General features: G+C 47.6%; 8 protein-coding genes, 1 long non-coding RNA gene and 1 pseudogene across 18 annotated transcripts in view; 4 read left to right on the top strand and 6 right to left on the bottom strand.

Moving 5' to 3' along the window:
* Positions 1-1,283, bottom strand: part of PRDM9 (PR/SET domain 9) — a 23,527-nt gene extending 22,244 nt beyond the window's left edge. Inside the window, exon 1 of the mRNA XM_079985322.1 lies at positions 502-1,283. Within this exon, the coding sequence (XP_079841448.1) occupies positions 502-996 (495 nt within the window). The 5' untranslated portion in view covers positions 997-1,283. The remainder of the gene's footprint in view (positions 1-501) is intronic.
* Positions 1,284-5,443: 4,160 nt separating this feature from the next.
* PRR19 (proline rich 19) lies at positions 5,444-21,546 on the top strand. 2 transcript variants are annotated; one of them, XM_079985398.1, is made up of 4 exons: positions 5,444-5,787; positions 9,388-10,368; positions 13,248-13,417; positions 19,807-21,546. In XM_079985398.1, exons 2-4 carry the CDS (start codon positions 9,402-9,404, stop codon positions 20,983-20,985), a joined length of 2,316 nt encoding a protein of 771 aa, XP_079841524.1. In that variant the 5' UTR covers positions 5,444-5,787; positions 9,388-9,401; the 3' UTR covers positions 20,986-21,546. The 2 variants fall into 2 exon arrangements, with proteins under 2 accessions (XP_079841524.1, XP_079841523.1); XM_079985397.1 differs by lacking the exon at positions 5,444-5,787 and adding an exon at positions 7,711-8,391.
* Positions 21,547-31,541: 9,995 nt separating this feature from the next.
* On the bottom strand, positions 31,542-42,944 carry LOC307221093 (uncharacterized protein). Of its 3 annotated transcripts, none has more exons than XM_079985325.1 (3): positions 42,778-42,822; positions 36,068-36,137; positions 31,542-35,021 (listed from the first exon to the last, which is right to left on the bottom strand). In XM_079985325.1, the coding sequence occupies exon 3, from the start codon at positions 34,979-34,981 to the stop codon at positions 32,084-32,086; it is 2,898 nt and encodes a 965-aa protein (XP_079841451.1). In that variant the 5' UTR covers positions 34,982-35,021; positions 36,068-36,137; positions 42,778-42,822; the 3' UTR covers positions 31,542-32,083. The 3 variants fall into 3 exon arrangements, with proteins under 3 accessions (XP_079841451.1, XP_079841452.1, XP_079841450.1); XM_079985326.1 differs by lacking the exon at positions 36,068-36,137 and adding an exon at positions 35,105-35,147 and having other exon boundaries at positions 42,778-42,800; XM_079985324.1 differs by lacking the exon at positions 36,068-36,137 and having other exon boundaries at positions 42,778-42,944.
* A 10,272-nt stretch (positions 42,945-53,216) lies between these two features.
* TMEM145 (transmembrane protein 145) lies at positions 53,217-86,876 on the top strand. Its single transcript, XM_079985546.1, has 15 exons — positions 53,217-53,628; positions 66,231-66,305; positions 66,776-66,853; positions 70,354-70,440; positions 73,577-73,678; positions 73,766-73,850; positions 75,283-75,354; positions 76,163-76,231; positions 77,083-77,163; positions 77,470-77,548; positions 80,333-80,426; positions 82,119-82,291; positions 82,987-83,107; positions 84,250-84,450; positions 85,780-86,876. Exons 1-15 carry the CDS (start codon positions 53,494-53,496, stop codon positions 85,999-86,001), a joined length of 1,674 nt encoding a protein of 557 aa, XP_079841672.1. The 5' UTR covers positions 53,217-53,493; the 3' UTR covers positions 86,002-86,876.
* Positions 86,877-91,067: 4,191 nt separating this feature from the next.
* MEGF8 (multiple EGF like domains 8) lies at positions 91,068-156,619 on the top strand. 2 transcript variants are annotated; one of them, XM_079985254.1, is made up of 43 exons: positions 91,068-91,165; positions 92,896-93,159; positions 94,476-94,639; positions 94,954-95,160; positions 96,825-97,005; positions 97,714-97,802; positions 99,049-99,271; positions 100,185-100,365; positions 101,611-101,756; positions 103,583-103,702; positions 104,590-104,756; positions 106,091-106,198; positions 106,795-106,942; positions 107,718-107,881; positions 109,223-109,414; positions 114,446-114,646; positions 116,251-116,490; positions 118,366-118,484; positions 120,250-120,381; positions 121,634-121,747; positions 123,619-123,867; positions 124,675-124,871; positions 126,137-126,347; positions 127,891-128,110; positions 128,836-128,968; positions 130,116-130,330; positions 130,971-131,081; positions 131,865-131,983; positions 132,072-132,276; positions 132,742-132,913; positions 133,201-133,364; positions 135,328-135,472; positions 136,835-137,066; positions 138,110-138,239; positions 139,664-139,874; positions 141,426-141,640; positions 141,798-142,005; positions 142,759-142,921; positions 144,441-144,633; positions 146,025-146,195; positions 147,638-147,768; positions 148,805-148,937; positions 151,048-156,619. In XM_079985254.1, exons 2-43 carry the CDS (start codon positions 92,973-92,975, stop codon positions 152,242-152,244), a joined length of 8,208 nt encoding a protein of 2,735 aa, XP_079841380.1. In that variant the 5' UTR covers positions 91,068-91,165; positions 92,896-92,972; the 3' UTR covers positions 152,245-156,619. The 2 variants fall into 2 exon arrangements, with proteins under 2 accessions (XP_079841380.1, XP_079841379.1); XM_079985253.1 differs by having other exon boundaries at positions 136,832-137,066.
* On the bottom strand, positions 153,449-155,177 carry LOC307221347 (cornifelin-like). Of its 2 annotated transcripts, XM_079985808.1 has the most exons (3): positions 155,047-155,177; positions 154,587-154,723; positions 153,449-153,895 (listed from the first exon to the last, which is right to left on the bottom strand). In XM_079985808.1, the coding sequence occupies exons 1-3, from the start codon at positions 155,162-155,164 to the stop codon at positions 153,803-153,805; spliced, it is 348 nt and encodes a 115-aa protein (XP_079841934.1). In that variant the 5' UTR covers positions 155,165-155,177; the 3' UTR covers positions 153,449-153,802. The 2 variants fall into 2 exon arrangements, with proteins under 2 accessions (XP_079841934.1, XP_079841933.1); XM_079985807.1 differs by having other exon boundaries at positions 153,449-154,723.
* Positions 156,620-175,659: 19,040 nt separating the features above from the next.
* Positions 175,660-180,581, top strand: LOC307222737. Its single transcript, XR_013841865.1, has 2 exons — positions 175,660-176,915; positions 177,177-180,581. It is a non-coding gene; the product is annotated as an uncharacterized lncRNA (long non-coding RNA).
* LOC307222736 (zinc finger and BTB domain-containing protein 26 pseudogene) lies at positions 179,780-184,665 on the bottom strand (annotated as a pseudogene). Its single transcript, XR_013844037.1, has 2 exons — positions 184,055-184,665; positions 179,780-181,770 (listed from the first exon to the last, which is right to left on the bottom strand). The product of XR_013844037.1 is annotated as a zinc finger and BTB domain-containing protein 26 pseudogene (transcript).
* Positions 184,666-190,943: 6,278 nt separating this feature from the next.
* LIPE (lipase E, hormone sensitive type) lies at positions 190,944-218,685 on the bottom strand. 4 transcript variants are annotated; one of them, XM_079985349.1, is made up of 11 exons: positions 210,408-210,608; positions 209,037-209,119; positions 208,349-208,881; positions 205,958-206,048; positions 204,655-204,800; positions 203,735-203,920; positions 201,883-202,177; positions 199,883-200,110; positions 198,224-198,394; positions 193,510-193,895; positions 190,944-192,294 (listed from the first exon to the last, which is right to left on the bottom strand). In XM_079985349.1, exons 2-11 carry the CDS (start codon positions 209,092-209,094, stop codon positions 191,764-191,766), a joined length of 2,625 nt encoding a protein of 874 aa, XP_079841475.1. In that variant the 5' UTR covers positions 209,095-209,119; positions 210,408-210,608; the 3' UTR covers positions 190,944-191,763. The 4 variants fall into 4 exon arrangements, with proteins under 4 accessions (XP_079841475.1, XP_079841474.1, XP_079841473.1 ...); XM_079985348.1 differs by lacking the exons at positions 209,037-209,119; positions 210,408-210,608 and adding an exon at positions 218,572-218,685; XM_079985347.1 differs by lacking the exons at positions 209,037-209,119; positions 210,408-210,608 and adding an exon at positions 218,072-218,391.
* Positions 218,686-222,335: 3,650 nt separating this feature from the next.
* On the bottom strand, positions 222,336-231,392 carry LOC307221370 (uncharacterized protein). Its single transcript, XM_079985840.1, has 4 exons — positions 231,088-231,392; positions 227,201-227,272; positions 224,884-224,964; positions 222,336-222,511 (listed from the first exon to the last, which is right to left on the bottom strand). Exons 1-4 carry the CDS (start codon positions 231,158-231,160, stop codon positions 222,396-222,398), a joined length of 342 nt encoding a protein of 113 aa, XP_079841966.1. The 5' UTR covers positions 231,161-231,392; the 3' UTR covers positions 222,336-222,395.
* Between the last annotated feature and the right edge of the window lie 13,793 nt (positions 231,393-245,185).

Below are 245,185 nucleotides of genomic sequence, written 5' to 3'. Positions count from 1 at the left end.
TTTACAAGTAAAGTGAAATCAATCAGTGAAATTACACACTTTGATCACACGTTCAAATTTGCACACCAATTAATTGATGGGTCTAACAACAAGCTAAGTTGCTGAGACTGCTCTTGAAAGTCCAGTTGTTGTACAAGCTGAGCAGCTGCCATACTTTACCATGTCCCTGAACCAGATCTATGCCAACTTTAAATGATTGCTGCATGATATCAGACATGGGCAACTACAGATAAAGTGTCATGTGACTGTAGCATGATTGTCAAGGTTCCCATCTTTATGGACCTCTCCAGGAAGAACTGAGTTACACGTGAAATCTTATTATTTACACCCCTTAAATTGTATATTATTTCCCCATTATTTTTATTTAATTAAAACATTTGTGTGTGACTTCCCCAAGCCTGCAAAATTGCTAAAAGCAGCAAGTCTCCACCTGCAGAAGCTTGCCACATTTTAGGATGGAAGGTCTCTTTACGGGATATTTGCTTACTCCAAATTCCTCACCTTGGGCTTCTGCCCCCTTTTCTTATGGCTCGGCTTTTTGACCCTCTCTGCAGAACCCCTGTCTAAGCAACTATTTTTGGAGCTACCTGACCCCGTCTTCCCCACCTCAACACTTTTTGTAAGAAGAGAATCAGAAAGAGGTGGTGCCCCACTGGCTCCCTTCTCCAAGGGCTCTCCTCTCAGATCCCAGGGATCTTTCTCCATGAGATCTCCCCCACTGGGAACAGGCCATTCAGCCTCAGTTGCCCTCTCCCCTGGGGTTTCATTCTTGTCAGACACCTCTCTCCTCATCCCTCCAGCTTCTCCCCTACTGAAACTGCCCCTGCCCTCCTGCCCTTGGGATTCATCATCCCTGACAATCTCTTGCCCCAACCCCTGAGCTTCTGCCCCAGGAGGTATTTCTTCCCACATTCCCTGGGCTCCTGCCCCAGCTGGCATTTTCTGCCCTTTTTCCTGGGCTTCTGTCCCAGTGGGCATCTCACCTCCAGATGCCATTCCCCTCCCTCAGTTCCCAAATTTCAGCCCAGTTTAATCATCTCTCCCTCCTCAGTCTCCATCCATCCCAGCCAACTTTCTTTCTCCCCTTTTCTCCCTCAGCCTTTAATCTTTGGGGAGGGGGTTCAGCCCTAAACTTTGGGCTTCCCTGCTCTACACGCAGCGAGGGAACTGTTTAAACTTCGCCCCTCTCTGAAATCCTCCCCGCCACAGCCCAGCCTTTTCGCTCAGCCCCACAGAGCCATCTCCTTCCCTCAGCGGGAGGGAAAAGGCGCCAAAAATCGCGCGAGCCAATGAGCGACAGGAGCTGGTGAGCTGCAGCCAATCATCGGGCAGCGCGGGAAATTTCTCTCTCTTTTTGTACAGGTGTCTCACCGCCAGGGCGCTGAGTTCGTTGGTGGTGGGTTTTTTTGTTTTACCTCAGGCAAGAGGGTGGGGGGAGGGGCAAGTGTAGAAAAGTGGAGAATCTTCTATCTTGAGGAAAATGTTTCCTTGCAAGGAAGGGAATCCACGATTTCATGGGGAATGAATACCAGTCGCAGTACTGGAGGAGGAGGGTGGTCTTCAGAAAGAGCTGGTGGAGGAAAACCAGAGTTTGAAGGGAACTTGTCACAAAGGATGGCATGCCTCTGAGCACGTGCAAAGTACCTTTCCCCCTTGCCATTAAGTAGCCACCACAGGCAGCGCCCCACACATCTGGGACTGAGGAAAAGCTGGAATAATAATAATAATAATAATAATAATAATAATAATAATAATAATAATGGCTTGAAGCCATCCATCGGACTGGGTTGCCCCAGCCCCTTTGGGCAGCTTCCAACAAAATATAAAAACACATAGAAACATCAGACATTTAAAAACTTCCCCATACAGGGCTTCTTTTTCCAGATGTCTGCAGGAAGTCCCATGGTTGTTTATCTCTTTCACATCTAATGGGAAGGTGTTCCATAGGAATACTATATTCCCCTGACTATGACGGGAACAGGGAAAGTGGGCAGGAAAAAGGACTTCAATGATGTGATTGATTTTAAGCTTTTGGAGCTGTTTCCGCTCTTTCCCCCCCTCTTTTTAAAAAATTCGTCTTTATTGATTTAAAATATCATCTTACGTATATATTATAAATAGTTACATCAAAATTAAACAAAAAATATAATAGAAAGAAGATAAAGGAAATAAAAATAAAAAGCAAAAAAGAGTTAACAATAAGAAATGAATATTGGTTATAACATCCTGTCTTTTCTAATAAAGTCTTCTGAAAGAAACTTCCAGTCGTTCTCGTTGTACTTTTTCTATTGTCTTAATTTTATCGCACAGTTTGTTTTACAACTTCCTGTATATTCATCTAGTATATTTATTCCATTTGTTTATTATATACAAGTATCATTCAGTTCTGCTAGGATAACATCATTATTACAATATAATCTTATATATTCTTTGAATAGTCTCTATTCTCTGAATTTTTTTTTTGTTTGGGGCTCCTCTGACTTTTCCGGTCAGCTTTGCTAATTGAAAGTACTCTAGCATGAGTGATTGCCAATCTATTATTGTAGTTGTTGTTTCACATTTCCAACTTCTGGCTATCAGTATTCTTGCAGCTGTAATTGAATACATAAGCAGTGGTCTTGTATTTTGCATTATTTCTATTGGCAGTATTCCTAGAAGGAAAATCTCTGGCCTTTTTTTAAAAAATAAGTTTAAATAATTTCTTAGATTCATCATATATTTTATTGCAAAACTCGCTTATAACCATACAAGTCCACAACATATAATAGTACGATCCTATTTCCTTTTTACAACGCCAACATATTGGTGAACTTCCCTTATACATTTTGGCGAGTTTTGCCAGGGTGTGGTGCCATCGATAAAGCATCTTCATAGTATTTTCCCTCAAATTACAACATGAGGTAAAATTAATGTCTTGCTGCCATAGCATTCCCCACTGTTCCATATTAATATTGTAGCCAAAGTCCTGCACCCATTTTATCACAGATGTTTTAACCTGCTCCTCTTTCACTTCCCACTCTAAAAGATGTTCATACATTCTTGATATATATTTTCCCTTGTTATATATTAACTCTTTTTCAAAGGCGGAAGTTTCTTTGGCAAGACCTTCTCTTTTATCTGTGCTCAGTTTTTGGTTTAGTTGGAATTACTGTAGCCAACCAGACAGGTGATGTTTAATATCCTCATATTTTTTTAGGATTGGCATTTCTTTGTTTGGTTCTAATAACATCCTGTAAGTGGGCCAGTCTCCCTTCATGTTTTTCCTTTTGATTGCTAGCGCTTCTACTGGTGACGTCCACAAAGGTATATTGGGTTCCAAAATTCCTCTGTATTTACTCCAGATTTTATAGAGTGATCTCTATAAATGGCCCAAGAAACCTTTGTGCACTTTCACCTTTTAATATATCAGATAGGCATGCCACCCAAACCGGTTGTCGTGCCCCTCAAGATCTAATACATTTGTATCTTTTAGTGTAATCCATTTCTTTAACCAAACTAGCCAGCTGCGGCATGGTATAATTCTAAATCCGGTAATCCAAATCCACCTCTTTCTCTTTTATCTATTAATACCTGGTGTTTGATTCTCGGCTTATTGCCATTCCAGACAAATCTGGCTAGCTCCTTTTTCCGTTCCTAAAAACATTTCATTCCTCCCAAAATTGGAAGTGTTTGAAACAAAAAAAAGTTTGCGCTGCTTTTTCCATTGCGTTGCCATACATCTGGCGCCATTTTTACACCTGGAAACCAGGACATGTCAGGAATTTTCCTGACGTATGACAAGCCTACACTGAAGCTATGACCCATGTGCTTTGCTTCCCCCTTTTTTTTCAGAACAGGAGCAAGGAGTTGTAAAGACTGAAGCACTCTTCGATAGGAGGCCAATAAAAACACATGGCTCTTCTGTCTTTAATAGTTAGGTAGAAGGAAAAGCTTCAGCAGGTGCAAGGCTGCTCAAGCTTGCGGCATCATGAAGTGACCATCTGGACCATCTGAAATTCCTCTCCATCACACAACTCTTAAAGGCACATATTTCCAGAAGCGTGAGATGGAAACCTTTAGCATTATCTCAAAAGGCCACTGGGTGCCATTGCAGCTCCACCAACCAAACAGAGGAAACAGTTGGGGAAGGTTTTTCCTTCATCTGTGGCCCATCCAAAGATGGGTAGGAAAAAGTCCCCTTCCAAGGTGCTTTTTAAAGTCACCACTTTGTAGTGAAAACCAACTAATGACTTCAGTTCCGGCACTGATATCATATAGCATTCATCCAGCAATTTGCAATGACCAGTACGTCCCACTTAAGGGAACTGGTTTGCCCCCTCTACCAATTACAGTACTAACAACAACAAGAAGTTTTAATTTGTGACATGACTACCTCTGGTTAAAATAACTAGATCCCCCTTTTAAGAATAGGAATATTTATGGGTAGTTGCATTTTTAAATCGGTAGCAGTTGATATTGCTCAAAAACAGTAGTGATCTGAAGCCAAGCCACCTGCCTCGCAATATGTCCTGTTTTTCAGGGTGCAGTTTTCACCCTTATACATAAGGAATAAAAATCTTAAAACCTCCCTTTAGAAACTGTGACAGTGAGCATGGCAAGGGGGCAATAAAGACAGTGTTATGCAAGGGGGTTAACTGCAAATGATCACAGATAAACTATTCCACTCAGTGCAGTGAGCATAATGGGGAGTGATTTCAACACTTCACCTGTTGGGGTGAAGGAAGATACTACTATTAGCTAGGAAAAGAAGGAGGTGCTCATAAAAAACATGATTTCCTTATGACTTTGTATGCTCCAGGGTGGGATAGCAAAGCTGAAGGCTACATCTGGCCCACAAAGCTGCTTCTAACGATCAACAAAGCTTTGCAAAATCTGAACTTTTTCTAAGGCTAGACCCCAAATGAATTCATTGAAATAATCACAGTACTTTTGGAAATAAGCCATCAAATGTTTAAAGGACATTGCTAACGTAGTATTGCATGGTCGTCTGTAAGAAGGAACTGATGAGGGCACTGTGATTTCAGAAATTGGTTTGGAGCATTATCAGGCAAAGACTGAGCTATGGCCATAAAAAGAGAAAGAACAGAAGCTAAACAGGCCCACTGAAATATTAATGGGTCTGAAAATTAATCTCAGCATTATAACCCTTTGTGGTCTCTTGAATAAAATATTTATTAAATACCCTGGATGGAGGCTCTGAGTTTTTATTACTATAGTGATAATAAATTATATTCATCATTATATGTAAACAAGGCTTCCATTGTTCAAATATTGATATCTAAAGATTAAACCCACTAGACAGCGATGTTCAATTTTATTAGTATAGTTGGACAACTCATCTTAGCAACAGCCAAGCATGAAACATTTTTTTTTAAGTTTAAATAAATTACTAAGGAGTATACATATCTGGTATGAGGAATTATCAAAACCCTAAATACTAAAAACTTTTTCAATACTATGATATACACAGGGCTAGATTTTTTTAAAAAAATTAAACAGTGATTGTTGCAAAATCAGATAATGGATTGGCTCAAACCTTGCTTCCAGTGTCCTGCATTCCAATATGAGATGCATCATAAACCAAGGAGGAGGTGTTTTTTTTAATAGTTTATTATAAATATTTCCATCTTGCCAATCCAAACATAATTGTGCTGTAACAGTAAGAGTAACAGCAACACAAGAGTCCATATTTTCACAGTCTGATAACCTAAGTAATTTTCCTTCTCTGCCTCTCTTTCAGTTCACTACGAGCAAGAATAATATGTGCTCTGGAATGACTTTTTCCAGGTGATTGCATTTGAATTAGGGTGCTTTCACAAACTGCTCCAAAAGCACCTTTTAGCCTCTCTCACCTGCTATCTATGTGCATGTGTACAAGATTGTAATGCACACTGCAAGTAAAAAAGCAACACGGACAAAAAATATGGTTCACAGGACACAGGGAAAGTGTTTTAAGAAATCTCATCCTTTGCCACACCTTAGATCAAATTCCCAACCTTTTCCTAGTGGGGAAGCATTTTCAGCCAGAAGGCCACCTTCCTTTCTGGGGCAAATTCCAAGGGCTACATGCCACTGGTAAAGGTAAAGGTACCCCTGACCATTAGGTCCAGTCGTGACCGACTCTGGGGTTGTGCGCTCATCTCACTCTATAGGCTGAGGGAGCCGGCATTTGTCCGCAGACAGCTTCCGGGTCATGTGGCCAGCATGACTAAGCTGCTTCTGGCAAACCAGAGCAGCACACGGAAATGCTGTTTACCTTCCCGCCAGTGCTTTTGAACTGCTAGGTTGGCAGGAGGAGGGACCGAGCAACGGGAGCTCACCCTGTCGCGGGGATTCGAACCACTGACTTTCTGATCGGCAAGTCCTAGGCTCTGTGGTTTAACCCACAGCGCCACCCGCGTCCTCACATGCCACTGGTGGGTCAGGCCAAAAGCCAAAGTGGAAAAGCAATGACTGTATGTAAATTTTACATTTTTACAGCAAGCTTATTTCTACACACACTCGGACACCCCTCTCTCTGTCCTCCATCCAGACAAGCAAGGAGCATCACCAGAGTGCAAAAACAAATTCTATCCAGGCAAAAATACTCAGGGATGTAAAGCAGAGCTGGTGAGGGTTGTGACCTGGGCAGAGAGGATATCGCAAGGCAGGGTGTGTGTGGCCTGGGGACAGTCCCAATGGCCAGATAGATGCTTGGGAGTGAGAGGCTGCATTTTACCCCAGGTTCTCCACCTGAGTTAGAATTTAAGCATAGATAGGAGAGTCTAGTATATGCAAAGTTATTTAACTGTATTAATAAAATATTTGCAGCATGGGTGTAGCTGGGGGGGGCAGGCGGGCAGCTGCCCCCCCCCCCAGATCAAGTAAAACAATAGAAATAGCTAACTGATGAATCACATTGGTTCTGCCCCCTAACAAAAATCCTGCCGCCCCAACGAAAATCCTGGCTACGCTCATGTTTTGCAGTGCTTGCCAGTTATTCAGTACCTTGCCATTCAGTGGGCAGAAAACTAAATGGTGCAAACAGGTTTACTGCTTAGTGAACAGTTGAGCAGACTACTGCCTGCACACTTTTCTCCACATGTAATCTCTAACCATGAGTTGAAGGTTTCAGCATGGGTCTCCCAACCCGTTTTTTTATTATTTTAAAAAAGAAAAGCTTGGGGAAAGGGGGCAGACTGCTACAAGCCCCCCGCTATAATTACAATGCAAAGAGGGTATGTCAGAAGATGCACAACTAGGAGGTGGGGGGAGAGCTGTACCTGTTGAAATTCCCATTGTTTATGGAGCAGAGAGGCCACGTCCTGTTTTGCTAGACAATATTAAATTCACAAGGCAGAGTGATAAATAATGAGGCTTGGTGCATTGTGAATCAAGTTCGAGAAATGGTTTGTTTTGTCATTTGGCAGAAAAGAAGTGCGCTTAAAAAATAAAATAAGGGAAGGGGCTCTCGTAGGTGTAGCCAAGGGGGGCAGCTGCTCCCCCCCCCATAAAGCAAAACAATAGAAATATTTAACTGACTGACCAAATCACGTCGGTTCTGCCCCCCCCCCAACGAAAGTCCTGCCACCCCTAACAAAAAATCCTGGCTACACCCATGGGGGCTCTGATTTTAGTCGGCATTTATTATTATTATATTTATTTGTATCCTGCCTTTTTCCCCTGGTGGGGAAAATGGTGTAAAAATGAGAACTGCTAAATGCATGGGCGGGGGAGAGGGGCATCGTTAAGAATAAAAGTGTAAAGCTAAACATATACCATACAAATAATTACAATAAATAACAGTATCTGGAGAATCTGATTCATTTGCTTTTAAGGCGGAGGTGGGTAGCAGTGGGATGAGCTATCTGGATGACTGAAAATGCGCGCCTAATAATCGCAGAACAGCCCTTTGCGCTCCCAGCCCCTCAAAAGCGCATCTTCACCTGTCCCACCCAGGTGGTACAGGAGCGTAGCGACCGATAGCTTCCTGTTAGCCAATCAGCACATAACTGTGTCGCGTTGCGACCAATCCACGCCAAGCGGGGCGGGGCGCGGCTAAGCCCAAGGGCGGGAGTGGAACGTGGACTTCCGTAGTAGCTCGGGAAGCGCGGGAAAAGAGGCTGAGAGTCGCCTGGGCGCTTCTCGCGCTTCGGGCAGCCGCATCGGGACAACCGCCTCTGCACGAGGGGAGGCAGGGTGCTTGCTCCGCCCATCCAGCTCCCGCGAGGGAGGCGTGAGTGAGTCTGTTAGGCGGTTGGAGGAAAGAGGTTGTTGGGGGCAAGATGGAGGGTTGGAAAAATCAGGGTTTAAAGTGTGGGGAGGGGGAGATGCCATAAGAGGAGAGGTCTCTCTTTGCTATTATCCGTTTCCCTTGTTGAGATGCAGCAGGGCCCCTGATCAGCCCCACTGGTGAGTAAAAAGGGCATTGTACGTTCTCAGAGGCACAATTGTTATTCGGCATTTTTTTTTAAAAGAATGGGCCTTGGGTGGTTGCAGCCAGCTAAGTTCTACCCAACATTGTGTTCATTGAGATGAGCAGCGCCAACTTTTGCCCATTAATTGCAGTGGGTCTGCTCTGAAGTAGGTCTAACACTGGACCCGGCCCACATACTCTACGGCTGCATTCCAGCAAGCCCATGTTCATTTCTGGTAGGTGTTAGGTTTTTTAATATTAAAATCTGCTGGCTATTGCTGCAATTGTGTACATATTTAAAATTGCATATTGCCTGGTGCTGAAGTTGAGATGGACAAAAATATATTAATAGTTTGCCAAGAAAAAAAAGGAAAGAAAACACCACTCACCCAAGGGCACAGCAGAATGACCAGCACACCATGATTTGTTGGAAGTCCTCTCTGACTCGAATTATCTTACTCTGAATTTATTTTTGACACAGGGTGGGCTGGTTAGTATGTGGTGTTAAAACTGCAAAGGATTTTGTAGCATCTTAAAGGCTAGCAGCTTTATTGTGTTATAAGTTTGCACTGATTAGAGTCTACTTCATCAAATATGTGATTTATGCATACCATCACTTCTGTGGGTATTTAGGAACATAAGAATCTACCTGGTAATGAGTTAGACGCATTGGTCCATTTAGCTCTCTAAACACTGACTGGCCATGGCTCTCCAGCATTTCAGATGAGAACATTCCCTGCCCTGTCTGGAGATGTCTGGAACTTTCTGCATGCAAAGCAGTTGCTCTACCCCTGAACTATGGCCCTACCCTGTGCATGTGTGTATAATAACATACAAACCTATGCCAGCCCACAGACAAAAACCAAGGGATGTAGGACTGCTGGGACAGCAGCTTTAGCCTCGGTTTCATGTCTGTTACTTTCCCAGGTGAGAATAAGAATCTAAACCTAGCATCTTGGGTGCTGTTTCCCATTGTATCTGCTTATTCTCAGGAGCTCCTTTCAGTATGAATCCTTGTGGCAAGGGAGAAGAAAGAAAGGAGACTTTAGCCAGCTCTGGCTTACCCTGTTCTTCCCATCACCTGAGAGCATCCCCAACAGAGCAGCATAGCATTGAGGAGAAATCTGTCAGGGTCAAACGCCGCCGAACAAGACGAGAGCGCAACTATGTCAAGTTCGGCAGAAATGCTACCGATAGGATCCCAGAACAAAGGCCCAACCGCAGGACGCTACAGAAGACGCTGCCCCCTTTCTGGAGCTCCCAGTTTAACACCTGTGCTAAGTCGACTCCCATCAGACCCATCAAAGGCAGCTGTGTTGCCAAACCTCTGATTATAACGCAGAACAGACTCTCTCAGCCCTTTGGCATGTTTAACAGGGAGGTGAAATCACTTAACATAGAGAGATTGTTGAGCCCCAGAGCTGAGCAAGAGGTCCTGGAGATCACTCCTATACAAAGAGACAGTGGCATGGAGATGTTGCTGGAAGAAGAGATCCAGTCCTGTGACGCTGATCAGAAATCTATTCCCAGTGATCAGTTGAGATCCAGTGGAAAGGACCCATGTGGAGTGAATAAGGACTCTACATCGATTACACAACATCCTGTGGCCACTCCAGGTGCATCCCAGCCTTTAGCTGCACCTGCGGTTGTGGAGTTCAGTCAAGAGGATTTGGAAACCGAGCCTTTTCAGGGCAATGCCTCGATGGATTTGAATGAAAAGGAAAACGTCCCTCCCGTCCCCACAGCAGAAACGGAGTCAGGCAAAGGCAAATCTCCAGTAAGGGAATTAGCCCAGGACCTGCAAAAACTCTTGGACCTCAAGGCAATATTCCCTGGGCGTAACTTAATCAGGGAAACACGTCAGGCTGTTATCAATATCCTGCTGGAACAGAAGAAAACACTCCCAGATTTATCTGCCTTGGCACTGCTCAAGAAGTCTGCAGGTGGTTGTAACACTGAGACGGCCCATGCAGGTAAGGGGCTTGCTGAGGCTACAGTATAAGTATGAACTGTGTCAAGCAGCTTGGCTCAAGCTAAGCAGCTGTTTGGCATGCAGCATTTGCCATAAATATTGAAAACGAGCAGTTTTGTGAAATATTGCAATAGTGAAAACAAGAAGTGTAGAAGCCCTGCTTTTGCTTTTGGCCACCATTCTTTAAAGACCATGTAAGCAAGTGAGGAATGGACTTTAAAAAAAATCCTGCACTTTCTCAAATGTTTTCCTTCACAGGCTTCTCATCATCTTTCATATTCGGGGCTGGGCTGGGGAGCTTTTTCGTATTAAGGGCTTATTTCACATGGAAAAGGTTAGATGGTGGGTGGAGTCAGATCCTATGATGGTAGAAATCTGAACCCAAATTGAGCACATTGTAGGACTGCATAGCACTTTTTCCTTTTCTTTGCCCAATCTCTCCCATTTTGGGGGGCTTTTTCTTGTTCACCCCTCCACCTCCATTAGCACAGGGTTGAACTGACACTAACAGAGGCCTCAACTGATAGTTGCAGAAGACTGCACTAAATTAGGCCACAGCCAGCTTTAAAACTTTTCATGGTGGCCTGACCTCCTTCACTGCTGAAGGCAACCTGAACCCTCCTTTACTGTTCAGGGAGCTAAATGCAGCATTATTCCAGATTCAGGTAGGTAGCCGTGTTGGTCTGATGCAGTCTAAATATAAAAATAAAAATAAAAAATTGTCCAGTAGCACCTTAGAGACCAACTAAGTTTGTTCTTGGTACAGTGGTACCTTGGGTTAAGAACTTAATTCATTCCGGAGGTCCATTCTTAACCTGAAACTGTTCTTAACCTGAAGCACCACTTTAGCTAATGGGGCCTCCCGTTGCTGTCGCTACACGATTTCTGTTCTCACCCTGAAGTAAAGTTCTTAACCAGAAGTACTGTTTCTGGGTTAGCTGAGTCTGTAACCTGAAGCGTCTGTAACCCAAGGTACCGCTGTATTAGCTTTCATGTGCATGCACACTTCTTCAGATACACTGAAACAGAAGTCACCAAACCCCTATATATAGTGGGAGGGTGGGGTGGGGTTTTTTCCGGCGGGTAGTAGGAGATGGGTGATTGACAGTGGGTATGGTAAACCTGTTGATGACTGTTAATGGCTGCAATTAGTCCTACAGGAAAAAGCTAGGGATAGTATGCAGATGATTAGCATGTGTAATAAGGCAGGAATCCAATATCTCTATTAAGACCAGGTCTCTCCATAGTTTTCAGTTTAGTGATAAGTTGTAATTCAGCAACTTCTCTTTCAACTCTGTTTCTGAAATTCTTTTGTAATAAGACAGCTGCTTTGAGATCCTGTATTGAATGTCCTGGAAGATTGTTCTCCTACGGGCTTCTCTGTCTTGGGATTCCTGATATCAGATTTATGTCCATTTATCCTTTGGCGTTAAGGGACGCGGGTGGACTTGCCGATCAGAAGGTCAGCGGTTCGAATCCCTGCGACGGGGTGAGCTCCCGTTGCTCGCTCTCTGCTCCTGCCAACCTAGCAGTTCAAAAGCACATCAAAGTGCAAGTAGATAAATAGGTACCACTCCTGCGGGAAGGTAAATGGCGTTTCCGTGTGCTGCTCTGGTTCGCCAGAAGCTGCTTAGTCATGCTGGCCACATGACCCGGAAGCTGTACGCCTGCTCTCTCAGCCAATAAAGCGAGATAAGCTCTGCAACCGCTTATCTCCAAATGGTATGGGGTCCCTTTACCTTTATCCTTTGGCGTTACAGGATCTCACCCCCACCCTCCCACTATGTATAAGGGTTTGGTGACTTCTGTTTCAGTGTATCCGAAGAAGTGTGCATGCACATGAAAGCTTATACCAAGAACAAACTTAGTTGGTTTCTAATGTGCTACTGGACAATTTTAATATATTTTGCAGCATTATTGGCAGTGCCACACAGGGCAATAGTGTTGCTCTGGAAATCTGGGTCTCGTTTTACAGTGGTACCTCAGGTTACAGATGCTTCAGATTACAGACGCTTCTGGTTACAGACTCCGCTAACCTCTGGTTAAGAACTTTGCTTCAGGATGAGAACAGAAATCGCGCAGCGGTGGCGTGGCGGCAGCGGGAGGTCCCATTAGCTAAAGTGGTATCTCAGGTTAAGAACAGTTTCAGGTGAAGAACGGACCTCCAGAACGAATTACGTTCTTAACCAGAAGTACCACTGTACTTGAAAAGGTTCATTGGATCTTTGTGCATTATCAAAACGCATTACGCAACGTACTAGAGTAGTAGGGGCATAATGACAAAAAGATCATTTTGAGAAAGTGAGGTTTCCCTTTCTTAGCTATGTCAACAGAAACTTACAACTTGTCAGCTCCCCCCCCCCCCGCCCCACCACCCCATGTTACACTGTGGAGGGAGTTGGTTCACTTGAACCTCATTTCTGGTATTTTGTGGGGGATTAGGCTACAGTCACTGAAAATCCTTGGAACGTACTTGATTTACTTACTACGTTGTATTTTGTCAATAAATCAATTTTTAAAACTGTGGGGTGAATCCTAGCAATTGCCCCATCCTTTATCCCTTTTTGCTTTTACTTCCTGATATATCCTTGCCTGTGACCATCGTTTCACCACTACCCTCAGCCACTCCAAAGTTCATTTGTCCCCTGGATTTCTACCTCTTCTCCCTCACTGTCAAAATATAGACAGTGAGCTTCTCGCTGCAGGGACTTGTCTTGTTTTACTTTCCACCTCTCCCTACCCTGCTGCATTGCTTTGCACAGCTTAATGGACTTGTATGTCATCCTCCCGAAGGACAAATTAACTTTGCCCTTACTCACATTTGTAAGCTTTTGATTCCACATGGGATTTTGTGTGTTCATTTGTTCTGTCCTCCTTCAGATTTCAAGAGCCCACCTGACAGGGACCAGAAAGAGTTGCTATTGGAACAGATGTCTAGCAATGGCAGCAGAAACTCTGACCAGGAGATTTCTCTGAAAAAGCGGAGAGGACAAGCACAGTTCTTCCCAAGTAGCTTTTCTCCCTGTCCTGTACATACAGTTATAAGAATGGTGAGCATCAGAATGTGTTAGTTTGAAAGGTCAGGTTGGTTTGAAAAGAATGTGTTTAAACAATGGGAAGGTATCATCATCATCATCATCATCATCATTATTACTATTAAATTTATTGTCACTTTTTCTCTGCCATGGCAATTCAAGGTGACTTCCAGAAAGACACAAAACAAAACCTACATAAATACATTAAAAGCAAGTGGGGGAAATACATTAAAACACCCCACATTATAGATGTATTTGAGCTGTAAAAATATTTTTATTTATTTTCTTACATATGCAGGGTGAGTCTTTTAAAAGAGGCCCCGTGGAACATGTGTACTCTGTATCCACGGGGCCTCTTTTAAAGGACTCACCCTGTATATCCTGCCTTCCTTCTGTGGAAGGAAGGAAACAAAGGTAGTATACATGTAGTAATCATAGAATTGTAGAGTTGGAAGGTACCTCAAGGGTCATCTAGTCCTGCAATGTAGGAATCTAGAGTAGATCATTCATGACAAATGGCCATCCAACCTCCGTTTACTAACCTTCAAGGGAGGAGAGTCCACTGCCCTTGGTGGACCTGTCAAACAGCTCTTACTGTCAGAAAGTTCTTCCTGATGTTTAATCAGAATCTCCTTTCTTGGAATTTGAGGCCATTGGTTCGAGTCCTACCCTCCAAAGCGGGAGAGAACAAGCTCGCTCCATTCTCCATGTGACAGCCCTTTAGATATTTGAGGATAGGTATCATATCTCATTATTTACCAGGCTAAACATACCCAATTCCCTCCACTGTTCCTCATAAGGCTTGGTTTCCCTTGATCATCTTGGTCACCCTCCTCTGCACACATTCAGCCCACATTTTACCAGCTTCTTTGCAAGAATATCATGGGGTACTTTATCAAAAGCCTTACTGAAATTAAGATACTCTATGTCCACACCATTCCCTTGATCCCCAAAGCTTGTAAGTCTATCAGAATAAAAGAAATTAAATTCATCTGGCATGATTTGTTTTTGAAAAACCCATACTGTTGTTGTTTAGTCGTTTAGTCGTGTCCGACTCTTCGTGACCCCATGGACCAGAGAACGCCAGGCACTCCTGTCCTCCACTGCCCCCCGCAGCTTGGTCAGACTCATGCTGGTAACCTCGAAAACACTATCCAACCATCTCGTCCTCTGTCGCCCCCTTCTCCTTGTGCCCTCCATCTTTCCCAACATCAGGGTCTTCTCCAGGGAGTCTTCTCTTCTCATGAGGTGGCCAAAGTACTGGAGCCTCAGCTTCACAATCTGTCCTTCCAGTGAGCACTCAGGGCTGATTTCCTTCAGAATGGAGAGGTTTGATCTTCTTGCAGTCCATGGGACTCTCAAGAGTCTCCTCCAGCACCATAATTCAAAAGCATCAATTCTTCGGCGATCAGCCTTCTTTATGGTCCAGCTCTCACTTCCATACATCACTACTGGGAAAACCATAGCTTTAACTATACGGACCTTTGTTGGCAAGGTGATGTCTCTACTTCTCAAGATGCTGTCTAGGCCTGTCACTGCCCTTCTCCCAAGAAGCAGGCGTCTTTTAATTTCGTGGCTGCTGTCACCATCTGCAGTGATCATGGAGCCCAAGAAAGTAAAATCTCTCACTGCCTCCATTTCTTCCCCTTCTATTTGCCAGGAGGTGATGGGACCAGTAGCCATGATCTTCGTTTTTTTGATGTTGAGCTTCAGACCATATTTTGCACTCTCCTCTTTCACCCTCAATAAAAGGTTCTTTAATTCCTCCTCACTTTCTGCCATCAAGGTTGTGTCATCTGCATATCTGAGGTTGTTGATATTTCTTCCGGCAATCTTAATTCCGGCTAGGGATTCATCCAGCCCAGCCTTTCGCATGATGAATTCTGCATATAAGTTAAATAAGCAGGGAGACAAAATGCAGCCTTGTCGTACTCCTTTCCCAATTTTGAACCAGTCAGTTGTTCCATATCCAGTTCTAACTGTAGCTTCTTGTCCCACATAGAGATTTCTCAGGAGACAGATGAGGTGATCAGGCACTCCCATTTCTTTAAGAACTTGCCATAGTTTGCCATGGTCGACACAGTCAAAGGCTTTTGCATAGTCAATGAAGCAGAAGTAAATGTCTTTCTGGAACTCTCTAGCTTTCTCCATAATCCAGCGCATGTTTGCAATTTGGTCTCTGGTTCCTCTGCCTCTTCTAAATCCAGCTTGCACTTCTGGGAGTTCTCGGTCCACATACTGCTTGAGCCTTCCTTGTAGAATTTTAAGCATAACCTTGCTAGCGTGAGAAATTAGTGCAATTGTGCGATAGTTGGAGCATTCTTTGGCACTGCCCTTCTTTGGGATTGGGATGTAGACTGATCTTCTCCAATCTTCTGGCCACTGCTGAGTTTTCCAAACTTGCTGGCATATTGAGTGTAGCACCTTAACAGCATCATCTTTTAAAATTTTAAATAGTTCAGCTGGAATACCATCACTTCCACTGGCCTTGTTATTTGCAGTGCTTTCTAAGGCCCATTTGACTTCACTCTCCAGGATGTCTGGCTCAAGGTCAGCAACCACACTACCTGGGGTATATGAGACATCCGTTTCTTTCTGGTATAATTCCTCTGTGTATTCTTGCCACCTCTTCTTGATGTCTTCTGCTTCTGTTAGGTCCTTTCCACTTTTGTCCTTTATTATGGAAATCTTTGTACGAAATGTTCCTTTCATATCTCCAATTTTCTTGGAACAGATCTCTGGTTCTTCCCATTCTATTGCTTTCCTCTATTTCTTTGCATTGCTTGTTTAAGAAGGTCTTCTTGTCTCTCCTTGCTATTCTTTGGAAATCTGCATTCAATTTCCTGTATCTTTCACTATCTCCCTCGCATTTTGCTTGCCTTCTCTCCCCCGCTATTTGTAAGGCCTCATTGGACAGCCACTTTGCTTTCTTGCATTTCCTTTTCATTGGGATGGTTTTCGTTGCTGCCTCCTGTATAATGTTACGAGCCTCCATCCATAGTTCTTCAGGCACTCTGTCCACCAAATCTAAATCCTTAAACCTGTTCCTCACTTCCACTGTGTATTCATAAGGGATTTGACTTAGATTGTATCTTACCGGCCCAGTGGTTTTTCCTACTTTCTTCAGTTTAAGCTTGAATTTTGCTATAAGAAGCTGATGATCTGAGCCACAGTCAGCTCCAGGTCTTGTTTTTGCTGACTGTATAGAGCTTCTCCATCTTTGGCTGCAGAGAATATAATCAATCTGATTTCGATGCTGCCCATCTGGTGATGTCCATGTGTAGAGTCGTCTCTTGTGTTGTTGGAAAAGCGTGTTTGTGATGACCAGCTTTTTCTCTTGACAGAACTCTATTAGCCTTTGCCCTGCTTCGTTTTGATCTCCAAGGCCAAACTTGCCAGTTGTTCCTTTTATCTCTTGACTCCCTACTTTAGCATTCCAATCCCCTATAATGAGAAGAACATCCTTCTTTGGTGTCACTTCTATAAGGTGTTGTAAGTCTTCATAGAATTGGTCAATTTCAGTTTCTTCAGCACCAGTAGTTGGTGCATAAACTTGGATTACTGTGATGTTAAAAGGTCTGCCTTGGATTCGTATCGAGATCATTCTATCATTTTTGAGATTGTATCCCAGTACAGCTTTTGCCACTCTTTTGTTGACTATGAGGGCCACTCCATTTCTTTTACGGGTTTCTTGCCCACAGTAGTAGATATGATGGTCATCCGAACTGAATTCACCCATTCCCGTCCATTTTAGTTCACTGATGCCCAGGATGTCAATATTTATTCTTGCCATCTCATTTTTGACCACCTCCAACTTACCCATGTTCATGGTTCTTACATTCCAGGTTCCTATGCAATATTTTTCTTTACAGCATTGGACTTTCCTTTCGCTTCCAGGCATATCCGCAACTGAGCGTCCTTTCGGCTTTGGCCCAGCCGCTTCATTACTAGGTCTTAGTAATCACAGCATCCTTTTCTAAGTGCTCACAGACTGACTTTAATTTTTCTGTTCTTGGACCATTCCTGGTATCGATATCAAGTCACTCAAACCTGCTTGTCCCTGTCAGAATTCAGGCTCGGTCAGAGGTATGTGCCTATCTCTCCAGGCACCGGCTGAATTCTTTTGACCTCCCTCCGGCGACTCCCGGCAGGAAAAACACTCGAGGTCCGTTCCGGCGATTTTCCTCAGGCTGTGAGGAAAACACACCAACTGCTCTCCTCCTCCCTGCTCTCCAGCATATCCCCAGGGAGGGGAATCAGACACAGACAGAAATGAATCTACATTGCTTTTATTCCTGTCTTTAGCAGTACAGAGAAAACATGTCTGCTCTCTTCAACAAACAGAGAGAAACTCCAAACTACACCCATGTACATCCTGTACAGGTCATATGACACACACTGAGCTCACATCCTGTGCTCAATAAGGAGAATGGACTGCCCCTTTGTTTCCATGGCAACAGTCACATACATCCTGTCTGGCTTTCCAGCCACAAGCAGCTGACTTGGCTGCTAGAGCCTTTGCTTGCTGCAGCATTGCTGCTTTAGAATAACATACTCCCCCTAAAGTATCAATGCATGCTGCGAGCAAAGCATCATCCAGAGAAGAAAACAAACAGTTGTTATACTTATAACACTCCCCTGTTGTTTCAGTTCCATCCTTGGAACTACCCGCCACTGGTTTTACCAATGTACCTCTCTGGTTGTGTGACTTCCAAGGAATGAGTGCTTCTGCATTACCTTGGTTAGCAACTCTCTGTTGTGCCTTTGTCTCTGACTCAGACACAGCTTCAATTTGACCTTGGTCGTTTACAACAGCAACACATGCAATAGCTAGGTTTGCAAACTCCTTTGAATACCTCTTGGGTGGTACACCCTTCGTTGCTCTCTCAGACCTACGTAAGAGGTGCTGCTCTCCCTTGCTTTCTGGTTCAGCCTCTGAACTCTCTGGAGAACCAGTACTAAGCTTGATCAGTGGTTCATCCTCCTCTTCTGAGGGTTTAGTCATTGTGTGAGATTTCTTCTCAATGACTGTGACAACTGAGCTGTCTGAGCTATCGCTGTCATCATCAGTACTACTGAACTCAATAAGATCAAACTCATCATCATCATCATCAGAATCATCATCATCTCCTGTGGGAAATGTGTGAACAATCACTCGCTCCTGTTCAGGAGCACTCTCTAGAAATTTTGTGAGAATCACCTTACCAGATTCAGACAAAATTACTCTGTAGAGACCCTTTTCATAACCCACAAAAATGCCTCTGGCATTCTTTACTCCACCCGGAGCTTCTGTTCTCACATGAGACCCAAAAACCTTGAAATGGGCAACAGAAGGTTTTCTGTGGAACAGTTTCTCGAAAGGAGAACATCCCAAGTCTTTTGAAACCTTTCTCAACCATGTGTAACAAAATGACATTAGCGACTCAGCCCAGTACTCATGTGGCAGATGTGAACTAAGCAATTGCGCTTCCATTCCCTTTGGCAACAGTCACATACATCCTGTCTGGCTTTCCAGCCACAAGCAGCTGACTTGGCTGCTAGAGCCTTTGCTTGCTGCAGCATTGCTGCTTTAGAATAACAGTCCCCAGGAGGATGGTGGCCTCTTGTACCTTCAGACCACACTCTGAGTTCCAGGTTTAAGTGTCCATTTAAGAATGGCTTCAAGACCACATCCCGGCTTTTATGCCCATGTGAACATGCAGTGTGTGAAGCAGCCCTCAGGTTGCCGCAAGCGGACAGCTGGAAACATCACATCCCCTTAAGCACTTTGGGCTGATTGTCCTAGGAGTGCGATTACAAATAAATCCACTGACAGTAGACAAACCCAAGGAGGATGCTCAGTTGCCCTCTCACCAAATCCTTTGCCAAAGAACATTGCATGTCAGACTACCAGGCTGTTATGAGCACTATTTGTTCTAGGATGGGAGGTTAATGGTACCGAGATTAACTTCAAAACTTGCCAAATACCTAAGCCGATTTCATCCAGTTGTTCCCAGGCATTTACAAAAGGTCACATCACATCAGTAGTTTTTATTTGGGGGCCCCACAGCAGGTCATTTTCATCTTCTGATCCAGAGATCCTACTCTGTTTGGCTCCTTTTATGCAGCAATATTCTTGCTAGCTACCAAAAGTACAAGAGCCACAAAGCTCTACTGGGTTCCAACCCACCATCAGGAAGATGTCGATCTAGCCTTGATCTGTTGTTGTTTTTTTACTTACCCCAGAAGCATTTAGAATTGGCTTAGTGTGGGATGAATCAAAATTAGCCTTAGAAGTTGAAATGGAACATTTGTAAGAGCATGTCAGAAGTATATACATTCCACTGAGAAGCAGAGATAATCTGTCCCTATCTAATCATGCTCTTTCCTTTATCTTGCCTACTTCTGGTTGTTTCCCTATGCAGGCAGAAGAGAAGACCACCCAAAGAGAAGACTTCAGATCCTTTGTTGAGCCACAGGCATTTAGCCAGCACAGCTTTCACTTGACAGCAGTTCAGCCACACTCCCATCTTTCATCTGCACCTTCCCAGCATGTGAATTTAGCCAGGAGCTCCTTTGCTGCAGAGGAACAACATCCTTTGCATGATGCTTTATTCAGAACTGCTCAGTGTTGGGAGCAAGGATTAGGGGAAGCCTTCTGTGAGTCCAGAAGCAGGCAAGAGAGGTCTGAAGTAGGCAATAGACTACACACAAAGAAGAGTGCTTCCAAAAGGCATTGCCTGCCTTTTGCTACCTATGATTCCTTGGGTTCAATCAATCTGAGCGTGGATGGCAAAGGCACCAGCCATTACTTCTTGACTGATCCCCAGCAACATTCCTGTGTCTATGAATTAAGCCCAGATCAATGGAATTTACTAGAGATGGAGCCCGCTCCATTCCACAGCCCGCATCCTTCTCAGGAGCCGTGCAGTTGCCAGCCTCTGGATTTGGGGCTCAGGCCCACGGAGAGAGCTGCCTCTGAGTCTCAGACGTCCTTTGATGTCTTAAGAAGCATCTGGAGCCCTAAAGCGCCCAGTAAGGGGGCCAAACTCTCCATGTCCCAAGCTCTGGGCTACCCTTGTCTGGCTCACCAGCCAGCCGCTTCCAGAGAGCTGAATTCGGAACAAGGGCAGCCAAATGAGTTTCTTCAGCTGTACAGCATCGTCCCACAGCAGCACTGCTCTTCCTACAGGCAAAACCCTCAGCAAGACAGATATAGGCTCAGTAAACACCCACCACACGGGACTGGGTTGTTCTCTGCACTGGCAAAACCCAGAGCCTTCTGCCAGAAAGTCTCTGTAGAGCAAGGGAGAACCTCACAGAGTTACCACTTCTGCGGACTGGCAGAGGCCTCCGAAAGAATGCAAAGAAACAGAGACAAAGGGTGCTCCAGATCCGGGAGCCAGACTCGTGACCTGAAGCGGCTGCTTCAAAAGGAAGAAGCCCAGCAGCAGCTGCAGTTTTTCCAGCAGCTGCCTATGTCGTATTTCCCCCCCTCCGAGGCTCTAGAGAACAGGAACTCCCCTGACTGTGCCTTGCAAGGCCATCTGTTGGGACAGTCCACCCCGGAGCCCTGGGCTTTCCCCCGAATGAAGTTGTACTGAAAGGGTGTGAGGAGCCAAATTTCTGAATGAGAGAGGCTTGGAAAATGAGTGGATGCTTGATTGGTATGAAAAGGAAAACCAAGGTGATCGCTTGGAAGGGCCATTTGCTACTTCTTACCTAAAATCACAACACACCTCCCCAAGAATCCAGAGAACTGTAATTCACCCCTCACAGAGCTTCCATTTCTGACACTTTTAACAAGCTACAGTTCTCAGCATTCTGTGTGGCGTGTGTGCAACCACACACTCACATAGTTCTGTGATTTCTTTTTATTTAAAGCACATTTGTTTTGGGCCACTTAGAAGGCACAAAACTTTTCTCTTTCTGTTCCGGGTGTGACAGCCCATCCTTTACAAACATGAAGCGTGGGTTTGTTGTCTCAGTGTACCCAACAAGACACACGGGATGAAGTCACCTGTTTCCATTAGATTGCCATATTTCAAGAGAGTAAAACTGTTCCTTCGTTTTTTCTTTTTTTAAGAGAGAGAAGGGAATTAACTGAGGTCTCGAATGTTTTGCTAGTGTAGGAATAAAAATAGATCTGAATCATAAAAGTTGAATGTGAAGTTCTTTACTACCCCTCTGTGCTAACTTTACATTTTTGCTTTGGATTATGCCTGTGATGCTATTCACATAGTTCCTTCTCTACATGAGCTGCATCCTCCTGAGATCACGAACTGCTCTTTGGCATACGTTGTTTGGCTTTTGTTTGGTTACACTGATAACATTGCTGAAAACATTATTGGGAGGGAGAAGGGCCTACCAGAAAGTTCATACTATAAAGAAACGAAAGACATTGCAGTAGTTGGTACCTGCTTAGTTACTAACCTCCATACGAAGAATCCTGGAGGCGAATGGCCATTTGCGAATTACCGTCTTATTTTACTGACCCTTTAGAGTTCTCTGAGAATGCCAGCAAACGTTAGAGGTGATCTGGTCAACACCGTGTATGTAGACTTCTAAAAGGCTTTTGACAAAGTTACCTCACCAAACACTCATCCTGAGTAAGCTTAGCAATCGAATAATGGGATAAAAGGAGAGGTTTCTTACAGATCCTGGTTAAGAAAAAAGAAGCAGAAAGTAGGAATGGACAATTCTTCCAATGGAGGGATGTAGAAAGTGGAATCTCGTCCCCACCAAGGATTCTTACTGCGACCTGCGCTTTTTAACTTGTTCATGAATGGTCTAGAGCTAGAGGGCAACAGTGAGATAGACAAGCTTGCTGATGATCCCAAATTGTTCAGGGTGGTTAAAACAAAAAGAGACCGTGAAGAGCTCCCAACGGATCTCTCCAAACTGAGTGAATGAGCAGTAAAATGGTAAATGAAAATTCAGCGCAAGCAAGTGTAAAGCGATGCACATTCGGGCAAAAAAATCCTAATTTCATATGTACACTAATGAGGTCTGAACGGGCAGTGACTGCGCGGGAATGAGACCTTGGGGTTTTAGTGGATAGCTCAGTGAAGATGTCAACCCCAGCGTGCAGCAGCTGGGAGAAAGGCAAATTCCATGTTAGGGATCACTAGGAAAAGGGATCAAAATGAAAACTGTCAATATAGCACCGTTCTGAAAACCAATGTTGTGAAGCTGAATTTTGGAAAAATTGGAACTGGCAAAAGAAAGTACTTCACAGAGCTCATAGTGAAAACTATTAAATTTGTCCCCCTCAGGTTGGTGGATATACCTCTGCTCTGCCTCCATGGTTGAAAACAATATGTCACTGCATAACCATTGCTGGAAATCTCGGATGGGAAGTGTATTGTTGCACTCGGGTCCCGTTTGAATGCATCGGGTTGATCCTGATGAGAACAAGTTTCTGGAATAAATGGGCCTTTGGTTTGACCCAGCAGAACTCTTCTCATGTTTTAACTGATAAAGGGGTGCATATTCCCAATATTTCCAAAAACCAATGACCCGAAACGAATTGGTGCAGATACACCTAGATAATAGAGATTATTGTCAAGCCCCTGTCAATATTAGCAAAAGGAATGTGACATTTTTGTCCCTGATTGCTTTGCTTTCACGGATGATTAGATGTTGTTCTTCCAAATGCACACTCGGAGTCTCTGTGCTATCATATTAGCAGATTCTGCCTGTAGGTGGTTGCTGTTCCTTTAGCTTGGCTTTCTTTGCATAGTAAGCAAACATTTTCTAATTCATCTTTGGTATGCCCACCCCCATTCCTCTACACCAGTGTGCAACTTGGAACAGATTATTTCCTAAATTATGCTGAAAGCACAGACCTTCACAGCAATAACCTTGGAGGGGAAATTGCTAAGAGGACAATTGATGCAAAATACTAGCCCAAACAAAGGAAATTGCAGGAGTTAGTCCTTACTCATTTCCATGCCAAGAAAATTGCGTACCTAGTCTCATTGCTTTTGGAACTTTAGTCGTCTTAGTACAGCGTGTTTTTCAGCTGCAAAAGATCACACACCACTGCTTTAATCCAGTGAAACTAATGCTACTCAATTCTTAGGTTCCAGGTTCAAATCTCACTTCAGTCACAAATTCACTAGCTGGCATAAGTTACAGTTCACCTCATTCTCAGCATCCCCATGCCCATCTGTGAGATGGATCTAAGATTAATAGCCTTCCTTCCAGGATGTCATAAGGATTACCAAAACATTCATCAGTGATGGCTTGGAAGGGGGAGAGATACAGAACATTATATCATCGGTGATTGGATAAGTTGTCAGAGATGTCTCAGAGGAGGGAATTAAATGTTAGTTTCACAATTACCATGGTGTATTGTATTCACAGGGACACAGGTGGCGCTGTGGGTGAAACCACAGAGCCTAGGACTTCCCGATCAGAAGGTTGGCGGTTCGAATCCCCATGACGGGGTGAGCTCCTGTTGCTTGGTCCCTGCTCCTGCCAACCTAGCAGTTCGAAAGCACGTCAAAGTGCAAGTAGATAAATAGGTACCGCTCCGGCGGGAAGGTAAACGGCGTTTCCGTGCGCTGCTCTGGTTTGCCAGAAGCGGCTTAGTCATGTTGGCCACATGACCCGGAAGCTGTACGCCGGCTCCCTCGGCCAATAAAGCGAGATGAGTGCCGCAACCCCAGAGTCAGTCACGACAACCTAATGATCAGGGGTCCCTTTACCTTACTATGGTATTCACTCATAGAGTTAGTGACTATTATCCCTTTTTGCTAGGTTGTTACGAAGTTAAAATGGAATACATGTGTATAGTAGCCCTGAGCTCTTTGAAGTAAAGGCTGAGATGCTAATTTGTTCAAGTCAATTAAACACTGCTTAGTGAGTGTCCATGCTTCTTTACAGAAGCCTTCCCTACAAACATAGACGTCATTGGTTTGGATTAGTTTGTCTTTTCTCGGACACTGCTAGATTTTGCTGTATTATCGTTACATATATAGATTTCTCAGTTGTCTGAGCTCAGTCTTATGCATGAGTTCAGCAACACACAAAAGAGTCATCATCTGCCTGAGGTATACAGTGTCCAGAGCTGGTGACTACATTTTATCCTCATGGTTTTGCTGATCCTTCTCTATGCCCAGGAAATTTCAGACAGAGGTAAGTAAGCTAGAATCACTCTGCTTTTCCTCTCTGGAAAAATAAGCCTGGAAAGGCATGTGTTAATAAAATTCAGTTGGGAATGCCCAGTTCACTCCTTGAAAATCCCAATTCAACCCTTTCTCCAGCCCCGCCATCTATTTTCACTTTAACAAACCAGATCAGATTCGTTGTATAATATCAGCCGTTCCCTGCAGAGGTTACATTTCCAGCTAGGCTATCCAAACCCAGAAATAGCCAGCATTAGCTTGCCTAGAATAATCTAGTTTCCTTAGGCTTGATCATGTGTGAGGCTTCCTGTACCAGTGAGACAACAATGTCTCCGATTGCAGCATTTCACTGTTAACAACAGCTCGGAAAAATACAATTGCACGCAGCTCAGTAATAATAAGAGTGCCCCAGAGCATGTGTAGAATATATTTATATATATGGACTTCCTAACCTATCCTTCCCTAACATTGTATTTCACATTCTTTGTTTTGTTACATTTCCTTTCCCATCCTTTCTCATCATTTGTCTTGTCTTTTGCTGATCATAGGCTCATCCTATTACCAGTTTACCTTGATGCCATCTTTCTTTAAATATTCTTCAAGGCATTCCCACTCGCTTCTTTTCCTCTCCCCCGCCCCCATATTTCATCTTTTGGCCGTCAGACTCACTTACGACAAAATGATGAATGTACGTAAAATATAATCCGAAAAATGCATAATACAGTGGTACCTCGGGTTTCAGACGCTTCAGGTTACAGACTCCGCTAACCCAGAAATAGTACCTCGGGTTAAGAACTTTGCTTCAGGATGAGAACAGAAATCACACGGCAGCAACAACAGGAGGCCCCTTTAGCTAAAGTGGTACTTCAGGTTAAGAACAATTTCAGGTTAAGAACGGACATCCAGAATGAATTGAGTTCTTAACCCGAGGTTCCACTGTATTATTATTATTATTATTATTATTATTATTATTATTAAAAAAGAATATATTTATATGTAAAGCTTCCTTGTGTCAAGGTTGGACTCAGTGATGGTCAGTGCTCAAGGGTACTTGTGGGGCAGAAGGCAGGAAGCCCAACAATGGACAGAGCCTTAGACAAAAACAGGTAGAGCCAAACAATTTTAGTTTCATCATTCTCCTGCCTGTTGAGTTCTGCAAGGGCAACATAGACTATTATTATTATTATTATTATTATTATTATTATTATTACCTTGCCCATCTGGCTGGGTTTCCCCAGGCACCCTGGGCAGCCCTAACCCTAACCCAAAAGAAGACTAAAGACAGAATAAAACTTCAAACATTAAAAACTTCCCTAAACTGACGAGGAAGAAGCTGGCAGGCAGTTCTATTCCCATGATTGGCTGTAAGAAAGAAGGGTGAGGGCTAGCTGAAGGCAGAATGAGGTTGTTAGTGCAGTACCCCATTAGCCTTACTGAACTAGCTTCTCTACTCTCAACTGGTAGATACTCTCCAAGATGTCAGGCACATCAAGGTCTCTCCAACCATCGCTCGCCACCTGATCCCTTTTCGCAGGTGATGCTGGGGACCTTCTGCATGCAAGCCATGATACTCTCGCTATTGTTGTTGTTGGCATTCGTCTCAAGAGAGACAGCAGCACCAAAATGACCTCCCCGGGGCGCACGTGGGTAGTGTGTATTGAGGTCCAGGACCGCCTAGACGACAAGACCCTGCTTCTTGCCCTCACTGATGTGGTCCAAAGGAAGGCAGAGCATTTGGCACCAGTTTGGCTGCAGGAGGTGTCAGAAGGAGGCACACAAGAGTTTGGATTTGACATCCCGCTTTATCACTACCCGAAGGAGTCTCAAAGCGGCTAACCATCTTAGGGACTCCACTCCAATTTTGTGTAGGGTTTACTCCTTAACCTTTTCTTCTTCTGAAGATATTCCGCAAGGCAGTGGAGGTTTAGCGTCACAAGTTTTCCTTTTCTTAGATGGGCTATCTTCCCAGGTTGAAGAGTCCCACCGGCCCCTCACTTCCCTCTACAGCATGTGTAGAAACCGCCTTCCTGTCCATTGGACCCAATATTGGTCTCATCTACTCAATCCACCAGAGCCTGCCTTTGCATGCAGGTGAAGTACCTAACCAAGGTTTGAGACCCATCAGCTACTCTCTTCTGGCTTAGCTGGCCAGTCAAAGCCACTCGGAGGGTGTGGCTGCTATCGCATGTAGACAGCTTCAATGAGCAACAGATGATTCTTTCACCATAAGATCACATCTACACCATGCATTTAAAATGCAGGTCTACACCCCCCCCCAACAAACCTAGACAGTATCTTAAAAAGCAGAGACATCACCTTGCCAACAAAGGTCCATATAGTTAAAGATATGGTTTTGCCAGTAGTGATGTATGGAAATGAGAGCTGGAACATAAAGAAGGCTGATCACCGAAGAATTGATGCTTTTGAATTATGGTGCTGGGGGAGACTCTTGAGAGACCCATGGACTGCAAGAAGATCAAACCTATCCATTCTGAAGGAAATCAGCCCTGAGTGCTCACTGGAAGGACAGATCCTGAAGCTGAGGCTCCAATACTTTGGCTACCTCATGAGAAGAGAAGACTCCCCAGAAAATACCCTGATGTTGGGAAAGATGGAGGGCACAAGGAGAAGGGGACGACAGAGGACAAGATGGTTGGATAGTGTTCTTGAAGCTACCAGCATGAGTTTGGCCAAACTGCGGGAGGCAGTGGAAGACAGGAGTGCCTGGCGTGCTCTGGTCCATGAGTTCAAGAAGAGTCGGACACGACAAAATGACTAAACAACAACACACCCCCCCAAAAAAAATCCTGAGGATTGTAGTTTGTTAAGGATGCTAAGATTTGTAACTTTATGAGGGGTGAACTAGGATTCGTTGGGAAAAAGAGCTGTGCTTTAGATGTCTGGTGTATGTGAGAGCTAAGCTACAGCCTCTCTCTTTCCCTACACCACTGAATAAACACAGAAGGCTTTAAAACATCTGGAACTAAGGTCATGGCTTCATGCATGCTTGAGATCTGCCGACCGAAGGGCTGCCTACTGCTAAAGAGGCCCCAAAGGCAATACTATTAACAGTGGTTTGATCTACACAGCACTTCTTTTGTTACCATCCTGTTTAAAGCTTCATCTGATCTCTGCAGATCAAGCTATTGTTAAAAGCACAAAGAACACAACCCATTTCTCCCTGATCAGCTGGCAACCCTAAACAAGAGATTAGGAGGTAGCTTAGGGTTCCAGTCAGAATTGCTGCATGCATCCGGTTTCCCCGTTTGCTCACCAAATGTCCCCTAGAGCAGGGATCATTGCCAAGTCTTGGGGGATGGTGGGCACACTTGGAATTCTGAGAAAGTGCCATGGGAACCAGTAATACAAAATGGCTGCTTTGGGGGGTGTAACATAACAAAATGGCTGCCACAGCCAGAAGAGCAGAAAAATAGACAGTGCCCCATCTATGAGGGAAAAGGCACCTACACCAGCCACCATCGTGCTCAGTCACAGACAGAAGCTCTTTGCATAACTCTTGTTCTCAACAAAAGCTGGGTGTCCAATCCTGGTATCCAATTAAATGTAGGCATTAAATGAGAGGCCATGTTCAATGCAGGAGGGGCTGACCCACTGTCAAAAGAGGAAATGAAGAGAAAGAGCAAGCATTCTCTTACGCACCATGGATTTTTGAGGGGATATTTACAGAGACCTTTCACCAGTAGCATAGCACGCACGGGCACCATGTTGGCAATCCATGCCTTATGGTGACTGTTGTATGGAAGAGACAGACATATATGATGACATGTAGTGCTTGTGACAGTAGAAGGGCAAATGAGGATATTATTATAGGTCTTTTTGGGGTGGGAGTCAGTTTGAATGATACCCGTGGATCCCTTCCAAACCTGTGATCCTGTATCTGTGAGGTTAGAATCTCTAAAAGGAAACCAGGCAAGCTGTTCCTTTTGTGAAGGTGATGGCCTTAGCTAGCCAGTTAAGTTCCCTCATTTACATGTCCAAATAAAATGCTCTGGTGCCTTTGCAAAAAATGGACTGACTTTTTCTCACCTGACTTGGCTGGATGCCAAATCATCTTAGGATAGAGAACAAGAGGCCAATCCCTAAATAAAGATGATACAGTCTCCACTGGCCTTCATTCCAAGGAAACCACACTCTGGGTAAGCGCAGGAGCCCCTAGAGTTTCTCGCCGCTGGGAGATTAGAGTTGTGTGCAACAATATATTTGAGAGGGTTCTGGAAAGTAGGGTGTTTGAGGGAGCAGGGAATCAGTATTTTGGGCAGCCCTGTTGGCAGATGAACAAAAGAAAAAGGCAATCAGGAGTTCTGCCCCTCTAGAGACTGGCCTTGCGACCTTGTGCAAAGATCCTTATAGGATCATTACCCTCTCTTTCCCACAGAGCACTGAAGGTTAATTAGTTAATGGCTTTGGGTCTTCTTAGAAATCCTGAGTGCCATTCTCACAACCGCCGTCGGCAGACCCTGTAACTAATACTCCTGCAAGGGTTAAGTATTCATCGGGGCGAATTCTGTTCCCTGCTCTCGCATTCTGAAATCCTCCGAGCAGCATTGTCTATCTGGCTGATGGCATCTCTAAAGCTGGCCTGAGCTTGCAGAGAACGCCAGAGTTCCCCTTCAGAGCAGAGAATGACCTTCTGCTTGGCAGAATGAGGAGTGTCGGTAAAAAATGATGTGTGCTTTGCTAGGCAGCTTCAGTGAGCTATGCATAAATGTATCCGTTCATAAATATTTATTCATTAATATAAAATATTCACAGCAAAAGCTTCAGTGTTTGAATTATTTCATGCATTGGCCACATTATGCTGTGTTTATGCTTTGAGGGGTTTTTTTTCATGGACTTGAAATCAATAGAGATACAGTTATACCTCGGGTTGAAGTAGCTTCGGGATAATGTTTTTCGGGTTGCATGCTGCGGCAACCCGGAAGTAACAGAGCACGTTACTTCTGGGTTTCGACGCTCGCACATGTGCAGATGGTCAAAATGATGTCACAGGCATGTGCAGAAGTGGCGAATCGCAACCTGCGCACATGCGGGTTGCGTTCGCGGGTTGCATGTGCTTCTGGATGAGAACGGGGCTCTGGAACGGATCCCGTTCGCATCCAGAGGTACCACTGGATGTAAAAGTGGGGCCTTCAAGCAAATGTTGTAAGGTTGCGAACGCCTGTTCACTATGCCAGCTGTACCATTTTTTCATGGTATAGCTGGGAAGTCTTTGATGTATGGGATTGCTTTTAACTCTTTTAACATGGGGCTGTTTTTAGTGTTGATGTTTTCATTGTGAAAGCACTCCAGTGTGTTTTGTAGGAAGTAATTAATAAATGGAATAATTATAATAAATAATGCGGAGGAGCATTCTGAACCAGAGTATACCCCCCCCCGCAACAACTTCAAGTGGTGCAGTCCCTTCTGCCACTACCACATTCTGCTGCTCAAACCTCTCACACAAACCTCACTCAAACCTCTCACCTTGCTTTTTCCTGTAAGACCTATTGCAGTCGTTAAGAGTCGTCAACAGGCTCATCACAGCTATCTGCCAATCACCCATTCCCACCACCCTTCTGAGTAATACCCCTCCCCACCTTCTCACTATATAGAAGGGTCTGGTGACTTCTGTTTCGGTGTATCTGAAGAAGTGTGCATGCACACGAAAGCTCATACCTAGAACTAACTTAGTTGGTATTTAAGGTGCTACTGGAAGGAATTTTTTTTCTTTTATTTTGTCTTGACCTCTCACACATGCAGAGAAGGACGCTATTTCAGTAATGGCAAAATGTGCCTTCTACCAGCTTTCATGGATAGAGAACTTTCTGGGTGTTGGTGTGCGGTGCATACATGCCCTGAACATATAGCACCCTCCAACATTTATCTGATAAAAATAGGGATGTCCTATATAATACTAATACAAATAATTTTATTATTTATACCCCACCTGTCAGGGAACTGACATCGGAGCGAGAGGTGGAGGCAAGGCTCCCGAGCGATGCAGGAGAGGGGACCAGCAGAGGGGAAGGAATTCAGCGCAACACCAGCAGAGAAGGGAGGGAGATGGAGGATTCGGAGAGGGGTCTCCAAGACTCTTCGCCCGAAACTAGTGGAGAGAGCACGGGCATGCCTCTGCCCACTCCTTCTTTGCGCAGAAGAGTCCCGCGCAGGGAGAGTAGGCGGAGACTTGGCGTCAAACAGCTTCTATGCTGGAAGAGGTTCAAGAAACGCCCACTGACGGATTCTGCAAGCGACTGAACAGCCACGGAGTGAAGGGCTGTCAGCCGAGGCATGGTTAGCCAGGCAATCTAGCCAAAAGTAACGGCAACTTACGCACAAGTAACCCCTTATAACCATTACACCACCCATCTGACTGGGTTGCCGCAGCCGTTGTGGGAGGCTTCCACCACACATAAAAACATAATAAAACATTAAAAAATGAAAAAACTTCCCTAGACAGGGCTGCTTTTAGATGTCTTCTAAAGGTTGTATAGTGACCTAGCCCCTTGGCTCGGGGTGTGTTTGCATAACTCCATACCCTCCAAAATTTCTCTGATGAAAACAAATAGGGACTTCCTAAAGGAAAAACAGGATGTTCCAGGATCAAATCAGAAACCAGGGCGGCTTCTGTAAATCCGGGACTGTCCCTGGAAAACAGGGGCACTTGGAGGCTCTGCCCATTTTGTATTTTCTTCTTACAGATATATGCATTTTTAAACGCACACTTTAACGCACCTTGTCAGTGCATCTTTGTACCCATTCCTTGTCAGGGGAACTGCACTGTGAAATTTGGAGAATTGCAAATGGAGTGTTTTGCTAGTAAAGAGGGGAAAAGAGGAAGTGATGATAATTAAAAACAGAAGCTGTTTCTCTCCTTCAAGCAAACCTCAAAGGAGTTCCTGGTAAAACAAAGGCACATTTTTCATATGTTGTGGACTCGTAAAGTAGTAAAAGAATTTTGGGAAATGATTTATAATGAGTTGAAAAAAAATGTTTAAAGTAACTTTTTCCCTAAAAAACCTGAAGCTTTTCTTTTAGGAATTCTAGGTGCTGAAATCCTAAGGGAGCAGAAAAGACTATTTATGTATGCGACCAAGGCTGCATGGATGTTATTGGCCCACAGATGGAAAGAAGATAAAGTCCCTACCAGAGAAGAACGGCAGATTAACTTGATGGATTATGCCAAATTGGCAAAGATGACCAGAAGGAATCAGGAAGACCAAAATTTTAATAAGCAATGGGAGAAATTTATAATTTATCTTAAAAACCATTGTAAACAGTTAAAACTGTTAGTAAGACTGGAATAACACTTGTAGTTTAATGGTGAATTTGGGATATAATGGAGATGTAAAAGATTTGGATTATCGTAAAAGATGCAGGAGGAAATGATTAACAACAGGACCCACAAAGGGGAGGAGGGAAGTCCGAGAGATCCTTTGGAATCTTATCTTTATGTTGTATATGGATATGTGATTGTAAAACTTTGATCTGAAAACCAAAAAACATTTTCTAAACAACAACAACAACAACAGAGTTCCAGGTAAACTAGTGTTTCAGACTAGTCACCTTTCTACGCCACCTTGAAGGCTGATTCCACCACGGGTTTGCCTTCGTTATCAAACCAATAAATGCTTTCCTCCTTTTCCTCTGAGTGCCCTCCCTTTAAAGCCACTCGCATTTTAGCCCAGAACAGCTTCTGAGCCTCGGGTTCTGCGGGCCAAGAAATATAGGTCTTCTTTAGCATCACTTTCCGCATGCGGTGATAGGCAGAGAGCTCCCGCTCTGGGATGTCCTCCAGGAAAACAGGGATAAGGACATCCTTGAGTTCATCAAAGAGCCGGTAGCTGGCCAGCTGTATCTCCATGGAGCACCACTCGCTTCGCAGGTACCTCCGGCTAATCACGCAGATGGTATGCCGACTGTTGTGGATGCTGTCGACTATATTGTCTATAATATATTTCCCGGGCTGGAAGTCCCGGTGGTGGAGGCAGAGACGGAAGACGGGACCCCCTCCTTTTTCGAGACTGGGCACCAAGTGCTCCAGCACCCAGCTCTCGTCGGTGGAGTTGTAGGAGACAAAGGCATCAAATTTGTAGTGGTCGTCCTTGCCGTGCCTCCAGCGATCACTGACCCATGCCCGAAGGACGTAGAAGTGGTATTTCAGACGCCAGTAGGTGCGGTGGTAGAGGAACGGCAGCACCATGTGCAGCAAGAGAGCCGGGAAGGTGAAAAAGAAGAGGTACACGCCCACATCTTGGAAGCAGACATGGGTATCAAAGCTATAGACATAGCTATTAGGCTGCCCAGAATTGCAGGAGTAGTTGTACAGGTAAACCACCTGTACCTGGCTGTTGTTCAGCCACAACTGGAACCAAATGTTATCGCAGGTGCAAGACAAGGGGCACTTGCGTAGGTCCAGGTTTCTCAGGGAGGTCAGCTTTTCCATCACGCTGCTATTGATCGTCTGAAGCTCGTTCTTCCCCATTTGCAGGTCGCGCAGCCTGCTGAGGTTGCCGAAGACCTCCAGGGTCAACGTGCGGAGGCCAGCGTTCTCCAGGTTCAGACTAGTCAAGTTTTTAAGGTTCTTGAATATGCCAGGTGGAAGGTTCCCCATGCCGTTACTGCTATCAGCCAGGCTTAGATACCTCAGCTGCCCTAGGTCATCAAAGACATCAGGTGCAATGGAGAGAATTTTGTTTTCTGACAGGTAGAGATAGAGCAAGGACCTCAGGCCCTGGAAGAACTTGGCAGGGATGATTTTCAAGCCATAAGGTTGCTGTCCTTGGAGCTTGAGGTCATAGAGTTTGTGCAGGTTCAAGAAGGGAGGCTGGCTGTGTTGCTTCATGCTGATGTAGTTTATCTTGTTGGCTTTCAGGTCCAGAACCTGGAGAGTGCTCTGCACGGGTTTAAAAAACCAGTGACTAATGTATTCAATATGATTGCCGTCCAGATAGAGATTGGAGAGATTCCTCAGTCCCTCAAATGATGTGTTGGTCAATCTACGGATGTTGTTCCCCCCGAGGTCTAAAATATAAAGGCTCCCAAGGTTCTTGAAGACACCGGGGAAGAGGACAGAAACATGGTTGTTTCGGAGATTGAGGGTCTTGAGGCTCTTCAAGTCGTCAAAACTAGTTACGTAGAGATCTGTTAGAAGGTTGTTATCCAAGCGCAGCTCCCTGAGGTGTTGCAATCCTTTCAAGGCATTTCTGTCCAGGATGGCAATGCTGTTGATATTGAGGTGGAGCGTCTCCAGATTAGGGGCATAGCAGAATGCCTGAGCAGATACCGAAAGGATACGATTGAAGCGGAAAGAGATGGTTGTCAGCTCATTTAAGGGAGCGGTCTTAGAGCAGGACTTTAATTTGTCCAGCAAGTTGTGTTCCACAATCAAAGTCTTCAGCTGGTTTTGTACCACCCAACCCATCTTCTCCCTTACACATCCCAGTGACCTGAGACGGTTCCTTGAAAGGTCCAGCAGCAGGATGGGAGGGCATGCCCCAAAGGTGCCGCTATTCACATTCCTGATGTTGTTGCTCTGAAGATGGAGAGACAAGGAATGATTGGATGCATTGAGATGCTCACACAACTTGAGCAGCTGATAGGACTGGCTTAAATTCAACCCAGAGTAATTTAGGGTCCAAGGCCGTAAGTCAGAAACTTTTAAGACCCGGAAAATGTCTAGGCCATTCCCCATCAGCTCCAGGCTGCTGAGGTTTCGGAGGTGGACCGTGGCAAAAGAAGATGCACTGGAGATCCTGTTGTAAGAAACGTCCAGTTTTTTTACATTTCTCAGGAACTCTGGTTCCTTAACGTCCACCCTATGCAGGGAATTGTTACATAGCAGGAGAGTAGACAAGGAAGTGGGCAGTCTTGCTTCAGACTCCAGGGAGGTCAGGTTATTGTTACACAGATTCAGCACCTTCAGGCTTGTCAGTCTCACCAAGCTCAGAACTACTTCTTCAAAGTTCTCCAACTTGTTGAAATGGAGCTGCAGTGCCAGGAGGTTCTGAAATGGACTAAATGTATCCTCTTGGATTTTGCTCAATTGGTTATGGTGCAAGATGAGGGAGGTGAGGTTTGGCAAACCCAGGAAGACATCTTTGGATAGATTCACAAGGCTGTTGCAGGAAAGGTTGAGGGTCTTCAAGTCTGTGAGGTTCTCGAAGGCCCCGCCTTCTATCACTTCCATTTTGTTGAAGCTCAGTTGCAGGTCCTTCAGCTTTGGGAGGTGTTGGAAACTCCCGTAAGGCAAGAACCGAATGAAATTATGGGATGCATTGACCACTGTGGCATTGTTGGGAAGGTCCTTCACGGCGCTGGAGATATCTTTCAGGAAGCGCTGCATGCACTTGAAATAACCTGGATCCCACTCGGAATGGTAGCAGTTCCTGAAACCGTAAGCAGCTGCCCATTGGGTGTGAAGTAGAATGAAAGCCAGGAAAGGAAGCAGAAGACCCATTCGGCCCATCTCTGATTTGGGATGCTCAGCCTTGGGTCACCAGAAAAACCTGGAACCAAAGAACATGAACTGTGAGACTTCTTTGAACTTCTGTGAAAGACAATGTGAGAGTTTGAAAGTTAGGAGTATTACCGTATTTTTCGCTCCATAAGACGCACCAGACCATAAGAAGCACCTAGTTTTTGGAGGAGGAAAACAAGAAAAAAAATATTTTGAATCCCAGAAGCCAGAACAGCAAGAGGGATCGCTGTGCAGTGAAAGCAGCAATGCCTCTTGCTGTTCTGGCTTCTGAAATAGCTGCATAGCCTGCATTCGCTCCATAAGACGCACACACATTTCCCCTTACTTTTTAGGAAGGAAAAAGTGTGTCTTATAGAGCAAAAAATACGGTATTTGACATCTTTCCGCAGGGCCTGCAAGACAGAGCTGTTCCACCTGGCCTTTGGTTTGGACTCATTCTGACCCTTATGTTTCCCTCCCCTTATGGTCTTGATTCATCGGCTACTTTTAAAATGAGGTTGCATTTTAAATTGCATTTTAACCTGTATTTTAAATTGGTCTTTTTCTTTTTCCCCTATTATGTTTTTACCATGATTTTATTGGTGTTAGCTGCCCTGAGCCTGGCTCTGGCCAGGGAGGGAGGGAGGGCGGGGTATAAATAAAATTTATTATTATTATTATTATTATTATTATTATTCCATTTATGGATGTTTTTTGACAAGGCATCCTAAGGTGATTATAATTTAATAGGCAGTGACATATATAAAAATAGAATAAGTGTTTATGACAATATTTTATATACACACACAAACAATTCAAAAGAAGAACAACCCATACATAAAACCAATACAAATCCAAGGCAGGTCCCAACTGGGATAAACATCTCAATTTAGGATGTTTGCTGAAAGAGGGAAGCTTTTAGCAAGTCCTGACAATGGAGCTCTGCATAAAATGCACCAATCAAGCCCCAGCACCTTTTACTGCATAGCGCTGTCATCTGATTAAAGGAATCTTAGGTGATTCATTGTTGTATGAGTTGTAGTTGATTCATTCCTTAATCTATCAATTAAATCTCCATTTGAGTAAAAACAGTACCATGGTTCAGAAGCAAGACATGCTTTCTTTCTTTTTAGATGATGTATGCATGTGTCCTGTCAATATTTATCTAAGATGAAGAGAAGGAAAAAATGTCATGCCTCATTTCAAATACCGTAGTCCTTTTTCATTCAATTTACGTTTCTAGCATTACTGAGGATATGGGATGGGCTGAATGAAGATGGTTTAGATCACGGGTGTCAAACACAAGGCCCGCGGGCCGAATCCGGCCTGCCAGACCTCGTCATGTGGCCCGTGTAGCTGCCGCCGGCCGCCAGCCTTCACCTTTTATTCTTGTTTTTGTTTTTTTTTTACACAAGAAAGCCGCCTCTTCAGCGCATGCGCAGCAGCCTACAAGCCAGAGAACGTCTGCCCTCTAGCGGCGTCAGCCGTTCTACACAGGAAACCTCCACTTGTTTTTATATTGAGCGCATATTGAGTCCTATAGATACAACCGGCCCTTTGAGGGTGACCAAACTGCTGATGCGGCCCCCGATGAATTTGAGTTTGACACCCCTGGTTTAGATGAAGAATTGATTTGGTATATTTATTCTATATTTATTGTTAGGTGCCAGGATGCTTATCGCAGGAAAATGAAAATATTTAGAGGAATGAAAGAAAGATTTATGGTATAGTCAAGTTGGTAGATAGTTACTGCTGAAAAAGTAACTAAGAAATTAAGGTATTACTAAACGACAATCAAAAAATTGTCAACAATGTGGCAAAATTTTATTTAGAGTTTGGAGTTTAGAGTTTGGATTTGATATCGCGCTTTATCACTACCCTAAGGAGTCTCAAAGCGGCTAACAATCGCCTTTCCCTTCCTCCCCCACAACAAACACTCTGATTTTATATATTAATGATGACAATTGTGTTAAATTGCCTCTTGTGAAATATGCTACTATTTGGAATTCTTATTAACTTTTCAGCTTTGAGTGAGGATATAAAACCTTGACGACAGTACCCTGATATATCTAAATTTTTTGTTTTTATTTTAAAAGGTTACTAACCCACCCAACAACATTGCTTCCCCAGAAAATGAGAATGAAACAACCCAAATTTCTACGTTGTGTGTGTTTAATTCTAGTTTTCATTCAAATGCCTTCGCCTCGCCTAAGGCACGGACCACCCCTGGAGCCACTGGAACACCCCCCCCCAAAAAAAATTTTTTTGGTGACTTTTGCTATATAAAGGTAAAGGGACCCCTGACCATTAGGTCCAGTCATGACCGACTCTGGGGTTGCGGTGCTCATCTCGCTTTACTGGCCGAGGGAGCCAGTGTACAGCTTCCAGGTCATGTGGCCAGCATGACTAAGCTGCTTCTGGCAAACCACAGCAGCACACGGAAACGCCGTTTACCTTCCTGCCGGAGTGGTACCTATTTATCTACTTGCACCTTGATGTGCTTTCGAACTGCTAGGTTGGCAGGAGCAGGGACCGAGCAATGGGAGCTCACCCCGTGGCGGGGATTCGAACCATCGACCTTCTGATCAGCAAGCCCTAGGCTCTGTGGTTTAACCCATATACATTGGCATTTATTTGCATGGGGGGGGGGGACGACAGGTTAGTGCTCCTCGCCCCTGACTTTTTAATGGACTTCTATTCTTTTGCTTCTGCCACCAACCACAGCTCATTCTCCAGCCCCAAGAAGGAAAGAAGGAAGGAAGAGGCGGCGTGATCAGAGAATGTCACCAGTGCAAAATTAGAGCTTTGGGGTGCTCTGCAGCTGCTAAGCTGGGAAAAGCAGAACCTTTTAAGTGAAAACAGGCCCCTCCATTCCTCTCCCCCACGCCATCCGGACCTATTAGAACTGTGTTTTTTGCCTGAGGAGGAAGTGAGAAGCAGCGAGGTCTGGTGCAACAACAACAGTGGTGCTATTTTTCATGAAAAAGAGGTGCCAGAACTCACTATGAATGCCTCCCTTGTTCTCTTGTAATGGCAATGGCGCCCACCTGAGAGGTGTCAGAATTGAGTTCCAGTGAGTTCCGGCTGGGGGAAAAAGCCCTGCATATTTCTCTTCTCAGCTTTATTTTAGAACAGGAAGATCCCTGATCTTTGTGCACCTTTTCAGACACCACCACTACTCTGTTGGGAAGGTAGCACCATACAGTTGGAGGAAGCACAGGTGATGCATTTTTATATTTTATTTCAACTGTGTATTAAGTTCCCCCCCAAAAAAAACTTTATAAGCAAGCATTGCAACAATGCTTTATAAAAATGATAGGGTAAGTCAACATGTGTTATATTGGGGGAGGGTCAGTCTGAACGGAACCCCATGCACCTTCCAGACCTGTGATCCGGGGCAAGGGGACCACGTAGAATGTATGAAAGCAAGCTAGCCAAACCAACTCATTTGTCTGGATAGTGTATTTGTCTGGCAAGTTAAGCACCACAGTTAGCATAACCAAGTAAGTTGCTCTGTGCCGTAAAACAAATGCCATTAGGCATGGGTAGGCAAACTAAGGCCCGGGGGCCGGATTCGGCCCAATCGCCTTCTAAATCCGGCCCACGGATTTAGAGGAATCAGCATGTTTTTACACGAGTAGAATGTGTCCTTTTATTTAAAGTGCATCTCTGGGTTATTTGTGGGGAATGCCTGGTGTTTTTACTTGAGTAGAATGTGTCCTTTTATTTAAAATGCATCTCTGCGTTATTTGTGGGGCATAGGAATTCGTTCGTTTTTCCTTCAAAATATAGTCTGGCCCCCCCACAAGGTCTGAGGGACAGTGGACCGGCCCCCCACTGCAAAAGTTTGCTGATCCCTGCCATAAGGGGTTGCGCTTAGGACTCGATCCCTCCCAGTTCCAGTGCTTTTTTTCTAAAAAAAAATATGTTTAGGGGGTACTCTCATTTCCCTACTCATATTGAAATGCTGCCCCTCAAGGAGGCCAAATTTAGATTCACAAAATGTTTAGGGGTATGCGTACCCCTGCATCCCCCCAGGAAAAAAGCACTGCCCAGTTCCATTATATGAAATTGCCTTAAAACTGAATTAGGTTATTTATTGGTCCATCTAGCACGGAATCTACCCTGACCAGCAGCAACTGTACAGTGGGGAGCAGCGAATGCCCCCCCTCACATTTTCTGGGAGCTGTTGTTTGGTAAGGGTGCTGGGAGCTATTATGACAGGGTGGTCCAATGTGTGACCCAACCCTGAGGCCTTTTTCGGCGGCCCTCAGCAACGTTTGACACACCCACCCACCTATCGCAGGCCTCATGCTGCCTTCCCAAAGCTGGGTAAGCAAGCCACTAGGCTTTGGAAAGAAGGTATGAGGCCTCTGACAAAGGGACGCGGGTGGTGCTGTGGGTTAAACCACAGAGCCTAGGACTTGCCGATCAGATGGTCGGCGGTTCGAATCCCCGCAACGGGGTGAGCTCCCATTACTTGGTCCCTGCTCCTGCCAACCTAGCAGTTCAAAAGCACATCAAAGTGCAAGTAGATAAATAGGTACCGCTCCAGCGGGAATGTAAATGGCGTTTCCGTGCGCTGCTCTGGTTTGCCAGAAGAGGCTTAGTCATGCTGGCCACATGACCCAGAAACTGTACGTCTGCTCCCTCGGCCAATAAAGCGAGATGAGCGCTGCAGCCCCAGAGTCGGTCACGACTGGACCTAATGGTCAGGGGTCCCTTTACCTTTACTTTACTATGAGGCCTCTGACAGGATTCTAGAACCTTTCCACCTCCTTTCCACGCCTCCTTCCCAAAACACGGTGTCAGGTGTTCAGGAGCAGAGGCACAGTGAAGAGAGGAGATGGAGAGCGAAGGGGAAGAATCCGAGGGGAGCGTAGGAGAAGAGGACAGTGGACCGAGGGATTCCATGAGCCTCTCCAGTGAATCGGAAGATTCACAGAAGGGGGCGCCAGTGGCCAGGGGTAGGGGGTTCCCAAGGGGAACGCCCCAGGAGCAAGGGGGCAGCAGGGACTCCCAGAGCAGTAGTTGGAAATCAGGACCAGCTTCCCCACCAGAGCAGAGTGGGGGGGAAGAGTCCCAAGGATCGGGGCCAGTGCATTCCCCACCAGGGAGAGAAGATAAGGCAGGGCTGACCACACCTCCATCGGAGAGTCAGACAACGGAGGGGAGGTCAGATCCGGCCAGTATCCCGGAAGAGGGAAGCAGTGACAGAAGTAGTGTAACGGTCAGGAGGAAGGTCACTGGGTTGGCGCGAGAGGCAAGTTCAAATGTACAGGAGCGCGGGACAGCAGAGAATGAGGATTGGGAACCGGGTCCTAAAGCCCGCCGGAGGGAGGGGGAGGAGCTAAGCGACTCAGCGTCGGAAGAGTCCAGAAAGGGCAATGCCCCAGCGGGCAGGAGGACCCAGAGGAGGAGAGAGCAGCGTAAAAGGTGGAGCAGGGCTAGGATCTTAAACTGGTGTCATAGGGGAGGAGACTCAGGCGGTACTTCGCCGGTCTAGGGTTAAGACGTAGAGCTGCGCGCTGCGGCTTTGAAATGGAAACTGAACCTCAATAAAGACTTTTGTACATAACGACAGCCTCGCGTTGGTCCTCTGTGAGCTGGGACCTAGGGGCAGCTCTGACACACGGCAACTCGCTTAGCCAGCTTTGGGAAGGCCCTGAAATCCTGCCACTATTTTGTGGCATTTTGGTTTGGTCCTAATGAAGGCATTGTCTTATTGTGTATTTTGGGGTTTTAAAAAAAACATTCTTAAGACCTCCTGCATGCAAATCTTGTATCCTACCACCAGGGATAGGCAAATCTGTCAATTATAGTTCCTGTCGGTTTCAGTTCTCCAAATTTTTTTCTTTTTTTATGTGCTCACAAACATTCATCAGCGAATTTCTCCTGGCACACACGTTTATATGAAATGTTGCCTAATATACACATTCTTTGCTAAGCGACGCCCCCTGATATCATGGGTTTTGACGTTATTTTCACTAATATATGCACAATTTTTAATGCACCATTGAAAATGCACAATTTACCTTCATGTATGCATTTTGATACGCGTTAGTTGGACAGAGAACTTTATTGCAAAATTCGGAGAAGTGCAAATTTAGAAGTGCGGTTGTGCTTTGGTTCACATATTTTTTTCCAGAAAGTGCACATTAGCTAGGTTTGCCTTTAAATATAAACTGAATTGAATTTCTGTTCTATCCCTACCTGGGAGTAAGTCCCATTTAACTTTGCTGGGCTTTAAATGCATGGTGTACATTTTGAGTAGTAGTCCTCTTCATCTATTTTAAGACAATTTGTTGTGGTTACATTTTAGTATCGCAAAATAAATGTGGCAATGCAGTCACCTCCACCTTTTAAAGAGAATAGACTGCATGCACACCTAGTATACAGAGTTGGAATCAACGGGATGCAACTCATCTGCCCCTGCAGATTGACATACAGTGGTACCTTGGTTCTCAAACTTAATCCATTCCAGGGGTCAGTTCAACTCCCGAAACAGTTTGAAAACCACCAAGGCACAGCTTCCGATTGGCTGCAGGAGCCACAGAAGCCACGTCAGATGTTCGGCTTCCGAAAAACGTTTGCAAACCGGAACACTCACTTCCAGGTTTGCGGCATAGGGAGCCAAGCTGTTTTAGTACCAAGGTACGGCACTGTGGGTTAAACCACAGAGCCTAGGACTTGCCGATCAGAAGGTCGGTGGTTCAAATCCCCGTGATGGGGTGAGCTCCCGTTGCTCGGTCCCAGCTCCTGCCAATCTAGCAGTTCAAAAGCACGTCAAAGTGCAAGTAGATAAATAGGTACCACTCAGGTGGGAAGGTAAATGGTGTTTCCGTGCGCTGCTGTGGTTCACCAGAAGTCATGCTGGCCATGTATGCCGGCTCCCTCGGCCAATAAAGCGAGATGAGAGCCGCAACCCCAGAGTCGGCCATGACTGGACCTAATGGTCAGGGGTCCCTTTACCTTTACCTTTACCACAGTACCTGCATGGAAAGGGCAGATAGAGAGGAACCTCCAGTCTTCCTAGATTGTCCTTTTTGTGCTGACCCTTTGATCTTCCTTCCACATTTGACCAATGCTCTTAGGGTTGCTAACCTCATTTCCCCTCCAAATGAAAACCAAATTGAATTTATCTCCCCTGACCTACTTACTCCAGAGCTATGTGGCCCCCTCCTATATGAAAGCCTATAAAGCTGATCCTGGCTGGGGTTAGATTGCAGTGCTATAGCTTAGGGCCCCACTCTCTTGGGGGCCCCCCAAAAAAGTAAAGGAAAAAAACTTGGATGTACATTTCCAAAATATAAGATAAAAAACAAATAAAATAAAACCTACATACAGCAACAGTGTTTTGTGTTGTGTAGGCTCTTATTTGTTATGTGCAAATGACTTTAGATACCTATTAGGTCCATAAATTACCATATAACATATATTCAACACGAAAAGCAGCGACAATCTGTTGTTGACAAAGGACAGCTGGACATATAAAGGACCCCATTACCTTCAGTAGCTTAGGGCCTCATCAAACCTAAATCTGGCCCGGTATATAAAGTTGCATATATATATATATATATATATATATATATATATATATATCATATAAAGTTGATGCTGCCTGGGGTTAGATTGCAACAGTGGCTCATTTCTCTCACTCCAACCACAGTGAGAAAAATGTGACGTAAAAATCCCATTACATACTGCCTACAATTTTTAAATTGCACGGTGGGAAATTATTCCCAGGAATATTTATAGGATCCTATAAATACACACAACACAAGCAAGACTTGGGAAGTTCCTACCTGATTCCGCCAGCGATTTAGATCTTCATGTTCTCCTTGGCACCGGTGCAGCTAGTTCTGCTTTCAGACAGTCACTGATCTAGTATGAGTTTCTCTCTTTCTTTCTAACTTGTTTGAGAGAGTTGGGTGTTGCATGATTTAAATTTAAGGGGGAAGTGAGCTGGACTGTCGTCTTTCAGTTTTGTTTCTGACAGATGGAAACATTGTCTTCTCCTTTTACGGAGACGGGTGACTGGAGGAAGGTGACAAAAGAGGGCACCTGGGCCTGGGTGGCAAGGGAGCAGGGCACAGCAGTGGATCGGGACATTCCATTGCCATGCCAGCTGGGGTTCTTGGCAGTTGTCATCTGACTTCTCCTGCAAGCAGAGCAATAAAAAAGTGTTCCCAAGCTGATCGGTTAAAGAGTGCTTTCACCAACCCTATATCCCCACATACTTAGGGATTAGAAGCTTGAAAAAACGAGGAATACAATCAGAAATCAAGTCTATCTCCCTTCCTTCCTGAACTTAAGATTGGAAAAATGAAAAACTGAAACAAACAGATCCACTCGTTCCTAGTGGTAAGGTAAAAAGGTAAAGGGACCCCTGACCATTAGGTCCAGTCGTGGCCGACTCTGGGGTTGCGGCGCTCATCTCGCTTTACTGGCCGAGGGAGCCGGGGTACAGCTTCTGGGTCATGTGGCCAGCATGACTAAGGTGCTTCTGGCGAACCAGAGCAGCGTACGGAAACGCTGTTTACCTTCCCGCCGGAGCAGTACCTACTTATCTACTTGCACTTCAATGTGCTTTCGAACTGCTAGGTTGGCAGGAGCAGGGACTGAACCGCCGACCTTCTGATTGGCTAGTCCTAGGCTCTGTGGTTTAACCCACAGCGCCACCCACGTCCCTCAGTGGTAAGGTAGCAAAACTGAAATCTGGTTTTCGTGAACTATTAACACAACTCTTCTTAAAATCCATTGCTTCTACAAGTGGGATGGGTTTAAGATCTCCCAAGACCAGGTTTTCCTGCAAATTTCTGCTGCTCTCCCATTCTCTTAACTCTTGCCTCTTCCAGCCCTGAAATGGCACCTTTCTCGTTCCACTCTTCTCAGAACAATACAATTACACGTCATAATTTGTAATTTTATTTTGTAATTTTATTTACGGCCATAGGCCCATACAGGTAAAAACGACACATAAATAACAACTTGTGCACGTCATAATTTGTGAGAGAAAGAATATATGCTTTTTCATTTAAAAAATGATAATAAATTGAATATTTTGGCCACATTCAACACTCTTTCTTGTTATAGTGGTTATGTTTTTACTCAAGAGGAAACAATTCCATGCCCCTGAGTATTGCAGCTGGCCAGTGAGAGTGATCATATGACTCATTTTAAAACATGCTTTACATTTTGATTATTCAGCATAGCATAACCATTATAGTTTACAGCACAGATTCAATATTCACAAGTGCACAAGTGCTTTGGGTTCATTTATTTCACTGCAATCCCGCAGCTCCTCCAGATGTCCTGCGCTGATCATTCATCCTGATTTGCTTACGCAGAGGTTAGATTAAATCCAGTCTCTACTTGGCCTTTGTCCCGATTTCTTCGCGGGGTGTTTATGCAACAAGGGTGCATAAATCCTGATTTGCTTGTCTTCCCACAAATCATTGGCTTATTCTGCACTTCCCAACGCATTTCCCCATCTCCTTTCTAACTGCAAAAGTGACACTCCTTTTTTAAAAATGGATTTGTTGTGTTGGGGCAGGAGAGGGGAATCTTTTACTGCCTTCCTTTCTAGTTGTGGGTAAGTGGGGTCAGAGGCTAAAGTCAAAGGTGTGGAGCAATGCGCCTATATCAGTGGCGGAATTGGGGCTCTCAAATTTCAGCAGTGCCCTGTGTGGTACCAATATTGACCCTCCCCCTCCGCCCGCCTCTCACCTTCTAAACTACATCATTGTTGCGGTGGCCCCTGCAGTGCCTTCTTGGCTCAGCACCCAGGGCAGGCAAACCTGCCATGCTCCCCTAAACGTGGCACTTCATCAGGGCTGGGTTTAGGTTTGATGAGGCCCTCAGCTACTGAAGGTAATGGGGCCCTTTATATGTCCAGCTGTCCTTTGTCAACAACAAATTGTTGCTGTTTTTGGTGTTGAATAGATGCTATATAGTAATTTAAGGACCTAATAGGTATCTAAAGCCATGCAACCAGTCCATGCAGAATGTAAAGGTAATGGTAAAGGGACCCCTGACCATTACGTCCATTCGCGGACAACTCTGGGGTTGTGGCGCTCATCTCGCTTTATTGGCCGAGTGAGCTGGTGTACAGCTTCCAGGTCATGCGGCCAGCATGACTAAGCTGCTTCTGGCGAACCAGAGCAGCGCATGGAACGCCGTTTACCTCCCCGTCGCAGCGGTACCTATTTATCTACTTGCACTTTGACGTGCTTTTGAACTGCTAGGTTGGCAGGAGCAGGGACAGAGCAACGGGAGCTCACCCCGTCTCGGGGATTCAAACTGCCGACTTTCTGATCGGCAAGTCCTAGGCTCTGTGGTTTAACCCACAGTGCCACCCGCGTCCCATTTGCACATGTTGCCATGCAACTAGTCCATGCAGAATGTAGGCACCCTATATATAGAAATGAGCAAACCAGTGATATTTTAGGGAGCAGGCTAGCAGGCGGGGCCCATTACTTACACCATAGGAGCCTACACAACACAAAACACTGGTACTGTATATAGGTTCTATTTTATTTGTTTTTTTATCTTAGATTTTGGAATTGTACATTCAGTCCCCCCCGTACATTGGGGGGTCAAGAAAGTGGGGTCCTAAGCTATAGCATGTTTAGCTTATACTAGGTAAATCTGGCACTGTACTGCATACATTCCATGTTTATATTTCTATACTCTCCATCCAGGCGAACAAGAAGCATTATCCGAGTTCAAGGAGATTATCAGAGTTCCAAGGAGCTCAAGGGAACTTTCTTCTGAGTAGATGTGAACATTGAACAGGGTTCTGAGGCATCGCAGATACGCCTGCAAAGCTTGTTTGTCTCGGCATGGTAGCAAGCATTAACAAATTAAGCATGCCCGCTGAGAGCATCAATGGCACAGTCTGCCACCTTCATCTCTCTCCGACAAGGTTTTTATTTTAGTGTGCTGTTGGACACAAAATGCAGAACAGCTGGAAAGGTGCTAATGTGCAGTTTGGGAAACAGGAGGGGGAGGCAATCAGACGTGTGTGTGTGTGTGTGTGTGTGTGTGTGTGTGTGTGTGTTTATTACAGGCAATGCCAGGGACAGCAGGGACGCAGGTTATATAAGGCTAGGGTGAGCTCATTTTCCATACTTAAAACAAACTGCCCAAACCATATTAAAACATCTTTTTGGCTTGTACTTCCTCTTCTTCACCTTCATCTGTGGGCAGGTGATGTTTTGTTGCATCCTTGTGAATAGCTTTAAGGCGCTCCTGTTTTTGTACCTGTTACACATTTATTTTTATTTATTTCACAAAATTTTTACATGTTTTTTAGTCGTGTCCAACTCTTCGTGACCCCATGGACCAGAGCACGCCAGGCACTCCTGTCTTCCACTGCTTCCCGCAGTTTGGTCAAACTCATGCTGGTAGCTTCGAGAACACTATCCAACCATCTCGTCCTCTGTCGTCCCTTTCTCCTTGTAAAACAAACAAACAAACAAACAAACCTCAAGCAGTTTTCAGAAAGATAAAGACAATACAGTGGTACCTCGGGTTACATACGCTTCAGGTTACATACACTTCAGGTTACAGACTCCGCTAACCCAGAAATCGTGCTTCAGGTTAAGAACTTTGCTTCAGGATGAGAACAGAAATCGTGCTCTGGCGGCGCGACAGCAGCAGGAGGCCCCATTAGCTAAAGTGGTGCTTCAGGTTAAGAACAGTTTCAGGTTAAGTATGGACCTCCGGAACGAATTAAGTACTTAACCCAAGATACCACTGTAAATAGAATCAAGAAAAGAAAAATCACAACCCTACTTTAAAACACACAAAAGTTCAAATACTAAAACAGGTTAAGATTTCTTATGTATGCAGTGACTGATTTCATAATTCAATATATTGGTTGATTGTGACAAAATGACCCTCCAAGTGGTGGCAAAAAGATTAAAATGATTAAGTTATCAGTTAAAACATTTAAAAATTGCTAAAATTGACAATAAGCTAAAGAGCAGATTGAAACACACGGCAACATTTTATATATCTGGTTGCGCTAGCCTAAACAAAAATGGCTTTAGAAGGAATACAGCGAAGGTGTCTGTTTGACGTCAATAGGCAAGCATTGTGCACTCATTTCCCTGCTGGTCCCTCTTCCATGATCAATGAACAGCAGCACAAATGCTCTTAATGCTACTGAAAAGCTCTGGCTTCATCTTGAGAAACGCCCCTGCGAGGAGCGAGCCTTGCAATAACCCCTTGCCCTTACGCCAACCCTGCAACCTCCTGCCACTGCCATTTATTAATCACTTTCGGTCCTGCAAATGCACAGTAATAGAAAAGAAAAATCGTTTGCTTAGGATGCACATTGATTTCCCAATAACTTTGCCGTTTTTTTAAAAAAAGATGGCGGTACAACGCACAGTGTGCTCTGCATATCAAGCTGTCGACACCTGCCTCTGAATCCTCCGTAAAAACAATTCATGGAACCCTTTCTCGTAGGTCACGGTGTGCTGCTTTCTCCCATGCGTCAACAGCTAAGTGGGTGCAAGAGGTTCAGCTAGCTATGGCTGAGGTTTCCTCTACAATCAAGCGGCCTATAAATTTTATGAAATAAGAAAAATAAATTACATCATCAGATTGGGGGCGGGGAATCCACTCTTCTTAGTGAGCTGCGGAAGTGGGTATCTCTGGGTTTCCTGAGACTCCATCAGCTGATATGAGAATGTGACGATTCGAGGATGTGGCGAGTTTTGGAAAGTGATGTGGTATGTGCGCATGGGTGAGTGGGCTTTCATGTGGGCTAAGGTTGCCAGCAGACCAGAGAAAGTACTGTCCAGCTGCTATTTTTGCTTCCTGAACAGTTGTCAGAAGGCAGATTCTTCCAGGACTAGTTTTCATAATGCCCATGTGAATAGCAACAACCATTTTAATGCAATAATAATAATAATAATAATAATAGGTATTATATATTATATATTATATATTATATATTATATATTATATATTATATATTATTATTATCATACCAATAACTAACTTTGTTGGTCTCTAAGGTGCTACTGGAAGGAATTTTTTTATTTTATTTATTTTATTTTGTTTTGTTTCGACTACGGCAGACCAACACGGCTACCTACCTGTAAGTAATAATAATAATAATAATAATAATAATAATAATAATAATGGTAGAATGGTTACATTGTTGTATGCATTGCAATCTCTGAGTGGCAAGAGATTATAGGAGTGCCTGCACTTATCCAGGTTTTGTTTTTCTTGGAATGAAGAACTGTGTTGTTGTTGTTGTTAATTGCCCACCTAAGCTGGGCTGCAACATCAAAACACAATATTCTTCTTCTTCTTCTTTAGCGATCCCTCGTAACTGAGTAAAATTGTCTTCCATAAACACGGTTTTAACAATGAGTCTGTCAGTGACTGTGGGGGCCAGTTCTGGATCCACACGTCCTTCCACAGTGGGGACATTGGTTTCTGGGAGGGAGATGATCACGGTGTGGATTTGCCAAGTGGCTTGAGCAAAGTGTCTGGGCCGTTCTAGCTTCTCCTGATTGCTTCGGCCACAGAACCTTTCAAACACTTCTCTGCACATCCGCAAGCAGAGGCAATGCTGCTTCTGAATGCCAGTTGGTGAGAGCCACAGGAGAGGAAAGTGCTGTTGCGATCAGGTCCTGTTCGTGGGCTTCCTGCCTGTACATTTCCGAGCACAATTCAAAGTGTTGGTGTTGATCTTTCAAACCCTAAATGGCCTGGGCCCAGTATACCTGAAGGAGCGTCTCCGCCCCCATCGTTCTGCCCAGACGCTGAGGTCCAGCGCCAAGGGCCTTCTGGCTGTTCCCTCACTGCGAGAAGCAATGTAGCACCCTGCTTGTGGTTAACGCTTAGCTGGAATGAAATATTCAACGCAGCAATAGAGAAATTAAAATAATAATTTATTTGTCAGACAAATAAATATGAGGCACAGTGGTATATGGTTACCAAGCTCTGGCCTGGCCTCCTGCCATTCTGGCCAGCACTTATATTTCCTTAATCCAGCCCCCTTGCTCCTCCTGTGGCTGCCTCTGTCCAATCAGCCTGGTTGAAATTCCTATTGGCTGTTTGCTAGAACCAATCACAAAAGATACACCCATTTCCTCATGCCCTTTTATGGGAAACAAAAAGATATATATTCTTCTATCTATAAATGACAAATAAGTAGTAATATATCTTACATGTGTCTCAACAAGGAACCTTAATTACCAGCTCACCTCGCCCTATTGCCCTCCAAAACAAATGGTTTAATCTTAAATTTTTATCTTAAACAGATGTCAAGGATCTTGAGTTCACATCATCATTGAAAGATCTCCTTCTCTTGAAGGTCTTTTAAACAAAGGCCTGACAACCATATGTGTGCTCTAATGATGTTTCCTGCTTGGCAGGGGGGCTGGGCTGGTGGCTGATGGCCCCTGTGATCTCTTCCAACTATATGAAATAAGAATCTAGCATAAGGATTTAACATTTCTTAGCTTCTAATTCCTTTGCATAATTACATTTAAGCCAATATATTTAATACATAACATAGATAGCTTTTTAGAAGAATAAACCTTTTCAAAGTAAAAAAAGGAAGGAACAGTTTCCAGCCTCAAAATAAGATAGAAAGAAAACCTCTTCTCCAGCCAAGCCAGTTGCCTTTTTCACTGCTCTTGACCTTTCAACCTTAGGAAAATATGGCTCAAGTTTAATGGGAGGCACATGGTTTTATTTTACTATTTACCCACTCTTAATTATGTTTATCTCTTTTTTTATCTTCTGTAATATGTAGGGTCAGTGTAACCTTGGCTGTCAGCCTGTAATTCCCTTTGACTTTGAGAATTGTTTTCTGCTATAAATCAGGGGGCCCCCTTGTCCAGGAGAATAAACATCTTGCCAAGGTTCTTAGGCAGCTGGTCTTCTGCCTGGCATGAACATTTGAAAATCTTTAAGCTCATTTTAAAATACAGGCCCTGATCAAGCCTTAATAAAAATGCAGGCTTATGATTAGATGCCTCAGCAAAGCTACAGGGAACCAGGCAGAGGGCCTTCTCGGTAGTGGCACCCACCCTGTGGAACACCCTCCCATCAGATGTCACAGAGATAAACAACTACCTGACATTTAGAAGACATCTGAAAGCAGCTCTGTTCAGGGAAGTTTTTAATGTGTGACATTTTAATGTATTTTTAATCTTTGTTGGAAGCTGCCCAGAGTGGCTGGGGAAACCCAGCCAGATGGGCGGGGTAAAGGTAAAGGTAAAGGTACCCCTGCCCGTACGGGCCAGTCTTGACAGACTCTGGGGTTGTGCGCCCATCTCACTTAAGAGGCCAGGGGCCAGCGCTGTCCGGAGACACTTCCGGGTCACGTGGCCAGCGTGACATCGCTGCTCTGGCGAGCCAGAGCCGCACACGGAAACGCCGTTTACCTTCCCGCTGGTAAGCGGTCCCTATTTATCTACTTGCACCCGGAGGTGCTTTCGAACTGCTAGGTTGGCAGGCGCTGGGACCGAGCAGCGGGAGCGCACCCCGCCGCAGGGATTCGAACCGCCAACCTTTCGATCGGCAAGCCCTAGGCGCTGAGGCTTTAACCCACAGCGCCACCTGCGTCCATGGGCGGGGTACAAATAAATTATTATTATTATTATTATTATTATTATTATTATTATTATTATTATTATTATTCCTGCAGGCATCTGGGTGGCCACTGGGAGAACAAGATGCTGGATCTGATGAATCACTAGCCTGATCCAGCATCTCTCCTTATGTTCTTACTTCTATATTTGTGCATTAGTTAAATCATTCAGGTGGGACCATCAGGTTGTTTCAAACCATTTGCTTGGCCCCAGAACTGTTTTATATTAAGAATTGTCGAGCCCAGCATATCCAGGGATATGCACTGACGCTAGTTACTAGAGTCAAAGAGAACAGCTGGGAACTGCTGTATTCTTGACAATAGAAAAAAAAAGGATTGACAGATAAACTTGTTTTCGTTTTTTTAAAAATCTGCATACCAAAATGCTCACGCAGGTGAGATCTGAGGACCGTCAACCGAAGAAGGAATTAACCACTGGCATTTTAACCAACGTGTGAGCTAATTACATTTCAAAGCATTTAGTCAACGTAGATATAGATACCCTTTTGAGGTATTGAAGAAAATGTACCTACAGTTTAATAAATGCTTACTCTTAAAAAGCAAATTCCTCTTTCATATTTCCTCTGTTACGTTTAGCACATGGGTAGGCAAACTAAGGCCCGGGGGCCAGATCCAGCCCAATTACCTTCTAAATCCGGCCTGAGGACGGTCTGGGAATCAGTGTGTTTTTACATGAGTAGAATGTGTCCTTTTATTTAAAATACACCTCTGGGTTATTTGTGGGGCCTGCCTGGTGTTTTTACATGAGTAGAATGTGTCCTTTTATTTAAAATGCTTCTCTGGGTTATTTGTGTGGCATAGGAATTAGTTCATTCCCCCCCCCCAAAAAAAAATATAGTCCAGCCCCCCCCCAAGGTCTGAGGGACAGTGGACCGGCCCCCTGCTGAAAAAGTTTGCTGACCCCTGGGTTAGCATATTAGAACCATCGGGTGGGGGGGGGGAGTGAACCCACACTCTTCGTTTCACCCACTAAAGAGGAAATTTATGGTATGGAAGAACTTATGATTCATCCTGAGGGTTTTTTTGGTCCCGCTGGAATGTGTCGAACTTTGATCATGCCTTTTGCTTGTTTGGATAAAGGGTAGAAAGAGAGGTGTTTGCATGTGTGTGGAAATGAGCCTACTGCACATAGGAAGAAAGTTACTGTATTTGTGTTGCTCTGCCCAGTTCTGCCTCTGGCTCGGCCCACCAGCAGCTTATGGCCCTTGGAAGGTTCATAGAATCATAGAATCGTAGAGTTGGAAGAGACCCTGAGGGTCATCTAGTCCAACCCCCTACGATGCAAGAATCTCAGCTAGAGCATAATAATAATAATAATAATAATAATAATAATAATAATAATTTATTATTTATACCCCGCCCATCTAGCTGGGTTTCCCCAGCCACTCTGGGCAACTTCCAAAAAAACACTAAAATGCAATAACCTATTAAACATTAAAAGCTTCCCTAAACAGGGCTGCCTTCAGATGTCTTCTAAAAGTTTGGTAGTTGTTGTTCTCTTTGACATCTGGTGGGAGGGCGTTCCACAGGGCGGGTGCCACTACCGAGAAGGCCCTCTGCCTGGTTCCCTGTAACTTGGCTTCTCGCAGCGAGGGAACCGCCAGAAGGCCCTCGGCGCTGGACCTCAGTGTCTGGGCAGAATAATGAGGGTGGAGACGCTGCTTCAGGTATACTGGACCGAGGCCGTTTAGGGCTTTAAAGGTCAACATTTTGAATTGTGCTCGGAAACGTGGATGGCAGTGGATGTTCCCCAGAAGGAAATGCAGCCCACAGCCTGGGGAAAAATTCTGCACCCTTTCTCTAATCTAGGGTGTGACAGAATAGTAAGAGCTGCAGGTAAAGTGGAAGGAGAGAGAGAGACCTATGTTATCAGTGAAACTTATTTGCTGGTTCCTGTGTTTATTTCTACCTTGGCCTGTGGCCATCAATGATGGAAATCATTCTGCTACAATGCCTCCTGTGAAATCAAAGGCTACTCCATTTACAACACTCAAGGGCCTTTTGCAGGAATGTGTGTGTGTGTGTGTGTGGGTCATTTAAAAATATTTTCTGAGCCCCTCTAGCATATCTCTCTCTCTCTCTCTCTCTCTCTCTCTCTTTTCAATGAAAGGGTGCAGGTAGCAAACTTGACACATATAAACAAACAAAAAAACATCTCCTAGGGGCCCAACTCCTAGGGGCCCGAGGTCCCTTTGACACCCTCCTAAAATACATAAGGGGCCGGTCTCCATGCGAATTGAGGGGACATTGCCATTCAAATGGTGTGTGCGTGACACAGATTGTGATTGATTATGCGGGGCAGGGCTTACCTGGGTCCCCCGTCCCCCCAATATTTTATATTGGCATCTCCGGTGCTTGGAACGTTACAAAACAAGGCAGTCTGGGAACTGACAGGTCCCTGCCCCGAGTAGCATACACACGCAGTCTTAAAAACTGAGAACCTACTGGGGAAACGTGAGGACGCGAAGGACGCCTCCAAGCCGGTTTCTGCGAGCTTTTCACCCCGACAGATCCGTGACGGCACCGCCCAGTCTGCTTGAGCCCTGTGATATTTCTCTCCGTGCAGACGAAATTGGTCGCAGGAAGTCGTGCGTCTTCATAACACCAACACACACAATCCGCGCCCAAAAATAAATAGCGGTGTGGTTTTTGCGATATTTTTTTTAAAATCCATTCTCTGCACAGCGCCTCCATCTCTTGCAAGGAGGAGACACAGCCCCGATGCACAGGATTTGGGAGTGGAGGAGGAAGAAGAAGGTGGCTGCTGTGTTGTGGGGTGTGCATTTTTTGGAGAGGTTAGGGGGAGGCGTTGAGCTCGTGTCTCTTTAAGCGGGAGCGCGCAGGGAGCCGAGCCCGGCTGCTGGAGCCGGCCATGGGGTTGAGGATGGAGCTGCCCGGGGCTGCGAGGCTCCTCGCCGTCTCCTTCCACCTCCTCCTGCTGCTCCTGCTCCAGGCGCCCCAGACCTGCTGGGGCAAGTACGTGAAAGGGAACATCAGCACCAAGGAGGTGAGTGCGCATCTGGGGAGATTTGGGGTGGGGGTGGGGGCGGGAAGAAGGAGGTGCTCTGCCTTCTATCGGCGCTTGCAGAACCGAGCCGGGCCGCCCCACTCGGGGGCCCACGCGGCGCAGGCCTCCCGGGGCTCCCTTGCGCCCATCCCCGCTTCCTTCCTCCCTAAAGCCCCTGCGCGCTAGCTTCTGATGCGCTTGCTGCGGTAGCGCTGGCGGGGCATCGCTGCGCGCTCTCAAATGTGACCTCTCTCCCCCACCCCCCTTCTGCCAGCACTGGAGCCTTCTACCTTCAAAAAAAGGGCCTTCCCCCATTCATTTAGGAAATTTGCAATGGCCTTTTCCCCCCTGGGGGAGCCCAAGAGGGATCAGATAATGCCCCCCTCCAACCCCCCACCCCCAGAAGATTTATTTGGATTCTCCCCCATGATGGGCTTTGGACGGGGCGAGATGGTTGCTAAGGCAGCTCCCTCTTCTGCCTTGACGCCTTGGAGAAGCCGCTGGATAGGGAGGTTATTCCAGGATGTAGCTGGAATTTGGGATGGTGGGTTATTTTGGGGGGGGGGACTTTCCAGATGCCTTCCTTCACACACGCACACACACCCCATGACAAACCGGGGCTTTGTTCTCTACCAAGAAAGGCCAGCCTGCTTGCTTTTTTCCCCCCAGTGTTTGGATCCATTTCACGGTGCTGTAACTTTTGCACCCTGGAGCTTCCTCCGCCAGGCCTGCCTCATAGGGTCCAGGCCCAAGGCCATGCAATAGGTCACTTGTCGTTTAGCACACGGTCAGCAGCCTTGGCTGTTTGGAGTGGAGCAGATAGAAGCGAGGTGGCTGGCTGTTTCTATCGCCCGTTCAATGCATACATAGATGTGGAATAAAAAAACCAGGAGCAGGCCTGGTGTGTCAATAACTAGGGGAGCTAGTTATTCTGGAAGAACTAATCTGATATCAGTGGGGAGGGTCTTGCCTCAGTGGCAGATCAATTGCTTTGCATGTAGGAGGTTCAGTCCTCGACATTTCCATCTAGGGATGGGAACAGCCACTGTCTGAAGCCCTACAGAGCTGCTGCCGGATCAGTAGCCTTCAACCTTTTCAGACCCAAAACCCACTTTTAACCGAAATGTGCTTTTGGGGTCCCACTGCTTACTCTTTTACCAGACATTTGGTGGGGGTGGGGTTAGGGGAGGGGTAGTACCCCTGGTAGGGACACGGGTGGCGCTGTGGGTTAAACCACAGAGCCTAGGACTTGCTGATCAGAAGGTCAGCAGTTCGAATCCCCGCCGCCGGGGTGAGCTCCCGTTGCTCGGTCCCTGCTCCTGCCAACCTAGCAGTTCGAAAGCACGTCAAAGTGCAAGTAGATAAATAGGTACCGCTCCAATGGGAAGGTAAACGGCGTTTCCGTGCGCTGCTCTGGTTCACCAGAAACGGCTTCGTCATGCTGGCCACATGACCCAGAAGCTGTACGCTGGCTCCCTCGGCCAGTAAAGCGAGATGAGTGCCGGAACCCCAGAGTTGGCCACGACTGGACCTAATGGTCAGGGGTCCCTTTACCTTTACTTTTAGTACCCCTGGTAGGGGACACGTCATGCTCCTTCTGGGGTACTTTGTCCACCTTTGGTCCTCACCCTGCAATGGACTCTCACCTGTGGCTCCTGGAAGCTGTCAGCATGTGACAGCGGCTACACCCCAGGAACGGCTTCGACTGGCTGGCTAAACCAGGTGAGGGTAGCTGATGGGTCTCAAACCCTCAGTGAGTTAGGGACTTGCCCTGCAGAAGAAGACAGGTTCTGTTGGATTGAGTGGAGGAAGCCAAAACAGGTCCAGCGGTCAAGAAAGCAGTTTCTTCATATGCTATAGAGGGAAGTGAGGGGCAAATGGAGAAGGAAAACTCAGATCTTAAACCTCTGTCGGCTTGTGGGATATCTTCGGGAGAAGAAAAAGCTAAGGAGTAAACCCTACTCATACATTTGTATGGTGGTAGTGCTCCTGTTGCAATTCACCTTGGATCAGGCCATGACCCATGAATGTGTCCCAAACCACCAGTTGAAGACCAGTGAGCTAGATGGACCAGTGCCCTGGCTCACTATAGAGTGGCTTCCTAAGCTTTTGCTGTTTTGCCCCTTTGCTGTGTGGGAGAGCATGACTATGGGTCCTTCCAGGCTGTCACTGTTTTGGGGTGGGATTCACATCTCATACCAACAAATTCACACCGCAAAATTGTAGTTGATAGGGAGGTCTTGTGCAACAAAAACCTCATTTCCCAACAGATCTGTTGTTGTGGTTTTTTCGGTTTTGCAGTAAGGAAAGTGAAAGGAGAATGCCCTGGAAAGTGTGGGATAACACTTGCTTTGATGCAACGTCGTCTAACCTCCCAGCAAACACATCACAATGAATACTCATGGAATAGCCAAAATCCTCTAATCTCCTTGCAAACAAATCAGGCTAAATGTGAAATAAGCAGGTTGTCTGTAAGTGCCTTATGCCGCTGAAACAACTTTTAGAGGGGTAGCTGTGGAGTCATCTAGACTTCCCTTTGCATTGCTCTTTCTAGGCGCAGGCCTGGACTTTAAAGCTCTCTGCCTGAGTGTCCCTCTATTTGATTTTTTGTCGCTGAAGTATGCTACAGGATCCTGCCCTTGCTGGAAACCCTCAGAGATGAGGCAGATTGCTCGCCTCTTCTGCCCTTTGGCGGGTGACTGTGCCCTTGGGGTGGCGACGAGATCGCACTGGCCTATCTATTTTAAATGTATTCTGAATGTTCTTATGCGATGCCAATAAAGGTTACTTGACTTTCTGCAGGAAACCCCATGGTTTACCACTGAATCGGAGCAAACGGAAACCCACAGAAAACCCAGTTGCCATTTGCTCTGATTTGGCGGTAAAACACCCTGAGGAAAGCGCTGCGACAAAAAATTAAAATAGACTTTCAGACATGGAGCTTTAAAGCTCGGACCTGTGACGCCAAAGGAAGTCTGGAGGATGAGCCCTTGGTCTCTCGCACACACAAAAAACCCAACAAAGAGTCTCATGTCACCTTAAAAGACTAGCATACTAACATGATCCAGAGTCTGCAATATCGGACGCAGAAAGCGTTATCTTAAGTTGGCGGGTTTGTGTGTATAATATACTTTCCATGTAGATGAATATACTTTCCATGTAGATGAACACACAACAGGAAGAAGGGAAATGGAACTGAATCATCTTTTGTGACAGTATTGTATAAAACCAAGATCTCACCCTAACACATCACTGTGGCTCAGTGGTAGAGCATGCAGAAGGTCTCTGTTTCATCCCTGGCATCTCCAGGTATGGCTGGTAGGGTCCCATTCCAAATCCTGGAGAGCAGCTGCCAGTCAGTGTAGACAGTACTAAGCCAGATGGACTATTTGGTCTGATTCAGTATAAGGCAGTTCCCTAGGGCTGCCGTCCGTCCTGGTTTCCCAGGACATGTCCTGCAATCCGCCTCTGAAAATGGTGTCCTGGATTACTTTTCGGGAATCGGGCAAATGTTCTGGAAAACCAGCAACGGGTTAAATCGTGCCGAAAATGCCTTAAAAAGCTCCAAAACGTAAAAAAAAAATTGTAGTTATTACTGCAACTTTTGGGTTTTTCTGTAAAAAGCTGAACAATTTGGGGAGTTTCCTTAAAAAACAACAACAACAACTTTCAGGGTGTCCTGGTTTTTACTTTTTGAAATATGGCAACCCTACAGTTCCCTATGTTATAAACCACAATAAATATTCTTTCTATGTATTTACAGTCAGCAACGCAGCATAACTGCTGTTGTAAACGATCGCTTTACTTGCTCTATAGCTATATACAACATTGCCACAGACTATATATACTTTTTGCGCTTCGTTGTCGTTTGGCCTCATTTTACTCCCTCTGCCCTTCCAATCTCTCTTTATACTGCATGCTAGCTCAATAAACCTTACTACGCAATAAATTTGCCTGCATTGGAGGTACCACCACATATTTTTTCTTAGGCCATAGAAAGGGTAGGTGGGTGTACTAGGGGCAGTCCTTTGTGACTGGAGAGTCTGGGAGCAAGGAATGAGCCAGTGATTTAGGGTGCAATTGCCAAATACCCTGGGTTATTTGATCCAAAGCACATATTTGAGTTTTTAATGTCAGCTAATTGACCCACTTTAGCCCATCTGCTAATAAATTGGGTAAAGGACAGTTAAATCCTGTAATTGGCTATTTTGCAGTAGAATGAAGATTCTAATCCACTTTACATGTGACGGTCACACTGTACATTTAAAGCATATTTAAACTACATGGTGCCGTCCCCACAAAGAATTCTGGGAACTGTAGTTTGCCCCTCACAGAGCCACACTTAGCAAACTGCAATTCTTTGGATGAAGGCCTTGTCCTTTAAATGTATGCAAAAGCGCAGAATGAGGGACAGTATTTATTCCAGGTTAATTAATCTGATGTTAAAGCACAGAAATGTAAGGGCATAAGAGTTGTGTTGCATCCGACTAAGGGCCTAACACTTCTTTCCACAGGTGTGACGTGAACACAATAACCCTGCCTGGTTGTTGTTTTCTGATACTGGAGATAGCATATGGCCACTGTGACTCGTAGTAGCCAATGATGGCAGGAATTTTCTATTTTTGCATGTTTGGCCACCAGAATAACCAGCACCTCTTTTTTTGATACAACCACTATTAACACATTGCAATAATCGCTTTTTCAGAGCCACCCCCAAAGAATCCTGGGTTCTGTAGTTTGAAAATGTCTGGGAGTTGTAGTTCTGTGAGGAGGGGGGGGGACAACTTGCGTTTTAAATGTGTGCTGAATATGCTTTAAATCAGGCATAGGCAAACTCAGTCCTCCTGATGTTTTGGGACTACAAGTCCCATCATCCCTAGCTAACAGGACCCGTGGTCAGGGATGATGGGAACTGTAGTCTCAAAACACCTGGAGGGCCGAGTTTGCCTATGCCTGATTTAAATCTATGGGGCGGATGTGCCTTCCGTAAATGAAATATGCTTTAAAAATGAGGATTAGCTCAGTCGGCAGAAAGTAAGGCTCTTAATCTCAGGGTCATGGGTTCGAGTTCCATGTTGGGCAAATTATTCCCGCACTGAAGGCCCTTATGGTCTCTACCAACTTTACAGTATGATTCTATCAATCTGTCCTCTTCCCCAGCCCACACCTAACAGACCACTCTGAAGCTGCATGAACAAGAGGTTGGTTAGGTAAAGGTAAAGGAACCCCTGACCATTAGGTCCAGTCATGGCTGACTCTGGGGTTGCGGCGCTCATCTTGCTTTATTGGCCGAGGGAGCCGGCGTACAGCTTCCGGGTCATGTGGCCAGCATGACTAAGCCGCTTCTGGCGAACCAGAGCAGCGCACGGAAACGCCGTTTACCTTCCCGCTGGAGCGGTACCTATTTATCTACTTGCACTTTGACGTGCTTTCAGACTGCTAGGTTGGCAGGAGCAGGGACTGAGCAACGGAAGCTCACCCCGTTGTGGAGATTCGAGCCACCGACCTTCTGATTGGCAAGCCCTAGGCTCTGTGGTTTAACCCACAGCGCCACCCGCGTCCCAAGAGGTTGGTTAACCTAGGTTAAAAAATACCAGTCCCAAGGGGCACTAGTCACCACTGATAACCACTACACCCCTGCAGGGTGGCTGCTGTCAGCCTCCAGAGTCTCCGTAACTGCCTGATGCGACTATTCAAGAGTCGGCCAGCCAATTCTCTGCTTGCCTCTGGCATCCCTCTGGGTGTTTGGGAAGAGTGGGTCCTGAGGCAGCAGGCAAGGCCACGGGGACATCAGTTAAGATGGAGATGCAGTCACTAATGCCCTCCAAATCCTGGAGCTGGCATTGCAGAAGGGTTCTGCTGGAGGCTGGGGCAGGAAGAAGGAAAACTGACCACTTGACCGCACACAGAGGACAAAGGGGCTCTAGGTTTGGGGCATGGAAATGGGAGCCCTGGAGAAGAGAGAGCTTCAGAAAAGGATTTGAAGCATAGGAATTGTCCTAGATGTGGTGTTGGGCCACATTTGCACCATACACTGGTACCTCGGGTTAAGTACTTAATTCGTTCTGGAGGTCCGTTCTTAACCTGAAACTGTTCTTAACCTGAAGCACCACTTTAGCTAATGGGGCCTCCTGCTGCCGCTGCGCCACCAGAGCACGATTTCTGTTCTCACCCTGAAGCAAAGTTTTTAACCCGAGGTAGTATTTCTGGGTTAGCCGAGTATGTAACCTGAAGCGTATGTAACCCGAGGTACCACTGTATATTTAAAGTGCTACAATGCCACTTCAAACAGTGATGGCTTCCCCCCAAAGAATTCTGGGAGCTGCAGTTGTTAGGAGACACGCCCCCCTCCAGGAGCTACAATTCCCACTGTGGTTTAACAATCAATTCTCCTTCATAGGTAACTCTGGGAATTGTAGCTCTCTGAGGGGAGTAGTGGTCTCCGGACGACTCTCAGCGCCTTTAACAAACTACAGCTCCCAGAATTCTTTGGGGGGAAAGCCATGGCTGTTTAAAGTGGTATCGTAGTGCTTTAAGCGTATGGTGTGAATGCAGACCATTGACCCATTTAGCTCGGTACCGCCTGCTGATAAACAGCAGCAGGTTTTCAGAAAGGGGGGGGGGCATTCCCAGCTCTACCTGGAGATGCTGGGATTCGAACCTGGAATCTTCTGCCTGGAAAGCAGGTGCTTTACCTGAGCTTTGCCCCTGCTCTAAACTTTAACACAGCTCCTGTTAATTGCTGCATGTTTGCATGATGCAGCCGCCGAGGCAGCAGGCCTCACCAAAAAACAGTATTTTTTGAGGCAATGCACCCCCAGGGGTTTATTTGGGGGGGGGGGGTTTCAGAGAGACCCGCGGCAGGCAGATAAAGCTCGGGAGGCTGCTTAAAATCCAGGGAGGGGTGTGTGCAGTCTGACCCCCCCTTTTGGATCCTCCCCCCTGCCTTTGCCCCAGTTCTCGGATTTTGCTTGTTTCCTCTGCCTTCTTCAGCCTCGGTACGGTTTCCGTGGAAACCTTGAGCATGGGTTGTTGCCATGGGAACGCGAAGGGGATTTTAAGGGGAAGGAGGTAGGCCCGAGAGTCGGACAGAGGAGAAAGAGGGAGGAGGAAAGAGGCTTGTTTCCTTAGATATCCATTTCCCCAGGGAGATTTTATATACCTCCACCTGATATTATATACATACATTTCTAGACCTGGCAGATATGGTTTAGCTTACAATATCCTTCCCTGCCGCCTGTTCTCCAAATCCTTCGATCTGCCTCTCTTGCCTTCTCCCCTGACCCGAATTATTTCAGCCCCTCCTCTTGAGACTTTTGTCTGTCTCAGCTGTGTCTATCAGTGGCTGTTGTCTAGTGGCAGCGGGGATGGCATTGACCCAGGAAACTGCGGTGGTACGGTGACTTGACACCGTCTGTGGTGTCAGGTGCCTGAGAAACAACAGTAACCGCACGGTATTTCGCTGCGCTGTTTCGGCCGTGCAGAGGGAAGGGGAAAGGAGGTGGATGCAATTCCTGGAAGAAAGGGGGTTCCCGATGGTCAGATCACAGACACAAACCCCTTCCGTATCGGCATTGAACTGGAATAAATGGGGTTATTCCTGCCGCACTCAACGTCATGCATTTAAAGCGCTATGATGACACTTTAAACAGCTCTGACTCCCCCCGCAAAGAATTACAGGACTCGTCATCTGTTAAAAGTGCCGAGCGTCCCCCTTGTTCCTCTCACAGAGCTACAATTTCCAGAGTGGTTTAACAATCAGATCCCTCTGGGAACTGTAGCTCTGTGAGGGGAATAGGGGCCACCAAACAACTCTCTGCACCTTTAGCAAACTACGGCTCCCAGAATTCTTTGGGGGAAGAAGCCACGACTGTTCAAAGCAGTTTCATAGGGTGGCGTGAATGTGGCTTCTGTGGCATTTGCAATCAGCAAGGCAGATTAGAGTTTGTGCCAGAAGGAAACCGAGAGAACGCTGTCAAGGAGGATAGGATCTGACCTTTTTTAGTACCCTTTGCTCCATTTGATTAGTGTGAACTGTCACGTAGCTGCATTTTGGAGGATGCTCTGGGCAATGGGAGCTTATGGTTTATTACCCAGGTATCTAATTTGCTGCGCCTCTTTGTTACTCCCTAAGGAAGGTCACTTCTGACCTTGAAGTTTTTGCCCTGAAGTCAATAAAGAGCTGGGCTCAAAGAGCAAAAAGTATCCGTGGAAGCTGACAAACAGGACATCAGATCACCAACATCAGTCGGCCCTCAGGCATCTCCTACCTGTCTACCTTCCTACTTGCAAGTAGTCAGGCGCCCCCTAATGTTGACCTCCCTGCCCTCCACCCTATGAACACCAATGGGCACCAGCCACCACTGTGTAATAATTAATAATAATAATAATAATAATAATAATAATAATAATAATAATTTATTTATACGCCGCCCTCTCCAGCGAGGGCCGGGCTCAGGGCGGCTAACAACCAATAATAAAAACAAATTGATTGGAATACAACTTAAAAAACAAGGTTAAATACAACATTAAAACATTAAAATGCAACCTCATCACAGGAGGAGAAAGGAAAACAGAAAGAGGGGGAGGGAATCAAATTGACTCCAAGCCAAAGGCCAGGTGGAACAACTCTGTCTTACAGGCCCTGCGGAAAGAAATCAGATGCTGCAGGGCCCTGGTCTCATGAGACAGAGCATTCCACCAGGCCGGAGCCAGTGTTGAAAAGGCCCTGGCTCTGGCTGAGGCTAATGTAACTTTCTTAGGGCCCGGGACCACTAGGGTGTTGCTATTTATGGACCTTAAGGTCCTCCATGGGGCATACCGGGAGAGGCGGTGCCAGAGGTACGAGGGTCCTAGGCCACAGGTCATGTGCGAATAGGAGGCATGGGAATGGGGGCGAAAATGAATAATAAAATAATAGAACTGTATAGCTGGAAGGGATCCTGAGGGACATCTCGCCCAACCCCCTGTAATGCAGGAATCCTGCCCACAGCCATCCCTGGGTGGGCTCGAACCGCCAACCTTCTGGTTAACAGCCAGACGCACTGACCCATTACACCACTAAGCAGAGGCACGGAAGGGTTTGCAGAATAGGAAGAGATGGTGGCTCCAAGGTTTTTGCGGAAGGTGAAAAAGTTGCTTTGTAGTTGCCATATTTGGGAGGGGTGAGGTGTAGGAGGTTATCATTGGGGGGGGGGGGTTGTGTGCAAGGGGAGGGGGGAATCACCACCACCACCACCATCATCATTTACATATTTATACCCCGCCCATCCGGCGGGGTCTCCCCAGCCACTCTTGACGACTGCCAGCAGATTAAAAACAGAATAAAACATCACACATTAAAAACTTCCCTAAACATGGTCTCGGCAGCCACTCCCAGTCTAGCTCCTGCATTCTGGATTAGGTAAAGGGTAAAGGTAATAGGTCCAGTCGTTACCGACTCTGGGGTTGCTGTGCTCATCTCACTTTATTGGCCGAGGGAGCCGGCGTACAGCTTCCGGGTCATGTGGCCAGCAGGACTAAACCGCTTCTGGCAAACCAGAGCAGCACCCGGAAACACCATTTACCTTCCCGGCAGAGCGGTACCTATTTATCTACTTGCACTTTGAGGTGCTTTCGAACTGCTAGGTGGGCAGGAGCAGGGACCGAGCAACGGGAGCTCACCTCGTGGCGGGGATTCGAACCGCCGACCTTCTGATCGGCAAATCCTAGGCTCTGTAGTTTAACCCACAGCGCCACCCGCGTCCCATACATTCTGGATTAGTTGTACAGAAAAGGAGGGGAAGGCATGGATGTGGTGGTGAAGGTGAGAACAAGGCTACAAAATAGGGCTGCAGAATAGAAAAGTGGTTTCAGGACTGGGATTGGGAAGGTGAAAAGAGCTTAGGAGTTGCACAGGGTGGAAGCTCTAGGTGCAATGGTGCAATGGTCAGGTTTGGGTGATTGGCGCAATTAGGGTTACAGCCCCGTTTGTGTTTGTGTGTGTATCCCCACTCTTTTCTCACTCTTCTCATTCTCTCTGGTGGTCAGGATTTTAAGCAGCGGTTGGACGGCCATCTGTCATGGATGCTTTAGCTGAGATTCCTGCATTGCAGCGGCTTGGACATAGATGGCCCTCGGGTTCCCTTCTAACTCTACCATTCTAGGAATCTATAAGCAGAGCCTGTGTTTCATAACGTGTAAGAAAGGGCTGCAGGGAGGTAGAGCATAGCTTCAGTATTTAAATCGGGGTGGGGAACCTGCAGTCCTGAGTCTGATTTTGTGTGATCCAAAACATCAACTGGCTCTCTGGACATTGTAGGGCCATTCTCCTCCTCCAGACCACCGCCTCTGAGAATCTCTTCCTCTTTGGCAGTGTGTTTGTGCGTGAGAGAGAGAGAAATAGACAGAATAGACCCAAACAACTATGCAGTCCTGCAAACTCCACCCTCTTTTGGCTCTGGTCCCACCTACCACCAGATCCAGCCCCCCATCTCTGCCCACTTGTGGTTACACCCCCAATAGACTTTTTCTGTGTGTCAATGGCCCTCCATCGGAAAATGTTCTCAAGTTTTGCGTAAAAACCTTTGAGTCAAGTGACTCACTTCCCGGGAAACCATGACAACGCTGTTAACAAATGTGGAGTGGCACATAATCTGCATTGAGAGTGCATCTTGAGACTCAAGTAGCCAACACTTTTGGATCCTGTTCCCAGATCTGGAAGAGGTCCAATGGTTGGAGAGGTCGGGCCTTTGAATATGCACTGTAAGGGAGCATATCTGCTTCGTAGATGAAAAGGAAAGTTGGTTCTAGGAGTCTGTACACATCTCTGCCAAGACCGTATCTATACTAAAAACCTACAAAAATTCTGTGCTAAGACTGGTAAACAGGAGATCAACACCTATAGGTTCCCCCAAAGAATCAAGGTATTATATTAGCTGAGGAAACCAAGCCTTATGAGGAATGGTTGAAGGAGTTGGGTAAAGAGGAGACTGAGAGGAGATATGATAGCCATGGAAGAGGGAGCAAGCTTGTTTTTCTCCTGCTCTGGAGGGTAGGACCCAAACCAATGGCTTCAAGTTAAAAGAAAGGAGATTCCGACTAAACATCAGGAAGAACTTTCTGACGGTAAGAGCTGTTTGACAGTGGAACAGTCCCCCACTGGAGGTGGTGGACTCTCCTCCCTTGGAGGTTTTTAAGCAAAGGTTGGATGGCCATCTGTCATGGATGCTTTAGCTGAGATTTCTGCACATTGCAGGGGGTTGAACTAGATGATTCTTGGGGTGCCTTCAAACTCTACAATTCTATGATATTGAGAATTCTTTACAAGAAATCCCATGTCAACCCCACTTCTGCCACCCAGAACCTGCGGTCTGGGGTCACAGGACCCATTAATGTTTGTGCAGCAAGATCCTGGTCTCCTAAAATGGAGCCCAAATGGTGAAATAGCCCCCTGCCCTTGATTAAAAAAAGATTCTGCTGCTTTCAGAACCAATTCCTGAAGCTGGCCACTTCACCAGGCCGCAGGACAGGGTCTCCCCTGCGGCCCCCTTCATTTAGGGGTCTACACACCTAGCAACAAGCCGTTGGTACAGAGCGGCCTGCCCTCTCTAGCTGGTGCACTGCGCTCTATTAAATTAATGACTATGACGTTAACCGCCTAATAGATTTCATTTTATGGGGATTGTTTGGGATGTTATTTATCCTTCCTACAGCCAAGCCGTAAAAAATTTTATGGTAACTGGTTGGAGCCGTGTTTGGGCTGCTGACACTTGAATAATTTTCAGGCTGGGTTGGGCTTACGCTAATCTCTCCTGAAATATAATGTTCTAATCGTGTTTGGATGCTTTCCACAGTGCGCTTCCATTGGGTTGTTTTTGCAAAGGGCTGGGAGAAGACCCTCATGCAAGGAGACCCTAAAGATTTCAAGAGGAACATGGAAGCTGCTATATATAATTTCAGACCATCATACTCACCAACTGTCCTATAAAACCCAGACATCCCATTTCACCCTGTGAGAGTACAGTGGCCATTTTGGGCGCCTTGCTCTTGCGTGATTTCTGGTCGAGATCTCACTCTGAAAAAAAGTGTGTGTCCCCCCCCCCCCCCGAATATGCAATCTTGTGCGGGTCATGTGACTTGTGCAGGATTTCAGACCCAGAAGGTGGTGTCCTGGGTTTGTATTTAGGAGTCTTCTAAAAACTGTTTTATTCTGGCAGGACTTTCAAATGTGAGATTCTTTGCCAAGCAGCTCTTACTGATGGGTTTAATAATAATAATAATAATAATAATAATAATCATTATTATTATTATTATTATTTATACCCCGCCCTCCCCAACCAAGACTGGACTCAGGGCAACTAACACCAGATAAAAAAAATTGATTAAAATACAACTTAAAAACAAGATTAAGTACAACATTAAAATGTAGCCTCATTTCAGTAGGAACTCAAATCAAAAACTTTTTTTTTATGTGTTCATGGTGATATTGTATGTTTAGTCTGTATACCACCTTGGGATATATTATATATGAAAGTGAGGTTCATAAATATATTAAACAAAAAAACAAAATGGAGGAGCTGGTATGTTAAGAAATAACACATACACATACTCCTTCTTCCCAGGACTGGGTCTTCTTGACTCGATTCTGCTTCCTTTCTGACTATGGGCGCCTGGACTTCAGGTTCCGCTACCCAGAGGTAATATTTTTATCTTTCAATCATATTCCTTTTTTTTTGTTTTTTAGCCACCTCTTTTACCATCTCAAAAAATTTGGTGCCTGCATAAAACTTTTTTAAGGCAAGCCTCCCCAACTTCATATATATTGACATGCTCTAATCTTCTTTTTTGTTTGCTACTTAATTTTCCAAATTATTTTTAATGGCATTGAACTGCTTTTATTGACATATTTTGTCAAATAAGCAAAATAAATAAAAAGCCTAACCTTTTTCATATATGGTGGGAAACAGCCCTCCAGGTGTGGATGGACTCCAACTCCCATCATCCCACAGCCAGCATGGCCTGTGCTCAGGGTGATGGGATGTGGAGTCTGGCCACATCTGGAGGACCACAGGTCCACCATCCCTGTCGTTGTACACAATCTATTTGTCGTGTTGGGCCTATGTTGCTGTTGCTATCCTTAAAGCTGTACTTCTGCTTCCCTTTAAAGGCCAAATGCTGCGAGAATATCCTTCTTTATTTTGATGATCCTTCCCAGTGGCCCGCCGTCTACAAGAAGGGAAACAAGGTCAGTTTGGATGGGTCATTCAGCTGCAGTTAGACTTCCCTTCAAGAGGTGAATATGCCCCAGTGGGTTAGCTTCTTCTCTGCAGGTTATGCACAGTCGCCACCGAGGCAGAAGGAGAGAAATTCGATTTAGGCCTCTTTGGAAGCCAAATCTTATCAAAGCCACGCTTTTCAAAGCTATATGTGAACCAAAAACACATCTGTCCTTGGAAATTCACACTTATCAAAATTTTGCTTAGCAATGTTTACAAAGAATGCATCTATGAGGAGAAAGTTTGCATAAGGATGGATATATTCGTGGAAAAAACAAAACAAGAAGGCATTTGTATATGTGGAAACAGCTTTCAGAAACGTGTCCATTAGCTAAAACTGCATTAAAAAAAAATGTGTTTATTAGGAGAAATCTGTAGTAAAATGCTGGTGAACCAATGTCCTTAGTGATGTGGAACTCCTGCTTCCATCACCTCAGCCAGCATGGTCAGTTTTTGGGGGTGATGGGAGTTGTAGTCCCGCAATAGACTAGCACTTGTTTTATACTTGTTACGCTGTCATAGCTTCTCCCCGAGGATCGGGGGAACTGTCCTTTGGTGACTGGACTGAGAATTGTCGGCTAGAGTTCCCCTGTTGCTTCCCCTCACAGATCAGCAGTTCCAGGTGTCACGAGTCTTGTGGAGATGTTGTGGGGAGGGTTTTTGGAGGATGAGGAGGAATGGAAGGAGCTTTTGAGAACTGGAAGGTCCTAGCGGGGTTAGGAGATGAGAACTTGAGACCCCGAGTACAGTCTGATCTGGGTGAGGGTCCCAGTGAATTCCACTCATTCTTCTCTGACTGATAATGAACTTAGGGGATGGCCATTAAACCCAGTTTAAGTTCATTGTGCATAAATCTTTGTGTTTGGATCTCAGCTCATGTGCGATATTGCTTCAATCCTATCCACATTAGTTGAGAGGAAGTCCTGTTTACCATATTTTTCGCTCTATAGGACGTACTTTTTCCCTTCCAAAAATTAAGGGGAAATGTGTGTGCGTCCTATGGAGCAAATGCAGGCTCCTTGGCTTCAGCGATAGCAACGCGAAGCCTCCGAAGCACAGAGGGAGCGCTCCCTCCGCACTCCGGAGGCTACGCGTTGCTTTTGCTGAAGCCTGGAGAGCTGAAGCCCTCTCGCTCTCCAGGCTTCAGGGATAGCCACCTGAAGCCTCCGGAGCACAGTGGGAAGTCCTGCTGCACTCCGGAGGCTTCGGGTTCCTTTTGCTGAAGCCAGGAGACCAAGACTCTCCTGGCTTCAGCAGAGAGGGAGAGCTGCGCAGTGCCCCTTCACCCAAGCGGGAGGAGAAATGGAAGGGGCTCCATTTCTCCTGCCGCTTCGCTGAAGGGGCGCTGAGCAGAGAGGGGGAGAATTTTTTCCCCTTGTTCTCCCCCTCTAAAACAAGGTGCGTCCTATGGTCAGGTGCGTCCTATAGAGCGAAAAATACGGTAAGTCAGTAAGACTTGCTTGCTTCTGAATAAGAATTGGGTTGTGTGTTGGCTTAGGGAAGCTGCTATCTTTCAACGTGGCACCTTCCCGCCCCCCCCTCCACCTCTGCAGTATTGTGGCCCAAAGTGCCCCTGACATTAGGAAAAAGTTGCAGAAGCATATAATGGCCATATATCAAGCCTTACCCCCGGTCCCAGAAGAAGAACATGATTATGCCAGATTAGTTCCTGAGACTCCCTCTGAGGAGATTCCCCTGAAATAGACCGTTGTCTATACTGGAGTTCAACATGAGGGTCAAGCTGAAGAAACAAATGTTTGAATTGTTTCTAAGCTTGAAAGGGGGGAATGTGGCAACCTGAGAAAGGCGTACGGGTACAACATTATGCCTTATGAGTTCTTTTCATAGTGCCTAATTACTAAGGCTAAAAGTGCCTAAATTCTAAAAATCAAACACTGTCTCTCTTCCTCTCTTCCTTGCTGCTATGTTTGCAGAAAACAGAAATATATTTAGCCGCGCTCGCAATCTGTAAGGAACATATTCCTCCTGCTCATAGTCACCCTGACCTGACGAAGGAGGATGTCTGAGGTTAGGTATTTTTCACATTGTGCAGATGGCCAATAGTATAGGGATAAGAATGATGACCTACTTTGCAGGGTTGTTGTACAGATTACCCAGGTAATTTATGTAAAGCGATTTGAGCTCTCAGAAAGCTCTGCATGAAAAAACTGCAGGTTGGTGGAATGACAGAATAATCCTCTATTTTCTATAGCCAGCAGTTTCTTCTGCTCAGCAGTCCCTTAGTAACAGAAGCTGCTCTTCAATTGGAACGGGTCAAGAATTTTGAGGTTTCTCTTCCAAGGCGGTTTAAGTCAGAACGGGCAGGGGTGAGCACTTGCAATTTCTTCAGCGCTGAGGGAAGCTGGAGAAGGGGAACCATTCTTAGGCGCTACGAAGCTGCAGCACATTTGCATATTTCCATGATGACCGTGGGTGTCAGGGAGCAGCTGGGTGCCTTTCTTGTGCGATGTAATTTGCGCGCTTTCTGGTGTGAGATTAGATGTGGCAGTTTCCGGAGATATGAGCATCGGCTATCAGCGGAGGCTCGTTAAGGCTTGGCGATGAGAAGTGTTTGCTCACAAAACCTTCCTGCTGCCAGAGGAGCCGTGCTAAGGCCTGGTTCTCCACGTGTGCAAGGAAAGACACTGGGAGGAGGTGGGGTTGGGCGGTTGCTAGGGGAGACAATGGATTGCTCCCCAATCCTCTTCTGTCATCCTCTTCTTCTTCTTCTTTGGCGATCCCTCGCAGCCGAGTATGATTGTCTTCCATAAACACGGTTTTAACAATGAGTCCGTAAGTGACTGTGGAGGCCAATTCTGGATCCACACGTCCTTCCACAGTGGGGATGTAAGTTTCCAGGCAGGAGTTGATCACGGTGTGGAATTGCCAAGTGTGCCTTTTAAGCGCAGAGCTTAAAAATTAATATGCAGAAGTTTAAAAGGCTCAAGAAGATAGGCTAATAATATATTAAGGATGGAATAACAAATAAAGTGAATAACGCAAGAATAACAAAAATAATAGTGGGGAAAGAAGATCACACACGGGTTGAGGGAAGTACTGGGCTGTGGGGGAGGGAGGTGAAGGGATTAATTGAAACTGTTAAAGATTGGTATAGGATTTAAGATATTAAAATTTTCATAAAGATTTTATAAGGAAAGTAGAAAGCAGCAAGAAATATCAAGTAAAGGTATTGGAGAGGAGATCAGTGTAAATGAAAACATGAGACTTATGGTTTTGTTACATATGATTTTATTTTGGAGTTGTCTGTTTATTTTGGAGTTGTTTGTTGTGAAGAATGTATGTGAATAAAATAATAAAGGATGAATAACAAAAAGAAAGGAAGGAAAGGAAATACTGCTTCTGAATGAACAGTTCCACGGTCCTCTTTTGCATGTGGTCATCCTGCTGAGGGTGATGTTAGGTTGGGGCTCCTGCTATTTCCCTTTTACCTCCTCTCTCCTCTTCCTAGGATTGTTTGATGAAGGAGTCCGTGATCCGTCCAGAGAACAATCAGGTGATCAACCTCACCACCCAGTATGCCTGGTCTGGATGCCAGGTAAGCGTCTCTGGGACTTGAAAGGGGCTGTGGGGTTCTGCTCACCATTTCCCCCATAGCCAAAGACTCGGGATGTTGGTCATAGTAAGATCAGACAAACAGACAGCCAAACAGATTTGGGAGGTGCTAAATTAGATAAAAGGGATGCAGGTGGCGCTGTGGGTTAAACCACAGAGCCTAGGACTTGCCGATCAGAAGGTCGGCGGTTCGAATCCCCGCGACGGGATGAGCTCCCGTTGCTCGGTCCCTGCTCCTGCCAACCTAGCAGTTCGAAAGCACGTCAAAGTGCAAGTAGATAAATAGGTACCGCTCCGGCGGGAAGGTAAACAGCGTTTCCATGTGCTTCTCGCCAGAAGCAGCTTAGTCATGCTGGCCACATGACCCGGAAGATGTACGCCGGCTCCCTCGGTCAATAAAGCAAGATGAGCGCCACAACCCCAGAGTCGGCCACGATTGGACCTAATGGTCAGGGGCCCCTTTACCTTTACTTTAAATTAGATACAGGATGTTCTGGAGCAAAAAGGCTTGCGAATGCTATTTGCACTTTCCAGAAACAACTGAAGACGTTTTTTGTTCTGACAAGCTCTCCAAGCTGGATGCATAGATCTCTGCCATGGGAGAAAACATGGGTGTTTTAAATGTTACCTGCTGTTACTTTCTGTGATGTGTGCAACTGCTTTTTAGCTGATTTTCTTGAATTTTGTATATTGCGTGAAAGGTGTAAATGAGCATCATAGAATTGTAGAGTTGGAAGGGACTACGAGAACAATGCAGGAATCTTTCACCCAACGTGGGGCTTGAACCCACAGCCCTGAGATTAAGAGTCTTATGCTGTACTGACTGAGCCTATCATGAAACAAGCAGGCCAGCTCTCTTTTTCAGCATTCCTTCTGACACAAAAGAAGACACTTGCAGTGAGAGGAACAGGTTCTGACTGGGCGTCCAGCAAAAATGGGGCCTTTGTCCTCTGTTTTATCTTGTCTCTCAGTGTGGAGAAAGACAGAAAGCATGATGGTGGTGTGTGGGTGTGTGCGCATGCGCATGCATCTAGGGCTGTGTGCAGACCATTTTAAAACAAAACAAACCGAGTGCCCAGGGAATCCTGATTTATTCACCAAGGAAAGTTTGATTCAGCAACCTAAACGACTTATGCAATTGGAGCAAATTTGCATGTATCATCTTACTCAGCACATATTTTTCTGCAGTGTGATTTGAATTTCTCTGTTTTGACTAGTTGTGGGACAGACAAAGGCACTGATACCTCTTCTCCAGTTATAGAATATCTTATTTAGACATCTCTCTGGCCTTTGAAATTTCTTTCTTTTTTAAATACATTTTTATTGCTTTTTTGCATATATTTTCCAAACAGAACGTATCATCTCATCTTGTACATCATTTGGGTATTTTAGCCAAGCACGTCTAATGATTTTCAAACCTTCTCTTTTAATCTTACATTTATTGCCCTATTACTTTTAATAGTCAACAACTTATAATCCCTTCTCATAAGTCTTTTCTGTAATATTTCATATAGTTCTCCTTACAAAACTTCTTGTAGTCCTACAAGCGTAGTAAGTTGGGCCTTTGAAATTTCAGCCAGTGTTGCCCATATGCAGTTAAACCTATCTGTGCAGCTGCAAGGACCTGCTCTTTTTACTCTAATAAGAGCTACGATTCTGGTTTCTTTCTCTGCTAAGATGCTTCCCCCCCCCCCACAAAATTCATAGCAAACTCACGTACATGGGCAGGGCTTGGGGACCCACAAACTATGGCCGATATTGTTCCACGTAGAATGTGGAGCTCACATTTGCTTCCTGAGCAGGTCTTCGGTTCAGCTACATCAGGGCTGGGGAATTTTCAGGGCTGCATGCTAGAGGCAGGCAGAGTTGGAGGCAAAATTAGGCTGAGCATCAAATGCAAATGTAACCTTTGTACAGTAGGATAGTTTTTACATGCATTCGAACACCCCTCTTTATCCTCCATCCCGACAAGCAACAGGCATGATCAGAATTCAAGGACATATTCCAGTCAGGCAAAGACTCTTGGGGAAAACAGGGACAGTGAGAGGTTTGTGTGTCTTGGGGAGAAACTCAAGGGCCTAAGCTATAGACTCCTGTGATATTCCTATAGCAAAAACATCTCCTAATGGTCCGGGGGTAATTGAAAAGGAGAAGCTCCTCCTTCAGTTTTACCTGATTGCCATATCACAAATCTTCTTGTCTGTCCTGTATACCCGAAGGAACATCTCCACCTCCGTCATTTAGCCTGGACATTGAGATCCAGCTCCGAGGGCCTTCTGGTGGTTCCCTCACTGTGAGAAGTGAGGTGACAGGGAACCAGGCAGAGGGCCTTCTTGGTAGTGGTGCCCTCCCTGTGGAACGCCCTCCCATCAGATGTCAAACAGATGTCACCTTCAAAGGGGCTACCTGTAAAGGTGACCCAAAAACTGCAATAATCCAGAATGCTTTAGCTAGACTGGTGACTGGGAGTGGCTGCCCGGACCACATAACACCAGTCCTGAGAGATCTGCAGTGGCTCCCAATACATTTCCGGGCACAATTCAAAGTGTTGGTGCTGACCTTTAAAGCCCTAAACGGCCTTGGTCCTGTATACCTGAAGGAGAGTTTCCACCCCCATTGTTCAGCCTGGACACTGAGATCCAGCGCCGAGGGCCTTCTGGTGGTTCCCTCATTGTGAGAAATGAGGTTACAGGGAACCAGGCAGAGGGCCTTCTCAGTAGTGGCACCTGCCCTGTGGAACGCCGTCCCTTCAGATGTCAAGGAAATAAGCAGCTATCCTATTTTTAAAAGACACCTGAAGGCAGCTCCGTTTAGGGAAGTTTTTAATATTTAATGCTGTATTGTTTTTAGCACTCAATTGGGAGCCGCCCAGAGTGGCTGGGGAAACTCAGCCAGATGGGCTGGGTATAAATAATAAAGTGTTATTATAAACAGATAAACAACTATTTGACTTTTAGGGGGGAAAACATCTGAAGGCAGCCCCGTATTGGGAAGTTTTTAATGTTTAATATTTTATTATGTTTTTATATATGCTGGAAGCTGTCTAGAGCGGCTGGGGCAACTCAGCCAGATAGGCAGGGTACAAATGATAAAATTATTCGTGTTATTATTCTTTCCAGTTGGTGACAGAAAATTCGGTGCGGTACTTGAGCTGCGCCAGCGGCAGGAGTTTCCGCTCGGTTCGTGAGCGCTGGTGGTATGTGGCCCTCAGCAAGTGTGGGGTGAGTCTCGTGACGCCTGCCCACTTGGGTCTGTGGCTCTGTCTTAGTTCTCTAAGATCAGAATGACTTTTGACTGCTCTCTCACAGGGCGATGGGTTGGAACTGGAGTATGAGATGATCCTCACCAACGGCAAATCGCTTTGGACGCGGCACTTCTCGGCTGATGAGTTCGGTGAGTTCCCTGCTAGTTCACGTCAGGTTTGCAAAGTTCAGATTCTAGGAATCTGAATTCCTACAGCACGTTTGCCGAGGCTTGACAGAGAGAGAGTGGTTAGACTACTGGGCTAGGAACTTAGAGACCAGAGTTTGGTTTTGCACGCAGGTATGAAAGCAGGTATGATCGCCGAAGAATTGATGTTTTTGAATTATGGTGCTGGAGGAGACTCTTGAGAGAAGATCAAACCTATCCATTCTGAAGGAAATCAGCCCTGAGTGCTCACTGGAAGGACAGATCCTGAAGCTGAGGCTCCAAGACTTTGGCCACCTCATGAGAAGAGAAGACTCCCTGGAAAAGACCCTGATGTTGGGAAAGATGGAGGGCACAAGGAGAAGGGGACGGCAGAGGACAAGATGGTTGGACAGTGTTCTCGAAGCTACCAGCATGAGTTTGACCAAACTGCGGGAGGCAGTGGAAGACAGGAGTGCCTGGCGTGCTCTAGTCCATGGGGTCACGAAGAGTCGGACACAACTAAAAGACTAAACAACAACAACAACAACAACAACATGAAACAGCATTAGCTTGCGCCTGTCGGGCATCTCTCAGCCTAAATTACCTGATGTTGAGCAGGTGACAACAGCCATCAGGCACCCAGACAGGCAATTCTAGTTCCACAGCAGCAGCAGCAGCCCTCACACAACAGCGATAACCTTGAAGCTCCAGACTGGAGTGGTACAAGTCAGTTTCTTTCATCTCACAAATTCCTTTGATCCACAAACTTGCCAGGGAACTGATAAGGTTCATTACTGAGTCATCTGCAGTTCACAGGCCACTCTTCTTCCCAGGCTGAGTGGGAAAAGAGTGAAAACAGGTTATTTATTGGGACCGAGTGATTTTCGCAGCTGTTGTTAAAGTTGCAAAACAACAAAGCCAGGGACGGAGTGGTGGAGAAATTTATGAAACTACAATAGGATATCAGCTCCGCCCAAGGCATGATGGAGAACAGCAACAACTGAGAAAAGATAGATATAACGTTTTACAAGGACAGAATAATTGCCACACACAGAAAGAACAAGAGTATAGTTTGAGTGCCTCACTTGTAGTTCTGTAAATCATTTAATACATCAGCACGAATGGAAGTTATTAATATTGCAGTTGTTGTATAAGGGATTATTGTTTTGACCGGAATGCAATTGAAATGAATAAGATTTTGGAATGCAGAAATAAAGAAAATCATCAAACAGTCAAATCTAGCGCATGGAGGGGCACCTAAATTATATAATTTGGTATTTGAATGATTGGTATTCGTAACTGTACAGTATTATGATTTGGTGTTGTTATAATGAAACTATTATTGAATTGCAATTGAAAAATAATAAAAATCATTATAAAAAAGTAAGGCAATTCCCACATCCACTGCTGAATCTGCTGTCTCCTTTCTTCTCAGGCATCCTAGAGACAGACATAACTTTCCTGCTTATCTTCATCCTAATCCTCATCATCTCCTGCTACTTTGGCTGTGAGTACCAAAGAGTCCCAGTCCGGATGCAGTTGGGTCAATGCTTCCTGTTTCTCATGCAGTGTGACTTATTTTGGGGGTCCCCAGTGCCCAGGCAGGGACGTGGGTGGCGCTGTTGGTTAAACCATAGAGCCTAGGATTGCTGATCAGAAGGTCGGCAGTTCGAATCCCCGCGACGGGGTGAGCTCCTGTTGCTCAGTCCCTGCTTCTGCCAACCTAGCAGTTCGAAAGCACGTCAAAGTGCAAGTAGATAAATAGGTACCGCTCCAGTGGGAAGGTAAACAGCGTTTCCGTGCGCTGCTCTGGTTCGCCAGAAGCGGCTTAGTCATGCTGGCCACATGACCTGGAATAAAGCGAGATGAGCGCCGCAACTCCAGAGTCGGTCACGACTGGACCTAATGGTCAGGGGTCCCTTTACCTTTACCTTTACAGTGCCCAGGCAAATGGGGCATTGCTCTGTAGAGAGGCAGAGAGGAGTAGTTCCTCCAATCGGTGTTGTGACGGAAAGGCTTGACAGCAAGGAGAGGGAGCTGTGGGGTCAGGTGTCTCCAGAGAATGGTGGGGGGGGGGCTTTTGCAGGAATATGGACCATGGCAAGTTCCCAATAGTACCTACCCCTGGCTCCGGAAGAAGAATTTCTAAGAGAAACCCAATTTCCAATGAGTCCCGGGCAATGAAGTGAGGGAGAGTGGCCTCATTGCTGTGTTCCGGTGGCCAGAGAAAAGCCAGCGATACTTTTGCCAACGGCCCCCTGCTCTCTGTGTCTCTCTGTCTCCGTGACCCTCTCTGTCTCTTTGTTCCCTCTCAGATCTTTTGAAGGGACGACAACTTCTCCACACCACTTACAAGATGTTTATGACGGCAGCTGGGGTGGAGGGTGAGTCGTGGGCAGCGAGGGCACATTCTGGGGAGGAAAGCAACCCTGCCAAGTTGCTGACACCAGTGGCTGGGCTTTGTTTCTGTTTTCACTTATTGATTTGGCATTTATTATAGCCCACCCTTTATCGTGTAGTTCCAAAGCTGGTTTTATATACATAGGGTGCGTTACAATTAAACTGTGTACTGTCTGCTGCTCCCAAAGGCTTAGGGTTGTGCATTCAGGTTCGGAGTTCACTGAAATGCTTTTGGCAGGGAAAAGGGGTGTCGTTAGGGATGGAAGGAGGGGCCAAAAGACGGGATTGGGATTAGATGGCTGATACAGTTGCAGGGGACGCGGGTGGCGAGGGGACGTGGGTGGTGCTGTGGGTTAAACCACAGAGCCTAGGGCTTGACGATCAGAAGGTCGGCGGTTCGAATCCCTGCGATGGGGTGAGCTCCCATTGCTCGCTCCCTGCTCCTGCCAACCTAGCAGTTCGAAAGCACGTCAAAGTGCAAGTAGATAAATAGGTACCGCTTCGGCGGGAAGGTAAACGGTGTTTCCGTGCGCTGCTCTGGTTTGCCAGAAGCGGCTTCATCATGGCGGCCACATGATCCGGAAGCTGTACGCTGGCTCCCTCGGCCAATAAAGCGAGATGAGTGCCGCAACCCCAGAGTCGTCCGCGACTGGACCTAATGGTCAGGGGTCCCTTTACCCTTTACCTTTACAGTCGGAGGACAAAGAACAGTTGCCAGGGATCAGGAAAGAGACCCCGCATGGGCAACTGACCCCTCCATCCTCTTTCTGCCTTTGCAATTGCACAACACCTGCTGCCTGCTGCATTCCCCTCCCTCCCTTTTTCTTCTTCTCAGTGCTCAGCCTGATGTTCTTCTGCATATATTGGGGCCAGTATGCGAGCGACGGCATTGGAAACGGCAGCCTCAAGATCTTGGGTAGGTACGAAGGGGGAATCCAGAGTGAACAGGGCCATTTAAAAGTTGCTGTCTCGGATGTTGCTTATTAATTACAGTCCTGCAGCCGTTCAGAAGGGAAACAATGAATGTTGTTGGCCATTCCGTATTGTTCTTTCTAGTGTGTATCCTTTGCCCCTTCCTCGCTGATCCATTATTTAAAGGCCACATAAAAATCCTGGGCGATTTGGACTGTTTTAAGTCTCATATTCCAGAAGAACCCTGTTAATGGCCTGGGCTTAACTCCATTTCTCCCTCCCTCCATTTCTCCTTCCTTTCTCCCTCTAGCCAAGCTCCTTTTCTCCGTCAGTTTCCTGATCTTCCTCCTGATGCTTATCCTGCTGGGGAAAGGATTCACTGTCACCAGGTACCAGCATGACTAAAGGGGGACAGACCTTCCAATGAGTCAGGGTGGGATGGGGCTGTATTGCCTGGTGGTGAATAATTGGTGGGAGGGTATGGGGGTCCATAAAGGCTGTGATTGACGGGTGAGTTGCTTCACTTGCAAACATGGATAACTGAGACTCGGTGACGTGTCTTCCAAAAAATGAAAAGCAGCTTTGCGAGAGGGTTGTTTGGTGTGGAGAAGCATTCTGCAGGCAAGATGCTTCTAGTCATAGAATTGTAGAATTAGAAGTAACCATGGAGGTCCAATGCAGGTATCTTTCGCCACACATGGGACTCGAACCCATGTCCCCGAGAGCAAGAGTCTCGTGCTCTGCCAACTGAGCTATCCCAGCTCCTATTTGCTTTCGGATCCCAAATTCGGACGCAGTTCAGTCACACATTGGCAAACTCCGGGTTTGAAACCTCCGGGTATAGGGTGGTTTATAAATTCATTCATTCAATCAATCAATCAATCAATCAATCAATCAATCAATCAACAAACAGACAGACAGACAGACAGATAGACAGACAGACAGGAAGACAAACTCTGGTTGCAAAGTTATAGTGGATTAACAAAGTTATAGTGGATTTGTTGAGACCCAGTGTGGTGTAGTGGTTAAGAGCAGTGGCCTTGTAATCTGGTGAACCGGGTTTGCGTCTCCGCTCCTCCACATGCAGCTGCTGGGTGACCTTGGGCCAGTCACACTTCTCTGAAGTCTCTCAGCCCCAATCACCTCACAGAGTGTTTGTTGTGGGGGAGGAAGGGAAAGGAGAATGTTAGCCACTTTGAGACTCCTTCGGGTAGTGATAAAGCAGGATATCAAATCCAAACTCCTCCTCCTGGATTAGGAGGTCTTGCGTTACAAACCAACTTCCCCAAACTATTGATGGCAGCTGATGGAAAAGTGCACTGGGATAACACTTCTCTGACACAACATTGCCTAACCCCCCAGCAAGCAAACCAGAGGCCCCATTCATTTCATACATTTAAGGTGTCATAATACCACTTTAAGCAAAGAATTCTGGGAGCTGTAGTTTGTTAAGGGTGCTGGGTGTTGTTAGGAGACTCCTGTTCTTTTCCCAGAGCTACAGTTCCCAGAGAAGAAGGATTGATGGTTAAATCTCTCTGAGAATTGTAGCCTTGCAAGGGGGACGGAGGGTCTCCCAGAAATCCTCAGCACCCTTAACAAACTACAGCTCCCATAATTCTTTGGAGGGAGCATGGCTGTTAAAAGTGGTATCAGGGTGCTTTAAATGCACGTTAAATAGCTGGTGTCATCTAATCTCTCTGCAAACAAATCAGGATGAAAGCTCAGTTAAACAGCTTGTCTGCAAGTGCCCCAAAACATTAAAAACAAAATTTAAATAGACTGCACCACAGAGACAGCCGCTAGATTTCTGCAGGCTACACATGCCCCCTACTGGTAAAGCCCTTGAAATGACAAGCTACATTCTGTGTACACACCTCCTGTACGCTCTGCGTTCAAAGTGCTCCTGCTGCAGGTCAGGGAAGTGATGTACACACCATGTTAGCAGCAGTGCACAAAGCACATGTATCTTGTCTCATACTTTATTGAGTCTCTCTAGTCCAAGGGTGCCTTGTCCCCGATAAGGTCAGAAATGGGGAATGCTTCTGTTTGTGCCCACGTCGTGATGTGATGTTCAAAGGGAAGGCAATAGAGGTTGCAATGGGACACAGAGGAAGAGAAGCAAACTATTTCGATGTGCCTTGCCCATTTAGAGCCCAATGGGTATTTTGAGGCGCAGAGAGGTCAGGACAGGCAGGCCTAAAACAGTCCAGGCCTGTGACACAAATTAACATCTGGACAAATTGTGATGCTGGTCGGAGAATCATTGGCATTGCACTTGGCTTATAAGTGACATGGGTTTGTTGACTGGGAGAAGAAAGAGGAATGTTGGAAAACTGAGCAGTCAAAAGATTTGCAGTTGAAACTTTAGGAATGAGAAGAGTACATTTAGTGCAGATAACATTTACAGAGGAGATTAACAACAACAACAACAACAACAACAACAACAACAACAACAACAACAACTTATTATTTATACCCCATCCATCTGACTGGGTTTCCCCAGCCACTCTGGGCGGCTTCTAACAAAAGTTTAAAAGTACATTAGAACATCAGTCATTAAACACTTCCCTAAACAGGGCTGCCTTCAGGTGTCTTCTAAACGTCAGATAGTTGTTTATTTTTTTAACATCTGATGGGAGGGCGTTCCACAGGGCAGGCGCCACTACCAAGAAGGCCCTCTGCCTGGTTCCCTGTAACTTCGCTTCTCACAGTGAGGGAACCGCCAGAAGGCCCTAGGCGCTGGACCTCAGTGTCCGGGCTGAATGATGGGGGTGGAAACACTCCTTCAGGTATACTGGGCCGAGGCTGTTTAGGGCTTTAAAGGTCAGCACCAACACTTTGAATTGTGCTCGGAAACATACTGGGAGCCAATGTAGGTCTTTCAAGATTGGTGTTATGTGATCTCGGTGGTTGCTCCCAGTCACCAGTCTAGCTGCCGCATTCTGGATTAGTTGTAGTTTCTGCATCACCTTCAAAGGTAGCCCCACATAGAGCGCGTTGCAGTAGTCCAAGTGGGAGATAACTAGAGCATGCACCACTCTGGTGAGACTGTCCGTGGGCAGGTAGGGTCTCAGCCTGCGTACCAGATGGATAAAGGGTATTGGGAGATTTGGGGTGTGGGGCAGTCATTCCTTCTTCCCCCAAATCCTGGCTCATGGCTCCCTGTTTTGCAGGGGTCGGATCAGCCACACCGGCTCTATCAAGCTTTCTGTGTACATGACGCTCTACACTATCACTCATGTCGTGCTCTTCATCTACGAGGCTGAGGTGAGTGAGCGTCTTTTTACTCTTGTAGCAGCTTAGATGGAGCCAGTGTGGTGTAGTGGTTAAGAGTGGTGGACTCGTAATCTGGTGAACCGGGTTCGTTTCTCCGCTCCTCCACCTGCAGCTGCTGGGTGACCTTGGGCTAGTCACACTTCTCTGAAGTCTCAAGTGCAATATTAATTACTTCCATTCGTGTTGACGCATTAAATGATTTACAGAACTACAAGTGAGACACTCAGACTATACCCTTGTTCTTCCTGTGTGTGGCAATTATTCTGTCCTTGTAAAACGTTATAGGAGAGCCAGTGTGGTGTAGTGGTTAAGAGCGGTAGACTCGTAATCTGGTGAACCGGGTTCGATTCCCCGCTCCTCCACATGCAGCTGCTGGGTGACCTTGGGCCAGTCACACTTCTCTGAAGTCTCTCAGCCCCACTCACCTCACAGAGTGTTTGCTGTGGGGGAGGAAGGGAAAGGAGAATGTTAGCCGCTTTGAGACTCCTTCGGGTAGTGATAAAGCGGGGTATCAAATCCAAACTCTTCTTCTTATCTATTTGAGAACCTCGCTAATCTAGGCCACATCTACACCATGTATTTAAAGCGCTATGATGCCACTTTAAACAGCCATGGTTTCTTCTCCCAAAGGATCCTGGGTGCTGTAGTTTGTTAAATGTGCTGCCCCAATTCCCCTCATGGAGCTATAGTTCCCAGAGTGGTTTAACAGTCAATCCCTCTCCACAGGGACCTCTGGGAATTAGTTGAATACATCCCTCCTGTTACGATATCGTCAGAGGTGTCCACATCCAAACACCTTCCCAAAATAGGTCGCAGGTGTGATGAGAATGACGAGAAGAGTAGGGCTCAGCGATATCTGGTTTTCAACATCAAAATCTATCCTCCGCTAAACATCATGATATACCGATATATGACAATGTCTGAAATAAGGGTGGAGCTACGTTAGAGGCATTGGCTGGCTTCATGGTTTTTCCTGCATCATGATTTTTGCATTGTGGACACACACACACACACAGAGAGAGAGAGAGAGAGAGAGATTAGCAATACAGTGGAACCTCTGGTTGAGAACCGGATCCATTCCAGAGGCCCATTCGCAACATGAAAAGCCCGCAACCTGAAGCGCCGTATCTGCGCAGGTGCGTGGTGTGATTTGGCACTTGTGCGCATCCGCAAAGCGCGATTTAGCGCTATTGCACATGCAGCGAAACCCGGAAGTAACCCTTTCCGGTACTTCTGGGTCGCCGCGGGACGCAACCTGAAAAAACGTAACATGAAGCAAACGTAACATGAGGTATGACTATATCACTATATTGGCAGGTCAAAAATTACGAAAACGATATCACAATACGGACTTCAAACCGGTTTTGGATGATGTATTGATATCTTGCCCAGGCCTAGAGAAGAGTGCGTTGCAAGCCTCCGTGTGCTTAGAGGCAGTGGCGTAGCGTGGGGGGTGCAGGGGGGTCCGGCCGCACCGGGCGCAACATCTGGGGGTTAGGGTTAGGGGGCGCAAATCCACGGGTTAGGGGGCGCAAATTACTTGCCTTGCCCCGGGTGCTGACAACCCACGCTACACCACTGCTTAGAGGCGTGTGGTTCATGTCCCCAGCTGTGAATTTTGTTGCGGCTTGTGCAACTCTAGCAATCGCATCTCTCAACCGCTTCCTTCCTTTTCGGCCCCAGTTCTTTGATCAAGCACAGGTGCTGTACACTTACGAGTCGCCGGCTGGATACGGCCTGATCGCCTTGCAGTTTGTGGCTTACATCTGGTTCTGCTACGCCATTCTGATCACTCTCAAGCAGTTCCCGGAAAAACAGCCCTTCTATGTGCCATTTTTCGCCGCTTACACCCTCTGGTGAGTGGATGTAGAGGATGTTAAGGAGGAAAGAATCTAACTTGGGGGGGGGGCTGGACCTCCTTTTCAACCCGAGGGCCACTTCCCCTTTTGGACAGCGTTCCAGGGGCCACCTGCTATTGGTGGTTGGGGTCAGAGGCAAAAGTGGGAGGAGCAATGGATGGAAATTTTACATTTCTACATTTGGCTGGTTGCTAAATACATTCACAACACCCATCTCTTATCTTGTGCCCAGACAAACAAGAGGCATTATTGGAGTTCATGGGAACATTCTAGCCAGGCAAAGACACTCAGGGAAGGGACAGTGAGGGGTGTGGCCAGGGAAGAGTTCAGAGGGCCGCATAAAGAGGCCTTGAGGGCCAGATTCAACCCCTGGGTTTGAAGTTCCCCACCCCGGTCTAAGGGAATGTAACTGATCACCCCGAATGTTCCCTCACTCTCAGCTGGCCAAAGTCAGGACAGATGTTTGCCCCTCGTCCAATGAGTGGGCCGGCCATGCTGCATAGGTGAGATTTGAAGAAGGAAGACAAGGGGGTATGCTGGGCACAATGCAAATGTCTGGCACAACAGAAGCCGCTTTTCCAAGGAGTAAGGAAAGTTCTGCAGAAGCTACAGTTAAACAGAGTATTGTTGGAGGCAGTGGGGAGAAAATGTGTGGGGAGCACGTCCTGAGCAGCCCTCTTTGTCTCTTGCAGGTTCTTTGCTGTCCCAGTCACTGCGCTTATTGCCAACTTTGGCATCCCCAAGTGGGCACGGGAGAAGATAGTCAATGGGATCCAGTTGGGCATCCACCTTTATGCCCATGCCGTATTTCTGGTAAGAAACTGCCAGCAGCCTAGAGGATTCCCCCATTATCCTGGCAGTCGCTAAACTCTTGGGGCCAAACGACGCATTAAGACACCATTGACCGGTCTCCTGACTTCTTACTTTGATATACTGAAATGCAATCTGGGGGTGAGGGGAAGATAGAGATGACCTTTGAATCTGATCCTGTTCTGTGAGCCCTTTTTTTCAATTGAAGCCACCCCCTGCAAGCTGATTTGCTGCCTGCAGATGGAAAAATACAGGGACCCACCCCTCATACATTTTTCTCCAGGGTTGGGTGCAAGGAAAGATCATACCTGCAGGCCTCTTGGCGTGCATTGATGGGTTCTGTTTTTTTGTGATTGTTTTAGGTTCAGAAACCAGTTGTAACTCCCTTGCATAACATGCACTCATGATATCTACTAGTACAGCCTTTGTCAGGTTGGTGCCCTCGGTACCTTTTGGACTACAACTCCCATCACTCCCAGCCAATATGGCCAACCGCCAGGGATGATGGGAGCTGGAGTCTAACAACCTCTGGAGAGTGCCCAAAGGTTCCCTATCCCTGCTCTGATACCATCAGCAGTCAATTCTGCCTTCTGTTATAGAATGCTTCCATTTAGGGGTCAATTCTTGATGGAGCCTCTTTCATGGACCAGTTTTTGGGAGGTGTCTTCCTACATTAAGTGTGGGTGGAAATGGAGATGAGTATCCCTGCTGAACTCTACCTCTCATCTACTCATAATGTATCTACAAGTGTGAGAACTAGAAGCTCGCTTCTCTCTCTCTCTTTTTAAAAGGGAGCAATGCTAGAGAAATTAAGAGAGGAAGCAGATGTGTTTTGCCTAGAACAGGTGTGTCCAACTCCTAAGAGACTGTGATCTACTCCCAGTATAAAAAAACTGGAAGTGATCTATCCATTGTCATTGGAGGGAGAAGGAGCGTGCATGAGGTGGGTGGATTGCCCAGAGTTCTTCAGTAAACCTTATTTAATCCCACGATAGATAAGGGTCCCACGATCTACCAGGATCAGCTGGGGATCTACCAGTAGATTACAATCTACTGGTTGGACATTAAGGGCCTAGAGGAAATGCAGGCAGCTGAGCTTGCGGGTCCATCCAGGCCTTGGTCCTCCACTCTCGTTGCTTCCTCAGATCATGACCCGGCCCTCGGCAGCCAATAAGAACTTCCCGTACCACGTGCGGACATCGCAGATTGGGATTGTGGAGGAGGTGGCGTCCGGGGCCAAGTTCCCGCACCATGTCTACGGCAACGTGACGTTCATCAGCGACTCGGTGCCCAACTTCACGGAACTCTTTTCCATCCCACAGAGTACCGGGAGCAGCTCAAGCAATGTGAGTGCTCAGGAGGTTCCCTGCTTCCTAACCTTCCCTTGGTCTCCCCGGTTTTCCCTTCCAGCACTTCTGCTAATGTCCTCCACGGAATCTCTGGAAGAGGGTGCATCTCTCCTCTGGATGGCAGCTGGATTCTGGAGGCAGAGGTCACTCAATCTCTGTAGAAATCCCCCACTCTTTGGGGAGGTGCAGGCTCTGCTTTCCTGGGCTCTGCACATTGCTCTTATATCCCACACTGTTTTTTTTTCCCCTTTAAGGAGCTCAGAGAAAGTGCATGGATTTCCCTTTCCTCTTTGAATCCCCACAACCACCCATCTGGTGAGGGGCTCCAGGAAAGTTCTCCTGCTGTTTTCTCCTCTACAGGCCCCTGCCCAGCAAAGAAGCCTGTCTTACTGCACAGAAAATCCCAAGCTTTGCCCCCAGTTACAGCACCCAAATTTCCCATCAGATGATGGTCCTAAAATCCTGCCCACCCTACTTCACAGCCTTAAACTACCCGGCCTCCGGACTTCCTCCATGCACATGGTTTACAAAGGCTTCCAGCTGACAGATTTGTGGGTGTAAACCAACCAGGCAGATCAGGTTTACTCCCTTCCTCTTGCACTAGGCTTGGTCTGTGCTACTCATGAACCGCCATGCTGAGTGCTGTGCATTGTGGCTGGCCAAGAACTTGCCCATCCTGATTCTTTCCTCCCATTTTATTTGCTGTACTAGAGAAGTGGCGAAAAAACAGGAGGCTTCTAAATCTCACCGTGGGCTGCTTTATGTGGCTTGGGTGCATTTCTGAGTTGCTGTACAGTTAAGGAAGGGAGAGGAATCGGATTCTTTTTGCACGTAAAGGCGAATTTATCGAATTCTCACTCTCAGGCCACAATACACAAACATAAAGGCAGCCATGCTTCGAAATCCACACGTCTGCTAATTCTGCAGTGCTGTTCTCCAGCCAAGTAGTGTGTCTGAAAATGTAGTGTGGAAGGGAAATACAAGAAGACATTATATTAGGGGAAATTGCTTTGCCAAAAATACGTATATTGGAAGAAATTCAAACTAATATGCGGATGAATTTTCAGGAGTACTTTTTAATTTTTATATATAAATAGGCAAACTGATGTAGAAATGATGAGAGCTGAACTTCAGATGAGAAAGCAGAGAAATCAGAATTGACTTGCTTGCCAGTCCCTTTGCATGTGCCTGCGCTAAGTCTTGTAAACCCTGAATCCCTCCTTGCCCTTGTGATTCAGTTGCTTCTGGTTTGTTCGGGGTCCTTTATTTCGGTTGTCCACCCCTGTCCGCTCTCACATGGCTCTCCTTCTGCCTTTTCCCATCCAGCCCCGCAAACAGGTGGAGGAGACGTCATCCGTCGACCGTAACCTGACCCCCAGCTGCGTGGTCACCACCTCGGAGCTCAGCGGTGCCCCTGTGCTGTTGAAACCGTCCCTGGGGGGCGAGAGCCAGCCGCCCCCCTATCAGCTCCATGCGCCCCAACTCCACCAGCACAATGGCTACACCGAGTATTTTAGCATGCACACGACGGGTGCCCGGCCCGTCTAGGCTTCTCCTAGACTGTCCTGATCCTTTGTGGCTTCCTACGCTTCCTTTCTCAACATTTTTCGGGGGGGGGGGGGGCTGCCTCAACCCCCAACCCCGGTTTCTCCTCTGGGCCCCCTCCTCCTCGCTCCATCTTCTGCCATCTTCTATTCCAATTTGTGTCCTACCATATCAGAGGGCTATTTTATCCTGTTGTCTCCCTGGAATGCCAGAGTTTAGTGAGAGTACAGGGACACTGGATGCTTGGCATGGGGTAGAATTGGGGTTCCCCCCACTCCCCCCATCTTCCTGCCCCCCACCTCGGTACGACAGAGGGCGTGACTCCCCTCCTCGCCTAATTAATTGCCTAAAAGACATCTATCTGTACGATACATCCCTGTCCCCAAGCTATGGTTGTACGCTGCCTGCCACTGGGGGAAGCCAGGAACTGGATTAACTTGACCAGCGCGTGATTTTCTTCCACCCCTATTTCTGTCAGAGTGACAGGCCAATCTTTGGCTGCCTTCTTCCCTGTAGACAGTCTGACCCCAAAGGGAGGTCACCATAGCCTTCTCACAGCTGCCATTGTGGTTGAACGACTCTCCTGCCTGGATGCAGATGGGAGGGACTGCAGACATCCCGGCTCAGGCTGGCCTTGTAACAATGTTCTCCTGTATTATTGCTCCCTTCCGACGCTACCCTTTTCCTGCTACTGTACAGTGGTAGCAGGCATCCCCTATTTCCCGTTTCCTTGACACCCCGCCCCCGGGTGGTGGCGTTTGCCCTCCTCCCCTTCCCCGTGACGGTGCTGTGGGTTCTGCTCCCTGATGACGGTGAATTTCTGAAATCCACCAGAGTGGGCTTTTTTTGCCAAAATAAAGAGGATTCTTGTGTTTTTATCTCACTGTGAAGGCATGTGGCTCTTTTGGGGAAACAGGTGGCCATGAAAGGAGGAAGAGGAAACTGGGCATGGAAAACTTTAATCATTGCCGTGTATACAAAAAGGCTGATTGGTCACATTAAACTCTTTGCTCTCTCAGGGCACATCTGCAGTACTGCCAGTCCCAAACATGTTTTTCTGAAGTGACACGGCTTCTGAAGAAGGAACCCTGGGAACTCGAGCTCTTTGAAAGGACTAGGGAATACAGTTCATGTTGGTTTAAAGTAGGCTGGAATTTGTGGCTTAGATGTGCTGTTTAGACTGCATCTACAGCACTTTTTTCATCGTGGGGCTGCTAACTTTGGAACTAGGTTGTGGACACAAACTGTACCTTTAACCCCTGTACCTTTAAACTGTACCTTTAAACTGTACCTTTTCCCCCTTGAAGTATCATGGGCACTGTAGTCTGTTAAGGATTGCTAAAGACTGTAACTCCTTGAGAAGTAAACTACAGTGCCCAAAATTTGTTGAGGGAAAGAAGGTGCTTCGAAGGTGCTTTAAAGATAGAGCACATTCACAACATATCCCTTGTAGCTGATCCTTCAACAGGAACAGATTCTGCTTATCCCCATGCTGTGAAAGGCTTCTGCAGATCAAGCTGCTTTTAAAGGTGCATGAGCAGCCAAACTATTTTTTTCCTGGTCGGCTGGCAACTGTATATAATCCATAGCTATGCCTAGTGAGGGGCAGGGATAGGATATATTTAACTCTTTTCTTCAGGGTTCCCTCAAAATTCAACACAACAATCTTTCTCTTTCTTTCTTTGGCGATCACTCGTAGCCGAGTAAGATTGTCTTCCATAAACACGGATTTAACAATGAGTCCGTAAGTGACTGTGGAAGCCAATTCTGGAACCACACGTCCTTCCACAGTAACCTTCCACTGATGACCAGTTCCACGTTTGCTTCTTTTTCTCTGCCCTTGGTTCCAACAAGTCCGTGATTGTATGAAGGTTCCTCCACACCCTGTATTTGTGGCTGGGCAAACATTGCCATCCCAAAGTGGCTCAACCACCATCTAATCTCCATGGTGTAAGCTTCATCCTTCCACTTCATTATGAGCAAAATCTAACACAGACTGGGGAGGGGGGGAGTTAAGAGACCCACCAAGCGGAACACATCCAGCCAACGACTAGTGATGGTTCTACCAGAAGCACTTGTCTGTGAAACCTCCTCCTCTTTGGAGTGACTTTCCAGGCCGACAAAACACAGGGAGTGGGGTGTCAATCACTTGGGTGGCAGCCACTGTGTGTGACTGGTGCCCTTCATTCATCTTGGTGAGTCACAATGGCGCGGATCTCTGTTGAGTGAAACAGGAACTGACTTGTCTGTTTTGACTGTCGGACCCATCTTCTTCAGAAAATGCAATGGCGCCCAACTCTTTCTCTGCACGGTGCTGTGTCATTCCGCTTCGCCCAGCTACAGCGGAATTTCTTCAGCAGTCGTGTGCCTGTGTGTAAGGATTTATCAGCACTGCAGTAAAACTCTATTCTACAAAGCTTTAAACAATAAATCAGCCATGAGAGAGCAACAACATGTTGCCTTTGCAGCCAAAATGGAAAGTAAAAGTAAGTTCACATTCATAAGTGAAACAGGGGGGGGACGGGACTGGATGTCGTTTCCCTTGAGCTATTAACCCTGTAAGCTCTGGGACTCCTCACAATCTCAAGTGTGACTGCAATTGTCCCAGTTATTGTGAGTGCCTCCTCTTGGGTGTGGAATATGCAGAAGAAGCCAGATTCCTGCAGGTAGCACACATAGTTTCCGTCATTCTTGTTGAAAATGCATTGAAGCATCCAGGTCTAGAACAAACTCCTTCAAACTTCAACAAGACCCGTAGTTCTGCACTGCTTGCAACTGAACAGCATCTTGAACAGGAGGCAGTTACCACTGCTATCGGCAAATCTGTTGTGGGGGGGAAATCCCCTGGGAGCTGGTTTGCAGCAATAAATAGAAATGTATCTGTTGAGACTTGGGCACAAATAGCTCCCCTTCTCAAGTTGAGCTGCTTTTTATTGCATCTGTTCGATTCGTTATCCACACTTGGATTCTCGCAACTTTTGTCAAGCACTGTGCTTGTGGGTTGAATGTTGCAGGGAGCTCTGCAGTGATTGCATCAAGGTAAGGAATGGTCCTCTTAGTGGTACAGCTCATGTTTTGCTTGTAGAAGGTCAGGTCCTAGGTTCAATTTCCCACATCTTCACCTAGAAAGATCTTGAGTAGTTGAGCTGGAAATGGCTCAACTACTATCTGGATATTTGAAAGGTTTCTTCCAGTAACAATTCTGTGACAGGCTGACCAGTCTTCTGACTTGGTGTAAGTCAGATTTGTGTGTTCTTTCATGGTTGGGTGGGATGGGGGTGAAAGGCATTGGGAGGGTTGAGTAGCAGAGAGTTTGGTTGCTAAATCCCTGCAGTTTATATTGACTTGGATAGCAGAGGAATAGTTTTAATGTTGTGGTAGCCAACGTCTGAAGAGTACTACATTTGTAATGAGTGCACTGCACACAACTAGCAGTAAATTCCAGAGTCACCCACCCACCACCGTAGACAAAGGATGGTGAATGGAAACATGTTTTAAAAATATTATTAGTATATAGAGAAAACAGACATTCCTAGGAGAAGGCATTCTGCAACAGATGTTCCAATACTGGACAATGGATTCTCGCCTTTTTACCTTTCAGAGTTACTCTGTTCCATATATGTGCCAAGCCCATCAGCTTGTCCATTGCATTAATCAACCATACAGTTTTTCTTGTGGTGGGTGGAGACACCTGTTCGAAATAAAGGGTTGTTGTTTCCTCTATTTCCAAAAATAAGTATCCCCAGATTCTTGAATTCCTGGAGGGCATTCAGAAGCATAACAACCCACAAGCCTGTTAATATCAGTCTATTTCATTCAGCGATTAATAAATAGCAATACAGTGACCAATAACTAACAATACATTTGTGGATCAACGGTCTAGCGCAAGAGTGTGTTGCTGAACTACAACTCCCAACCATCTCTGGCTATTGGCCATGCTTGCTGGGGCTGTTGGGAGTTGTAGCTCAGCAACATCCAGAGGGCCAAAGGTTCCCTTCTCATGGTTTAGCACCGCACACACACACACACACAAGCTCAGTTGGGCATTCAATCTGGAAGTGAACATGGATCACAAAAAAATAATTTTGCACATGTTCATCTTTGCATTGGTAGTGCGGGATGCACAATCTCTGGGGAGAGAGAAGCATTCTTGGTAAGCTCCTTCCAATGGAAGGATTAGCAAATATTGTGTCCCCCTGCCCAACAGTCGTTTGGTAGGGTGTGTGCGTGTGTGCTGCTCCATCCCTTCCACGCAGGCGTCAGGTGGAGCCTCCTTGCCGCCTTCGCAGAAGTCTGTGGCGGCGTCTGTGCGTCTGCCACTGTCCGCGAGGCCTCTGATCCCCCTTGGGACACGCACAGGCAACCTTCCCCCTAAGGCATGGCCAAACTTGGCCCTGCAGCTGTTTGGGGACTACAACTCCCATCATCCCTAGCTAACAAGACCAGTGGTCAGGATGATGGGAATTGTAGTCCCAAAACAGCTGCAGGGCCAAGTCTGGCCATACCTTGCGCCTACGCTGTCCACGCACTAAATAATGAGCTTCACAAGCCTTTGCGGGTGCGGGTGAAAAACCTACAAAATTCACCCCCCCCCACCCAAATTCAGGAGAACGGCACTCTGCACATGTTCGGTGGTGCTGCTCTCGGGGGCTGGACTCGATGGCCCTTGTGGTCTCTTCCAACTCTATGATTCTATGACTGCCTGAATCTAACAACAGCAGCAATCCCAACTCGCTATTCTCATTGTAAACGGGCTTTTGTTTTCATTATTAAAAACAACTATTATGAAAATAACAATGATTAATCACTACACATAATCAAATGAGCGGGTGTATTACATTTCATGGTAATAAATAAACATCCCGCCTCCGGCCCCTCCAGTTGCCATGACAACGGTCCTCGGCGGCCTCCACACACTCACACCGGCCTAGAACTCGCCGCTCTAGCCTCTCGCTTCCCCTGCGGCCTCTATGGTTCTTCAATCGCCCGTTGCCTTTCCATAGAAATCAGGGAACGTCCGTGTTCCGGTTCCCCTCTATCCCTCTCCCCCATTCTCTATGCGCCGCGCTCCTCCCGCGGGCCGCTCTGGCCCCGTCGTCTCGCTGCGCCTCATCGGTCCCGGGCTGCGCCTCTCTATGGGCCGCGGGGGTAGCGGAGTCGGCGGCAGGTGGGTCTTCGCGGGGGGGGGGAGGTGGGTCTTCTCTTTTCCCGCATTCCCCCCCTCATTGCACGCCTCCGTATGGTCCCCCCTTCGTAGGCCCCCCTAATAGACCTCACCCGATAGACCCCCCCCTTGACCCTCACCTTCCTCCTCCAGAGAGTCCCCTGGCTGCAAAGTCACCCGTTTGCAGGATTTATCCCTTTCCCGGCCCCCACGTTGGCCCCACTCATCATTTGTTATTGTTATTATTAATTATGTATACAGCCCTGAGATTTACTGGTGAAGGGTGACAGTATAGAAATACAAGATAAAAAACCCCCCACGAAATTCACAATAAATGGAAGGACAAAACAAAAGCAATAAGCCCTCTCCTCTCCCACAAACACACGTCGCCTCCTGGGCTCTCCTCGTGAACCTCCTTTTCTATATATACACACACAGTGTAGGCGCATTTCTGTTCCATGCTGCAGCCCCTCTGGGCATCTCGAGGGTATGATTCTCACAACCCCAAAGACTTAGCAGGGACTCCCCTCTCCCTTTAGGGTCTCCTCCTTTTCAAAGACCTGTAACTCCAGAAGTAATGCTTAAAAGGGAAAAGGAGAAAAAATCCTGCTCTGGACCTAAGTTTTCTCCTAGGAAACTTGTTTTGATTCCCCAGCTGGGACCAATTCCAGGGAATTTCTTCCCTTCTGTTTATGGGTTTCTCTTCCTTTTCCCATAAAGCCTTTTTTGGGGTGGGTGGGAGGATACCAAACACACATGTGACACCTACACAGTGCTTTTTTAAAAAGAATGTTTAGGGGTACTGTCATTTTGACGCAAGAAAATCACCATTTTATAATTCAAAGCGGGGAAAATACAGTAAATGGACAGAAGTACAAAGATTCACAAAATGTTTAGGGGTTTACGTACCCCTGCATCCCCCCAGAAAAACAGCACTGCATGTACACACCCAGTTTGCTTTATGGGGAGTGGGTTTGTTATTGGTGTAAGGCAGCCTTCGCCAAGCCAGTGCCCTCCGTGGGAGTTGTCCAAAACATCTGGAGGGCACTGGCTTGGCTGCTTTAATGTCTGAAATTTAAGCTGCTTGTGAGAAAGGATTCGAAAGCCCTGACTGCAGTTTGGAGACACAGTCCCCTTTACGCCACATCTTTCTTTATTCTGTCTACATCCTGTCCTGTCCTATTACTCGAATTCAGCATTTGTAACAAGTTGTGGATCTGAGCCCTGTCTACTTTCCGGGAATGGGAAGTTTGTCAAAAGTTACCTTTCGCTGACTTGGTGCCTTCCAGATGCTGGAGCTGGGGCTGATGGGAGTTGTAGTCCAAAAAACATCTGGAGAGAAATGGGCTGGTAAAGGCTGTTCTATTGTGCGAAACAACTCCTTACCTTTCTCCTTCTGCCCCAAAATCTCTCTGGGCCATCTTGGCTGTTCCACTGCCCTCAAAAGCTTTGGTGGGATGGCAGTTCGGGAGAGGGTGTTTTCTCCAGCAGCCCCTAAGTTGTGGAACTCCCCACAGAGATGCACCTGACACCCAGTCAGATGGGCAGGGTATAAATAATACAATTATATTTATTTTTATTATTATTTTGGCACTCGAGATGCATGTTTTTAGGATGCACCTAATTTTTTGTGATTTTAAGTTGCAACGGGCAGTGCGGATGACGGCGATGATGAAAATGAAAATAAACAGTATACTCTGCCTGACCTTCGAAGTTCTTCTCTGCTCTTTTAGGCTGGATTATGGCATTCCCTTCACCTTTTGGACTGTGCTGAGCAGCCTCCGAATTGTGGGGAGATCCAAACCCCATCATGGACTCCTTATTGGACGGCTGCCTGAGGTTGCTGGTAACGCTGCTTTTAGCCCTGTGTGGGATCCGCTGGGCCAGCGGTGGCGACTGTAAGGGGCAGCGCCAGGTCCTGCGTAGTGCGTCAGGCTATGTGACGGACGGGCCGGGCAACTATTCTGTCAACGGCAACTGCGAGTGGCTAGTGGAAGGTAGGAATTTGGGGAGGCTTCTTTATTTATTATTGGAAGTATATAAATCTACCTCCTTTATCCGAAAGTCCTATGGCGGCTGTCTGCAACAACCTAAACTAAAAATAAAAAGTAGGATAGAACAGAGACTTTAATTACAAACAAAACCAGCAGCCAAAGTCCTGGACCCTGAGATCATCTTCTGAGGCCCTTCTTCTTGTGCCTCCTCCACGAGAGCCTGGAGGGTGGCAACATGAGAACAGGGACTTTTCTGCAGTGGCTCCCCGTTTGTGGAATGCTCTCCCCAGGGAGGTTTGCCTGGCGCTTTCATTGAACACCATTAGGCACCAGGCAAAAACATTCCTCTTCAACTAGGCCTTCCGCTGATTAATATTCTATAGCCTTTTAAATGTGTCTGTGGGAAGAAGGGGTTTTTATTTTGCTGTTTTGTTTTACTTACAGTGGTACCTCTGGATGCGAACGGGATCCGTTCCGGAGCCCCGTTCACATCCTGAAGTGAACGCAACCCGCGTGTGCGCGGGTCACGATTCGCTGCTTCCGCGCATGCGCGTGATGTCATTTTGAGAGTCTGCACATGCGCGAGCGGCGAAACCCAGAAGTAACACGTTTCATTACTTCCGGGTCGCCACGGAGCGTAACCTGAAAACGCTCAACCTGAAGCATATTTAATCCGAGGTATGACTGTATTTACTTGTTTTTATCTTGCATTTTATTCAGTGAACTTCCGTGAGATTTTACGATGAAGGGTGGTATATAAATCTAATAACTAAATAAAGATAATAATAAAAAAAAGTTTCCTCCACCCATTTGTTTCTACCTTTAAATATAAATAAGCCAGTTAATGATACATTTGAGAAGTCCTGCCAAATATATCAGTCGTGTGATCTGAGAAGGGTGATGGTGGGGTTCTGTGCCTCCCAGCAGTTACATGGTGCACAGAAATCCTGCAAGTGCCCACTTTTCCTGCTGCAGAAATGGGAATGGCCCCTTCTTGAATGCCTGCCTATCACACAGCTGTTGGCGGCGCAGAACCTTGTTCCCATAGAGGTGAAAGAGGAAGTGAGAAAGAGCGCCCTTCCTCAAACTTCCTCCTTCAGTTCTGTGCACTTTTCACAGGACAAAAGGTGACCCCACTCAGTGCCTCTTGGACCAAGGGGGCTAAGAAGCTTAGTGGGCTCTAGGGGAAGACCCTCCAGGGCTCATGGGAACCATGTTGGTACCCCCTGCCTTACATGAGTCAGGAAATGATGAAAGCCCATTCTTGGTCCTGTGCCTGGTATTCTAACCCTCCCACCCCACTTTCCCACCCTGTTCAGCTCCCAGCAGCAGCTACCGCATTCTCTTGACGTTCATGTTCATGGACACTGAATGCACCTATGACTACCTGTTCATCTACGATGGAGATTCTCCCAGCAGCCCTTTGCTGGCCAGCCTCAGCGGCAGCACCCTGCCCCCCACCATCGAGGCCACCTCTGGCAAGGTACTGACCCCGGAGGTTGGATGGGCTCAAGTTGCAACCAATAGACATAGGCCTGGTCCCATGGTCATGGAAGGGCTCCGTGGCCTGGAGGTTTTGCTCTGGGGTTCGGGAGGTGGCCATTCATGAGTTTTTGTTGAGATGAGGTTGGAGATTGCTGCATCCTGGGGAGAGGAGTGGAGACTCTGAGGGGCACACGGGGCACGTAGCTGTGGTCTCTTAAGGGACACGTGAGTCGTGCAATTGTGATCTTGTGTTACATGTGGGGCATGTAGCTGCGATCTTGGCACCATTCCACCCTCTTAACTCCTTGGTAGATGCTGCTGCACCTGTTCAGTGACGCCAACTACAACCTCCTGGGCTTCAATGCCACCTACACGGTCTCGCTGTGCCCGATGGGCTGCTCGGGACACGGGATCTGCGACAATGACGGGCACTGCACATGCTTCCAAGGTTGGGGCGGCGAGGGCTGCTCCATGCCTGACTGCATCACCTACTGCCAGAGCCATGGCAGCTGCAGCCAGGTAAGACTTGCGACTTTCCGGATCTCACTGTGCTTGCCCCATAAAGAGCATTTGTAGCAGCCAAGTGTGTGTGGTGGGGGGTGGTCACCCCAAACTTCTTGCCCTAGACACAACTTTATCCTGCCTTTCACCTGTAGCCTCCATCTTGTATTTCTCTTTTTTTTTAAATAATATTTATTAAAGTTTTAAAGGTTACAAAAAGAAAAAAGAGAAAACACCAAGTTAAGCAAAAACTAGACAATACATGACAATAGAGAATTTTTTTTTATAAAAAACAGAAAACAGAAAAATAGAAACAATTAAAAAACACAACGAACCTTCCCATAACTTATCTTTCATTTGCTTGTTTCCTTGACCTCCTCACACCTCCCTTTTTTGTATTCTACTTCGGTTAGCTATGTCAGCAAATCCTTTCCATCTTTCCCAGATTTTATCCTATAATTTATCTTAATATAATGTAACTTTACCTTCCCTCCTTTCATCAATTAACAGTCTATTTTTACTTAGTCCTTTATAACATTTCTGCTAAAGCCACATAACTTCATTCCAGCCTCCTTCTAACATTCCTTAATTTTACAATGTTTCTGTAAATAAGCTTTAAATTTCTTCCAATCTTCTTCCACTGACTTCCATCTTGTATTTCTCGAGTGGGGGCACACTTTTTGCAAAATTAAAAAATGAAGAGACAATCCAAATTCAGTTCCAGGAACAACTGAGTTCTGCACAGCTCTCTGTTCTGGACTGTCTCGCCAGAGTGGTGCATGCTCTGGTTATCTCCCGCTTGGACTTCAGTGCGCTCTGCGTGGGGCTACCTTTGAAGGTGACCCGGAAACTAGAACTAATCCAGAATGCGGCAGCTAGACTGGTGACTGGGGGCGGCTGCCGAGACCACATAACACCAGTCCTGAAAGACCTACATTGGCTCCCAGTATGTTTCCATGCACAATTCAAAGTGTTGATGCTGACCTTTAAAGCCCTAAACGGCCTCAATCCTGTATACCTGAAAGGGTGTCTCCACCCCCATTGTTCAGCCCGGACACTGAGGTCTAGCTCCAAGGGTCTTCTGGTGGTTCCCTAACTGTGAGAAGCCAAGTTACAGGGAACCAGGCAGAGGGCCTTCTCGGTAGTGGCACCCGCCCTGTGGAACGCCCTCCCACCAGATGTCAAAAAACAACTATCTGACTTTTAGAAGACATCTGAAGGCAGACTTGTTTAGGGAAGCTTTTAATATTTTATTGTTTATTGTATTTTAATATTTTGCTGGAAGCCGCCCAGAGTGGCTGAGGAAACCCAGCCAGATGAGTGGGGTATAAATAATAAATATTATTATTATTATTATTATTATTATTAACAACATTGCCTAATCTCTGTTACTTAGTGTAATCTTATTCTGCAGTGTTTGTTATTTTGCCTCATTTTCCCCCTGGTTTTTGCTTCCCTCTTTGCAAGCACCAGATCTTGGCCTGCTCCATGTCTCTAACCTTGGAAATCTCATTCGGACGTGTCTCGGATACCTTCAGTTTTGCTTTCAAGCATACTCTTCTAGGCACAAGGGCTACCTTTCCCCCTTGAGATGAGTTTCTCCTCCCTGCCTGCGAGCCAGTGGCGCTTTGCAGGGAGCCTTACATTTTGTTATCCTGACAGGGTATACTGCTTCTCTACAGGGCTCAGATCATTGCCGGTGTGAACCTGGCTTTGTGGGCCGGGCCTGTGACTTAGCCCTGAGCGAGAACCAAGGAGCCGGCAAGTGGTACAACGTCAGCGCCCGGGATCCTAGTTTCCGGCCCCGCACGGCAGCGGCTGGTGCCTTCTTGCCCTCCACTAGAGGACTGTACATCTTCGGAGGTCAGAAATTAATCCAGTTATCTACTCCTGTGGGGTGGAAGGAAGGGAGCCGCTCTGGGCATTTGGGGTCTACAGTAGGGTTACCAGACGTCCACAGATTTGCAAATCTGTCCCCAGGAAACGTGGCAGCGGCAGCCTTAGCAGCCTGGAGCCAGGCTGTTAACGCAGTTGGTTCTGGCTGGCTTCAGGAGCTGCTTGCTGCTCTCTGCCATGGCGCCCACCATTTTTTCTGTGCCACGGCAGCAGGCAGCGAGCAGCTCCTGAAACCAGCCAGAGCCAACTGCACTACCAGACTGGCCCCTCCTGGGCAACAGCCGCCCACCCATGACTCCCAAGCCTCCCCCTGATCTGTCAAAACAAAGGGGGAAGGAAGTCAGGGAAGGCTCAGGAGTCACTGGCGCGCGGCACGCTGTTGTCCAGTTTTTTTTTAAACTGCGCATTTATCTTTCACAGGGTGCGAAAGAAGGACTTTGCACCTTTATACAATATGCATGTGTCCTTGGGCCCAGGGTCTTTTGCCTCACCATCCCCACTACTGATTCCCTGTTGCTACTCAGCTTAAAAAAAAAGGGGGGGGGTCCCCGGATTCAATGAAAAAAATCTTGTAACCATAGTACAGTCCTGGGGTGCTCCCTTTCCCTCCTGCAGTCCCAAGGGGCACTTCCTTCCTGTTCTGTAGCCCCATGGCTTTTCTGCTTCCCTCTCCAGGTTTGGATCTGAACACGGCCCTGGGGGACCTCGTCTTCTATAACTTCACCACCAACGTCTGGCATCGGCGAGTGCTCAGCCCCTCTCCGGTAAGCGTCTTCTTTCCTTTGTCGCCCAGCAGCGATTTATGCGGCACTTTAAAATTCTGTTTATTTAGAAAATATATAAACCACTTGGTCAGGAAAAAAATATCAAGCAGTGTATAAATGAAATGATAACTAAAACATGACTAAAACCCATAAACCAATTAAAAACAAGTACAGTACAGTGGAATCTCGTGTTACATACCATCCCCCTTATGAATACTTCGGGTAATGTGCTCTGCTTAACCGGAAGTAGATGCCCCTAGTTGTGACTTTTGCCCCAGGATGTGAGAGGAAGTCGTGCACCAGAGGTGCGGCAGCAGCAAGAGGCTCCATTAATGAAAGCACGCCTCATGTTAAGATCGGTTTCAGCTTAAGAATGGACCTCCAGAACAAATTAAGTTCGTAACCGGAGGTACCACTGTATATCTAAAATTGCCATCATTATTTTTAAAAGATGAAGTTTTTTAAAAAAAACCTATTAAAAATAAGTATAGATTTAAAAAATCTAAACAAGGCCCTTTAGGGTCCATGAACCTGAGATGTTTATAGTATCCTCATAAAAATGTAATGTGTGACTCCATCATCATTAATGTGTGTCAGCACACATCTGACCTGGTGGAATGTTCTGTCCCATGAGACCAGGGCCCTGCAGGATTTAACTTCCTTCCGCAGGGCCTGTAAGACAGAGCTATTCCCCCTGGCTTTCAATTTGAACTTAGCCTGATCTTTTATTCCCCTTCCTTCCATCCCCCTCCCCTTTTTATGAAGATTACCCGCTCTGGGATCCCACAGCTAATTCTCCCCTGGTCTCCTCACTGGCCCAAATAGGACTAATTTAGCCAGCTAGCCCTGGCAATCATCTAATGTTTATTGTATGGATTTCCCCCCTAAATTGATTTTTGAATTCTGAATTTATTGTTATTCACGTTTTATACTGTATTTTATGCTGTTTTTTTGTTGCATCAATTAAGTGTTTTAAATTTGTTGTTAGCTGGCCTGAGCCTGGTTTTCTGAACCGGGAAGGGTGGGATATAAATAAAAATGTATTATTATTATTATTATTATTAATAATAATAATAATAATAATAGTATTACTATTATTATCTCAGAGCCAGGAGGCTGCCCCTAGAGCCTTCCATGCAGCTGCGTCATGAGTGAAATGGCCCTGAGGAGGGGGCAAATCTGCCCCACTGTGCCTTGATCCCATACCTCCCACTTGTCTAACTCCTTTGTCCTCCCCCTTTTACAGTCGGCCCGCCACTCCCACGTCGCCGTGGCATGGGAGGGCTTCCTGGTCCTCTTTGGGGGCGAGCTGGCCAGTGGGTTTCTTACAAACGATGTCTGGATGTACCTGCCCTGGGAAGGCCGTTGGCAGGAGCTGGTGCCCCTCAACACCACCTGGTTTCCTCCACCTCCCGGGCTGGCTGGCCACGCCTCTGCCATCGTGAATGAATGGCTTTACATATTTGGAGGTGAGAACAAGAATCACAGAATCGTAGTCCAACCCCCCTGCAATGCAAGAATCTCAACTAAAGCATCCATAGCCGTCCAACCTCTGCCGAAAAGCCTCCAATAACCTGAAGTGCAGCGACTTGAATGGGATGTGGAAAAGTAGAGTACTGGAATACTTTGCCTCACCAACTACTACTACTAATAATAATAGGATTCCTTAGCTGCCTGTCACCATAAATTTCCGGGTGGGTGGCAATGATATAAAAACACAGGATTAAAATCTGTCGAAATAATCTGAAACCAGAAGACCAGGGTGGGTCCTGAAAGTATCTATCTGAGTTGTCAGAAGCCAGAGGTAAATAAGTGCAGCTTCAACACGTGACAGAAATGGTACAATGGAAGTGCCTGTTATGGCTTGTGGGGACAGACTTTCATAGTTTAGGGGCTGTTTCAGAGATGGCCATCTCCTGGGCTGCTACCCCCTCAGCTTCTGAGGGCAGCAAAACTACCAGGATGGCCCCCTCTGCCAATCTTAACACCCGAGAGGGTATGTAGGAAAGGAGCTGATCGCCCAGATATTCAGGTTCTAAGTCATTTAGGGCTCTAACCACTCACGTGAGCCCCCTGAATTGGGCCTGGAAACGAACTGGTGATCGGTTCAGCTGTTTTAGAGCAGGTCGCTGTGTGAATTCTGTATGGAACCCCAGTCAAGTAACCTGGCTGCTGCGCTTCGGAGCGGTTGATGTTTCCGAGATGTCTTCAAGGGCAGCCCCACGCAGCGCACATTGCAGCAGTCCAGCCCGGTGGTCACATGAGCGTGGAGCTTGGTGGCCGAGTCACTTCTTTCCAAAAGGGGGCTGTAGCCGGTGAACCAGCCAGAGCTGGAAATAGGCGCTCTTAGCCCTGCTAACTTGTTTCCCTTCCTTTACGCAGGCCGCACCTCGGTGGATGTCTTTTCCTCACAGATGTACCGCTTCCATCTGAGGATGTGGCGCTGGGAGTTGGTGGTGCCCTCGGGGGGCAAGGCTCCTGCAGCCGCAGGCCACTCCATGGTGTTCCATGCAGCCTCCCGCACTCTCCTGGTTTACGGCGGGCACCGACCCTCAACTGCTCGGTAAAGAGAAAACTGGGAGTACTGTGGGCATACATACCAGGGGCTGCCACCCCTGCTCACTCCTCCCACCAGCCCCACCTATCTGCCCTACAACTGGCCAAACCCTCCTCCCTTTACACCTCACCCACCCCTGCACACTCCTCTGTGAAACGTCCCGCATCCTGCTCCTTTGAACAGCTTCCCTTGGCTGCCTGATACACAGTTGTAGCTTTCTGTTGGTGGCCATTCAGACTGCAGGGTGACTGCAGCCTTACAATTTTATGTATATAGGAAGATACGTATATAGCAGAAGTAGATATTTTTGTTGTTCAGAACATCAAGGAAAACTGGAGCAAAAGGCCTTTGATGTTTAGTCGGAATCTCCTTTCTTGTACCTTCAGTCCATTGGTTTGGGTCTAGCCTCTGGAGCAGGAGAAACCAAGTTTGCTCCATCCTGTGTGTGACAACTTGTTAGATGTTTGAAGGTGCCTATTGTATCTCCTCTCAACCTGTAGGCTAAACATACCCATCTCTCTCAACCGTTCCTCATAAGGCTTTGTTTCCAGACCCTTGATCACCTTGGTTGCCCTCCTCTGCACACGTTTCTGCTTGTCACTATCCTCCTTCAGTTGTGGCGCCCACAACTGGACACAGGATGGATCCCATAATAATAATATTATAATAATTTATTATTTATACCCCACCCATCTGGCTGGGTTTCCCCAGCCACTCTGGGCGGCTTCCAACAGAATATTAAAATACAATAACCTATTAAATATTAAAAGCTTCCTTAAACAGGGCTGCCTTCAGATGTCTTCTAAAAGTCTGGTAGTTATTTATTTCTTTGACATCTGGTGGGAGGGTGTTCCACAGGGTGGGTGCCACTACCAAGAAGGCCCTCTGCCTGGTTCCCTGTAACTTGGCTTCTCGCAGTGAGGGAACCTCCAGAAGGCCCTCGGAGCTGGACCTTAGTGTCCGGGCTGAATGATGGGGGTGGAGATGCTCCTTCAGGTATACTGGACTGAGGCCATTTAGGGCTTTAAAAGTCAGCATCTACACTTTGAATTGTGCTCGGAAACGTATTGGGAGCCAGTGTAGGTCTTTCAAAACTGCTGTTATATGGTCTCGGCGGCCGGTCCCAGTCACCAGTCTAGCTGCCGCATTGTGGATTAGTTGTAGTTTCTGCATCACCTTCAAAGGTAGCCCCACAGGTGTGGTCTGACCAAGGCAGGAAGAAAAGCTTACCTAAAACTCTCCTGCCCTCAGCTTCAGCGTGCGTGTGAACACCACCGACCTCTTCCACGTGGACCTGCGCTATTGGAGCACGTTGCGCGCGAAGGACTCGCACCGGGGACCTCGAGAGCGGGCCTTTCACTCTGCCACAGTCATTGGCAACTACATGGTTGTGTATGGTGAGTATGGCCTCTCCAGCCAGAGGGTAGGGGTGTGTGGAGGAATGTGAGAATTGGGGTGGGGGTCAAATCTTTCCTTCCTCTTCCAATACTGAATATTTGGGAATTTGGGGAAGGGCCGTAGCTTGGTGGCATAACATGCCGAAGTTCTCAGGTTCAGTCCCTATCAACATCTCCAGGTACGGCTGGCAGACAATCCTGTCTGAAATCCTTGAGAGCCGCTGCCGGTCTGTGTAGACACTATTGAGCTAAATGGATTCATGTTCTGACTCAGTATCTTCCTCTGTTCCTAATCATTTTTAGTGCAGATAATACAAACCAGTTTTCCACCATTCCCCAAACCCCTGCCCTCCTTGCATTGATCCTTTTCCTCCGACATCCTGAGACACAGAAACTTGGCATGCAAAGGCTGCCCAGGCAGTTTTATTTGCATGCTAGGCAAAGTTTCATGTGCTAAATTGCTGCATATCCAGGTTGGTGCTAAAGGCGCAGGAGCAGAGCCAGGAAAAAGAACTGGCGACCCTGTTCCCAAGTTTAGTACGGTATTGTTAAATTAATATTGCCAAAGCTTCCATTTCCTGTAAAAATTTCTGTTGTCTCAGTAAGGGAAAAGCCTGTGTTGAAGAAAGGGAATAAGCACAGCCGTATCTTGGTTTCGAACAGCTTAGTTCTTGAACATTGTGGCTCCCGAATGCCACAAACCAGGAAATGAGTGTTGCGGTTTGTGAACTATTTTTGGAAGCCGAATGACCGACGGGGCTTCCGTGGCTTCTGATTGCCTGCATGAGCTTCCTGCAGCCAATCAGAAACCGCGCTTTGATTTCTGAACGTTTTGGAAGTCAAATGGACTTCCGGAACGGATTCCATTCGACTTCCAAGGTACGACTGTATTGCCTCCACCCACCCACCGGTCCCCATATCCCCTATCAGTTGCTATCAGTGGCTACTAGCCATAATGACTATGTACTGCCTCCGCAGTCAGGCAGCAATGCTTTTGAATGCCAGTTGTTGGAAAACACAGGAGGGGAGCGGGCTCTTGGGCACGAATCCTGTTTCCCCATTTCCCACAGACATCTGGTTGGAGAACAGGACTAGATGGGCCGTTGGCCTGATCCAGCAGACTTTCCTTGTGTTCTTAGGCACTGAAAATAGCTGGACATTTTATTGCACCATTGTATATATGTATTTTTCATCATCGTCATCAAACCTTTTATTGGCATCACACACAAACATCCGCAGCAAATCAGTACAGAATTCCCGCCTTCCCAGTGACACAAAACATTTGTCAAATGAAAGAGGCAAAGCAGTCTAACATTACATCTCTAGGTCCCCAGGGAGATCAGACATCTGCAATGTGTTTCGACAACAAAAAACCAGATAAAGATATTTAGCCACTAACTTGGTGAGCTCCTGATTATTCCCCAATAATAGAAAATGTATGACCTCTAGCTCTGGTTTCCATTTGGGGATGCAGAGTTGATCTAGGAACTGCTGGCGGAGATCAACATATCGTTTACATTTAAGAACCATATGTGTAAGAGTTTCCACCTGATGGTCTTCACATGGGCAAATTCTTTCTCCTTCCACCATTCCCAAGAACCTTCCCCATAGGAGGTTTGAAGGATTTGAATTAAACCTGGCCAGCAAAAATGCCCTTCTTTCTTGAGGATTAAAAATTGTGGTTAATTTCATATGCCCAAGAAAGTTGAAAGTTAAGAGGGGAACATGTTTTCTCTGCTGCTGCTGTTAGTTCCTGGCGTTCAATGTCCCACAACCTAGTTTTTATTATAATATATATTTTTGCTTCTTTTCCCCTTCCTATCCAGGGGGAAACGTCCACATCCACTACCATGAGGAGAAATGTTACGAGGACGAAATCTTCTTCTACCACCTTGGCTGCCATCAGTGGGTCTCCAGTCACGATCTGGCGCCTCCACTCTCCCACGGTGAGGGAAGGGTCTGATTCTAGGAAACTGCACTCGCCCTCTTAGTTTGCTGCAGGGTCCTGATGGTGCCATGAACTCACAGAATCTCCAGTGGTCAACTTGCCTATAGAAAGAGCACTTCTGTATCAAGTACTCTGGAGAGGAGAGAAGTTCCACAGGTCCAGCTTCTCTCATCGCAGCGTTGAAAGGAAAGGGGGCACCTGAGCTTGCTGAGCATCCTTTTGCCACAGAGCTTGTAAAGCAGGAGCCCGTATCCCTCTTATATCTCGCCTAGTACTCCAGCTCCCATCAGCCTCATCCAGCCCTGCCAATGGTCGGGACTGATGGGAGTTGTAGTCCAGCAACATCTGAACCAGATCACAGATTGCTCATTCCTCTTGCAAAGGAACAAAAAAAATAATGTTTGGTTTGGTTTTTTTTAAACGGATAGTGTGAGTTTTGATCTGTCACACCAAAAATCAAGCCAAAGTTAAATTTTGGTCTGTCATCTTGATTCAAAATGGCTCCCAAATATTGATGAAGACCTCCTCCACCACACCTCAGGAACTCTCATGCCGTGTTTGGTGATGATATCTCAAGAGATGGACGAACTTACACCAAAAAAACAGGCAAGGTCATGCCAAAGTCACATTTTGGTCCACCAACTTGTAACCCGGTGACCAGTTGGTGACAAAGACTGCTGCCCCCACCTCAGAACACTCACGCCAAGTTTGTCAATGATATCTTGAGAGGTGGCTAAACCCATGGAGAACAGATAGACAGACAAACCCTTTTCCAAAATGTATAGTTTTATACGGCACCCTATTTCTCCTGGGCCCCAATTCCTGCGCTTTGTTGTGACACCGCAATAGGCTGCCCTTGACCTGGTCTCTTTCTCCTTCCCTCAGAACACGAGGCCAAGACTCAGGCCCAGGCGCGAGGCCGCTACTCCCATGTGGCCGCGGTCATGAACGGGAACGTGCTGGTTGTGGCTGGCGGCTACAGCGGGGTGCCGCGGGGAGACCTCCTGGCGTACAAGGTGCCCACTTTTGTCTTCCAGGTGCCTTCTCAGATGGTAAGTGACTCTGCCTCCCTTAACCCCTTCCCTCTCCCTGCTTCCGATGGGCTTGCCTCACTGTGGGCCCATCGAAACCTCCGCGTCCTAAGAGCTGGCCTGTCACCTGTGCTCAAGCAGAGGCCTTCTGGTCTTAACCAGGCCAACCACATACACCCCAACTAGGGTCTCTCAGGTGTGTCCTTTTAACTGAAAAATTGTAAAACTGGGAAATTTTACAAATAAATGGGGCAGCATGAGACTTGTTATGTAAAGAATTAGGCTGGTTAACTTGCTCCAGGAAGTAATGGTCTCTCCTGAGGTGTTCATGTACACAATTCCTTTCTTCCCTCTGTTCTGTGCTTTATACACCCGTTGAAAACCCTTATTTTTCTCCAAGCTTTCTCCAGATGAACTGTTGTTTTAGTTTGCAACTGATAGTCTATGCAACGGAGAAATTTTAATTACACTTTGAAATTTTGTTTTATGATTTACGTGTTATGTCCCCCCCCCCCCCCGGTACTCTTATTCACCGCTTAAGATTATTTTATTTTACTTATTGCTTTATTTATAACCAGTGGGGGTGCCTGGTGATTTGTGGAAACAAACAAAAAACCTGTGCTTTTAAAATGGACAGTGCAGTTTGTGATTTTGGACCCGCTTCCCAAAAATCAGGTGAAGTCACGCCAAAAGTGTTAGTCCACCATCTTGATTCAAAATGGTGCCTGGTTCCCCAAACACCAACAGAATCTGCTACCCCCCCCCCACACCTTGGAAATCCCCATGCCGGGTTTGGAGATGTGCTAATCATTGTCACATTATTCTATATCAAGCTGTCTGTAACACCTTAAAATGAATACAGTGGTGCCCCGCAAGACGAACGCCTCGCAAGACGGAAAACCCGCTAGACGAAAGGGTTTTCTGTTTTGGAGGCACTTCGCAAAACGAATTTCCCTATGGGCTTGCTTTGCAAGACGAAAATGTCTTGCGAGTTCCTGCGGGTTTTTTCCCCTCCCCCCCCTTTTTTCTAAGCCGATAAGCCGATAAGCTGCTAAAAGCCGCTAAGCCACTAATAGCGCTAATCCGCTAAGCCGTCAATGGGCTTGCTTCGCAAGACGACAAAACCGCTAGACGAAGAGAATCGCAGAATGGATTCTTTTCGTCTTGCGAGGCACCACTGTACATTAAAAAATAAAGAATGTGTGTTGTTGCAGAGACAGTCTTTGCATTCTGCTGGGGGGCAGGGTGTGGTGTGGGGCACTTTGTAAGGCAGCCTCTCTGAGTGCCTTTCTGGATGCAGGACTGACTTGAGGGGACACTGACCCACACCTTTGCTTCTCCCCCCACGGCCTCAGTACCACTTGGACTACTGCTCCATTTACACTGAAAAAACCACGTGCGCCAAGGACCCAGAATGTGCCTGGTGTATGAGAGGCTGCCAGAGTACCCAGCCCCACAGCACTGTGAGTAACTTGGGTGGTTCAGCGGTTTAGACCACAGCACCACCCACATCTCTTGGGCTTGCCAATTGGAAGGTCGACGGTTCAAATCCCTGTGATGGAGTGAGCTCCCATTGCTCGGTCCCTGCTCCTGCCAACCTAGCAGTTCGAAAGCATGCCAGTGCAAGTAGATAAATAGGTATCACTGTGGCGGGAAGGTAAACAGCGTTTCTGTGCGCTCTGGTTTCCGTCACGGTGTCCTGTTGTGCCAGAAGCGGTTTAGTCCTGCTGGCCACATGACCTAGAAAGCTGTCTGTGGACAAACACTGGCTCCCTCGGCCTGAAAGCGAGATGAGCATCACAACCCCATAGTCACCTTTGACTGGACTTAACCGTCCAGGGGTCCTTTACCCTTTTTTTACCTTTCACTCTGGGGGTGTGTGGGGGGGTGATGATCCAGAAATGAGTAGCTGCGCATGGACAGGATTGTGAAATCTCACTGGTTGTCGACTGTGAGATGGTGGGAGTTGTAATTTGACAACATCTGTAGCGCACCATGCTGGCTACTGGGAGTGCAAGATTTTAGGGCTCATTAGTGTCTTCCCCCTCCTTCTCCTCAGTGCCCCAATACTGGCTGCCTGGGCTTGGCCCGCCTCTTAGTTGACTGCCAGTCCTGCCTGGCTTTCGGCGGCACCAACGCTTCTCTGCCTCGTGCCCCGGGACCCTTTGGCTGGTGTGTGCAGAACGAGACCTGCATGCCTCTCTCAGGTAAGTGAGCCAAGCTGGGCTATTCTGTCTGTTGCCACAAACCCGCGTTTACGAGGCACACTTCTTAAAGTGACATTACGAACACTGCTCTTTTGGGGCTACAGGCTCGCCACAAGCTTGGGAATGAACACTGTATTCATCATTGTTGTTTTAAAAGAGATTAAAAATAATAATAAATAACAGAAAATGTATACCACACTTAATTTCAAGAAGGAAAACCAAGGCAGTTCACTGCCTCAGTGAGGGAGAATGGGAAGCAGGGACTCACTTCATCTACTTTGCTGACGGAAACTCCATTAGGCAGGCACCACCTACCTCTGAACTGTTGCAGCTGGGCATTATAAGAACCTCTGTTTAAGAGCTGGGACGCTTGAGTTTTATTTTTTCCTCTTCCCTCCATTTCTTTTCCCCTTGTGTGCCTTTCTTTAAAGGACCGTAAGCTTGCAGGCAGGAACCGTCTTCTCTTAACGAGGGACTTTGAGACTCTTTTTGGCTGAAGAATGGGTTGCAAATGCTCTTAATAATAATATTATTTAAATACACCCTGAAGCAATTTATTCGAAACGCTGAAACGTCTGTAATTGAAATGCATAATAAACAAGCCCATTAAAGCCGCATAGCAGTAAAAATCAAAAATTAAAACAGGAGATTCAGATCAGGAGAATGCTTGTCCAAGCAGGTGTGTCTTAAGGAGCTGGTGCCTTTCATATTTCAACAGAAACCGTGTGTTGAAGAAATCCACTCTCTGACACTTCTGTTTCCTTTTCCTCCACAGAGCAGGGCAGGTGCCAGGTGGGGAAAATCTCTGGGACGTATGGCTGGTGGGGTCCTCAGCCCTTCTTTGTCACTTCCTTGGCACAATGTCAGCATGAAAACTTCCTCCCCGGCCTCCACCTCATCACCTACCAGCAGCCGCGCAATGATTCCCAGCCTGATAAGGTAAAGGAGCGGCATGGCAAGAGTGGTTCCCCAGATTTATAAACACAGTCAGCTGATTGATTGATTGATCGATCGGTTGCATTTCTTTGCTGCTTTCCAGTCAAATGAATCCCACAGCAGGTTGCAAGCAATAAATAACATAAAGCATAACATCACAAGTACAGCATAAATCATATAATATAATTAACAAATCGTCTGTAAACCAATTGCAGTCTATAAAACACAATTAACAAACAGGCAATTAGAATATAAGCTAAACATCACAATTACAGCGTAAGTCGTACCATGCGATTAACAAATCAACAAGGCATTTATAATCTGTAACACGATATTAACAAGATAGCAACTAAAAAGTAAGCTAAACGCTATTAAGTTCATACACAACACCCCCCTCTCCCTCCCTGCAATGACTCATAATTTTCACTCTGCTGTGTTCATTAAAAGACACACACATCCATCACATGGGAGGGCCATGATCTGAATACAGTGCAATGTGCAATTTAACTCGACTCCATAATAGGTTATTTGTAATTAAAACATTCAGAAAAGTAACCTATACAAAATATGGTTTTTTTAATTAAAAAAATTATGATACACTTGGGAAGAAAAAATATGAAATAAAATAATGTCCAATTTGTTGACTGATTGATTGATTGATTGATTGATTTACACATCTTTCCCCACAATTCTTCAGGAAGTTGGATGCCACAGATATTTTATTTTTCATTTATGACTGCGTTTATATCCCCATATATGGTGTCATATATGGTTCACCCCCTCCCCATTTTATCCTAACACAACCCTGCGAGGTAGGTGAGACTGAGAGACAGCGGCAGGCCCAAGGTTACCCTGTGAACATCACGGCTGAGAGAGGGTTTGAACCCTGGTCTCCTGGGTCCTAGTCCAACGCTCTTAACCATCATGCTAAGTCTCTTAATGCCATTAAGTCTCTGGCAGATTACATAAAGCTGGGAGCTGGGCAGGGACAGTGTTGGTTCCTCTGGACCTCTCAGCAGCTTTCGATAACATCGACTACAGTAACCCTTCTTGACTGCCTGGTCTGGATGGGACTCTGGGGCACTGTTTTGCCTTTTCTCTTGCCCTGTCTGAAGAGCAAACCCTCTTCTTTCTTTCCCCGAAACAGTAATTTAATAACGCCCTAATTTGCCATTTCCCCCAACTTTGTCTGAGTATGCAGTGGCTATTGAACTGATGGCCTGAGTGGTGCCAAGTGGGGGATGCAGTAGGGAGAAGTGGCAGGGAGACCAGCCGTCTCAAGGTGGTCTTGCCCTGCCCTGGACTCTGCAGGAGATCAGCCTGTGACAACTGTCCTCTGCCTAGGTCTCCATCGTCCGCAGCACCACGATCACCCTCAACCCCAGCACGGAGATGGACGTCTCGCTGGTCTACAAGGGCTTCATTCACCCGCTGGTCAGCAGCTCCGGACCTGCCGAAGACATCTCAATCTGGGCACGCATCCAGCGCCTCTTTGTGATTGCCAAGCTGGCCCGGGCCCCTGGAGCATCTGAGCTGGTAAGGGTACAACAGTCAGGGGGCAGAACTTGGGTTTGAAGCATACGACAGGGAGATAAGGTGCCGCAGGGTACAGAATATATATATCTTAATATCAGCAAGACAAAGGAGATGGTGTTGGACTTTCGGAGGGAGAGAGGAGTACTAGCCCCACTGTACATCGGGGAGGGCTGTGTGGAGAGAGTCTCTTCCTTTAAATTACTAGGAGTTTATCTCAGTGGAGGCCTTACTTGGAAAATCAATACAACCAAGGTGGTTAAGAAAGCCTAATGAGGCCAAAGAAATGGAAGTAGAGACTAAAAACAGTCCTACTGTCCATAATAGCCCACCAACCACAGAAATCTCTCAGGAACAAGGAACAGTTAAGGAAGAAAATCAAGAAAGGGAGGAAATTCTAATTTCCCGCACTTTAAAAAAGAATCTAAAAGATCCACCATTACGTCCCCCACCGAAAGCAGCGACAAATGGCTGTATCTGCACAAGAAAAAATTCCTCGCTGGACTTAATGACAGAACTAGAATGACTAAATGCTGTCAACCAGCCACCAACCCAAAAACGGATCCTACGCCTGTTGTCCTGGAATATCGCAGGGTGGGGAAACAAAGACGGAGACCCAGACCTAATGAACTTCTTTAAGGATTTTGAACTAATACTCCTACAAGAAACATGGTCAACTAGAGATATTAAAATTAACGGATTCATCTCCTATACGAAACCCGCATTGAAAACAAACACGAAGGGCCGGCCGAAAGCAGGGTTCTGTTGTATGATCAAAGACAACTTAGGGTTTGAAATCAAGCAACTAGAAATATGTTTACCACTTGCACAAGCTCTACTTTTAACCCAAAAAAAAGACTCTTTGCTACTTGTAAATGTCTATATCCCCCCAACCAAAAACAACATCAGCAGTGAAAATTGGTCACAACTAACCTTTTATATAGAAAATCTGTCCGATAAATACCCAAATGCCTCACTGATAATAGCAGGTGATTTTAATGCCAGAGTGGGAACCAACAATGAACAACTATGTAGCAAACTAAATTGGAATACTGATAATGATATCGCACATGCCCTGAAAATAGGACGATTCTCCAGAGACAGGGTTGTTAACAACGAAGGCTTACGCCTACTTGAATTATGTAACAACTTTAATTTGCAGATTGTGAACGGTTCAACAAATGGCGATAGAAGCGGGGAGTTTACATACTTCTCCCCCCGAGGATGCAGTGTCATCGACTATATTCTTGTCCCTTATAATATTATAAATTCGATCATGGACCTCAAAATTGGAACGCGCACTGAAAGCGATCATCAGCCATTATTGCTGTCTATTAGCTTAAAGGACGAAACCAAAATAACTAAGCACAATATCATAGAACCTTCTCAATACAAACAAATGACCCAATTAAAATGGTCCCAGGAAATGAGTGCAGAAGTGGGGCATAAACTTACAGCTAACCTGAGAAAACAAGTATTATTCAACTTAAAGACCACTAATTCCTACTGTGATATTCCTAAAATTTATAATGAAATCTTCCAAATGCTTATAGAGCTTAGTACTCCACCTAAAGTTTGGGAACTTAAATATAGCGCTAGCCCTTGGTTTGATGATGAATGTTTCCAGCTAAAAAGAAAACTGCGCCAAACATTTAAAAATAATCGCACTAAACTAGAGCCCTCTTATCTTGATGAAAAAAGAAAATACCATTATATTCTGGCCGAAAAGAAACAGAAATACGCAACCCAAAAATGGCTACAACTATTCGACTCAATTCAGAGTAAAAACAACAAAGCGTTCTGGAGCCTAGTGTACGGAGGACTGAAAGCCGAAAATCAACTAACTCTGCCACCAATTGCAGAATCCAAATGGTCCCAATACTTTACATCTGTATTTAACAATCTACACGGTGAACTTAAAGGAAATGAAACCATTAAAAATAAAATTAATAAACTCCAGGAGTGGCCAAGGGTAGAGGAAGAGGAAATTAGAGAGATAGTTAAAAACTTCAAATCGGGGAAATCTCCTGGGCCAGACGGTCTACCAATAGAACTATTTAAGACCTATATAGATTGGTGGGCAGAACCTTTAGCTCAATTGTTTACTCTTATAGATAAATATGGGACCATACCTGAGATATGGTTAAGATCAATAATTATTCCAATCTTTAAAAATGGCGACCCAAAAGAACCAAGGAATTATAGACCGATAAGCCTACTATCAGTGATAGGGAAAATCTACGCTAAGCACCTCTTATCTAAACTTCTTACCTGGATGAAAAATCTAAATTTACCAGGGAAAGAACAAATAGGTTTCTCCAAAGGTTGCTCTACTCTAGACCACTGTCTTACACTTATGCATCTGGTTGAAAAATACAGATCCCAAAGGCAATCTAAGATATACGCTGCTTTTGTAGATTTTCGTGGTGCATTCGACTCAATTGACCGCCCAAAGTTGTGGAGGAAACTCACAGAATTAAAAATTGATCAGCGCTTATTGATTCTAATGCAAAATCTACATTCTTCCAATACCTGTCAAGTCAAACTTAACACCAAAGGTCACCTCTCCTCAGACATCCCAAACTCGAAAGGGGTAAAACAAGGGTGTATTCTTGCCCCCTTTCTATTTAATTTATTTTTATCAGACTTGCCAGATTACCTTCAAAAAATAGAATCACATGCCCCTAAACTCAATCAGAAACCAGTTCCTCTCTTATTATACGCAGACGATGCTGTCTTACTATCACTAACGAGCTTGGGTCTGAAACGTCTTATATCTTCACTGATCCTTTACTGCGAATGTAACAAACTCTCTATAAATTATGAGAAGACAAAAATTTTGGTCTTCTCGAATGGTTGGAAATTAGAGAAATGGAAAATAAGAGGGCAAGAAATCCAACAAGTGAAAATCCATAGATATCTGGGAATCTTATTCCAGAGCAACTTAGGGTGGGCAACCCATCGCACAAATGCCATAAAACAGGCAAAGTGCATCTCATCAGCAGTTGCCCGTTTTTATTATCAGAAAGGTAATCAATTTATTCCTGCGGCCAATCAGATATTTCAAGCAAAAGTGCAATCCCAGATATTCTATGGTATCCCGCTATGGGTCCAAGCATATAACAGTGATATAAAAAAGATTCACTCCAGCTTTTTGAGACGTATTCTTGGACTCCCTCTTATGATCAAATATGAAACAATGTGTGCAGAAATAGGCATACACACAATGGAATACTGGGCATGGTCCACCTCAATAAAGTATTGGTTACGCTGCCATTTTCGCTGCCCTCCATCAAGTCTGCTCGCTGATTTGCTCAAAGACCCTTATAAATCAAGATGGTATCAGCACCTTGAAAAAAAAATTGAATCTTTAGGCATCGAGCTGGAGCTCCTGTACAATTCTAATGAGCAATATATTCTCCATAATATCCTAACTAGACTAAAGGATGTCGAGAGACAAAATATTATGGCAGCTGTAAACAAAATTTGCTCCCCCAGATTCTACGATTTAAATATCTTAGATTGCAGAGCCAATTACGTCTCTAAATTAATAATCCCAGCCCAACGTAGGGCTTTTATGCTGGCCCGTTTGAATGTTTTTCCCTCAGCATTTGTCTGGGGAAGATATCAAAACATTCCCAGAAGCAAGAGATTCTGCAGATGTTCTATGAATGTCCCGGACACTGTAGAGCATATCCTCTTTCATTGCCCATTGTACAGTACGCTCCGTCAACGCGTGCTGTCCCCCCTTTCGGGTGGTCTGGAACCCCAGCAAGCTGAACGTGTGGGACTCTACCTATCCGACGCTGACCAAAGGGTAACGGCGGGGGTAGCCGAGTTTTTGGCAGCAGTCCTCCAAGGAGCAGGTTAACAAGGAAAACCACTGATTCTATATGTATATATTTATATTTGTATGTAGCCAACTCCTGCCTTTTTATATATATCTCAAGGTTTTTATATGTTATTTTCCTTTTATGGTTTTACCTGCATAATGCCTAATAAAGGTTTGATAAGAGAGAGAGAGAGGTTAAGAAAGCCCAAAAGAGACTCCATCTCCTCAGAGTATTGCGAAAGAATGATGTCAATCGACATTTGATGATCTCCTTCTACTGGTCCACAATAGAAAGTGTCCTTTCATACTGCATCACGGTGTGGTACGTTTGACATCAACTGATAGGAAGTGCCTACAGAGGGTGGTGAATACAGCACAAGATATTATGGGCGGTCCTGTAAATCCACTGGATGATCGCGGAAGAACGTTGCCTCAGGAGAGTGAGGAAAATTCTCAGGGATGATTCACACCCTGGCCGGCACTTTCTTGATCTCCTGTCCTCAAGCAGAAGATATAGAAGCGCCAACAGGGTAAAGAACAGCTTCTGTCCGTGGGCTGTTCCGATTCATAGCATTTGGTGACCATAATCAAACATAGGCAGCGGCCCAGTCACCAGAAACCCCCTTTTTTAAAAGGAGAGTAAAGGGGTGGTGGGACGCAGGTGGCGCTGTGGGTTAAAGCCTCAGCGCCTAGGGCTTGCCGATCGAAAGGTCGGCGGTTCGAATCCCTGCGGCGGGGTGCGCTCCCGCTGCTCGGTCCCAGCGCCTGCCAACCTAGCAGTTCGAAAGCACCTCCGGGTGCAAGTAGATAAATAGGGACCGCTTACCGGCGGGAAGGTAAACGGCGTTTCCATGTGCGGCTCTGGCTCGCCAGAGCAGCGATGTCACGCTGGCCACGTGACCCGGAAGTGTCTCCGGACAGCGCTGGCCCCTGGCCTCTTAAGTGAGATGGGCGCACAACCCCAGAGTCTGTCAAGACTGGCCCGTATGGGCAGGGGTACCTTTACTTTTTAAAGGGGTGGTGGTGGGGGAGACCAGCTCACCTGCAGGAGACTCTTACCCTTAAAGGCAGGCGAGCAAGTAAATAAGTAAGTGGATCTTTGTAAAGCTGCCTTGGCTTTACAAGTTAACTTCTGACTCGCTTAGAAGGCCACTCTAGGCTGCAGAAGTTGCTCTTCCTAGCCCTCCCGCCTTCCCTTTCAGGAGGAGGTGGGCCGCTGGGCAGTGCAGCAGGAAAAAGAGAAGCGGCTACTGCAGCGCCCCGGGGCCGAGCGCCTCTTCCCCAGCACCGAGAGGGGCAATAAGTACACTGTCCTGGTCGAAGGCCACCTCAACAACTCCGGCAACGGGCAGACGAGCGAGCTGACCCTCACGTGGGATCGCACAGGAGTGCCTGGGGGCAGCGTGAGTATCTCACCCTGTCCGTGAGAGAGCCAGTGTGGTGTAGTGGTCAAGAGTGGTAGACTCGTAATCTGGGGAACCGGGTTCGATTCCCTGCTCCTCCACATGCAGCTGGTGGGTGACCTTGGGCCAGTCACACTTCTCTGAAGTCTCTCAGCCCCACTCACCTCACAGAGTGTTTGTTGTGGGGGAGGAAGGGAAAGGAGAATGTTAGCCACTTTGAGACTCCTTCGGGTAGTGATAAAGCGGGATATCAAATCCAAACTCTTCTTCTTCCGTGGGGAGAGGTCCGCAGCCTCGCTCGTCTTCAGGGACGTCAAGCGCAAAACCCACTGCTTTCTGGTTCACGTTGCTGCGAGCGCAGACTGCTGCCATTGAAAAGGGAGGAGGTTCAGCAGCTTTTGAGGAATATTCAGGATCTGAGAGGAACAGAATGCGAGGGAGCGAAGGATATCTGCAGGCTGGGGCAGTCGTGCTTCTGAATACCAGTTGTTGGGGAGGAACAGGAGGAGTTGGGAGGAACACAAAGGCTCTTGTGCTTTTGGGCTTCCCATGGGCTTTTTTTTTTAGTGTGGCACTTTGGAACTCCCTGCCAACTGACACAAGCTGTGCTCTTTCCTGCACCTGCCGAAACATTTTTGTCTAGGCAGACATGTAGAATGTTGACATTTTTTTAGTATACCGCTGATATTAGTTAATTTTAATCATATTTTTTATTAAGTTTTCTAAAAATTGAACACATACATTTCAGTACATAGTAAAACATTTTTTCTTTGATTCATTTTGCGTAACATAAATCCCTGCATATTTTGTATAAACCAAACCATTCAGTATTCCGTTATTACATCCATCAAAACTTATTTACACTGTTGAATTTATCTTAATGCTAACATCAAGATGTTAATGATTTTTTGAAGCTTTACAATTCTTGTTTTTTACTGGTTATTTCCATGTTTTCTTCTTGTAAGCTGCTTTGAGGTTGGTTTGTTTCTTAAACAATCAAGTGGTATATAAATTTTAAGAAATGGACCTGGGAGAAGAACTGGTGGAGGAGGACTGGAAGAAATTTAAGGATTATCTACAAAAATATTGTAAATTGTATGAATGTTAAGAAAGATGTAAGATTAGTAATAATATGGCTTCAACAAATTAGTTATAAAGAATACAAACTTAAGTGTAATTGGAAGAAAAGATAAATTTTGGTTAAATAGTATTTTATAATTAAATCTCTAAAAGAGTGATTTTAAATTCCAAAATTTGAGATTTAATCTTGGGAAATTATATTATATGAATGGAATCATCTTAATAATTTGCCAGCAAAATTTATGAGTTTAGAATGCAGGAACAAGAGGTGTGAGGAAGTCCTAGGATGAGAATGAAATGTGGATATTGGAAAATACTATGTTATTATGTATGCTTTTTATTGTTTTAATTTTTTTTAATAAATATTATAAATATATATATATATAAATTTTAAGAAATGAAATAGAGATAAAGGAAGTGGACCTCGCTCGCTGCATCCCCTCCGACACAGAGAGATGCAGTGATGTTTATACCAGGTGATGCTTATCTTTGTTTCTCTTCTCACACCTGTCTTTACCTGCCAGGAGATCTCTTACTTCTTCCTGGAGCCTTATCGCTCAGAGCTGTGCGCCACCTACCGCTCCTGCCTGGCTTGCCTGGCCGACCAGGGTTGTGGCTGGTGCCCGGTCAGTGCCACCTGCCACCGTCGGCTGGCGCATAAGGACGATGCCGGCGGCTGTGGCGCTGGCAGCATGCGCCTCATCCTGGCCCCTGGCAACTGCATCCTATGCGAGGACTACCGAGACTGCCACGCCTGCAGCAAAGTGAGAGGGATATGGCTTGTGGGTTTGTGTGTTCCTTGGGGCAGAGTCTTTTTTGGAGAGGGGGAGGCAGGTGCAGATCAGTGCAGCAGGCAAGACCATTGCATTTTCAACAATATCTGCGCACGGAGAACGATGGGTCTGATCTGCCTGGGGTAGGTTGTTGTCAATGAAACCCATTTCTCTTCTGAGGGATAAAATCTTAAAGGCATAGGAGCGATGGAGATGGATTGTTGACACTGCATTGTAGCGGTTACATCAGAGACCCTTCCTTCCTTCCTTCCTTTCTTTCTTTCTTTCTTTCTTTCTTTCTTTCTTTCTTTCTTTCTCCCCCCCATTTATATTTTATTAAATTTCACATACACACCCCAATACATAAAAATCTATCTTTACTTCTGTTGACTTCCCACTCTGTTTTCCATGGTTTTTTTTTATCCCCGGCTGTTCCTGCTCCCTATCTTCTCTCTTTTATATCATAATGACAATCTCTAAATTCCTTTTGTTCATCATAATTCAAACAGGGTGGATTTGATTTAAATCAAATTGATTTAAATCACGAAAGACTCATTCTTTCTGGTATAATCTTTAATATTTGCAACCAGATGAAGGTTTCATTTTTGGAATAATGAATTTTCAGAGTAGGTTTTACAATTATATCAAAAATTACTGATTTGGTTACACTATTAGAAATACATAGATAATTATAACATTATTGTGAGGTTTAATAAGTTAACTGTTTATATTTGGACAACTTTTCTGCTATACTTTATTAGAAGGAGAAAAACAATCATTTCCTTAATAACAGTTTAAACAATTTATTTAACTAAAACAATAACATTATAGCATATATATCCATGTTTGTTAACTGATGTGGTTAAACTTTTTTTTTTAAAAAAAACACCTTAGGCTGAGTTGTGGCACACATGAAAAAACTTAAAACAAATCCTTATTTCCTGATGAATAGCCTTTGGACTATAATGTAACTTAAATAGAAAACTATCTTTAGAAAGATTTTTTCTCCAAAAGCATTTTATTTTAAAAAATCTAATTTAAATATTAAAAACCCAATTTTCTTGATTTTAGAATTAGAATGGGGGAGAGTTCTCTTGCACCAGTGTAAATCCTTGCACTTACGGAATGAGAGATTATTTTATTTTTTTTACAAAAATTAATCATTTTTTCGATACAAACAACAACCGCAAAAGACACTACAACAAAAACCATAATAACAATAATAACGCAGTTTGACAATTCAGATTTAAATACACTGATATACCTCTGACTGCACCTTTTAAACAATATTTCCCCGCCTCTCTCTCCTCCCCTCACTTCCCACCACTATCCGCCTTAGCGCTTCAATATTCATTCCAGATTTCTTCATACTGTATTTATCCATTCTTAATTTGCATCGACATGCAATTCGTTCATATGTAGCTAATCTGTCCATATTATCAATCCATGTGCTCAATTGGAATCTCTTCTAATTCATCAAAATAATTTTTTTTTGCTTCTAATATAGCATGGTACACCCATTTTTTTTCACCCCTTGAAATCTCCCATGTTTCCGGAATATAATTTAGAATTAAATTCAGTTCCCCTAAATAACAATTTCTTTTTATTACTCTTACTATAAATATCCTCACCTCACACCAAAATGATCTTATCATCAGGCAGTTAATCATCATATGTACCAACTTCAAATTTTTACTCCTACATCTCCAGCAGTTGTCTGCTCTTGTTATTTTCTTCTGGTATAGTTTTGCTGGAGTCCAGTGGACTCTGAATATTATTTTCTGTTGAATAAGTCTCTCGGAATGAGAGACTTGGCACTCGTTTGGATGCGAGCCCCATGCTTTCTCTTTCATTCCCCTGCTCCAGGACCCGTTCTGCGAGTGGCAAGTGAACAGCAGCAAGAAGGGGGATTTTCTCTGCAGCCGCCGGGGCCGCCTCCCCAGTGCGATCCGCTCTCCGAAGGACTGCCCCAAACTCTGCAACCAGTGAGTGAGCCAGGGGGGGCGGCGGGAAGGTTTGGGATAAGGCTGTGGTGGAAAGGAACCTCAGTCAGACTCTGCCCTCCCAAGCACGAAGGCCACAAACAGAAGTGGACAAGAGCCAGGTCAGGAGAGCGAGGGGCAGTCCGTGGCTGGGGCTGAGGGGCCAGCCAGCAGATGGGAGACATGTGGCCTTGCAGGGAAGAAGGCAACAGGGAAAACTAGAAAAGGGAAGCTTGGAAGTATTTGGGGAGTCCTCTGGGACGCGGGTGGGACACAGGTGGCGCTGTGGGTTAAAGCCTCAGCACCTAGGACTTGCCGATCGAAAGGTCGGCGGTTCGAATCCCTGCGGCGGGGTGCGCTCCCGCTGCTTGGTCCCAGCGCCTGCCAACCTAGCAGTTCGAAAGCACCTCCGGGTGCAAGTAGATAAATAGGGACCGCTTACCAGCGGGAAGGTAAACGGCGTTTCCGTGTGCGGCTCTGGCTCGCCAGAGCAGCGATGTCACGCTGGCCACGTGACCCGGAAGTGTCTCCGGACAGCGCTGGCCCCTGGCCTCTTAAGTGAGATGGGCGCACAACCCCAGAGTCTGTCAAGACTGGCCCGTACGGGCAGGGGTACCTTTACCTTTTACCTTTACCTGGGACGCGGGTGGCGCTGTAGGTCAAACCACAGAGCCTAGGACTTGCTAATCAGAAGGTCGGCGGTTCGAATCCCTGTGACGGGGTGAGCTCCCGTTGCTTGGTCCCTGCTCCTGCCAACCTAGCAGTTCAAAAGCACGTCAAAGTGCAAGTAGATAAATAGGTACCACTCCGGCGGGAAGGTAAATGGCGTTTCCATGCGCTGCTCTGGTTCACCAGAAGCGGCTTAGTCATGCTGGCCACATGACCCGGAAGCTGTACGCCGGCTCCCTTGGCCAATAAAGCAAGATGAGCGCCGCAACCCCAGGGTCGGTCACGACTGAACCCAATGGTCAGGGGTCCCTTTACCTTTCCCTTTACTGGTTGCTCAGGTCAGAAAACTCACTCTGATCCAGCATCTAATGCCCGTTCTTCGCCAGTGGGGAAGCAGCAGCACTGTCTTATCCTCAAGAAGCCTGAGATCATAGAATTGTAGAAGTGGAAGGGACCCTGGCGGTCATCTAGTCTGACCCCCTGCAGTGCAGGAATCAAAGATGCTGGGTTCTTAGCACAGCCTGGACCTGGTAAGCCCTGGTTCAAGCAGCGGCAGCACGGGGGGGGGGGGATCAGGAGGTGGGGACACCAGGGGTGGATTAACCATTACGCAAAGTAAGCACATGCTTAGGGCCTTAAGGGGACACCACAGAAATTTTCCATTGCTGGATTTCTTACATTAATGGTCACAAATTGCTCATATTAAAAATCCCAACTGAACAACTATGCAACAAGACAGGCTGGATTCTTTATCTCTACTTAGTATAGAAGCAGATATGTTATGTCAGATTAGTTTTGAGGATCTGATCCAAGACTTTGCAATTAGAAAAAAGCAGGAGGAAAAAAAATCAGATATAAAGCAGAAGTATACAAAATAAACATTCATTTTCCATTGTACCATATGTTTTGTTTCATTTTGAGTTTTATTTTATGGTTTATTGTTGCTTATAGTTTGAATTAGATGTATATGGGGGCAACAAAGTGTTTTAAAATGTTTAGGGCCTCTAAAGGTCTTAATCCCACCCTGGAAGGTGCAGAAGGGGCAAAGTAGTTCTGAGAGTGGGTCTTGGAAGCGTTGGTTTTTCCTCTTGTTTTCCAGGCGCAATACCTGCTCTGAGTGCCTCTCCAACTCCAGCCAGTGTGCTTGGTGCCAGTCCACACGTAGCTGCTTCTTCTTCGCTGCCTACCTGGCCAAATACCCCTATGGAGACTGCCGTGGTTGGTATGACAGGTACATTGGGCATGCAGCGGGAAGACTCAGGGCATGAGGAAGTCATGTTCTCCTTTGTGGTTGTTTGGCAGAAAGAAGAAAGGCAGAATCTGCACAGGCTCAGAGGGGCTTCCCTCTGCTAGCAGGCCACAGTTTGGAAGAGCAACACTCCTGGCTCATTAAAATGCTAGCAGTGGCGTAGCGTGGGTTGTCAGCACCCGGGGCAAGGCAAGTAATTTGCGCCTCCTAACCCATGGATTTGCGCCCCCTAACCCTAACCCCCAGATGTTGTGCCCGGTGCGGCCGGCCCCCCCTGCACCCCCCATGCTACGCCACTGAATGCTAGTACAGTGGTACCTCGGGTTACAAATGCTTCTGGTTACAAACTCCGCTAACCCGGAAGTAGTACCTCAGGTTGAGAACTTTGCCCCAAGATGAAAACGGAAATCGTGTGCCGGCGGCAGCGGGAGACCCCATTAGCGAAAGCGCACCTCAGGTTAAGAACGGTTTCAGGTTAAGAACGGACCTCCGGAACGAATTAAGTTCGTAACCCGAGGTAATAGGGAAATCTCCGGTTTCCACAAGGAATTACTGAATATGGGCGAGCCCCAGCCCAAGTTAAAAGCCGCGTGAGGGGACGTGGTAGTGGAAAAAGAGATGGCGATTTACAGTGGTACCTCGGGTTAAGAACTTAATTCGTTCTGGAGGTCCGTTCTTAACCTGAAACAGTTCCTAACCTGAGGTACCACTTTAGCTAATGGGGCCTCCTGCTGCTGCTGCGCGATTTCTGTTCTCATCCTGAAGCAAAGTTCTTAACCCGAGATGCTATTTCTGGGTTAGTGGAGTCTGTAACCTGAAGTAACTGTAACCCGAGGTACCACTGTATTCATTCGTTCGTTCCACAAGATGCATACAGGCATCCCATTTATGCAGGAGTTACGCTCCGAGGCACCGCACCCCCCAGTGAAATCATGTATATTTGAAACACCATTGAGAGAGCCTGCAAATACCCCTTTCCGCCTTGCCCCAGAAAAATATTTTTGTAGTTGGTTCTGAGTTCCTGAGAAAGAAGGAAAGAAGTAACGTGAATACTTAAATTTTAAGACAATTTATTTGCAGCAAAACCAGAGTCAGCCAATTGAGAAATTAAGTTGCTAGGCATCAAGTTACTAGTCTTCTGGACCCCTCTTCCCTCTTTTCCTTCTTTCTTGGACCCAGTGCATGCAGGAGCTGCTCACCAACCTCTTCCCCCCCTCCTCCCCCCTTCCCCCAGCGTGCACTCTGTGCCCCAGTGCCTGGACTGCACCCGGTTCAACACCTGCCGGGAATGCCTGCAGAACTTTGAATGCGGTTGGTGCGGCAACTCGGACAACCCCACCTTGGGCAGGTAAGACTCATGTTTACAATGGTTCTTTTTGTCATGAGCTCGTCCTACACTCGAGTAGGACCCTGGCAGAGACACATGCCCAACTGGCATGTTCCTTCCCTCCTGGTCGATCGTTCAGGAGCTTCAAAAGCTTTCTTCAGCCCGAACATCACAGCGACCGATGCCAACAGACATCGGCACACTTAGGGATCCGCAGAGTCTTCGCAGTTCACGTGACAGACCTCAGCAACTCAGCACTTTGGCTAATCTACTTTATTTACATATAAACACACACAGAACACTGCAACATGGCTCCCTCTCTCTCTAGCATCAGACAGCAAAGAGAAAAAGAACAACAGACAATAGTCCCACTTCAGGGGACACAGTCACACAAACATCCTGTCTCCGTCACTTCCCACTCTGTGGAGTCAAAACATATACCGTCATGTGATAGACAACAGTCCCAAGACTGCAATCATGGAGCAGGAATTCTAACACTTCTTCCCCACCTAATAAACAAGGTGCCTGCTTTAGCCTGGCCACGGATGAGTAACTATATCACCTTTAGAAGACATCTGAAGGCAGTCCTGTATAGGGAAGCCTTTCAGTGTGTAATGCTTTATTATGATTTTATATATGTTGGAAGACTGGGGGCAGCCCAGTCAGATGGGTGGGGTACAAATAATAAAATTATTATTGTTATTATTATTAAGCTTACTCCCAGGGGGTGAGTAGAACAAGGGGGCAGGGCAGTCAATCCGCCATTTGGTGTGTCGCGCCAAATTGGGAACCTCAGGCTTGACTTCAGTTTCACCATTTCAACTTCATTTATGGTTGGGCTCAGGACTGCAATATCTGAAGGACCACCTCTCGCTACATGAACCTACCTAGATCCTGAGATCATCCTCTGAGGCCCTTCGTCGTGTGCCTCCTTTGCAAGAGGGTGGCAACACAACAATGGCCTTTTCTGTGGTGGCTCCCCATTTGTGGAATGCTCTCCCTAGGTTGGCTCTCCTGGCGCCTTCATTATACACGTTTTCGCACCAGACGAAAGCGTTCCTCTTTATTTAGACCTTTGGCTGATGGACCTCCAGTGCCCTTTCAAACATCTTGCAGGAGAGAGGGGGGATCATTGTTTTGTTGTGGTTCTTACAGTGGTGCCTCGCAAGACGAAATTAATCCATTCCGTGAGGCTCTTTGTATAGCGGTTTTTTCGTCTTGTGAAGCAAGCCCATTGACAGCTTAGCGGATTAGCGCTATTAGCGGTTTAGCGGCTTTTAGCGATCCGCTGTTAAGCGGCTTATCAGCGGATCAGCTGATAAGCGGCTTAGCGGCTTAGGAAAAGGGAAAAACCCCCGCAGGAACTCGCAAGACATTTTCGTCTTGCAAAGCAAGCCCATAGGGAAATTCGTTTTGCGAAGCGCCTCCAAAACGGAAAACCCTTTCGTCTAGCGGGTTTTCCGTCTTGCGAGGCGTTCATCTTGCGGGGCACCACTGTATTTTTATCATGTATTCTGTGTTTTTTAATGTGGTGCTTTCGTGTTGCGAACCACTCTGAGATCTATAGATGTAGGGTGGTATGCAAATTTAATAAATAAAATGAGTAACGTTTTGAAGGAAGAAATTACAATCTGCTGTGTTTGTGCTGGAAAGGTTGCCAAGTCTTTTCCACGAGGTTGTTGTTTTTCTTTGAGTGACAGCAAAAAAAAAAAAAATAATCAACAGCCAGAGGTTTTCCCCATCGGTGGAGGGTCAGCAGAGGGAAATACGGCGCTTGTTGAATTTCTCTTTACCATACAGGTGTTATAGGCAGGGAATCCTTTGAAAGCAAAGGTGGTTTCAGCCCTGGGACTGTTGTGAGGTGAATAACTTCTTCCTTTTTCCTTCTGCAGGTGCCTGCCCGGGGATTTCTCAGGCCTGAACACCTTCCTGAACTGCTCTGTGGCCCTCTGGGAATCTCATGGGCTGCTTCCCACCCACCCGGCCCAGTGGTCCTACGGGCAGTGCCCAGATGTGGACGAGTGCCGCCTGGGCCTGGCTAACTGCCATCCCTTTGCCAGCTGCAAGAACACACCCGACTCCTTCGAATGCCACTGCAACCGAGGCTATGCGGGGGACGGGGTGGCGTACTGCAACCAGACGTGAGTAGGGTGGGCGCGAGGGGCAGGTTTGGGGTGGGGTGTTCCTTGAGCTTGGTTCTGGTTATGGGAACCAGAGACTGTCGGCAAGCAGGTAGAGATTTCTCCCCAGTGTTCACAAACAATGAAATCTTCTCCCACAAGATTTAGTGGTGGCCACCAGCCTGGCTTTAGAAGGTCATACAGATTCATGGAGAGTAAGGTTCTCAGTGGCTACGAACCAGGATGGCCATCTGCCATGGATGCTTTAGTTGAGATTCCTTCATTGTAGGAGGTTCAACCAGAGGACCCTTGGAGATACCTTCTATGATTTCATGATTCCGTAATTCTCTCCACTGCCAGAGGCACTGTGTTGGGTATCCTGAGCAGGGAAGAATGCTCAGGTGTGGACTTCCCATAGGCATGTGTTTGGCCACTGTGAGAACAGGATTAGATGGGCCTGTGGCAAGATCCTGCAGGGCTTTTTCTGACGACCTTATGATGCCAGGAAACCCCCTGGCAGGACGCGTTTGTGAGCCTTGGTTGTCTGATGGGGTTGGTAGTGACGGTCCTGTGACCCCAGACTCTCATCTTTCTGAAACTTCTGCGTTAGTTTGGTTGCGCCTTCTCTATTAATCTAGTCCCTCTGAAGGAAGGAACTTTGGCCAGATCTGTACCATACATTGAAAGCGCTTTCAACACGCATTTTAAACTTGTGAGTCCCCCCACAGAATCCTGGGAACTGCAGTTTGTGGAGGGCATGGGCCCTGTACCTCTGGGAAGAGCTTTCTCCAGGACTTTCTCCATCTCCCCCTCTCTGTTTTCACACAGCTGCTACGACGAATGCGCACACGGCGAATGCAGCGGGGCCCCCAACTTCACCTGCGTGTGCGACTTGGGCTGGACCTCCGAGACTATCATGGGAGCCACCCCACCGCCAAGCGGGGTCCAGTGCAATGTGGACTGCGGGTGCCACTTCCACAGCAGCTGTGGGCTCAGCGGGCCCGGCGTTTGCGACGAATGCCAGAGTGAGCCGGATGCTTCTTGTCTCCTGCTTTTCTAATTTACGGTTTTGTTGCATCACTGTTCTTTGGGCAGTAAAGCACTGTCAGTGTGCACCTCGGAGGGTATAAGACGGTTTTCGGACTACAACTCCCATCAGCTGTGCTGGTTCGGGCTGATGGAAGTTGTAGTCCAAAACCTGTGGAGGGCCTGAGGTTGGTGATGGTTTGGTATAAAAGGACAGGTCCTCAGTTCTTGCCTCCTCCTTCTCTCCCCCTAGGAAAGGGCCATAGGTCAAGAGGCACACATCTGCCTTGCATGCAGAAGCTCCCAGATACCACCCCTGCCCTCCACAGGTAGGGCTGGGAGAGATTTCCTGTCAGAAGCCCTGGAGAGCAACTGCCCGTCCGTGCAGTCAATACAGTGGTACCTCGGGTTACAGACGCTTCAGGTCACAGACTCTGCTAACCCAGAAATAGTACCTCGGGTTAAGAACTTTGCTTCAGGATGAGAACAGAAATCATGCAGCACAGCAGCAGCGGGAGGCCCCATTAGCTAAAGTGGTGCTTCAGGCTAAGAACAGTTTCAGGTTAAGAACGGACCTCCAGAACGAATTAAGTTCTTAACCCGAGGTACCACTGTACTGAGCTAGACGGACCCAACTGCCTGACTCAGTGTAATTGTCAGGAGCGAGCCAGCAGTAAATCACACCATGCAAGTTGGGGTTAACTCTTTATTAGCGAAAGCACGCTTGATACAGAGGTGTCATGCTGAACTCATCTCTGGCAGGTCTTGCCCCCATGAAGCCGTTACTGAGACTGGAGGTCCCCACCTCCCCACAGCAGTCTAAGTCCCCTCCTTTCCAGGGTGTTTTCCTGCAGCCAACCTCTGCCCTGCCCTTTTCATGCCTCTTCTGGTTCTGGGAGACAAGTGGGGAAGGAGAGCTTGTCGCAGACACCCCTGACTCTTCACCAGACTGACTCATCTCTGCCCCTTGGCCTCTCGCCTCCTGCCCTTCTGCTTCTGCTTCTGCCTGTGGTCCTGGACTTTTCTCTGGCACAGATTCTCCCTGCTCACTAAACCCTGTTGCCTCTTCAGCTTCCGACACCACCTCCCAGTCTTCTCCTTCTCCCTCTGACCACTCATCGTCATGCCACCTCCACTTCCTGGGCTCTGAGCCTTCTTCCCTTGCCCACCATCCCATGTGCATCCAGCCAGTCTGTGACTGAATGCAGTTTCCTCTGTTCCTTGTCCACATCAATCTCATCCTCTTTTTGCTCCTCCTCTGCAGACTGGACCCATGGTGAGCGCTGCCACCTTTGCCGGCCTGGCAGCTATGGGAATGCCACAAATCAGAGCGGCTGCCAGGAGTGTGCCTGCAATGGGCATGGCCTGGAGGAGATGGGCTATTGCCACGGGGCCACAGGAGCTTGTTACTGCGCCCCACCCACTGAAGGGCTTCACTGCGAGCGCTGTGCCCCTGGCTACTATGGGGACCCCAGGTGAGAGAGGCTGGTTGATTTGACTGCGGTTGCATCCCCTGGATTATGGCAATACTACCTAAGTTGCACAAATAAGCAACTTCTATGGAAGGCTATTAACCTGAAGAGCTAAGTTGAGCTGCCATGTTCAAAAGCAGTTTATATTACTGACTACCGGCTGCTAGATACAAGCAATAGGACTGGCCGCTATAGTCATTGATGCACCTCTGGTTGGCAGCTGTTGTCTGACACAGCAAAGCAGTTCCTCATTTGGTCTGCGCAAAACTTTGCCCACCTTTTCTAGTTCTCCCACTTTTTGAAATTTCGCCTGGTGGTTGCTGAGGACCACCGGTGCGCTTGCCACACTCACAATAAAAGCGGTCGTGTTGAACTGCTTTTTCCACAGCCTGTAGCTCCCCGATTTTCCAAAGACTGGCCTCCTGAAAAACAAAGAAATGCAGAGCTTTTCCAGCATACAAGCTATGGGAGCCATCAAACTTTCTATTAATGTTTTGTTGTTGTTGTTGTTGTTTAGTCGTTTAGTCGTGTCCGACTCTTCGTGACCCCATGGACCAGAGTGTCATTATATTCTTTATTTTAAAGGTCTTTTGTTTCTGGCTGCCCTTCATTTGGGCCCAAACTGCATATTTTTAATGCAAAACTCTTGCACGTCATTAAAGAGGTGCAAAATGGATCGAACTGCTCCCTGATGTGTGCCGTGTACTGGCAAAAAACCAAAGACTGACATACACACACATGCTTCCAGTTTCCTGGAACAGGAAGTATTTATGTAGGGCTGTGTGCATGCCTTGGGTCCATTGCAAAAGGGCCAGCTCACAGAACATGACTGGGAGCAGAATTCAGCCTCCTTTAAGAGGAAAAGTAACAGAAGCTTTCTGGTCATTACGATGGTGTAATGGTATACCTGAAAGGATGCTGTTCCCTGCTGCCACTGCTGGCTTTAGTACCTTCCATGCCTGCTTTTCTCTCTCACTGACTTGCAAAACCAGAATAAGTTATAAAGGAAAACTTGTTCATAATTGCGTAGGTTATACACTTTTGCCTAGAATTCTGCAGAATTCTCTGTCATGGAGAATGCTGACCTGCAGTGAGCCACTCTTCCTCCTTGCTCCAATAGGGAGGGTTAGGCAAATTAGCTTTACAATCTTCATCCCTGACATTTGGAGGAGTAATTGCCATCTCCTTTTTTTTTCTGCTTCTGCTTACCTCCAAGACAGACTGGCGCCTGCGGAAGCTAATTATAGGCTATCTTTTCCTTCCCCGTCCTAAGTTAGCAGGGTGGGAAGAGAGTTGGTGGTTTTTAAAAATAAACACGCTGCAAAATCACCAAAATGAAGCACTGTTTAAGCCTCCTGGCCGATTCCTCAAAAGACCAAGGCGATGCCAAGTGGCCATGCTGTCTTTTCAGAATTTCTGTTAGGTTGGGCCAGACTTCACAGTTCTTTAAAGGGCAGGGTGACTTCGCGCAGCCCTGCATGACAAAACCAAAAGGATTTTGGTCTGCTTTATTTTTATTACGGTCTGCTTTATTTTTATCCACCAGAAACGAGGGCGTTTGCTACCAGGAGTGTGTGGGGCGCTCCTTGCTTGCCAACCTCTCTTCCTCTTCGTCGTTGAGCTCTCAGCGGGCTGGGGGCCCCCCGCAGGGCGGACTCTCCTACTGCGTCTGGGTCTTGTCGACCACTGAGGACATGCAGCCCTGCCGGCCAGAGCAGATCTGCCCTACCATCACCCTCACTATCCAACCTGATACCCTCTGTATGGTGAGCACAGGGGTGGGCACAATGGGGGCCAGGGGGCTGATTCTGTAGGCAAGTGATATCTTCCAGAGGCAGATGCTTGTCATTTAATACATTAGTAATGTCAGAAATCAGCAGGAGGAGATGGACATGACTAAAGCTTCCTCATTCTTCTGTCTGCTGTGGCATTTGGCATATTTTGCCTAAAAACATACTGCTGTCTCTCAAAAGCATGTCTAGAAGCATGAAGCTCCCCCTTTTTTTAAGGGGGAGGCAGTTTCTTGGGGCGCTGGAAGTTTGAAATATTTCCCCCATTTCTTACAATGAGATATTGGCGCAAAAGATTAGAGTGGCATTGTAAGAATTTTCACCACTCTCCTTTATCCCTCCCAGTTTATTTAACGGAGCCCAGTCATGAATGAAACAAAATCCAAACTGGGCAAATACCTCCCCCCCTCCCACATTTCATGCCGCTGAATCACCCACCAAATCTCGCCACGAAAATGCATGCATATTTCTCTAAGCATATCTTTGTCGTGAACTTGCTTTTAGTAATGGGATGATGGGATTTGTAGTCCAACAGCACCTGGAAACCCAAGTCTGGGAAACCCTGATCTAGAGTCCCTGTTGGAAGTCACAAAACAGAAACCAGAGGGCTGTATTTGAAAAACTGAGGGTCTCTTTGAAGAATAGCAAGTTAGATCCAATGCTGATGACTCATGCTTGCTTCCCCTTCGCTTTCTCCTTAGAATAACTATGTCTATGCCTTTGATGGACTTCCTGACTTCCTGGACACGGGCCTGATCCAATTGGATCGCACTCTCATTGGGGCTTTCTGCGGCCAGGGTCGTCCACGTCCCATCACTGTGGAGGCCGTATCAGGTAGGAAGAAGGGAGGAGGTTGGATTCAAGAGTTTTGATGCGGGGTGTGAACTTAGTGAATTTGTTTGCTAGTCAGATCCACTTAGCTCCACATTACGACTCTTGACTATGGCGAATCACATACCTTTATTTGAAAGGCAGGGTTCCTTTCCCACTAGTGAGAGGCAATGAAAGCTTATGAAAGGCCAGCGGACTCTTAGGCATCAGCATCACCACTCATGAACCAGAGCATCTCTTTGGCTGTGTGTTGTGAAGCAGCCCATCTAATAACAGGCAAGCTTACTCGCACGGAAAACCATCTGCAAACTTTGCGCTTTGCAATGCTTCTGAGGGATCTCAGGATGCCCTTAGAAGCAACACAATATAAATTCCTGCTTCGTTCCTCCATACTCTCGCCCTGATAAAGGAAATCTGAATCCTTCTGCGCAATGCTGGATAGTTCAGTTAGTTAGACTTGTGGTATAGGGACACGGGTGGCGCTGTGGTGTAAACCACTGAGTCTCTTGGGCTTGCTGATCAGAAGGTCAGCGGTTCAAATCCGCACAACAGAGTGAGCTCCCGTTGCTCTGTCCCAGCTCCTGCCAACCTAGCAGTTCGAAAGTACACCAGTGCAAGTAGATAAATAGGTACCGCTCCGGCAGGAAGGTAAACGGCGTTTCCGTGCACTCTGGTTTCTATCACGGTGTTCCGTTGCACCAGAAGTGGTTTAGTCATGCTGGCCACATGACCCGGAAAGCTGTCTGTGGACAAATGCCGGCTCCCTTGGCCTGAAAGCGAGATGAGCACTGCAACCCGCTAGTCGCCTTTGACCGGACTTAACTGTCTAGGAGACCTTTACCTTTACCTTTTTGCCTAGACTTGTGGTGCTGATAACGTTGCAGGTTCAATCTCTGTAATGTTCCTGCATACAGGCTAGATCAGCGGCTCTCAACCTGTGGGTCCCCAGCTGTTGTTGGACTACAACTGCCATTGTCCCTGAGCTCAGCCCTTACTAGCTAAGGGTGATAGGACTTGTAGTTCGACAACATCTGGGGACCCACAGGTTGAGAAAGGCTGGGCTAGATGACCCTTGGGGTCCCTTCCAGCTCGGCAGTTCCACGATCTAGGAATGCTGCTCCTCCGATTCTCTCCTTCCCTGTACTTGCAGGCCTTCTGGTCATCTACTACGAGGCCAACTCCACCGAGGCTTCGGGCTTCAACGCTACCTACACGGTGCACCGCTGCCGCCCCAGCTGCCACCCCAACCAGGAGTGCCAGGAGGGGAGCTGCATCTGCAGAAACGGCTACACGGGGCCCAGCTGCCAGTTTCAGATCTGCCCGGGCAACTGCAGCGCTCATGTGGGGCAGGGGGTTTGCAACAGGGTGAGCCCCGGGGGTTTGGTTTGTGTGTGTGTGTGCATGAAGGGCAGGAATATTTCGGAAAGGTCCAGGGACAAGGGTGGCCTCAATGGCAAAGGGGAAAGGCAGTTGGTTTCTGCCCAGGGAGTTTAGCAGCTGACATGGGTGCCCAGTCAAAAAGCATTCACAAGCTAGGAAGGCATTAAGTTCCAGGCCTGGTCTCCAGTGATACAGGTATGTCCAAAGGGCCTTGCACGACAGCATGACAAAAGCAGTGCTTGGATACAGGTAGGGTTGGCTGCATTCTGCTGAGCAGAATGGCTGCAGGGTGGGTAACTGAACATAGGTGAGGTGGTCTTGAGTCTACACCTTAGGAAAAAGCAGGCAAGGAGACTATGGGTAGAAGTGCAGGAATCATATATAGTTGCTCATCGACCTATGAAAATCTCCAGAAAGTACAGGAGTTACCTGGGTACTTTGTTTGTGAGAGCCATTGCAAGTTGCCTCCCATGAGCCTCAGGTGGTTTGACGGTGGCCTTTGAGTATTGTGATGGCAGTGCAGAGCCAGTTCCAGTTTCCAAAATTTGTGTGTGTCCTCCTGTGGGTCTCATTGTCTTCCCACCCTTCTTTGTCTCTCTGCCTACCCCCCCCATCTCTTCCCTAGAGCCTGGGTCTGTGTGTTTGCAGCGATCGGTTTGCCGGCAAAGATTGTTCCATCCCTCTAGATGCTGGCAAGATCATTTGGGAAACCTTGATCGACACCCAGCTGACAGCTGTAAGTGAACCCCCACATCCCTTGAAGGCTCCCTCTGACATTAGCTTTTCGGTTCATTTTCTCTGTCATCCGGCCTGGGGCCTCTTTGAGCCATGAGAATGGGTAATTTATCACTGAGAGCATACTGCATTAAATTAAAAAAAAAAATTCTTGCTGCTCTGAGCAATGTCACTCTTGAAAATAGCTGTGCTTTGGGCTTGTTACACACTCAGGGCATCTAATCAGTTTGTCCTCTATCTGAGGAAGAGGGCAACTGACATGATCAAGGATCTGGAAACCGAGCCTTATGAGGAACGGTTGAAGGAGCTGGGTTTGTTTAGCCTGGTAAAGAGGAGAGGGAGAGGAGATATGATCACCATCTTCAAATATCTCAAGGGCTGTCACATGGAAGAGGGAACAAGCTTGCTTTCTCCTGCTCTGGAGGGTAGGACTCAAACCAATGGCTTCAAGTTACAACAGGAGATCTTCTGACGAAACATCAGGAAGAACTTTCTGACTGTAAGAGTCGTTTGACAGTGGAACGGTCTCCCTCGGAAGGTTGTGGGCTCTCCTTCCTTGGAGGTTTTCAAGCAGAGGTTGGATGGCCATCTTTCATGGATGCTTTAGCTGAGATTCCTGCATTGTAGGGGGTTGGACTAGATGACCCCTGGGGTCCCTCCAGCTCTACAAGTCTGAGATTCTACGCACTCAGGGTCTCTGAGGCAGCCTGACTGGCCACTAAGTGGCCATAGATGCAGAAAGACCCAGCACTATAATCTAACCCTCACCTGTGCATTTTCCAAGGACACAGCCAGCCGGTTTCTTCACCGCCTGGGCCACACCATGGTGGAGGGGCCGGACACCACGCTTTGGATGTTTGGGGGCATGTCACTGCGAGAGGGAATGCTGGGCAACGTGTACAGGTAAGAGACCCTCCCCTCCCCAGGCTTATTCCAATGGGCCGCCCCTGCCTTTCCCATCCTGGCCATAGAGGGCGCTGTCTCTCCGCAGATACTCCATTGCCGAGCGCCGCTGGACCCAGATGCTGGCAGGGACGGAGGACAGAGGCCCAGGGCCCAACCCTCGGTACTTTCACGCGGCCGCCTACATCCCCTCCTGCAAGGCGATGTATGTGCTTGGTGGACTGACGACCGACGGGGTGGCCAACGACTTCTGGCTGCTCAACCTCACCACTTTGCAATGGAGGCTCGTGCAGGTAACCCCCCTCATTTAGACTGCGAGTGGTTGGCAGGTCCCTGTTAACTGGATCAGGCCAGTCCACTTCCAACAGCAGGCAACCAGATGCTTCCAGGACACTCCCAAGCTGGGCGTGTACCTTCTCCTGATCCGAAACTGTGGGTGTTGGCAGCAGATTATTACATGACCGATTGAGGAATGGGGAGAGCACCTGAGTACGGGAGGTCTCAGGGCAAAGGCCTGGGGTTAATGCACAGAGCATATGCTCCTCTGTTTCCACGATGCAGCCTATTGGGTTCTTCTGGTGTAGGGGAAAGAATCCATCTTAGCCTATAAACAGCCCCCTCACATTCCACCAGTGTTGCTACAGATGAATCCACATTGGTAGAAAGAGGAAGGAACGCTGTGCCCCACACCCCTGTCCCATGCCCTTCTCTTTCATACGCCCTGGATCCTGACTGTTCCCTGTTCCTGACTTCTCCAGGACCCTCTCATCCCAGCTGTGGCCGGTCACACACTCACGGCTCGGCGGGGCTCTTCCCTGCTCCTGATCGGCGGCTACTCCCCTGAGAACGGCTTCAACAAGAAACTGCTGGAATATAACGTCGTGTCGGAGAGCTGGCGTGCTGGGAGCCAGGCTGGAACGCCCCCTACAGGTAGGGGATCCTTTCGACCCACTATGGGGCCCTGGGGGATAACTAGGTGGTTACAGAGCCAAAAAAATGCTCCTCTTGAGAAGGCAAGGTTGCCTTGATTTGAGACAGTCGCCTCTTCTGAATCCCATAAATCCTTCGTGCCACAGTTGTAAGGCGTGCAGGCTGGGAAATGTTACAAATGTCCCACGGTGCCTGACTCTGTATTTCCACTAGTGAGATCAAACACAGACCCTGCCCCCCAGTCCCACCCAGCAAACAAAACACCTGGTATTGAATTTATTTTTCAGGTCTGTACGGACACTCGGCTGTGTACCACGAGGGCACGGATGCCATCTATGTCTTTGGCGGCCATCGCTTCCACGTGGAGATGGTTTCTGCTTCCCCTGAGCTCTACAGCCTTTATTATCCCAACCTGACCTGGAGCTTGCTGGCTCCGTCTCAGGGGCCAAAGGTGAGAGGCTGCCAGGGCAGAAATGTAACAGTTGCGGCCAGGGTGCAGTTAAGTACCAGCTTTCCCAAAAAGACACAGGGCTTCAGGTACGGAGAAACCACCAGAGAGTTTCCCAGTGTAAAGATTCTCCCCATCTTTGGTGCCGCTATTGCAAAGCCCTGAGGCCCAGAATGAATTATGAGGTCTGCTTAGCACTGTCTGTGAGATTCCTGCATCGGGAGATGACCCTCTTGGACTCTTCCAGCTCTACAAGTCCATGTGTTGCAGGGAAATGTAGGATAGCATAAGTGAGAAAAGATTCATTTTCAAGGACAGCACGGGTTGAGGGAATGAGAAAATGGTGTGTGTGTGTGTGTGTGTGTGTATGCGTGGTGTGTGTGTGCCTGCACCTGTGTCATGTGTGCCCTCTTTTGCATATACATGCTAGGAGAGGCGAGATCACGTAGAACGTGGGCAAGCTCAGTGCAAGAAGTTTGGGTGTTTGAGGTAGACAATCCCAATGACTCTGCTGCTTCACACAAAGTACAATTAAGCAGGAAGTTTAAATACGTGGCATGGAGATCGGAAGATCGGAATCTAGGAAGCTGCCACCTTATGCAGAATTAGAGCTATCCAGTTCAATACTGTCTACACTGACTGGCAGTAGATCTCAGTAGATTTCTGGCAGAGGTCTTTCCAAATCCTATCTGAAGTTGGTCCAGGACTGAGCCTGGGATCTTCAGCGTGAAAAGCAAATCTTATGCCTCCGATCTACTGCCCTTACCGAATGATTTCACGGCCAGGATCTCCCCCCGCCCTCCGATATGGGAGGAGGAGCCAGCTCCCTTGAGCGAAACCTTTGCACAGAACAATGTAAGGTACGCTTAGCCTTGTCATCCCCTGGGTGTGAGTCAGCCTGATAAGGAGGTCAGCTGAAGCCTTAAATCACTCTCGGCAATTTGTCTTCCCTTTCCTGCGGAAGATTTTGTCGTTCCTCCCGAGCGAGTTATCTGCTGTCTGGTATAGGTTGGCCATGATGAGCACGTGATCCTGCAAACACTTGACGGAGCCATCATTTCCCCAGGGATGGTGCTTGTCCTCCTTGCAATTTCAGCGATGGCACAATTTAACATTTTTTCCCTTTCCCTCCTTTCCTTGCGCTTACTGTGGGATAGGATTCCAAACCAACCCACCCCAGCTCTTTCTTGCATTAACCACAAGCGTTTTGCTTTTGGGGTGGGGAGGATATTGGGATCCTAAGCCGAGAAGAGCTTTAAAGGTCAAAACCAGTGCTGTTCCTTTGGAGGGTCAGTGCAGGCAGCCAGTATATTTGGAACAGAACTGTTATAATTATAATAATAATTTATTATTTATACCCCACCCATCTGGCTGAGTTTCCCCAGCCACTCTGGGCGACTTCCACTGAATATTAAAAACAAGACAGCATCAGAGATTAAAAAATTCCCTAAACAGGGCCACCTTCAGTTGTCTTTTAAAAGTAAAATAGTTGTTTATAGCCTTGACATCTGATGGGAGGGCGTTCCACAGGGCAGGTGCCACTACCGAGAAGGCCCTCTGCCTGGTTCCCTGTAACTTGGCTTCTCACAGCGAGGGAACCGCCAGAAGGCCCTCGGCGCTGGACCTCAGTGTCTGGGCAGAATGATGGAGATGGAGACGCTCCTTCAGGTATACTGGACTGAGGTGGTTTAGGTCTTTAAAGGTCAGCACCAACACTTTGAATTGTGCATGGAAACATACTGGGAGCCAATGAAGACTATATATTGTTATAATATAGTCTGTCCTGGAGAGCCAGAGCTTAGCCATCTCTGTCTTTCGGGTGAGCAGAGCATCCGGCGGGAAGAATGGGCTTGAGAAGGGGCCCCGTGGAGTACGAGGCTCATATTGGGGGGAATTGTGATATGCTCTTACTAAACGGCTCTTTCCTGTCTTTCCTCAATCCATTGTTCCCTACTACCCTCACCAGCCGCTGGCTCACTTCTTCCATGTCGCAGCAGTACTGAAGGACACCATGGTGGTGATCGGAGGGCGCACAGAACGCGAGAATTTCACCAACCACCTTTTCTTCTACCAGCTAAACTGCAACACCTGGATCCTACCCAACAGCACAGGTCAGGGCTGGGATGGATTTTTTGGTAAGGTCGGAGGTATAGGATTTGGCATCCCAGGCGCATCAGCCTGTGGCCCAGCAATCTGAGCTTCCTTACAAACAATACTCCCTGGTCCCTATTTGACATGCAAAATAAATGATGCAAGTCATTTTAATTTGCAACGAAACATTACCTTATTGGTTCAGAATTTGATTCAATTGCCACAGATCCCTAGAGCTTCAAGTCCTCCATGTTTGTACATGTGATAAAGGAGAGCGGGTGAGCCTCCCACAATGTGGACTGACTGACTGTAGACATTGTGCCCACCTGTTATCCATGGTTAGGTAGTGGAGGGCACCCCCTAGGGATTTCCTGCTGCCTGGCGTGGGTATTTCTCTATTCCTCCATTTCAGCTACAGTGGTACCTCGCAAGACGAAATTAATTTGTTCTGTGAGTTTTTTCGTCTTGCGACTTTTTCGTCTTGCGAAGCACAGATTTTGGAAAAGCTTCAAAAATCACCAAAGTCTTCAAAAACCTCAAAAAAGGCTACCACACCCCGTGCTATGAGTTGCTCCTCGAAGTCAAGTCGCAACTGCACCCCCTGAATGCACGGTTTTAAGAAAAAGGAAACAAACTTGCAAGACAAAGGAAACAAACTTGCAAGACGTTTTCGTCTTGCGAAGCAAGCCCATAGGGAAATTTGTCTTGCGAAGCAACTCAAAAAACGAAAAACTCTTTCGTCTTGCGAGTTTTTCGTCTTACGAGGCATTCGTCTTGCGAGGTACCACTGTAGCTGCACTTAGCATTACGTTGACACCAGAGTTTTTGCCAAATAAAGCTAGTGCCAAATCCACTTCTGAAGCTGCTTGCACGCTCTCACTTGGCATCAACCATGGTTAGCAATTCATTGTAGACAGAAAGCTAACCATGGTTAGCTCTGAACTCGAAAAGGGAGCCTTTGTGAGTGGACGGCAGAGAATGTGGCCTGCGAGGTGCTTTCAGTTGTCTAGAAGACTGCCCAGTGTTACGTCGGCACAGGGCCCTTGTAGAAATTATATTCATTTATCTAGTGAAGCGAGGGGGAACCTCTGGCCCTCCGGACGTCAGCAGATTTCAGTTCGCATCATTCCAGTCCTCTGGCCAAGCTGGCTGGAGGATGAGATCCCCTTCCCATCTGCTGCTTTATAAGTTCCCTAGTGCTTCCTCATCATCTATGTTTGCCTTGCAAATCGTTTCCTTCCATACTTTTCTGAAAGAACACCTTCAGTTGTTTGATTTGGCTGCATAGGTGCATTTATGTGCTTCCGGCCACTGTCCTTAGCCCTGTATGTTCTCTCTCCAGTTTTGCTCACCTGTGTGTTTCTTTTTCCCCTCTCCAGCAGAAGCAGTAGTGGGAGAGCCCATCATGGAGTCCATTGCCCACGCCGTGGCCGCTGTTGGAGGACGCATCTACCTCTCCGGGGGCTTCAACGGGGTGGCGCTGGGGCGCATGGTGGCTCTCTCTGTGCCCTCCGACCCTTGCCTCATCTTCAGCAGTCCAGAAGCCTGCAACAGGTCCAACGCCAGCTGCACCTGGTGCCACGCCAGCTGCCTCTCTGCGGATGCTGCCGAGAGGTGAGGAGGGGCAGAGTCTGGGCAAACAGCAAAGATGAGAGTGGCTGGACCGTGCCTCTTGTTAGGAAACAGGACGGTGCGGTTAGCAGTTGGGGTGGGACTAGGCGAGAGAAGAACTTGGGGCTGGAGCTGTTTGGGAGGAGCTCATTGGTGGCAGGAGATGCACAAGTAGTCACTGGAGTTAAAATGAAGCATTCCCAAAGCTCCATCAGGTGCCTTCAGGTCATTGTAATGTAGCCATACCAGGGAGCGCACAATTGTTAGCAAATGGATTTCACATTCGTGCTGCGTAGTTTCATAAAGTTCTATACAGAAGAGACACTGAATCCTCTACCCCAAAAAATCACATTGTACTCCTAGATCCATAATTTCCCATAAAGTACAGACGAGTGCTCCCCTTCCTGTTTCTCCCTTGCTAATTTGTTTTCCAGGTTCTTCAACTTTGCCAAAAACTCTCTTGAGCCTAACCGAACCACCATAGATACACCAAATTCTATAACCAAACTGATTAACTTTTGAATCTCATCTAATAGATGGTTGAATCGTTTATTGGGAACACCTATTCTTAATTCTTTCATTGTGAAAATTGCTTTAAGACTCTTAAATTGGTTGTCCTCTTCCATCTTTATTTTCCTCTCATTGTTTCCACGCAAGCCAATTTTGTTTGCTCTCATCCCATAAACTTTTTTTCATCCCTTTTCCCCATTTGTTTAGAGCAGGGATGGGGAGCCTGTAGCCCTCCAGGTGTAGTTGACCTCCAGTTCCCATCAGCCCCAGCCAGCAGGTGAGGGATGATGGGAGTTGTAGTCCTCTGGAGGCCTACAGGAAGATGGATGTGGCCTCCTTTAACAATGTGATTCATTGTGCTATCCTCTCATTTTAGAGAATTTCACTCCCTTTTAAAAAATAAATAAATCTGGGGGGTGCAGATCATGCATTGAGAAGGTTGAGCAAATAGGGTTGGTCCTATAGGTATAGGAGAAGAGTTTGGAAGAGTTTTTCCCCCACTGAGCTTCCTGGTTGCTCTCCCTTCCTTCCTGCAGGCAAGGCTGTTCTGGTGGGACCTCCTGCTTCCCCACCCCAAGGTCCGCAGATGAGTGCCGCCGGCTGAGGACCTGCAGCGAGTGCCTTGCCCAACACCCTCGTGCCATGGCCCACAGCCTGGGCATTCCAGTGAGTAGCCCCCAGCCCTCCTTCTGGCAGCTGGCTCACTGCCTGGGGAGAACCCTCTTCTTCCTTCTGTGTTGGAAGTTGCGGGGCTTCCAAACTCTGCACTTCTGCCTTCACTTTTCAGGGAGTGCTGAAGGCAGGTGGTGGCCTTCGGATCACACTGTAGTAGCCCCACCTCTCCAGTTCCTGGCGCTCCCCGAATTGGGTGCAGGGGAATGATAGGGAAGTGCGGAATTCAAAGCGTGGCCAGGTATTCCAGCGTGTCCCAAGGGAGTGGGTTCTGAGAACAGGGAGGGGGAAATGGCAAAAAGGATCAAGGACAGAACTGGGGTTCAAGATGACCCTAACAGATTGGAGAACTAGGCCCAAAATGAACTTCAGTAGGGACAAATGGGAGGTTCCGCACTTAGGCAGCAAGAACCAGCTGCATGAATATAGAATGGGGGACACCTGGCTTACTAACAGTACATGTGAAAGGGATCTAGGGGTCTTGGTGGACCACAAGATGAACATGAGTCAATGGTATGCAGCAGGGGAAAAAAGGCTAATGCTCTTCTAGGTTGCATGAACAAAAGTTTAGTGCCCAGATCAAGGGAAGTCACAGCATCACTCTGTTTTGCCTTGGTCAGACCACACCTGGAGTCTTGTGTCCAGTGCTGGGTACCACAGTTTAAGATGGATATTGACAAGCTTGAGTGTGTGCAGAGAAGGGTGACCAAGATGATCAAGGGTCTGGAAACCAAGCTTTATGAGGAACGGTTGTAGGAATTGGGTATGTGTAGCTTGGGAAAGAGGAGAGTGAGAAGATATATGATAGCCATCTTCAGATATCTAAAGGGCTGTCACTTGGAGGATGGAGCAAACTTGTTTTCTTCTGCTCTGGAGGCTACGACCCAAACCAATGAAAGGAGATTCTGACCAAACATCAGGAAGCCCTTTCTAACAGTAAGAGCTGTTCGAAAGTGGAACGGACTCCCTTGGAAGGTGGTGGACTCTCCTTCATTGGAGGTTTTTAACCAGATTTGATCTAGTTGAGATTCCTGCATTGCTGGGGCTTCGACTGGGTGACACTCAGGATCCCTTCCAACTCTACAATCCTATGATGGAAAGTGATCTGATTGCAACCCCTAATTTCCACCTGCAGATCAGCATCAATGCTACTCAGAGCACACCGAGCGCCAGAAAGGTTACAGTGCCAGTTTATTTATTAAAACATTTGCATATTGCTGCCTTACTTTAAAAAACCAAAGTGGTTTATGGCAGCCATACAATCAAAACCATATGAAAATGTAAATTTGTGAAATAGGCTTATATAAGCCAATGGGTTGTACGGGTTTGGGAGGGAAGCATTGTCGCCAGTCTTTGGTTTGTAGTGACCGCGCCCCAGCTGGGCAGGCTTTGACCTTGTATTCTGACCCCCCCCCCAGGCCTTACCCCAGTGCAAGTGGTGCACCAACTGCCCCGAGGGCGCCTGCATTGGCAGCACTGGCAGCTGCACCTCAGAGAACGACTGCCGCATTAACCAGCGCGAGATCTTCGTCGCCAGCAACTGTTCAGAGATCTCGTGCGAGGCCTCAGACTGCGCCAAGTGCACGGCTTCTGGGAAGTGCATGTGGACGCGGCAGTTCAAGCGCACAGGTGAGGGGCAAGAGGTGGGGGCCGGTGGGGGTGGGGAGGGAAAACGTTGGTGGGCCTTGCAGGCAGAGGGAGAAAGAGCCGCGGGGAAGGGGCTGCACAGGAGTGCAAGGGGGAGGCAGAAGAAGAAGAGTTTGGATTTGATATCCCGCCTTTCACTCCCTTTAAGGAGTCTCAAAGCGGCTAACATTCTCCTTTCCCTTCCTCCCCCACAACAAACACTCTGTGAGGTGAGTGGGGCTGAGAGACTTCAGAGAAGTGTGACTGGCCCAAGGTCACCCAGCAGCTGCATGTGGAGGAGAGGGGAAGCGAACCCGGTTCCCCAGATTACGAGACTAGCACTTTTAACCACTACACCACACTGGCTCTCAAATGGGGATTTTGTGGCTGGAAGCCCCAGGAGGGTAGACTGCTCTTGGGCATGGGACCTGCCTGAAGGCTTGCCATGGGCATCTCGTTGGTCACTGTGAGAACAGGGGGTTCTGGATTAGGAGGCCCAATGGCATGATCTTATGTTATTGGGTTCTTCAAGACAGAACACCACACTAAGTCAGATATTGGTCAGACAGCCAATAATAATAATAATAATAATAATAATAATAATAATAATAATAATTTTTATTTATACCCCACCCTCCCACCAAGGTCAGGCTCAGGGCAGCTATCAAGCAATAATAAAAAGAAGCTGAATGAATACAACTTAAAACAAGATTAAAATACGTTAAAATACTGAAACATTAAAATATTAAAATGCAGCCTCATCACAGGAGGAGAAAGGAAAAAGAAAGAGGGGGAGGGAATCAAATTGGCTCCAAGCCAAAGGCCAGGCGGAACAACTCTGTCTTACAGGCCCTGCGGAAAGAAATCAGATCCTGCAGGGCCCTGGTCTCATGAGGCAGAGCGTTCCACCAGGCCAGAGCCAGTGTTGAAAAGGCCCTGGCTCTGGTTGAAGCCAATCTAACTTCCTTAGGGCCCGGGACCACTAGGGTGTTGCTATTTATGGACCTTAAGGTCCTCCGTGGGGCATACCGGGAGAGGCGGTCCCGTAGGTACGAGGGTCCTAGGCCATAGCGAATCAAAGGCAGATTTAGGGGAGCAGTTCAGTCGCAGAGGTTCAGGGACTCTGGGACTATGACGTGGAATGGAAGGTGAGAGGCAAGGGGCGATACCAAGTTTGAGACCCCAAGATCTGCCACTGGTGGAGCGTTTGAGGGGAGCTGATGAAAAGAACAAGGTTAATTGGCAGTTACTTGACTTGTGAGGGGATCCCGAGATAAAGAAATCCAAGCAGCTTTCCTGACAGCAGCATGTTGCGCACTTCACCATGGCTTTCTCCTACCCCAGCTGCATGGAGCTCCTCTTTGTTTCTGTGGGGGGCTGTGCATGCGTCCCACAAGTCAGGCCCCTGGGTGCTTAAATGGCCCTTGGGAATCATCCAATAAACATCTGACATGCCTCCTGGTATGTGAGGAAAAGGAAGAGGCGTTTCGGACACCACAAAGGCCACCATCTCTGACTCTCCTCCTCCTCCTCCTCCTCCCTCTTCTGGCCCAGGGGAGACAAGGCGTATCCTGAGCGTGCAGCCCACCTACGACTGGACCTGCTTCAGCCACTCTCTCCTCAACGTGTCCCCCATGCCGGTGGAGTCGTCGCCTCCGCTGGCCTGCCCCACACCGTGCCACAACCACAGCACCTGTGGGGAGTGCCTGAGCTCCAAGGGGGCCGACGGGGGCTGGCAGCAGTGTGTCTGGAGCGTCAGCTTGCAGCAGGTAATCCCTGGAGGGAGCAGGGGAGGTTGTGATTGCGGGAATCCTGCTAAAAACGGGCTCCCCTGCGTCATTTATTCACGGTGCAGGATTTTGATTGGGAAAAGTGCGCTCACGTCAGCTCTAACAGGCACCCTCTTCCGCACCTGTCTCCCCGCAGTGCATGAGCCCCACATACCTGCCCATGCGCTGCGCGGCCGGGATGTGCGGCCGAGTGCTGAGCGGGGCCGAGAGCTGCACGCCGTCCTGCTCCCGTTTCCAGCAGTGCGCCCTCTGCATCCAGCAGCCCCGGTGCGGCTGGTGCGGCCTCCGCGGCGAGAACGGCAAAGGCCGGTGCATGGAGGGAGGGAGGAGCGGTCCTCACCACGGTAGGTACCGAGCAGAACCGGGGATTGGGGTGGGGTGGGGTCAGTGGCACCTTCTCAGGGAGGAGTGTGGAAAGCAGCACGGGACAAGGGATGGGAAGTGGCAGCCTAGCAGTAATGCTCACAAATCCAAGAGGTTCGGAGGGTAGCAACACAAGAGCGGGGCCTTCTCTGCAGTGGCTCCCCGTCTGTGGAATGCTCTCCCCAGGGAAATTTGCCTGGCGCCTTCATTATACATCTTTAGGCGCCAGGCAAAAATGTTCCTTTTTAACCAGGCCTTTGGTTGATCCGATTTACCTGTTTAGGGAGGTTTTTATGACTGATGTTTTAATGTATTTTTAATCTTTTGTTGGAATCCACCCAGAATGCCCAGATGGGCGGGGTATTATTATTATTATTATTATTATTATTATTATTATTATTATGCCATTTTAAAATGTGTTATTTTGTGGGGGGGCTATTGGGTTGTTTATATTTTTATTAGGTATTTTGTGCTTTTATATCTTGATTTTATCCTGTGAACCGCCCTGAGACCCCTGGGTATTGGGCAGTTAATAATAATAATAATAATTGCGTTTATCAGAAATATTTCCCTTTATCTGTGGTCTGGGGAAGCCCAGGATTAATTGGTTGCTCCTGGAGAGCCTGATACAAGCCAGTTGTGAGGTGCAGCCCAGAAGAGCTTGAGAGCACCAGGTTGGGGGCAGCTGCTCTTAAGGATTGCCAGCAGCTCCTGTCCTTCTCGCCTCCCTGCAGGACTGGTTGAGTCATGTGGCCTGAAAGCAGACTGGGCCTTCATGGCCTGCCCTCCCGAGAATGAGTGCCTGAACGGGCACCACGACTGCAACGAGACCCAGAACTGCAACGACCTGCCCCACGGCTACAAGTGCACCTGCAAGAACGGCTACACGCTGGACAAGTGAGTGCCGTGGGAGGGGGACGGAGATGAAGCAGGGGACTGTAAGCCTGTGCTCTCAGCGGTAGCTGCCTCACCTTCACGAAGAGCCATTGCATTTCAGACAACTGAGCTGCGAAATCCCTTCTGTCTACCCTGGTCTCTTTAGATATTGTGCACGAACCGGCCGCTTTTCTCCATTGATGGAGAGTGGCATTTGCCGCAGCTTCAGCCTCCAAATTGAGGGGAACCCTTCTCCCTTCAGCACCCCTTCCTCTTCCAGGGTAAACCCACGTAGGTTATGTCTGTACATCACAACAGACTCTTGTCGATGGCGTGCTGAGAATCCTTGCTTCACTCTCCTCCCTGCATAAGCAACAAAGCAAGCACAATCTATGCTTCCTGTTAAGCCTGAGCTAGAGTGCTTATGGTTTGTTTTGCCCAAGCAAACCAAGATGCAAAGCTAAGGATTTTCCCTCTCGGAACCTCAACTTTGGGTCCCCAGCTGTGGTTGGACTACAACTCCCATCATTCCTAGCCAGCCTGGCCAGAGCTCAGGGAAGATGGATGTTGTGGTTTGAGCACATCTGGGGACTCAGGGCTGAGAAAGGCTGCTCGAGGTTATCAATATCCTATAAACTATGGGTAGGCAAACTAAGGCCCGGGGGGGTGTGGATCCGGCCCAATCACCTTCTCAATCTGGCCCGTGGACGGTCCAGGAATCAGCGTGTTTTTACATGAGTAGAATGTGCCCTTTTATTTAAAATGCGTCTCTGGGTTATTTGTGGGGGCTGCCTGGTGTTTTTACATGAGTAGAATGTGCCCTTTTATTTAAAATGCATCACTGGGTTATTTGTGGGGCATAGAAATTCGTTCATCAATATATAGTCCGGCCCCCTACAAGGTCTGAGGGACAGTGGACCGGCCCCCAGCTGAAAATGTTTGCTGACCCCTGCTATAAACTCACAGGTTCTTGTTGGGCAGGTTTTGTGGGTTTTAAAAAATATCTCATTAATTTAAAAATCCTTTTAATATACCGTATTTTTCGCTCTATAAGACGCACCAGACCATAAGATGCACCTAGTTTTTGGAGGAGGAAAACAAGAAAAAATAATATTCTGAATCTCAGAAGCCAGAACAGCGAGAGGGATCACTGCGCAGAGAAAGCAGCAATTTCTCTTGCTGTTCTGGCTTCTGGGATAGCTGTGCAGCCTGCATTCGCTCCATAAGACGCACACACATTTCCCCTCACTTTTTTGGAGGGAAAAAGTGAGTCTTATAGAGCAAAAAATACGGTAATTCTGTGTACCTCTGTCTCCCAAGTAGGATCACCCACTCCCTTAATTTTTGTGGCGGTCTTTCACTTCCATAGTGATGCACAGTAAACCACTCAAGTTTGCTATTAGGCAAAGCAATTTCTAGCCACTCTTTTTAGGCGGGCAACACCAGCGTGTGGGGAAACCTTTGCAGAATTTCCACTCGGGGTGGGGATCACACACGCTGTGTACCAATTGTTCTGCGCCTCCTCCTTTCTCCCTTGCAGCGTGACGGGGCTGTGCAAGCCGGTGTGTGAGCAGGGCTGCGTGAACGGGACCTGCGTGGAGCCCAACGCCTGCCAGTGCCACTTTGGCTACGTGGGGCAGAACTGCTCCGTGGAGTGCCAGTGCAACAAGCACAGCAACTGCCAGGGGGTGGAGGCCCAGGACCAGTGTTTGCAGTGCTTCAACAACACCATGGTGAGGGCAGCGTGCGGCTGAGAGGGTATGAGGGGCGCAGGGAGAGGGCAGGAGCTGGGGGTGCAAGCAGAGGCCAGTTGGAAGAGAAGACCTGCAGCTGGGTTCACACTGGGCTGTGATGGGAGAGCATCTGCCCTGAATGCAGAAGCACCCAGGTTCAATCTCCAGCAACATCTGCAGGCAGAGCTGGGAGACACTTCCTACCAGACACCCTGGGGAGCTGCTGCCAGCCAGTGTAGACAAGGCTGAGTTAGGTGGACCAATGGTCGGACTCAGTAGAAAGCAGCCTGGGGTGCTGCTGCCAGCCAGTGTGGACAAGACTAGTTAGATGGACCAGTGGTCGGGCTCAGTAGAAAGCCAGCCTGGGGTGCTGCTGCCAGCCAGTGTAGACAAGACTAGTTAGATGGACCAGTGGTCGGACTCAGTAGAAAGCAGCCTGGGGAGCTGCTGCCAGCCAGTGTAGACAAGACTAGTTAGATGGACCAGTGGTCGGGCTCAGTAGAAAGCAGCCTGGGGAGCTGCTGCCAGCCAGTGTAGACAAGACTAGTTAGATGGACCAGTGGTCGGACTCAGTAGAAAGCAGCCTAGGGAGCTGCTGACAGCAGTGTAGACAAGGCTGAGTTAGATGGACCAATGGTCAGACTCAGTAGAAAGCAGCCTGGGGTGCTGCTGCCAGCCAGTGTAGACAAGACGAGTTAGATGGACTAGTGGTCGGACTCAGTAGAAAGCCAGCCTGGGGAGCTGCTGCCAGCCAGTGTAGACAAGACTAGTTAGATGGACCAGTGGTCGGGCTCAGTAGAAAGCAGCCTGGGGAGCTGCTGCCAGCCAGTGTAGACAAGACTAGTTAGATGGACCAGTGGTCGGGCTCAGTAGAAAGCAGCCTGGGGAGCTGCTGCCAGCCAGTGTAGACAAGACTAGTTAGATGGACCAGTGGTCGGGCTCAGTAGAAAGCAGCCTGGGGAGCTGCTGCCAGCCAGTGTAGACAAGACTAGTTAGATGGACCAGTGGTCGGGCTCAGTAGAAAGCCAGCCTGGGGTGCTGCTGCCAGCCAGTGTAGACAAGGCTGAGTTAGGTGGACCAATGGTCGGACTCAGTAGAAAGCAGCCTGGGGCGCTGCTGCCAGCCAGTGTGGACAAGACTAATTAGGTGGACCAATGGTCAGACTCAATAGAAAGCAGCCTGGGGCGCTGCTGCCAGCCAGTGTGGACAAGACTAGTTAGGTGGACCAGTGGTCGGACTCAGTAGAAAGCAACTTCCCAAATCCCCGTGCTGCTGTGTTCTTGCACGGACTTGCCTCCCTCTAAAGGCCTCCCGGGAGGCCGAAAAGGCAAACCGTCGCTCGCTGTGCGTGCCCGCGCCCAACTCTGCCCCCTCGCCTCTTTTCCCCTCAGGGGCAGCACTGTGAAAAATGCCAGCCACTCTTTGTGGGGTCGGCGCTGAGTGGCGGATCCTGTCGCCCCTGCAACACTTTCTGCCGGGGAAACAGCAACGTCTGCATCACGCGGGAGGAGTATGAGAGAGCCCGCCGGGATCCTGCCCGCTTTCCGCTGGAGCCGGCCTTGGTGAGTGCCAGCGGTGGGTGGCGGGGAGCCGGGCCTGCTAGCAGCTCTTTTGGTGGAAGGAGACCTGCCAGGTCCAAAGGGTGGCACCCATATTCTTCAGAGAATCCAATGCATGTTGGCACCTTCGTTGTGTGCCATCGTGTGTAGAACTCCTGTGCTTACTGCATCATAGCCACACCTTTGTACAGGTACTCGCCTGAGTGGTGCATGCTCTGGTTATCTCCTGCTTGGACTACTGCAATGTGCTCTGTGTGGGGCTACCTTTGAAGGTGACCCGGAAACTACAACTAATCCAGAATGGGACTGGTGACTGGGAGTGGCCGCCGAGACCATATAACACCAGTCTTGAAAGACCTACATTGGCTCCCAGTATGTTTCCAAGCACAATTCAAAGTGTTGGTGCTGACCTTGAAAGCCCTAAACGGCCTCGGTGCAGTATACCTGAAGGAGTGTCTCCACCCCCATAATTCTGCCTGGACACTGAGGTCCAGCGCCGAGGGCCTTCTGGTGGTTCCCTCACTGTGAGAAGCCCAGTTACAGGGAACCAGGCAGAGGGCCTTCTCAGTAGTGGCACCTGCCCTGTGGAACACCCTCCCACCAGATGTCAGAGAAAAACAACTACCAGCCTTTTAGAAGACATCTGAAGGCAGCCCTGTTTAGGGAAGCTTTTAAGGTTTAATAGACTATTGTATTTTAATATTCTGTTGGAAGCCGCCCAGAGTGGCTGGGGAAATCCAGCCAGATGGGTGGGGCATAGATAATAAATTATTATTATTATTACTTTTTTTGGTCACTCCTCTGTGTACCTGTAAAATAGACGAATGAGCACTTGTCACTAGTGCCGGCATACTCATGGGGTGCTTTTAAACTAAGTTGCTCAGCACAGACCTGCTAAAATTAATGGGCCCAATTTAGCCATGCTCATTTATTTCAACGAGGCTCCCCTAAGTAAAACATAGTTTTAACTGTTGCATTTCTATCCCTCCTTTTCTCCAAGGAGCTCGAGGTGACATATGGGGTTTTCTTCTTCCCTGTTTTATCCTCATAGCAACCCTGTGAGGTAGTTCAGTGCCACCCTCGCTGTGCACTTTTCTCTGCATGAGAAATAAATCGCCTTTCTTGAGAAAAGGCAGTGATTTAAGGCTCCTTGCCTCCCTCAAAATACATATTTCCCAGTTGCATTTTGAAGCTGGCCTTTGCGCCCACGAATACACGAAACACTTGCTGCAGGGTCTAATGAAAACGCAGCAGCGTGCAAGTGATGGGCAGGTTACGTGAAGCCCGATCCCACTATAACCAGCTGCCTTTCAGAGAGAGAGAATGGGTTTGCGTCATGTTTCCGGATCAGCATTTGCGTCAGAGGATTGTGAGCCTAGTCTGCTGCCAGGGGAAAATGCAGGAGTGAGAAGTCACATTTCGCTCGTCTCCCTGCCTCCCCACAGATCCCCAAATGGGTGGCAGAAGGGCCAGCTGAGGACGCCGCCGTGTGCGTGAACTGTCAGAACAACAGCTTTGGGGAGAAATGTGAGAGCTGCCTGCACGGCTACTTCTTGCTGGAGGGGAAGTGTACCAAGTAAGGAGCCGGGAGACCAAGGCTGAGTCTTGTTCTTATTTATTTTTTTTAAAAAACAAATGTATGCTGCGTTCTAGGGCAAAACCTATCCCAGGGCTTCTTCCCATCATATGTGGTATCAATAAAACCACAATATCAAACCGAAACATCATGATGCTACAACGGCAGCAGTAAAAACAACAGAGAACGCCATATATTAAAAGCACTTAGAAACAGGTTTCCTACAATATCTGGTTGGCTGGGATCCTGGACACGGATGTGCCACTGGCTGGATCCTTTCATGACCATTCTTATACAGTGGTACCTCGGGTTACATACGCTTCAGGTTACAGACTCCGCTAACCCAGAAATAGTACCTCAGGTTAAGAACTTTGCTTCAGGATAAGAACAGAAATCGTGCTTCTGCAGCGTGGCAGCAGCAGGAGGTCCCATTAGCTAAAGTGGTGCTTCAGGTTAAGAACAGACCTCCAGAACAAATTAAGTTCTTAACCCAAAGTACCACTGTAGTCTTATGTTCAGGGTCCATTTAAAAACCAGTGGAATTTGGAATGGGTGGGCCATGCCTATACCGTATTTCTCACTCTATAAGACGCACCCGACCATAAGACACACCTAGTTTTTAGAGGAGGAAAACAAGAAAAAAAATATTCTGAATCAAATGTTGTTGAAGAGGCTTTGTGCGGCTATCCCTAAAGCCAGAACAGCAAGAGGGATTGCTGCGCAGCAATCCCGCTTGCTGTTCTGGCTTCAGCGAAAGCTGCGCAGCCTGCATTCGCTCCGTAAGAAGCACACACATTTCCCCTTACTTTTTAGGAGGGAAAAAGTGTGTCTTATAGATAGAAAAATACGGTATCTCCCTAGAGGCAGTAATGCTTCTGAATACTGGTTTCTGGGAGTCACAGGAGGGGAGGGGGCTTTCAATAGACATCTGGCCGGCCATTGTGAGATCAGGATGCCGGACTGGGTGGGCCGTTGCCCTGATCCAGGAGGGCTCTTCTCATCTTCTTGTGTCTCCCGGTGACCCCTCTCCTCCCAGGTGCCAGTGCAACGGCCACGCTGACTCGTGCAACGAGCTGGATGGGACCGGCTGCCCCTGCCAGAACAACACAGAGACGGGAGGCTGCCAGAACAGTGCCCAGTCAGACAAAAAGGACTGCTATAAGCAACAGGTGAGGGGCGGGGCTGCGGCCGCAGCAGGCGGGTCCTTGGCAGGGATGAAAGAAGCTTACGGAATAAGGCACAGTCCATCCAGAAGTTCTCCCCCACAATCCCCACTGTGATAACTGGGAGCCGTGCAAGATCGTTTATGGGGCAGGAGACAGAATCATTTCTCTCCCAAGCACAGTATCTCCAGGCAGAGGTGTACCTAGGCTCCCTTGCCCTCAGCTGGGAGAGATCTTGTAGCAGAAATGGAAAAAGTTTGCTTTTTGTCACCTTTCGTGCTCTGCCGGTAACTTCCTCTGCAGCCATCAGGGTTGGGTCTGCTCTGCTCTGCTTGCTGCTTTCCCTTCTGGCTTTTCCCTCCCTCCCTTTTCCCTGCTCCTCCAGCTCTCACCTGCTTTCTTCATCTTTCTTCTCTCCAAACCCTACTGGGCTCTCCACACATACTCCTAATAGCGCCATTGGCCAACTGGGGCTGCTGTGATTGCCCACACCAACAACCACATTCCTCTGCCAAGGCACCTAGGGGAGGGAGCTTGCATACCTTGCCCAGCCGTGCAGAGCAGCGGAGGAGCAGCCCAGGGAGTGCATAGTTGGGCAGGCAGAGTGGGGAGGGGCAATTTTTGTGGCCCCCTGGGCCTGTGTCCTTGGCAGCAGCCAACCCCTAGGTACATCCCTGTCTCCAGGCCATGCAGGAGAACTTCCAGGCAAACAAAGATTTGTGAGCACAGCACATAATTAACCCATGGAGCTCCTTGCCACATGATTTTGTGTTGGGCTGGGATTGCATAAACCTACGTAGCCTCTTGATAGTGACCTGCCGTGATAGCCAGAACATCATTCTCTGTTCAGAAATCTCATACCTCTGCTAGGAGATAAAAAGAGTGTAGGTGACGTCCTTTTTGCCACCCCCTCTGTGGTATTTGGACGACTAATCTTGGCAGGAAGACCAATAGGGACCGTTTTGTGTTGTAAATCTGTGCAGGGACAGCAAAAGCGCACAATGTGGTGGTTATGGGGCATTTCTAGTAGTAGTAGTAGTAGTAGTAGTAGTAGTAGTAATAATAATAATAATAATAATAATAATAATAATAATAATAATAATAATAATTTATTTATATCCCTCCCTCCCTAGCCAAAGCTGGGCTCAGAGCGGCTAACATCAAATGTATAACACATTAACATAAAATCAGACAATCAATTAAAATATATCCTCAAATCAGATCAGGATCAGAATAAAATCCAGTCAGATGGCAACCCGCAGATTAGGGTTGGGGACCTTAAATGCTCACCAGGCCCAACTGTTTGTGCTGAACTTATATGGGCCTGTGAGAAAAATTGGGAGGCCACTTTCATGCAAGTTCTTATGAAAGGGGAGAGGGAGTCAGACTGAACCCCGACCAAAAGCCTGGCAGAACAGCTCTGTCTTGCAGGCCTTGCGGAAAGATGTCAAGTCCCGCAGGCCCTAGTCTCTTGTGACAGAGCGTTCCACTAGATTGGAGCCACAGCCGAAAAAGCCCTGGCTCTAGTTGAGGCCAGCCTAACCTCCCTGTGGCCTGGGACCTTCAGGATGTTTTTGTTTGAAAACCGTAAGTTCCTCTGTGGGACATACCAGGAGAGGCGTTCCCGTAGGTACGAGAGTCCTAGGCCATATAGGGTTTTAAAGGTTAAAACCAGCACCTTAAACCTGATCCTGTACCCCACCGGGAGCCAGTGCAGCTGGTATAGCACTGGGTGAATGTGATCTCGCAGCGAGGACCCTGTAAGGAGTCTCGCTGCAGCATTCTGCACCCGCTGGAGTTTCTGGGTCAGTCTCAAGGGCAGCCCCACGTAGAGCGAGTTACAATAATCCAGTCTGGAGGTGACCGTCGCGTGGATCACAGTGGCTAGGTCAGGGCGAGGGCCTGCAGAACACCTTGTGCCACCCTTCGACTGGGAGAAGCAAAGTGAATTTAGCAAAGTAGTAAAGATTTTTGAATAAGAAGCAACAGTTCAGAGTCGTTTCATTTGCACCCCTTTCACAGAGTGAAGAATTTGGGTAGGATGGGCATGAGACAGCTTGCGTGACCCCCCCAATCCCACTAAACTGACCTGCTTTTCCCCCCTTGTCCCCAACAGTGCGCCAAGTGCCGCGAGTTTTTCCACGGCAACCCGGTGGGCGGCCACCAGTGCTACCGACTGATCATCGTGGACCAAGAGAGCTGCTTTGACCCGACGTCGCAGCTCAACTGCTTCCACGAGCCCAACATCAAGAACCTGCTGCTCGGCCGCTCCGTCTTCTTCGGCGTCCAGCCCAAATTCACCAACGTGGACATCCGCATCACCATCGATGTGACCTTTGGTGGGGTGGACGTCTACATCTCCACCTCCTACGAGATGTTTGTGGTGGACGTGGACCGGGCCACGGGCTTCCACTCGGTGCGCGTCGTGCCGCCGGGGGAAGAAGTGGGCGGGCGCAGCGGCCTCGGCAACGGGAGCCAGCCCTCTCCGGCCGTGCGAGAGGCGCGGACCCACGGGCTCATCACCTACATCACCGTGCGGGAGCAGCAAGCGGTGCTGGTCGTGCGAGCCGTTCGGGACCGAGTGGTCATCACCTACCCGCACGAGATCCACGCCCTGAAATCCAGCCGTTTCTACGTCATCTTGCTGGGCATCGGGGGCACCAGCCCCAACGTCACTGAGTCCCAGGGGCTGCTCTTCTTCCGCCAAGACCAAGCCCACATCGACCTCTTTGTCTTCTTCTCTGTCTTCTTCTCCTGCTTCTTCCTCTTCCTCTCCGTCTGCGTTCTGCTCTGGAAGGTCAAGCAGTTCCTGGACCTGCGGCATGAGCAGCGGCGCCACCTGCAGGAGATGACCAAGATGGCCAGCCGGCCTTTCGCTAAAGTGACCATCTATTTCGAGCCAGATGCGCTGGGAGCTGCGGCCGAGCTGGTCTTCCTCCCCGCGCGGCCCCACAAGCACCCGGCGCTGACCGCTGCCCAGCCCAGCCGGCTGAAGCCGTACCACGAGGTACCCTACCCTGTGGCCCACTTCCGACGCTCTGAGCCCTTCCTCTCCCACCTGATGGGCTACTCCTACTCCAGCTTCCGGGTGGGACCCATCACCCTGGAGCCGACGGACGACGGGATGGCCGGGGTGGCCACGGTCCTCTTCCAGCTGCCCGGAGGACTGCAGGCTCCCAACCGTGCCTGCCTGGGCTCTGCCCTCGTCACCCTGCGCCACAATCTCCAGGACTACTGCAGCAGCAGCCACGGAGTCAGCAGCTCCCGCAAAGGACTCCTCAGCCACGAGAACCTCACGAGCATGTCCCTCTGAGCCGACGGGGGAGCCCTGCCGGGCTTCGGAAGGGATGGGACTCGTTGCCTGCGTCGCCGCTCAGCAGCCCTTCTTCGCCTCGGAGAAGTGGCTGAGAAGGGGTGCGCAGGAGAAGCGCCTTTGCGGGTGGAAGGCAAGGGAAGCATCTCCCATTATCATGTCATGGAACACAGACCTTGCCACCAGAGGGCGCTGCTTTACTTTTGCAGCTCCAAAGTGTTGGTGTGGGGAGGGAGGGGTCCTCTCTAGCGCAGGCTCCCTCCCAGTCTTCCTTGCGCAGCTGCCCAGGAGGGAATGGGCAGCAAGTGGCCGCCAGCCCAACTTTTCTTCTGCATTAAAAGTCAGGGACAGGTTTGTCGGAAGGAAACTCCATGTGTTTGTTTGCAGAGGGGATTTGACATCCCCTCTCTTGATTTTTCTCAGTGTTGTTTTCCTTTTTTTTTTTTGCGTTTTAACCCCTTCCTTCCCTCCCACCTACTTTTGTTACAGTCCTTTGGCCACCACTGCCTGCCCACCCACCCCCTTCACACAGACACCAAAAGCCCTCAGAAGGTAATAGAGTTTCCCTGACACTGTTTCCTTCCTTGGCAAAATAGCCGAGCTGGAGGTGGTTTTGTGGAGTCAACACAATCAAGTGCTGAATGGGCCATTGCCAAACCTGGTGCCATCTGGATGTTGTTGGACTACAACTCCCATCAGCCATCAGCCCACACACCAGATTGCCAAAGAGACGGCTTACGTATGTATTGTACAACTTCAGACTGGGGGGGGGGGGAGTTGGGGTTTGGGTTTGAGAAACGCTCGCTGCACCTACGACACTAGAGCACCAGGGAGAAGGGCTTGTGCCAAGCCTTTCCGCATGTGTCACATGGCTTCAAATGGCACAGCCTAGGAAAAGCTTTAGCCCCTCGATCCCTGCATTGCAGGGGGTTGGACTAGATGACATCAAGGGGTCCCTTCCAACTCTTCAGTTCTGTGACTGAAGTCAACTGGCCCTTCTGTTTTGCTCAGCATTTTGAGAACCGCAGCTTCAGTTCCCAGGGATGTTTCATCACAGTTCTGAATCAGCTGCCTTTTGTGTATGCAGTTCCTGGACCCAATCCCTGGAAGCTGAATAATCGAGATGCTTTGCTGCCAAATCGATTGCAGGAGGAGAGCTGTATCCCGCCGCCCCCCCCCCTTATTTATTTACAACGCCAGCAACTTCCTATGTGCACCCAGTGTAATATTAACAGGGGAGAGAGGGTGGTGTGGCTCTCCCCCCCCCCCCACACACACACACTGGAGAAGCAGGTTGTGACTGTCCTTAGTGAAGCAACACCTGAAGTCCGGTGAGAGGCACAAGCCACGACAGTCCAAAGCTTGCAGGTCTCCTATGCCTGCGCTTCATCAGTCGGCTGGAAACCAACTTGGCAGCGCTTTGCAACTCAGCTTCAAAGCTTCTCTGAGTGGTTCGGTTCAGTTCATTCCAGGCACCTGAGCCCCACAGCACCCCCAACGCAGTAGGGGACAGGGCTGATCAGCAAGGGGGTTCCAGAGTGTCCAGCTCAGGATGAGGCTAACAACATGGGCTCTTCAGCTCTCGTGCCATCTGGCACAGAGCGCAGGGGCAGCAGAAGCAGAAGGCGCACCAATCGCAGCACACGCAGCCCTGTGGAAGAGGGGAGGACCATCAGTTGGGAAAAGCCTTGTCTTCGTTCCTACCTCCAAGCGCCTCCCCACTGCCCCAGATTAAACACCGAACATAGCCTGTGTAGATTGCCTGCTTTAAACCCAGTCTAACAGCCATTCCATCTTTTGTTCCGTGGAGGGGTTTTCAGCAGAATTCTCGGCACCAGAATTCTCGGCACTCAAACCAGTTCCCACGAATAGCAGGGAGGGCGTGATGGGAACTATCTACTGATAGGATGTGCTCTCAAGATGAGACTCCCTGGATCTGCATAGCAGCCTGCGTCTCCCCCAAACTCTGTCCTCTGGCCAAACTGCACCAATCCGGCAACCTCTCCCTTTTCTCCACATTGGACTTTTGTATGTCGTGGTCAAGAGCTTCGAGCTTCCGTCTCACCAGTGGCTAATTCCTTGACTCTACCAGACGATGGGCTGCAGCCCGACAAAGATAGTGGGCTGCTGCAACAGCTGCTGCGGTGGGATAGAGCTCTGGCGTCCATTGTGCAAAAGGCTGCAGAGCTCTGTGCATTTTCTCCCTGCCTGCCTGCCTGCCTGCCTGCACCTCCCTCCTTCACCCTGGCTATAACTCCCGTGTGCCAACCGGAGAGCTCGCTTTTGCGCCGCCTGGCAATGGTCTGCTGGAACGTTCCCAGAAGTCCCCCGGGGACGGGTACCTTGATGCGCAGCTGTTCTCGCAGGCCTGTCCGCATGGCCACAAGAGCCCCCGGCAGGAAGGGGACGCAGAAGCACTCGCCGTACTGCCTGGCCACCTTGCACATGAGACAGGGAAGGCAGAAGATCCCGCAGAAACCTGGGGGAGGGGGCAGAGAGGGCTTCAATTTGACATGGAGATTGCCAGGTTGAGCCCTGGACAGTTTTCTGCAACGCTAACACTCTGCACTGGACCCTGAAGCCGAACGCCTTTGATCTGAATACCTGTAAATCAGCAAACGGGTACAGAAGAACAGAGCCTCCATTGGGGAAAGACATGCCTTTGAGGCAGGCTTGAGCCCTGCACCTAAGAGGTGCCAGGCAGCAGTAGCGTGACTTTGCTGCAAGATGGGGAGCGAAGCAACTGTGCCCAGGGTACCCTCCTCCCTGCCCCCAGCATGGTCAGTCCCCAGCAACACTCACATATCGTTTGGTCCGAGCTGCAGTCCGTCAGTCCCGATTTCCAATCCCTGTATGGACACGGGCAGCTGCTGTTGATGGCCGCAGGCTGAGTGACCACAGGGCAAGGCTGGAAAGCCATGAAGGAGAAGGGTGCCAGGAAGAGAAGGCACTCCGAGGATCGGAAGGAAGAGGTCACCAAGTATCAGCTCCCACTCACAGGGATCCAGTTTTCAGCTACTTTCCCAGTTAAATATCATCCGGGGGGAGCCCTTCCTTTGAATTACCGAGACTAGTGTCTTACGGGGCAGTTTGGAGGAATTTGCAAAGGCTTGCAGCTGGAACACAGCACACCTGCGATGATGGGAGGCCGTGGGTGTGAGTCTTGGCACACAGAAGAGAAAGTGGTTGCAGGTTGCACAGAATCCCAAAGCTCATTTTGCTACTGTTCCTGCCACTCCAAACTGGCGGCAGGGGAAAGATTATAATTTCAAAAGGAGGCTGAGCGTGCAACACAGCTGGAGAAGGAAGGTGCGTGGGTGTCAAACCACTGACTCAGAAACACCTTCAGCTGCGTTCAGTGGCCAGGCTTTTAAAGGGAGGGACGTCCCCAGGTGTGAAATGTGTTGAAAGCCCTGCCCCCTGCCCCCAGATGCGCAGTGGCAAGCTGTGCTGTTTGAACAGCGATGAGAAAGGTGCATTCAACGGTCTGCCACATGCCAGCCTTGTAGGTGGCACCAGATTATTCAGGAAGGTAACATCTGCATAGAACTGTCCAGGAACTCTTCTAAATGGGGGGGGGGGGCCTGGGAAATGGTATGGATGTTGTTCAGCGTAAGTGCGGAGAAGCCTGGGTGGGGGTGAATCCTGACTTGATGTGCATGCCATTGGGGCTCAAGATTAGCTGCAATGTAACCACTGATGATGGGTTTGTCTTTGGGTGGGTGGAACAAGCACTTCTTCAAAAAGCAAACAAGCCAGGCCTCAGGATGTTCCGTGTTGTGCAAGTGCAATAAGCTTTGCACAGGTGCACCAAAGTGCAAAAAGGTTACTTGTGTATTTTGAAGAAGCAATAGTGTAGGATGGCAGGGTGGTGGATCGTGGGCCTCATTCAGCCCCACCCTGGCAACTTGGAAGTGGCACCTAAAAACAGCAACAACCCTCGGAAACTGCTCTGCGCAGTTAGCAGTTTTCAGGGATTTAAGGAGGAGCACTGATTTCCAGAGAGTTGGGGACTGTGGCAGCAGAATCGCCGCCTCCCCAGTTCTTCTGCCTCCAGGTTATCAAGCATTTCAGCTCAGTAACATGGGAGCGTTTCAGTCAATAGTCATCACAGCGCTTCATGGGATTGTAACAGACTTGGACTGAACCTGGTGCACTCCAAGAGCTCTCCCCACAAATTGGGTCAAAGCAGTGGGGATCGTTTTCCCCTGCAGAGTTGGCAGCTGCCCCCTTGCTCATGTAGCCAAGCTCACCAAGCAGCCCATCTGCATGCCAGTTGCTTTATCGTTAAGAACAACACGAGCCAATAAGTAAATTATTGACAGATTTGACACATGAGTACATGATGGTTTTTTCAATAAAATCTTATAAATTATTTGAGCACCTCTTTATGGCAGGGGGTGTGTTTATCTGTTTTCAAACAATAGGATGACCAGTTTTAATAAAGTAAGACCAGTTTTTATAGTGCGTAGTTCAGGCATAGGCAAACTTGGCCCTCCAGCTGTTTTGGGACCACAACTCCCATGATCGCTAGCTAACAGGACCAGTGGTCAGGGATGATGGGAATTGTAGTCCCAAAACATCTGGAGGGCCACGTTTGCCTATGCCTGGCATAGGTCTATCAATGGCTAATAGACATGCTGCATTTGCTCCCGGAGAGATCTAATTAATCTTTACACTCCTAGTTCCCATGAGGTTGTGTTGACCCTCTGCAGCTGAGAATAGGGACCTACCCACACCTCAGCTTAACATGGCCTGTGAGTCTCGCCTGCTTCCTCTCATTCCTCCTCATCCATGTGCAGGCCCAGACAGAGGGGGGGCCATATGGGCCACTTGGCCCGGGCCTCTGATTCCAAAGGGGGCCTCAGCCAGCATAGTCACAATCGCAGGGGATGCACTGGGGTGAACGCAGAAGCGCAAAGGCGGCGGTGGGCGGATTCCCTGGGGCCATGGCTGGCAGAGCAAGAGAAAAGCTTCCCCGGCATCCGCATAACGTTTGTGAAAATTATTTATATACTTACTTATTTATAAGACTTCAGTTATCCCCAGGTAAAAAAAAAAGGTGGGGGCACATTATCTACCTGGCCCGGGCCTCTGCCTGGCTCTGCAAGGCCCTGTTCAGGTGGCATTCTCCAATTGCTGCCGACCCATACTTTCTCCCTAAATCCAGATATTCCCTAGTAATACTAGCACATCGGCGAGTGTTCTACATGGTATTGTTGGCACCCGTCTTGTCTCTAGAGCTAATGGAGTGTGCCTCTGGAGGGTGAAATCAAACCGCTGCGTTACCAGCACCAAAGTTTTTCCTCCTGATCTTAAAGATCTGGTTTTTTAAACAAACAAACAAAAGCAAACAAACAAACAAACAAACAAACGGGAGGATTAAAGTTTTGTATCATGTTACAGCCCCTACTACATCAAGGTGCAGACCTTCTCACGGCTTCATTTCTATATACTACAGTGGTACCTCGGGTTACAGACGCTTCAGGTTACAGACTCCGCTAACCCAGAAGTAGTACCTCGGGTTAAGAACTTTGCTTCAGGATGAGAACAGAAATCTCCGGCGGCGTGGCAGCAGCAGGAGGCCCCATTAGCTAAAGTGGTGCTTCAGGTTAAGAACAGTTTCAGGTTAAGAACGGACATCCGGAACGAATTAAATACTTAACCCGAGGTACCACTGTACTGGCAAAGTCGGCACCCTAACAAGCCCCAAGGGGATACCAAGGCTTAAAACAGTGAGAAAAAGTCCACACCCAGATTAGTTTTTAATTAACAGCTTCTATGAAGAGGAGTTGGGGTTTAAATTTAAAAGGGCAAAGGGAGCTTCGTTTGCTGGGAAATTAGGCAGTCTTAGATGCTTCGTGAACCGTCACTCCCGATTTGTTTCTGGGACATTTCATAAAAGCAAGGGGTTGTCTCTCACTTTGCAGCGCCCGTCCTTTATTGAAACAAAAAGCCCAGTCTTTCGTTGTGCAAGTCCTTCCAATGAGCTCCTGATTTCGCTGCCCGAATTGCCTGCTGCATGGTGAAATCCCACTTGAAACGAGCAGCAGTCAAGAAGCAAAGCCGGAACGCCCCATTATTGGAACAAGAGTCCTTTGATGGTGCATCTACAGTTATTAGCCAAGTTGCACAAACTGATAACATAGATAGATGCCTGATTAAATCTTAATTAAACCATTGACTAATAAGGGGTGTTTCACACAAAACAGAATTAATTGTCTTTTTGTTTGTCACCTAAGACAAAGGCATGTGCAGGGACAGTGTCCACCTCTGGTGACCTACTTCTGCATGTGACTTCCACTTGTGCAAATGGTGTGTACAAGAATTCAATAGGGTATAAATATTAGCTTGGCAGAGGAACATAGCTTGACTTTCCTGCTTCACTCTGCAGAGGAGTTCTGTGTAACCTGGAAACGCTCTAGAATTTTAAACACAAGCCGTTTCAAAGGCAATGCCTTACTGGGTCTGTTTCTGCATCAGGCAGAGCAATCCTAAATCCAGGAAGCTGGTGGAACTTAATGCCGGTTTAAAGGTAAAGGGACCCCTGACCATTAGGCCCAGTCGTGACCGACTCTGGGGTTGCAGCGCTCATCTCGCTTTATTGGTCGAGGGAGCCGGCGTACAGCTTCCAGGTCATGTGGCCAGCATGACTAAGCTGCTTCTGGAGAACCAGAGCAGCGCACGGAAACGCCGTTTACCTTCCCGCTGGAGTGGTACCTATTTATCTACTTGCACTTTGACGTGTTTTCGAACTGCTAGGTTGGCAGGAGCAGGGACCAAGCAACGGGAGCTCACCCCATCACGGGGATTTGAACTGCCGACCTTCTGATAGGCAAGTCCTAGGCCCTGTGGTTTAAGTTACCCTTACTCCAGATTCCAATCAGGACAAGGCTATACTGCTTACTCCAGTCATCCCAAGCCTGCTGGAGGGAAAACAAGCCTTGAAAGGAGAATTTCACTTATGCCACACTTCTGCACGGTGTAAGCTGTGCCAGCTTGCCAGTTCCATGACTGAGCTGGAAGGGGTTTGGCATAGCTTTAAATCTCTCCTTGCCCAGTCCTGCCATGCTGCTTTTGAGGAACAGGCCAGCTTAAGTTTGGGCAGTTTAAGTGGGGATGAGGGAGTTGCACTTGCAAGACCTCCAAACTCTCATTCAGGTGGATCCTGCGTTTGGATTACACTATAAGTAGAAAAGCAAGATTCTAGCAGAGTTAAATGCTTAGCATGGGAGGAGTCGCTCTGGAGTTACTGCTGCAAAACCAACAGAGTCTTGCAGACCAAAATGTAATTCTGGCAGCTTTTCACTCCACAAAAAAAGCTTAAAGAAACTGCTAATCCCGAAGGCGCTACAAAACGGCTGCAACAGATTAATATGGCTACCCCTCTGGAAAGTGCTGCAGAAACATTTCTTGCAGCTGATCTGTGCAGCTTCCAGCAAATAAGGAGGCAGGAGGTGATGGAAGCCCATGGTGCTTGCTCTCTTCGGCCTCCTGTTTGAAGTGCTGACTGACCAGAAGCCAGAGAATATGGTCAAGGTAAGGCAACCAAAAGATTATGGAAGCCACACCTCAGGCTCACCAAAAGCAGCTTATGTGCAGCCCAACCTGCTGAGCAGGACTTGGAAGTGGACTGCAGCTCCTGTTGCTGCAACTGAGGCTGAACATCCGCTGTAGATCTCTATCCCCTTCCACAAGTTTGCCGAATCCATCTTGTGTTCTAACACCTCCTAAACTTGTCGCCGTCCCCTTTTCTTGTGGCAAGGTGTTCCGTAAGGCAGCTAATGCACTGAGCGAAATGTTATCGTTGCTACGGCAGTAACACCAATGGTCCTCGTTCCTCCAACCACAGGGTAGTCAGATGAGATGACTGAGAAGCTCACAGGCAGAGCAATGAGGCAACCACTTCCCCTTTCACCTGGAAATTGGGCGTATGGCCTTCAAAGCTTTTCAAGGCGGTTCCTGGATGCCAAGAGCGATTCTGCCTTCTTCCCCTCCAATTTATTGCCAGTGAATTAGCTAGGGCTGTTCCCTCAGATAAGAGATGCATGAGTTTCAGATATAAACCCAGTCACCTCCAAAATAAAACAGCGTCATCTCTCTGCGGCTGCACATACTCCAACCTGCCAGAGATACATATTTTACTTTTCTGTTAGATAAATTTTGGCTAATACCAGAGGATCAGGGCGACTGATAATGTATTTCAAATAGCAGCTGAAACCAGTGATGTGGGGTACACCCCACCCCCCCGCAATTTGGAAATTCAATATTTTTTGCAACTATATTTTTCAGTGGAACCCCCCCCCCCATTTTTTAGAACGGCGGTTTCCTATAACATTTTAATTAGTTACACAATGAATTCATTCCAGTTAAAAATTGGCAATGGGGATGCTTTTCCCAGGAAGTCTGGCATCTTTGTTGCTTATCTTTAGGCGCCTGGCAAAAAGAGTCCTCTTCTCCCAGGCCTTTGGCTAATTAAACAATCTAGGGCTTTTTAAGCTACGTATGTGTGTACGTGAAGGGTATTGTTTTCGCTTGTGACTGTGTTTTTATATTGTCAACTGCCCCGTGATCCTTGGATGAAGGGCAGTACAGAAATGTAAGAAAAATAAATACAGGAAAAAGAAACACCACAAATCAGCATTGGCACAATCTGTCTTGGGCCCGGTCTTATTCAACATCTTTATCAACAACTTGGATGATGGACTCAAGGGCATCCTGATCAAATTTGCAGATGACACCAAACTGGGAGGGGTGGCTAACACCCCAAAGGACAGGATCACACTTCAAAATGACCTTGACAGATTAGAGAACTGGGCCAAAACAAACAATATGAATTTTAACAGGGAGAAATGTAAAGTATTGCACTTGGGCAAAAAAAATTGAGAGGCACAAATACAAGATGGGTGAAACCTGGCTTGAGAGCAGTACATGTGAAAAGGATCTAGGAGTCTTGGTTGACCACAAACTTGACATGAGCCAACAGTGTGACGCGGCACCTAAAAAAGCCGATGCAATTCTGGGCTGCATCAATAGGAGTATAGCATCTAGATCAAGGGAAGTAATAGTGCCACTGTATTCTGCTCTGGTCAGACCTCATCTGGGGTACTGTGTCCAGTTCTGGGCACCACAGTTCAAGAAGGACACTGACAAACTGGAACATGTCCAGAGGAGGGCAACCAAAATGGTCAAAGGCCTGGGACTTCCGGAGGCGGCGCGAACGACAATGGCGGTCCTCCTTGCTTGCTGAGGAGGAAGCTCCGCAGAAACGGGTCGTCCGCTACGGCAAAGCAGAGACCCGCACCGAAAAACCTCAGGCAGCAAGAGCCTGAGGACGTGGGACTCGGCGGGTGCCAGAAGTGGCCCCTAAAACGGAGAGGAGACCCCGTAAGGAGCCTCCGATCGTAGAGGGGGTTGCGGCACTGTGAGTCAATCGCTATTCTGCGGAACGAAGCCGCGCAGCTGCTGTCGGTGAGCGCTGACCTTTCTTCCTGAAAAATTTTTGAATTAGAAGGCAACAACCCGTGAGTAAGAAAGGACCTTTACAATTTGAACCTAAAATTGAGGAAATTTGGCTAAAAGCGGAGCGAGGAGAACAGGAAGTCCGTCTTCCGCTGCTATTCAAACTTCAAAGCAAAAGAGCTGGAGGTGGAGTCGTTAAAGAGGCTTTTAAATAGACTGTTTTGAGCACCCATTGAAATTGTTTTTACGTAAAGAAAGGGCACAAGTTAACTACATGATTTACTCTTTATATGGACTGTGTTTATCCTCTTCTTTTGGATTACAATTTATTGACTGTGAAGCCCAGATACTTGGGCTGCCAGGAACAGAGCTGTCAGTTTGCAGACTTAGCTACTTTAAAACTGGACTTGCAACAATCTAGGGCATTTGAACTTGCTACTTTGAATCATCAGCCGGTACTTGTCAGAATCACTGTAACACTGTTAACACCAACTCTGCTAAATTTTAACTACAGAAGGTCTTTGGATAAACTGAACTTTATTAGCCTGTTTATTTTTATTTTTGTTCCGGCTTCTCTCAATAAGAAATTTTAAGCCCCCCCCCTAGAGGATTTTGGGCTTACAGCAGTGACACTATTTTGCTTTCTCTTTCCTTTCCTCCTATTCGACGGTGCTCTGGGGCTGCTGTATTCCCATGGGAACATCTGAATTTGACCTTGACTCAGAGATAAACTTGGAATGAGCGGTACAAGAAGAAGAGGACCAAGAACTAGACAAACAACCCTAACCTCAGCTTTACAGACACGTAGATCTTCTGTACCTACTTTGCCCTCAGCAGGGGGAGAAGAAAGTGTGCCTGTGCTGCCGTTGGAAGAAGGAACAGAGCAGCTACAATTGGAAGATATGGCCACAGGAGCAACTGCTGCAATTTTAGAGAAAATATATGAAAAATTGGAATCTTTGGACAAGAGAGTGGAATCTTTGGACAAGAAAGCTGATGAACAAACAGCTAAAATAGATCAAAACACAGCCTGTCTAAATAAAATAACTGGACAGGTAGCACAGAATGTACAAGCAATTGGAGAATTAACTGAGGCCACTATAGAAAATCACAAATTAGCTGAGGCAACCAGCCAAAAAGTTGAAAATTTAGAACAAGAGGTAAAACCATTCTGCAAACAAGTCGAAGGGCACCAGACGTATCTGTCCATGCTAGAATTGCGGAATCGGGAAAGTAATTTAAGATTAAGGTCAATACCAGAGGTTGAAGAAGGTAACTTAGCTGAGTTCCTGACCAAAGAATTTACCAAGTTCTGGCCTATCCAAGAGGAAAAGGACTTTAGAATTATATCGGCTTTTAGACTTGGAAAATTTGCAAGGAAAGACAAGCCCAGAGACTGCTTGATAATTTTGAGATCAATGGAGGAAAGGGACAAGATATTAGGCTTACACTACGAAAAGTCACTGGAGATTTTGGATAAAAGGGCAGAAATTTACAAAGATATCCCGAAACAACTGTTGGATCTTAGATCCGCCTACCTTGAACTGGTTAGATTGCTAAGGAGTAATTCAATCATCTTTAGGTGGGAATTTCCTCAGGGATTATCTTTCACTTTCAGAGGGAAGAAGGTTAAAATCAAAACACTTGAGGACAGAGACAAATTTTTGATTGTTCACGGAGAGGACCTTCAGAAAGGAATTGAAACACCCTTTGGGCCTGGAGCATCGGCTGTACCTTCACCCCCAGAACCTGGAGACCCAGAAAAAAAGACACCACCACCAGAACAATAACAGATTTATCCAGGATGTCTCTGCAACTTTTGAGCTGGAACATTCATGGTTGTAACTCCCCGGAAAAAAGGAGGAAGATATTTCATATATTAAAAAAGGAACAATTGGACATTATCTGTTTGCAAGAAACACATGTGACCAGGCTCCATAGGAAAGTGTTAATTAACAAAAGACTAGGCCAAGAATTTATCTCTTCGGACAAAGTAAAGAAGAGAGGAGTGGTGATTTATGCAAAGGAGAGCCTGGCACCTAAACTCTTATTCAAAGATGAACAAGGAAGAATTGTGGCAATTGAGATACAACATCAAGGAGAGAAATTTTTGATATTAGGAATTTATGCACCGAATGAGGGGAAATCAGAATTTTACAAGAAGTTGCATGAGAGCGTCCTGGACTATCTGGACTATGATAACATCATCATGATGGGAGATATGAATGGAGTGGTATCAACCAACATGGATAAGTCACAAAATCAAAATATATCAAAAGATGGTAGACTACCTAAGACTTTTTTTGAACTGACTGACAATATGGACTTGATTGACATTTGGAGGACAAAAAACCCCTTGGGAAGAGAAGGAACATTCTTTTCTGAAGCCCAGCTGACATGGACAAGAATAGACCAAATATTTAAATTAAACAAACAGAAAACTAAAGTATTGGGAAAGAACTTGACAGATACAGAGTCAGAATGGTTTCAGAAAGAGACAGAGTTAAATGTGGTTAAAAAAGTGAAATACCTAGGGGTAAATATAACATCAAAAAATCTAAATCTGTTTAAGGATAATTATGAGAAATGCTGGTCAGAAATTAAGAGAGATCTAGAAAGTTGGACAAGATTGAAACTTTCTTTGTTAGGCCGAATCGCCGCTGTAAAGATGAATGTATTGCCAAAAATGTTGTTTTTGTTTCAAACATTACAGATTGTGGATAAAACAGAATGCTTCCAGAAGTGGCAGAGAGATATTTCCAAATTTGTCTGGCAGGGCAAAAAGCCCAGAATCAAGTTTAAGATACTAACTGATGTGAAAGAAAGAGGGGGCTTTGCCCTGCCAGACTTAAGGCTGTATTATGAAGCAGCAGCTTTCTGCTGGCTAAAAGACTGGCTACTTCTGGAGGACACTGATGTATTGGATTTGGAAGGTTTCAACAATGCGTTTGGTTGGCATGCATATCTATGGTACGATAAGGCTAAGATTCATAAGGCTTTTAAGAACCATATTGTCAGAAAGGCAGTGTTTAATGTCTGGACAAAATATAAAGACTTATTGGAAAATAAAACTCCAAGGTGGCTTTCACCATTGGAAGCTAAGGCCCGAAAAAGACTCAATATGGAGGCCAAATGGCCAAAGTATTGGGAAATATTAGAAAAAGAAGGAGACAATTGAAAATTGCAGAGTCAGGAGAAAATGAAAGATAAAGTGGGAGATTGGTTACACTACGCCCAGATTAAAGAAGTTTTTAAACTTGATAAAAAATTAGGATTCCAGGTGGAAAAATCGAAATTAGAAACGGAATTGCTAGAGCCTAAGACCAAGGTAGCGGGAAGGTAAACGGCGTAGCGGGAAGGTAAACGGTGTTTCCGTGTGCTGCGCTGGCTCGCCAGATGCAGCTTGTCATGCTGGCCACATGACCCGGAAGTGTCTGCGGACAGCGCTGGCTCCCGGCCTCTAGAGTGAGATGAGCGCACAACCCTAGAGTCTGGCAAGACTGGCCCGTACGGGCAGGGGTACCTTTACCTTTTTAAGACCAAGGTACTTTCAAGAATGTACAACTTGCTGTTAAAATGGAACACACAAGATGAAACGGTTAAATCGGCTATGATAAAGTGGGCACAGGACATAGGGTATAATATTATGTTTGAGGACTGGGAAAAGTTGTGGACTACTGGGTTGAATTTCACTGCATGTAATGCTCTGAAAGAAAATGTCATGAAAATGATATATAGATGGTGCATGACCCCAGTCAAACTTGCAAAAATATACCACTTGTCTGATAATAAGTGTTGGAAATGTAAGGAAAATGAAGGAACGTTCTTTCACCTTTGGTGGACCTGTCCTAAGGTGAAGGTCTTCTGGGAAATGATATATAATGAGCTGAAAAAGGTATTTAAGTATACCTTCCTTAAGAAACCAGAGGCCTTCCTTTTGGGTATTGTCGGCCAAGGGGTGTTAAAGAAAGACCGAACTTTTTTCATGTATGCAACAACAGCAGCAAGGATACTTATTGCTAAACACTGGAAAACCCAAGATCTACCCACACTGGAAGAATGGCAGATGCAACTGATGAACTACATGGAACTGGCTGAGATGACTGGCAGAATCCGAGACCTGGGAGAAGAAATCGTTGAAGAGGACTGGAAAAAATTTAAGCTTTATCTGCAAAAATATTGTAAACTGTATGAATGTTAAGCAGGATGCTTGATTTTAGACAAATTGGCACCATCAAAATAGATGAAGTAAATCATGAAGATAATTTAAATATAAGATGAAAAACCTATTTTTTTTTTAGATAATTATTAGGCTAAATTAAATTTTCTTTTGTAAGGATTGGAATAAACGTATCTAAAATTTGAAATATATTCGAAATTTGACAGTAAGGATGGAGATAAGGGAATAAATTGTTGTTTTAAGTGTATTAAACTAGAACGTAGGAGCGGGAGATGTGAGGAAGTCCAGAAGTGATAAGAAAATATGTGATATGCAATGTTATGTTCATATTTTTTTTTACTGTAAATGAAAAATTCTTAATAAATATTTTAAAAAAAACAACCACAAAATGGTCAAAGGCCTGGAAACAATGCCTTAGGAGGAACGGCTAAGGGAGCTGGGCATGTTTAGCCTGGAGAAGAGGAGGTTAAGGGGTGATATGATAGCCATGTTCAAATATATAAAAGGATGTCATGTAGAGGAGGGAGAAAGGTTGTTTTCTGCTGCTCCAGAGAAGCGGACACGGAGCAATGGTTCCAAACTACAAGAAAAAAGATTCCACCTAAACATTAGGAAGAACTTCCTGACAGTAAGAGCTGTTTGACAGTGGAATTTGCTGCCAAGGAGTGTGGTGGAGTCTCCTTCTTTGGAGGTCTTTAAGCAGAGGCTTGACAACCATATGTCAGGAGTGCTCTGATGGTGTTTCCTGCTTGGCAGGGGGTTGGACTCGATGGCCCTTGTGGTCTCTTCCAACTCTATGATTCTATGATTCTATATTGCCGTGCCCACTCCAATCTCCAAGTGGCAAGAAACTCCAGTGGTCCCAGAGCTTCCGTTTCTTTGGAATAAACATCGATGGAGACTGTGATGTCCTTAGGATATTTGGTTTTTTTACACATGTCTACAACCTCCTCACAGGATGGAGGGGTGCACAGCAGGAGCACCCAAACAGTTTTTGTTTCCTCATTAGAGTTCAAGGGAAGCCCCAAAACACATCTCTCTCTGAGTCCAGCACAGAGCAAAACATACCTCTGTCTTCCCAGCTTTCAGAATCAGACTGGTTTGCCCTGTTTTATCTTGCAGATTCTAACCTCAGTCACAGGATCACAGGTCTGAAAGGTACCCACGGGTATCATCCAGACTGACCCCTGCCAAACCTATAACCATGTAAAAATAAATTGCACTAGTCTGCCATCCTGTACTCATTATTGGCCAACCAGACGTCTATAGGAAGCCAGCAAACAGGACCTGAGAGCAAGAGTGCTCTTGTGATTCCCAAAAACTGGATAGCAGAGAAGCGCCGTGCCTCCAACAGTGGAAACAGAAGCCACTGAAGTCAGATCCCAGTTTAGTTCAGGACCGTGGGTATTTTTCTGATCCAAAGTTTTCCAGAAACCCACTTTCATTTTAATTTGTAGTGGATTTATCGCTCACTTTACTCCCATCATGGAAGTCACATTTCCACCGTGGGTTTCCTGTTCAGGCACTGAGAAGAGCCAAACCTACCGGTACTTTGTTTCGGCAAGATGGACGTTTCAAACAAGCTGAAATCACTGGCTAACTCTCAAGTCGAAAAGAGCTCAGTGGATGTGCTGTAAGCTAACCCTCAAAACGGGTCCTTCTTGTGTTTTGAAACCTCTCTGGGACAAAGGCCAAGGGATGGGATGAAAAGTGCCGCCACCACCCAAGTCTTCAACTATGGCAGGCGAAAATCTGGCAGGCTGAAGACCTGGGTTCTATTCCTGGCTCGGAAGCAGATAATCCATTTGGTAGGCTCAATTGGCAAGCACACTCTCCAAGGTTGTACTGCTTCAAGTTTACAACTATGTGTGGGAGTTACACATTTGACTGAAGGTCCACACAGTGTAGTATTTGTCATTAGAGCTTGCCTGAGGCCCAGGGCAGCAGTCCTTGGTTGGGAGGCACAGAGTGTTGTGTTGAACATCCGTTTTGGCTGCAAAACGACAACAGTCTCCATGTCTCAATTCTCCAGAGGAACACTGACCCTGGGTGGGTGCCTGGAACCCCCTGGGATCTTACAGAGTGGAGGTGGCACACGACTTTTGTAGCACTATTAATACAGTGGCTTAAAGATAACCATATAAGCTCCAGCTGCTGAAATTCCATCTTCTGTGTGACTCCTAAAGGTGCAGGGCCGTGTTTTCTGTGCACGAGGTCTGTCGCATCACCTTGCAGGCTGTCCAACAAATCACATCCTGATCCTTTATGAGCCCTGCTATCAATCTTCAGTAACCTGCAGGAGGGCACATTTCAAAAGAGTTCATTTTAATGATTCTGGCTGCAGTCAGCTTAGAAACTGTGGCCTGCTGGAAGCCACCTGCAGGCGATATCTCAGGTTGGTTTGCACGAATTTCACAAGCTGTTCTGCCAAAAAGCTAACACACCAAAGTAGAATAGCAAAGGATATGATAAAATATGTGTCAGGGAACTGCCATCGGAGCCAGAGGCGGAGGGAAGGCTCCAGAGGGATGCCGGAAAGGGTCCCAGTAGGGAGAGAGGCAGCCTATCCGCTGGGGAAGGAAATCAGCGTAGCGCCAGTAGAGGAGGGGGCAGATGGGGGAATTGGAGAGAAGGCTCCAGGACTCCTCGCAGGAGACCAGCGGGGAGAGCACGGGTCCTCTGCTGTCCACACCCTCCCTGCACAGAAGACTTCCGCGCAGGGAGAGTAGGAGGAGACTGGGCGTCAAAGAACTTCTTTGCTGGAAGAAGTTCAAGAAACACCCACTGATGGATTCTGCCAGCGATTGAAGACAGCCACGGATGGGTGGCTGTCCGGACAGAAAGGGTTCACCCAGGTAACCCAGCCAGGTGTGGCGCCAACTTACGCACGAGCAACCCCCTAGAACCATTACAATATGATTGCTCTGTTGAAATACGGTTTCATCTTATTGCACATGTAAGCAGGAAATCCATCCTTGCAGTATGCTTTTTTGGAAGGACCATTTATATGCCCTTAATTATTACCTGAGAAGAAAACGTAATATATGGCATATACTGCACTTTACTTGTCTCCTTGACTGAAAGATGCCTCCCATAATCTCGTTCACCTCGATTTTCCAGTTTCTTACTATAGTTATCTGCTTATGGTTTTTTATCCTAACTGAAAACTCAAACAAACATCATTTTAAATACCCAACCCAGCCCTTCAAGCCACCTAATCTTTTCTAAAGAGTGTAGATCAGCTACCATCAACCACAAAACACAAAGCATGCATTTGTTCTTAAGAAGAGACACACCATTCTCATGGGGTAGACACTTGTTACTCGTATTTTAATATCAAATGATAGCAATACTGAACATCCCAGTTAAGTGGGATAAATGCAGCCTTAATGTCCCTATCAAGTGAGTGAGGCTTCAGGACAGAAGCAGATGTAGTCCTGGGCCCCTGTTGGTCCTCACACCGTTCATTTTTAGACCCATAGCTCACCCCATCTCCAAGGGCTCAAGGGCAGGTAACTAAGGCAACACGGATTAAGTATGACGGATTAAGACTTCCCACTGCTTCTTGACAAAACACTGAACCACCAGATGACGAGGCGGTCAAACTAGCAGGAGTCTTTTGATATTGGCAGAGAGGTGCGTCCTCATTCGGAGTTGTGGACAGGTACAGCTGGATTGAGACTCGAGGAGCCAAGCGCCCAAGTTCGCTTTAAAGATAAAAGAATATAAGGAAGAGCCGTGCGGGAGAAGGGAAGAACTTGAAGTTGCCCACTCACTGTTAGTAACAGGACAGCAGATGGAGCAAGAAACACACAGGTCAGCGTTTTTCCCACTATGGTGAGAAAAAGACAAACATTGGTATTGAATTTGGCATCTATCTGTCTCAGGAGACAATGGAGAAGTCAAACTGTTGGAGAGTTACAGCACCTGCAGATACCGATTTGGGTGAGACATGTTTTGTTGCAGCTGGGGCAGATGAAGGCATACAGTTGTGCTGCTGCAGATGCACCATGGCATTTCTTCTTCTCTGTGCTCCTCCCAGCGGTCATTCCTCCTCTGGTCACTGGTGTGGATGCACAACCTGTCTGTCTGTCTCCAAGGACTGCAGTCGTCTGCAAGGGATTCCCACCCAGCAGAGCTGATGCTGCCAGCCTTCACATCTCATTTGCAGACATCATTTTATAACACAGATGGGACGCGGGTGGCGCTGTGGGTTAAACCACAGGTTCTAGGACTTGCCAATCAGAAGGTCGGTGGTTCGAATCCCTGCGATGGGGTGAGCTCCCGTTGCTTGGTCCCTGCTCCTGCCAACCTAGCAGTTTGAAAGCACGTCAAAGTGCAAGTAGATAAATAGGTACCACTCCAGCGGGAAGGTAAACGGCGTTTCCGTGCACTGCTCTGGTTTGCCAGAAGCGGCTTAGTCATGCTGGCCACATGACCTGGAAGCTGTACGCCGGCTCCCTCGACCAGTAAAGCGAGATGAGCGCTGCAACCCCAGTCGGTAACGACTGGATCTAATGGTCAGGGTCCCTTTACCTTTACTTTATAACACAGAGTTGGCCTGCCAATTGGCCTGTTGCCGGAGGCCAGCTCCCTGTAGAGCGCGTCCTTGGGAGATCCTGCCACCTTCCATTCTGTGGACATGACCAAGCCAGTGTAGACTTCACTGAGACAGGAGTGTGGACATGCTGGGAATGTGGGCCTGGGAGAGCACATTTTGAGACTCCATCCTGCCATGCGATGCCCAAAATCTTCCTGACGGGGCCCATGTGGAAGGTGTTGAGGCGTCGCTGGTGGAGGGTGTAAGCTGCCTACGTCTCACTCTTGTAAAGCAGCGTGCTCAATTAAATCATAGAATTTTAGAGTTGGAATTTAGAGTTGGAAACCTCCTTAAATGCTAGCCATACATCTCTCTTACATTTACATCTCACCTTTCTTCCAAGGTACTCCAGGTTGCCATATAGGGACATGAGGCAGGTTATATGTAGAAATCAGCATATGCAAATATAATGCAAATCCTCCCTTTTTGATCATGCATTGCCTCTATTTTGGTGGTGGGCTGATGTGGAAGTAGCCACCCTAATTGGAGCCCTGCATCTTGCCCCTTCTTTAGTTCTTCATTCAGATACCATGTCAATGGGACTCAGCTCAACCCCAAATTTCCCAAGGTTTAATAGCCAGGCACTGAGAAACAGGTTTCTCTCCAGTGCAAAATATACCATTTTGGCCATACTAAGCAGCTGCACTGCATAATCTGAGATCAGTTTCCAGGCTTTTTTGGAGACTTTTCAAGGGCTGCACCTTCTGGATAAAAGGTTGCTTCATTTCTAGTCGTAAAAATATTGCTGTCCCGGGCGGTTTCTGGAGCCGCTGATTTTGCAGCAAGATTGCAAATGGAATCATTATCAGTGGATCTGGGTTGTTCCAATGACCGCTGTGGGTGTTCTTTGATGTGGCGACTGCATCAGCTTCATGTGGCTATCATCAAAAGCAAGCAGCTTTCAAAATTAAAAATACCACAATGAAGGAGAACAAATTGCTTCCAAAGCAAGCAAAAACAATTCTTTTAAAAATTAAACTAAATTGGTTTCCAGGCTTGCGCCCAATGGTTTCATCAAAACATACCAGTCTGTGCATGTCAGCAGGTTTACTGGCCTGGCATTAAATGAACGTGTGGCCAGTGTAAAACTTGAGCCCTGATGGTATTCTCCTACCCTGCAGTGATTAGAAATATGGGCAGAAACCGTGCTGTACAAACAGCAGAATTATGTATTAATAAAGTACCGCATTTTTTGCTCTATAAGACTCACTTTTTCCCTCCTAAAAAGTAAGGGGAAATGTGTGTGCGTCTTATGGAGCGAATACAGGCTGCGCAGCTATCCCAGAAGCCAGAACAGCAAGAGGGATTGCTGCTTTCACTGCACAGTGATCCCTCTTGCTGTTCTGGCTTCTGAGATTCAGATTTTTTTTTTCTTGTTTTCCTCCTCCAAAAACTAGGTGCGTCTTGTGGTCTGGTGCGTCTAGAGCGAAAAATATGGTATTTTATGGCGCTTAACGTAATAAAACGTTTCTAAGCACTTTATAAAAAAACTACACAAAATTCAACACCATTTACTAAAAACAAGAAGACAACAAAACACAACTGCATCTCGCAGATAAAACTCCTTTACGGGAAATGAGAATGGGGTGGGTGCTCCTGGCGCTTTGTCTACGGGTGAGAAAACATTTCATTTTTAGTGTTAACTTTCAAATAACCAATGCAGGTCACCGGTGGATCTTTGGATGATTTGCAGTAGGTTGAAAATTATTTCAACAGCGTCAGCGGCAGCAAACTGGCATTTCCCACATTGTCGAGTAGGCTGCTGAAACGAAGAAACCTAACCAGGCAAAAGGGCTGGGAGCTCAGCTCTGTTCTGGGTCAGAAAGCAGATTTCTAGGCTGAGGGCAAGCAGTGCAATGTTCTTTAATGCTGACTGTACGACTTTTGCACTTGGCTCTGGTTGGCAGACCTTGGAAGGTGTAGTGGAAGATGAAGTAGAAATCTGAAATCTGCCCACCTCTGATTTAGAGGGTGGGCCAGCCCAGATCAAAGTGGAAAAGATTTGTGGTTAATCCAAATAGGATAGTGGCAGAGATGCGGAACTACCTGTGGCTGCTGTTTTGCCTGTGACAGAAGTGAGCCAGCTTCTGTCACAGTAAACCACACTGAGGAAGTTGGAGTTAACCCTTTATTAGCAAAACAGGATCTGCACAGGAGTCTCACGCCTAATGAGCACAGCAGCTCATCTCTGGCAGATCAGTCCAGAGTTGCCAAGTTGAAGCAGTTGCCAAGAATATAGGTAACCCTCCACAGGGCTTCCTAAGTGCCCTCCTCTCCAGGGCTTCCCCCAAGCAATTTGAGACTGTGCCTGCACAAAGCTAACTTCTCTGCCATTTTCATGCCTCTCCTGGTTGTGGGAGACCAGTTTGTCGCAGCAGGAGGGGGATAAACTTTACTACTGCAATTTTCCAGGCTAATAGCCTGCAAACATTTTCTTCCCCTGGAATCAAATAACATGGACCACTAAATAGGTTCTGTGAGTTTTTCAAAAAAGGGTTTTTATGTTGTGTGACAACTCAAACATAATGTGGAAGATGGGATGTCAGGCAAATGGAATGATCTGCCTTGTGAAGGCACCCTAGTCCTTGTATGTATTAGTGTTTCTGCACATAGTTAATCTAACTCAGTCCTGTTGATCCACTCCTGGGTTTCAAAGAGGTGTTTTTATCAGGTCTCCTCAAAATTATCACCAGTGAATCTTTATCTGGGCAAATCATGTTTCCTACTGCCTTATAACAGCCAATTCAACTCAAGTGAACCAAGTTGCAACATCCCTGCATTGTTGAGCTCTGGTTTAGAGCCACACTTTCTGATGAGTAATCTTTCTTTGTCTGTGACAGCTGCCACCTAGGCACCACTTTATCTGCTTCCTGTGCTTTTCTTCTGGCTGCCCTTCCCCTCTTCCTCCTCCCATGTGCTCCTGGCTGTTTCCTGCTTCCAGCTCTTTCCCTTCACCTGCTCATAAATGCTTTCCACTCACAGTGAACAAAAGAACCCAGTACTAGAGGTAGAATAGGGATAGGTGGTATTCCTTTCCACCTCCAGGAAGTGGTGAAAAGGAAGAATAGAAGGAATCGCACGGTTGGAAGGGACCTCGGGGGGTCATCTAGTCCAACCCCCTGCAATGCGGGTATCTCAACTAGATCATACATGAATGGTAACAACTTCCATACAAGAGATCCCCAAACGAGATAGGACTCTATCTGTTCTAAATCTAAATCTGTAATTAGTTTCCGAGAACAGCACTTGGGTATAAAGGATCCAACTTTGATTGAGCAGGCCCGACGAGATTAGCTCCAGGGTCCTCCCAGACCTGCAGTGTAATGAATTATATAGAGAATGAATAACTGCAGCCACATACCCATTTCTCAGAATGCAGGAGGAAACCCAAAGATCCTAAATTCTGACTCCTCCTCCTAGCATCAGCAGAGATGTCTCGGGTTTCCGCTTGCACTGCTCTAACCACTATTCTCCACTTCCTAGTGGACACACAACCAATTCAGGCTGGATACACCCACCCACCCTGCAGTAGTAAAATCTGGTTTGTACCACTCCAGACTAAAATGCCGACAGTGGTAATCTGTGGTTGAATATTCCATTTTAAAAGCATCCCTCCCCAAGTCCTTGCACATGGAAAATCAGATGTCGGAGAGGATCCTAGTCTTCTCTGTGACACCAGGAAAACTAAGCTGGCTCAGATCAGAGCTATCTAGTTAAGCATCCTGGTTGCAAGTGTGCCTCCATCAAGCCCACAAGCAGGTCATGAAAGGAACAACAGTCCTCCTCTGCTGATTGTCTCCCACAATTGGAATTCTGAGATACACTGCTCCTGGAATTGGAGGTTTTGTTTGGCCATTGTGGCCCACAGCCATTGAAAGGTCTGTCCTCTATAAATCATCCTGATCTTGCTTGAAAGCTCTTGAAGCTTGGGCCATCACAACTTGTGATAGCGCATCCCATAGATGTACCCTTGTTATCAATGAGAGAGTTCAACCATGTGATCTTCTACCTTCTGTCACAAGTAGCACAGGGCAGGAGTACGGTTTTGCCACTTCACTGTGCTGTTTCTATAAACCGATCAGGTCTCAGGCCTTCCCAGTGTGGCACAGTCCGCCTCTTGCACTGACACCTCAGCTCCACAGCAGGAGACAAGGGTGCAAGGCAGCTCCCATAACGAAAAATTAATCCTGGTGACTTATGGCTTCAAAGAGACGCTTTCAGTGCCAGTGCAGTCTGTGGCTGGCTTTCTGTTTCCCTCTGCATGGGGGCCGTTTCGCACAGACGGCTCCCCATGCTGCCGTGCGGAGTTTTGAGTTCCACTGCAGAACATATGATTAGTCCTGTGCTCCTGGCAATGCAGAACAATCATTTCGCTGCCTCATATCCTCCTTTCATGCCTGCTGGCTCTCCCACCCACCTTCCCACTTCAAAGGCTCAAACAAGCTTCTATATAATGAACTTGGGTGTTGTCAGTACCTGGAGGGCCAATAATACAAAGCTGGCAAGAAAGGGACAGTGCGATAATACCTATCAAGAGCTCCACTGACACCCCAGTCACACTCGGAGAGACCACTCTCTCTCTTACACACAAACGTACTTTCCCACAATTCCCAGATCCTTGTGGCAAACCATGTAGTATAGAAGCTTAGCATCAGGTAAAGCCAAAGTATTTTATTTCCTATCTACCAGCTGCATAATGCCGGAACCTGTATGCATACAGAAGTTTGCATATTGTCCGGGAAACAATAGAATCACAGAATTGTAGAGTTGGAAGGGAAGGGGTCCTCTAGTTCAACCCCCTGCAGTGCAGGAATCTGTTGCCCACAACCGAGATCAAGAGGCTCATGCTCTACCGACTGAGCTATCTCAGACCTCTTAAAAGCCTGTTTGGCACATTTATTTAATATTTCCAAAAATATTTATATATGAGCATCCACGGAAAAGTATCAGAGCAGTTTACAATTGGATAGAAACCCATAAAATAAAAACCACATGAAAATGTTAAAATAAGAAATTGGCTAACTATTGTGGAATTATGTGTTCTTAATTGACTGCACAAGTCTGATGGAATAAAAAAGGCTTTTAAAAGTTGAAACAGAAGGCATCTGTGGTATCTAAGTGGTAATAATAATAATAATAATAATAATAATAATAATAATACATTTGCATAGCTTTGTGAAAGGCCCCATCAAACTTGGGATTGAGAGTCATTGTGGTATAATGGTTCGAGTGTTGAATTGGGACCTGTGAGACCCAGGTTCAAATTCCTACATAGCCATGAAGCTAGCCAGTCTAGTCACAGCCTCTCAGTCTAACCTACCCTGCAGGGTTGTTGTGTGCATAAAATGGACAACCATGTTTGCCACCTTGATCTCCTTGGAGGAAAGGTGAGGTGCGCTTTAAAAATAAAGTAAATATTTGCCACACCGAACATCGAGAAGACTGCTGCATGAATTAGACAGGTCACATCGCTGATGGCTTCATTTCCATAGCCCTTGTTGTGTGACATTGTGGAATTTCCTTAAAATGGGAAATGCTGCATGTACGAAGACATGACATGAATTCCAAAACTGTTGCATGGGGTTCTTTTAGAAAGTGATGAATGCAAACAAGTTAAGAAAGCAACCTCTGCAAGCCAAGTATGGGCAACTGTTTGTGAGCCATATATGGGTTAATCAGTGAGCTGACTCAACTACACATTTTTGTTTTGAGCTTGGATTTAAAGCAGCCTCCTTCAACCTTGGGTCCCCAGACGCTGGACAACGTCCATCATCCTGCACTACTGGGAAAGAAGGCTGGGGAAGATGGGAGGTGTAGTCCAACAACATCTGGAGACCCAAGGTGGAAGAACAGAGAATGCACCTGAAGAACGTTTTTGGAATCCGTTCAAAGTCATTGGGTCAATAAAGTTGGTAGAGCACTCAGCGATCTCTCTAGTCTGTGCAGCAAAGACACATCTGATGGCTGTCCAAAACTTGCAGCCTCTTAAGAGCTATTCCAATGCAAACTTACTCGGGCATGTACTACCCGTGTCTGCAGAGTCTATGGGATTTTCATCTTGCCTACGCAAATAACTTCCACCTACATTGTATAGCTAGTAAGCTCTAGACTCTTGTATTGGCAGATTCTCTGGGGCCCATGCAACACCAGGAAGAGCCAAAACAAGAACTGCTTCACTGACGTGGCTCCATTCAACTTGCTGGCTATTGCACCAGTAGCAAAGGGATCCCCAGAGCACTTAGGAAAGGGCAGGAAGGGGTGGCACACATGGGTACCAGCTGCTACCCAGGGAGCCTGCTGCATCAGTTCAGCAGCTATGGAGAATGGTTGCATTGAGAACTCCAGGGTTTTATAAACACATTTCAATTTCATGGAAGAAACAAAATAAAATAAAAATTCCTTCCAGTAGCACCTTAGAGACCAACTACCGTATTTTTCGCTCTATAAGACGCACCAGACCACAAGACACACCTAGTTTTTGGAGGAGGAAAACAAGAAAAAAAATACTCTCAATTTCAGAAGCCGAAACAGCAAGAGGGATCGCTGCGCAGTGAAAGCAGCAATCCCTCTTGCTGTTCTGGCTTCTGGGATAGCTACGCAGCCTGCATTCGCTCCACAAGATGCACACACATTTCCCCTTACTTTTTAGGAGGGAAAAAGTGAGTCTTATAGAGTAAAAAATACGGTAAGTTTGTTGTTGGTATGAGCTTTTGTGTGCATGCACACTTCTTCAGATATCTGAGCATGTTGGAGGCACCAGCAGCGGAAGACTGGCTGGCCCAGTTGTTGTAGCCACAAGGTCAAGCAGGCCAGGAGGAGCAGCTGGCAGATGGGACCAGCAGGTGCTATTTGAGGATTTAATCCTGTCCCCTGCTCTGCGGTCTCTACTCATTCCACATCAACAGCAGCACAAGCAACAGAAGCTCCACAAGCTTTAAAGTGGAAATATATTTATATGTGTGTGGACGTGTTGCGAGTCTAACCCTGGCAAGAGAGGATTGCTGGGCTAGAGTTCTAGAACTGACTGGGGCATCTATAAAATCAGATTACATTGCAGGTAGCCTCGAGGCAGGGGATGGTAACAATTCTCAGGCACATCCCTCACCTAAATCACATTGGTGAAGGAGCCAAGGCTGGAGACAGTCCTGGATAATTGATGGTTTTAATCTTTTCAAAAAAGGGGTATAGGCTATCACTTGTTTTTTCATCCCAGCATCCCTAAATGTAACGTGATATCTGAACAGCATTTAGGACAACCTAATTAAATTAAGTATGTTTCCTCATCTCACGTTCCCTCTAAAGACAAAGACCAATGCAGACTTAGCCAATCTGATGACGACTCAAAACCTTGCTTGCTATTTTGTGCCTTTTTCTTTGACCCAAGTAAAGTTAATGAACTACTGCGGATATTACAGGTAGGTAGCCATGTTAGTCTGCTGTAGTCAAAACAAAATAAAAAAAAATCCTTCCAGTAGCACCTTAGAGACCAACTAAGTTTGCTATTGGTATGAATTTTCGTGTGCATGCACACTTCTTCAGATATTTTTATTATTGGGTAACTTTACTTTCTAGGATTACGCCCCCCATCATTCTGGTTCTAGAAACTGGGGCTTTCAGGATCTTCCACTCTATTTCCTGGACCCAAGAGACCAGGACACAAACCTGAAGCCATGATCTCTTGCATGAAATTAACTTCACATTATTATTCCCGGGGCATCTTGAGTCATTTCCAAATTTGGTTTCCAAATTCGTTTGTTGACAGGGTAAGTCAGGCTGTCAGTGCTTAAGGACAAAAGAGCACATGTTCTCGCAACAGCAGATGTGAGGCAACAGGAAAAATAAGTCATATGAGAGGCAATGGGTTACACAAGTGTTGGGAAGGAAAAGTTTGTCCTAAAACTAAGGTTCTCAGAACTTGAGCAATAATTCCTCAGTGAGATGCAGGAAGCTGAAAGTGTTTCTCAAGCACCTTCTTTTTGTCCACCTCTCCAGAAAGCATCTTAATTGGGTTAAGAATAAAAAAACGAGCATTGTACTGATTTAGCACACAAGGGCTGTTGGCTTTTCTTGATATTAATGTGGTCAATGGTGCTACTCAGAGGTGTGTGTTTGTAATTATAACCTGCATGGCAGCACATCTGTGAGCTTTTGACAATTCAGCACACCCGAGGTATCTTAACAATTTAACTAATTAGCAGGGGGAGCTTACCTACTGCACCAAGTGCAGCAATGTGATAGGGTAATTATTTGAAAACTGTATTTAAGTTGATCAAGCGGTGTAGTGTGTAGTTATAGAATACTGTTAGGCAATGCTGTTGAGGAAAAGTGGTGAGAAGGGGTGTTTTGCAGCTGTTTGATTATTTAAAAATAAAGATAAGCAAAGATATTGCAGGCAAGCTTTTATTCCATCACCCCAGTGGCTGCGCAAACTCGGTTGGCGCAGATGTCCAACAAGGGCCTACTGGGATCACGGGTGATTCCTACCCCAGAGAAAATAGAGGATGAAAGAGAATGTTGTAAATAATCCTACGAAAGCTAGTAGCCTACAAAATAAATAAATAAATAAATAAATTTAAAAAGTAGTAGTAGTAGTCTGCTGGGGGCTGGCTCCATCTCTCCTGCAGTGGGTCACCTCATTTCAATGCTGGGCACAGAGGAAGAGGCTCCTCTCTTTGGGAAGCCCACCTGGTTTCTATGCTGGGTATGGAGGAGGGACAGAAGTCTCCACCCCTTCTCTGCCAAACTACTTGCTTGCCAGCATACAATTTCTGGTTGCTTACACCAACCAGGCTAGTGCTTAAATGCAAGGCTGATGTACAAACCTGAGAGATGAGACCAGAGGTCCATCTAGTCCAGTATCTATTTTCCATCAGCGACCAGCAAGATGCCTCCAAAAAGTCCACCAACACCGCCTTAAGCAGACAAAAAATTCCAATAGACTCCCTTGCTGTTACATCCCAGCAACTGGTACCCAGTGGCACACTTCCTCTGAACAAAAAGAAATCCTCATATAGGCATCAAGGCTGATAGCTTACATGGCTATCACTCTGAGTAGACACTCTAAAAGATCTAAAGAAGGCAGGCAGGACTTCCCTCCGAAGAAGCCATGTTGATAGTAAGCAAGACGGACTTCTTCAGTGTGCTCCATACATCTATCATCAACAACGTAGTCCCTCAATTTACCAGAGGCAGACCTTAGGCCAAGTGGCCTGTTAATTTCTTGCTTGCCCCCTTTCGAAAAGAAGAGCAGCAAAATATTGACCACTTTCCAATCATCTTGGTAAGGAGACCGATTTTAGTGACATGTAGCATATTTTATTATGAGATTAGCAATCATTTCAAGAATTATTGGGTGTCTGCCACCCGAACCCAATGACGTTAATTTTAATTCATCAATCAATTGTGAACTTCCATTTCCTGTCATCCCTATTTGATTAAGTTCTTCTGGTGTTGAGTCAGGTGGCTGATTCTGCAGCGGCCACACTGGGGCCAGAGCAAACACTGGCACGTGTGAGGCAGGAAATCTAAAGCATAATCCTATTACACAGTAATCCGCCATGATGGTCTTCTGCACACGCACACGCACACACTGAAAGGGAGCTATGCCAAAGCACCATCCCACTGCTGCAGGGCTCCCCTTCATTTCACTGGGGCTTGCCCAGTGGACTGTGCCCCATGAGCCAGCTCTCTCGTCTCCCCCCTGCTGCCGTTAAGGGCCCCCAAAATCCACTGTCTGAGGCAGCAGCTTCCCCTCACGTGAACCCATTTACAAAACGGGCCTAGACATCCTCAGGCAGCGTCCTCACTCAACAGCCTCTCCTTGCTGTGGGGCCATTTTGTCTCCTATCCAGATGACGGTTCAGTCCTTGTCCTCTGTGCTCTTCTGCAGTAAACACTCTATAGCCACAGCACTTCCCTTACTACTTGAAAAGCAATGAGTGTGGCCTGCGGCACCCAGTGTGCCCCTTACCCAGTTCACGCAGCCCATCTTTCGCTGAAAGGAATTTTGGACTGACTGAAGACTCTGCCTGGCCTGACGGAAGACTATCTACCGCTCAGTTTGCAGCCGCCCCTCCCGCCCTCCTCTCGCATCAATCGAAGTCAATGGTGACCTCTTCAATCTCTTCGTGGCTGTTCTGGACGGTGCTCTTGCCGTGCATCTCCTTGAGGTGGCGCCGCAGGCCTGGCTTGTGGGTGAAGTGCATTTCGCAGTAGTTGCACTTGTGGGGCTTGATGCCGCTGTGGAGGTTGAGGTGGTCCTGCAGGGTGGCGTTCTGGGTGAAGCACTTGCGGCAGACGGGGCACTGGAAGGGCTTGAAGCCGGTGTGGACGCGAATGTGGCGCGTCAGGTTGCTCTTCTGCGAGAAGACTTTGCCGCAGCGGAGGCACAGGAAGAGCTTGTGCTCCTGCACGTGGCTCACAAAGTTCCCCAGCTGCTGGAACACACTGTTGCAGCGGGGGCAACGGTACGGACGCTCCAGCCCCGGCACCTTCCACGATGCCACCCCGGCACCCGCCCGCCAGTCCCTGTACGCCATGGCCGTGCTGTGCCGGTGACGATGCAGCGGGTAGTTCCTCCACTGAGGGGCAGGGGCAGGAGCTGCTGGAGGGAAAGTGAGTCCTTCGCTGCTTGCTTCGTCGTCATAGCAACCCTGCAGGTAGCTGCGCGTGATCTCCACAGCGGAGTTGATGAGGGAGAGGGAGATTGCAGGAGAAGAGGGGCCGTGGGAGTCGCGGGGGGTGAACTCAGGCACCTCCACTTTGACATCCTCAGAATCTGTCTCCCCCATAGGTGAAGGAGGTTGCTTCTCCTCCCCTTCTTCTTCCCCATCCTGCTGGGAATAGCTCCCCTCCGCCTGCTCCTCCCGCAGCAGGGTGTCTGCCTTGGGGACTAGGTAGTGGGAGACTGCCTGCGCACAGCGCTCCACCACGTGGCCCATCTGCAAGAAGGAAGCAGCAGTCAGGTAGTTGACCAGTTCCTTGATGGGCACCTCGAGGCATCCTGTGTAGCAAGAGAGAAGAAGCTGGCGTCCGATCTCCGGACTCTGGAAGAGTGAGACGGACACCTCCTGGGAGTCATTGAGCAGGAACTGGTCGCGCAAGAAAGGGGAGCAAGCGGCAAAGACCACACGGTGCCCGGGAACCCGCAGATCGTTCACCTGCACTGTCACGTCACAGAAGCGCCTCTGCTGCCGCAGCTGGTCCATGCGGTGCAGCACCCCATCGCCGTAGCCAGGAAATCGAAACTGCAGCCGTTCGCAGGCTGGGGCCATTTTTGATGTGCCTGGGAACAAGACATGGGAGGAGGGGACAACTGAATTATATGCAACACACTAAAAGGGAATCCAGACACCTGGATATCCATGTATGTGAACTTGGAGGCACCTGATCCTTGTTTCAGACTAGGAGCGACTAGGGTGAAGAGAAGCTTCAGTTTGATTGGGTGAAGGGGAATAAAAAGACTTGCCCATAAGAAAACTCACAAAGGTGCTATTTCCATGTTGAAAATAATGTCACTACAACTGCATCAAGCAGCTGTGCAATCTCATCAAGTATTGAAGTAGTTATAAGATACTTTAATACCAAGAGTGTAATTTCATGTCTTCATTCATGTGCCCAAAGAGATTTTACAGATTTAACAAATACTTTACTGCCTTGTAAAAAAGTCTAGCAAGTTTACAACTCTCTTTCTTTTGTCATAAAATGGTCAAGAACACAACAGCAAGGCAGTTAACTAGGGTTCACCATGGGATCATATTTCTTTCGTGCTTTAAATGTTTCCAGGCGCAATTCAAAGTTAGTTTTAACTTAGAACTCTAATCAACCTTCTCCTATATAAGGCTGTTCACCAGTTACAATCTTCATTGTAGTTCCTTCTCCGGAACTCCCCCCACCCCTGAGATTAAGCAGATGGTTGGGGGGCAGGCAGTGTTCTTTCATAGCATCTGGTTTGTGGAATTCATTTTCCAGAATACTTGCCTGGAATTATTTTTACTAGGCTAAGGCGGTGGTTAACCTGTGGCCCTCCAGATGATGCAGGACAAAATCTCCCATCATCCCTGGCATTGGCCCTGCTGGCTGATGAGAGTTGGGTTCCTACAACACCTAGAGGTTAGCCACTTCCACAAGTTGCATCAAACACAGTGGGACTTAATTTTATCCTGTTTCCTGGAGTGTCTAATAAACTACAATAACCTTGATGGTTAACCAGAGATGACCAGGAGTAGAAATTGAGAGTAACCGACCCAGAATTTCTAAATATTTCCAAACTTGGAAAACTTTGGTTACTTTAAAATATGGTCTGCTAACAAAAAGGATTACAAACCATTACCTGATCCTGGTTTGTTTGAACAAACTACTGTTTAAATTCACAACATGGAACTCTGGTTTATTTGAAACCAAAAACAGACAAAAAAAGTCTCCAACCTTCTATTTCCAGTCTCCCAAGTGGACAGCATACTACTACTGTACTGTGATCTGTTTTAACTGTTTTTAATTTTAAATCACTGTAACCTGTCCTGGGACCTGCTGGTGACGGGCAGGTAATAAATGTAATAATAGTAGTAACAATGATGGAAGCATATAGTTTAACGTGACAAACAAATTGGCCCATTGTATTTAACTAGCCTTGTAAGCTGCTACAAGAGCTGCTTTAGCCAACTTTTAAAATAAACCTACAAAAGTGAGTAGCCTGCAAATGATGCTACTAGCCCACTCATTTACTTTCACACACTTTTTTGCTGCTCACGGCTATGTAAGGATCGTTTACATAGGGCAGGCAAGGTAATAAATTATATAAACAGAAGAAATAATTTCAAGTAAAGTAACAATAACATCTATAAAGCTGGGTACTGTACCTGTAAGATCCGATTCGGCACAACCCCTCTTGGCTAACTGCACCCCCCAAAAAACATTTACATCAAAATGGTAATATTTTGTGAACTTGACAGCTGCAGCACCGCTATAGCTAAAATCCAGCAGGCACAGACAGGAAATGATTGCCGAATAACATGTGATCCCTGCTTATTCCACCAGATCACCTCTTTGTGCATCGAATGCTAGTACCCTTTTATGAATGAAATTATTTATTTTCCCTCACTTTGGAGGGATATCGATTGGAAAAGGAATGTAAAAAAAGAAAGTCTATTTATCCTGATGCTTAGAATGCACGGGAATGCTTGTTAGTTTTAAATGGGCATTTTACGCATCGTTTATTTAAGGCTGCTTTATCCAAGAACACAATGAAAACCTCAGCGAAACATTGAGCCTCCCACCGGCGCGCATGTGCCTCCTTACTACTATTCTCGAAAGCGTTCTACTCCGCTTGCGTAAAGCGCCTCACTGCCCCCGCCCTCGCCCATCTGCGCCTCTTCGAACTCCGAAGCTGCGCGCGCAGCGACCCCTGCCGGTCGCCCTGATCTCCCCGCCGCGCTGTTCGCGTAGCTCCTCGCTCTCTCCCCCTCCCAGCGAGCTATTCACAGTCGCCTGCTACGCTCTTTCCGCACCGTACGCCCCTGCGTTCCTGTTCGCAGGCGGGCGCAAGTTACGTGAGATGCGCCGCTCCTCACCCGTAACCGCGGCCCGCCCGCCGGCCCCACCACCGGCGCCTTGTCGCCTCGCTTCGGGCGTGGGGAAGGGACCGCTGCCGCTTCTTAGGGCCTCCGAGGCGGTGGCTTCACACCGGCTCCGTCAAGGCCACTCGCGGCAACCCAGCCACGCCGCCATCTTGGAATCCGCCCTCTCGGAGGGTCCGGGACTTTTTCCCCCAGGCGGGCAAGGGCAGGGATTGCTCCGCGGAGCGACCCGCCGCTGGGGCTCGTTGCGAGGGGACAGGGGGGGAGTGAAGGGGTCGCGCGAGCAGAAGCGGAACCGTGTCCCTCCGCCTGGAAAGAGTCCGATGCCTGGGGACAACGATGCATCGCCCCACCTCACACTGAACCCCACAGGAGCCTCTGGCCCGTTGGCAGGAGCCTCCTGAAAGCAGCCAGCCCCACCTCCATGCCACCTTCCACACCGCTGCCTCCTTCCACAGAAATTCCCTCACACTGTCATTTATGAAATTCCTATGCCGCCCTTCATCCCGGGGTCCCAGGGCGGCTTACAGTACAGTGGTACCTCGGGTTACAGACGCTTCAGGTTACAGACTCTGCTAACCTAGAAATAGTACCTCAGGTTAAGAACTTTGCTTCAGGATGAGAATAGAAATCGTGCGGCGGAGGCAACAGGATACCCCATTAGCTAAAGTGGTGCTTCAGGTTAAGAACAGTTTCAGGTTAAGAATGGACCTCCAGAACGAATTAAGTTCTTAACCCGAGGTACCACTGTATATAAAACACAGCAGCAATGTGCAAAAGCAGTGCCCTCAATGTGTCTTCTCCACCTCCCTATTGGGCACTTCTATTTCCCCTTCCTACAACCAGGGACAGGCTTGGGTAATAGGGCATCCTGAGTGAGGACAATATGTGGCGCCCCTACTCACTTTTGAGTACCGCATTTTTTGCTCTATAAGACTCACCTTTTCCCTCCTAAAATGTAAGGGGAAATGTTTGTGCGTCTTATGGAGCGAATGCAGGCTGTGCAGCTATCCCAGAAGCCAGAACAGCAAGAGGGATTGCTGCTTTTACTGCACAGTGATCCCTCTTGCTGTTCTGGCTTCTGAGATTCAGAATATTTTTTTTCTTGTTTTCCTCCTCCAAAAACTAGGTGCGTCTTGTGGTCTGGTGCGTCTTATAGAGCAAAAAATACGGTAGATATGCATCATGCATATAGATTAAGGTTACCAGATTTCTTTCAATGAATCCAGGGACACTTTAAATGAATAAATACTACACATTCGGGACATTGATGTTGCAGCGATGGCAGTGGCAGAGGGGTAGCCACCACTTTGACCTCAACCGCCACGTTTCCCCTTCCTATGAGGCTTCTGTCTCCTTTCCCCATGAGCCTGGGCAGCCCCTGAGTTGTTGGATCTTCGGTGGTGGTGGTGGTGGTGGGCAGTGGCGTAGCGTGGGTTGTCAGCACCCGGGGCAAGGCAAGTAATTTGTGCCCCCTAACCCATGGATTTGCAAAACAAAATAAAAAAAATTCCTTCCAGTAGCACCTTAAAGACCAACTAAGTTAGTTCTTGGTATGAGCTTTCGTGTGCATGCACACTTCTTCAGATACACTGAAGCAGAAGTCACCAGGCCCTTCTATATAGTGAGAAGGTGGGGAGGGGTATTACTCAGAAGGGTGGTGGGAATGGGTGATTGGCAGATAGCTGTGATGAGCCTGTTGACGACTCTTAAAGACTGCAATAGGTCTTACAGGAAAAAGCAAGGGGTGAGAAGGTGAAAAATGGCTTTGTCATGTATAATGAGATAAGAATCCAATGTCTTTGTTCAGACCAGGTCTCTCCATGGTTTTAAGTTTGGTAATAAGTTGCAATTCAGCAGCTTCTCTTTCCAGTCTATTTCTGAAATTCCTTTGTAATAGAACAGCTACTTTGAGGTCTTGTATAGAATGTCCTGGGAGATTGAAGTGTTCTCCTACTGGTTTCTCTGTCTTGTGGTTCCTGATGTCAGATATATGTCCGTTTATTCTTTGGCGTGTCCATGGATTTGCGCCCCCTAACCCTAACCCCCAGGGGACGCAGGTGGCGCTGTGGGTTAAAGCCTCAGCGCCTAGGACTTGCCGATCGAAAGGTTGGCGGTTCGAATCCCTGCGGCGGGGTGCGCTCCCGCTGCTCGGTCCCAGCGCCTGCCAACCTAGCAGTTCGAAAGCACCTCTGGGTGCAAGTAGATAAATAGGGACCGCTTACCAGCGGGAAGGTAAACGGCGTTTCCGTGTGCGGCTCTGGCTCTGGCCAGAGCAGCGATGTCACGCTGGCCACGTGACCCGGAAGTGTCTCTGGACAGCGCTGGCCCCTGGCCTCTTGAGTGAGATGGGCGCACAACCCCAGAGTCTGTCAAGACTGGCCCGTACGGGCAGGGGTACCTTTACCTTTACCTTTAACCCTAACCCCCAGATGTTGCGCCCGGTGCGGCTGGCCCCCCCTGCACCCCCCACGCTACGCCACTGGTGGTGGGGAAGCGGTGCATGGTAGGTCAGGCATGGAAGGCGGAGAAGGAGGGTTGAGAGCAGCGGCAGCGAGGCTAGGGTAGCGCGATGCCTCCTCATCGGAGCAGCCCCAGTCCCATTCCTACTTGCGTGCAAGCAGAGGGGGGGGGGATCCCTCAGCTGCAAAGGGAAGCTTCCCCTTGCCTAACTGAGAGGTCCCTGCCCCCTCCTGCTTGCTTTCAAGCTTTGATAGGCAGTGTGAAGCCTCCCTTCACAGCTGAGAGATCCCTGCCCGGCTCCTGCTTGCACGCAAGTAGGAGATGGGAGGCTGCTCCGATAGGCAGCGTGAAGCCTCCTTTCACAGCTTGGTTGCTGGGGTCAGGGAAGGTGGAGGCAGCCCAGAAGAGCCCCCGCACCACCATCAAATGGGGACTTCCGAGCAGCTCCTGAAGCCAGCCAGAGCCAACTGCTCCAGGCTGCTGAGACTGCTGCTGCTGCGTTTCCTGGGGACATTAGATGAAATCCGGGGACATTCCGGGGATGGAATTTGTCTGGGGACTTAATCGGGGGATTGTCCCCGGGAAACGGGCATCTGGTAACCCTGAATAGGTGGCATTATTCTTATTCTTATTCTTACTACAACTACTACTATTACTATTTTGCACCTCCTCAGTTTGACGCCCTGTGTAGGGAACCGCCTGTACCACCCTAAATCTGTTGCAACATGTTTTTGTTATGTTTTTAAAGGATCTTTTTTAAAAAAACTTTGAAACGATCGAAGGACAGCAATGATGACATCAAATCAGATTTCTTTAAAGGAAAATGCGAAAGAATAAAACTGTACAAGTTACGTGCTAAGAAATAGTACAGTTAATATATACGGAGACAACAAGATCAAAACTAGATCCCGTCTCAGGAAAAGCAGGGCAACATGTTATTTCCACACACACATGTGTGTGCCCAGGGGAAGACTTTGGTAATCTCTCCATCATATGGCGCCTTGCGTAAGGCCAAAATTTGGTGCTCCCAAATGGATTTTCTCTGTTATGCATCTTCTCCATTTGGTGCCCCCTCAACTGTGCGGGGGAAATCTGGCACTGCTGTGTCAACGGTTCTTTGAAATACCATTTCCTTGCCTTTCCCTTTGCTCCATGTCCTGCACTAGCTGCCAAACAGTTGGACCCATCTTTTGCTTGCCAGGAGTACAGGATCTCTACCAGCAAATATATGCAGCAGCCTGGAAAGCTTAGTTGGTTAGTGTGGTGCTGATAATGCCAAAGATGTAGGTTCAGTCCTTGTATGGGGCAGCTGCATTTTCTTGCATTGCAGGGGCTTGGACTAATAGATGATCCTCAGGATACCTTCCAACTCTCCAATTCTATGACTCTAATTTAAGGAGAGGGGGATATTAAAAACACTAATGAGGCTCTCAGGATAAAAAGCAGGTTGTGTGGGCGGGGAGAGTTTTGTAATTAGCAAAATACAAATACTAATCTTCCCATTAAAATAAGGTTTTTGCTTTGCCTTGCCTACTAAAGTATAATAACCTTGCTTGTAGAAGACTTTTCTGAGCACAACAGAAGATCCCAACAGGCAGAGAGGAAGGAAGGAAGGAAGGAAAGGACATTGCAACACACCGATCTTGAGCTAACATGACCTCTGACAGGGAGAATTAATCATCAGAGCCCAGGGTCCTTATGCCAACACATTGCTTATTATTTTAATCCTGGATTTGATACAACTAGGACAAAAGCCGTTCTGGACCCTGCAATCTATTTTTGTTGCAATGCAAGAGGACGGACACCTGGCAAGCTGAGCAATATATATATGTGTGCACAACATGTGTTAACACCAGTCAAATCCCTTACAGGGACTTCTGCACTCGTAAGATGTTTATAGACCCCTAACACATTTTGAGCTTTGTTATTTGTTATTCCAGGCGGTGGCTGCGTTCCAGGAGAAAATAATGTGACATTATTTGGGGCTAGGGCAAAAACGGTCTCCCCTCTTGACTAGAAGTCTGCCCATTGTCAAATACCTAACTACACTGCTGCACAGAATTGAGAGAATGACAGGTGATTGTGGCTGCATTGTGAAGACTATTTCCCTAGGGCTTGAGAGATGAGGCTGAAATCGCCACTCAGCTGCGAAGGTCACTGGGGGACCTTTGGCCAATGACAACATTTCGGGTCAACCTACCACAGGTAGGTTGTACTGCATGGCAGCTGGCTCTAGGATTTTATAGGTCTCTCCCCCCCCCCCGTCCCTCCTCCCATTCCGTCTCCCCACTGAGATCTCTTTCTAGCTTATTCTTACAAGTGTTTGCAGGGCATGTGTAAAACACAAGACTTGGGTCACATTCACACATACATCTAAAGCACATCGCTCCCCCCCCCGAGAATTCTGGGAACTGTTGTTTATGAAGCATTGCTCCCATGATTCTTTGGGGGCAGCCATGTTAGGAGAGCCAAAGATGCCCTCTGGACCTCTGGTGGGGCTCAGCTGGCAGCACTCCAGCACAAATGATGAAGACGTGGTCTGGCTTTTATAGAGGACCCAACCCAAGGGACCCAGAAGTTGCTGCAGACTTGTGCACACTATGATCTGTGGTTGAGAACTGGCTCAATTCTGCAGTGCCTTGTGAAAACCCATCCCCTTTTCTCAATTGCTGGAACTGGGTATTCCTGCACCTCCCCTTGCCCAAAAAGCCTGTTGATTCCTCTCCCCCTCCCCCCCTCTCCAGTTGCTCTCAGTCCACTCTTGCAAAACAAACCCTCGAATTGCCACATGCCATGCGGAGGCATGACGGTTGCAGCCCTCCTGCAAGGCAGAAGTCGCTTGTGCAATTCCTTAGGGCTGCAAACCCTCCACTCTGTTCCAGTTGGGAGAAAAGCATGTGGCAGATGCCAGCTTCGATCCCTGCCACATCTCCCCGGCCCTAGGCAAGACCTTTGCTTGAAATGCGAAGGAGAGCTTTAGCCTAGAAGGAATCATAGGCCTGACTCAGTTGGAAAGGGCCTTTTTACAGCCTATACCACCCTTGTAAGTTGCATCACTGCTGGGCGAGTGATCCTTTCAGGCAACTAGGCATGGAAGTTTTATATATCCAGTTCCTCTTCCTCCTCCTCTCCATCTTTCAGGCCACACAGATATGCCCAGACTCAAGGGGAAGGGTTGTAGCTCAGTGGCAGAGAATCCACTTTGCAAGAAGAAGATCCCCAAAATCTCTAGGTTAAAATGGGATCAATACCCCCTGCCTGAAATCTTGGCAGTGCTGCAGCTAGTCAGTGGAGATGACAGCGGGCTAGATGCTTCTAGGGGGACGCGGGTGGCGCTGTGGGTTAAACCACAGAGCATAGGGCTTGCTGATCAGAAGGTCGGCGGTTCGAATCCCCGCGACGGGGTGAGCTCCCGTTGCTCGGTCCCTGCTCCTGCCAATCTAGCAGTTCGAAAGCACTTCAAAGTGCAAGTAGATAAATAGGTACCGCTCTAGCGGGAAGGTAAACGGCGTTTCCATGCGCTGCTCTGGTTCGCCAGAAGCGGCTTAGTCATGCTGGCCACATGACCCGGAAGCTGTACGCCGGCTCTCTTGGCCAATAAAGCGAGATGAGCACCGCAACCCCAGAGTCAGCCACGACCTAATGGTCAGGGGTCCCTTTACCTTTAGATGCTTCTAGACAAAATGCTATAGGCTAGTTGCTTTTTGTAGAAACGTAGGGTTAGGAGGAACTCTCCAGGGTCATTTAGCCTACCCTACCCCCAAAATGCAGGAATCTCATATCCCAGGTGCCATGCAGAATAACGTTGGGCCCCACAGCTGCTGCTGCACAACTCCCAGTACCCCCTGGACCATGGGGCCAACTTACTGGGGCTGATGGGAGTTGTAGTTCAGTGACAACAGGATGGGCAAAGGTTCCTCGCTCTCTGTACGCACTGCCTGTGCTACTGCTGCCTTGATTAGCACAATATCGCTGTGGCCAAGAGCAACAGGTGGAGTAGAAGAGCCAGTGTGGTGTAGTGGTTAAGAGCGGTGGACTCGTAATCTGGGGAACCGGGTTCGCGTCTCTGCTCCTCCACATGCAGCTGCTGGGTGACCTTGGGCCAGTCACACTTCGCTGAAGTCTCTCACCTCACAGAGTGTTTGTTGTGGGGGAGGAAGGGAAAGGAGAATGTTAGCTGCTTTGAGACTCCTGAAGGGGAGTGAAAGGCGGGATATCAAATCCAAACTCCTCCTCCTCCTCCTTCTCCTCCTCCTCCTCTTCTTTCTTCTCCTTCCTCCTCCTCCTCCTCCTCCTTCTCCTTCTTCTTCTTCTTCTTCTTCTAGAAGGTTTATTCCGCCCGCAGGGTGCCTCTGTCAGCCTTACCGGGACTGCTTGAAGGGACACGGACACACACATCCAAAGGACAGAGAACAAGTCGTTCAAAATCGAACCAGCTTTTATTTACAAAAATAGTTCCCCCTCCCCCCGCCGCATCCCTTGCAGGTGGGGAGGGAACACCACAGCCCTTTTTCAGGAGGGTAGAAGCACCTTCTCTCCCCCCCCCCACCCTGGTTTGGTTCGTAGCAGCAGCAACAACAGTGAAAGGCAAGTGGGGGGAGCTTGTTGAGTTTGGAGGACAGGAAGGTCACAGTGTGGTGGAATGCGTCCCCCAAGAACAAAAGTGAATACTGAGAAGTGGCAGCCGGGACGCCCCATCAAGGGTTGGGACTGGGCAGTGGCTGATTTTATGCTTATTGTGCAAGGGAGAGGAGGGGGCTGGGCAGCCCTGCGAGAACCGGGAAGCTGCCCTGCTCCCCTGTTTCCTCCCGAGAAGGAGAAGGGAGGTCAGTGCTTGTGCTCATCTGTGCCAAGTTGAACCCCCAGCACATATCTTCCTTGGGGGTGCTTGGGCGGCAGTGGGGTGTTATGTGCATAGGAATGTGGGGGGGGGGCTGCTGGTGTGCGAAGAAAGGAGCAGGATTGTGGAAGGGGCCGTGGGCAAGAAGGAGGCGCACAAACTCCAGGACTGCCAGGATCCATTGGCAGCGGGGTTCTGCCCTTTTAAAAACACTCCAACATGTATAAAAACGGAGAGTACGGGGCAACCGGCCCCCGGGTTTTGGAAGCAACGGGACATTTGCCTCCCGCAACCCACCAATGGCAGGAGTGAGAAAAAAAGCACCAAGAGGGATTTCCACTGCAAAATGAAGCCACGCCACACCTTCTCAAACAAAGCGGTTCCAGTGATGCAGGAGGGTTCAGGCCCCCACCCCCCTGCCCACCGTGCCGTCGGAGGGGCCGGGACCCGAGGCGGGTGTGGACCTGTCTGTGGCCCCACTTTGCTGGCCTTCGGGGGACCTGCTGCCCTCCTGGTGCTCCTGGGCTGCTCTGGCCTGGGCGTCGGGCGTTGCACCGCTCCCCACCGCCGCGCCGTTTGGCCCCTCCTGTTCGACGGCTGTCGCCGCGTTGTTCTCCTGGGCGAGAGTGTGGTTGGCGGCTCGGCTGGCGGCAGCCCCGGTGCTGTGGGAGGTCCTCTCCAGCTTCCGGTGCTTCCGGTGGGAGGCAGTGGCCGCGGGCTGCTGCGTGGCCGGATCCTGGGGGACCAGGATGTCCCGGATGAGCTCCGTGCATAGGGCAGAGGCCTGGCGCGTTTCGCGGCACAGCTGGGAGAGGCTCAGGAAGCCGTGGGGAAGGTCCTGCACTACCCGCAGAGTCACCGGCTGCCCCAGCGCTCGGAGTCGCCGGGCAAACATCACCGAGTCGTCCAGCATGGGGTCGAGGGCGCAAGCCTAGGGAGAGGCAGGGAAGGGAGGCAGAGTGAATGCATGGCTCTGGGCTGCCACCTGTAAACCAGGGGGTGGAGAACTTGCGACAACCCTGCCCAATTGCTGTGTGGGTGGGGTGGGGGGCGGTGGGAGATGTGGGGGTCCACAGGAGGGTGGGGCAAAGGAAAGTCAAAAGGACATGAAGAGAGATAGGAGACTCCTACAGAGGGTTTGCCTGGCCGTCTGATGAATGGAAGGATATTCCCATCATGCCAAGGGGCGACTCTCCCCCTGAGGCATCCGGTGGGCTGTTTTCTGGAGAAGAGATGCTGAAATGCCCAACATAGCCTCTGCCTTGCTTCTCTCCCCATCCCACGCCGCCCCAGAGAACTCCCTACCACCTCAGCCTCTTCCCTTAAGACAGCCTTTGCCAACTTGGTGACTTTTAGGTGTTTTGGACCCCAACTCCCATCAGCCCCTAGCCGGGACTGGGGCCGATGGGAGTCCCTGGCAAGGACGTCCTTAACACGTGCTGCTGAAACCTGTTCCCCCACACCCTGCCAACCAACTGCGCAGTTCTGTGAAGCCCGAGGGAGGTCGGCCTGCTAGCTTTTGTATCCTGTTGTCATGGACTGGCCGGATGCAGAAGGCATCATTTGGGGAACGCCCCCAAGGGAACCCCCAGGGGAAGAAGATTCAGAGCCTGGGGATTGGTGGTGGGACGACAATGAGTGGTCAGAGGGGGAAGAAGGAGAAGACTGGGAGAAGGAGGTGTCCGAAGCTGGAGAGGTAACAAGGTTTAGTGAGCAGGGAGAGTCTGTGGCAGAGAGCAGTCCAGAATCAGAGGCAGGAGAGGAAGGGGGCCAGTAGGCAGAGATGAGACCGGCCACTGAAGAATCCAGGGAGTCCCCAACTCCTGCTGCGACCAGCTCCCCAATCCCTCCAGATTGCGAGGGAAGGACCTGGGGGAGGAGGAGACTTAGAGAGCGGTGCAAAGCCTTTGCAACTGCCTCATTGGGACAAGACCTACTAGGGAGATTTCTGGGCTCACTAGGCCTGAGCTGCTTTGTTTCTTTGAATGAAGTCTGAACTTCACTGACACCTTGTGAGTTATTGCTGACTTGACCCTAGCACCCGCCTCTCAAACTTGTTGACCTCCCGAATCCCGCGAGCCCCAAACCAGCCCAGCCACTGTCCAGGGGGCCAAGATGGGCGCCGTTGCCCCGCAGCCTCACTCACCACGATGTGGATGGGCGGCAGCCCCTTCAGCATTGCGTCTGGCGCCAGCAACGGTGACATGAACGGGTTCTTGACGATGGGCGACAGCTCCAGGGGCATGCAGGTAGCCGGCTGGTCGGAGCGCAGAGGCTGGAAGCCGTCGGGGAAGGTCAGGGTGCCGTCGTAGCTGGGGGGCACCGCCTCGTGCTCGCCGTCACTCATGAAGAAGCTGGCCGCTGGAGGGTCCGGGTCTGGGGCCGGGCCGGGGCTTTGGGCAGGGCTTTGGGCTGGAGAGGCATCTGAGGCACTGGAAAGATTCTGATAGGTCTGGCTCTTGCGGGATTCTTTGCTGCTGGCAAGCGACTTGGATTTGAGGCCCACCTCGGAGATGCTCTTCCTCACAGGCTCTGTGTGCCAGGTGGGGAGTGACTGGTTAATGAGTGCCTCACAGTGCAGTTTCGACCACAGTGAGACCCGTCGTTGCCCCTCTCAGCACAAATCCCAGCGTTCACTGTTTCCCTAGAGCCAATGTTCACTCAATAACTCTTCCCTCCCTCTCTGCACACACACATTAGCAGCTTCTGGGTGTGGGGAGATGTGGTTATTGGGTTGTTGTTTTTATTTTGATTATATATTTTGTGGTTTTATATTTTGATTTTGTTCTGTTAACCTCCCTGAGACCTCCAGGTATAAGGCGGTACAGAGGTAACTCGGGTTACAGATGCTTCAGTTTACAGACGCTTCAGGTTACAGACTCTGCTAACCCAGAAATAGTACTTTGGGTTAAGAACTTTGCTTCAGGATGAGAACAGAAATTGCGTGGCGACAGCGGGAGGCCCCATTAGTTAAAATGGTACCTCAGGTTATGAACAGTTTCAGGTTAAGAACGGACCTCCGGAACAAATTAAGTACTTAACCCGAGGTACCACTGTATAGAAATTCAATTAATAATAATAATAATGGTTATAGGGTGAATGAGGATAAACCTGCTCCCTTCCCCTCCGTGGTCACAGCCCACAGCTGCTTTCGTTTCCTGTTTCTTGCTGCAAAACCTGATACCGAGGAGAGAAAGTGACACCTGATCTAAGAAGCACCCCTGGGGACTGCGATAAAATGCTCCAGTTTACAAGGGGGAAGAATGTCCTCTTGTTGCAGGGAGCACACAGCCCTACCTGTTCACACCACACATCTCCCCATACCTTCCCTGGGTAGGACCCCATCCCCAAATGCTCCCCCCACTGCCTCCTCCTTGCTATCACATGGTTCTTTGCAATTTTGTAAACAAACCACACTATCCATTCAGAAGGAAATCAGCCCTGAGTGCTCACTGGAAGGATAGATCGTGAAGCTGAGGCTCCAATACTTTGGCCACCTCATGAGAAGAGAAGACTCCCTGGAAAAGACCCTGATGTTGGGAAAGATGGAGGGCACAAGGAGAAGGGGACGACAGAGGGCGAGATGGTTGGAAAGTGTTCTGGAAGCTACCAGCATGAGTTTGACCAAACTGCGGGAGGCAGTGGAAGACAGAAGTGCCTGGCGTGCTCTGGTCCATGGGGTCACGAAGAGTCAGACATGACTAAACAACAACAAATAAACCACAATACCTCCCCCCATATAAACGGACCCAGACTCTGCGATCATCATCTGAGGCCCTTCTTTGTGTCCATGAGAGGTCCAGAGGGTGGCAACATGAGAAAGGGCCTTTTCTGCGGTGGCTCCCCGTTTGTGAAATGCTCTTCCCAGGGAGGCTTGCCTGGCGCCTTCATTGCATATCTTTAGGCGCCAGGCAAAAACATTCCTCTTCTCCCTAGTCTTTGTTTAATTAGCCAATCCATGTCCTTTTAAATGTGTTTGTGGGAGGAGAATTTGATTTATTTTGTAGTAATAATAATAATAATAATAATAATAATAATAATAATAATATGCTGCCCATCTGACTGGGTTTCCCCAGCCACTCTGGCCAGCTTCCAGCAAGTTACAAAACCATTATTATAATAATAAATTATAGCATTTATTATCTGCTTTGTGGTTTTAGTCTGTATTTCATGCTGTGAACTGCCCTGAGATCTTTGCATGAAAGGCTGATATACAAATTTAAATCACCGTCATCTACCAAGGAGTGTCCAAACTTTTTTCAAAGAGGGCCAGATTTGATGAAGTGAAGGGCCGTGAAGGCTGACCAAAAGGCCAACCAAAGTTGTTAACCTTTTTTTTTTAGGATTGAAGTTGTTGAGGGTATTTTTAGGATTTCCCCCCAGAAAATAAACTGCCGCAACAGACTTTGAACATGCCTGATCTAACACCTCCAAAAATCCAGAATAAAGCACAAAAGTGGGTGTCCCTGTGCAAAACAAGGGCACAGCTTGCTCTGTGGGTAGAAGAACAGAAGAGCCAATCTGGTCCAGCACCCTGTTCTTACAGGGACTGGTCAGAATCCCATGGGACGCCTACAAACAAAACCTGAGATCAACAGCCCTCTCTCCTTGCCTGTGATTCCCAGTGATCATCAGAGATACACTGCCTGTGAAAATGGAACCAGAAACACCTTTGCACGGAACATGAAAAGCTGAATTTGGCCCAAACAGACGACCCACCAACCCAGCTCAGTTCCCCAGCTGTCACTCTGTAGAGCCTCAGACAAGTGTCTTTCCCAGGTCTGTTAGTAAAGATCTTTTTACCCGGTGATCCCTGGGACCTTCTGCACAAAGAAGCACAGGCTCTACCACTTCCCTGTGAGGATGCAAACATAATTTCCCCTTCTCCCCTTCCTGCTCCCTTCCCCAGCAGCGTGCACCATGGAAAAGATTCAGCCAATGACGGGAAGGAAGGCAGCCTCCTTGAGGCCCATTGGCGTGAGCAGCTGCCAATCAATGCCAGGCTGTTTTTGCACAGGGATTGTGCTGCATGCGATGCTGACCCAGTGTATCAGGCCACAACTCTGTCAGTTTGCTCAGGTGAGACTTCCCAAGTAGCGGCTGCCATAAAGAATGTGGCCTAAAAACAAAGGACACAGAAACCCCTGCAGAATTCTGAGAATCTCGGTTCTTGCCTGAAGGGACGACCAAAAGAACGGCAGAAAGAAAGGAAACAAGATTCTAGCCTTCAACAGTGTAGCAGGTGAGGTGGCAGCTGGGGGGACGGAGAGGAGAGAGAGAAACAATGGTCCAATTTGGCTTAGGTCATCAAAACTGGAAATCTGGGGCCTAATCTACGCTGCTCAGTTAAAACGTTTAAAATTGTGTTATAAAAACGTGACAACAGAGGGCACTGTAGAGCAGCAATCCCTCCTCAATGGAAATTTGCATTGAGAGCTATATTACTTTTTTTAAAGTGTTTGCAGATCAGTGTAGATCCAGCCTGAGTGAACAAACACTTTTTCCTTCCCCTCTCAACCTAGCGATTCATGGAACCGTTAAAAGAGCGAAAGAGTCCATGACCAGAAGGAGGAGGAGTACCAGAAGGAATGGAAAAAATTTAAAGACTATTTAGCTAAATATGCTAAAATAACTTAAATAGAAATACTTGCAAGTACCAGATTGGCCTAGTATTTAAACAAGTGATGTTATAGAATAATATGTTTAAAGTAAAAATGAAAAGAAAGAAAGCTGTTAATTGATTAAGTAAATTATATGTGAAAATTGTTTTGGAAAACTGTTACAATGATATACATTGAAACTCAGCCTGGGGAGTCGGGGAAGTCACCCAACAATGTAAAGAAAAATGGAATTATTACATTTAAGATTTATGTTTGTTTATTTGTTTAAATACATGGAAAAATCAGTTAAAAAATTTGGGGGGAAAAGAGCGAAATGCAGAGAGAAAAGCTGAGATTTCTGCATGCAAACATGCCAGAATCAATACTGCAGAATGAGAATAAAGGTAAAGGGACCCCTGACCATTAGGTCCAGTCGTGACCGACTGGGGTTGCAGTGCTCATCTCGCTTTATTGGCTGAGGGAGCCAGCGTACAGCTTCCAGGTCATGTGGCCAGCATGACTAAGCTGCTTCTGGCGAACCAGAGCAGCGCACGGAAACGCCGTTTACCTTCCCACTGGAGTGGTACCTATTTATCTACTTGCACTTTGACGTGCTTTTGAACTGCTAGGTTGGCAGGAGCAGCAACGGGAGCTCACCCTGTCGCGGGGATTCGAACCGCTGACCTTCTGATCGGCAAGTCCTAGGCTCTGTGGTTTAACCCACAGCACCACCCGCATCCCTAAGCGCCACCCGCATTCCTAGCAGAATGAAAATAGAGCAGTGGGAAATCTGAGGTTCCCTGTCTCTAAAGCCTTATCTAGCTCTTTCCCACAAATGCCATGCCGAACCACCAGCAGCAACTACACCCCAAGCCAGCCAGCTCTGTACCCTGTTCAGACGATGCCAACGCACATGCCACCCTGTGCCAGCCGCAGAAGCCTCCCCTGGGGCTGACCAGCAAGGGTGTTGATGCAGCCCTGCCCCCTTCTCCTCGCCTCAAGCAGCGCTGCATGCCGTTTGGGGCAGAAGGCGGCTCCTACCAGCTGCCGGGTTAGTAAGAGTCGGGCCCTGCGGTCGGAAGAGCCGTGCCAGGGACAGCATCGCCAGCAGCTGGGCCAGGGGGCACCGGCAGGAGCCCCGCAGGCCCCAGGAGAAGGGGCAGCTCCCTGCAGAGACAAGATGGGTCAGAGGACAGCGGGGAATGAGGAGCAAAAAAAGATGGCAAGGCAGAGGAGCAATGGGGGAGGGCTGATTCTTACCTATCGGGGCATCAGCCCCATTGATCTTGCCCGTGTTCTCCAGCAAGGAACCAAACAAGGAGGAGGCTCCCAGGCGCAAGTCTCGGAAGAGCATGGTGGTGTCTCGGCGCACCATGTTCACGGGGCTCAGTTTCTCCAGGGTGGGAGACTCACACTGTTCTGGCTCCATCCCTTGGAATGGAAAGGGTGGAAAGAAACCCAGACAGTCAGGCCGAGACGTGTTCCCTAAAACCGTACAAACACACCCTGATTTTTGCCATGCCCTTATAACCTTCCGGCTCCCTACACCTCTCACGGTACTCCTCACCACCTCTTTCATGTTCTGGTTTTATTCGGGGTACAAGCTTTATACGAGTTTTAGTATATGTGCTGCCTACTGGTGAGGCTCGCTGACCTCCCGGAAAAGCAAAAAATCAACCTTTTCCTGTTAGGCAAAGATCAGAAGACGACCCGGATGGTCGCCAGATTCTGTGTACAGATCTGTAGGCGCAGACCATCTCCCGACTCAAACTAGTTCGTTAAGAAAATCCCCAAACTCGGTTCCATGGGTGAATCTGGGTCAGCTCCCTGCGGTAGTTTATCTTAAAGTTTCAAGTGTCTATATGCTTATCGCGTTTATTAATTTTAAATTTATTGTTGTAAGGTAAAGGTAAAGGGGACGCCTGACCATTAGGTCCAGTCGTGACTGACTCTGGGGTTGCGGCGCTCATCTCGCATTATTGGCCGAGGGAGCCAGCGTACAGCTTCCAGGTCATGTGGCCAGCATGACTAAGCCGCTTCTGGTGAACCAGAGCAGTGCATGGAAACACCGTTTACCTTGCCGCTGGAGCGGTACCTATTTATCTACTTGCACTTTGATGTGCTTTCAAACTGCTAGGTTGGCAGGAGCAGGGACCGAGCAATGGGAGCTCACCCCGTCGCGGGGATTCAAACCGCTGACCTTCTGATCGGCAAGTCCTAGACTCTGTGGTTTAACCCACAGCGCCACTCGCATCCCTAATTTATTGTTGTACATTGTTTTAATTGTTTGTTTTCCTTCTGTGACTGTACCCCCAAGTGTGTTTTATAAGCTGGTCTCCGAGCGTAATAAATTACCTATCTATCTTATACAAGGATTGACAGCTGCCTTACGGGGCTGCGGTGAAATAAAGAGAAAACAGTTTTGCGTTTTAAAAGCAGCAGCAGAAACGCCACAGTGCGTCTGAAGCCAGATGCCTTCAAATCTGTATTTCAAAGATGTCTGCAAATAAGACAGGAAGTCTGGCAGTGTCAACTCCACCACGTGGGAATCCCTTGCAGACGTGCCTGGAGACAAGCAGTCAAGTCGTGCATCCACAGTAGTGGCCAGAGCAGAAATGACCGCTGGGAGGAGTGTGGTGAGAATAAGCATGCAGCCACACAACCGGACGCCTTCCTCTGCCCCAGCTGCAACAAAACATGTCTCTCCCTTATCAGTTTCAACAGCCACAGCAGGCGCTGTAACTCTCCAATGGTTTGACTTCACCCCCAAAGGCGCGCTCCTCCATGGTCTCCCGAGACAGACAGATGCCAACCAACCACACAGCCAAGCTTAACCAACCCATGGACCTTCAACCGCTGCTTCCCTTTGCCCACCAGGAGTGATACCCCTCTTGCACCCCGAGTATCCCCTGCCCTCACCGGCATAGGCACTGAGGCACTTGCACAGCACGCTCAGAGGCAGGAGCGGGTCGAGCAAGGTGAGGAGGCGGGAGGGCGAGGCCGAGACCTGCATGAGGGTGGCCGGGTACGCTGCCATGATCCCGTCTGGCATCTTGATCCCGAAGGCGGCCGCCCGCATGGAGACCGTGATGCACAGGTTTCCGCCAGCGCTGTCTCCCGCCAGGCACACCGTCTGGGCTGTGGAACCTGCCGAGCGGCGGGGGAGAGAAAAGAGGTCAGAACCACTCAGGGCAAGCAGGGCAGAGGACTCTTTTTCAAAACCCAGCAGCAGAAGCCTCTCTGAATGCCAGACACCGCAGGCAGTGGCAGTGCCCGCACTTCGGAATTCCCTGTCTATTGACACTAGGCAGGCATCTTCGCTGTATTCTTTTCAGCACCTTCTAAAAACCTTTTTCTTTAGGCCCATGTAGATCAGTGGTTCCCAACTGGTGGTCTGTGGACCCCAGGGATTCTGTGGGACATAACAAAAAACTACCATAGAGATATCAACATTTTTCAAAAGTGGGGGGTGGGGTGGGGTCCCTGGCTTGGCTTTTGAAAAAATAGGAGGTTCACAGTACTTAGCTAATTGGGAACCACTGATGCAGACTGTTGATATGTGTTTTAATCTGTTTCTCATTGACCATGATTTTTAATTATTATTATTTTTCAAAAATGCTTTAATTAGCAGCTTTCGACTGCTCACAACAGTAATTTGATTGCTTCCTTCTTTCTGTAAACAGCTTTGAGATTTAATTTCTACTTTTACAGCCCGGTGGTGCATAAATTTCATGAAATAATAAGTCAATGAACAAAGCAACATGGGAAGCCCTGGCTGTGAGCCCCAAGAGAAGCCTGGCTGGGTGGCTGGCGCTGGAAACCTGTTGTGCACCGGAAGCAGGGCAAAAGCTGGTAGAAGGCTTTCATTACAGTGGTGCCCCGCAAGACGAATGCCTCGCTAGACGAAAAAAGCGCAAGACAAAAGGGTTTTTCGTTTCTTGAGTTGCTTCGCAAGACGAATTTCCCTATGGGCTTGCTTTGCAAGACGAAAACGTCTTGCGGGTTTGCTTCCTTTTTCTTAAAGCCATTAATACCCGGGGAATCCACGCTCCGCAAGACGAAAAAATCGCAAGACGAAGCAACTCGTGGAACGAATTAATTTCATCTTGCGAGGCACCACTGTATTATTATTTTTAGCTCTATGCAAACAAGGCATTTACACTGAGTAGACCTTACACTGAATATGACCCCCCCCCCCAGATGTTGCTTGCTGGAGCCATGCTTGCTGGGGTGCTAGTGGGAGATGCCGTTCAGATCTGGAGGTCTCCAGCTCTGCATGCGAAATGTCCCTCCTACCATCTCTGGAAGGACAACTGGGAAACCGAGCTTTGAGATTTGGGCACAGGGCAAGGATGGGGGGGAACCTGGGTCCCTGCCCCAAAGGCTCCTTGACTCTCTGTTCCCAGCCAGTATGGCCAATGGTCAGGGTCATTCCTAGGAAAGCTCAGTTGGCAGAAAGTGAGACAATTAATCTCAGGGTCATGGGTGAGAGTCCCAAGTAGGAGGACAAGATTCCTGCATTGCAGGGACTAGAGGATCGACGTGGTCCCTTCCAACTCTACCATTCTATGATTCTAAGATGCTAGGGTTGCCATATTTTGAAGAGCAAAAAGAGAACAGTCCAAGCCGCCTGAGCCTGAAAAACCTGGACCCTTCCTTTAAAATTTAAAAATCTGCCCAAATGGGCATGTTAGCCCCGCAAAAGAGGACATGTCCTGGTTTTCCCAGATGTATGGCAATCCTAAAGATGGGAGCTGTGGTCCACTGATCTAGGCAGACAAACGGTCAGAGCCAGCACAGCACAGCCTCCTGTGATCTTCCGAGGAGGATCTTAGCAGCTGGTTCCTCTCAGGCCACTGTGGCCAAAGCCCAGTTCTGGCCCCCACCTCCTTCCTTCCCCCCAGCCCTCCTTTTCTCACCCAACAGGTGGCAGTTCTTGATGGCCCAGCAGTAGGCATAGAAACACTCTTCCAAGGCCCGAGGAAAGGGGGCCTCCGGCGCCAGCGAGTAGTCGATGGAGAGGATGGGGGCGCCCAGTTCCTGAGCCCAGGATTTCAGGTAGGGCTCGTGCGACTTGGAGGTCTGGGCCACGAAGCCGCCGCCGTGGAAATGCACTACCAGGTAAGGCGAGCGAGGCAGCGGTTTGGTCCTCCAGCGCAGCTCCAGGGCCAGGGGGCCTTCGGGGCGCATGAGGTTGCAGAGCTCTTCACTGTCCTAGAAAAGGGAAATGCAAGCGGTCGAGGGTGCAGTGCCAGGCCCCGAGAGGCAAGAGGCGCCCAGCTGGCATCCACCTGCCGCCGCCCGGCGGTGCCAGTCCCCGGGGCCGTCAAAATCTCAAAGGGCTCTCTTGACAAACAAGATTGCTGTGACACATTCCTGGAATCTGTTGCCCCAGACTGCAAGCAGGGAATCGGATGGTTGAATGATGCTCCGTTTAAATAAAAAATGAATTTTGCATTTGGGTAACCCTCAACCATTGCAGAACATGGAATTTGCCCTCTCCCTCGTGTATGGCAGGTTCCTGATTTGAGGCAAACTGCAGTTTTCCTAGTCGTCTGTGGCAAACCCTGGTTTGCTCTTGTCCTGCAAGCCAGGATCAAACCCCGGAGGAAGGTAACAGGCATGTGAGGGGGGAAAGGGGGAGGAGGAAGGACAGAAGTTTGAGTTTCAGGGTAACCTTGGAACCGGAGCACTGAAAATGAGGCGCTTATTTTAAATGTGTACAGTGGTACCTTGGTAGTTGAACGGCTTGGCTCCTGAACAAATCGGCTTCCGAATGCCGCAAACCCGGAATTGAATGTTCCGGTTTGCAAACGTTTTTCAGAAGCCAAACGTCCAGCATGGCTTCTGCTTGAGCGCAGGAAGCTCCTGCAGCCAATTGGAAGCCGCGCCTTGGTTTTCGAACCCTTTCAAACGGACTCCTGGAATGGATTAAATTTGAGAACCAAGGTACCACTGTATATGCTGCTTTTTCTGCTTAAAACAAGCCTCAAGCAGCTAACAATGAAAGCCATACAATTAAACGCACCACCAGCAACAAAGACAATGACCAAAACAACATTTGCTGGAAACCACTGGAAAGGAGAGCGCTCTTGTTTTTGGGTCTGCTTCCCAGAGGCATCTGGTCTGCCAGTATGAGAACAGGGTGCTGGGCAGGATGGGCTGCTGGCCTGATCCAGCAGTCTCCTATGTTCTGAATGGCAGCAGAGTGGTTAAAAAGCTGTACGTCAGAGAGAAGGACAGACCATCTCCCTTGTCCTTGACTCCAGGTTTCCTGCAGTCAGGGAAACTGGCATGTGGGACGGCATCCAATTACAGAGCACTCCCGCTCAGCCAGGGTCCTGCCCGGGAACGGTTTGGCCTCGTGATGAGACCGTACGCCTGGAGAAGCTTTTTCAGCCTGCGGAACAAGTTCCCTTGCAGGCAATCTTCTCAGGGCACAGGTGGCTGCGATCGGATGCAAAAGCGGCGTGTGTGATTGTTTGTGCCATGGATGCGACAATACATTCCATCCATGCAAAATGACAGACCCCAACCACTACCACCCCCACCACTTTCCACCCAGGCAGGCGAGAGGCAGCAGTGCAGCTGAAGGACAAATTCCAGCAAGGCAAAAGCCCTTGAGGGGGCGGGGCAGGGCTGGTGAAGGGCGTGGCTAAATAACCACTGGCTAAATAAAGCCCAGGATTCCATATGCCTCGAAGCTACGAGGTCTGACCCTGCGCATCCACCCTAGCTCAAGCCAAGCCGCGGCTGCTCCCAGCTGCTTACCTGTCCCTCCCGCAATTCGTGGGAGATGAGTCTCATCTGCACGGCTCCTGGTCCGGTGTGGGCAACTGGAGGGGTGATGGTGACTGTCAGCTGGGGGTCAGCAACCAGAGGCAGGTCGAAGGAGTGTGGTGGCACCAGCAGCGCCCGGGATAACCGGACCTGGGAGGAGGCCATGCTGGCGAGGGACTGCGGAGAGGGCAGAAGCTGTGTGAGTGCCCTAGGAGTGAATTATCCAAAGAGCAGTTCCCCACGGGAATATCCAGGGCCGAGGTGGCCCGCAAGGGACCAGGTACGCAGCATGCATGGCAGCAACAGTGCTGCATCACTAATAATAATAAACAAACAAACAAACAAACAAACAAACAAATAATTTATTCATACCCCGCCCATCTGGATGGGTTTCCCCAGCCACTCTGGGTGGCTTCCAAAAGAATATTAAAAACACGATAGAACATCAAACATTAAAAACTTCCATAAACAGGGATGCCTTTAGATGTCTTGTAAAAGCCAGGTAGTTGTTTATTTCCTTGACATCTGATGGGAGGGCGTTCCACAGGGCGGGCGCCACCACCGAGAAGGCCCTCTGCCTAGTTCCCTGTAACTTCACTTCTCGCAGGGAGGGAACCTCCAGAAGGCCCTCAGAGCTGGGCCTCAGTGTCCGGGCTGAGTGATGGGGGTGGAGACGCCTCTCCAAAATTTGGACAGCCCATTTTGTTGCTATAGGTGCCCCCCCTAAACCTGTCCCTCCATCCATCTTTCACATCCCACAACCTCTGCTTCGCCTCATGCTCCCTGCCATCTGATCATGCCTCCTCTAAGCCTCCCCCTCCGACCCAGGCAGAGTCTCTCTCCCATCCAAGGTCCCTTCTCTCCCCCCCCCCCAGTAGGTCCAACCTCCTGTCATCTGAGGCAGGACTCACAGCCAGCAGCTCCATCTCGGTGAGGTTCCAGAAGCTCTTCCAAAAGTGCACGTCCAGGTTCTGAGTGATGCGCTCAAACTCCGCCCCACGGAGCTCGGGGTCAATGGCAAACTTCCCGCTGGTGAAGAGAGAGCTGGCGGCCACGCCTGAATGGGGGGGGGGGCACGAGAGAGAGAAAGAGGAAGAAGAGGGAGAGAGATCAAAGTGGTTGGGTGACGGCTATGGGGAAAACCTCTGCTTCGAATTTCAAGAAAGGGGCTGCCCACATTATTATATCCCCCTGTGCGTCTAGTGCAGGAGAGAGAAAAATAAAAATATGCGGTATCACGAAGCTCATTGCTGGTAGCAGAGAGTGAGGTCAAATGTTGACACGTTTTCCAGAGACACTGGACTTCCTACGCATAGTGGGGATGTGCCTGTGGCACTTATGCGCTGCAAAAAATGCGCTTGTTCTACCGCTTCTACAGTGATTGGAATCCTTCCTGACTTGAGACAACCTTTTCTGCCCTTGGGAGACGTTTGGCCTATACTTCAAAATACAGTGGTACCTCTGGTTGCGAACAGGATCCATTCCAGAGGTCCGGCCATATCCTGAAGTTTTCGCAACTGGAGATACCGCTTCTGTGCATGTGCGCACGGCAAAACACTTCTGGGTTTGCTGCTTTCGCAACTCGAAGTTACCCCAAGGGTAACGTAACCCGAGGTTCCACTGTAACTGCCCTATTTTTCTGTCTTATAAGACACCCCCATGTATAAGATGCCCCCTATTTTAGGGGACTCAGATTTAAGAAAATGGGGGGAGATGTATTCGTGTATAAGACACCTCCTAATTTTTTACATTATTTTAAAGGGGAAAAAACCTAGTCTTATACACGGAAAAATCCGATATTTATTTGTTTATAGCCCACTCTTGTCTTCAAGGTGCTCAAGGCAGTATACATGGATCTTTTCCCACCCCACCCTCATTTAATCCCAACAACAACCTTGTGAGGCAGGTTAGGCTGAGAGACAGTGACTGGACCAAGGTCACCCAGTGAACTTCATCCATGGCCTACGCGGGACTGGAACCCCGGTCTCTCCCAGGTCCTAGTCCAACATGACACCACACGGTCAAAATAATACAAATAACGTGTGAGGAACAGCATTTTGACCCACTGGCCTGGGAAAAGGAGTCACCTATGCATTACAGGGAAGGGGAAACAAGCGTTTTGGTGTTCAGGGGGACATGATGGGGAGAGGAACACAGTTCCCATGTTGTTGATGTGCCAAGATATGCCTGCCATTCCCCCCCACTGCCACTCACCAATGCCGGACACATGGCGCTTGTAATTTTCCCCAAAGGAGACGAGGCTGATGGCAATGGTCTGCAGGAAAGGCCGGATCGAGGGAGCGAACTGGGAAGGAAAAGGTCAACATTAAGGCTGGGCAGAAACTCTTAATGAATAAAATAATCACATTTGTTTCTTGCTTTTTCTTTTTCTTTTTTTTAAAAAAATATTTATTAACATTTTAAAGACTGTAAAAGAAAGACAAAAAATTAAACAAAACAAAACAATACAATGCAAAAATGAAAACACCACACAACACCAACCCCCAAACATTAAATTAACAAAACCAAACAAACACAATTTAAAACTTTTTCTTGCCCAGGGCAACCCAAATTGGAGCGGGGGGGGGGATATCCTAAAAACACCCCACCCACTTCTAAAAGGCTACAGATAGTTTAATAAGCAAAAGGCTTATTATATGGTTGTAGAGGAATGTTTTTGACGGGTGCCTAAAGCTGTATGATGATGGTGGCAGGAAAGCCTCCTTGGGGAGAGCATTCCACAAACGGGGAGCCACTACAGAAAAGACCCTGTTCTCAAGTTGCCACCCTCTGGACCTCAAAGAAGGGCCTCGGATGATCACAGGATCCTGGTAGGTTCATATGGAGAGAGGCGGTCCTTGAGGCACAGTGGTCCTGAGCTCTTCAAGGCTTTATAGGTTACAACCAGCACTTTGAATTGGGCCCAGAAACTAATTGGCAGCCAATGCAGTCGGGCCAGGATTGGTGCAATATGCATAAACTGTCTTGCCCCAGTAAGCAGCCTGCCTGCTGAATTCTGCACCAGCTGAAGCGTCTGAACCGTTTTCAGAGGCAGCCCCACATATGAGGCATCGAACTATCCTAGAGGTTACAGAGCATAAACGGCAGAAGTTAGGTTATTCCCGTCCAGACTGGGGCAGAGCTGGGCCACCAGCCAAAGCTGATGGTAGGCACTCTGCACCGCCAAAGGCCACCTGAGCCTCAAGCAACATCAGTGGAGAGGGAGGGTAACTCCATCAGGAGCAGGCAAGCTCCCATTCATCCTGTCTAGCGAATCACCCACTAGCAGCCTTGTCTGGACTGAGCTTTGGTTTGTTGACCCTAATCCAGTCCATTACCGGTCCAGCACACCCACGACCACACCATGCTTCCCAAACCCGGCTGCTGGTTCCAAGGCTGAGAAAGGCAAGTTGAGAAATCTACAGCCAGAGGACCAAACCGTGAGAGGCGGGAAACAGGATGCTGCGTTTGGGGAACTGGTTGCTCGCAGGCAGAGGCCTGGCCGGGCCTGGTTCTCATAGCCTGAGCCAAACATGCGAGAAAAGGAGGAGGAGGAGGAGGAGGAGGAGGAAGAAGAAGAAGAAGAAGAAGAAGAAGAAGAAGAAGAAGAAGAAGAAGAAGACGACGACAGGCTGGATCTCCCTTGCAAAGTCCTGCCAGGGTTCCTGGCTGCATGGACCCTCTGGGTGAAGTCAGAGAGTCAGGGAAGCTCCGCAATGGAGATCCAAACTCAGCCGTGAAACTTCGTCTCCTGTGAGACAGAGCAATGACTGGCAAGTATGTCGGGGTGGAGGAGGGAGAGAGCCAGAGGGACTTGCATGACCCATGGGCTCAGGGCCACACAGCCAAGGCTGCCGCCTGCGTGGAAAAGAAGAGAGAAGGAAAGGGGAAGGCCAGAGCCGGCTTTCCGTGACGGGGAGGCCCTGACTCCGCTGTGTGGCAGGCAGCTCTTGCCACAGAGGCTCCTTTGGGACAAACACGGAGGGCTCTGTGTTGGGCAAATCAGATTAAGGGAGCTGATGGGGACCAGCGTGAGCTTTGCAGAAAACCAGGTGAACTTCTTGGGAGGAGTACAGAGGTCTTGTGAGGAAAGGGCATCCTGGGATGAAGCGGGCTCTCCTGGCAATTATTACTACTGCGGTATGAGATGGCCGCTACGTAAAAATCAATAACAAAAAACACAGAGCAAAAACTGGGGGGGGGGGCGATGACAGATCCCTGCCCCCAGGAGAATACAGCTGAATGCAGCCAGTTATGGAGGAACAACAGAGGGAGAAGTCAGGCCAGGCCAACAACGGATGAATGCAAGCAAACGCAGCTGTGGCAAATTCAGCTAAGCTGTAGATGGGGTTGGAGAGGGCAGTTGGCAACTTCACAGGGTTTGGGCTGAGGGGAAGGAGGAGGAGGGCTGCAGCTCCGCTGCCTTACATGCAGAAGGTCCGAGGACATCAAGGGGGAAAAGACCGAGCTCCTTTTAGAGCAGGAGACCACAGAAATGATGACAGGTAGGAATGTGGGGGTTCACTGATGCTTGCAGCGGGTCAGGGGCCACCTCCCCAAAGCCCAGGACCTCCATGCAGGCTGAGCGTCTCCCCTCCGCCTCACCTGGAAGCCCATGCAGCGCCCGTAGAAGCAGCCCTTGTGCATGGTGATGTACTCCTGCAGGAACTGCTCAGAGAGCCCTCGGTCCTCGTGGTTGAAGAGGTGGCCGGGCCGGTTCTGGGTGAGAAGGCGCTGGGCCAGGTAGACGAGGGCTCGCAGCTGCGTCAAGGCGGTGCAGTAGGCCTCCAGTTCGGCGCAGTTGTGGCTGGTGCGGAAGAAGATGCTGCGCCGGTTGGTAGCCACGTAGCGGCTCTTGTGGACGATGTGGGCCAGGCAGCAGCGCACCGTCTGCGCCAGGCTCCGGTACCCGTTGGCTGGCGTGTGCTCATCCAGGTCGAAGATGTGGTAGATGGTGGCAAAGTGGCTCAGCACCGGCTCCAGGCACCGGGCGTGCTCCCGAATGGTGGTGAAGGCCGCCACAAAGCGCCGGCCCGTCTCGCTGGTGCTCTCCTGGAAGAAGTTGACGTTGTCTTCCGCCAGCGCATGCAGGGTCTGGAACAGGGGCCGAGGATCCATGGTGTCGGCGACAGGGGGGCCTGGAAGAGGAAAAGAGAGCTGTGAGGGGATCCCCCTGGAAAGAGGCGGGTATGAAGGGAGGCGGGTGGAGAAGTTATGCTGATGCGACTGAGCGCAAGGAGCCTCTTGGCAAGAGAAGAGCGCACCTTCGCCGGACGTCCTGCCCCTTACTTACACTCCCCCGTCACTGCCTCAGCTACGTACTCCACATTCCCTGATTCCTCGGCTTCCATGTCTCCTCCGCGCAGGCCGGAAGCCCTGTGAGCAGAGCGGGCATCGCTTACTAAGACAATATCAATGTACGGAAGAGCCCGTTTCCAGAGGGCTCCACCTCACTCTCTCTCAACGGTTCTGGCACCCAGGAATAATGAAGCTGTGCAGGTGAGAATCAAGCCCACTCCGTGTAAACATGTAAAAAATGCAGGCAGGATTTGAATGAAGAGCAGCAGTGCGGAATATTTATAATATGCAGCAAATTTAGAAATTATGGGGGAACTACGGTGGGGTGAAGCTGTATGGGAAATGGATGTCTACTTGGAAGCATGTATCAATTTGTAAACTTTTGAAATTCAGAAATAAAACTTTAAAAAAAACCCAAAAAGAGAATCAAGCCTACTCCTAATGGATGGAGCAGGCAGATGTTGCCCACATCTCAGTGGGGTCCCCGAGTTCCCTCTTTTATCCCTCCTCCCGCCACTGGTTGCAGCTCACTTCTAAGAGCAGGTAGGGGTTAAGGTGAGCGCACAACTTAAGCTGTTGACCCTGGTGAGGTACAGGCAAAAACCTGCTCCCTTTCAGGTGGAGCGATGGGACATGCCTCTGACTAATGGTGGTTTGAGCCTGCCCAGAGATGGCTGTGTATTGCAGGGAGTTGGACCAGGTGACCCGGGGGGGGGGGGGTGGTTCCCTTCCAAAACTCTAATTTTGTGACTGGCAAACCCCCGACCCTCGCTGAGAGGTGCCCAAAGCACTCCCCACAGGAGCACTCCCCACTTGGAGAGCCAGTGTGGTGTAGTGGTTAAGAGCGGATAGACTCGCAATCTGGGGAACGGGGTTCACGTCTCCGCTCCTCCACATGTAGCTGCTGGGTGACCTTGGGCCAGTCACACTTCTCTGAAGTCTCTCAGCCCCACTCACCTCACAGAGTGTTGTGGGGGAGGAAGGGAAAGGAGAACGTTAGCCGCTTTGAGACTCCTTCGGGTAGTGATAAAGCGGGATATCAAATCCAAACTTTCTCTCTCTCTCTCTCTCTCTCTCTCTCTCTCTCTCTCTCTCACAGGAACAGCCCACCCACATTTAATAAATAACCATCATCCTATCAACAGGCCTTCCAAATAGTTAGGAGCAGCCTCCAGCACTTCAAAGACGTCCAAAGCTCTTTGCATCCTCAAAAATCCTGACAACAGCCCTGCCAGGGAGGCTAGCGGCAGCAGCAGAGGTCTTCGATCGCTGAGGAGGCAAGAGCCTGGTCTCAGGCTACCAGGGGACGGTTCTTGGAGACGCTCGAGCACAGGAAGAGAGAGGGGCTTGCGTCGAGGGTACTCACCCACCGCTGCCCACCAAGGACTAGGGCTTCCTGATGCCACCTGGAGTTGCCTTTCGGCCACTGGCTGCCTGCCCAGCCAGCCGGCTTAAAAGAGGGCTGGGGAAGTCAACAGGCTGGCCCCGCCTCGGAGGAGGGGACGAGGGAGGGAGAGTTTGGGATTGACTGGGAAGGGGAAGGAGGGCCAAGCTGCAGTCTCAGCCCATCTCTCTGTTTCCCCCTCCGCAGCGTTCTGGAATGCTCAGGCGCTGCATCAAAATTCCAACATTCCAGTTCCGCTGCCAGTTCCCGCAAACCCATGGCTGGAATAAACTAGGCACAGAGTGGTTGGTGTGCATGAATTGTTTTCTTCACCGGATATATTTGGTGCCCGCAGCAAAGCTGCGGGGAGGGTGGAAGGTGCTGGCTTTGGATTATTATTATTATTATTATTATTATTATTATTATTATTATTATTATTAGGTACTGTTTTCTGAGAGTGCAAATGACCCCAATGGGGAAGATGCTTCACGAGGGAAGCTGGGCTAGGAAAACTGGGGAGAGAGCAACAGGTGGGAGTGGGGAGACAAGAGGAAAATGAGGAGCACGAGGCAGAAATTTAGGGGTTGTGGGGAATGGTGGTCTCAGTCCTCGGATGCTTGTCCCTCCAGCTGGAAGTACCTATGTAATTACCACTTTTCAAGTCACACTTGTATGTTGTTGTACACACCGGAGAGCAGGGGGAGATATTTTTACCCAAAGTGCATTGCCTGTTGGGCTTTCCTGTGTTTGCAAGAACCCCTCCAATTGTGGGGGGGGGGGGAAGCTGCCCCCCTAAAAGGGTAAAAGGGACCCCTGACAGTTAAGTCCAGTAGCTGACAACTCTGGGGCTGCGCCGCTCATCTCACTTTACAGGCTGAGGGAGCCGGCATTTGTCCGCAGACAGTTTTTCCAGGTCATGTGGCCAGCATGACTAAGCCGCTTCTGGCGCAACGGAACACTGAAACCAGAGCAGCGCACGGGAACACCGTTTACCTTCCCGCCGGAGCGGTACCTATTTATCTACTTGCACTTTTTGGTGTGCTTTCAAACTGCTAGGTTGACAGGAGCAGGGACCAAGCAATGAGAGCTCACCTTGATGCGTGGATTCGAACTGCCAACCTTCTGATCGGCAAGCCCAAGAGGCTCAGTGGTTTAGACCACAGTGCCACCCGCGTCCCAGCTGCCCCCCTAAATCAAGTAAATAAATAAAAATATTTAACTGACCAACTGCATCACAGATAGCTCTCTTCTGCTCCTTTTTAACAAAAGTCCTGCTCCCCCTAACACAATTCCTAGCTACGCCCATGCCTCCAGCTCCTATTCCTGAAGCTGTCATCTGAGCATGTGCAGCGGCTGCCTCAAATGTACACACCTCAGCTTAACTGGAAAAGGAACATGGCATATATTTCTGAACTGTGTGGAAGCTGGTTCGAGGCGAAACACAACAAACAGCGTCATTTCCCAAGAAACTACAGGACAGATATGGATTGGTGCTAATGCCATGCACACGACAGCTTCAAACGCCGGAGCCAGAGTAAGCAACACTGTGTACTACACAGCCGCTGCCTGTTTCTTCCTCTGCAATCAATGAGGACCAGAAACCTAGTGCTTCCCCCCCCCCAAAGGACGCGGAGAGTCTAGCAGTTCTTATTATTATACTCTACACCACATGATATATTTCTGCACTGGAGGGCAGGACCCGAACCAATGGATTCAAGTTGCAAGAAAGGAGATTCCAGCTAAACATCAGGAAGAACTTTCTGAGAGTAAGAGCTCTTCAACAGTTGGGACTCTCCTTCCTTGGGGGTTTTTAAGCAGAGGTTGGACGGCCATCTGTCATGGAGTTGAGATTCCTGCATGCAGGGGGGTGGACTAGATGACCCCCAGGGTCCCTTCCAACCCTGTGAAATAGTGTGGCAACAAAGATTCCAAAACCCCGGTCCTCAGCAACAACAGACCTATTATATTCTTTTGCATTTAATACTGTAGGAACTGAGTTGGTTGATTCCGTAACAGAAGAATGAAACTATTTGCACCAGAAGAACAGAACAGGGCCCTGCTCTTCCTCACACAGGGCAGGGAGCCATGGCTGTTTATGGGGCTCCCGTGACCATGTTTTCAAGAGCGGTGCCAATTAGACCAACTCTTTCCAGGAGGACCACATGCTCCCCATGCGCAGACAGGTCCCATGGGGCTCCTTGAAGCTCATCTGAGCTTGGGCTGCTGTAGAGCAACAGCCCTTGTGCAGAGCGCTAAGGGCAAGAAAGGGGCATTGCACTCGTTGAGCCAGATCAGAAAAAAACTAATAGGGATCATAGACTCACCAGCAAATGGTCCTGAGACTTCTATTTAAATCAGACAACGTGGGGCACTATTTGAAATGGTCAGACTTCAGCCCCATTCTTAAAGCGGCCCATGCCAACTTTTCATGCAGGGGCTGGAATATCTTTATTTATTCGAATACCAAATGAAATATTGCTCCTCACTACAAAATACCTGTCGTTTCTGCCCTCTGAATCTTTCCCTTCCGATTAACAGGAATTTGCAATTCTGCTCCGTTGCTGACCTTTGTTATGCCTTCCCCACAAACACACTTTCCCAATTCCCTCCTCACGCCTTGCTCCCTCCTCCACTCTGATTCCACAAAAAACAATCCCAGATTCATCATAAGCACACACCATGCTTCAAAAACACATGTGCTCGTAAGGTGTCCATAGTGCAGGCAAATGCACCTCTGCAAAGGTTTTTACGCACTTTTCTCTCTCACACACAAACTGAGCCTATCCGGCCGCACTCTTTTGACACTCTGTCAGAGGGACAGGCCTATCAGCAATCTGAATGCCAACTGAATTATCTCACCTTGCCCATTCCACAACGCCTTTTTAATTTATTTATTCTTTTCTTGGGGCTAGGCTGCCGAGTTATTCACATCGGCATCTGTCATCGCTTCCAAGATCGCCTTTTTAAACATAAAAGGTGGTGAAACCTCCCAGGTGTGGAATTGTAACGTCACGGGCACTAGCCAAACAGCACTGTGCACAGTCAGCTTCTGCTGCAAAGTGGCAGAACCAGTTTTCATCATCCTGGATCTTGGAAAGAAATAAGTATCTTTCTATGCAGTGCAGCAGGGGCACATCAACCGCTGAAGTTGACTTATTTATTTGAAGTATTTATACCTCTCTTAGCAGCCAAAATCTTGAGGCAGCTTGTAACAAAATGGACAATAACTCCACAGTTACAAAAATGAGCTAAGAGGCATATTATATATATCAGTTCCCCCTTCGTCCTCCCATGTTCCAACGACCAGTCTGCAGCTGGTTCTCCCAGCCTGGATCTCACTTTCAAAGCTACCAGATGTTGTTGATGTCGTCATTCTTATTTCTAATTACTGAATTTATATTCCACCCTTCCTCCTGAAGAAGCCCAGGGTGGCAAACAAATACACATCTTTCTTTTAAAAAAAGCATTTTAAGACAGCTAAAACATTCTAAAATCAGTTTAAAGCATTATTTTCTCCAGTGATCTCAGGATTGCCAGGAACAGCACTCCTTCATCCACCAAATGCCAAAGAGGAATGTTCTCAAATGCATCCTGAAAGTTAATCATGATGGAGACAGACGTACCTCACTAGGAAGGCTATTCCATGAACGAGGAACCACCACAAAAAAGGCCCCGTCACAGGTGAGCCGCCAATGGTGCCACTACCAACAAGGTCCTACCTGCCAATCATATGGTCTGAGATAGTTGATACTGGGGAAGGGGCTCATTTAAGTATTTGGGTCCCTAGGAATTTAGCAACCCACAAGCCAGGGCCTCCTCACTGCCCTGTCACTGCTGTCTTCCCAGCCCCTGGTGCCTGATGCAGGAGATCCAGGAGCAGCAAAGGTGTTACAAGTCTCCCGCACCCCCAACTTTCAGGTTTATAGTGGGCCTCACCCTAAGAGACACGCAGCATCCTTTTAAACAACAAAGGGTTAAATCCTTTTTATCATTAACTTGAGTTTTCTTCCTAGGAGAGAACGGAAACCGCCCCTTCTGTTTTATTGCACCAGGTGCAGAAGAATCGAGTGGCCCTCCAGATGTGGTCGTAGTTCAGCTCCCGTCGGTCCCAAGTCGGAATGGTGGGAATTGCAGTCCCACAACATCTGGAGGGCCATAGACTCCCCATCCATGTTCTACTGTGGCATGGAGTTCCAAAGATGGGATAGAGATGCAGAAGGCAAAACTTTGTTTTGAGCAAGAGCTGAAAGATCTGTGGTGCCGGGAGATGCCCAGGCTTTCACCATTCCCTCCCAGGATGTGGAGTTTGAGACTTGCCCAGCTGAGTCACCGCTTTGGCATCTGTTGGGGAAGAAATGTTTCTGGGTAAACTAGGAAACACATGAGGGCAGGATGAGAGCAAGGGGCACAGGCAGCAAAGGGGGCACATGTCAAATGCCAAAAAACATGGAAAACAGGGGACTGGGAGAGAGGGCAGGGAACAGCCTCGCAGCTGGAACTGGACAGGGATGGGAGGGAGGAAATCAACTATCTTCCTTTTCTTTCCTCCTCTCGGCAGGGTGTGAAACCTTTGCCCTTTAACCTCTGCTGTGCAGGGGGGAGAGAAGGGGGGCTAGCTTAAGGAATGACGACCTGCGGTGAAAGCCGAGCCTCCTTCGTGTCACACCATGTCCACGTGGCTCTCGGATTGGTGGACGAAAGACCCGCACCCGTTCCTGGTCTTCCCCTCCCCTCGCCACCTCCTCACCCCAGGTGCTCCACTGCCGCAGTTTCTAGCAAAAACACAAACCAGCGAGAAACAGCATCTCACGCGGCTCTGCCAGGGCTAATGCCCGCATCAGTTAAGATCATCAGGTGACCTCTGGGGCACAGGCGCAAGCTGTGCCAGGCGCGCTCAACACAAATCTCCCTTTGTGGCCGCCAGCTGAGCTGCCGGCCTCCTCCCTGCCCCTTGGCGTCACCGTGAGGGCAGAGAAAAGGCTGGTCGGAGATTCTGCCAGGAGCAAAAGGGTGCCCGCTTCTGCAACGCTCGTAGATTGGGAATGTGGCGCCTCAGGCAACGCCTTCGCAGGCCTCAACAAGTTCGGCAAACCAATCGCGCTGCCATTACCGAGGAAGAAGAACTGTAATAACAGCGGTACCAACTCAGCATGACATGTTAGAAGCTAATTCACTGACTAGACAAAAAGTGACAAAACGAGTTCTGTGAAACTGCTGTAGGTTGCTCAGGGGCTGGAGGGTAGGGTGCCAGGGAAATATGCAAAAACATTACTAAACCTTGAAACGAATCCTTGCCATTAAGGACAGGCATTGGTTCGAGAAACCAATTTTGCAGATATATCTTTCTTTAAAGAGGGAGCGATTGTCATCTGGGCAGCGCAGGACCTCCATACACACTGCCCAAGCTTGCGCCCCAGAAAGGTCACTTTGGGTCTGTTTAAACGCAACAGAAACAACACGGCCTGACTTCACCCCCAGAGGCGCACTCCATTGTCTCTCGAGACAGACAGATGCCAACAATGTTTGTGGGGCAGGGGGTGTCCAGGGCAGTAAGAAATCACCAGAACTCCTGGCTGAGAGGAATGTAATATCGTGAACTTTGAAGCGATCTGAACATATACCCAGTCACTCGGTGTACAACTTTAAAAATAAAAGAAACCTTGTTAGAATTGCCATTTTATCAGGGCTCTCAGGGATGTGGCAAGGTGGTTCATTAAAAAGTAATTGGAAGACACAGCCAAGAGAGGGAACAAGATGGAATCTCAAGGTACAGTAACAGAAGAGAATGTGGCACAGTTTAGTCATTCTTGGGCCTTTGCTGACAGAAGGAACCAATCTTGACAACTTCTACAAGAAGCTGTCATCCAAAATTCATCCCAGCAAGGGAACAGGGCAAAAACGTTTTGCATTTAAGAGCAGAGATGTGTGACATTTGCAGTGCAATTCTACGCATGTCTACCCAGAAGTAAGTCCTATTGGTTATACGGGACTTATTCCTAGGTAACAGTGTCTAGGATGGCAGACTAAGAGTTCAGAAATTACTTTGGGTAGGACTCTGAAACTAGTGCTTATCATCCAGACTCTGAAACTAGTGCTTATCATCCAGACACAGATGGCCAGCAGCTTAAATCTATATCGGAACCTGAAAGCTTACATAATTCTTCCTAAAGCCCCAATATCAAATTTTTAATTCACCTCCATCTCATAGAATTTTCAGATATATGCAGCTGGTATCTGAGAATCTCACTGAGAATTTCCACAGGCAAACACAGCATACACAGAAACAACTTTCTTACCCAGAAGCCCAGGTGCCACCCAATTATGCGGCACAGAGCAGAACACACACACACACACAAACACACAAAAACACACTTGGAAGGGATGCTAAGAAATTCCCTTCCCACATCTTGGCAGCAGGGTTCCAAAGATTTCACTATTGATCAATGACATATATAAACTCCTAGAAGCAGAAGATCTAGTACACACATTCTGCTTAATATGCTAAATAGAAAAGCCATAATTTAGTAAACATTTTAATCAAAGTAAATCTGACACTCTCTTACACTGTATTCAAAAGGACCCAACAACCATTGAGCTCCAGAACCCACCCACATCTTCTCAAGAACCACCACAGCCAATCACACAGTTAATTTCTAGCAGATGTCGCTGAGGGACAATGTGATATTGTCCCTCAGCGACATCTAGAATTGGGGAGACCTGAGTTCAAATCCCGACTCAGCCACTAAGGTCACTGGATGACTTTGGTCAGCCACTATCTTCCAGCCTAATCCCTCTCACAAGGATGTTGTGATCATAAAATGCTAAGAGAACCATGTACATTGCCTTCAGGACCTTAAGATATAACATAATAAATACAAATCCTGTCAAGATACCATGGATCATACTTTCAGCAACATAAGCCCCATAAAGGACTTGAGTGCAACAACTTCCAGAGGGTGTAGCTACGTTAGCCTGCCCCAGCAAAACACACACACACACCCAATTCTTATATCACCTTAAAAGCTAACATTTTAAAATTTACTTAACAAAATTTATTTACCGATTATAAAAAAAACCTTCTAAGCAGTTTACAAGTCTTTTATTATGGCCTAAGATTCCACGGTCTACAACTGACTTCATCAGATGCATGATAAGTAATCCTGCATATACCCATAACTCAGAACAACATTTTATTCATGCCGACGAAGTTGGGACTGCAGTCCACAAAAGCTTAAACCAAATTGAACGTGTTAATCTTTATGGTGCCACAAGAACCTGCTGGGCATTTATTAAAAAATAGTTTGGGACCACCCCTTTGCTATTTTCAGTTGCGCCTCAAGCTCTGCACCGGTGAATCACCACAGATCCTTCAGAAGACTTGAGGCACCCCTGAGGACCATCCCTGGGAAAAAGGATCCACCAGCTGGGGTTTCCACATGATCTACTATCCTAGGCATGTGTGAGAGAGTATTAGTCGATTACCCTTGGATTCCTTCACATACACACCCCAACATTACCAAGCTGACTGTTTGATCTCCTACCGCTGCTCCTTATTTATGCTATTATTGTTTTTTTACTGCAAAGGGCTTTGTCGTAACAGGTCAAAGCGTTAATTTCTGCATGCATTCCTGCTCCAAACTACGTACCTCCACCTGCGATTCTTGCGTGAGATTTTCCTCTGACAATCCACCCCTTGCAACTCCTATATATGTGTGTGTAGATTTGCCTCCATGGGGGATAGCACCCCATGCTCCTGACCTGCAGAGGTTAAGGGCGCCAGACTGACTGGGAGACCCGGGTTCAAATCCTCCCACGCCCTCATTAAGTGACTTTGGGCTGCAGCCACCCTTTCTCAGCCTTCAACAATCACACAACACGGCCCATGGAACTGTCACAAACGCCACCATAAAGTGAGCTGGCCTTTAAGGGACAACGTTATTTGAAAACCTCCCCCCCCCCAACAATAACTGTCTACCGCCTAATGTCCCCCCCCACTTCCCTAATGGAAGTGCCCTCCCACAGAACGAGGAAGAGCGGACTCAGACCGCACCATTACAACTTTGAGGGGGGGGGAGCAGACCGCGGCGGGACGTGCCAACGCCTCAAAAGGCAAGCCCGCCTCCCCCTTGATTGGCCCTTTACTTACCCAACGGAGTTCCGTCTCCTGCCCCCGCCGGCCCCCTGTGAGCCCCCTTCCAGACCGGCTTCCGCCTCGGAGCGAACGTTCGGTAGCGCCACATGACGGGCGCTCGCCAATGAGCCGTGGGCGGGGACAGAGGAGCGGGCGGTTGCGACGTCACCCGAGCCGGTTCCCACGGCAACGGCGTCCCGGTTCCCCGCTTCCGCATTCCCCGAGCCAACCCGGCCTTAAAGGGGCCGGGCGCGCCGAAGTGCGGACGCCAGCAGGGGATCGATACGGATTAAGCTCGGGACGCTTTCTAATGTCTCGCGCCGCCTAATATAATTAATATACCCCTGCTGGGTTCCTTTTTTTCCTGCAAATGCACGGTTCTGTTGTTGTTTTGTTGTTGCTTACTGTATTTGCAGCATAGCTGTCAAAGTTTCCCTTTTTTTAAAAAGGGAAATTCCCTTATTCCGAATAGGATTCCTCGCAAGAAAAGGGAAAAGTTGACAGCTATGATCTGCAGTGCAATCCTACGCGTAAATTACTCTAAAGTAAGTCCCCATTGGATTCAATGGGGTTCCCTGTCAGCAATAAGTGCGGGCGGATCCACCGCACGTGACCCATTATTATTATTATTATTATTATTTATTAAATTTACATACCAGCCTTCATCCGAAAAACACAAGGCAGTTTGCAAAGAATCCTGGTAACTGTGGTTCTCCGCTCACAGAGCTATAATTTTCAGCATTCTTAACAAATTACAGGCCTCCGGGATTCTTGGGGGGGGGGGGAGTCATATGCTTTACATGTGCTGCCCTGATTCCTCTGAGCCAAATTCCAGGGCACACTGCACATTAAAAAAATATACAGTTACAATTGCAAAAAATAAGTGAACAAGATCCCCACTAGCAGTTGCTAAAGTTCTTTTTTCCTTTTTGTGCACAGCCAGACTTGGAAGAAATGCGTAGGAATGGCTGGATCTGTTGGTTTTGGTTCTCTTGGTTTGTCACCTTTGCAATCTTAAATTCAGTTATACGCATTTCTGCAGCAATTCATGTTTTTCTTAAAATCGTCTCCAGCATTTTAGTCTGCAATTTTGCCTAATGCGCATGTTTTGTCTAATGTAAATTAGTGCCTGGAAATGACTATGCAGAAGTTGGTGTCATGCAATCTTTGCACCAAACACAGGTACCACTTTCAGTTTACGAAAGTAGTCTTCAAGGGCAGCCCCACGTAGAGCACATTGCAGTAATCTAACCTGGACGTAATCAGTGCCATCTTTTGATAGGGCCGCAGCTGCTGAGCCAGCCTAAACTGGCGAAAAGCAACAGATGTCAACATTGTCTTCACAGACAGTGCCCAGCCTGGGATTATTCCTAGACTGTGTACCTGGTCCTTCAGAAGGGGCGTGATCCCATCCAGGATGTGGCCTAAACTTTTATCCTGATTAGTAGATCTCCTGAGCTATAGCAATTCCATTTTATTGGGATTAAGTCCCCCTGCAACACACAGCCAAGGAAGGAGAATTAGCCTCTGACTGTTCCCTAAAAGATAAATTAGTGGTCCAAAAACAGATTGCCCAAATTTTTATCAAATCTCTCTCTCTTCCTCAGCTTTTAAAAGATGCTTCCTCAGAATTCTAGGCTCTAGAGCAGGATGTTGCAGGATCCTCAAATCCTTTCAGCTCCGGCTGTCATGACCAATATGTTGGCATGATGAGAGTTGTAGCCTGTGAACATCCAGAGGTTTCCATGTCCCCCACACCTGAGTTCAACGTTTACCTTCTTTTGCCCACCATTCTGTTAATCAACCAACAAAATCACCTAATGCTTGCAGCTCCAGTTTTACGACTTCACAATTTCCTGTGGTTAAGTCACGTGGTTGTGGTTTGCAAACCTAAGTTGTAACCTTTGCTTTTTTTGTGGGCCGAGGACAACTTTTAATCATTTGTGAGCTGTCCTTAACGCAAAATGCTTTGCTGCCAGATTTTATCATGTTGCCCCTCGGATGACACACGTCTGCCACGCAGCATGGAAGGGAAGCCTTTCTGGGCCAGAGTAAAAGGTCTCCATACTGATTTGCTGGGAATCACAAGTATGTAGAGAGAGGTGCTGTGCTCAGACCCTGCTTCGGGGCTTCTTGCGAGTCACTGGCACCAACTCCAGAGGGCCCTGGGGGCATGAGCACCCACAAAATTTTCTCAACAGGTGCCCAGCCTCTGCCTTCCGCCACTGTGCCGCTGGCTGCCGCCTTACCTCTGCCACGCCAGCACTGCAGTGGTGACTGGTCCTCTCTGTTCCTTCATTTGGTGCAGGTATTTTATTTTCAATATAAACAGGACTCTGTTTTTGTGCCTCCACATGCACACATGCACACACGCACACAAACACACACACAGCAAAGACTCTTGTTTCCAAAAGGGACAGGAGCTGGGTGGTCTGATCTTTCTGCCACTTTAAATTGCTCTCCAAGATGTGGAGGCAGTTCCAGATTTATGTATAAGCTAAACAAGCCCTACAGCTTAGGGCCCCACTCTCTTGGGGGCCCCAATTTTTTTTAAAGGAAAATAAAACTGGATGTCCATTTCCAAAATATAAGATAAAAAACAAATAAAATAAAACCCACATACAGCAACAGTGTTCTGTGTTGTGTAGGCTCCTATGTGTAAGTTATGGGCCCCGCCTGCTAGCCTGCTCCCTAAAATATCACTGGTTTGCTCATTTCTATATATAGGGTGCCTACATTCTGCATGGATTGGTTGCATGGTAACATATGCAAATGGCTTTAGATACCTATTAAGTCCATAAATTACCTTATAGCATGTATTCAACACAAAAAACAGCAACAATTTGTTGTTGACAAAGGACAGCTGGATATATAAAAGGGCCCAATTACCTTCAGTAGCTGAGGGCCTCATCGAACCTAAATAAGGCCCTGTGTGGAGGAGAGGAAAACGGGAAAACCAGGACATTCTGGGATCAAATCAGAAACTGGGATGGCTTCTGTAATTCACGAACCCGTCCCTGGGGAATCAGGATACTTGGAGAGTATGGTAGTGGCTGGTGTGTTGGATTAGGACCTGTGAGACCAGGGTTCAATCCCCTTCTTGTCTATGAAGCTCCCTGGGTAAACGTAGGCCGGTCGCTGCCTCTCAGCCTCATCTACCTCGCAGGACCGTTGTAGGGAAATGAACAAAGTAAAAACAGCCAGTACCGAAGAGGGATTTGTTTTATGGTTAACACAAAGAATTAAGCTGTGTGCTTGTCGGGACAGAGAGAGCTACAAGGGTATTTCATATTTCAAATATACCTTCTTAAAAAAACCAGAAGCATTTTTACTTGATATTATAGGCCAAGACATTAATAAACAAGATGTTAAATTGTTTTTATATGCAACAACAGTGGCAAGCATATTGTTAGCCCAGAAATGGAAGCAAGAAGAAATTCCGATGAAAGAAGAACGGCAGACAAAATTGATGGACTATGCAGAGTTGGACAAAATGACAGGAAGGATTCGAAACCTGCGGGACCAGAGATTTACAGAAGATTGGAAGAAGTATATGAATTATTTGAGAGCAACTGTCACCAACAAATTACGCTAGTAGGACTACAATAAGTTTTGTAAGGAGAAATATACGAAGTGTTAGAAAAAGATAGAGATATTGGTTATGAGTTTGAAATGTAATAGGGAAGATAAGAAATGCACACTGAGAGATTAGATTGGAAAATTTTCAGACAGGACTGATGGAAGTCAAAAAAATTTGAATAAGATGTAAAAGTATATTTAATTACTGTTAATGATATGTTAAAAAACTAATAAAAATTTACGTTAAAAAAAGGAGAAAGCTACAAGGGTATGGCCACCCGCATCATGTGGCACTTATTCACAAACGCCTGGCACCGATGTCTTCTCTGGTGCAAATGCCGCTTGGCCAGGCCACGGTGGTGGCGATGGAGCTGTTCTGCAAAAAAAGAAGAAGGGGGGGGGGCAGTTTATATCTTCCATTTGAAGGAAGGTGAGGACAGGTGACATCACCTAGGCCTGAAGTCACCCCCCACCAAAGCAGACTCAAAGCTTCTCAGAGCTTTTCAAAATCATTTTTCTCAGCAGCTAAAAGGCATTAACTAAGCATCAGAAACATTCCGCTTGCTTTAACTAAAAAGATTGCAACAAAGGTAGGGAATACAGTCCATTGTTTCTCAGGTCTTTCTCATGCCTTCTGGCCTTGCTAAAGAACCACATTGCAACTTACTTTCTGTCCGGGAATCATGCCAGAACAAGAGATTGAAACATATCTGAACACTCTGAAACCCCTTTCCTGGGAAGGGTGCCAAGAGTCCACAATAGTCCCAAGACAGCTTTCTGTTCATGCTCAGAGGAACTCATGGGGCAGGACTCTGGAAGGAGGAGAAAGGGGGAGGGAACTGGAAAGGGGTATATATGCTTGTTCACATGATTGTGAACTCGTGCATGCTTTTGTGAACTATCACACTTGCTCCTTCTACCAGTTCATGGATGGTAGAAATAAAAGCCTTTTCTCTGAAAATATTCCTTGAGTGTCTGTTGACTCCCACTTCCCTTTCCCAGGCGCAATATTTTTCCCACCCGAGGGCAAAGCCTCATAAGGCTACACCTTCTGATGCTCTTGCTAAGTGATCAAGCATCTGCTTTGCATAATTCAGCTGCTCAGTTCAACATCTGGCATCTCCAAGCAGGATTGGGAATGGCCCGTCTCTGGAAACCTGGAGAGCTGTAGTTTTTGGACTACAATTCCCATCATCCCTGACCACTGGTCCTGCTAGCTAGGGATGATGGGAGTTGTAGTCCCCCCAAAACAGCTGGAGACCCAATTTTGAGAAACACTGAGCTAGATAGACCAGTGCTCAGTATAAGGCACATTCCTATGTTCCTGTCCCTTTTACACAGGTTACCCCACTTCAACTGCTACGCGCTCTGTGTGGGGCTTCCCTTGCATTTGATCTGGACACTGCAGCTAGTGCAGAATACTGCTGAGACCCTGGGTTGATCCAAACTTCCTCTTGTCCCACTGCTTTCCTCTGGGGGGAAACCACTCTTTAGTGCTCAACGGGAGCAAATGGCAATTCGGGTTTTCTCCAAATTGACGTTTGCTCCGATCTAGCTGTAAAGAGCAAGTTTTCCCTGGATCAAGGGGAAAACCATTCAGACACTTGTCTTATAGGCAAGTGGAAGTGTGTATGAGGCACACACACACACACACACACCCCCCGCATAAAACACCTCTGCTCAGAGATCTGAATTGCTGACTTGCTACTGGGACAAAATGAAGGTGTTACTATTAGTATATTAATCCCTTAACAATTCGGGAGCAGTTGACTTGCGAGATCACCTTATTTGATGCAGTGCTGTAGCTACGGGAGGGGGCCAGCTGGTCCCCCCCCCCCCCATGAAGCCTCCAGAGGATCACCCTCGAGGCTCCCAGCCTCTGTGTGTGTGTGTGTTTTTACACAAATGCGCTTGGGGTCAGTGAGCCAAACTGGGTCTTTGACCCAGCCTAGTTTCGCCCCTGCCCAATGTATGCTCTCAGTTGCTTTGATCTGTAGAACAAACACTTTTTACAGGGGTGATATAAAGCTCATTCGCAACAAGGTCGCTCCCAGCCCTGGATTGAACCTGGGACCTTCTGCATTCAAAGCAGATGCTCTAATTTGGAGCTACAACCCTTCCCCAATGGTTAGGCATGGCTGATTCAAGCTTAAAGGCAAAGGGACCCCTGACCATTAGGTCCAGTCGTGTCCGACTCTGGGCTTGTGGTGCTCATCTCGCTTTACTGGCCGAGGCAGCCGGCATACAGCTTCCGGGTCATGTGGCCAGCATGACTAAGCCGCTTCTGGCGAACCAGAGCAGCGCACGGAAACACCATTTACCTTCCTGCTGGAGCAGTACCTATTTATCTATTTGCACTTTGACGTGCTTTCGAACTGCTAGGTTGGCAGGAGCAAGGACCGAGCAACGGGAGCTGACCCCGTTGCAGGATTCGAACCGCGGACCTTCTGATTAGCAAGTCCTAGACTCTGTGGTTTAACCCACAGCGCCACCCACATCCCAATTTAAGCTTACAGGCCACAGATAGGAGATACAAGCACAAACCATACAGAGTTGAAACTGATATGGTTAGGGGACCCAGGTGTTGACTACGACTCTCTCCCTCCCATCAATGAGATTCTAGTTCCATAGGATACACAATAAATTATTTCTCCCCTTTAAAGTCTTTTTTTTTGGGGGGGGGGAAGGATAAATGTTTCCCTTTCATCTTATCTCCACCACCAGCCCTGCCAAAAGATATTTTGTTACCTGGCATAGACAAACCAGTAAGGATGCCATCGCAAGGACACAGCTGTCCGTGTTTCTTTGGATTCCGGGGCCCACGCAGGTCTAAAACGACATAAGCCAACAAAGGATGCGTAATTAGGTATGGTAACTGGCAGCAGGAATGGGGTGGAGGAGTGCTTTTATGGTCTTCCTCACCCCCCACCCCATAACCAGAAAGGGTTAGGGCATGCAAGCAGAATATCGCAGAGCGCTCCTAACCCTAGAACTCGTGGACGTCCAAAGAAACTGTATTGTTGTTGTTTAGTCGTTTAGTCATGTCCGACTCTTTGTGACCCCATGGACCAGAGCACACTAGGCACTCCTGTCTTCCACTGCCTCCCGCAGTTTGGTCAAACTCATGCTGGCAGCTTCGAGAACACTGTCCAACCATCTTGTCCTCCGTCGTCCCCTTCTCCTTGTGCCCTCAATCTTTCCCAACATCAGGGTCTTTTCCAGGGAGTCTTCTCTTCTCATGAGGTGGCCAAAGTACTGGAGCCTCAGCTTCACGATCTGTCCTTCCAGTGAGCACTCAGGGCTGATTTCCTTCAGAATGGATACGTTTGATCTTCTTGCAGTCTCAAGAAGTCTCCCCCAGCACCATAGTTCAAAAGCATCAATTCTTTGGCGACCAGCCTTCTTTATGGTCCAGCTCTCACTTCCATACATCACTACTGGGAAAACCATAGCTTTAACTATACGGACCATAGCTTTAACTATAAGAAACTGTATGCACATCATTAAACTGCGGAACTCGTTGCCACAGGATGCAATCATAGCCACCAACTTAAACAGTAAAGGGACCCCTGACAAGTTAGTCCAGTCGCGAACAACTCTGGGCTTACGGCGCTCATCTCACTTTCAAGCTGAGGGACCGGGCATTTGTCTGCTTCTGCAGACAGTTTTTCTGGGTCGTGTGGCCAGCATGACTAAGCTGCTTCTGGCGAAACCAGAGCAGCGCACGGAAACACCATTTACCTTCCCGCCGGAGTGGTACCTATTCATCTACTTGCACTGTGTGCTTTCGAACAGCTAGGTTGGCAGGAGCTGGGACTGAGCAATGGGAGCTCACCCCGTCACGGGGATTCGAACTGCCAACCTTCTGATCGGCAAGCCCAAGCACCACAGTGGTTTAACCCACAGCGCCACCTGCGTCCCTGAGCCACCAACTTAGATAGCTTTAAAGGAGGCTGGATAAATTCAGGGAGAGGGCAGACAATGGCTACTACTGGTCCTCGTGGCTCGGCTCTGCTTCCACAGTTCTGAATACGAGTTGCCGGCAACCATGAGAGGGGAGGGTGGTCTTATGCTTGGGTCCCGACTGAGGGTTTCACACAGGCCTCTGGGCATGAGAAGAGGGATGTTGGACTGAATAGGCCATTGGCTCTTCTTAGGTTCCTAGGTTAGGAGTGTTGACTGCAGAGATGTCTCGTGAAAGCGAGCCAAACCACATGCAATTCCTCCTCCGCTGCCCCATCCTCTTCCAGTTCTCCATTGTGGGAGTGAGCCAGGGGTCTTTCTCCAGATGTTCTTCAGCTCCCATCAGCCCCAGCCAGCATGCCCAATGGTCAGGGATGATAGGAGCTGGAGGGCCATAAATGACATCTGGAGGGCCATAGATTAGTCACACAGTTTTCCCCATTCTCCATAGATGAGGTTCCACCGTTATGTTCTGAGTTAATGCACAGGAGACCATGCTGAGTCCCAGCCTCACTCATTAATGACGAGAAAACCCCCAGTCTAATTCACCAGCTCTTCACACAGACATTTCCTTCACCTCTCCAGCAGGATTTCTCTGCTTTAATTACTGCATCGGTTTGATGATTGCACATTTTAACTACGGATGCTCGCATTTTAATTTTTAATGGGATTGTCTGTGCATTTTAATTATGGGTGCTTTATATTTAAATGCTTGCGTAATTGGTTGTTTTTTTTTTTTAATAAGACTGCTTCGAAGCCTAATTTGGCGTTAGGCGGCGTCTTGCTGCATTATTAACTGTCAACATTAATTGTTCTTAATTAACGAACGATGACCATCATCCATCTCCATTTTTTCACACTGGGAAATTTCAGAGTCCGATTACAGTGGGGGAACTCGGGTTTGGTTTGTGGAGCTCTCAAACCAAGCGACGAGCCCGAGTGATTTGTGCCAGAGGTTACAGGTCAGATCTTTTTTGGATGCCACACCTCAGCAACAAACAGGCCAGGCCAGCTGTTGCAGAGGAAACCGAAAGCGGAACTTGGGGTAGAGAGTTTCCATATTCTCAACTGTCAGGGTTGGTGGTGCAAGAAAGAGACTCACCGGAACAACTGCAGGGTTGGTGGCCCTCCTGGGCTCGCTCTCCCCCCTTGTGGCCTGAACGGAATCTTCTACCTGGCAGAGAAAAGGGGAAAGATGGTCAATTGGGTAAACTCTGTTGTAAACAAAAATTGGCCTTTTCCCTTATGGGGTATCCAAGAGCCCATATAGAGTCCTTACATAGGTTCCCTATTGGTAGGAGAGAATAACAGAGGCCAACCAGAGAATATTGAGAAGTAAAGCAGCTAGTAAGCTTGATCTTTATTGATCTGTTGCAACAGGGTGCCCCTCTCACCTGCAGGAAAGGCGGAGGAACCCAGAACAATGGTGTGCAAGGCCTTATAAAGACTTGAAATTGCCACCCTGTAGATCAAGACCACCCCCAGAAACATCACACATACATCACAGAAGGGGTGTAACCTAAGACCACCCCTCAGATACATCACACCTACATCACACAGAAGGTGGTCCAAAATAGAACATTTGAATGTTGTTTTTCTCCTGTTGTTGTTTATCTCCTGTCTGGCAGGTTACTTGATTGGATTGCCTGGGGAGCCTGGCCAGTCTTTTGTAGTGATAAATACTTAGTTCCTGAGCCAGGTCACAGGCTCACACCCTATTCATATCTTAAATGTGCCCTTAAGACAGGATTTGTGAGGAAAGAGACAATGGGGAGGTTTCCCACTTAGACCTTGCAGAGAAAACATTTGCTCAGTTGAGGAATCAAAATGGTTCCAGGTCGGTCTTCCTGTGCTGATCTATGTACGTGCTTGGTTGGTACACTTATGAACATTACCATATATCTAAGACCTCAAAATTCCTATCACAACTCCGAACAGCAAGACAGCTACTCTGAGAACAAGGATGGGTTATCTATACGGAGCAACAAGTTAGATTTTGAGACACAGAAGGATAAGTTTCCGCCTGCTCCTCCCCACTGTGCCCTCTGCAAAGCCACTCTGGAGAATCATGGCCCTTTCCTGAATGATGCTGGAGGAAAGAAGATGGGGGATTTTTTGCTGCCATGAACTTCCTTGCGTCCCAAGACATAATAATAATAATAATAATAATAATAATAATAATAATAATAATAATTTTTTATTATTTATACCCTGCCCTCCCCTGCCAAGGCCGGGCTCAGGGCGGCTAACAACCAATAATAAAAACAAGTTGAATGAATACAACTTAAGAACAAGATTAAAGGTAAAGGTAAAGGTACCCCTGCCCATACGGGCCAGTCTTGACAGACTCTGGGGTTGTGCGCCCATCTCACTTAAGAGGCCAGGGGCCAGCGCTGTCCGGAGACACTTCCGGGTCACGTGGCCAGCGTGACATCGCTGCTCTGGCGAGCCAGAGCCGCACACGGAAACGCCGTTTACCTTCCCGCTGGTAAGCGGTCCCTATTTATCTACTTGCACCCGGAGGGGCTTTCGAACTGCTAGGTTGGCAGGCGCTGGGACCGAGCAGCGGGAGCGCACCCCGCCGCAGGGATTCGAACCGCCGACCTTTCGATCGGCAAGCCCTAGGCGCTGAGGCTTTAACCCACAGCGCCACCTGCGTCCCCCAAGAACAAGATTAAAATACAATATTAAAACATTAAAACAATTAAAATATTCTGAGTGACTCTTCCCTCTCGCAGCAGTCTCTGCCCGCTCCTGTTGCATTCCTCATTGAGAAGGAGCCCACCACCCTCTGGTAAGGTTTTGGGAGGGGCGCAGGTGTCTGGAGAGGGGAGAAGAATCATAGAATCGGAAAGGGTCCCAGGGGTCATCTAGTCCAGCCCTCGGCAATGCAGGAATCTCAACTAAAGCATCCACGACAGATGGCCATCGAAGGATGGTCCTGGGGGAGAAGGGGACGGGAAACTTGTTTCTTATCTTTCCACCTCATATATCATGGGTGGGGTGGCTTGGCGGCCTAATGCGGCCCCCAGACATCTCTATCCGGCCCCCAGGATTCTCCTTGGTTATTACATTTCGCCAGACCATGCCCCTTACCGGTCCTGCTCAGTGCCTTCCTTGACTGTTTTTTCCTAGCTGGTATGTGCCTGTAGAGGTTCTAGGGGGTTGCTCGTGCGTAAGTTGGCGCCACACCTGGCTGGGTTACCTGGGTGAACCCTTTCTGTCCGGACAGCCACCCATCCGTGGCTGCCTCAATCGCTGGCAGAATCCGTCAGTGGGCGTTTCTTGAACTTCTTCCAGCATAGAAGTTCTTTGACGCCCAGTCTCCTCCTACTCTCCCTGCGCGGAAGTCTTCTGTGCAGGGAGGGTGTGGGCAGCGGAGGACCCGTGCTCTCCCCACTAGTCTCCGTTGAAGAGTCCTGGAGCCTTCTCTCCGATTCCCCCATCTGCCCCCCTCCTCCACTGGTGCTACGCTGATTTCCTTCCCCAGCAGATGGGCTGCCTCTCTCCCTACTGGGACCCTCTCCGGCATCCCTCTGGAGCCTTCCCTCCGCCTCTGGCTCCAATGGCAGTTCCCTGACAGTGCCTTTCAGCCAGTGTGGTGTAATAGTTGGAATGTCAGACTAGGATCTGGGTTTGAATCCCAACTCGCCCGTGAAGTGGAAACTCTGTGATTCTACATGGAGAGCCCTAGACTGGGGAAGGCTAGTTTATTCTAACAGCGTTTCTCCAGCAGCGGCAAACCTCAAGCCCTCCCAACCCAGGACCACCCTGAGCTGGGAAGGGCAAGGGATTGAGCCTGGTACCTTTGGCTGGCAAAGCAGCATGTTCTGTGCCATGCTGACCCCTTTCCATGAGAACCAAGAAGTGACTTCCCTAGACAATGGAATGACTCTTCTTTTCTTATCTCTGTGGCTGCAATCTCCTTTATGACGCAGCTGAATACACATGTGTACTCCATCCATTTTCCTCCCTCCATGCGGCCCGGGGCACTGGCAACCCACGCTACGCCACTGGTTCCTGCAGGATCAGGCCAATGGCCCACCTAGTCCAGCATCATTTCCAGATGCCTGTGGGAATCCGACAAGCAGGAGCCAAACACAAAAATACTCTCCCCCTGCTGCGCCTCCCAGCAACTGGCGTTCAGGAGCATTACTACAGAGGCAGATTTACAGCAACGCAAACGGTGCCATCACACCTGGCATGCAGCCAAGGAAGGCACCTTCTCCAAGCCCAGTAAGGGCTCCTGCCTCCTTCCCAAAGACAGGCAAGCAAAGCCCTTACCGGGTTTGGGGAAAGAGGTAGGAGGGCTCTAGGACCTTGCCAGAATCTCATGCCTCCTTCTCAAAGCCTGGCTTAAGCCGGTGCCACAGAGGGCTGGAGGGAGCGCGTCAAATGGCCTCACACAGGGCGGCCTATTACCAGGATCCGCCCCTGCATTGCTGCCTCCAGCTGTGGAGACAGAGCACAGCCATCATGGCTAGTAGCCACCAGCAGACTTCTCCTCCACAAATCTGTCCAATCCTTTTCTGAAGCCATCCAAATTGGTGGCCGTTGCTGCGTCCTGTGGCAGCGGGTTCCGCAGTTCACCTATGCCCACCAAAGGGGAAATAATAATAATAATAATAATAATAATAATAATAATTTATTTATACCCTGCCCATCTGGCTGGGTTTCCCCAACTACTCTGGGCAGCTTCCAACAAAACACTAAAATACAATAACCTATTAAACATTAAAAGCTTCCCTAAACAGGGCTGCCTTCAGATGTCTTCTAAAAGTTTGGTAGTTATTTTTCTCTTTGACATCTGGTGGGAGGGTGTTCCACAGGGCGTGTGCCACTACCGAGAAGGCCTTCTGCCTGGTTTCCTGTAACTTAGCTTCTCGCAGTGAGGGAACCGCCAGAAGGCCCTCAAAACTGGACCTCAGTGTCCAGGCAGAATCAAAGTGGCGATTCCTCCGCCTCCCAGTTTCCATCCTCCCCTCTCACCTTTATCCTTGGCCATGCAGCAAAGGATGCTGAGCGACAGGAGCAGGAGAGTCAAAGCTAGGAATCGGCCCATGGCAAAGAGCAGCGTCTGCGAAAGTCTGCAAGGCACAAATTTGTAGCGATGAGGGAATCTCTCCGCTTGCGCCGCTTTTTGAGTCAACTCCCTTTGTGCTTGATGTCATTTACGGGAAGAGTTGGGGAAGAAGGGGATTATTTCGGGGCAGGCCCTGGATCACTGGAGCAGAAACGCTCTCCTGTAACACGTTTGTTTATTTGGAGAGAGCAGCTTTCAAAAGCTCCTGGAAGTTTCGAGATGCATATTTTGTGAAGAGGGAAATCTCTCAACCTGTATACACATACAGCTTTTGTACCTGGCAGTTGGCAAATAGCATGGCTTGCCAAATTCGGATCAGAGCGACAGACACAAATAAAAAAGAGTAGATCATATTACTTCCTGCACCTTCGGGCTTCGAGTTTCAGCTCGGGGAATTTTTCGAAAGAAAGCAAAGCTATCAGAGGATAAAAATACAAAAGAAGAGAGTAAGGTAGCTTCCCCCCCTCCCAGTCCAAGGCCGACCCCCACCCTCACCTGGGGCCTAGAGGAGGGGCCAAAAGGAAAAGTGGGCGGAGCAATAAATGTGAGTCTTTGCTTTGTACAAGGGACTATACTTCAGGAACGAAGAGGTTTCCAAACATACACACACCCCATTCCACCAAGAGGCATTCAAGGACATATTCCAGCCAGGCAAAAAGCACTTGAGGCAGATGCCCTGCGGCAATTCCCAAGTACAGATGGGGGAGCCATTCAATTCAGTCTGCATCGAAAGGCCAAGTAGCCTAATTTCCACTTTCAGTGCACAAAGAGGAGCTTAGCCACCCTTCAAAATTCAGGGATGGGGCTGTAGTTGAAGAGTGGATTGGCTGGTTTGACATGATTGATAGAAACCAATTGCATACCCTCCAACATTTCTCCGATGAAAAGAGGGAGGTCCCGTTCCATAATGATAATTTTTACTCTTTATACCCCACACATCTCACTGGGTTGCCCCAGCCACTCTGGGCAGCCTCTGACACATACAAAAACATAATAAAACATTTTAAAAACTTCCCTATACAGGATTGCCTTCAGACGGCTCAGGGGTTGGAAAAATCCATACCCTCCAACATTTCTCCGATGAAAATAGGGATACCCTAAAGAAAAGCGGGACATTCCAGGATCAAATCAGAAACTGGGACGGCTTCTCTGAATCAGGGACGTCCCTGAAAAATAGGGAGACTTGGAGGGTCTGCAGTTGGAGAGTGACATTTCTATATGGAAGCAAAACGGAGGGCAGATGGCAGTGTGGGGGCACAGAATTCTCCCAGAGTAGGGCCACAGTCAGCAGTAATGTGCAATCTCCACTGAGTCTATGATTTTATGAGGTGATATCCTGGTTGATGGGCCATTGAGGAGAACAAAGTAAAGAGACTCCGTGTGAGGGCCCTTCAGTGGTGTAGCATGGGTTGCTGGTGCCTGGGGCAGAGCAAGTGTTACAGCCCCTGGTGGACCGGGCAGCTGAGGTGGAGTCACGTGTTGGGTGTGTGTGCAGAGCCCGCGAGGCACATAGCTGCTGGCACATCTTCTGGTGGTGGCTGTGGCTGTGCACATTCTCAGTTTGGCTGCTCCACCACCTCCCAGCTTGGCCAGTTCGAGGGCAGGGCAAACAGCTGTTGTACCTGGTTGCACCCTCCCCCCTACGCACCTGGGCCCTTCCTCTAGCTTGCAGTTAGTTAGAAGGACAAAACAGAGTTTAGAGTTTGCCGGTGATAGGAAAAGGAGCAAGCTGGAGAGAGTCATAACAATGCTTGAGAGCAAGATTTTGGTTTCTGCTTGAATCCAAGGCTGAGGTCATAGGAGAACAAAGATCCTTTTGGGGGTGTTGGTGCTGTGAACCCCTCCAACACAGGTTCAGATGGTACATACGGGTAAATAAACCATATATCCTAAAGACACTACAGTCTCCTCTGTGCCTTATTCCCAAAAGGAACCATGAACCCTAGCCTGGAACCCCTGGGATCTCGCACCGCCCAGAGACTGGGCTAGCGTGTAACAACATCATAGTATAGTATAACAGATTATTATTTTGAAGAAAATAATAAAGAGGAGGAGGAGGAGGCTGGGAAAGACAACTTTGTGTGTTGCCGCTGGTACAACCAGTTGTGTAGAGTTTTCACAAGATGCTGGTGGTGGCTTCCTCACTCGCTATCCCAGTCCTTTCATTCTCCTCCTCCTCCCCACTTGGGCAGCCTATCTAGAAATCCTGCTATAGCAAAGAGGGAGGGGGTAGACAAAAAGACTGGGGCGGGAGGACAGGCAGGGAAGTGGTCACTGTCATATCTCACCACAGCTGGAAATGTAGAGGTGCAGGTGGAGCGTTCAGGTTGCAAGTTGACAAGACAATAGTCTGAGCTGAGTTGTTTTGCTGCCTGAGGCAGAGGGCAAGATGGTGCCCCTTCCCAGGGCAAGAAGCTGATTGGGTAATTAAGAACCTACGAAGTTCCTGGCTGATGGATCCGGCTAGTGGCCTATCTAAGTCCAGCACCCTGTTCTCACAGCAGCCAACCAAATGCTTGGAAGCAGGACTTGACTGGATCTCAGCTGCAGATCCGTCCCCTGGCTGGGACCCACATATTCCCCCCTTCCCTTTTGGTGCCCATCTGGCAAACCAGCCAAGCATGATGCCCCACCAGTGTCAACAAGACTTTGATGGCACTCACCCCCGGGCCAGTTTCCTGGTATGGGGATTATTATTGTTTTGTTAGTGTTGCCGAGATCCTCTTTGAGGACAAAACATCCTGTTTTGTGGGAGAGAAGGCCTGCCCAAACAGGCAGAAGAATGGCGTGATTGTTAATTTTGACATGCTATAGAATTTTGAGGCTTATAATGATGGAATCGGATGCTTGCTTCTTTGCTTAACCAAAAGAGCACCCAGCTGCTCCCAGGATATCTATTAATCTTCCCACCCTTGCTATAGAATCCAGTTGTACTCTCACTATTTCCCCATGATAGCGGGGAAGCGCTGCTCCCCCCATGTTGTCTGATTTCAACTCCCATCAGCCAGCATGGCCAATGGTCAGGGATGATGGGAGTTGTAGTTTGACAATGTTCCTGCATTGTAGGGAGTTGGACTAGATGATCCTTGGGGTCCTTTCCAATTTTACGATTCTATGATTCTTGGACTCCATCTCCCATCAGCCCCAGCCAGCATGGCCAATGGTCAGGGGTGATGAAGGGTGATGAATTGGGCACATTGCTTGCACAAAACTTACACGGAGTTTAGATTACGGGCTTTCCCATATTTTCACTTGACTCTTATTTTGATTGTATTGTGCACCAATCAATTCCTCTGCGTCTGAGAGCTTTTCTCATCGTTCTGCAGCTGTGCCTTACGAAAATCTGATATACCCACTGAATCGGATCTTATCAGATGTGCAGACTATCAAATTTCCCCCCTCCCAAAGAATCCTGGGATCTGTAGTTTACCCCTCCCAAAGCCACAAGCCCCAGCATCCTTAGCAAACTATAGTTCCCGTGATTCTTTTTTTGGGAGGGAGGGAGAAGGGATATAATGCATAATCAGATTTAAACGTGCTTTAAATCTATGGTGTGCACTCAGCCTTAGAAATGCATTGTGGGTAGTTCCTGGCCTTTTGCCCAAAAGTTCATGACCTTTCTCATAATCTATGCCTGATTCAGCCCAACACGCCTGTTTACTTTGAAGCAATTTCCCTTCATTAACGTGAAGCTTCTTTCCAAGCAATTGTGTGTGACATGACAGTTTTAATTTTTATTATTTCTTCTTCCTGGTACCTTGGAGTCCTGTTCCTTTGCTATGGAAACAAAACATCAGGTTTCGCAACATTCAAAGTTTTTTTCTTCCCCTTTTTAAAATAACAATCTTACCTGCCAAGATGCAATAATCTAATGCAAGGCGATTTGGGAGGCTGCAGTTCCAAACGTAGCCACTTCGTGGCAACCTAACATCAAAGGCAATACATAGGAAACGTCTTCGCTTGTGTTTTCAAACTAACCCAGAAATGTTTTTCTGCTATTCATAGAGTTATAGGTCTAGAATGGACTTGGAAACTATGTGTAGATGGGTCAGTGTTTCTGCCATTTCCAGAAAGCAGGAATTAGCAAAACCACAACTATGCCTTGTCTATTTCTATATTAGGTCTACTAAAACAATTGTCAGGTTCTTGGAATTTTGCAAATGCCCCCATCAGATAGCTCAGTTGTGCATGTAATCTTAGGATCGTGCGTTTGAACCCCCATGGTGGGGTGAAACATTCCTGCATTGCAGGGGTTAGGACTAGATGACCCTTGTCGTCCCTTTAAACTCTCCCAGGTACTTTTATTGTTCTAGGCCTTTGTCATCTATGTATCAATGAGGTCTAGGAACTTGCCCTTCATTAATCACAATCACAATAAAGCCAAGATTATCACAATTCCACAAGTATACGAGCAGATTCTGAGCAGTGGTGTGGCTGGGCAGGGACAAAGAGTGATATTTCACAGAAGAGGTAATGCCATCATCTCCTGGTCTGCTATTTTCCAATCCTTTGTATGCTAAATAAATCAGGTTTTCTCAAAGAGCAACCCACCTAATACACCAAGCCAAGGAAGGAAGACTTCTTGGGATTCCTACATTGCAGGAATGAGCCATGGGTCCCTTCAAACTATGGTTCTACCTTTCTTTTTTTTCCTTTAATTTTTTTTTTATTGAATGATTTTATGTTACAAAAAACAATACGGCCATACTACCACTAAATATAATTAAGAAATAAAAATTACCTACATCGATATTTACTTTGTTATTTGTTATTTACCGTCTTAAAGGTAAAGGTAAAGGTACCCCTGCCCGTACGGGCCAGTCTTGACAGACTCTGGGGTTGTGCGCCCATCTCACTTAAGAGGCCAGGGGCCAGCGCTGTCCGGAGACACTTCCGGGTCACGTGGCCAGCGTGACATCGCTGCTCTGGCCAGAGCCAGAGCCAGAGCCAGAGCCGCACACGGAAACGCCGTTTACCTTCCCGCTGGTAAGCGGTCCCTATTTATCTACTTGCACCCGGAGGTGTTTTCGAACTGCTAGGTTGGCAGGCGCTGGGACCGAGCAGCGGGAGCGCACCCCGCCGCAGGGATTCGAACCGCCGACCTTTCGATCGGCAAGTCCTAGGCGCTGAGGCTTTAACCCACAGCGCCACCTGCGTCCCATTTACCGTCTTATTTCCTCCCAAACATTGCATACAACAACACACATATGTGCAGACACCCACACACCCACACCTGCACACAAAATGATAATAATGAAAGTAAATATTTTCCCTCCCCCTTTTATCTTCCAAAATCTTTTCTTCAACTTTGACTTCCTGTCAAGTCCCATTGCATATATTTTATCTTACATTTGAATGTACACAAAACAATAAACCTTTCTATATTTTTCTAATACATTCTGAAAACATAATAAATCCTTAATCGCTATCCACCTCCTTTTAGTTCCTTTATCACTCAAATGCTAGCACGGAGTCAAAACTATTATTGTATTTTTGAACATATCTTCTATAACCATCCCATTTTCCCACAAATTTTTGCCTTGAGTTTCCTCTGAGTTTACTAGTCAATTGAGCCGTCTACACCAATTCCTGTAATTTGATTTGCCAATCTGTTATTTTTGGAGCCTTGTGATCTTTCCATCCCTTGGCCACAAGTATACGAGCCGCTGCGGTTACGATTCTACGTTTCTAAGTTGTAAATTAAACTGGCACCCATGGGAAAGGGTTAAACGGCCACCCTTAATTTGAAAGAGACCAAGAGCTTTTGAGACCAAAAGAACTCTTCATCAGACTGGATGTTCATCAGTCAGCGGGGAAAAACTGCCTTGGTATTAAAGCCATGATGTTTACATGGGTCAAAAGTTCTTTTTTGCATTATAGCCAAAGATCACAGCCACACCACCCACATGACATCCCACACTCAAGAATCTTGAGGACCGTAGTTCACCCCTCACCAAACTACAATTCCCCCACGCCCTTAACAAACTATTTGGAGGGACACAAATGTCCTTAAAATGCTAGGTGTGTCCGTGACATTAGGAAGGGTGTGGCTATAAAGTCTTGGGTCACCTTGCCACACTTTGGAATTTGCCTCCTTGCTTCTGCGGCCAGATTTCATGGTGCCATTGCACCGTCAATTGCCACCTCTCTCTCTGAAGAATCACGAGTGCGTCACGCCTGCAATATTGGCAAGAAGAAGTGGCAGCTTTCTAGCTATTCTTCAAAAGGTCATAATACGCTCCAAGCTGTTAAGGAAAAGCTAGTAAGCAACGTTGGGATTGGGTAAGGCCATACCCTTCTGTTCTGTGCCAACTTCCAAGGAAACGATCGCCTTACCTGGCCTGTGTCTCCCGCTCTCTCTATGGGGGACCCACAGAGCAGCAACATTCAATACCAGCCTAGTAAGGAATACCTGCTACGCCAAGTTCAGATTCCACCGGTCTAGACACACCGTTTCAGAGATGCAGGATGGTTGACAGATCTAATGAGTAACAGTTAGGGAGAGAGAGGAGTGCTTGGCGATCAGTTTCCTTCATCTGACTTGCAGCCCATGGCAGTTGTCATCAACTTTTTTCAGCCAAAGGCTCTTCACTTTCACACCAACCAAGCCACCGATGAGGAACCCAGTTTTCTAACATTTAAATATGTTCAAGTCCAATATTCTTGCATTGCATTGCAACCTGACATTTTTATGATTCTGTGCATCTATGTCTGCACCTTCTAACTGGCCTGCAATAATAATAATAATAATAATATCAATCTCAGGCAAACACAAACCACTGAATACATAACAGATAATACCATTTTCTGTGTATGTGCATAGGCAAATGATTTGGAGTGCTCCAAATTTTCTCTCAGAGGGACTTACGCCGTGTTTTCCTTGATGTTCCATTGTATGTAACAGAAGTTACACACTATTCTCTTGAACAGGTAGCCCCTTGTGTTTTCAGTGCTGAGCTTTGGAGCATAAAGAACCACAACTCCTCAGTGTTGCTCTTGCACTCCTTCTCCAGAGTGACACCTAGGAGTCTCCTCAGCGGAAGTCTCACCTTCTTCCCCTCGGATTGTCTCCAGTCGACAAAATGGGGGAAGAGACTCCTTCACAGGGGCTAAAAAGCTCCCCATTCATGCCGATTGGGTGCCCCTAGGACTCTGGAGACAGTGTGACTACATGAGCGCTGTTCCACAGCATTTGATATTTTCATTTACATACATTCATTTGAAATAAGATGGGTTTATGAAGCAATTCTATATCCTCCCACCACACTGACGAAGAATTCTGCGAAACAGTAGTCAATATCCGGAATCACTGTTCAGTGTTGGACATCATATTTGCTGAATACACAAAGCTCCACAGCTTGTCTTTCATCGTACAAAGTCTGGTACCTCGCATCATTTAAAGGTTTTCAGAGACTTTGAGACTAAAGATTTCATTTTGGACTTTGTTATGGTTTGAAGGAATTCTCTAAAAGATTGTCTATTGCGTATGTACATGGTCATTGTGTTGCCTAGACATTGCTGACCTAGGACTCTGGAGAAAGGGACCTGGCTGCGGAAATAGTAAGGGGTCTTTGACCCCTGCCCCTCAACCCCAGGCCATGACACCACGGCCTGAGCCTGAGGTTCCCCACCCTGGTTTTAAGCCTTGACTGGTCCACTCACATGCAGTGATGGGGAGCTGTGGCAAAGAAAAAACAGGTTTCTAAGATGAGGAGGGAAGTTCAGGACCGTGTGTCTAAGCCAGGCACCCCCAAACTTGGCCCTCCAGATGTTTTGGGACTACAACTCCCATCATCCCTTGCTAACAGGACCAGCGGTCAGGGATGATGGGAATTGTAGTCCCAAAACATCTGGAGGGCTGAGTTTGGGGATGCCTGGGGAAGCCAGAGATCAGGGGGAATCCTGGGGCTCTTCAAACACTTTGAGCAGAGGAGGAAATTTCAGCAGGTCCAGCTTTTCTCCTTTCCGCCCCCCCCCCAATAAGTAGCATTTGCTGAAATCCCCCTCTTTACGCAACCAACAAGGGCACAGGGCAGAGATAGAACCATAGAATCGTACTTGGCATGTTGTGCGCTGAAAGAAAATTGTATGAAAATGATGTACCAGTGGTATTTGACTCCTAGAAAGTTAGCAAAAATGTCTAAGACAAGCACAAATATCTGCTGGAAATGTAAAGAAAAAGTAGGTGCCTTTTGGTGGTCATGTAAGGTAATAAAGGCCTTTTGGGAAATGATATATAATGAACTGAAAAAAATGTTTAAAATAACTTTTGTAAAAAACAAAACAAAACCCAAAAGCATTTTTATTAGGAATTGTTTGTACCGAGATCCCAAAGGAGCAGAAAAGGCTTTTCATGTATGCGATGACAGCCAGACAGTTGTTACTAGCCCAGAGATGGAAAGAAGATAAAGTCTCTATCAGAGAAGAATGGCAAACTAAGCTGTTGGACTATTCTGAAATGGCAAAACTGACCAGAAAGCTCAGGAACCAAGAAGACCAAAACTTCAATAAAGAATGGGAAAAAAAATATAATTTACTTGAGAGACCACTGTAAGCAGATGGAAACCTTAGCAGGATTGCAATAAGACTTGTAATGTAGAAGATATTATGAATAAAAAGGAAAGACATAAAAGTTGGATGATGAAATAATATGCAGTTGAAATGGTTTATAATAGGACCCATGAAGGTGGGAAGACTAGAGATTCAGAGAAATCTCCAAATATGGATATGTTTTTTTTCTATTGTTATAACTCTGTACTTGTAAAATCAAATAAAAATTATTTTTTATACAGATGTTGGACTCCAGCTCCCATCAGCCCCAGCCAGCAGGACTTAACAGTGGGGGATGATGGAAGATGGAGTCCGCCAACATCTGGAAGGCTGCACGTTCCCCTTCCTGGCTGTTGTTGTTGTTGTTGAGTCGTTTAGTCGTCTCCGACTCTTCGTGACCCCATGGACCAGAGCACGCCAGGCACTCCTGTCTTCCACTGCCTCCTGCAGTTTAGTCAAACTCATGTTGGTAGCTTCGAGAACACTGTCCAACCATCTCGTCCTCTGTCGTCCCCTTCTCCTTGTGCCCTCCATCTTTCCCAACATCAGGGTCTTTTCCAGGGAGTCTTCTCTTCTCATGAGGTGGCCAAAGTATTGGAGCCTCAGCTTCAGGATCTGTCCTTCCAGCAAGCACTCAGGGCTGATTTCCTTAAGAATGGAGAGGTTTGATCTTCTTGCAGTCCATGGGACTCTCAAGAGTCTCCTCCAGCACCATAATTCAAAAGCATCAATTCTTCGGCGATCAGCCTTCTTTATGGTCCAGCTCTCACTTCCATACATCACTACTGGGAAAACCATAGCTTTAACTATACAGACCTTTGTTGGCAAGGTGATCTCTGCTGTACACATGTCAAAATTCTCCCTTTTTGACCTGCTAAATGAAAGGGCCAGTTTAATCAATTTAATCAATAGCTCTTGTCAGCTTAGACTGCCAAGCATAATAATTTAAACCCCGTCTGGGTCTGTTGTAGAGTTATATCTTAGATAGTCAGACAGACAGACAGACCTCTGTCTGGTTCTTCTCTAGTCTGAGGCCATGTTTTATGGGATGACTTCTGCCTATAAACAACAGCTGAATTTTCAGTTGTCTGAGGAAGAAGCCTGCCAGTGGAGGAATAGGACTGTGTTAGTGGAGATTGCCTTCTCTTTCAGCTCTTAGCTTTTGGCTAGTGGAGAAACGAAACAAAGGAGATTCCAGGAAATGGCATCTAAATAATTCACCGGGAAGGAATGAGATGAGTTGGAGCTGAGCGTTTCAGGAGTGCCCGGAAGGGAGAGGCCTGGAACAAAGAATTGAGAGCACTTAAGAAGAAAAAAAACCCCCACACCTCAAATTGAGTGGAGTCAATAAGAATGGCATGTTTCGATAAAGCTTCTTGTGAACTTTAAGAACTATGTACCTCCTTGATGGAGATTATTCTCTAGAATGCATCACTTGCCAGTTTCACTGGTGGGTCATAAGTCACTTTTCTCCCAGCCCTAAAGTAACCAGACCTGATTTTTTAAAAACCTGGTTTGAAAGAATACAGCAGGTGTGTGTGTGCTCTGACTGTAGCATGTCAGCACCACCAGGAAGACTCCCTCTTTTTCTGGTTTCGGTCCTTGCTAAAAGAGAACAGGGTCACACACACACCAGGGGTGCTCCTGGGTGATGCAGAAGGGATTCAGTTTGATGGGGTGAATTTGGGTTATGCAGCTAAGAGTAAAAGCAAACAAATGAAACCCCGGACTGTTTGCAGTAAGGAAAGTGACAGGATAATAATGGAAGCATGGGATGGCAAATGTGGGAGCCAGTGCGGTGTAGTGGTTAGAGTGTCGGACCAGGACCTGGGAGGGACCAGGGTTCAAATCCTCACTTGGCTCGCTGGCTGTCCTTGGGCCAGTCACACTGCCTCTCAGCCTAACCTACCCCACAGGGTTGTTGTGTGCGAACACCTTGGAGAAAAAGCTGGGGTATAACTGCAACAAACAGACAGACAAACCAACAAGCAATTGCTTGATGCAACGTTGAATGTATATGCATCACTGGCTTAAAACACAGATAGGTTGTGTGTGTTTTTTTCTTTCTTAATTTGGATCAAAGCTGGTTTTATGTATTTCATAAGTAGCAATGGGTTATATACAAGATAGAGATGGATTGTGGCTGACACAGGATGCGAACTCTGCTTCCCAGACCAACTGTGGGAGCTTGCTGGATGCAGAGTAGACAGGAGTGTGTTGTATAGCCTCTGCAGAAAGAAATTGTGCTACCAATCTTACTGTATGCTTGTGAAACATGGACCACTTATAAATGCCATCTCCAACTCATCAAAAGATTCCATCAACGGTGTCTCTGAAAATTTTTACACATCACTTGGGAAGACAGGCGAACTAATACCAGTGTCCTGGAAGAAGCAAAGATCACCAGTGTTGAAGCAATAATTCTTCAACAACAACTTGGCTGGACTGGTTATGTTATGCGGATGCCTGATGATCGTCTTCCAAAGCAACTACTCTATTCCAAACTTTAAAATGGAAAGCGTAATGCTGGTGGTCAGCAAAAGAGGTTTAAAGACTGTCTCAAGGCAAATCTTAAAAAATGTAGTATTTTTTAAAATATAATTTATAATTGGAAAACACTTGCCTGCGAGCGCTCCAGTTGGAGAACAGCCTTTACCAAAGGTGTCATGGGATTTGAAGACACTCGAACTCAGGACACAAGGGAGAAATGCGCTAAGAGGAAGGCACAGTTTGCAAACCCACACCGTGATAAACTCCCACCCGGAAACCAATGTCCCCTCTGTGGACATTGTGTGTGGATTTGTGTCCTTATGTGTGGATCCAGAATTGGCCTCCACAGTCACTTACGGACTCTTTTTAAAACCGTGTTTATGGAAGACAATCTTACTCGGCTATGAGTGATCGCCAAAGAAAAGCACAAAGAAATGTGAAGGAATGCTCAGTAAGCAGTCAATGCTGTATAACATGCCACAAACTATGCGCAAAGAAAGCAGGATGTATGCTCAGTAAACAGGTCATCTAGAGGTGACTCAAAGTTATTGAGGTTACAGACTATGCAATTTATTGACGGGTTAAGGGCAGGAGGCGGAAGAGACGCATTTTATTGATTCAGTATTTGCATGTTCTAGTTTTCTGATTTTCCGGCAAAGTTAAAAGAATAAGTAATACGTGGTTCTCTCTGCCTGTTACAGCAGCTTGATTTGTAGAAATTTCAGACTTTCACCGTACTGGAGATAAACTTTATCATACCTGAAGGAACGTCTCCACCCCCATCATTCAGCCCGGACACTGAGGTCCAGCTCCAAGGGCCTTCTGGCAGTTCCCTCATTGAGAGAAGTGAGGTTACAGGGAACCAGACAGAGGGCCTTCTCGGTGGTGGCGCCCACCCTGTGGAACACCCTCCCTTCAGATGTGAAGGAAAGAAGCAGCTATCCTATCTTTAAAAGACATCTGAAGGCAGCCCTGTTCAGGGAAGTTTTTAATATTTAACGCTGTACTGTTTTTAACACTTGATTGGGAGCCGCCCAGAGTGGCTGGGGAAACTCAGCCAGATGGGCGGGGTATAAATAAATTATTATTATTATTATTATTATTATTATTATTATTATTTGCAAACAACAGCTTATCCTAGTTGGTGTTAAGGATAGATTGCCCTCAGAAAGTTCACAACCTTAGTGCCCAAAAGCCCCACAGGACTGTAACTCAAGGCTGCCAAATTTCTGGCTTACTGCTGCTCTTCTGCATTTAACAGCAGCTGGATCTGCTGACATTAGCAGGTGGAAGAACTTCTCACCTGAAGATTAAGCTGCTTTTGAAGACACAAGAGGTGGCCAGGCCATTTTCTTCCTAACTGGGTCAGTGAGAAACTCTCCTCTTCAGTACAACATTTAAATTGGCTTAACCTCTTTAGATCTCAGCAGGGAAGGCCAGATACAAGGTTCAGTGCAAGGTTCAAAGGCTGCTAACAGAGCCATCACACCACTTCCACAGCCCTAGGATTGCTGGAAAGAAGCCAAGCTTTGTTTACTACACTTGTCCTTCATCCCTGGCACGACTCACCCTTCCCACAAATATATTAGACTCTGTTTTGATGGTACAGGGAGGAGGACTGAGGTTGCCCCTGTCTTTTTTTGGCAGAGCTCTTCTGCCTCTATAGCAGGAATTTTATGGGTCATGGAGAGGCATTGATGAAGAAGCTTCACCTGTTGAATATCTGCATCTGTTGCAGGGCACAGGAGGCTTTTCAGGAAAACAAAACCCTAGCTGCTTCAGTCGTCTCCAAGCTCCGCCTGGAATTTTCCTCCCTGAATTGCATTAGTCGTTTTGTGGAGGTCAGCTGATATATGGCAAAACGGAATCACATGACGCAGAGGAAGAGATGCTGGCAGAACTTAAAGCTCTTTGAAAGTCACGATCTTGCCTCTCCTTCCTTTCATTTTTATCAAGGGGTTATAAAAAAATAAAAAATAAATCCCAAGCCCATTACTGACGCACTCTTCAGACTGTTCGTTCTCTAGCTTTCAAGACTTCATTTTATTTCAGGTCCGAAAGAGCCAAGGTTACTTGGGAAACAAAATATAAGCAGAGGAGCATGCGCTCTTTTATCGAGTTATGCTTCTGACACAGAAACACAAAGCCTTGCAGGTAAATTGTGTTGTGTGTGTTTGCTGAAAGCACTGCAAACTTTTCAGCCAGGCTGTGTAACAGTGCCTTAAAACAACAAGTTGACTTGCAGGTTTTGGCAGCTACCACTGCTTCTCTCCATGCGCTGAAAACCCATGACGTCTGCACAGTGCTTTTTCTTCTTCTGGCGGTACGCACAGTTTCGCAGTACCAACACCTCACCCCCACCAAATCAGAGCCTGGATGCTCTGGCAGGGTCAGAGAACCATCCTTAAAGCTTCGTACATCTCCGGATCTTGCAATGCGGTCCTCCATCTGAGTACAGTGGTACCTCGGGTTACATACGCTTCAGGTTACATATGCTTCAGGTTACAGACTCCGCTAACCCAGAAATAGTGCTTCAGGTTAAGAACTTTGCTTCAGGATGAGAACAGAAATCGTGCTCCATTGGCCCCATTAGCTAAAGTGTTGCTTCAGGTTAAGAACAGTTTCAGGTTAAGAACGGACCTCCGGAATGAATTAAGTACGTAACCCGAGGTGCCAACATCTATATACTAGGGTAAACTCTCTCCCCCCCCATGCACATTTTAGTGAAAGTAGCATTGAAAATGCATTCTATTAGGGGAAATTGCTTTGCAAAAATCTATATATTAAGAGAAATTCCATGCAAGTGTGTATGCGAAGAGAAATCTCCAGATTTTGCAATGCAGTTCTCCAGCCAAGACACAGGTGCAAACACTAGGGCAGGCATAGGAAATTCACACTAAGAAGTGGATGAATTTTCTGGAGGACCTTTTGTTTTTCTTTTATTGCAAACTGATGTGGAAATGC

The sequence above is a fragment of the Podarcis cretensis genome (genome assembly GCF_951804945.1).
Source record: "Podarcis cretensis genome assembly, chromosome: 8".
Classification (NCBI taxonomy): Eukaryota; Metazoa; Chordata; class Lepidosauria; order Squamata; family Lacertidae; genus Podarcis; species Podarcis cretensis.
Note: the sequence above shows the minus strand (reverse complement) of the source record. Positions and strands in the feature narration are given on the sequence as shown.

Bases quoted from the DNA above. Each gene is read 5' to 3' on its own strand.
- TMEM145 (XM_079985546.1), top strand. From the start codon at position 53,494: ATGGGGTTGAGGATGGAGCTGCCCGGGGCTGCGAGGCTCCTCGCCGTC. The intron at 70,441-73,576 runs GTAAGCGTCTCT...TATTCTTTCCAG, and splicing joins ATGCCTGGTCTGGATGCCAG to TTGGTGACAGAAAATTCGGT. The intron at 84,451-85,779 runs GTGAGTGCTCAG...TTTCCCATCCAG, and splicing joins CCGGGAGCAGCTCAAGCAAT to CCCCGCAAACAGGTGGAGGA.
- LOC307221093 (XM_079985324.1), bottom strand. From the start codon at position 34,981: ATGGGCCGAATGGGTCTTCTGCTTCCTTTCCTGGCTTTCATTCTACTT.
- PRR19 (XM_079985398.1), top strand. From the start codon at position 9,402: ATGAATCCTTGTGGCAAGGGAGAAGAAAGAAAGGAGACTTTAGCCAGC. The intron at 10,369-13,247 runs GTAAGGGGCTTG...GTCCTCCTTCAG, and splicing joins CACTGAGACGGCCCATGCAG to ATTTCAAGAGCCCACCTGAC. The intron at 13,418-19,806 runs GTGAGCATCAGA...TTCCCTATGCAG, and splicing joins TACATACAGTTATAAGAATG to GCAGAAGAGAAGACCACCCA.
- LIPE (XM_079985347.1), bottom strand. From the start codon at position 218,174: ATGGGGTGCTATCCCCCATGGAGGCAAATCTACACACACATATATAGG. The intron at 204,801-205,957 runs GTGAGTGGCAGT...CCCCCCATTCAG, and splicing joins GCGCCATGTGTCCGGCATTG to GCGTGGCCGCCAGCTCTCTC. The intron at 200,111-201,882 runs GTGAGAAAAGGA...GCCGCTCGGCAG, and splicing joins CAAGAACTGCCACCTGTTGG to GTTCCACAGCCCAGACGGTG.
- MEGF8 (XM_079985253.1), top strand. From the start codon at position 92,973: ATGGACTCCTTATTGGACGGCTGCCTGAGGTTGCTGGTAACGCTGCTT. The intron at 142,006-142,758 runs GTAGGTACCGAG...GCCTCCCTGCAG, and splicing joins GAGGAGCGGTCCTCACCACG to GACTGGTTGAGTCATGTGGC. The intron at 144,634-146,024 runs GTGAGGGCAGCG...TTTTCCCCTCAG, and splicing joins AGTGCTTCAACAACACCATG to GGGCAGCACTGTGAAAAATG.
- LOC307221370 (XM_079985840.1), bottom strand. From the start codon at position 231,160: ATGGGCCGATTCCTAGCTTTGACTCTCCTGCTCCTGTCGCTCAGCATC. The intron at 227,273-231,087 runs GTGAGAGGGGAG...TTTCTCTGCCAG, and splicing joins CTGCATGGCCAAGGATAAAG to GTAGAAGATTCCGTTCAGGC. The intron at 224,965-227,200 runs GTGAGTCTCTTT...ATGTCGTTTTAG, and splicing joins CCAACCCTGCAGTTGTTCCG to ACCTGCGTGGGCCCCGGAAT.
- LOC307221347 (XM_079985807.1), bottom strand. From the start codon at position 155,164: ATGGCTTTCCAGCCTTGCCCTGTGGTCACTCAGCCTGCGGCCATCAAC. The intron at 154,724-155,046 runs GTGAGTGTTGCT...CCCCTCCCCCAG, and splicing joins CAGCTCGGACCAAACGATAT to GTTTCTGCGGGATCTTCTGC.